A 288358-nucleotide genomic window follows, 5' to 3' on the forward strand; every position below is an offset into this window, starting at 1 on the left:
GAGCACGAGGGCCTCACACAGGGTTGTCAAGGAGTTTCTGATCCTGTGGGCTTTCGGAGAGCCGGTGTATTTAGGACTCAGCAGTAGAGTCCTTCAGTCTGTGGAGTGGTAACTTTGAGGAACGGATATAAGACTGAGGGTGCCAATAACTAAGCCCCTGCCATCCACACCGTGGGGGTACCAGAAAACAAAGCCCAGGATGAAGCTGTCCTCATCAGAAAGAGCAACCCTATATTGAAGGCAAATTATGTGTGAAGTTTGGAGGGGAAACTTAGGATACTAAGGCCTACAGACAAAATGAGATGTGTGGGCCTTGATATTTCTCTGGATGACTCCCCTCCCCCAAACGGCTGGCAAAGGTCAGTGAACGCCTTAACTTGGTCTTTATTGATCCAGATACATATCCTGAGGTGTGTCCTGGGATTATTTTATCTCAAAAGTGAGTTGGGCAACCTAAATGACCATCAACAGATTAAACAGATAAAGAAGACGTGGTATATTTATAATACAATGGAATATTACTGTTATAAAAAAGAATGAAATAATGCCATTTGTAGCAACATAGAAGAACCTAGAGATTATCATACTAAGTGAAGTCAGAGAAAGACAAATGTTGTACATCCCTTATATGTGGAATCTAAGAAACTGATACAAATGGACTTATTTACAAAACAGAAACTGACCCACTGACATGAAAAACACTTTTCAAAGGGGAAGTGGGAAGCAATAAATTAGGAGTTTGGGTTTAATATATACACACTACTATATATGAAATAAGTTACCACAAGGAAATATACTCAATATTTTGTAATGACCTATAAGGGAAATACTCTGAAAAATAGATATATATGTACATATAACTGAATCATTTTGCTGTACACCTAAAACTAACACACCATTGTAAATCAGTCTACTTCAGTTTTAAAAAGTGAATTGGGTATCTGGGGAGGATGGAAGGTAAAAGATGTCTGAGGATTGTATCACCCAACGTCTGACAGAGATGTTCAGCTGTACTGTCCTTAGAGAAACAGTGCTTCGTGTACATGTTCTTATCTGATCCTTATGAGGAAGGCATTTTTAAGTAACTGAGGAAAATGAGCCCTTCGGAAATGTTCCACTTTTGTCTAAGCTCAAGGCAGTGTCAGCAGGTGGAAGGCAAATGTCCTTCCAGGTCTGTCTCAGAAGCTATGTGCATCTCTCTGAACCACATTGCCACCTATTGGCATCAGCAGGGTGGGGCCAGCCTGCCTGGTTCCTTGCAGGTCCTGTCGCCAGCCTGCCTGAACTGTGTCAGTGTGACCTCCCAGATCTGGGATAGAATACCTTGTGGTTTGGTCAGCAGCCAGGCATAATGGGAACAAAAAAGCCCAAGTTGGATGTCACGTACAATACAGTAATTATAGTTAATAGTACTGTATTGTATATTTTAAAGTTGCTAAGAGAGTAGATCTTGAAAGTTCTTGTCACAAGAAAAAAATTGTAACTATTTGTGGTGATAGATGTTAACTAGAATTATTATGGTGCTTATTTCACAATATAAGCAAATCATTATGTTATATGTTTGAAACTAACATAATGTATTATGTCAATTACACCTCAGTTTCTTAACAAAAAGAGAATGAAAAGAATTCTGAATGGTAGAAGCCAAAGTGGACCTACCGATTAGCTCCTTTCAGGAAACCAGTCAAAGACTGGGTTAATATTTGTTCTCTTCCCAGTACTTAACAATGAGATTTTGATAGAAGAGTCTCAATTATTCCAAGCAAATGGCAACTCTTATGGGATGTAATTCCATCACTGACTTTGTGTTCAGAGAGGCTGCCTTGCTCTGTGGGGCAATTTGTAAACATTTTAGAGATATCACTTTTTTTTTTCTTTTTTTGCACTTCACCATAATCTCAGGATGTCAAGTTTACAGCAAGGATTACTCCCCTCCTCTGATGAGAAAGGAAACCAAAGTAGCAGAGATACAGGCAGCTTCCTGATGTCCCTTTCTCCCTAGAAATTCTGATCACACTGTGTCACCCAGGCAGACCTCCTCTCAACTCTAATCTCTCTTCTGATATAGATGAAAGGTGATACCCAGGAGGCTGGGACCAGAATAAATTTCTCAAAAAGTGGAAAAAAAGAGCCCAAGTCAGGCCAGACTTGTGTGTATTCTCTGTCAGTCTAGGGTACACCTCTATGGTGACCAGAGAGAGCCCTGCAGCATTGGAAATCTGTGTCCCTCACTAGACCTCAGTGCTGACCAAGCCTGCAGGAGGTCACTGGGGTCTTCTGTCAAAGTGTTTGGACAGCAAGTCTTCAAAGGGTTTCTCTCAGGGGTTTTGTCTGCCCAAGGCCTGTTCTGTTTTTCTTCTCCTAGGGAATAGAAATCCCTCCTGGAGTAGCAAGTGGCACCAAACACATTCATCCAATATATATATTCATTCAGGAAATATACTTTGAGCACCCACTATGTGCTGGGAACCCTGTAAGTACCTGTGACACAAATCCTGTGCCATAGTAGTAAAGAATCTGCCTGCCAAAACAGGAATTACAAGAGACAAGGGTTTGATTCCTGGGTTGAAAAGATCCCCTGGAGAAGGAAATGGCAACCACTCCAGTATTCTTGCCTGGAAAATCCCATGGACAGAGGAGCCTGGCAGGCTACAGTTCATGCTCAGCCATACATGCCTGAGCACACAGACACAATATATGTTTTTTGAGGGCTCATGCAAATCCTTTTTTGGTGGCAACAATGTTGTGAGTATTGTGAAGTAGGACATGTCAGGGGATCATTAGTCATTGATGCTCTTTGATGCATTTTATTAAGGCTGTCCTGAGCTGTTGCATTCTCCACAGCCTTCTATTACATTTCTTCTGTGCTTTAAGCTAAGGACAACTGCTGTGATGTTCTTGGTTGTGAAGTGGTCTAATTGAACAGCCCCATATTCTAGATTTTTTTTTTTTCTTGGACCCACTTTCATCTAAAGTTACCAGTTCTGGGTCTCATTCTTCTTTATGAGAAATGAGGACCTCTTTATAAAGGACCTCTTTATCCAGAGGTCTAGATAAATTCTTTCAGTTTGATGTTCATAACTGCTTAATATATCACCCTTATTAAAATTACATTTCAAAGGAAATTATACCTCTACTTAAAGGAATGCCAACTGGTGGGTAATCTGAAGGGCCTAGCTGCCTCATGAGGTATGTCGGCCCAGCATGTGTATGTAACTCTCAACACTTGTCTAGTTCAATGAAGCCACCTCTGGAAACAGCCCTGTTTCTGATGCGTACAGACACCGCCTGGTTTAACACTAAGTACGACTAACGCAGAATCTCCTTGGTTTCAAGAATCTCTTGGGGCTTCCCTGTTGACTCAGTGGTAAAGAATCCATTTGCCAGTGCAGGAGACATGGGTTTGACCCCTGGGAAGACATGGAACGATCCCACATGCTATGGAGCAACGTGCTCAGAATACTCACAGCTGCTGAGCCTGGGCATTGCAACTACTGAGCCTGTGTTGCAACTACTGAAGCCTGAGTACCCCCAAGCACCCTGGAGCCCGTGTTCCCCAGCAAGAGAAACCACCACAATGAGAAGACCATGCACCACAAGTAAAGAAGGGCCCCCACTTGTGGCAACCAGAAAAAACCCCACACAGCAACAAAGACCCAGTATGGCCCCAAAATAGTTAATTAGAAAAGAAAAAAAAAAGGTACATGCCCACTGTACATTGGAAGTGGAGCGGGTGTTGTCCGGGCTTCTCCAGATGCTAGCAAACCCGTTTAGAGTGCGCCCCTCCCTGACATCTGTGTGCTTTTGCTTCTAAGTGTTTGTACCTGACGTGCTCTCTGCAGGTCTGCTCTTGGGCTACTGAAGCCTTACTCAAAGAGCCTGGGAGTTTTCATCCTCTTGGGGCAGCTCCTAGACGAAGACCAATGGATCAGAGGCAGAACTTCCTCCAGATTGATGAAATATTTTAGAGCAGGTACTCTTATTAGATCTCAATAAAAATTTTGTTTAAAACCTATTATATTCATTGCAGTGTGCTGGGTGCCATTGCCAATAGCAGTACTAGAAACAGAAAACAAGTAGTTTATGTAGAATCAATAGTTTGATGGGGCCTACTTTAATTTATTCATCCTAGAGAGCCATACAATACTTGCGAAGAAATTCTTTACCATCTGCCAAGTGGAAAATGAAGCCTTAGTGGGATTTTGTCTGCATCACACGTTTGTGAGGATTTCTCCTTCCCTGTCCTGCTTTTCCCAACTCTTCATCAGTTTGTCCTGGGCCTGGGAGCATGGCTTCATTCCAAGTCTGCTTCTGGGAAACATTATTTAAGACAGCCTATATGAGAGCAAGCATCGTGCCAAGCCACCACAGATGTATTTCCAATACCGCTGTTTCCAGGAGGTGGAAAGAACAATGTGTCAGCGTATGGGCAGGTTTGTTTGAAATATATGTTACTTCCAACCAGAAGTCTCATTGACATGAAATAACACACCTCTCCCCCAATACCTTAATGCTCCCCTTGGGGGCTTTCACAGCATCGAACAGGTGACATGTCTGACTCCTGTGTCTGACTAAGGCTCCTGGAGGGTAGAAAATGAATCCTGATTATTGTTTGAATTTTAAGTGAAATGACTGAATAAGCCACCTATTGCTGACACTCACAACATCCCAGGATCTATACTAGGCAGGGAGATGCATAAAAGTTCCTGGAACAAAAGTAGCATTAGATACTCCTTGTGTAAAGTCCAGGTCAAAACACACTGACAAATGAGTCCGGGCTTTATTTTCTACTTGGCAGATGGTAAAGAATTTCTTCTCAAGTGTTGTATAGCTCTCTAGGATGAATGAATTAAAGTAGGCCCCATTGAACTATTGATTCTACATAAACTACTTGTTTACTGTTTCTATTACTGCTATTGGCAATGGCACCCAGAACATTGCAATGAATATAATAGGTTTTAAATAAATTTTTTTTGATTGAGATCTAATAGAGTACCTGCCCTAAAATATTTTGTGATAATATTTTATAACAATACAAAATTATCACAATCAAAAGTAACACATATGCCTTAAGAGTTTTCTAAATATTATTCAAATGATTTCTTTTTTCAAGGAAGGAAAACCTTCCTTGAAGTTGGGCCAGAGGGCCAACTTCCCATCTGTATGGCAAGAACTGTTTAAATAGTCTCTGTATATTTCTTTCTTACTGATCTCAACAGATCCCTTCATAGCACAGTGCTCCAGACACATTTTCCAACTGATCAGAGAAACATGAGTTAAAACATAAATTTCATACAATATTATGAGATTTAGGAGAGGTTTAAGACAGGGTAGAATTTGAGAACCACATTCTTTCTCTACAATTGCTACCATTAACTGAATACTTATACATGGCAAGAATGATTTTCTGAGTCTAAGGTGTATTAACTCATTTTATCCTCACAGAAAGTTTATGCAAAAGGTAATATTAGCTTCTTTTCATCTGTAGATTTTAGATAGGTATACCCAGAGTGGTTAAACAGCTTAATGACAAATGCACAGCTGATGATTGTCATAGGTCAGATTCAAACCCACATGTTCTGGCTCTAGATCGTATGCTCTGAACTACTAGGCTGAAGAAACTCTAGAGGAGGTAGATACAGAGACTAGAGGGAAAAGTTGAAATCACTGAAATGAAAATGAAAGAAAAGGACAAATGAGAAAAGAAACAATCAAAAAGTGCAGATTTATAAGCATTATCTATTTTTTGTGGCTGTGCTGGTTCTTCATTGCTGTGTGCAGACTTCTCTCTAGTTGTGGCCAGCAGGGCCACTTCACTGCAGTGTGCAGGCTTCTCACTGCAGCGGCTTCTCTTGTTGCTGAACATCGGCTCTAGAGCGAGCAGGCTTAGCTGCTCCGCAGCATGTGGGATCTTCCAGGAGCAGGGATCGAACCCATGTCCCTGCATTGGCAGGCAGATTCTTAACCACTGGACCACCAGGGAAGCCCAAGCATAATTGTTTTTTTCTAGGATTATAACCATAATTTGAAAAATGTCTTTGTTTTGATTTATATATACATATATATATGAGGCATATATTTTATGTGCATTATATGATTACAGACTAAATATAATGATAAACTATGTATATGTGTGTATATATATTCTACATATTAATAGTAGCAGCAATATGAAAACATGTGAACATTTTTTAATGTTAACATCATGTACACTGAAATTTTACTTCTTCCAATTATTCTGAAGGATAGTCCATTTCCTGAAGGAAAGTGAAGGGTAAATGTCAGATGACCAAATCACAAAATACTGGAAAGGTTAAGGCAGAAGCAGAGAGTTGCCATAGTACTTTTAGTCTCAGACATGATAATTAGTCAATTTATTCTGAGACTGTTCTTGTAGTGATACAGAAGTCTATTTTCATGGACAATGATGAGGACAAAAAGGCAGGGCAGTCACGTTCAAAACTCATTTCTTGAATGTCGTCATCAAGGTTTCCTCTAATGATTTAGGAAAAAATATTAATGTTCTGTGCATTTACTAGAGGGCATGCCTATTTGTCTAACTTTTACACACTGTTCCTACAGATCAGTAGATAATGACAGAAACTTATGGCTTTCAGAGTGGCCACTAGAAAAAGAAGAAAGTAAACCAGTTTTAGAATCTGTACATACCAATATTTCTCTTAGTTTTTACTTCAGTGTCTTCGATAACATTATACTTAGGGAGTACGATGACTATTATGAATCTAATAAAACTATTTTTTAGCACTATGACTAATATGATCTCTTTAATAGGTATAATTCCCCTTATCATTGAATAAGTTAGGTGCTCGCTTTGTCATTTTCAAAGAGTTTGAAAAACTTGAATCAATGACCCCATGATCCACCTACACTGGATAAATGTCTGTCAAATAGCATTAATATAAAAAAAAGCCTATCATACAGCTGGGCAGCATCTCTAGCTATTTACTCAGTTGTACAAAAGTCTCATCAAAAATTCATTTCAAAATGAAAGCTTTCTGTGATTTGAGAATAGGTGTTATCAAATTCATACTGGGAAAGTTTTTAAAAGTGTCCATAGAAATATTTACAGTTGTTGTTGTAAATACAAAGTAAAGAAGAAACTTCGAGCAATCATTCTAATGATGCAATTAATTTGCCTTCAATACCTGAGTCTTTTATTTGTGGTGTATCTCTAACCTCAGCTAGTCACATATAAAAGTAAATACTCAGAAAAGTCAATGTTTTCTATGGTAACAGCTATTTAGCTGAATTTTGAACTTGACTGTCAGTGGTAAGATTCTGAGCTATACTCCTACACAACCTGTGATTAACTTGCTCACTTGGAAAGCTGCTCAGATAAGTTTCCCAAGTACAACACAGAGGTCTGGGTCAAGAATTCACATCCTTTTTGGTAGGTTCTAGCATTTTCTTGTTGATGCTTGTACAGCAGTTGGTTGTGATTTTGGTATTTTCATAAGTGGGTGAACTTCTACTGCCACCTTGAGCTAATCTCTAGATGACTTCTTCTGTACAGTGATAGATGCTCAAAACAGATGAAGACCAAATTTTTGATATTGCTAACATTTTAGTTCTGATATTTTTGGTATTTTTTCTTATTGCTAATTCAACCAGGATATAAATTTACCTTTTTATTCTATAATATTTTATTGTTCTGTACTTCAAATTGTTTGCCTATATTGAAGTGGACTTTTTGTTCCAGTATTCTATAAAACAGAGATTATATGCTCATTTCCTTTATCTCACTTTCAAAGCATATATTAATGTATACTATATCATTTTTAGATTAGGCTAAACTATTAAAAAACACTAAAATGTACTTTAAAAATAAACAGTTTTAAACAATGCATACTTACTAAAAAAGCTTTTCTTAATTATATGAAAATGAGATTCAGATCTAAAAAAAAGAATTTGTACCTTTTTCTGCTTCTTTAGTGATTCAACCTGCAGCCTCTAGTTGGGCAGAGGCTCTAACTATGGTAGAACCTCGCACCCAGCACCATTCAGCACAGTGGTGGGAACACCTAGCATGTGACCCCAAGGGATGGTTTCAGGGTGAAGAAGGAAGCCATACCTGCTTGTTGGAACAGATGAAGGTCATACTTAGACTGTGGCACTTGGAGAAACAGCTCTTCCTTGGCCTGAAGCTGGATATTGGTCCAGAATGATTCTATTGGAGCATTTTTAGGTCAGGCTTCCTGGTTGGCAAATACTGCTGCATGGAGTCTCTCCATTTTACTTGAAATTTTAGTATATTTTTTTCTTTTTTAACTTTTCATATAGTGATAAGATTCTTTCATACAGGAATAGTGCTGGATGGGTGGGATAGATTGTCCAAAGTCAATCTGTTCTCCTCAGCCTGAGTCACAGCCACTGAATTCACTCTCTTCCTCTGTGCCCCACACTCATGTCCAACTCTTGGTCTTGCTCACTCTATGTTCCCCTCTCCCCTTAATATACATCTCCATCTCTTATTCTCTTTTGTATCTGCAGTCCTTTTGAAATCAGATCTTCTCTTTACTCATAGCCTTCCTTGACTAATGTGATTATGTGCCTCTGGACTGGGTATACAATGGCACTGTGGATTTTCAGGTACAGGTCACTTTTCTTCCCCTACAGATTGAACTATGAGCTTTGACACCGATGTAATCATACTGCAGATTAGCCGGTCAAGATCCCAGGTATGTGTGAGACCTCTGTTGTGAAGCAGGCCTAGGTTTTAGTCCTGATTCTGATACTTACTCTATATCCAAGTCACTTAGCCACTAAAAGCCTCTGTTTTCTCATTTCTAAAATGAGGATAGTAATACTAGTTACCTTATACAGCTATTGTAAGCGTTGGTTGCTATTGTTTAGTTGCTTAGTCATACCTGACTCTATTGTGACCCCATGGGCTATAACCTGCCAGGCTTCTCTGTCCATGGCATTTCCCAGGCAAGAATACTAGAGTGGGTTGCCATTTCTTTCTCCAGGGGATCTTCCCGACCCAGGGACTGAACTGCATCTCCTGCTTGGCAGGCAGATTCTTTACCACTGAGCCACCAGGAAAACCCATTGTAAGTGTTAAGTTATATAAAATTACAGAGAGCACAGAAAGCATTTATCACAGTACTTAGCAGATGTTGAGTATTCAGTAAGCACTTCTTGTAGTTGTTATTAAGCCCCATTTCTTTACTTGGTTGCAGTCTCCTTGAGGTCAGACTCATTTTCTATCTCTTAATCCCTGGCCAAGTTTTAAGCAGACAGTAGATTCTGGTGATTAATTTTATACACCTAGTAAAATCACATTGAATTTGTATTATTTCTCAATTTCAGAGTAAGAACAGCAGAGTAAAACAGGCCCAGGAGCGGGCAGGCTTGGCCCTCAGGGAGGAGCGGTGTGGTCAGAGTATCAGACATCACTGTTGTGTCCTCTTTCTGGGACTTGAAGTCCAGAAAGCTCCAAATCTCAGAGAAGTATGAGGGAGAACAGTTTGGATAAACACATTAAAATTTCTTAATCCCCTAATTGTAAAAGGTTAAGCAGATTCAAAATGAATACATGATTTAAAGCTAGTGGTCTTGAGACTTTTGCAGGATGGTTGTGCTCTGACCATCCTTTGCCAATATGCCTTGAATTAAGAAGCTCTTGCCGGAATTCTTAAACCCTGTCTTAAAATATGCTTGGTTTCTCTTCATCTTCCAATTAAAAGGAAATGAGAAGAGATGCCAATTCAGCTGCCCTTTGAAGGAAATATGGTGATCTCAGGACATATAATTTGAATAATAACACGTAGCACTTTGCCTTTTACTGAGGGAGCCCACCATCATGCCTGTTGCATTTCCTAAAACTTACATCTTGTCAGGTCAATCAAACTTAAAAGTCAGTCCATCTCACCAACTGTTACCTGGTGAGCCTGGCCCCTGTGGAGCTGCTGGTGCTCCTGGTGGCTGGAGTGCTGAGGAATCTAAATATTTCTTCTGTAGAATCTTCTAGAATTAAGCCCATTTGCTGTCATAGAATGCTGCTTGGCATGGAGGCCAATCTCTTGCATGGCATAACACACAAGGTTTTTGCATTTAGGTTATTTTAATTCATGGGTAGTGCATTTGGTATGAGTTTGATTTTTACAATTTCTGATTCAAATATTGTCATAAAACATTTGAAAACAGACCTTTTCTGTATCACTAAATACCTTTTCAATTAATTGATAACCATAAATACAAAAATCACCTAATATAAAATCTCAGCTAAATTTTCGGACCTGGTTACATAAAGGTTTTTTGATGTAAACAAAATCAAAGTTGGGGCTAACCAGATTCTCTGTGACCATTTTATCCTTAAAATAAAATTTTGCATATGAAGCCTCTCTTTATTGAGTTTAAAGCAGCACTTCCAGTCAATTCCCAGCATCATCTAAATATTGATAGTCTGGGTAGCTGAAGTGTGAACCTTCATTTCTTTCTTTTAGATATTGCCTCATGTTATCAATACATAATAGCAACCTCTTGGTAAATGCTCATGAATGCAAATTCTTGTTTTATATATTTTGAGAGGAGGGTAGAATATACGGAGAATAACAGATAAGTATTTGCAAGTTCTGTCTACACATTTTTCTCCTTTCCATCTGATGCCAAATGTAGGAAATCACTTATAAAGACTCTTGGAAATGGTACAAAATTGTGCTGTCATTTGACCAAATAACCACAATTGTCTGTGGCTTTGAAAATTCTCCAATAAAAGGTTCTTATTTGGCTAACATCTTTTTAGACACAATAAAAATTACAACTTAAAGAGTTTTTAAGTGTCTATACTGGCTGCAAAAGAAAACAGGACAATTATTTCATATGCACGTGTGCACATACACACACTAACACACACAAACACACACACACATACACACACACTACACACTGAACTGTGTTTCCAAGGTTCAGTGAAGGCAGCACTTTTTCACTGGTAACATATCCAAAGAGATGAATCAGAAAATTTAGGAGTGATTTAACACCACTCTGCACAGACAATATCAATCCTATTTTGTGGGGACTAAGAAGGGTGGATGATTAAATAGTATTCTCTGAATGGCAAGAGATTATTTTTCTCTAAATTCAAGTCTGGAAGTCACCATCAGGGGGTCCACAGAACAGGCAGGAGGATGCCTGAAGTCACCATCAGGGGAAATAACACAGTGCAGTGTGTTTGCCCTGCCAGCCTAAATGATCCCCAGACAGACGCTACATGGCAGTCACATCATCACAATAGACCCAAGAAAGCAGTTTATGAAGAAAGGTACCAAACAATTGGGTGTAATTTTCATCATAATCTGCAATCTTTAACCTGAATAATGATATTTAATCACCATAAATATTAAATAGTAGAATTCCAAATGATAGGATGACCCAAGTTATCTTTGAACTTTTTCTTTTTTAAAAGCTGGTCACAGTGGCACTTAAAAAAATAAATCAGAAAATAATATGGCTTCAAGTGGACGAATAAATATGAATTTTTAAGAAAGTCTCTGCATTATCTATTGCTTTCCTCTTGATTTGGCCCCATTGATAATTTCTCCCCGAGTTTTCTAATAAGTTCTGCCAGGTCTTCTGAATTCTGAGTTTTTTCTTCAAGGAGTTCATAGCGGAGACTTGAGATGTCTTGTTTAATTTCCTTCAATTCCCCTTTGAAAAATAAGAATGACAAGAAGTCAATTGTAAATATGTAATGCAGAGAAACTAGAGATTCTGTACAGATCAAAATCTGTTTTAATTCTACACACATCTATATTTTGAATCTTTTCAAAGGAAAGATTTCTATTTTCTCAGCTAAGTATTTTGGGTAATGAAAAGATTATAGAGAAAACTTATAATGAAAGTCCTCCTAAAATAATTGAAACATTGGCAACAAATGTTACAGGGTTTTGGGGGCAATGGACCCTCACTTTCCCCACCCATTTATTTCTCCCTCCAAGTATAAGTGAAAGCGTTAGTCACTCAGCTGTGTCCAACTCTTTGCAACCCTGTGAAGGCTTCTCTGTCCTTGGGATTCTCCAGGCAATTCTCGTACTGGAGTGGGTTGCCATGCCATCCTCCAAGGAATCTTCCTGACCCAGGGATCAAACCGGGTCTCCTGTATTGCAGGCTGATTCTTTACTGTCTGAACTACCAGGGAAGTCCTCTCCCTCTAAAGCTCCCCACAAAAATAGTACAGTCTACTTTCCCTGTCTGCAGGCTCTGCATCTGGAATATAAAGAATAGACTGGAATACAATGCTCCTTTTTTATATAAGGAACTTGGTGTTGACACAGGTCCTAGAACCAATCTCCCACAAAGACTAAGGGATGACCACAGTTACTTATCTAGCCAATGGCATCTGCCCTTTGGAGAAATAGCCTCTATTTCCCCAGCATGAGGCAGTGCTGATGCCTGGTGGGATGTGGTCTCCTCCCCTTGAAGCCCACCCTTCCCACGCCCACCTCTCCAGCTCTCTCTCAGCTCGGCCTCAGGCCCCAGGTGTGGCTTATGCTCACGGGCTGACTTCAACTCACCTTCATTCACTTCGTCACTCTCCTTGTCTATCTGGGCTTGTAATACATATCTTTTAATGAGCCTCTTCATTATTTTCTAGACAGGGAAAGGAGAAATCCATCTTAGTTTTATGTTCATGACCAATCACTCATTTGGAATAAGCTTCTGAATCTTTCTTTAGTAAATGCTTTGAAGTGATAGCTATGAGAGATTAAGACGATTTATCTGATAGGGAATGTATACTATCTACAGATTTTAAAGTAAATTTTCACATCACCAGGGCTAATGACTCAAAACTTAATTCATGAAAAAAGAGTAAGTTTAGAGCAAGCATGTAATCCTTGATGTTCATTGCTTGTATTTTACTTGAAAAATGTTAGAACAAGACACAGTCTTTCAGCTGGGTGAGTCAAAGGTGTGCATTTTGGCCTGTGGGAATGGAAAGTTAAGTAAATGTGCCTCATTTATAGATTTTCCCCTCCATTACCAAGAAATGTAGCCAGTTTTGATTGTATACTTTCTGATAATTTAGGAATGGCTAGTTTCAATGTAATAATATTTCTCCAGCACTTGGCTTCTACCATGAGGATACTGCTTTTTCTATATACTTTTTATAAATAATAAGAGGCTCAGCACATATGTAGGAAGTCCTGAGTGGATGGATATAAAGCTAAACCAAATCTTACTACCTAAGCCCAAAATTAACTGATAGACAATAAAGTCCCACTTTCAAGAACTTATTCTAAGGATGTAATTAGGTATACAAACAAGTCTATTCATAGTAGTACTCCTTATAATAGTGGAAAAAAATAAACCCTAAATGTTCATCAATAGGGGATTATTTATTTGTACAAAGGAATACAGTACATCCATTAAAATTAATATGAAAATATGCTTTGCGAAGTGGAAAACTATTACTCATTATATATTATTAACTTATTTAGAAAACACTGCATATTTGTTGTTGTTGCTGTTTAGTCACTAAGTTTTGTCCGACTCTTTTGTGATGCTGTGGAGTGTAGCCCTCCAGGCTCCTCTGTCCAGACAAAAATAGTGGAGTGAGTTGCCATTTCCTTCTCCAGGGGATCTTTCCAACCCAGGGATCAAACCAGCATCTCATGCATTGGCAGGTGGATTCGTTACCACTGAGCCTTCAGGGAAGCCCAATATTGCATAAACATTTTTATAATAATATTAAAATGTATGTAAAATTATACACACACATACATATAATCATCTGGTAGAGTATTCACAAAAAGTAAGTAGTCTTAATTGCTCAGTAATAGGGTTTGAGGTGACTTTTACTCTCTCCTTTATGCTTTTTGTAATATAGTCTTGATACAATAAACACATAGGGTCTAATTTCCATGATGGCAAGATTTAATCTATTTTATTTACTTCTATATCTCTAGTACTTAGAAAGTGCATGGTATGTGGTAGTTAATAAATATTTTTTGTATTAGTGCATTATTACTGAAAAAATATAACAGGTCATTATCCTTTCAATAATTGCATAGTGTGAGTTTCTAAATATTACAAATAACTAGGCTTATTTCTTTAAAACCTCATGCTTACCTGATATTGTCTTGGAGGATTAGTGAAACTGTTTAACTGGAAATCTTCTGAGCTCCTTATACTTGATTGTTTACTATGTGCAAACTGTAATTTGAAAAGAATTAGAAGTTGATTCTTATTTAATTTTTAAATAATGTGATGGCATTTATCTCATAGTTTCATATGTGATAGTTACACATATGAACTAATAGTCTTATATACATAAACTTTTCTATATGTATAGTGCCATTTTAATTTAATTTGCTTAATATTCTGTCTTCCAACAGAAATCATAGATGTCTTAGGTGTGTTCATCAGAGGTTGTCTGAGGACTGTCTTAGACTTCGTGGCTATCAGTCATGCTGTCATGAGAGTCATGCTTTAACACTCCCACAGTTGTCTCCTTAGTAGAGGGAGAGGCAAACAAGCTGAGAAAGTAATAGTGGTGATCTCAGAAGTCCACTGGTGAGGGAGCCACAGTCCAGCACGACTGACAACACCATCTGCACAAGCAGTAGACTGTGATGAGACTCCTGAGGAAACACCAGGAGACGACTTTGTTGAGGGATAGGATCCAGGTGTCAGGAAAGCACTAATAAATCTATTTGAATTTTAGGTTCTGTAAAATATCCTATCTGGGCAGCACTTTTCAAATAATACATATGCTTGAAGAGGCAAATGACAAAGAAAGCAATCTGCAAGAGAGGTGGTAAATCACCATATTAACATGCTAAGAGAAAGATTAGAAACCTCTTTAACACATTTTCTAAAGGGAAAATGGCTTTACAAAGAAATAAGTAGGAGAAACTGAACAAAACACAGTATCTCCAGATATATATTTTGCAAGGTGCAAAATTTTTTCAGGGGTAAAGAAACTTCAAGACCATTTACTAAGACAGCCATGATTTCTATTTCCCAGTGATATCTACATTGTTAGAGCTAATGAATGCTTGCTTGCTTCAGTTGTGTCCGATTCTTTGTGACCCCATAGACTGTAGCCCATCAGGCTCCTCTGTCCATGGGATTCCTCAGGCAAGAACAGTGGAGTGGGTTGCCATTTCCTCTTCTGTTAGAAGTAAAGTGAAAGTGAAAGTCGCTTGGTCATGTCCAACTCTTTGCCACCCACTGGTCTATACAGTCCATGGAATTCTCCAGGCCAGAATACCCGAATGGGTAGCCTTTCCCTTCTCTAGGTGATCTTCCCAACATAGGAATCAAACCCAGGTCTCTTGCATTGCAGGTGAATTCTTTACCAACTGAGCTATCAGGGAAGCCCAAGGACATTCAATTAAAATCCTTAACTCCAATTCTTTGATGCTATAAATGGCCACACATTTATAGCACACTGCTGAAGTAAAGCAGCTATGCACACATTCATCCATTAAACAGGTATTTTATGAGCATCTTCTATATGTAAAGTACTGTGCTATGTCCTGGTATTTAATGAAGAACATAAATAATTATCTAGCTGAGTTATAATAATAGGAAAAATAATAGGAAAAGTATGGCAAGCCTGACAAGATTTATAAAAATATATATAATTGTGAAGATATTCTTTAGATAGCATCCTTTTTCATGTAGCTATTTCCCTTTCTCTTTCACCCTTTCTAAAAATGTCAAGAAAATATCTGTATTTTTTTAACTTGATATCAACTTTAAAAAAATTAAGATTATATAATTGACCAAATTAACCAGAGAGATGACTTAGGTCTGTAGAAGAACTCTTGACAAAAGCCTGAAAACTCAAATCTGGTTCTGCCTTCAGGTTAGCTGTGGAACACTAGGTGAAAAGCTGAAATCCTATAATCTCTCCTGATAGTGAAGAGAATGCCCTAAATGAATCCCTGGAGTCCTTCAAACCCCATTAATTTATGAATTTGTGAGATAAATATAAACTTCAACATATTTTAATATTCATTTGAAAATAACATAATCATTAATTTTTATAGTGATATAAAATATAATATTAACCTATAATATTAGATATGATTCCTGAATTTCAAACTGTGACTTATGCTTTAAAGGCATCATTAAACATGCTGACCAGAATCAAGCTCACTTCCACCCCTCAGTTTTTAAGCTAAAGCATGGAGGGTGAGGACAGGTTCATAACCAGAGGGAAAGGATCCAGACAAAGGGAATTTGGGGGCATCACAGCCATCTACTTATGAACACCTATCCTCATGGTGGCAAGTTATTAATTTAATATTTTATTTTGTTAGAGGCCACGGACATATCCAAATGGTGTTCATGGAAATAAGAAAGTGAAAATTTATACTTCTTTGAGATTATTTTAGAGATGAATGTGTGGGCCTTAGTACATGATGTGCCAATCATCCCAAATTAAAGCAGCTCCACAACACACCACACCTATGGCAATAATACTTTTTTGAAAACTTAATAACCACATAGGTGGTCTTTCATTTGCTCTTTTCTAACTTAAGGCCTTTGAGTTTGTTGTTCCCAATTCCCACAACATTATCTTGCTGAGTCTTTGCCTGACTGACTTGCTTTGTCTGATCGTCTGGAGTTGAGATCAATGTATAAGCTCCTCAAATGGCTTTCTCTGCCCACCCCATGAAAATAGATCTTGAGAAAGCTAGGCCTTTTGTATCCTTTGTGCTCTGTGCATGCTAAGTTCCTTCAGTCGTGTCTGACCCCTTGTGACCCTAAGGACTGTTGCCCACCAGGCTCCGCTGTCCATGGAATTCTCCAAGCAAGAATACTGAAGTGGGTTGCCCTCCAGGGGAGCTTCCCAACCCAGACAATAAACCCGTGTCTCTTATGTCTCCTGAACTGGCAGGCAGGTTCTTTACCACTAGCACCACCTAAGAAGCCTCTTGTCTCCTTCATAACATGCCAATTACTTTATTCATTGGCTTGTTTACATGGTTATTGTCTACATCCTCCTGGGCTCCACAGAAGGAGGGACTTTGTTTAGTTCATCTGTTTTCCCAGAGCCATCACTCTGAGACAGATGGCAAATGCTCAGAAGTAGCTGGCTGATGAAATGAATGAAGTACTTTTAGGTAACTAATGGAGATCACTTGGTTTCCAGACACCTTGGTGTACAAGGCATGTACAATCTAGGTTTATGAAACAGCTGGCTACAACTCAACCACATGGGAAAGATATATCTGAAACCTGGAGAGCTAGTTTTAAGGTCTGAGGCAGATGACTTACAAACTGACATACTGGATGACACAAAAGAGGCAAGGGAAAACCAGAAAACAGTTTTAAGAATGCATACAATTATAGGTTTTCTAAAGTGTAGATCTACAGTATGTCATACAGTTTTAGCCTAACACATGGCTTCCCTTTGCATGTGTCCAGTAGGCAGAGTCTGGGTTTTCTCAGTTGCAACATTTTTAACACTTTGGGCTGAATAATTTTTTTTTTTACTTTAAAAATTCCATGTGTTTGAAAATTAAATGTCCAATTTTCAATGACGGGTGTATCTAAGAAGCCATTACAAGGAAAATTAGAAAATATGTGTAACAGAAAATAACAGAATTTTATATCACTAACACTGCCATTTAATAGAAAAATCTATAATCACTTTTTAAAATCCAGATGCACATTGGAATTTTTTGAAAAAATACAAATACCCAGGTATTGTTTTTTTGCTCCAAAGCTCCAGATGTAATTCCAATGAGCAGCCATGTTTTAAAACAAGGTTTTTAATTTGATCTTTTACTTTTATCTAGCCTGTTTCACTTTTTCTACTTCATATTCAATGTTCCCATTTCATTTCATTTATGGGTTGGGTACTTCTTTACTGTGGGGGTCTTCTAATGCATTGTATAATGTTTGCCAGTACCCCTGGTCTTCACCCTTAGATGCCAATAATAGGACCCATCACTAGTTTTGACAACCAAACCTGTCTCCAGGTATTACAAATGCACCCTAGACTGCTGGTCATGTGGGATCAAAATCAGCTCTCACTGGGAACCACTTATATAATTAAATGGTACCTTACTAAACAGTAATAAATCCACTTGGATCTATGTGACGAATTCTGCTCTAAATCTGCAATGTGAATTTGAATGCAAATCTAACATCTATACAGCAAAAATTTCTAATCAGTTTCTAATGTGTAGTAGGTATTCAACAAGCACATGTTTAAACCCCAAGAAATAATATGTAAGAAGAATCTTACCCAGTGGTGCAAAGAAGCATTTTAACCACTTGGTGGCAGAAAATTCTAATTTATATTTGTTTTGATGTACAGCCACTAAAATACACTAAGAAGTCGAAGCAATTCAGTGGGCAGTATGAATAGCATTTAACCTTTAGTGATTTGGACATTTACAGATGATACTGATGTATAATATGCGATGAGAGTGAGGAAGGGGGTTTGGTGAGTGGAAGCAGGATGACTGGGTGTGAGCTCTGTACCTGACTATTATGCAGATATACACTCCAGTTCTGAAGAAAGCACCACCTGCTCCTTTTTTTTTTCATACCTTCTACATTTCCTGCATTCTTTATGTTGTCTTTCTTTCACTTCCTAGTAATTAGTTTTATATTAGCATTTTCATCTTGCTGCAGCTTCACTGTAGGATGGGAGTGAGGAATACTAAATAACTGTTGTTATTTATTAAGTGGAGCAAGCAAGCTTCAGTCTTTGGAATTTTTTATGTTTGGACATAGCAACAGTTCTGAGAGTTTCCCACTCTCCACAAGCATTGAAGGGCCTGAGGCTGGGATCAAAGCAATGAACTGAAAAGGTATAGGCAATATGATCAGTCGGCAGTGGGTGCTGACATGTGGGAATGAAGCCACGTGGTACAGTGCTTGTAAAAACTCTTACTTTGGAATCAGGTAGATGTGGATTTGAATTCTGGCTCTGGCACATGTCTGAAATGGGACTTTGAGCAATTCATTTCATCTTTGTTATCCTCAGGTTTCTCATGTATAAAGTAAGGAAAATAATATTACCTACATTCCTAGAGCTAATGTGAGGATTAAAGATATAAGTGGTGTAGAATATGTAGCTTGACATACAGTTGATATTGTACAAATGTCAACAACTATTATTAGTATATGGAAGGATAAATATCTACTTTGTGGCTTTAGACCTGTTTCATGGTTAGTTTGGATCTGTTTTTTTTTTTTTTTTTTTCTGGAGGTACTTCACTGAATATTGGTTTTCACTTATGTTTCCATGACTAAGGCATTCAGGCAGTGAAATATTCAATGATTCCCACACCCAAATGAGCATTAGAATCTCTTAAGGACTTAATAAAATACACATTTCCAGGTTCTATGGCCAGAGATTTTAACTTGATAGCTCTAGAGCAGAGGATGGTAATTTGCACAAATTTGTCTGGCAAAATGACCCTGGTGATTGTAATTGGAACTGTTTCATCGTAACTATTTCATCAGATGACTAAAAAGACAGCCTCGGACCTAACTGAACACTAAAGGACATAGTTCTTGTACATGTAACTGATGAAAAAAATCTGCACATCTCATTCAATATAGTGCAGAATGGACCCCAAACGCTAAGATAACGTCTTTATGCTCCACACTGGCCTATTGTCTGGGTCACGTGAAACCTGCTCTGAAACTGACACTTGAAGGTGATCTGTTCTAGAGCTGGAACAGAGCAGATATTCAAGAAGCTATGTGGCATTTTTAGGTTTACATACATAATATGTACAGCAGAGACTGAATGTATGCTGTTCTTTCAGACTCTATGTCTGAAAAGTTAATGCTAGAGACCACCAAAGTGAGTGACAGAATTAAAAGTGATGACTAAAGATAATGAATGCTGCTTTGTTTCAAAAAGTATTGTTTTATGGCTCATCTGACTGATTTCTATAGTTTACGTGGAGCAGATATGCAGGAAGAAGATGTGAAGGAATGTTCATGTGACCTAACCACTTTAACCTTCAAGGAATCAGAAAGAAGACCCGAGTGAAATAGAAACTGTTAGGTAGATAGAACAGGGAAAAGGAGTCCAAAATGGCAGTGGCTACAGACAAGGAAGGGAAAAGCCCGCGAAAATGAAACAAAAGAAGGTCCGAGGACCGGAGTGAGGACCTCAGGTAAAACAAACAACACTCCTGGCTGGCCCAATTTACATAGGACAGGCCCAGGGAGAGATAAACATATAAATAGAAGAGCCAAAGTTAGCTCTCTCTCTCCTGCACACTGGGGCACTCTTTTCCTTGTGTCTTTAGATCGACGTGCCCTCACGCCTCGAAGATGGATTTTCCTGCTATCTTCTAAATAAAATAGAGCTGTAACACTGAGCTGTAACACTGATTTGTCTAAGAGCTATAACATGGTCCATTTGAGACCTGAGAGCTATAACACGGTCTATCCAAGACCTGAGAGCTGTGACACACCGAGGGGGCTTTAATGTCTGTCACTCCAAATCTTTGTTGTGATGAGACAAAGAATTGAACAACATACGCTCGCGTGACAAAACTAAACATGGACTTCATGAAAAAGTGAGCAGAAGCTACACAAAATGAGTAAGGGAAAACACACCATGAGAGTTCTTAGTACATAACAGTGTCAAACATGTTCCAGTAGGAGTTCACCTCAGCAACAAGAGGCAAAAATAAATGGAACTACAAATGGTTGCTTTAAAAAGCATTTTCTCGGGAATATAGTTAATGTATCATGCAAAAGCACACTATGTGAAATGTGCCTAGTTTTGTTCATCATAAGCTTACATGGCAAGGGGAAATAGACACCTGTGTTGGTTTGGTCCTCTGGGAATCAAATGCCAAGACAGCGTCAGAAATATGAAATGTGTTCAGAATCCTGCCTCCGAAAGATAATGGGAAGTGTGAGCAGACGGCAGAAAAAGCTTCCAGACCATGAGGCTTGGCTCACTTGTGAAAGAGGGAGAGGTAGGAAGATTGATAAAGCTGGGCATAGAGTGCCCCAGGAGAGGTCCTGTGCTGGCAAGAAATGCCCAGGACCCTAAAAGCATGACCGTGTTGGGAAAGCTGAGGGTACCCCAAAGAGGCTGCAGCAGGAGGCTGCCAGCTGACCAAGTTCCCCGAAGCAGGTTCTCTTTCTTGAAAGAAGATACGAGCCATACATCTCCATGGTTGCCAAAATAAATAGCCACTCTAGAAGGTTCCTTGGGGGGCCTCCCCTGGTGGCTTGGAAGGTAAAGAATCTGCCTGCAATGCAGGCGACCTGGGTTCCATCCCTGGGTTGGGCAGATTCCTTGGAGAAGGGCATGGCAACCCACCCCAGCATTCTTGCCTGGAGAATCCCCATGGACAGAGAAGCCTGGCGGGCTTCAGTAAACAGGGATGCGCAGAGTTGAACACACTGAAGCAACTTAGCACACACACACCAGAAGGTTCAGCTGACACTGAAATCAACATTTTATCCATCCACCACTAGGGTCAGACACCAGAGGCTTTGTATTGATCTTAAAGAGTATTTTAATCTGGGGTTGAAATATACACTACTGGAAAGCATAAAGTAATCCAAGCCATGTTAAAAGATATAAAGTGTATTTTTCAGATGATTTAAACAAATTTTAATTTTCTACATTTTTGGAGAAACTACAGAGAAAATAAAATTATTTCATTTAAAAGGTACTACAGATTCTATCTGCCTGGAGAATTCCACAGACATAGACTGCAGGGTTACAGTCCATGGGATCACAGAGTCAGAGACAACTGAGTGACTAACACACACACGTAGCTCCTGCTGCTGCTGCTAAGTCGCTTTAGTCGTCTCCGACTCTGTGCGACCCCATAAACAGCAGCCCTCCAGGCTCCTCTGTCCCTGGGATTCTCCAGGCAAGAGTACTGGAGTGGGTTGCCATTTCCTTCTCCAGTGCATGAAAGTGAAAAGTGAAAGTGAAGTTGCTCAATGGTGTCTGACGCGATCCCGTGGACTGTGTAGCCCACCAGGCTCCACTGTCCATGAGATTTTCCAGGCAAGAGTATTGGAGTGGGTTGCCATTTCCTTCTCCAACACACACATAGATTCTATCATAAAGGGAAAAAAGCATTTTGATCCTCCTTAATTTTTTTATACTTGTTCAATGATTTATTGTTATCATTCACTCATCATACTTTCAGTATAAGCAATTTCTTACTGCAAAGTTATAAAATCCAACTTGAAGTGAAAGTATTATTTGCTCAGTCGTGTCCACCTCTTTGTGACCCCATGGACTGTAGCCCACCAGGCTCCTCTTATCAATGGAATTCTCCAGGCAAGAATACTGGACTATGTAGTCATTCCCTTTTTCAGGAGTTTTTCCCGACTTGGACAAATCTGGGTCTCTTGCATTGCAGGCAGATTCTTTACCATCTAAGCCACCAGGGAAGCCCCAAATCCAACTTACACTGACCTATTTTTTTGAAAAGTTTTATTGAGTTAATTATAACCAAAGGACGAAAGCTGCTTCTCTGTAATAAGTACCTACTAGTGTTTGTGATTTATAAAGCTTCAACTGAATCCTCCCAACGATTTTGTGTGATGGGTTGTACAACTTGATTGATCCTATTTTGTCGATGAGGAAATTAAGGTTCCGAGAAGTTAAATGAATTGCTAAAGTGGCAGAGATGAGATGAGATCTCAGTATTCTGACTACTTAGTTCAGTGCTCTCACTATATCAATATTATATCAATACTTAAGAGTATTCCTATTTTGTTAGAGGAGGTAACACACTTGGCTTAAAAACAAAACAAAATCGCAGCCCTCTTTGGCATTTGTGGTGCATACAGTGGCCCTGGAATAGAGCTCTGGCTAATGAGATACAGTAACAGATGTTGGGAGGCACTTCTGAGGGTGGTGACTGATTCCTCTGGTGCCCAACTTTTCCTCTGCCCCCTTGCTTCTTCATGCCTGAATAGTGGGTATGATGTCTGGAGGTAAAGGTGTCATCTTGTATTTGACTACGATAAAAGTATCCAGGGGAATCGCAGAGACCCTATACTGCCAACTCTGGAGAGTTAAATGAGAGGGGAGAAGACAACTATCTTGTTTAAATCACCATGTTTATTATTATTATTATATGCAACTGAATGCAAGTCCCACCTAATACATTGCTCTTCTCCTAATTAGTTCACTCATAATTTCCTTCTGCCTTGTGCCCCTACTATGTGCCTGCTGCCAGAATGAATCAAAAGTCCTCATCATGAGGGATTCTGCCACTCCAAATTAGGCAGCTGATGTAGCTCTCGGGTACACTGCTCATTATAAACTGTGCTGACTGGAGCAGCCACTGAATTCTCAGGGAGCCTCTTTTGACAACCTCTCGATTACTGACAAATAATGCGGCTCTGCTAGGTGTGCATAATCGCCACCTGAGCTGTGGAGAATTATATTAATTATATCTCCATTGGGTCCCTGACAATTTCCTCTATTATTTTAATTTTTCCTTCTTTACATCACAATTCTATATTTTATCACCCCAAAGTACTCCAAATATATGTTTAATATCTGCCTTAAACAGCCATGTAATTCTTTTTGCTGATGCACTGGACACAGGCTTGCTTTCACTTCTCAATAGCAGATTCTTTGAGCACTGCCAAATTGTTAACTCTTTAATGTGTCTACTGTTTCTTAAAATTGCTTCTGAGTATTTGTCCTTCTCTCTGAGAAGATAAGCCAGATCATAAGTGTGGCTCCATATTTTCAAATGTGATCTTACCTGTTTTCTGTCAAGTGATAATTTTGAAAGGTCTTCATGACTTCCCAAAATTCCAAATTTCTTTCCTTCATTTCTCTTTTAACGATAGAGAGTAAAACGAATACAGTCATTAATTATACATTGAGAACTGTAAGATGAATTTCACTCTTCCTTCATCCCATATTCTAAAAGCCATCTGGTCTAATTTTCCAGCAAGTTTCTTTGAGAGGAACATATTCTTACTAGGGTCTTCCCTTTGGTGAATACTCGGACATTTCGTTTGGACACTGAATTGTCTGGGGTTGCAGTTCTAACCACATGTTACTAAGAGCGACATGCTTAGTAACATGGAGTAAGGTGAGGGAAATTTTTACTATTCAACCCACTGAGTTCTATAAGTTATACATCTGGGAGAGCACCAAAGATCATATATTGTTTCCAAAATTCCTATCCAAAATAATCGTCATACATTTAAAGAAAGCTTAAGAATTCTCAAAGCACTTTCACATATTTATTTGATTTGATTTTCATGACATAGATATAACTGTAATTCCCATATTACAGGTGAAGAAATTGGAGCTCAGGGAGCTTAACTTGAGAATCCCAAGTAGTAAGATGCAAACCCAGCAGGAATTAAAATATTTCCTTTTTATTCAATAATAGAACCTTATAATTGCAAGGGACCTTTATCATCATTTGGCTCAGTTGCCCACCCAGTGCAGAAAATCTATAAAATCCTAATACTGGTCATCTAGCACTTATTGATTACTTAAAATGATAAGGAACTGACTGTTTCATAAGAAAGCCCACCATTCTTTTGGACAGATCTTGATAAAAAAATTTTTTTTACATAAAGCTAAAATTGAACTATTAGCAACTTTTGCCCATGGCCTCTTTTCCTATATTTGAAGAAAAAAATAAACAAATGTGTTTCCTCATTAAAATTTGGAATTGTAAAAACTATTCATTGTATTCCCCTTCAGTCTTCCTTCTAGAAGCAGCTGACTGCATCACTTATCTATGACATCATATCCAAACCTGTCTGCCTCCTGGCCCTCCTCTGGTGGCATCTAGTCTGTGCTCCTCCTGGATACAGAATTCTGTCCCCTCGAATTCCTGGCAGAGAATAACCTCCCCACCGCCATGCAGTCCACATAGCGTTCCACATGCTCCACGCATTCCTTAACCCTCTGTGATGGTTCTACTCCTTCATCAGGCACTAGACAGATCAATTCCATGGATTCTTAAGATGGCCCTGCTTCATGAGATTACAGTTTCCAGTTAGTACCCTTAGATTGATCTTTCTTGATGTAATGCCAAGCCTCATCTCCCATATTACATGTGAGCAATTGATTTCTGAAGTTCTCTGTGTAGAACTTAAGAGTCTGTCAGTGTCCCCGAAGTCATAATCAGCTAGCTGTATAAGTTGAAGGTGAAAAAAAAAATTGAAGCTGCATAAGCTGAGGTATATAACTACACCCAGCTGTATAAATTGAAGGCAAAGGGAGGGACATGTAGCTACAACAGCGAAAATGCACCCCAGAATAGCTCTCCCTTTTAATACCCACTCTGGAAAATGTGACACATTATTGTAGCTACATTTCATGGATTTTTCTTATATTTTTTAGTAAAAAATGTTCAGTGTGCTCCTAATAAACAGACAAAAGCCAAACGACTGCTCTGAGCTAATTGACTACATTTGGGAATGGATGGGCATGTCATCACAAACTGCTTCTTTATAAAGGGATGTGGTATCATGCTTATCATGGTTTTAGTGTTTAAAAACATAATTTCAAATTATTAAGTCAAATCACCTTGTTCATTTCTGCATCCTCCTGGAAACCTTTTTTATGGCCCTGGAACAATTCAGAAATCCATTTTTTAAGCCTCAATAAGAGATAAAACAGGGACTTTGGACTTGGCACCAGGTTGAAGGGAACAGGAAGAGTTCTTCCCTCCTCAAAGTAAGAAAACCAAAGTTTGGCCCTTGCAAATTTCCATTCCACATCAGCATCATCCTATACAAATAAATATGACAGTTCAGCAAGGAAATGCATAAACAGAATTACTGGGATGCTTCTGACATTGTGTGGCTAGATGGAAGTAATGTTACCTACAACAATCTCAGACCCCAAACACCACCCCAAGATATTCTCAAAAATGTTAAAGTACTATTCACACACTCTTAGGAAAGAAAATTTAGGAAAATTTACTTAAAAATTTATCATTCTTACAGATCTCAAAACTTGCATGTATTTATAAATACACTGAAAGTTATAAAGCTATTTTCCTATATTCTGAAAAACACTATGAAAAATTATTCACCCTTATATTTTGCAACAGATCACTGCTTTGACGAATTTGGGACATACACCAAGATTCTTGGAATAAAAATCACTCTAAATTTGAGAAAAAGTCAATTTTGAACATCACTCAAAGCAAGATTTGGAGAATAGTGGAATTCATAAGCAATAATTTTTAAATGAAATATAAATTCATGCTGATATAGTGTCTCTAAGAATTTATAAATAATAATACTAAATCATACAACATTTCTCATCCTTATTCTTTACTATCCTACCACATCCATAGATGTTGTGCTTGGAAGCAAAGGATTAACATTTTCTGATTACTACATATAAAGAATATAAAAAATATAAATTTTTTATAAAATATATAAAGAAGTATATAAAAAGGTAAAGAACAGATAGAAAGTAGTCTATAGTATCATCACCATTGCTGAATTGATCCTTGGAATAGTTAAAACATATACCACATATTATACAAATATATAGAGATTATACCTCAATTTCCTGGAATGAACTGTTGATCATTGCAATTAACATGTTTAGCAAAACAATGACCATCGTAACATTATAGACTCCATAAAGAACATAACCGATGTTTTCAATGAATTTGTGATTATAGTTGATGACCACTGATTTCACTTCAGAAAGTCCAAATATAGCCCAAAACAGTGTTTTAAAACTCTCTTCCACTCTAGGTAAAAAGAAGGAAATAAAGGAGATGATAAAGCATACAAATGAATGACAATGATACCATAATAAAAGCAAGCTGATTTAATGTCTGAAAATTATTAGATACTCATGAGAAAATTCTTCACTTCCCTGAGCCTCAGATTTCTCTTTTGTAAAATGGGTACAATAACTATTTCCAGGATTGTTGCAAGGATAAGGGAATATTTTACATATGAAGCACATAACTCACTATCTGGCACATAATAAGTGCTCAATAAATGCTAACATAACTTCAAACCACAGACATTAACACTTAAATAATCCATAGTTTTGGTAAAGAAAATATTAAGTGTATTAACAAAAATAATTTAATATGTAATTTAATTTATATATGTAATGTAATAATGTAATTTATAGTCCTTTTGTGTTTTCTGCTCATCTACACTTCTGATATCCAATAAATAGATAATGTTATGTGTCTTAAGGTGTCTTAAGGAAAATATGACAATATAAACATAGTGTTACTAAAATCACTGACATGTCTTAGGAATTTCAATTCATTAGGCATAATTATTAACCAAAATGAAGCTCCTCTGCTTAGGTCAGTTGGTTCAATTTCTCTGATAAACTGAACTTTACAGGAATATGAATAATAGCTTATGCTTCGATCAGTACTTCTCATTGTAACATTTTTTGGTTGTTCTTCAGTTGCTCGGTCGTGTCTGACTCTTTGTGACCCCATGGACTGCAGCGTGCCAGGCTTCCCTGTCCTTCACCGTCTCCCAGAGTTTGCTCAAACTCATGTTCATTGAGTCAGTGATGCCATCAGTCTTTCCTAGCATCAAGGTCTTTTCCAGTTAGTCGGCTCTTCACATCAGGTGGCCAAAGTATACATGAATACCTAGTATTTGAGTAATGTATTCCAAACATACTTTATAAAAGACATGTATCCATGGTGAACATAAGTTAAAACCCTTGTTGCTGCTGGTAACTCAGATTGATTTTGGAAGCAGCCATTCTCGTAGGGCCCAGGAGTCTGAACTGAGCAGGACACCACAGTGAGGAGCACAGATGCTAGGGTCAGTGGACAAGAGACTATGTCCTGGCTTTTCTACATACTAGCAGCTATGAGACGTTCAGCATGTCATTTAACTTCCCCGAGCTTCAGTTCCTTTTTGTGTGAAACAGAAATAATAAGATGATGTGTGTGAGGTAGCTCCTGGCCCTAAAATTGTTAACTATCATTACTTACTATTAGAAAGATTGGCTACATTGTTGAGTTCTTATAACACATTTAAAACTTTTCTCATAATGCTAAAGAGTAACTGGAAATAGTACCTTTACTAAAACATTATTTATCCCACTGTTGCATATGAACACTATTAGGCTAAAGTTTCATTGACAATCATCATGATTAAAAGAACCAAAAACACCTACGTTGTGAAGGCTTCGTTTTGCTTTGCACCAATGTAGTAGGAATAGAGGTTGAACATTCCAATCATAAAGGCCACAAACACCATGATGAATATGACCATGAACTTGAAGATATCTTTTACTGTTCTTCCAAGTGATATCTGCAGAGGTCCAAAGCTTTCATTTGCTGGTAAAATGTAGGCTATTCTGGAGAAACTTAAAACTACAGCAATTGCATAAAGACCTTCAGATATAATTTGAGGATCAGAGGGGTCCCACTTTATCCTGGCTAGGAGAAAAGAAAGACAAAATTTATGGTGAGTTTATTTACATTTTTTACTTCAGACTTTCCTGGTAGCTCAGATGGTAAAGAATCTTGTCTGCGTTGCAAGAGACCTGAGTTTGATCCCTGGGTCAGGAAGATCTCCTGGAGAAGGAAACTTTTTACTTAGGTAAAGAAAATGCACTGGTCATGGCAAACACCCTCTTCCAACAACACAAGAGAAGACTCTACACATGGACATCACCAGATGGTCAACACCGAAATCAGATTGATTATATTCTTTGCAGCCAAAGATGGAGAAGCTCTATACAGTCAGCAAAAAGAAGACCGGGAGTTGACTGTGGCTCAGATCATGAATTCCTTATTGCCAAATTCAGACTTAAATTGAAGAAAGTAGGGAAAACCGCTAGACCATTCAGGTATGACCTAAATCAAATCCCTTATGATTATACAGTGGAAGTGAGAAATAGATTTAAGGGCCTAGATCTGATAGAGTGCCTGATGAACTATGGAATTAGGTTCGTGACACTGTACAGGAGACAGGGATCAAGACCATCCCCATGGAAAAGAAATGCAAAAAAGCAAAATGGCTGTCTGGGCCGGCCTTACAAATAGCTGTGAAAAGAAGAGAAGCGAAAAGCAAAGGAGAAAAGGAAAGATATAAGCATCTGAATGCAGACTTCCAAAGAATAGCAAGAAGAGATAAAGCCTTCAGTGATCAATGCAAAGAAAGAGAGGAAAACAACAGAATGGGAAAGACGAGATCTCTTCAAGAAAATTAGAGATACCAAGGGAACATTTCATGCAAAGATGGGCTTGATAAAGGACAGAAATGGTATGGACCTAACAGAGCAGAAGATATTAAGAAGAGGTGGCCAGAATAAACAGAAGAACTGTACAAAAAAGATCTTCACGACCCAGATAATCATGATGATGTGATCACTAATCTAGAGCCAGACATCCTGGAATGTGAAGTCAAGTGGGCCTTAGAAAGCTTCACTACGAACAAAGCTAGCGGAAGTGATGGAATTCCAGTTGAGCTGTTTCAAATCCGGAAAGTTGATGCTGTGAAAGTGCTGCACTCAGTATGCCAGCAAGTTTGGAAAACTCAGTGGCCACAGGACTGGAAAAGGTCCGTTTTCATTCCAATCCCAAAGAAAGGCAATGCCAAAGAATGCTCAAACTACACACAATTACACTCATCTCACATGCTAGTAAAGTAATGCTCAAAATTCTCCAAGCAAGGCTTCAACAATATGTGAACTGTGAGCTTCCAGATGTTCAAGCTGGTTTTAGAAAAGGCAGAGGAACCAGAGATCAAATTGCCAACATCCGCTGGATCATGGAAAAAGCAAGAGAGTTCCAGAAAAACAACTATTTCTGCTTTATTGACTATGCCAAAGCCTTTGACTATGTGGATCACAATAAACTGTGGAAAATTATGAGAGAGATGGGAATACCAGACCACCTGACCTGCCTCTTGAGAAATCTATATGCAGCTCAGGAAGCAACAGTTAGAACTGGACATGGAACAACAGACTGGTTCCAAATAGGAAAAGGAGTACATCAAGGCTGTATATTGTCACCCTGCTTATTTAACTTCTATGCAGAGTACCTCATGAGAAACGCTGGACTGAAAGAAACACAAGCTGGAATCAAGATTGCCGGGAGAAATATCAGTAACCTCAGATATGCAGATGACACCACCCTTATGGCAGAAAGTGAAGAGGAACTAAAAACCTCTTGATGAAAGTGAAAGAGGAGAGTAAAAAAGTTGGCTTAAAGCTCAACATTCAGAAAATGAAGATCATGGCATCCAGTCCCATCTCTTCATGGGAAATAGATGGGGAAACAGTGGAAACAGTGTCAGACTTTATGTTTTTGGGCTCCAAAATCACCGCAGATGGTGACTGCAGCCATGAAATTAAAAGACGCTTACTCCTTGGAAGAAAAGTTATGACCAATCTAGATAGCATATTCAAAAGCAGAGACATTACTTTGCCGACTAAGGTCCGTCTAGTCAAGGCTATGGTTTTTCCAGTGGTCATATATGGATGTGAGAATTGGACTGTGAAGAAGGTTGAACGCCGAAGAATTGATGCTTTTGAACTGTGGTGTTGGAGAAGACTCTTGAGAGTCCCTTGGACTGCAAGGAGATCCAACCAGTCCTTTTTGAAGGAGATTAGCCCTGGGATTTCTTTGGAAGGAATGATGCTAAAGCTGAAACTCCAATACTTTGGCCACCTCATGTGAAGAGTTGACTCATTTGAAAAGACTCTGATGCTGGGAGGGATTGGGGGCAGGAGGAGAAGGGGACGACCCAGGATGAGATGGCTGGATGGCATCACTGACTTGATGGATGTGAGTCTGAGTGAACTCTGGGAATTGGTAATGGACAGGGAAGCCTGGCGTGCTTCGATTCATGGGGTCGCAAAGAGTCGGACACAACTGAGCAGCTGAACTGAACTGTACTTCTTTTCTAGGATAGAAACATAATTACATTAGCAATCCAGTTCCTAATGGAACTTCTTTAAGTGTCAGGTATATTTGAGCTTCTGAATTTACAAAGAAAATTACCCCCTGGTTTGCTGACTTTTTTCCATAATAGTATAGCTTAATGGTTGAGAGTATAAACCATGGACTTGACTTATGTAACCACTCCAATATTCTTGCCTAGAGAATTCTACAGACAGGAGAGTGGTGGGTTGTAGTCTGTAGGGTCGCTGAGAGTTGGACACAATTCAAGCGACTTACCACACATTCCTGCATGCATCTATCTATCTAAAATCAACTAGAAGAACTATTACAAATTATTTATCTTATTGTTTTATTTTCCCATCTTTGAAAATGACATACTGTTTATATCGTATCATCTGTTGTGAGAATTTAGTAAGTCAACATACATTCACTATTTAGAAAGTGCTTGGCACTAGCTAAATAGTAGCATTTACTATTTAATCTTAAACTATAATAAAAGAAAATAAGGCCCTAGTAAATGATATCATTATTTAGTCTTAAACTATAATTACACTATAAAGTAATTTGGGGCCTGTGCAGTACTTGTAGTTATTTAAACTTACTAAGGTAATTTATATTGGTCATTCAAGTCTATTTTTATCATATAATGTAGTAATTATTCATTTATGAATTTTTCTGACATTATTACATCAGAACATCAAAAATCTAATTAAGAAGCCATTATGAAGAAAAATGCAAAGCAGTGTGTAACAGAGAAGAAAAATACAATTATAAATTTGTATTTGCTTATTTGCTGAGAAGTAGAATTAGGAACAATAAAGTAATAAAGGCAGTTTCTTTTTATATAGCACCTTGAATATAAGTACAGTATATAAATAGTTTGACTTGTAAAATTCCATATATTAAAAATTTTCTTATAAAATAATGGCTATATTCACTGTGCTGTACAATATATCCTTGTATAAAAGCCCTACATATGCTCTAAAATTTGTTAAGTATTAAAATACTAAAGAGAAATAATAAAAATGAAATCCCTATGTGATACAGCCAATAAAACTCAGAGAGATATAAACCGTATGTTAACTGACATCTTATCAGAGGAGGACTTGAAGTAAGTAGTCAAAGAGAATCTGTTTTTCTCACCCTAGGTTTCTAAGCAATAACTGAACCTAATTCTGTTCCTTAGTCACTATCCTCCTGGGGAGGTAGAGTGACTTATCTGATTGCTAAACTGGGGTGGAATCTGAGCATACTGGACTCAGCTCTGCCCTTTTTATCTTGGGAATTTCCTTCTGATCTTCCATGGAGGACTCTCACATGATCAGATACCATAACCCCCTTTGGGTATGACTGCCCTGTCCATGGCTGCCTGGAAATTGGAGGATACATCTGCCTAAGCCTGGGGTTCAGTATTGCTGAGCCAGTTGACTAATAAACTCAGAATTTTATCATCCATGCTAAACTTTGTCAGTATTAAAGGTGATGATTTGACCTAATGTTGGCTCTCTGTTTTATTTCTCATCTAGTTCAAAGGCTTCCCTAATGGCTCAGCAGGTGGGTTCTATCCCTGGGTCAGGAAGATCCACTGGAGGAGGAAATGGCAACCTACTCCAACATTCTTGCCTGAAAAATGCCATGACAGAGGGCCTGGTGGGCTACAGTCCAATGGGTTGCAAAGAGTTGGACATGACTGAGCGACTACGCACAGCATAGCACTAGTCCAAAGTCTGGGTGAGAAAAAGGGGTGCTGTTTATTGGGAGCCTTCGATGATTCACTTGCTTTCAAATAGTTTATATGGCTTAAACAGAAATGGTACTTAAATGTGTACTATTTTTAATAAACAAGAAGAAAAAAATAAATCCACAACATAATACAAGCATTCTCAATGAAGTTTGGTGGTTAGCCAATTAATCCCAGAGATAAGGGGAGATGATTCTTGTTATTGAGAGGTTTTCTGCCAGAAGAAATATCAGGAAAGAAGTAGAAAGCATAATAAAAGATATAGATAATCTGAAGAAGCTGGAAACTGACCAATACTTTTATGAGAACTGAATAACAACCAAACTGCTACTGATGTGTTCCTTTTTTTTCTTTCATCATTTTAATTTATCTAAAAAATTTAAATAAATTTTTATTAAAGTACAGTTGAATCACAATGCTGTGCTAGTTCCTGCTATATAGCAACGAGAATCCATTATATGTATACCCAGTCTGTTTTAGATTCTTTTCCCATGTAGGTCATTACAGAGTATTGAGTAGAGTTCCCTGTGCTATATAGTAGGTACTTATTAGTTATCTATTTTATATATAGTAGCGTGTATATGTCAATTCCAATCTCTCTCTCGTGTTTATCCCTCCCCTCCCTTCCCCCTTGGTAACCATAGGCTTGTTTTCTACATCTGTGACTCTATTTCTGTTTTGTAAATAGGCTCATTTGTACCATTTTTTTAAGATCCTGCATACAAATGATGTCATATAAATTCTACATTTTATAAATATATTGACTGAGTACTGTAAACTCACCCAAATTGTAGTATTTCACATTGTCTCCCAGTGTGACTTTTGTTAAATCCTTTAAAGTATCATTTGCATCAATGATGCTCTGTGCTTTGGAAGCATGCCAAAATGCCATGAATCTTGCAATGAATGATGCTGCAAAGATTGCCAGCATTCCAAAATCAAGCATATTCCACAACTCAAACAAGTACTCCTTGGGGCCTTGAGTCCAAATTTCTTTACATTCAGCCCATATCATGCCTGTATGGGAAAGAGGTTAAAATAGGGGTTAAAATCCAATTTCATTCCAGCCTTTGTTTTCAACAAAACAAATTTAAAAGGTCTCAGGCTGACATTCAAAACCCTTCAAAATATGACCTCATTTTGCCCATTCAGCCATAATTATCCTGTCCCTACAAATCCTATAGTCCAAAAATATCAGTGCATTATCATAAAGCAATTTGACAAAGTTCATTAAGGGTATTCAAACAGCAAACATGACTTGATCCATTAATTCTGTACATAAGATATTCATTGTAGGATTCTTTATAATAAAAAAATATATATAAACACACTGATACTAACATCCTCAAACTAGAAGTAACCATGGGACTTTCACAAATAGACCATTATGTAGCCATTTCATATGATATTTTAATTACCATGGAATAGTGGCCACAAGAATGTGCCCCACAGGCCTCCAAATACAGGAATTCAACTGGCCATGGGCCAATGCTGCAGCACTCTGAAGACTATAGACACTTTTGCCGTAAGGCCATGCTTCCCATGGGCTGCTCCTCACCAGTGACTGAGGGCACCCCTTCTTGGGAGTCATGGGACTCCGATGGCTGACCTCGGCTCAAGGATCTCTTGACAGACTTTTCAAACTTTCTTTAGACAGAATAGAGATCTAGAGTGCTTCTGTCCTATCTTCCTTCCCTCTCTCCAGCCCTCAACATCAACCTTGCATCGCAGTCTTACAGCCCTTGCAGGTTTCTTCAGCTCCCTCCCATTTCTCTCACATAGAATTTCTCTTAATAAAATTGTTGCATGTTAAATTCTGTCTTTGTATATGCTTCTTGGAGGACCTAGACTAATACACAATGGGAAATGTTTATGTTGTAAACATTCTAGCATGCCAAGTAAACATTTTATATATTCTATGATATAATGTTTAAAACAGCATAGTAAAAGACTAGACAGAATTACAGGAGCATAGTAGTAGCAGTAGTTTCTTCATGGCAAACTTAGTGTATTACTTAGGAGCACAGGTTTTGGAATCAGACACCATGGCATCACTGATGCAATGAACATAAACTTAGGCAAACTCTGAGAGATGGTGAGGGACAGGGAGGCCTATGGTGAGGGACAGGGAGGCCTGGCGTGCTGCAGTCCATGGAGTCACAAAGAGTCGGACATGGCTGGGTGCCTGAACAATCACAGTCATCCATTTGTTAGCTGTGCAATCTTTGGCAACTTACTGAAACTTTCTAAAACTCAGCTTGCAAAATGGGGATGATAGTAGTTTGTACCTGCTTCATAGGATGGTTATGAGACTTAAATAACATATGAAAAATGCATAACACAGTGTCTGGCACTTGAAAACATAACTAATACTTATTGAGAATTTACTATTTCAGATTTTCTATGTCTGGCATATATTTTATTTCTTTATTAAAAAGAAGTAACTTTACCCCTAAGCCATGCCTACGGGGCAACCCAAGACGGGTGAGTCATGGTGGAGAGGCCTGACAGAATGTGGTCCACTGGAGAAGGGAATGACAAGCCACTTCAGTATTCTTGCCTTGAGAAACCCATGAACAGTATGAAAAGGCAAAATGATAGGATACCAAAAGAGGAACTCCCCAGATCATTAGGTGCCCAATATGCTACTGGAGATAGGTGGAGAAATAACTCCAGAAAGAATGTAGGGATGGAGCCAAAGCAAAAACAATGCCCAGTTGTGGATGTGACTAGTGATAGAAGCAAGGTCCAATGCTGTAAAGAGCAATATAGCATAGGAACCTGGAATGTCAGGTCAATAAATCAAGGCAAATCGGAACTGGTCAAATAGAAGATGGCAAGGGTGAACGTAGACATTTTAGGAATCAGCGAACTAAAATAGACTGGATGGGTGAATTTACCTGAGATGACCATTATATCTATGACTGTGGGCAGGAATCCCTCAGAAGAAATGGAGTAACCATCATGGTCAACAAAAGAGTTCGAAATGCAGTACTTGGATGCAATCTCAAAAACGACAGAATGATCTCTCTTCGTCTCCAAGGCAAACCATTCAATATCACAGTTATCCAAGTCTATGCCCCAACCAGTAATGCTGAAGGAACTGAAGTTGAACGGTTTTATGAAGACCTACAAGATTTTTTAGAACTAACACCCAAAAAAGATGTCCTTTTCATTATAAGGGACTGGAATGCAAAAGTAGGAAGTCAAGAAACACCTGGAGTAACAGGCAAATTTGGCCTTGGAATGCAGAATGAAGCAGGGCAAAGACTAATAGAGTTTTGCCAAGAAAATGCACTGGTCATAGCAAACACCCTCTTCTAACAACACAAGAGAAGACTCTACACATGGACATCACCAGATGGTCAACACCGAAATCAGATTGATTATATTCTTTGCAGCCAAAGATGGAGAAGCTCTACACAATCAACAAAAACAAGACCAGGAGCTGACTGTGGCTCAGATCATGAACTCCTTATTGCCAAATTCAGACTTAAATTGAAGAAAGTAGGGAAAACCACTAGACCATTCAAGTGTGACCTAAATCAAATCCCTTATGATTATACAGTGGAAGTGAGAAATAGATTTAAGGGTCTAGATCTGATAGATAGAGTGCCTGATGAACTATGGAATGAGGTTCGAAATATTGTACAGGAGACAGGGATCAAGACCATCCCCATGGAAAAGAAATGCAAAAAAGCAAAATGGCTGTCTGAGGAGGCCTTACAAATAGCTGTGAAAAGAAGAGAGGCAAAAAGCAAAGGAGAAAAGGAACGATATAAGCATCTGAATGCAGACTTCCAAAGAATAGCAAGAAGAGATAAGAAAGCCTTCTTCAGTGATCAATGCAAAGAAATAGAGGAAAAGAACAGAGTGGGAAAGACTAGAGATCTCTTCAAGAAAATTAGAGATACCAAGGGAACATTTCATGCAAAGATGGGCTCGATAAAGGACAGAAATGGTATGGACCTAACAGAAGCACAAGATATTAAGCAGAGGTGGCAAGAATACATAGAAGAACTGTACAAAAAAGATCTTCACGACCCAGATAATCATGATGATGTGATCACTAATCTAGAGCCAGACATCTTGGAATGTGAAGTCAAGTGGGCCTTAGAAAGCATCACTATGAACAAAGCCAGTGGAGGTAATGGAATTCCAGTTGAGCTATTTCAAATCCTGAAAGATGATGCTGTGAAAGTGCTGCACTCAATATGCCAGTAAGTTTGGAAAACTTATCAGTGGCCACAGGACTGGAAAATGTCAGTTTTCATTCCAGTCCCAAAGAAAGGCAATGCCAAAGAATGCTCAAAATACCACACAATTGCACTCATCTCACATGCTAGTAAAGTAATGCTCAAAATTCTCCAAGCCAGGCTTCAGCAATATGTGAACCGTGAACTCCCTGATGTCCAAGCTGGCTTTATAAAAGGCAGAGGAACCAGAGATCAAATTGCCAACATCCGCTGGATCATGGAAAAAGCAAGAGAATTCCAGAAAAACAACTATTTCTGCCTTATTGACTATGCCAAAGCCTTTGACTCTATGTATCACAATAAACTGTGGAAAATTCTGAAAGAGATGGGAATACCAGACCACCTAACCTGCCTCTTGAGAAATCTATTGCAGGTCAGGAAACAACAGTTAGAACTGGACATGGAACAACAGACTGGTTCCAAATAGGAAAAGGAGTACGTCAAGGCTGTATATTGTCACCCTGCTTATTTAACTTCTATGCAGAGTACCTCATGAGAAATGCTAGACTGGAAGAAACACAAGCTGGAATCAAGATTGCCGGGAGACATATCAATAACCTCAAACATGCAGATGACACCACCCTTATGGCAGAAAGTGGAGAGGAGCTAAAAAGCCTCTTGATTAAAGTGAAAGAGGAGAGTAAAAAAGTTGGCTTAAAGCTCAACATTAAGAAAACGAAGATCATGGCATCTGGTCCCATCACTTCATGGGAAATCGATGGGGAAGCAGTGGAAACAGTGTCAGACTTTATTTTGGGGGGCTCCAAAATCACTGCAGATGGTGACTGCAGCCATGAAATTAAAAGATGCTTACTCCTTGGAAGAAAGTTATGACCAACCTAGATAGCATATTCAAAAGCAGAGACATTACTTTGCCAACTAAGGTCCGTCTAGTCAAGGCTATGGTTTTTCCAGTGGTCATGTATGGATGTGAGAGTTGGACTGTGAAGAAGGCTGAGTGCCGAAGAATTGATGCTTTTGAACTGTGGTGTTGGAGAAGACTCTTGAGAGTCCCTTGGACTGCAAGGAAATCCAACCAGTCCATTCTGAAGGAGATCAGCCCTGGTATTTCTTTGGAAGGAATGATGCTAAAGTTGAAGCTCCAATACTTTGTACACCTCATGTGAAGAGCTGACTCATTTGAAAAGACTCTCATGCTGGGAGTGATTAGGGGCAGGAGGAGAAGGGGACGACCCAGGATGAGATGGCTGGATGGCATCACGGACTCGATGGACGTGAGTCTGAATGAACCGCAGAAGTTGGTGATGGACAGGGAGGTCTGGGTGCTGCGATTCATGGGGTCGCAAAGAGTTGGATACGACTGAGCAACTGCACTACTTACCCCTATTATCTTTAAGGTATCCTAATCTCTGATGTCCTGTCTCCTCCTAGAGCCATCTGGAGAAACACAACCTAAACACCAACACTTCCTCAAAGTCTACTTCCATCAAGAAGTCTCCAGGGTCCCCTGGTTGAAATTAATCTTCCGCCCTTTCTGTCCCTATTCACCTTCCCCAAATCCCCATATTTGTCATGAACTTGTTTCACAGAACCTGTGTGAATGATTGTGAAGCCCTGTAGGGGTTTTAAAAAGCCATGCTCTGTCCTTCCAACAGCTTGTGCATGCATGCTAAGTCACTTCAGTTGTATCTGACTCTTTTCGACCTCATAGACTGTACCCTGCCAGGCTCCTCTCTCCACAGTATTCTCCAGGTAAGAATACTGGAGTGGGTTGCCATGCCCTTCTCCAGGGGATTGTCCCCAACCCAGGAATCGAACCTGTGTCTCCCGTGTCTCCTGAATTGGCAGGCAGGTTCTTTACTCCTAGCACCACCTGGGAATCCCCTTCCAACAGCTTAACTGTACTTTTCTAAAAATCAGCATTCAATGTATCACACAACTTACTTATTTTGAAATTATTCCAAATATAGAGAAGGCTGGGATTGAATTCATATACACTTCAGTGGATCAAATTTATTAATAAAATAGGAAACACTGCATGTGTCCACTCATGCACACACACATGCACATGTGCACACACATAAACTATGAGCAGGAGTGAAAAAATCTGAGGGCAGTCTTTGTGTGGATGTTTTCCCTGGGTTCCCACCAGCTTCCTCAGTAGGAAACAAGGGTAGTTTAGAGTAGCTGAAAGACGGATTACTGGGGGTTTTAAATTCATATAGTCTAGTTGTTTTCAAAACTTTTCTCCTTCTTCCCAATTCTCCTCCATCTTCTCTCTCTTTAAGGGGTACATTTCTTGGTAAAAATGATATCTTCCCAAAGCTTATAAAAGATAAAACAGATACAGCAAACCATTCTGTTTGAAGGAAGAATTTCCATGTTATGTTTTCTGGGACCCCCAGGCGTTGCGAAGCATAGTTTGAAATCCTCCATCTAGTCCAGTTTCTCCACAAGCAGAGAACTCCTCCACAGGGTGGAGCCTCTGCTTTAATAGGTCCTAAATTACCCCTACTGAAGGCTGTCCATCCCATTGTTGAGTTTGCAGGAAGTATCCCTTCACTGTGAACCTGTCAGTACTAATTCTGCCCTCAAGAGAATGAATCTGCTCTCTCCACCTTTAAATTCCTTAAAATTTTTTAAAAAAGCAAAAACACCCGTGCATTCATTAAATTTATTCTTCTAAAGAAGAGGTGGGTTTCCCATGAAGTGAATGAAATTTAAACTCTAGGATGCCTTATTTGCCCAGGATCCTCCAAAGTCTCTGTTTTGTCTTCTTTTTCTCTAAATGGGGCCCTCCAAAAAACTAAATTTCAGGCTTTACAATCCCTAGGTCCCACCCTACCTCCCACCCTCCAGAGTAAGTTTCTCCAGTCCCAACAGGGGCTTTTCTGTGGAGAAGCCACTCACTTTTCTGACGGCTTTCCACTTGGAATGCTCCCTATTTTGCCAATTGCCTGCAGCTGTGGTCTAGACAGAGTGTGGCTCAGGGACGTAATTACAGCCCTTGCCTGCAGTCCTTCCCTCCTGTTGCAAAGTCAATCCTGCATTGCATTTCCTTCCTCCACGCTCACACTGGACATTAGGCTAAAACTGCTGCTTAAGACCTTTTCCTGTGAAGTGTCATCGAGCACATGTCCCCCTCCCTGTGTTCCTGCTACCCTTCTCATTTCTCTTGTTTTGAGCTCGCCATTCCATCTTCTCAAGATCTCCTGAAATGCAGATTCCATCATTCAGCTTTTCAACTTTTCACTAAAAATTATATCAATTTGCTTTCTGTAACCAATAATGTCAGTCTTTTCCTTCAAACCAGCTAGCATCAGACCTAAGTAGGCCACTTAATGATTATTTTCAGAAGGTACAACAACTTTCAAGAAAATTCAAGAAGAAAACTAAATATCAGTGTTAGAAACTGAACCAGGAGTCGAACACATGCTACAAAGTACCAGTTGTCCATTCTGTGTTGTTCATTGTTTCCCCTTTAAATGAACACTGAGATCATCTCCAAATCTCAAATATAACGGTTATTGGCCCAGTTGTTCCAAGGAAAATGCTTTTATTCATAAAATTAAAAGTTAACATTCTTGGTTTAGGTTTCCAGGTGAAAAAAGAAAAACTCTTAATGCTTATATTAAAATATTAGCATGAGAAGCATAAATTATGTTTGATAAAGAATAAGATGAACATGGATGCACATGTATATATGGCTGAGTCCTTTTACTGTTTACCTGAAACTATCACAACCTTGTTAACTAGCTATGCCCCAATACAAAATAGAAAGAGTAAAATAAGAAAAAGAATAAAATGAACATTCATTATATCTAATCCCCTTACATAAAATTAAATGCTTTCAAAGTTTAACCTTGAATGAAAGAGTCATATCTTGATTAATATCTTTTCAGTAGGAAATACCACTTCCATATAAAACATAAGAACTCTTAATGAAGAGTTTAATAATAATCATAGCCATTTGAAATTTATTAGACATTTCCAATGTGCCAAGTACTATATTATGTATGTTACACATACTAACATGCACAAAATATGATGGCATATAGGCATTTAGCTTAAGATAAAGGCAATGTCCAAATGATCATTCTTATTTTAAATCAGATATTCAAAGTGAGATATTTCTTAGAGCTTTATAGCATAAGACAAACCAATTAAATTAGAAAAGAAAAAGTGGACAATCAAACTCTTCTTTATCAAAGGTTTGCCTTAGTAATGCAATTCACATGTTAAGACACTGTATTTCTCCTTGGAACATAACCAGGAAATGAAGTGATTCAGAAGTTTTGAATAACTCTCAATGCTGTTTATTACCTCATATGCATTTAAAATGCTCATAAGGTAATATGTATAGTGCTTCATAACATTTCAATTGATTATCCTATCAGCCCCAGAATAAGGAAGCCAAGATGATATCCCTTGCCACAGAAGTGACATAAAACCGACTACAGATGCTTCTCCAGATCACCAGGGGAGAACCAAGCTTACGGACTGCCAACGGTTTTGGATAAAGATTCATTGAGCTCTCTTCTTACATCCTTCTCCACATATCTACCCTGCAGGACTTCCTGCATAGTTGGGCCCTTATGGAGACAGCTGAAACTTTGTCCACAGCCTGGCTTCTCTCTGGGGCTGCATTTCCTATTACTTCGTAGACATCGTCACCTGGAAATTCCATGGCACTTCAAAGTCAATCTCAAGCAAAATTCCTTACCAGCTTTTCATTCTCCCAGTCTCAATCCTTATCTTCCCTCTGTATTCTTCCTCTTAGAGACTTGCAGTCAGCACCTTAACCCAAGGCAGAATCCACAGCTCTCCCTTTCCACGTGCAATACATTACCAGGTTTTTTGAAGAGTATCTTTTACAAATCTCTCAAGTCCTTTCCTCACTCCCCGACTTCTGGCCCCACATTCCACACATGGATCACTTCAGTTGTCTCTCAGCCTCCCAACCCGTCTCCTCAAAGCCACCCTGTATCTCACAGCCAACTGTGTTTTATAAAAGGTGAGGAATCACAGCACCAATAGCTGAAAATCAGCCTCTGACCATGTCTCCTCCCCTCTCTCCCATCACTCACATACATAAATGAGCCTGCGTTATAGCTGAGGCTAACACATGACTTGGCAAATGAGGTGCCAAGTGTGGACCTAGTTCCACATCTTTGCCTTCAGCATTTTGATTCATGCCTCATAGTGTCCTTCAGTTCAGCTCAGTCACTCAGTCGTGTCTGACTCTTTGCGACCCCATGAACCGCAGCACGCCAGGCCTCCTTGTCCATCACCACCTCCCGGAGTCCACCCAAACTCATGTCCATTGAGTCAGTGATGCCATCCAACCATCTCATCCTCTGTCATCCCCTTCTCCTCCTGCCCTCAATCTTTTGAAGCATCAGGCTCTTTTCAAATGAGTCAGCTCTCCTCATCAGGTGGCCAAAGTACTGGAGTTTCAGCCTCAACATCAGTCCTTCCTTACCTCCCCATAAACAGTAGGATTAACATGCCCTTATCTTCAAAGTCTCAGATTGACTGTACTGTCTAGGGAGACCTTCTCTGCCCCTTCCACATCCCACCCACTCAGATTTAGGTGCCCAATCTGTGTATGTTCATAACCCTCTAATAGCTCCTCAGTAATATTATTTGTCACATAGTTTTCTTTATTGATTTACTTGTATGTTCATAACCCTCTAATAGCTCCTCAGTAATATTATTTGTCACATAGTTTTCTTTATTGATTTACTTGTTGACCTGCCTACCCCCTTCCAGCAGACTTAACTTCCTTGACTATAAGGACTACATTTTATCCACATTATTATCCTCAGTAGGTAATAGCTACTGAGTCTATTCATGTATAAATATCCAATTGAAATATCTTTTATTTTCGTTATATTTAATGTCAGGCAATATGGATGACTAATTATAAAGACAGCCTAGTAACTGAGACTGCATTCTCTCTGTTTCACTTTCCATCTGGGAGACCTAAACCCATAGTGTAGACGTTATTATTATATGATAGATTAGACCACTAAGGCACAAAGACAGTGTGTAATGTGATGGATGTAAAATGATCTGAACAATTCTTAGTACATAACAAATGTTCAATAGATGTGAGTGGCTAGGACCTTCTGTTCCTATTAAATTGCAACATAAAATCATACGGTTATTTTTAAGCTTGAAGTCACAGCTGTCCCAAAATATGAAAGGCAGTTTTTCATCACTGGCAAGGTTTGATTCATACTATCCAGTTCATTTTCTTCCTGGGTTTTTCTTGGAAATCTAAAAAGCTTGTGGCATGTGAGAGAACTGTGGTACTGAAAATGAACCCTAGATAACTTCACTTTAAAAACACAAAATCATGTTGTGCAGAGTATTGTATTACACTGCATACATTTATATAACTGACATGTGAGAGAACAGGTGTCATTCAGTCCTATTGCTATGGCTGCAAAAATAAATGATGAGACAAAGTCAGTCTTTACCTATTACCCAGGAAATAATGAGCATCTCCATCCATGAGAAGCAGGATGTTTTCATCCTGAACAGCTGTTTTGCATGATCTGTGCTGGTTTCATTAGGAAGGATTTTGGTGCCTTCGAATCTGTCAGCTGCATTCATGACTAGCAGTCCCAGAAAAATGGTGAAGGAGGCAGCATGTGCCACAAACTTCATGAATGGTCCACGCATTATCTTCCCCATCTGCCACAAAACACACCAAAAGAATGTTGAGTGCATTTTGCAAAACACACATGTCTATACACAAGAACAAACATCTGTGCAGTCCAATGTTCTTCTAAGATAATTATGTACATTTATAACTGATAATAGAAAAATAACCCTTTATGCTAAGATAAAATTTTGTCTCATTGCTCATCTACATATGCTGATATTTGGGATTGATAGTTAAATAAGTTCACTTCTATAAAATAATAATTAAGTTCTTAAAATATATGTGATACTGACAAAATACTTTATTAGTATAATAACAAAAGGTAGAGCAGAGTATAACAATTATTCATGAAAAACAAAGTAATTTAGTGGGCATGAAGTATTGAAGAAGCAGCAATGAAAATGTTAAACTGAATCTACTTTGCTATGTATACACCCTTGGTTGATATTTGCCTTCTGGGCTTTCCAGGTGGCATTAGTGGTAAAGAATCTGCCTACCAATGCAGGAGACACAGGAGACGTGGGTTCAACCTCTGGGTCAGGAAGATCCCCTGGAGAAAGAAATGGCAACCCACTCCAGTATTCTTGCCTGGAGAATCCCATGGACAGAGGGACAGAGGAGCCTGGCAGGCTACGGCCAATAGGATCACAAAGAGTCAGACACAACTGAAGTGACTTAGCACTGTCCGCATATGTATTTCAATGATGTGGGTGAGAAGAACTGACTCATTAGAACAGACCCTGATGCTGGAAAAGATTGAAGGAGGGAGGAGAAGGGGACAACGGAGGATGAGATGGTTGGATGGCATCATCGACTCATGGACATGAGTTTGAGTAAACTCCAGGAGTTGGTGATGGAGAGGGAGGCCTGGTGTGCTGCAGTCCTTGGGGTGACAAAGAATCAAACATGACTGAGTGACTGAACTGAACTATTGTGGGTGCGGGTCAGGCTTCAAGTGATATTGTATGTTGGAGATACTGTAAGTGGAGCAGAAGTCAGGAGGAGAGGACGCCCAGCAAAGGGCAAGACAGCAGGGTAGGTCCTGTCATGCACTGGATCAACGTCCTGGAATGACCCTGCATGAAAGTCCAACATTTCAGGTTCAGGTTCCAGTTTCATTCCCTCATTTGCAATGAGTGAACTTCCTAAATTATGTGAAAATCAGAGTTTTCATATGAAATATGCAGACCATAAAGCTCCCGTGCATCAATAGTGCAGGAATCATTCCCATCCGAGATGCACACATCCTAGTCAGAGCAGAGGGGTGGTGTGTGCCCAAGATGTGTCTCAGGGGCTCTGTGCACCCCTGGAATGGTAAACAAAACTCAGTACACACATGTAAGGATATTTTTTTCGTAGGAGAGAGCTCATAGCTTTCAACAGCTTTTTAAGTTAACTGATTATTACAGAAAAATATAGAAATTAATAAAATACAGAAATTAATAATACCACCACCACTTATCCAGTACTAAGTACTGTTTTAAGTGCTTTATTAATTACATGTAACTGTTACAACAATACAAAGGGGCATATGCTGCTGAAATGCCCATTTTACAGATGAAGAAAAAGAGGAAGCAAGGTCCAGAAACTAGCTCCTTAAGTGGTAGAGCTGGAATTTGAACTCAGGTATACTTGGGGCTTCTCAGGTTGCTCAGCTGGTAAAGAATCTGCCTGCAATGCAGGAGACCTCGGTTCAATTCCTGGGTTAGAAAGTTCCCCTGGAGAAGGGATAGGCTACCCACTCCAGTATTCCTGCCTGGAGAATCCCCAGGGACAGAGGATCCTGTTGGGCTACAGTCCATGGGGTTGCAAAGAGTCAGACATGACTAAGCAACTAAGCACAGCTATTTGTTTAAGAGTTAATGTTTCTATTTGGTTTACAACACAATTTCTTATTTTCTAATGGAAGTACATATACATGTAAATTCTTAGGGAAAAAAAAAGGTTCTAAGATTTTTAACAAAGCTAATTGCTATAATGGAAGAAATGCAATCAATATTCTCTGCTCCTACAAACGTTATCGGTCTATATGGTTTTCAAAATCATAAAAGTTAGAGCTAGAATGAGTCACATAGCTTAGTCCCTTCTCCTCTCTTAATTAGAATCTTTTTTTTAATTTTTATTGGTGTATAATTGCTTAACCATGTTGCGTTAGTTTCTGCTATACAACAAAGTGAATCAGGTCTACGCATATTCATTTTCCGTTCTTGAGCCTCCCTGTCCCAGCGTGCCCAGAGCGCCGAGCTGAGCTCGTTGCATCAGAAGCTTCCTGCTGGCTATCTGTTCACCTGTGCGAATCGCCACAGAGCGCCGAGCTGAGCTCGTTGCATCAGAAGCTTCCTACGGGCTATCTGTTTCACCTGTGGGAGTGCACACATATCAGTGCTGCTCTCCCAGTCTGTGCTGCCCGGCCCTTGCTCTTCTGTGTCCACAGGTTCACTCTCTATGTCTGCGTCTCTGTGCCTGCCCTGCAAATAGCTTCATCAGTACCATTTTTTCCAGATTCCATTTTTACGCGTTAATGTACAATATTTGTTTCCCTCTCTAACTGAGGCCAGGCAGAATGTCATGCTGTGCATATGTGTGTGTGTGTGTGTGTGTATCTAGATTAATAAATCAATCTAGTTTTAAGTCAATGGATCCATACATTTAGATATATTGCAGAGCCAATCCAAAATTAATTTGTAAAAGGTTGCTGTAAAAATCGTGTCTGAAAAGCATACTTCCCTAAGCAAATGTTCCTTAGCTTGAATCAAAGTATTTTTTGTGTGTTTCTTTTTAAGATCTCATTTAAATAGAACTCTCCTATAAAGTTAAAACAAATGGGAGAGAAAATAGGACTGATTTCCTTTTGCCTATTGTCCTTAGCCATGTTTTTCTTTAAATATGGACTGTTAAAAACTGAACATTAATGCAACTTTTCCATAGTGTATGACATATACAATTTAAATTTGACATTGTTATATATACAATTTATTGTGACTTGGCTATTTAATCATGTATTATATAAAGTTTAATCATGTGTATGAGCTTTATTTAATCATTTACTGCAAGGTTCAGTATCTTTCTGGTGAAAAAAATCTAGTTATGAATATTAAATGAACATTTTTAAAGTTCTCAATTTATTTGACTGTTGTGGAAAACTGGGATTGGGGTATTGACTATTAGTAGTGAAATCTGTGAAAAATTTATTTATTCCCTGCCTTGTTCAGGGGAGAATCAGAGGCAGCCTTCAAAACACAAAATAACAAAAACTCAAGAAAGCACAAACTAAAACAGGAGGAGGAGAAGAGGAAAGGCCAGGGACGTAAAACAGAGTGAGAAGAGAGCCACCCACGTTAGAGTGGACCTCAAGTCTGAGAGGCATGGAGCTTGCATTCAGCTGTCTGAACACATCTCAAGCCAGTATTCAGCCATCCAGGGCGATAAGCTGCACCTCCCTCCTGAGCAGGCTCACTCTCGCTCTTCACGGGGTTCCAGGCCCTCTGCAATTGACCCCTTCACTCTATCCAGGGGGCAAACAGGAGAATCAAACCAAGCACTTTTGTTGCTTATTAAAGGTTGTGGCTTAAAGAAAAAATTAAACAAGAAAACGCATAAAAAGTTGGCTTACAGGAAACTAAAGTGATATGTGTGGATATTCATATTTTCCATTTATTATCACAAATCATTGAGAGTTGCATTTCCCTATAGAAAGATTCAGTGGACTTTAGGAACCAGAGTTACTCCTTTGAGTTTACTATGAGTTACTCATACTAAAATTTGTCATCTATAAATTCTGTGATGTAAACAAATTTCTAAAAAAAAACTGTAAAGAATAATTGACCAAAGTGAAAAACTGATGAAGTTTCAAAAGGGAAGGGATATTTGTATCCCTATGGCTGATTCATGTTGAGGTTTGACAGAAAACAGCAAAAATCTGTAAAGCAATTATCTTTCAATAAAAAATAAATTAATTAAATTAAAAAAAATCACACCAGAAAAAAAAAAAGCTTGTTGGGCAAGGTCTGTATTTCACTGGTATGATTTTCTGGCTACAATATTCATTCCCTTTTTGGGAACTATAGATCAGATATTATGCTACGAGTTGATGCCCTGACTTTCAGCCCTTAAAGCTGAACAAATACAAGTTAGAAAGATGGTTTTACAAAACAGATTGGCCTTAGATATTCTAGCAGCCACATAAGGAGGAACTTGTGCTATTATTAATACCCAGTGTTGTACACATATACCAGATATGAGTACTAATGTTACTCACTTTACTAAACACGTGAACAAAATGAATCAGGCTATGGATACTCCTGAAGGTGCAGTCACCTCACTTTAGGAAACGTTAACCAGCTCCACATGGTGGAAAACTATCTTAATCATAATAATTCTAATTGTTCTGTTTTTGCTGTTTTCTTTACATCTGTACTTTGGCCACCTCATGCAAAGAGTTGACTCATTGGAAAAGACTCTGATGCTGAGTGGGATTGGGGGCAGGAGAAGAAGGGCACAACAGAGGATGAGATGACTGGATGGCATCACTGACTCGATGGACGTGAGTCTGAGTGAACTCCGGGAGTTGGTGATGGACAGGGAGGCCTGGTGTGCTGCGATTCATGGGGTCGCAAAGAGTTGGACACGACTGAGCGACTGAACTGAACTTACATCTGTAACTGTGAAACTGGATTTGTTTCTCGCCGTCTGAAAGCTTTTAGGTTACAAAAGGCTGTTCAAGTTCCTACGAGTGCCACAGCCTCCTCCAACTATTACTTGGGGCCCCTGGATCAGAGACCCTCCATATGAGGTTTAGTAGAATATGTTGCCTCAATGATTTAGGGACCATGCCCCTCAACAGCAGGAAGTAGTTATGTAAAGAAAACAATGCCCCTTTCCCTTGGCAATATAATTCTCCTAAAAGAAAAGGGGGCAATGAGAGAGTGAATTCCTAGGCAGATTGATAAAAAGTCCAGGGTCCCCAAGGAGAGAGGGGTCTGGGGTTTTTGAGGAAGACATAGGAGTCTGAAATTCTCAAGGAGGAGGAAAGGACAAGCTTTTTTTTTTTCTTTCTCTACATTCCTTAGTCTTAGTCACATAAAACACTGTTGTTGTTGCTGTTGTTTTTAAGCCCAGAACTGATGATTACATAAAAAAAATTCAGTTTAAACTCTGTACTAGGGATTATATAACAACAATGTAGCACGCTTGAGGACAGTTTTTGCTTCCTGAAAACCTTCTGACTAATCCTGGTGTCTTAGAACATATATATTATGGGAGTGGGTTTGGTAGGGTCTTTCTATTGTTAAGTTCTAATCCTGTCATCCTAAAATGTAAATTGTGGGAGTGGGTCTAGTAAGATCTTTACAACCTTGAGACATTCTATTGATTTATTGTAATAACTAATGTAAAAAGTATATAACCCCCTTGCTAACACTAGTGAGGGGGGTATTCTCCATCCCCCTTCTGATATCTGTGTCAGAAGCTTTTTCTGTCCCTTTGCACTTTTATAAAACTCTGCTACACAAAAGAAAAAAAAAAAAACAACCACCGATGTACCTGAAAAATGACTGAAAGGAAGAACTTTAAATTTTACATCATATTCTTTTTAAGTATGTATTTGTGATCAAATAGCTGTTAAATACCAACAGTAAATAAAAAGGTTGAAGCTAGTTCTAGCTGAAGCCAAAATGATTTGAAATCGCAGCATGACCTATTTTTACTATAATGAGCATAAAACATATTTGGATTATGGTGGAAAACAGAGCACAAGTAAGGACAAAAAAGAATTTCTTAAAGAGCAGACTTGAGGAATGAAAACCAAGCTCTAAACAGAAACAGGGACTCTGTCAAGGTGCATAGGCCTGCAATTTGATCTTGTATAATTTTCATGGATGTTTTTGAATTTTTAAGTATTTAAAACAGTATTTTGAATTAAAGTATCAATATAGCCTGAGTAATTTTCTCTTATTAAAAAAAAACAATTCTCTAAGCTGTAATATTTATATCTGTATCAATAAAGGGAAAATATAAAATATATTTTATAATCATCCTTCAAACCCTAAATAAGAGTCAGTAGATTAGATTTTAGATATGAGAAAAAAATACATTGATAGTATCCTTTTAATTTGATTATCTGCCTTGATGATCTAAATGAGGATGAAAAACAGATGCCAGAAAGAAACATAGTTAGGGAAGAAGAAATAGTGAAGGAAATCAGGTTGATTAGGATTTAATCAAAAATTAAGAAATGTGAAACTCTAAGGACTGCCAAAAATAGTCTGTCAAACACCAAACCCTCTGAAAGGCATTATGTTTTTGAGATCATTATGGAGAGGGGCAATAATTCACTTTAGAAAATATATTACAGCTTAACTGATCACAGATTAATAACAAGCATAATTCAGTATAAATCTCTGAAGAACCCAGAAATGTGTGTAGAAGCAGAATAGAGAGCACATACATAGATGTGGCCTATGTTCTAGTAAGGAGGATTAATTAGTTTTTTCAAAATGAAATCTGTCATTCCTATGAAAAAAGGAAAAAAAAGGAAAAGCTTAACTTCCTAGAAAAAAAATCCATGCAATAAATTCTAATTCTAGTAAATATCACTATTTTCATTTTATTTTCCTCCTTTATTTATGAATCAATTTTTGGCCTTTATGGGGCAAACATTTATGATGATAGATTTTACCCTCAGGAGAAAATGCCCAGTTTCTAGCAGTTCCTATCTTCATCACTGGAAGTAATGATGAAGCTCCCACTATGTGAAAAAGGCTTTGCACCAGCTTCTTACTATAAGCCACTTAGAAACATTCCTATAAGGTTAAAGCATCAAATATGTGACTAAATAATAATTTTTTTAAATGTTGGCAATAAATAAAAAAAACAATGGCAAGATGTTTGGACCCATGTGAAAATAAGCCATATCCAGGTTTAAGAACAGCAAGTGATTCAACTGGCATATCTACATAGCACATAAATAGATGGTCCAATAGACATTTTAGCTACATAGCTTCAGAATTATTTAAGTTTGACTCTCAGAGTTGAAACTTAAAAGATTCCAGAAATGTGGCTTCCAAAATATGAAGAATAAGATTGTTGGCAATGCAAGGCAAATTTCCATGCCTGTTAAAGAATGACAGGTCAATATTTTCCAAACTTGTTCTGAAAGGCTAGGTTCATTTGAACAAACCAATTTCATCAAAGTCTGGGCAGAGGGAGTCTGTTAAAAATAAAAACAAACAAACAATAAAAGCTATTTTTGCTGTCAGGTTACAATGTGTGCTGTCCTATACTAAATCCTCTTCATTGAAACAAGCATTAGAGGAGTATTTACACAATTGTCCTTTATTTATATTAAGATTTATTAGTTAAAATAAATGATAAACAAAAATTTTCATTTCAAATTTTGCCAGCGGGGGGAAAAACAAAAGGAAACGTTCTTTTAGGATGTTATTCGAAATTCTGCTCAATGCATGCTTCATTAAAAATGTAGAAATATATGCATAGAAATGACTAGAGAGAAGACAAATAGGAATAATCTAACTGATGTTTTCTTTCACATATTACTAACAGTGATATTACAGGTGAATTTTTTCTTTCCATTGTTTTTTTAAAATTTCTTATAGCAAATGTTATTTTTATAATGTGAACCCAACTCTGACTTCCTGACATTTTTGTTTGAGAAATAGAATTTTCCCTGCTTAACTGAATCTGATACATAAACCAGACAGACTTTGAGGGGCTGACAGAGGTCCCGGCTTCACAGACGTACCTTGCTGCACGGAGCGAACCAGTAAACGAGAGCCAGGAAGGGCAGTCCCACCGCAACGGCGAGGACCACGAGGAACTTGACCGCCATGGTCTGCTGCCGCAGCCCAGAAAGGTTCTCATACCATATGGACAGGAGCTGCTGTTGACAGTTTGGATGGGCTACAAACTAGCAGGGGGTAACAAAACATTTAACAGCTTGATTAAAGAAGGTTTCAGCATAAGCTTTTTTCTTGTATTCTAATATTAGGTTCTATCCTTTCTCATAAAAATTATTGTCAGAATTAAAGAACAAATGTAAAATATGTAGGGGACAGGTATCAAGCAATGTGGCAGGAGGTTCTAATACAGTCTATGTAAACTCAAGGATTCAAATTTACCAGACTTTTCTTTAGGACTAATGGACTTCCAAAGCATAGACAAATTTTGAAAATTCAGTGTTATAAAAAGCTTCATCCATATTTTATAAAAGGACTTTTATGATTATGCACTTTTTCCATCTAGAGGGAATGATATAAAGATCTTGCTAATTTGTATGTCTAAATACTTTTTTTAAAAAAAGTACACCACCTTTTCTGCACTGACCTAAAGTGCTAAATGCATTTTATACTAGATTCCCATTGCATATGCTCTTTTTATGGACTGCCTATTCTATTCCATTGATATATTCCTGTGCCATAAGCTCTTTCAAATAAGAATATTATATAATTAAATTTCAGAATTTTTACTTTTCAGAATATTTTTATTCTCATATATTTAATTTTTATAGATGAATGCTACATATGACAGAGAGCATTATTTAATATACAAAAAGCAAAAATCCAAAATAACAATTGCTAAAGAATATTAAAAGGTTAGACAAAAGACAGATTATATAAACGAACTTAAAATGTTTCCTAAGTATGGTTAACAGTCAAAGACAACTAAATCAAGATACAGTGTTTGTCTTTGTATAATGGTAAGGCTTAATGATACATGAGTGGAAGAAATAAGGCCATCTATACACTGTTGACATGTGTACCTTTTTTGAGGGAAATTTATCAAATGTTTTGAAATAACAGAAACTTAAAGAAAATAATGGACACCCTTAAACAGTAAATGGATTAAATGAACATAATGATATAAATCAGCACAATGATATGTAGGCTTTGAAAAGGTTGAGTGGATGTTTACATACTAATATGTGAAGATGTCCAAGATGAATCTATGGAGAAAAATAGAATACTGACTATTCTCCATTAAGAAATAGGAAGATAGAAAGGGGTTATGTCTATACTGTTTGAAAGCCAATCATAAGTCTGTATTACTTTTATTATAAAATCCACTTTTATAAACTGTTTTTTTTAATAAAAAGGGAGAAAAATCAAATCAACACAATTAGAAATGAAAATGGAGAGATCACAATAGACAACACAGAAATACAAAAGATCATAAGAGACTACTATCAGCAACTATATGCCAATAAAAGGGACAACTTGGAAGACATGGACAAATTCTTAGAAAAATACAACTTTCCAAAACTGAACCAGGAAGAAATAGAAAATCTTAACAGACCCATCACAAGCATGCAAATTGAAACTGTAATCAGAAATCTTCCAGCAGACAAAAGCCCAGGAACATACAGCTTCACAGCTCAATTCTACCAAAAATTTAGAGAAGAGCTAACACCTATCCTACTCAAACTCTTCCAGAAAATTGCAGAGGAAGGTAAACTTCCAAACTCATTCTATGGGGCCATCATCACTCTAATACCAAAACCTGACAAAGATGCCACAAAAAAAGAAAACTACAGGCCAATATCACTGATGAACATAGATGCAAAAATCCTTAACAAAATTCTAGCAAACAGAATCCAAAATATATTAAAAATATCAAACATCATGATCAAGTGGGCTTTATCCCAGGGATGCAAGGATTCTTCAATATTTGCAAATCAATCAATGTAATATACCACATTAACAAAATGAAAAATAAAAACCATATGATTATCTCAATAGATGCAGAGAAAGCCTTTGACAAAATTCAACATCCATTTATGATAAAAACCCTCCAGAAAGCAGGCATAGAAGGAACAAACCTCAACATAATAAAACCTATATATGACAAACCCACAGCAAACATTACCCTCAGTGGTGAAAAATTGAAAGCATTTCCCCTAAAGTCAGGAACAAGACAAGGGTTCCCACTCTCACCACTACTATTCAACATAGTTTTGGAAGTTTTGGACACAGGAATCAGAGCAGAAAAAGAAATAAAAGGAATCCATATTGAAAAGAAGTAAAACTCTCACTGTTTGCAGATGATATGATCGTCTACATAGAAAACCCTAAAGATTCCACCAGAAAATTACTAGAGCTAATCAATGAATATAGTAAAGCTGCAGAATATAAAATCAACACACAGAAATCCCTTACATTCCTATACACTATAAATGAGAAAATAGAGAAATTAAGGAAACAATTCCATTCACCATTGCAACGAAAAGAATAAAATACTTAGGAATATATCTACCTAAAGAAACAAAGCACTTATATATAGAAAACTATAAAACACTGGTGAAAGAAATCAAAGAGGACACAAATAGATAGAGAAATATACCGTGTTCCTGGATTGGAAGAATCAATATAGTGAAAATGAGTATACTACCCAAAGCAATCTATAGATTCAATGCAATCCCTATCAAGCTACCAACCGTATTTTTCAGAGAATTAGAACAAATAATTTCACAATTTTTATGGAAAAACAAAAACCTCGAATAGCCAAAGTAATCTTGAGAAAGAAAAATGGAACTGGAAGAATTAACCTCCCTGACTTCAGGCTCTACTACAAAGCCACAGTCATCAAGACAGTATGGTACAGGCACAAAGACAGAAAAATAGATCAACAGAACAAAATAGAAAGCCCAGAGATAAATCTATGCACCTATGGACACCTTATCTTTGACAAAGGAGGCAAGAATATACAATGGAGTAAAGACAATCTCTTTAACAAGTGGTGCTGGGAAAACTAGTCAACCACTTGTAAAAGAATGAAACTAGAACACTAACACCATACACAAAAATAAACTCAATATGGATTAAAGATCTACATGTAAGACCAGAAACTATGAAACTTCTAGAGAAAAACATAGGCAAAACACACTCCAACATAAATTACAGCAGGATCCTCTATGACCCACCTCCCAGAATACTGTAAATAAAAGCAAAAGTAAACAAATGGGACCTAATAAAAATTAAAAGCTTCTGCACAACAAAGGAAACTAAGCAGGGTGAAAAGACAGCCTTCAGAATGGGAGAAAATAATAGCAAATGAAGCAGCTGACAATTAATCTCAAAAATATACAAGCAACTCCTGCAGCTCAATTCCAGAAAAATAAACTACCCAATCAAAAAGTGGGCCAAAGAACTAAACAGACATTTCTCCAAAGAAGACATACTGATGACTAACAACCACATGAAAAGATGCTCAACATCACTCATCAGAGAAATGCAAATCACTACCACAATGAGGTACCATTTCATGCCAGTCAGAATGGCTGCTATCCAAAAGTCTACAAGCAATAAATGCTGGAGAGAGTGTGGAGAAAAGGGAACCCTCTTACACTGTTGGTGGGAATGCAAACTAGTACAGCCACTATGGAGAACAGTGTGGAGATTCCTTACAAAACTGGAAATAGAACTGCCTTATGACCCAGCAATCCCACTGCTGGGCATACACACCGAGGAAACCAGAATTGAAAGAGACACGTGTACCCCAATGTTCATCGCAGCATTGTTTATAATAGCCAGGACATGGAAGCAACCTGGATGTCCATCAGCAGATGAATGGATAAGAAAGCTGTGGTACATATACACAATGGAATATTACTCAGCTATTAAAAAGAATACATTTGAATCAGCTCTAATGAGGTGGATGAAACTATAGCCTATTATACAGAGTGAAATAAGCCAGAAAGAAAAATACCAATACAGTATCTGTTCAGTTCAGTTGCTCAGTTGTGTCCGACTCTTTGTGACCCCATGAATCGCAGCATGCCAGGCTTCCCTGTCCATCATCAACTTCTGGAGTTCACTCAAACTCATGTCCATCAAGTCAGTAATGCCATCCAGCCATCTCATCCTCTGTCATCCCCTTCTCCTCTTGTCCCCAATCCCTCCCAGCATCAGAGTCTTTTCCAATGAGTCAACTCTTTGCATGAGGTGGCCAAAGTACTGGAGTTTCAGCTTTAGCATCATTCCTTCCAAAGAACACCCAGGGCTGATCTCTTTCAGAATGGACTGGTTGGATCTCCTTGCAGTCCAAGGGACTCTCAAGAGTCTTCTCCAACACCACAGTTCAAAAGCATCAATTCTTCAGTGCTCAGCTTTCTTCACACTCCAACTCTCACATCCATACATGACCACTGGAAATACCATAGCCTTGACTAGATGGACCTTTGTGGACAAAGTAATGACTCTGCTTTTGAATATGCTATCTAGGTTGGTCATAACTTTTCTTCCAAGGAGTAAGCATCTTTTAATTTCATAGCTGCAGTCACCATCTACAGTGATTTTGGAGCCCAAAAAAATAAAGTCTGACACTGCTTCCACTGTTTCCCCATCTATTTCCCATGAAGTGATGGGACCAGATGCCATGATCTTCATTATCTGAATGTTGAGCTTTAACCCAACTTTTTCACTCTCCACTTTCACTTTCATCAAGAAGAGGCTCTTTAGTTTCTCTTCACTATGAAAAGGCAAAATGATAGGATACTGAAAGAGGAAATCCCCAGGTCAGTAGGTGCCCAATATTCTACTGGAGATCAGTGGAGAAAAATAATTCCAGAAGAATGAAGGGATGGAGCCACAGCAAAAACAATACCCAGTTGTGGATGTGACTGGTGATAGAAGCAAGGTCCGATGCTGTAAAGAGCAATATTGCATAGGAACCTGGAATGTCAGGTCCATGAATCAAGGCAAGTTGGAAGTGGTCAAACAGGAGATGGCAAGAGTCAACGTCGACATTCTAGGAATCAGCGAACTAAAATGGACTGAAATGGGTGAATTTAACTCAGATGACCATTATATCTACTACTGTGGGCAGGAATCCCTTAGAAGAAATGGAGTAGCCATGATGGTCAACAAAAGATTCCGAAATGCAGTACTTGGATGCAGTCTCAAAAATGATAGAATGATCTCTGTTCTTTTCCAAGGCAAACCATTCAATATCACAGTAATCCAAGTCTATGCCCCAACCAGTAATGCTGAAGAAGCTGAAGTTGAATGGTTCTATGAAGACCTACAAGATCTTTTAGAACTAACACTCAAAAAAGATGTCCTTTTCATTATAGGGGACTGGAATGCAAAAGTAGGAAGTCAAGAAACACCTGGAGTAACAGGCAAATTTGGCCTTGGAATATGGAATGAAGCAGGGCAGACTAATAGAGTTTTGCAAAGAAAATGCACTGGTCATAGCAAACACCCTCTTCCAACAACACAAGAGAAGACTCTACACGTGGATATCACCAGATTGTTAACACTGAAATCAGACTGATTATATTCTTTGCAGCCAAAGATGGAGAAGCTCTATACAGTCAACAAAAACACGACTGGGAGCTGACTGTAGCTCAGATCATGAACTCCTTATTACCAAATCAGTATACTAATGCATATATATGAAATTTAGAAAGATGGTAATGATGACCCTATATGCAAGACCGCAAAAGAGACACAGATGTATAGAAGTCTTTTGGACTCTGTGGGAGAGGGCGAGGGTGGGATGGTTTTGGAGAATAGCATTGAAACGTGTATTATCACATGTGAAACGGATCACCAGTCCAGGTTCAATGCATGATACAGGGTGCTTGGGGCTGGTACACTGGGATGACCCAGAGGGATGGGATGGAGAAGACATGTACACCCATGGTGGATTCATGTTAATATATGACAAAACCAATACAATATTGTAAAGTAATTAGCCTCCAAATAAATAAATTTTTAAAAAAAAGAGTGTGAAATTTTAAGAATTAATGAGTTTACATACAACTTAAGATATGTGCTGTTTATGGAATACATGTTATATCTCAATAAACAATTTTTTTAAAGAAAAAAATTAAACATATCTTATATAGCTTAAGAAACCAGTCAAAAATAGGAGGCCCTTCCTGAAGACAGAGACTAAAAATATTCCACAAATAAAGACACAGGAGATTCAAATGCACTAAAGAAGAAACCGAAGGCATTGGTCCGGAAGTGGACTAAATTAATAAGTGGAGATGGGTCTTAAATAACGATGTTCCCATCCTACAACAAATGCCTTGTATTTTGAACACACAAAGCCATTTTTGCATCATTCATTAAGTAAAAGAAAATGTCAATCATTGCAGAAACAAATCTAGATTTTTAAAGACCAGCATTTAGTGTAGGTGAAATATCTCACTGCCAGGCACATAGAATTTACTAGAGATCCTACCTAGAACAATTAGTTAGAAAAACCCGGCTTAACCTAATTATGCCAATCCTTCATCTTGATTTAGCACCAATAAAAACTGAAATAACATAAAAAGGGCTTTGTGCCTGATCTTACTTTTTTTACGTCATATTTAATGGCAAGTTTTAAACGGCTGAGGTTAGGACGACTGTGATCTCCACCACTGTGGCGTATTTCAACATCCCCATTCAGAATGGCTTCTACTTCTTCAGTATTTCTGCACAGATCAAGGAGTCCAACAACAAAATCTTTGCACTGCATCGACAGTTTTTTGTAGTCATTCTAGGAAAGATAAAGCAAAGCAAAAAAAAAAAAAGTAGAAGTATCACATTTTACTATGTTACACTGTAGAATTTATCAGTGATTTGACTGTAGAGAATAAAAAAGCTCTATTTTTATGTTTATTATTCTTTTTAACATGCTTCAGTTGCTATTCTGTTGAGTGAGCTCTGAAATATATTAGCACCATAAAGACTGTCCTTATATTCAAAAGGAAATTTGTCTAAAACACAATGAAAGTTGCCAAAAATTACTGTACTGTACTATACCAAACTCACCTGCTGATTCAGGAGAAATAAAAAAGTTAGCAGCTCTTCCCAGATCATACTTTCTTGCACACATCATATCTCCTATGTTCATAACTTCATCAGCTAGGCACATAATACATACATTTGCTAGGTCTTTGGAAGACTTTATATACTGTGTTGATAAACTTGAGAAACACAACATTTGGAAAGATTTCAAGCAAACCAAACATATACCACTTATCTATTTACTAAATTGTTATTGAGGAACTTTACTTATCAAACTTATGGGATCAAAAGACAAGATCTAACATAAAGTCTGCAAACTGAGATTCTTTGGATAAAAGGAAGTTTAATGAAAATGCTTTCATTATAAATTACTGCTGAGGACCTAATAGCATGTTGAGAAGATTTGGAGACTACAGATCATGTTTAAACATCAAATAGTCATTTTGAATTCACATACACCATTTATATATATCTTCATTCAGGTCTTTCTAAAATTTCCTTCCTCTGTATTCTCTTACATGGAAATAAGGCCATTCATAACCCAATGTTAATAAAGAAAATCTATTAGCTAGAATTTGTTTCATTGTAAGTGGATCATAGAATCTCAGTTAGTCTTCACAGTCACCTTAATCACTTAGGTTACATCCAAAACTGCAGCCACTAGACACCAAAATGAGGCTTTAAATTTAACCCTGTTTGGCTGCACTTTGCCTGTAAGAGTTTTGTCACTTTGTCTCTTTGTAGAATGCTTTTCTGTTTTAATCTATGAAGAGCTGCAAGGTAAGCCAGGTAAATATGATTTCCATTTTGCACATCAAAAAACTAAGGTCACAGCCTCCCCGGCAGAGTTTACTCTTAAATCAGTTTTGCAGATTCAGAATTAGTTGTCCCCTCCATTTTGAAGTCACCAGTGTTATAGGATAAAAAGACTCCTTGCAGGGATCAAGAGAAGAAGATATTGGAGAAATATGAGAGGCTTTAGATATGAGTCAGTAAGGTAACATTGTGGGGAGTCTATATGGAAAACAGTTTCATCCTGAGTGTATGCAAAGGACCTACTTGGGCTCCCCCCTGTTAGTTTCACTTTGCTAACTGTAGGTTCAAACAGATCCTATAAAAGGAAGTTCATAAACTATGTCTCAACTGAGAATGACTCAAACTATTTTCAATAGGTATCTGGTCAGACAGTATAAACAAGGTCATGAGGAAACAGCTCTTTCCCTTTTGTGAAATAGTCAGTTAAGGTCATGGGGAAGACCTTTGAGGTGTGGAAGTACATATGTTGTCCATGCCCACTATTCCAAGTTATAGTGGTTAGGAGCTTGGGCTTTTAAGTTTACATGCGTGCGACATGCATGCTAAGTTGCTTCAGTCATGTCCGACTCTTTGTGACACTATGGACTGTAGCCCACCAAGCTCCTCTGTACATGGGATTCTCCAGGCAGGAATACTGAAGTGGGTTGCCATGCCCTCCACCATGGGATCTTCCTGACCCAGGGATCAAACCCACGTCTCTTATATCTCCTATATTGGCAAGCAGGTTCTTTAACCACTAGCACCACCTGGGAAGCCCAAAGTTAGATATACTTGTGATCAAATCCCAGCTCTTCCAATTTTTAGCCATGTGCTCTAACGTAACTTAAAATCAATCTATGAGGTAGGTGCCATTATTATTCTCATTTAACAGATTAAAAAAATAACAAGGCTTAGTGAGATTAGTTGTCCTAAAGAAATCACACATTTCTTTATATATATATAAAGAATATATGTGAAGAAAAGAATATATATAAAGAAACTTTCTTTATATATAAGGAAGTACATATCAAGCACTTGATAAAACATAATTATTGTATTATATCATCAAAGGCAAGACCTGAAAACAAGCTGTTTCTTGACATTAGTAAGAACCCATGGAGTGATGACAAAATTTAATATACCTGGCCTCTCTTGTCTGCAGCACTCAATTCTAGATGTATCCTTAGTCCTTATGGAGACAAAAATGTAAGACTCAAAACCACTACTCTCTAGAATTCCAATAAGGCTCATGTGAAATGAGATATTTCAAAGGAAGGTATGACCCTTCAAATATGGGGTAATACTTTTAGTAGAAACCACATGAATTGATACAGTACAGGTGTTCTTTGCTGTTAAATATCTTAAAAATTATTTCCAACTCATTGCTAATTTACAAGATATATTCCAAGCAAAAACAAAACAAAAACCATTTTTTTAAAAAAGAATAAGACTGCTTTTAGAAATGTATGCTTTTTTTCACCTTGGGAATCAGTTACAAATGTTTTCATATTTATGTTCTCTCACACTGAAATGTAAACTCACTTAAAGTGAGATATTGGCAGTAGTTCATGAGCCAGACTTAACACTGTGATTTCAGTTTTTTGAAAGAAAAAATGAAGCTGGCTGTTGATTTGATTCTGCCTTTGCCTTGTACATTCACACCATACATTAATAAATTAAAAGTGGGTGCTTGCCTATTAACCTTTGACTTTTAAGTAGATGACTGATAGTGGGTTAATAGAACATGAAGATTATAAAACATAAAAAGACCTTGATACAATTATCCTTTCAAAGGGTAATTTTAGTTGGATTTTTATATAGTAGAAGATACGGTGTGTAATTTTAATGCATAATTCCATATAAAGAAAAGGCTGCTTTATAGAAATTAAAAGGATGAGGAAAATGCATGTCTAATTCTCATGAATCAACACTAATTAAGTGAGTTTTGGATAAGGACAGACCTGGATTTCAAGTTAAGTACAGTCACCTACTAGGTGCATGAGTTGGGAAAATTACTTAAGCTCTTACAGCCTCAAAATTCTTATTTGTAAAGTGGGGATAATATAAGATTCTTCCTAGGGTTGCTGTGAAGGTTATACAAGATAACAAATGCTAACTTCTTAGCTCAAAGATGGGTTGAATCAATGGTAATTATTATTGTTGTTGTTTTCATCATTTCATAAATACCCAAGTCATCTCAGTACCTTGACACAAAATTGCACTAAAAAATATAAAACCATGATGAAATTCCTAGTGATAAAAGATATTTTCACATACTAAGGCATGGTTAAGTCATTCTGGCTTATACATGAATTAACTTAAATTTAAGCTAACTAAAAATAGCCTGTTTGTGGCCTGTCAAAACATACATTGTACATCTGCTCTAATTATTAAGAAAAGGGCACATTGACCAGAAGTAAGGAATGTCCATGTTAAAAATAAAAATTAAATGCCTCCCTTCCTGGGAAGCCAATACTGGTCCTCCTTTTTGATAAGATTCCTTTCCCAGGTGCCAAGGCCAGACTGACTGTGTACATCCTGACCTGTGTTTTGAAACCTTGAAGGAATGTATCCCTGACTTGCTTAATGTTCTTTATTCTGACAAGATATAAAACTGTGCTAAAAACCATGCTCTTCCAGATCAGTTCCTCAGAATTATGAGAGGCTGTCTTCCGGGCTTCAGTTTGGCTCAAATAAAACTCTTTTCTAAGCCTATTATAGATTTTTTATTGATTATTTTCATCAACATTGAGTATCACTTGAATGTACTAAAAATAAAACAATTTTTCATTCATTCGTTATTTCAACAAATATTCTACAAATATTCAGCAACCAGTGCTCTGATAGATACCACATTCTATCTCAGACGGAATTTTTAAAATGAGATTGTGTTCTTGTAGAATAAAGAAAGCATAGACTCTCATTATCCAGCTTGTGACTGAATTAACCAGCCATGCTCTTGGAACCACAAGCAACTCTAAGGCTTTCCTGCTCTTCAGAATAATTGTCACTAAATGGCACAATGATCCCTGAGCCCTGTCACAGCTGGTGTACAGAAAAGTAACAAGCACTTATATAGCACCTAGTCCTCACGGCTGTGAGGGACATAGAAGGTAATCTGATACTGCTCTAAAGAAAAGGTAACAGGAGGTGAGATACAATTTCAGACAAGAATTGAAGACAGGCATTTTCCTAGATATGTCAGATGCTCCTCATTTTTATGCTGATTGTTGCCACAGCAGCAGCTCCTTGTTTAACTTAATACAGTGTTTGATTTCAGTTTTTATTCTTCCTTCAGTATAGAAATTCTCAGGTTCAGCTGAAGCCATGAAGCTTAAAGAGCAGCCATGAAGGTAAACAGACACTTCAGGGGCTGAGGGCTCTCAAGTTACAAACCGCTGCACTTAACTTCCCTTCCTAACTATTGACTGGATCTAAAATTTTGCCAGAATAGATTTTTCTCTACCCGTCTATTTAAACTGATTGGAAAGTCAAAGACAAGAACAGACTCATACACTTTACAGCATTTGTTCATGTATCTGACTCTCTTGAGCAGACTGTAGATCATAAGAAACTGTGGAAAATTTGGAAAGAGATGGGAATACCAGACCCCCTTACCTGTCTCCTGAGAAACCTGTATGAAGGTCAAGAAACCACAGTTAGAACTGGACATGGAACAGTGGACCAGTTCAAAATTGAGAAAAGAATATGTCAAGGTTGTATATTGTCACCCTGCTTATATAACTTATATGCAGAGTACATCATGTGAAATGCCAGGCTGGATGAAGCACAAGCTGGAATTAAGATTGTTGGGAGAAACATCAATAACTTCAGATATGCAGATGACAGTAACCTAATGGCAGAAAGTGAAGAGGAACTAAAGAGCCTCCTGATGAAGGTGACAGAGGAGAGTGAAAAAGCTGGCTTAAAACTCAATATTCAAAAAACAAAGATCATGGCATCCAGTACCATCACTTCTTGGCAAACAGATGAGGAAAAAATGGAAACAGTGACAGACTTAATTTTCTTGGGCTCCAAAATCACTGCAGACAGTGACTGAAGCCATGAAATTAAAAGATGCTTGCTCCTTGGAAGAAAAGTTATGATGAACCTAGTGAAAGTTGCTCAGTCATGACTGACTTTTTGAGACCCCATGGACTATACAGTTCATGGAATTATTCAGGCCAGAATACTTGAGTGGGTAGTCTTTCCCTTCTCCAAGGGATCTTCCCAACCCAGGGATTGAACCCAGGTCTCCCACTTGCAGCCAGATTCTTTACCATATGGAGAACTTAAAAGCTGTTGTATCATAAAGTTAGATTGTAAGTTCAGTTCAGTTCAGTTGCTCAATCGTGTCCGACTCTTTGCGACCCCATGAATTGCAGCACGCCAGGCTTCCCTGTCCATCACCAACTCCCGGAGTTCACTCAAACTCACATCCATTGAGTCGGTGATGCCACCCAGCATCTCATCCTTGGTCGTCCCCTTTTCCTTCTGTCCTCAATCCCTCCCAGCATCAGAGTCTTTTCCAATGAGTCAACTCTTTGCATGAGGTGGCCAAAGTACTGGAGTTTCAGCTTTAGTATCATTCCTTCTAAAGAACATCCAGGACTGATCTCCTTCAGAAGGGACTGGTTGGATCTCCTTGCAGTCCAAGGGACTTTCAAGAGTCTTCTCCAACACCACAATACAAAAGCATCTATTCGGTGCTCAGCTTTCTTCACAGTCCAATTCTCACATCCATACATGACCACTGGAAAAACCATAGCCTTGACTAGACAGATCTTTTTTGGAAAAGTAATGTCTCTGCTTTTGAATATGCTATCTAGGTTGGTCATAACTTTTCTTCCAAGGAGTAAGCGTCTTTTAATTTCATGTCTGCAATCACCATCTGCAGTGATTTTAGAAACCACTTAGAATAATTCATTAAGTTCGACAATGGTCCATTTCCTCCTTTCCCTTTGGCCTGGACCATTGTCCTGTGCCTCTGTAGGCTATTTTGCATGCAAGCAACACCTGTGTCACCCTACTAAGGTATGATGACAATCACACTGCCTTTCTGCTAACAAAAACTGCTTTTCAACTTGGTCTGTTGATTAGAAGGTTATTTCTTTTTCAAACAATGCTAGGCATCTTTGAACATTTTGAATGCCAGAGCATAGCAACCATTTAAAAACAAGCACAGTAGTGTCTTCCCTTTTGTCTAAGTCAATGGCAGAGGCGTCTGGACAGCCAGGTACCTGTTTAGATACATGGCCCCAGGAAGACAGGCAGGATTTGGTGAAGCTTTAGAGAATCTATTTTTCCAGAACGACAGGGTAGAGGGAAATCCCTGACATGGAGAAGGTGATTTTAGGGTAATTAAAGGAAACGTTACCACAATCTAAAATGCAAATAGGCTTAAAAAGTGTTCAGAGACATAGGTCATAGGTAAATTCTGAGATAGTAAAAGGAAGTTCAAAATTTTGAAGAATGCTTTGCTAATAAACTGGTACTGATTCTTCTGTCTTTATGATGATTCTTAATCTTGAGTCAAGGAGAGAAGGGAGGTGTTATACTCTCCTTTCCCAATATCAAAAACAGTCAAAATTCTGAGTATATATTGCCAAAATTAGGTTAAGCCCAAGTTTAACTTAAGGTGGCTGAGGTCTCTTTCTACCAAAGTAAAGAGTTATTGATAAAAACTCAGTATATAAAGATTGAACGTGAATGGGTGAAACTTTAAATCTGGCTTCTCCCCCATTCACTGCGAAGACCTGTAATCTCTCAGGTCTGTTGCCTTTCTTCTATTCTGAGGTTCCATCTAACTGTTAAGATTTCTCTGCTGTGTTCTGGCTGTCACCTCTGCATCGATCCATCTTCAGACCTGATGATACTGGTAATGAGTGCAATTCATTCTGTCTAGAAGGGTCAAAGTGCCAGAGTACAGTTGCCAGAGGAACTCAGTTGCACCTCCTCTGTCCTCTTTTGTTAAATGACTCTGGATTAATACGGAAAAGGAGAATTTAGGAGGAGCTTAGAGAAACTGTATATTGGAGTTTACAGTCTTTGTGATCGTTCTCATCTCTAACTCTCATAAAATAGATTAATTGCCTTCAAACAGAGAAATATGAAGACTTTTCAAGGGCCACAGAACACTGATAGTTTTAAGAGAAAATTTCTAGATCCTCAACTTTCCTGTAACTAATTTTCTTGAGAACAGATCATTTTTCCCTTTACAAAAAATTCTCCACTCTCACTCACCCCTGCAGCAAACAATGGAAAGTCCCCTTTAATAATTAATTCAGGTACCACAGACCCTAAGGGGTTTCCTGTATTTCCTTTCCTTAATACACATTTCCAATGAAGATGAAACTAAATGATAGGAATACATCATGCCAGTTCATGTTGGGATGTTCTGAATTTAGAGAATTTTAATGTACTTTGCCTCTTCATTCTTCAACAGCTGTCAAAGAATGCATACTTCTTAAATGAGAGGGCATTAAGAAGATATAAGTAGGGAATCAGTTCAGTTCAGTCGCTCAGTCGTGTCTGACTCTTTGCGACCCCATGAATCGCAGCACCCCAGGCTTCCCTGTTCATCACCAACTCCCGGAGTTCACTCAGACTCACGTCCATCGAGTCCGTGATGCCATCCAGCCATCTCATCCTCTGTCGTCCCCTTCTTCTCCTGCCCCCAATACCTTCCAGCATCAGAGTCCTTTCCAATGAGTCAACTCTTTGCATGAAGTGGCCAAAGTACTGGAGTTTCAGCTTTAGCATCATTCCTTCCAAAGAAATCCCAGGGTTGATCTCCTTCAGAATGGACTGATTGGATCTCCTTGCAGTCCAAGGGACTCTCAAGAGTCTTCTCCAACACCACAGTTCAAAAGCATCAATTCTTTGGCACTCAGCTTTCTTCACAGTCCAACTCTTACATCCATACATGACTACTGGAAAAACCATAGTCTTGACAAGACGACCTTTGTTGGCAAAGTAATGTCTCTGCTTTTGAATATGCTATCTAGGTTGGTCATAATTTTCCTTCCAAGGAGTAAACGTCTTTTAATTTCATGGCTGCAGTCACCATCTGCAGTGATTTTGGAGCCCCAAAAATAAAGTCTGACACTGTTTCCCCTGTTTCCCCATCTATTTCCCATGAAGTGATGGGACCAGATGCCATTATCTTAGTTTTCAGAATGTTGAGCTTTAAGGCAACTTTTTCACTCTCCTCTTTCACTTTCATCAAGAGGCTTTTTAGTAGGGAATACTGAATACAAAATTCACTACTTCATGTTATTTAAATTAAGTGATTATTTCAAATTATTCATTTAAAAATTTATTGGAATATAGTTAATTTACAATGTTAGTTTCATGTGTACAGCAAAGGCAATCAATCATACATATACATAAACCTATGTGTTTTAGACTCTTTTCCCATATAGACCATTGCAGAGTACTGAGTAGAGTTCCCTGTGCTATACAGTAGGTGCTTATTAGTCACCTATTTTATATATAGTAGAGTGTATATGCCAATCCCAGTTTCCCAATTTATCCTCTTCACCCTGATAACCATAAGCTTATTTTCTACACCTGTGGCTCTGCTTCTGTTTTGTAAACAAGTTTATTTTACCCTTATTTAAAACCATTCTTAGTACTCATCTTTTAGATGTATCATTATCTTAAAAGAAAGACATCATAATTGTGCAAGGCAGAAAAGTTTAGTCAGGATGAGTCTTTTTACTGTGACTTGGAATGGTTTCCAGGACTCAAAAATTTTCACAGGCTACTGGCTAAAGCACAAGGATAAAACTTTTATGTGATTTGTTTCAGATCAGTGTGGGTAATTTAGTAAGACAGTTATCAAATCATATCAAGAAATATTTATCCCAAATATACAGTACTATCTTTTAATTCTATTTGATAAAATCATTTATAATTTACACATTCCATTAACAAAAACTAAAACAATATGCTGGCTGACAAATCAAGTTATTTTAACAGGTTGTAAGTATTTCTTTCATTAAATACATAACAAAAGCATGGATATGACTTGTTCCTTTAAAATTCATTTCCAATAGGAAATGTGTCATATATTTAAAATTTATTTTTCAGAATTTGTGTATGTTATTTTGAACAATTATGTTCAATTTACATAGTTTTGATCAAATATACTGCTAATAAATATAATGGTAAGTATTTCCAGAATATTTTAAATACCTAGAGCCAGATGATAACAGAAAGTAAAACAAATTCTAAACTTTCTTATAAACACACATGTTACATATGTGTTATGCAATATATATCATATATTAAAAATACATATTTTATATATATATATATAAAATAAGTGATCTATAAAGGCCTTTACAATAAAAAGCTACTACATTAGAAATCACATTTGTGGAGGAAAATGAACTAGAATACAAGTTTAAGGAGAAAAGGAAAGATGTAACTGTTAACAAATATTAAAGAGGAGGTTGTTTATTTTTAAAATAGGTGATGGTATGTATAAAATCATAGCACTTAAAGGCCCCTAGATACATCTGAAGCAGCCATTTAAGATATCTATTTTTCAATTTTAATACTTAGGCCATGCAGAAATTATACCTTTTTAAATTATTTAAACTTAAAAGTAAATAAATTTAGATGACAACTTTAAAGTGTACTCATGAGGACAGCATTTTTCAAATGTTTTCCTGGTAAAAAGGAAGCAAAAGAATTTGAAGACCACGAGCAGAGAGGATTGCCTGTTGCCAGTACAATATTTCAGGTCCCTGTGAGGTATCTCAGATCCAGCAGTCTTTGTTCCCTGAGACTCTACGGGGCTTGACTACTAAAAAGAAGACTGGAAAGATACATGTTGGCATGTTGCAGTATCAGTGTTTATTTCTGGAAGGATACATGCTGGCTTGTTGCAGTATCAAAATTAGAAATGATTTTAAAATTTTTCTTCATGTTTACATTACTATTTTTTAACATGATCATGTAAGGTGACCCTTGAACAAAGTAGAGGGAAGGAGAACCAGTACTCTATTGAGTGAAATCTCCAGACATAACTCTCCAGAAGGCCCTTGGCGTCCACTGTTCCACACCCACGGATTCAACCAGCCCAGGCTTGTGTGGTAGTGTTGTGCATATTTAGTGGAAATAAGCCACATGTAAGTGAACCCATATACTTCAAATTTGTGTTGTTCAAGGGTCAACTATATTCTTTTAAAATAAGAAAAGAGAAGTTATTCTTGAAGGATAAAGCAGCAGATTTAGCAAAGCTCACCAGAGACACCAAGCCCTTTTGGGTCCCATCCTGTTGTAAGCTGAGGCTGGGCTGCTGGAGCAAGTTTAGCACCATCACACCAGTGTGCATGGTAGCACAATATGCTTTCCCTGAGTTTACACGCGAGAGTCATGGCAGCGCATTCTCACATGAGGCTGTTCTTGCCTCCATAGGCCAACAGAGTCTGGAAGAATAAATTAATTGTTCTAGAGCATCCCGTCTGGTGAGAAAGAAAACATTATGCTTTCTCGTGAGAGTCGTGGCAGCACATTCTCACATAAGGCTGTTCTTGCCTCTATAGGCCAACAGAGTCTGGGAGAATAAAATAATTGTTCTAGAGCATCCCATCTGGTGAGAAAGAAAACATTATGCTTTCTCGTTTTGTATTTGCCAACAGCTTTTAAAAACAGCCAAGAACTGGCCTTTCTCCTTGTGTAATGCAAGGATTTGGGGAGTCAAATTTCTAATTAGAAAAGTTGTTGAATTTGTCAAGTTCTAGGACATACTTTTAAAAACATTTTTAAAACTGCTACCCTTTTTTAACAGTATACTTGAATACTTGAGGATGATTTTTTTAAAGATATTAGGAATAACATATTATTAAAGAGATTTGTGTTTTCAGAGAGTTACCTTTTCTTTGCCATTAACCCTTCACGGAGGCAGGGCATTAAGCAAAGGGTGAGCCTGATTAGAGGCTAAAGGTGTGGACCTACACAGAGAAAGCAGGGCTGGAGGGAAAGTGCCTGATCCATTTACCTCGCACCTTGGTGGGCAGAAACAGTGTGCGATGAACAAGCAAAGGGATATCCAGATCCCTAATTTATCATAAACCTAAAGCGGCCTTCACATTATGCAATGCATTTAGGGACAATGAAAAATTCGCATTCTGATTAGATATGATTCTTTCACCTTTGGCCCACCAGCCCACCCATCATTCCACAAGGTCATGTCTTATATTATAGTTATTTCACACAGGCCTTTGCTCTCCTATTAAATTGCAAGTTAATTGAGGGCAGGGTTGCTGACTGAACTGTCTTGGTGCTGTGTGATATCTCCACCCTCATTCTTGACTCTCCCCAGTACAATATTTGCTACAACCATGGGCTCAGAAGATGGAAGCAAGTGAATGAATGAATGAAGAATGGTTTAGAGTATCTTGTAAACAAAGATGCAATTACAGAAACAAATGTTGAAACCTAAGCAGTAAAGTTTCATAAATTAAATATAAATTTTAAGATCATATTAATCAGATTTCCAAGATAGCATAGTTCCCTGCCTCCTTGAGTCCTGGGAGCAAAGTGAGAAGTAGGAAAGAATGAGACATTGTTGGAAGAGATCATCTGCTTGTCCTGCATCCTCAGCTGCCAGGGAGCTAGAGGAAAAGCAGCATCCTCCATGCTGGGGACCATCGGAAGGCTTCAGTCATCAGTGACCTGCCCTCCTCACCTGCAGATAGGACCTGGGGAGAGACACATGCTAGGCTGGGGTTTGCAATGTTCCTTCAGTGACAGAGGCACCAAGAAACTGCACAGGAGAGACCCCAAGGTACAGAATAGAGAGACATGCTTTCTCACAGCGTAAAGAATAGAGAAAATGAAACCAACATTTATCTTTGTATAATACTGTATTTGATGAATCAGACCTGATTCCAAGCAGTATAGAGCTGAGTAAAGAGGAAAAGCCCACCCTAAATAGTAACATACAGCAGAACATGATGAGCACTGTAAGAAAGGTCAGATAACCTGTGGAGGAAATTTAAAGGTGTGTGTGTACGAGTGTGTGACCTCGGACTAGGAACCGGAACTTTCACCCTCTCCAAATGAAGCGCAAACCATGCAGAGAATGGCAAGGCCTGACAGCGTGTCTCCCCGCTTACCTCTTACTTAGAGATTGCTCCAAGTTCCCTTGAGGCAGGAGCAGAGACACAGACATAGAGAAAGGCATGCGGACTCGGGGCGGGAGGGGAAGAGTGCGATGAGTGGAGACGGCAGCGCTGACATACGCGCACTACCTTGTGCACATGTCAGATATAAAACAGGCAGCTAGTGGGATCGCATCAAAGCACAGCGAGCTCATCTCAGCGCTCTGTGATGATCTGGAGGGCTGCGACCAAGGGGACAGAGGGGGATTCAGAAGGGAGGGGGCATACGTATATATTTGGCCGATTCACTTTGTTGTACAGCAGACACAAATACAACATCGTAAAGCAATTATATTTGACTACTTCTCCCATGTCTACCAGCTTTAGTTTTGGCTGTTACCTTGGCCTAAAATATCTTCCTCCTTCATTCTCTGCCTTCAAATATGCTACTTATTCTGCCATATGCAGCTGAAATACCATTTTTCTAGTAACTTCTCTGACATCTAATCTGAATTAAATACTGCTTTCTCTGAACTGCTACAGCACACTGCTTAAAGCCATATCTAGTAGTTTCATTTCTCTTTATAACAAATGTATACATGCATGCATCTGTCTCTCAAGTCAAACTATGACTTCCTTTATCTTATTCATCTTTCTGACCTCAACAGTAGCTATCACCATGATCTGAATATAGAAACAGAGTTTCACAGGAGATAGACCTGGGTTTTAAGGTCTGCATCCCTGAGTTCTGATCCCAGCTCTGTCATTTCACCAGCTGTGGATCTTGGGCCTTACTTAACCTTTCTATACCTCTATTTCTGCATCTGAAAAGGAACTAAGATCCTCCCAAGGGTGTAACAGGTATCAGACATAATAAATACAAAATGTCTAGTTTATAGTAGATCATCTCCAAATGGTAGTAATAATAAAGAACTTGTTGAATCAAATATATAAAATTGCCTACTATCTATGATACCTAACAGAGTGTGAGTACATAGTGGAAGCTTATAAATTCACCTTGACTCCAACTTGTTAAAAACCTACCTTGAACTCCTTCTCTATGTTGGCCAGCACTGCCAGCTCATTGCTAAGCTCTAAAGCTGTCATGACTGGGTCTTCGCTAGACAATGACAGGTACGCTGGGCTTGCCAGGCCTTTGTAGGCATTAATTCTAGATCTGGAGTGGCTGAAGGAGTCATGCTTTTGTTTCTGGTTGCATTCACTGCACTTGCAGAAATAGTCATGAGGCCGTTCGATCCGAGCGCCCTTCCGCAAGAGGGTGTGCACAATTTCATATTCCTGGCAGTGGGCAGCCAGAATGATGGGGGTCACGTCATGGGAGAACCGTGTCCCGTCTTCATCATACGCATAAAAATCATCTTGCTGGAGTTCAGACTGACTGGGGCTGGTTGCTAACCGCTTGCCTTCAGCAAAAGCTGGGTGACTGAGAATGGCTTCCACAATCCGAACATAACCTTTACTAATAGCTAGAAGCAAGGCATCCCCAACGCGAGAGAGATTTTCTTTCTTGAGAAGAAGTTCTGTAATTTCCAGATGCTCATTAGCCACTGCCAGCTGCAGCGCGTTCTGGCCCATGTAATCCACACAGTTGACATTGAGTGAGAGGCATTCTTCCAACATCTTCCTTACCACTGGGATGTTGCCATACTCAGCTGCATCTAAAAAGCGTTCCTCCTCAATAGATAGGCTTGTTGAGTGGTCATTAAACATATACGCTGGTCCTCGGTTAGCTAACCGTCTCCCCTTCTCACGGAGGACTGTCTGCCGCCGGTGGGGCAGTCTATTGTCGGAGCCCCGGCTGTAATAAAATAGAAAGATTGTGAACAAATTACATTAAGAGCATTTTAGTGTGTCAGATGACCTGCCATTCATCTAATGCAGTCCTCAAACGTATTAGATGTTGTCCCATCATCTTTAGACCGACTATAACACAAATGAAGACACATTTATTTGTTAATGGATTCCAAGAATTTCTCTTTTTAGAAAGTCAAGCACTTTGCAGGTTTTAACATTTTAATTTGGGTGGAGGTTCAAGCAGTTCCCATAATCTCTCTGTGACATGCACATACAGATTAATATGTGTTTTTCATTTACATGTGGTATAGATAAAGACCAAAATGTTGCCATTATGACATAGTGTGTGAAAATATAAAAAATAAGTAGGAAAATAACAAATCCACTCAAATCAACACATATTTATTGAGTTCCTCCTATGCCAGGGTCAGGCATTATTTAAGGTCTGGAAAAAGCAATGGTGAAAACAAAATAAAGTTTCTGTCCTTATAAATCTTATAGTCCAAAGGGAGAAATGGGCAATTAGTGCATTACCCTGTTATTAGCTGTTTAATTGTCATGATAAACCTACCACAGAGGCATCTAGTCTACCTTCCTAGAGAAACAATGTGCTGAAAATGGAAGCATAGAAGTCAAGTGTGACAGTGTATTTGGGGAGAATGGGACAAGGTCAGGTACAGCTAGGGAGCTTCCTCCAGCACAGGGATTAATTAAATGCCATGGTGAGGGTTTCATTGACAAGGAAAATAAATGGGTTGGACTCTGCTAGGCATTATTCTAAAAATCACTGGAAACCTGAAAAGATGTGATCTGGTGTTAAGTGGGAAGGAAAGAGTGTGAGAGAGTGTGAGAGGGAGACAAGGCCAGGTACAGGTGGGGAGCTTCCTCCAGCAGAGGGATCAATTAAATGCCACAGTGTGGGTTTCATTGACAGGGAAAATAAATGGGTTGGACTCTGCTAGGCATTATTCTAAAAATCACTGGAAACCTGAAAAGCTGTGATCCAGGTGTTAGGTGGGAAGGATTAAAAGGGTGGCCAGCCTTCAATGTTGGCTCTCACTCTGTGATCAGAAAAAGTGATACTCCCTCTGAAGGAAATGCTAAAATGGGCATTTTTTTTCTCTAGTGATTCACAACTTCATGTCTTAAGGTCTTTTTGAGCTTGAAGCTGTGTCACTATCACTAACTGGAAACCCAACAAGGATAAGTTCCTGCAGAATATGAAAGAGCCAGGTTATGAGGGAGTATGAAATGAAGAAAAGTGTGACTGATGATTGATGTCACAGATCTTTATAAATGTTCCAAAAGTCATCCTCCTTCAAAGATTCACAAACTTCCCTGTATGAAGAGAATTTAAATAGACCCAAAAACCCCATAAACCATCTTCCCCTTCTATGGGGCCAGGCCTAGAGAAGCTAACTTTCTTTCCAAACTAACCCTTGTCCATCTTGATACCAAAGCTCCAGGCAATGTTGACCATGGCAGTATGACACCCAAAGGAGTTAGCAAAAGTCTGCAGCTCAGAAATAGTTTGTGTCTCTCCAAGGATCTTGAAGAATGTTCTGCCATATTCACAAAATTTTTTCAGAAATTTTTGTTCAACAGAGTAACCATTGATGGCCTCTTAAAACTAACCAAGTTGTTTTACTGAAAAGACAGCCATGTAAATTGTTTAAACTGATGTCGAGGCCATAGCCAAACATACTATGATACTAGTAAATTTTTAAAATTTTTAATTGGAGGATAATTGCTTTATAATATTGCATTAGTTTCTGCCATGCAATACCGTGAATCAGCCAAAAGTATACATATATCCCCTCCCTCTAGAGCCTCCCTCTCACCTCTCCATAATTTTTAAGATTGATCTTCAAATAATGTATATATAGCTTTTATTAAGTACTATAATAAGGGAATTATTTATGCATCTATTTTTCTTTCTATAGCTATTGTTTTGTTTCCAATTCATTTTAACCTGCATCCAAGCCATGCATGTGCATGCTGAAAGACTTGAAAAGCTTGTTACAGAAACTAGCAGGCCCTTATTCGTCATTTTCTCCACATCCTGATATTTAGAGGAAATACATTTCAACTATTTTAGTTGATTATTTTATAATTTAAATCCTCACATCCATATAACTTGGTAATATTGCTATTTCTTAATTTTCCAAATTTGGTATTACCTACAGACTTCCCATTGTGAAAGTTGAGTATATAGGTCACTGTCACAATCTCCCACCCTATGTTCACAACCTTCTCTCTCTCTTTCACATACACACACACACACACCCCCATCCTTTTTTGGTGATAGCCATTCTGATGGCTTGAGGTGATATCTCACTGTAGTTTGATTTGCATTTCTCTAATAATTAGTGATGCTGACTATTTTTTTATGTATTTGTTGACCATCTGTATGCCTTCTTTGGAGAAATGTCTATTAAGATTTTCTGCCCGTTTTTTGATTGGGTTGTTTGTTTTTCTGATTTTGAGCTACATGAGCTATTTGTATATTTTGGAGATTAATCCTTTGTCAGTTGCTTCATTTGCAAATATTTTCTCCCATTCTGAGGGTTGTCTTTTCATCTTGTTTATGGTTTCCTTTGCTATGCAAAAGCTTTTAAGTCTAATTAGGTCCTATTTGTTTATTTTTGTTTTTATTTTCATTACTGTAGAAGATGGGTCAAAAAAAAAAAAAAACCTTGCTTCAATTTTGGCCAGATGCTGCAAAACTCTTAGAAGAAAACATAAACAGAACACTCTTTGATATTTTTGATTCTTGTCTACAGGGTCCTTTGTTTCTGAAACTCCTTCTTTTTGAATGTTGGTAATTCTGGAATATCCTTTATTTTCTTCTTTTTTCTCTCTTATTTTCCAATTATTTATCTCTTTGTATAATACTCTGAAATATTTCTTCAACTTTAATATATCTTTTGAAAATTTTTCCTCTGCTATTACTTTTTAATTTGCAAGGACATCTTTTATTCCTCACATTAAAAAAAATAATATCTTTTTCTGCTTTTGAAAACACAGTATCTTATCTAATTCTGGGGACATCAGTGATAAAGACTCTGACACAGATCAGAACACTTCAGGGAATTTACTCCTATTCCTTTTTTATGCTTGTTTTTATATTTCTATTTTATATTTGTTTTATAATTTATATTAAAGTTTTGCCTCAAGTAACTAGTGATCCTTAGTTGATATTATTTTCAGTTTTTAAAAAATAAATATTACTTCTAATGTCTTTTCAAAGAGAAAGTAATTTTTTCTGTGACTTTTCTGGCTTCTAATAACCTCTTTAGCCTTTCACTTCCTCTCTTGTCTTCTGTATATATTGCTTTGCATAGATTCTGTTGTACATAGGAGGAAGCTCAAAAATCAGGGGGAGGGTAGACATCTCCTGAATATGATTAATGCTCTGAGAAAGAAAAACTGTAAAATTAAAGGAGAAAAGAGCTAGGATCAGGGGATTTATAGAAGTGAGATTAAATTGCTAGGAGTACAAGAAAGGTTTTTGTGTAACTGAAAAATAAAAAGACACAAAATTGACACAAAATAGTACCAAGTACCAAAAGGCCAAGAACCGAGCCTCTTTCTTGTTCTTTTCCTTCCATAAGATCAGCAGAAATAATTATTCCAATCTATTTTACAGAATTACTTCTAGGCTCAATTGAAATTATGAATGTGGAAAGCATTTAAATGGAAATGTTCAAGTTCTAATAATATTGTTTGCTTTCCCACTTGACGTCCATGTGATATTTTAGGCTATTCTTGTAATTATCAAGAGTGCTTTAATCTACATAATCTGGGACAAAGTTGTCACCTAAGAGTACTTGAGATTTATTTATTTATTAAATTAATTTATTATTTTAATTGGAGGATAATTGCAATATTCTAATGGTTTTTGCCATACATCAGCATGAATCAGCCACAGGTATATATGTGTCTCCCTCACCCTGAACCCCCTCCCACCTCCCTCCACACTCTATCCCTCTGTGTTGTCCCAGAGCACCAGCTTTGGGTGCCCTGCTTCATGTACTGAATTACACTGAGGTAGAATAAGCCTGAGTTGTGACACCTTTCATTCTAAATTTCTAAATTAATGATTTATGACTTTATTATTATTAATATGAATAATGGCAAGTTCTACCCTGGCAAGCCACTAAGGATATATCCAATATCCTTCTAAACTATTATGACTTACATACCTATAACTTTCATCCTTTTGAAGAAGAGCAAAGATAGTTCCAGAGAAAATGTTTTCTTCAGTTTTAAAACTTCTCCTGTCTCTATCACAAATTTTAATCATATGCAGTGACATAGATTTCAGATATGTTTTTATGAAAAGGCTTGGATCATCATCATTTCCTTAGCACTCTGCCACAGAAAAGCCAGATACAGAATGTTTATAGAGGCATTTAAGATTGTTTTAGGAAGAAAACTCTGACAGGCAGAATGAAGGCAATAGTCCTTGCATGGGTAGTGAGATAAAGGGAAAGTATTTGCACGTTGACAAAATGCATGATTTGCTGTCTCCTTGTCTTCCTCAATGGCTTCCCTGGTGGCTCAGCTGGTAAAGAATCTGCCTAAAATGTGGGAGACCTGGGTTCGATCCCTGAGTTGGGAAGATCCCCTGGAGAAGGGAACAGCTACCCAATCCAGTATTCTGGTCTAGAGCATTCCATGGACTGTACAGTCCATGGGGTTGCAAAGAGTTGGAGAGATTGAGCGATTTTCACTTTCACTTTGTCTTTCTCAACTGCAGTCTAAAGAAGCAACAAAAGGCCTCTATGTATAGTGTTTCGTCACAAGTGGCGATGCTTAATCCTAAAGTGTCAAACACAAAAGCAACATGTGTAACAGCTTTTTAAATGACAAATATTTGAAGCCTTTCAAGAAAGATACTAGACATTGCTAGATTATAGTACCTCTCTGAGAATGGATTTTATAAGGCTATATTGTAGAACTGTATATTAATCACAAATGTAACCTAGAAAAACTGTCTACTAGAAATAGGAACAATAGCCCAAAGCATTATGTTAACAAAAGAGACATTTTCATTCCACCTTAAGTGCACACTTTAAAAGCAGGTTCTTGTATTTAAGAAAAATTCTTATTAAGATTTTTTTTCTTCATCCCTTTAACCATATTTAGCATGGTTGGATGTTTAGTAACCTACATTTTTTGTGACCATATTTTTATAATTTGCTTTATCACAATACATAAATACCAGTTCTAGGAAATAGTATAAATAGTCACTGCCTCCATACTACTCAAATATTGATTAGGTCAAGAAAACAACCTTTTTTACATACCTCATTTCTATCATTATTTTTGTTGGCTAAACAGTGCCTGTTGCCCTAGATAGGGAGAGATGGAATAACCCATCTCTATTGAAAATGCCAGCAATGCAAATTAGCTTCTGAGTCAAATGGACAGTGTGTTTGAAGCCAGAACATGTGCAGTAATTTTCTACATCCTGTTCAAATATGATACACTTTTATCAAATGGAACTCCTCCTCTACAAACTAAGCTCCATATTAAGTATCTATCTTCACTTTTATTTTTTGCTTCAAAAATCCTTGAAATATTTAAATAGAGCACAGTTCTACTAAAGCAGAAGTGCTGAAACCATAAATGGCATGTAACTATTCCAGGCAGCATGCAAGAGCCACAGGAGTAAACTTTTAGACTTCTTATAGGAAAGTGAAAATTAAACAATTCTAGGATGTATATTTTATTATGTGCACAATTATCCACAGAAAAAATTAGATGTGGATAATTAGAGGTTAACAACCAACTCAACTAGCAATTTTGCATACTACTTTAGGAGGATAAATGATAAAAGTAATTTTATTCTGATTTTGTAATAAAACTGTTTTTATTCTAGTTAATCTCTAGCCACACACTTTCCTCTGGGGCTTCCTCTGGTCCTTCCTAAGGGGCTGAGGGGGCAATAAACAACGGTAGTGGTTTTCTTTTCTCCCATGAGAACAAGGACTATTTTGCTTTATTCAACACTGGATTCCCAGTGCTTAGCAGAAAGTCACACTGCAGACACTCCAGACATAACATCAAATGCATGAACCTCTCTTGTCACAGGAATAAAAACCAAAGCCTCTTGGCTATTAAGCCAACAGCAAATCATTGGGATATACAACCCTACCGAAAAAAAAAAAAAAAGGAATACAACATGAAGGTTGAATCATAACGTGCCCTGGAGTACATATAATAATTATATTCATTTCAAATAAGTGGGAAGTTCAGTAGGGAATGAAGAAAATTGAAAGGCGTATTTTTAAAATTGGCATCCTCGTGACTTGTCCATGATCCAGAAGTGGAGTCTCTTGTCCTTAAAAAACTAATATTATCTCACCTCTATTGCTTTCCTTGTCTACCCTTGACACCACGCATAGAGCAGAACTACCTATCCTCACAACATATTATCAAATCCCTTTACCCTCCGGGTACTTTTCAAGATAACAGTTCTTTATTTTGATTCAATCAGCTTCAATTTTCCCCCATGGACTCTTCCTAGTCCATCAAACACTAACTTTCTATGTGATTAGTCACAGTATATTACACCACTGCTTCAGTATTCTATAAAATGATAGAGGCCTGAACTGCTTGTCACTTTTAGGTGGGAGTCAGCAAAAATGTGACTGAAAAATGTCTTGTGCGTATAATGTATTTTTGTCTATTTTTACCACCAATTGACGTCTCATTTTTATACATTAGAAAGCCAACTATGTGAGAGAATGAAAACATGAGTAAATACTGGAACAGTTATGGAATTTTTTAAAAACAACTAAATCTGAAATGTCATTGCTTCTTTTCAGCCTTTAGCTTGTAGTTTATTTCATGTGTCATGCCATCCTTCTTCGAAATGCTCTTTCAAAGAAAGAATGCCCAGGGATTTTTTATTTGTTTTGACAGAGTACTCTTGGAGATATTAAAAGTTTGTGTTTAATACAAGCAAAATATATCCCAATTATCTCACCAAAGAGTTTTAAGCCCTTTGCCTCAATATCAACAGCCATCATAGTCCTGTGTATTACACAAGCATATTTTCCTATTCCAAAATAACTTCTATATAAGATAGAGTCCTGACAGGAAAAGAATACTTAAATTGGGTAATCCGAGGACTTTAATGAAGAGATACTAGGACTGTGTGGCAGGAGCTGGGGAAATCTACCATGGTGCCTTGCAGTACTTGGTCTAGGACAAAGGAGGCTTCAGACTGAAGGGGCAAAAGGAGGAAAAGTTAGAAGTTAAATAGGGTAACTCTAAGGCAAGGCCCACTTGACAGTGTTTCTGGGCCTTTAGTTGAGGGTAATAGCCAACCCTCGAGAAAAAATCAGGGGAACTGATATTCTGACCTCACTCTCCCACCCTCTAGTATCTCAGAGGGGCCTTCCCATGGGCTGCACCCAACCCAAAACCTGGGGGTAAGGAGCACAGTGAAGCCATCCACACAGGTTTGCACTGATGCCAACCCCTCGGGCATAGGTCAGTGTGCAAAGGTGGAGAATAGGCCATGAGAGCAAACCAACAACACCCAACACATGCCCTGGAGGTGAATTTGACTTTGCCATGATTTTCTCCTTCAGAAATCACTGATGAAAACAGGCACAGAAAATTGTAAGTCTATAATTTTTTTTTTTTTAGGAGTCATTGATGCATCATTAGTTGTCACCTTTCTGAGCTTACTTTTCCCTTCTATAAACTGTCAGGAGAGACACCCACATTCAATTTCAGGCAGTCCAATATCTTAAAAATTAGCCTTTAACTAAGATTCATCTATCTGCATTTCAGTTAATGTTCCTATGAGCCTTAAGAGGAACAGCTCTGATTGTGAGGGTGAGAAGGAGGGCAATGTGATGTCAATGAAACATTTAGAATTGTTAAGATTGTGTGTTTAGCATGAGTTGAAGCTGCCAACTGCTGGAGCTAACAGTGCTAGACTCTAATAATAAGACTGAAACATGCTTTCAACATTTCCTTGGAGGCTAGATCCAGTTGCTCACAATGCAGGTTTAAATCTATACGTACCCAGAATGTATAAAGGAGTACAAATGTAGAGAAAGATGACTAAAGGATACAGTGCACAGTTTAATTGATTTAGAAGCCAAAATTGTGGACTGTCTTTCTTTGTTGATTCAGCATGATTTTACCATTATCATGCCTCATATCAACCATCATGATCTTAACAGTTCACTCATTCAGCAGATCAAATATTTGCGATTCCAAGTACTATGCTAGATACATGAGGGACACTTCAAGGAAAGACACTCAAGCCATGGCAGAAAGAAGAAAAGTAAACTGAAAATCACACGGTAATGCATATTAATAAAGAAAAGTTACAACATGCTATATAAATGAAGAGCAAGGAACTGAAGAATTTCCTTCCTGTTAGAACAAGGAAGAAGTTAGCAGAAGGGAGAGAAGAGGAAAAAAGGCACTCCAGGCAAAGACAACCATACTTGGAAAAGTCAGCAGTCCAAAGAAATGGAAAGATGTTCATTATGGCTGGAATGCACTGGAGTTCCCTCTTCCAAGGGGCTTCTTATCCCTGGCTCAGTTTAATTGAAGGTTGAGGACTCAGGATTTAGAAGCTGGAGTCTGGGTTCCATTGCTAATCTTAGTTCAACACTTAGGATGTATGCCTTAGGCAAAAAGGTGAAAATTTAGATAACTCTAAGGTAAAAAGCTGATAATTTAGTTTTAGGAGATTCAAGCTTCAGAACTCAACTGTGAGGTGTCTAGCTCAAGGGGCTTTGTTCTGAGGCATTTGGAGGTTACATAATTCAAGTGCACAAGTTTGGAAAAATTAAGGACACATATATGGCTGCTGAGAATTAAGTCTTTAGGGATCTAAAGAACTTGAGGCAAGTCTGGGGAGCTCTGCCAAGTACTGGGAAGAACACTGCTTTGAAGAAAGACAGACTTTGTTGGGAATCCTGATTGGGCCATTTACTAGCTGTATCACCTCTCTGAGCACTCAATGCTATTAAATGGGTAAACTGGGGAGCTGGGGAAATAATGTAACTTTGCAGAGATACTATGAAATTGGTGACTCATGCAATTCAGCTTAAGGTAATTTGATGCCTTAAGCCTTATGGACATTAAATCCTTCTTAACTATAATTGTTCAAAGCTTTCCAGCTTGAAGATGTTCTGTTTAATAAACAAGGTGGAAGCTAAGTAGTCATTAAATGGCTTTCCTTTCCTCAATGTAATCTCTTAAATTTGAGCCATGTGCCCAAAATTACAGATTGGCCTTCCCTTGTTTTTTCCCTTACTACTTTCATTGCCTTAGTTTTGTTTTAATCTTCATCATATTCTGAACTTCATTTTTGCTTGCACTGTTCCTAAATAATGCTCCAGTCTTTTCTCTTCATCCCTTGACTGTGTTTGTCTTACCCTTCTTGTATACATGTGCTCTTAAAGCCCCATTTCATCTTCACTTTACAGTGTCAGGCACAAGCTGTGTCTATAATGTCTGTGAATCTACACATGAATGAATAGGTAATAGAAAGAAACATATATGAAAAGAAAAATGAATGGAGAGCATCCTGTTTTGTCACGTTTCTAGAAGCTTCCAAAGCTATTTTATTTCATGTGTGTCTGTGTGCGTGCGCTTAGTCGTACCCAACTCTTTGTGACCCCATGGACTGCAGCCCACCATGCTCCTCTATATATGGAATTTTTCAGGCAATAATACTGGAGTGGATTGCCATTTCCCACTCCAATTTTTACTCCGTATCAATAACTAATTTTTTTACTATACAGTTAGAATGTCATTTATCCTCAATAACCAAGTGTGTCTCAACCATACTGCACAAGCTTCCTGTGCTGGCAGGGAGTTAAACTTTGAAAAGTACATCCTGTATTCACCAAGTAAGGGTAACTTCTCATAATGTTCCTGCATCGTTCAGGTAGCTGAGGGCAAAGTAGACAGACTACTCTGTAGATACAACCATACTTGCTAAACTTCCTACAAAATGAATGGATTTCTCCCATCCAGAAGGATGTAATCTAACAACACATCATATTTTTAGATCATGAATTTGTGGGATAAGATAATTTTATGTCTAAATATTAAAATAGTCACATAGCTAAATCAACCAATTTTTATGTACTCATTTGATACTACTCAGTGAAAGTGAAAGTCGCTCAGGCGTGTCTGACTCTTTGGGAGCCCATGGACTATACAGTCCACGGAATTCTCCAGGCCAGAATACTGGAGTGGGTAAGCCTTTCCCTTCTCCGGGGTATCTTCCCAACCCAGGCATCGAAGCCAGGTATCCCACATTGCAGGCAGATTCTTTAGCAGCTTGCTGCTGTTGCTGCTGCTAAGTTGCTTCAGTCATGTCCGACTCTGTACAACCCCATAGACAGCAGCCCACCAGGCTCCGCCATCCCTGGGGTTCTCCAGGCAAGAACACTGGAGTGGGTTGCCATTGCCTTCTCCAATGCATGAAAGGGAAAAGGGAAAGTGAAGTCGCTCAGTCATGTCCAACTCTCAGCAACCCCATGGACTACAGCCTACCAGGCTCCTCCGTCCATGGGATTCTCCAGGCAAGAGTACTTTAGCAGCTTAGCCACCCAATAATCCTCAGTGTTCTCTTTTATATATTTATATATATATAATTGTGATAATCCATATTTTTTTTAATTTTTATTTTTACTTTATTTTGCTTTACAAGTGTTCTCTTTTTAATAGGCTGGTTCCTTAGAAATATAAGGCAAAGTATTTGAAAGTACCAAAAATAAGTAAATATTGCCCCCAGTGACTTTCAAAACTAATTTATATAACTGTGTCCTTTACCATTCCTAGTACAGCAACATCAGACTTTGCAAAGCTACACATTTTTTTCCTCATCCTGTAATCAAATCATACATTTTCATTAAATACTTCAGATTCACAGTGGTTTAAAGCACAAATGCTAGCGTAACAGGTTCTAATGTGCCAATTTGTTGACTCCCTGGCTTCCTCCAAAATAAGGATGATAATTATCCCATTCACAGGACTGCTGGGAGGGTTAAAAAACTGTATGTATTTTATTTGGAAATATTAGTTATAGACCCAGCATAGTAACAAGTGTTCTTCAAGTCTTAACTCAAGTAATCTTAACAACCTTATATAGTAAGTACTCTTATTATTCTCAATGAGGTAATGAATGTAAACCATTTACTACTTACAAATAATAAGTGTTCAAAGAATAGTCTTGTTATTATTATTCTATTGCATTTGAAAGTAATTTTTACTTGTAATAAAATCAAATATAATTGTCCACCATCAGTGATAATGAAGTGAAGTGAAGTGAAATTTGCTCAGTCATGTCCAACTCTTTGTGACCCCATGCACTATATAGTCCATGAACATCAGTGAGAATGAAATATGGCAATTTGGTAGAGCTTGATTTTTAGCATACCAATTGTGTCAAGTAAAGTTGTTAGTTCACTGTATAGTTACTATTTTTCTAGCTTTGTAAGGAAAAGTTATATAAATAAGATTAAAACACATATGCAATGTTGGAAATGTAAACTGATAGAGCTGCTATGGAAAACAGTATGGCAGTTCCTTGAAAAATTAAAAATAGAACTCCCATATGATTCAGCAATCCCACTTTTGGGTATATATTCAGAGAAAATGAAATTGTTATTTCAAAAGAGTATCTGTGCCCCCATATTCACTGCAACATTATTTTCAATAGCCAAAACACGGAAAGAAATTTAGTGTCTATCGGCAGATGAATAGATAAAGAAAACATGATGTATGTGTGCAATGGAATATTATTCAGCCATTAGAAAAAAAAAAAAAAAACAAGAAAATCCTGCCATTTGCAACAACATGGGTGGATGACAAGGGCATTATGCTATGTGAAATAAGAGAAAGGAAAACAATGTATAATTTCACTTATATATAGCATCAAAACAAAGCAAAATAACAACAACAACAAAAATCTAAACTCATCAGTACAGAGAACAAACTGTTGCCAGAGGCAGGAGGTAGGAAGTAGGGTCAAGATGGGAGGAGGTAGGCCAAAGGTACAAACTACCAGTTAAAAGATAATAACGTTGCTAAGGGACTAGATCTTAGAAAGTCTCATCACAAGAAAAGATTTGCACTTATATGTTGTGATGGATGCTAACTAAACTTATTGTGGTGACCATTTCACAATACATACAAATGTCAAATCATTACATTGTACACCTAAAATTAACACAGTGTTATACGTTGTTTGTGCTATGCTTAGTTGCTCAGTTGTATCCAACTCCTTGCAGCCCCAAGAACAGTAGCCTGCCAGGCTCCTCTGCTCAAGAGATTTTCTAGGCAAGAATACTGGAGTCTGGTGCCATTTCCTACTCAAAGTGATCTTCCTGACCCAGAGAGCAAACCCATGCTTCTTGCATCTCCTGCATTGGCAGGCAGATTCTTTACCACTAGCCCCACCTGCAAAGCCCTACACATCAATTATCTTTCAAGAAAAAATAATATAAACAAAATTACTGGATAAACTCTTATCAATCTATATACTAAATTAATTTGACTAGAACTGGGAGAGTAAGAATTGATCATTACTATGGTTTACTATGTGCCAATCTCTTTATCAATTATATTTTATTGAATTTCCCTACAGTTGGTGAAGCTGGCATTGTTACTTCCACTATACACATGAAGAAATATTCAGAGATCAATCAGGATCAGAAATGGTAAGAATAGGGAAAAGTGTTATTTTTGTTGTTGTTATATTTTTTCAATTCAATTCAGTTGCTCAGTCATGTCTGACTCTTTGTGACCCCATGGACTGCAGCACACCAGGCTTCCCTGTCCATCACCAACTCCCGGAGTTTACTCAGATTCACGTCCATTGAGTCAGTGATGCCATCCAACCAACTCATCCTCTGTCGTCCCCTTCTCCTCCTGACCTCAATCTTTCCCAGCATCAGGGTCTTTTCCAGTGAGTCAGTTCTTCACATCAGGTGGCCAAAGTATTGGAGACTCAGCTTCAGCATCAGTCCTTCCAACAAACAGCCAGGACTGATATCCTTTAGGATGGACTGGTTGGATTTCCTTGCAGTCCAAGGAACTCTCAAGAGTCTTCTCCAACACCACAGTTCAAAAGCATCAATTCTTCAGCGTTCAGCTTTCTTTATAGTCCAACTCTCACATCTACACGTGACTACTGGAAAAACCATAGCCTTGACTAGATGGACCTTTGCTGGCAAAAAAAAGTCTCTATTTTTTAATATAGCTGAAAAAAACTAATACCCTAAAAAAATGTTTATGAACTCTCTACAGTACCTGGAACTAGTTATGAGACACTAAATACTCCTTAAGTTCATACTAATGACAAATATAGTAAAGCAAGATTATAAAATAGCTTTGTAGATGTATTTCACTTTTTAAATCTTATTTTTATTATTGTGAAACATACATGCTGAAAACAGCTATGATTTTAAGATTAATAGTAAAATGAACACCATTTACCAACCCTTCACCCCACCTTCCCTCTAAGAATAGACCACTGATAACTTTGGAAACCTCTGTGGCCCACTCTGAATTACTATCTCCCCGGCATACTGCAACAAGTGACCACCACACCAGCACCTTGCTTTGGCATTAAACATTCTTAACATTATTATTATAGCCATTCCATCTGTGTCTGCCCTAAATAATATAGGTTTGTTTGGAAAACTAAGGACTTGGTGCGAACCTGGCAGAATAAGGAAAGGGAACTACTCTGCCACTCTCCTGGTGAGGGAGGCTCCTGGACAGGACCAGAAGAGCGTAGTCCTCAGTCCACTGTCTGTCTCCAGCTTCCCTGATGGTTTACAGGGATCTCTGTGGGTTGGTAGCAACTGACCACTCAGAGTCCTGGGAAACAAGGGGTTCACCTGATCTATAGCATCTGGCCAGACACATGGTGAGGCATCTGGCCTTCTGCAGCTCGTGACTCTGCTGCACAGAGTTAAGGCAAATCACCTCAGACAGAATAGGGTCCTTGCCCTTCTCCTATTTCTTCCATAAGGGCTTTAGAAGTCGGTTATCCGACTTTGCTTTATCTCCTCTTTCCTCTGTATTTTAAAAAATAATAATCTTAGGAAAACAAAACACCAAATTACATGGAAATCTCCATAGCATAACTAGCCATGCTAACTGAAAGCTACTAGTTATCCTGAGCCATGGATGGAAAGTCTATATCTCCATCTGAAGCTATATTCAACTTTCAGAGGCATGGTAAGTGAGCTTCCCTTAAATGGGACTTTCAAGGCAACTTGAGCTATAAAAGTCATATGACTGCCCTAAAGTAAGATGAAAAGGAAACAACAAACTCAGTGAAACCAGTGAAGCCACTGCTTCGATAGAACACAAAGCAAACCTAGTTGACTAACCTCTAGAGTATTTGATATCACCTGAGCAAAAAGTAAGGTCTACTTTTCCACAGAGTAGTAATTCTTAGCTTACCCTTCTTCTTTTATGGTAAAAATGAAATTCAGTTCCTATAGGTATAACACAAACCCTTTTTTATCAATTGCATTAAATTGCTATGCTAGTAAATTAAAATTGAGAACACTGCCCAAGGGTCATAGTTCCTCTAGGCATACTACGCTGTGATTCTTTATTAATACCATCAGTCACTTAGTGAATGTTTGTTACTTAAATGTCTGAATGTATGGGATACATTTCTGTACCACTTCACTTTATCCACCAAAACAATAATAGCGGAAGCACAGACTGGAAATGTTAGAAGGGCACTTAGAAATTGTCTCTTCCAACTTTCTGCCTTACGTTACTTTCTATTAAAGAAAACTGAGGCCCAAAATAACTTGCCCAATGTTAAATAGCTTCTTACAACCCTGAACTGTTCACTCATTTTCATTCCAAGATATTATTACGTCAAGATAAATTTTAAAATAAAGGAAATTAGCTTTTGGTCCTGTTAAGAGGAATTTTCTTATGATAAAGACCACATTGAACAAGCACCTCTTATTTATCAGACAGTCTCACAGCTGGTATTAAACTTATTCCATAGAGACTGTGTTCAGATAAAGGAGAAAAGTCAAAACATGTGGCTGGATCTATAAACTTCATCTCTTAGCTGAAGCCCAGAGTAGTGAATTCAACCCAGAGAAGAGCATCAGTATTCCTCTCTGGTCTTCCATTTTGTTGCTTGCAAAGGAATCTGTAAGGCCCATTCCAGCTAATACTACATTTGATTCTGTTTCTTTATTTTAAATAATGGAATACTTATCTTCATTTCCAATAGCTTTCAGCATAGAGACAAAACTGAATAACTTTAAGTCAGATGAAAACTTGAGGAAAACATTCAACAATATGATGCTTTTTGCCAAATTCTGCTTCTCTTCTCTTGTTCCCTGTCTCAGTTAGTGGCCCTCCAATCTTCTAGCTACTCAAAAACAAACAAACAAACAAAATTGCTGATGGCATTCATCCTTGACTTCTTCCTTTCTTGGATACCCCAAGAACTTTAAATTAGGAAATCTTCTCAACTGAACCTTAAAATGCATCCAGAATCTGAGCACACCTTGCTCCCACCCTAGTCCTGACCCCCTATGATCTAAATCATTGCTATAGTCCCCACCCTGCTCTCATCTCATATGGTCACCACCATCCAGGAAAGACTATTCTTACTACAGTAGCAGTCAGGGCAATACTTTTAAAACATTAGTCAGATTGTGTCACCTCTCATCTCAAAACTCTACAACTGCTCCCTGTCTCAAAACAAAAGCAAAGTTCTTACTGTGACGTACAAGGCCAGGCACAATCTGGACTTTGTGCTTGTTCTCTGTATGGAGCCCAGCCCCACTCAGACCTTTTTCTCCAGCCACTCTGATCTCACTGCTCTTCCTTTATGTGACAAGCATGCTAGTGCTTTTGTACTTCTATGCTCTGCCTAATATCTGAGTTCAAGTCTTCACTTAATAGTCACCTTCTCATTTGAGGTCTTCTCTGGTTACTATTTAAAGTAAAATCCAAACCTCTAACATGCCCTGCTTTTATTTCATCTTACCGCATATCATCAACATCAACATGTTCTACTTATTTGTCTTGTTTATTATCTGTTTCTCTCACAAGAATGTAGATTCTATGAAGGCATGGGCTTTTTACCTAATGTATTCTCAATACATCTAGTAAATTCTCAGTAAATGTCTGCTGAATGGATGAAAAGATGAATAGATATACCCTAGATTGACTGCCTATAAGAAATTGGGTGGGTGTAGTTTCAGTACCAGCATTATATAGAGGTTTGTTGTTGTTCTTGTTTTGAGAACAATACAATCTATAAAATTCTATTCAGAGGAAAAAAATGAAAGGATTTCCTCTAAGATCAGGAACAAAACAAAGGTGCCCATTCTCACCACTATTATCAACAGTTTGGGAAGTCCTAGTCACAGCAATCAGAGAAGACAAAGAAATAAAAGGAGTTCAGATTGGAAAACTCTCACTGTTTGCAGACGACATGATCCTCTACATAGAAAACCCTAAAGCTGCCACCAGAAAACTACTAGAGCTAACCAGTGAATATGGTAAAAGTTGTAGGATATAAAATTAATACACAAAAATCCTTTTCATTCCTATACACTAACAATGAAAAATCAGGAAGAACAGTATGGAGATTCCTTTAAGAATTGCAAATAGAACTGCCTTATGACCCAGCAATCCCACTGCTGGGCATACACACTGAGGAAACCAGAATTGAAAGAGACACATGTACCCCAATGTTCATCGCAGCACTGTTTACAATAGCCAGGACATGGAAACAACCTAGATGTCCATCAGCAGATGAATGGATAAGAAAGCTGTGGTACATATACACAATGGAGTATTACTCAGCCATTAAAAAGAATACATTTGAATCAGTTCTAATGAGATGGATGAAACTGGAGCTGATTATACAGAGTGAAGTAAGCCAGAAAGAAAAACAGCAGTACAGTATACTAACACATATATATGGAATTTAGAAAGATGGTAATGATGACCCTGTATCCGAGACAGCAAAAGAGACACAGATGTGTAGAGCGGACTTTTGGACTCTGAGGGAGAGGGAGAGGGTGGGATGATTTGGGAGAATAGCATTGAAACATGTATACTATCATGTAAGAAATGAATTGCCAGTCTATGTCCGATGCAGGATACAGCATGCTTGGGGCTGGTGCACGGGGATGACCCAGAGGGATGTTGTGGGGAGGGAGGTGGGAGGGGGGTTCATGTTTGGGAACGCATGTTACACCCGTGGTGGATTCATATCAATGTATGGCAAAACCAATACAGTATTGTTAAGTAAAATAAAGTAAAAATAAAAATTAAAAAAAAGAGAGAAATTAAGGAAACAATCCAATTCACCACTGCAACAAAAAGAATAAAATACTAGGAATAAACATACCTAGAGACAAAAGACTTGTATGCAGAAAGCTATAAGACAGTGATGAAAGAAATCAAAGATGACACAAATGGAGAGATATATCATCTTCTTGGTTTGGAAGAATCAATATCTGAAAATGAATGTACTACCCAAAGCAATCTACATTTTCAATGCAATCTCTATCAAACTACCAATTTTTTCACAGAAATAGAACAAAAAATTTCACAATGTGTATGGAAACACAAAAGACCCGGAACAGCCAAAGCAATACTGAGAAAGAAAAATGGAGCTAGAGGAGTCAACCTTCCTGATTTCAGACTACTATAATGCTACAGTCATCAAAACTGTACAGTACTGGCACAAAAACAGAAATATAGACCAATGGAAAAAGATAGAAAGTCCAAGAATAAACCCATACACCTATGGGTACCTTATCTTTGAAAAGGAGGCAAGAATATACAATAAAGAAAAGACAGCCTCATCAATAAGCGCTGCTTGGAAAACTGGACAAGTACACACAAAAGAATGAAGCTAGAACTCCTCCTTAAACCATATATGAAAATAAACTTAAAATAGATTAAAGACCTGAGTATAAAGCCAGAAAATATGAAGCCCTTAGAGGAAAACATAGGCATTACACTCCTTGATATAAATCACAGCAAGATCCTCTACGACCCACCTCCTAGAGAAATGGGAATTAAAAAAAAATTAACAACAACAACAACAAAAGAACAAATGGGACCTAATTAAGCTTAAAAGTGTTTGCACAACAAAAGAAACTATAAACAAGGTGAAAAGACAACCTTAGAATAGAAAATAATAACAAATGAAGCAACTGAGAAATTATTAATCTTTAAAATATATAAACACTTCATGTAGCTCAATACCAGAAAAATAAACAACCCAATCAAAAGTGGGCAGAAGACCTAAACAGACCTTTCTCCAAATAAGACATGCAGACGGCTAATGAGCACGTGAAAAGATGCCTAACGTTGCTCATCATTGAGAAATGCAAATCAAAACTACAGTGAGGTATCACTTAACACCAGTCTGAATGGCCATAATCAAAAAATCTATAAACAATAAATGCTGGAGAGGGTATGGAGAAAAGGGAACCCTCTTGCATTGTTGGTAGGAATGCAAATTGATACAGCCATTTTGAAGAACAGTAAGGAGATTCCTTAAAAAACTAGGAAGAAATCTACTATATGACCCAACAATTCCCCTTCTGGGCATTTACCCTGAGGAAACAATAACTGAAAAAGAACATGCATCCCAATGTTCATTACAGCACTATTTACAATAGCTAGGAGGCAACCCAGATGTTCATCAACTGATGAATGGATAAAGAAGCTGTGGTACCTACAATGGCGTATTACTCAGCCATAAGAAGGAACCCATTTGGGTCAGTTCTGATGAAGTGAATGAACCTAGAGCCTATTATACAGAGTGAAGTGAGTCAGAAAGAGAAAAACAAATCACATGTACTAACACATATGCTGCCACTGCTGCTAAGTTGCTTCAGTCATGTCCGACTCTATGCGACCCCATAGATGGCAGCCCACCAGGCTCCCCCGTCCCTGGGATTCTCCAGGCAAGAACATTGGATTGGGTTGCCGTTTCCTTCTCCAATGCATGAAAGTGAAAAGTGAAACTGAAGTCACTCAGTCATGTCCGACTCTTTGCGACCCCATGGTCTGCAGCCTACCAGGCTCCTCCGTCCACGGGATTTTCCAGGCAAGAGTACTGGAGTGCGTTGCTATTGCCTTCTCCGACTAACACATATATATGTAGTCTAAAAAGATGGTACTGATGAATCTATTTGCAGAGCAGCAATTGAGATGCAGACATAGAAAACAGACTTGTGAACACAGTGGGGGAAGGAAAGTATGGGATTAATTGAGAGTAGCACTGAAACATATACACTACCATATGTCAAATAGATAGCCAGTGGGAATTAGCTCTGTGATGCATGGAGCTCAAACCCAGTAATCTGTGACAACCTTGAGGTAATCTGTGACAACCTTGAGGTAATCTGTGACAACCTTGAGGTAATCTGTGACAACCTTGAGGGGTGGGATGAGGTGGGAGGTTGGAGGGAGGTTCAAGAGGGAAGGGACATATGTATACCTATGGCTGATTCATGTTGCTATATGGCAGAAACAACACAATTTGTAAAGCAATTATGTTTCAATTAAAAATAAATTATAAAGCTCTACCAGATTAGAAACAATGCCAAGAATGAAAAGTGACATTATTACTGATTCTACAGATGTTAAAAGGATAATAGAATATTATGAACTACCTTATGCCTACAAATTAGACAATTTTGAGAATTCTAGATATGACACCAAAGTAATGATCCATAAATTTAAAAATTAGTAAATTGTGCTTCATCAAGGTGAAGAACTTTCACTTTTTGTAAGACACTGTTAATAGAATTAAAAGGCAAGTCACTGACTTGCAATTTACCTACCTGATAAAGGACTTGTATCCAGAATACATAAAGAACTCTTATAGTTAATAACAAAATTTGATTAAAAAGAAAAAAAGAACCCAATGAAACAAAGAACCCAGTTAAAAATAAGCAAAGATTTGACAGATATGTTATCAAAAAATAAATACGGATGACAAATAAGCATAAGAAAAGATGCTCAATGTTATTAGCCATTAAATTAATGCAAATGATAAACATTTATGTGATATCACTGCGTACTTATTCAATTCAGTCACTCAGTCGTGTCTAACTCTTTGTGACCCCATGGACCGCAGCACAACACACTTCCCTGTCCATCACCAACTCCCGGAGTTTACTCAAACTCATGTCCATTGAGTCGGTGATGCCATCCAGTCATATCATCCTCTGTCATCCCCTTCTCCCCCTGCCTTCAATCATTCCCAGCATCAGGGTCTTTTCAAATGAGTCAGTTCTTCACATCAGGTGGCCTAAGTATTGGAGCTTGAGCTACAGCATCATTCCTTCCAATGAATATTCAGGACTGCTTTCCTTTAGGATGGACTGGTTGGATCTCCTTGCTGTTTAAGGGACTCTCAAGAGTCTTCTCCAACACCACAGTTCAAAGGCATCAATTCTTTGGTGCTCAGCTTTCTTTATAGTCCAACTCTCACATCCATACTGGAGAAGGCACTGGCACCCCACTCCAGTATTCTTGCCTGGAGAATCCCATGGACAGAGGAGCCTGGCAGGCTACAGTCCATGGGGTCATAAAGAATCAGACACGACTGAGTGACTAAGCACAGCATAGTCTTTCTAACAGTGCTTTTAGATTAACCTGAGACTCTCCACTAGCTTTCTTCTCTCTTACCCATGGTTTTTCTTGGTGTGCCCTTGCTTGTGCCAAAACAAAGAAGGCCAGTGTAGAGCAGAACTGTCAGGAGGATGTGCTCTTGCACTAGGATTTAGTAGGTTTGTTTTCCGTTTTCTTATTTCAGTTATTTTGAAATTTGATCACTCTTTGTTTTCAAGTTATACCATGGGTATGTTTCTGTGAAATTTTATTTGCTCTTTCTTGTTCTTTATTGTTTCTAAGATATATTAGAAGACTAAAAGCTATGCAGTGACCCTTGTTTTTCTTTATCTGAAAATCTCTGTTGTTTTGCCTTTATTCTGAAACATTTCAAATCAACTGTAGCAGAAATAAAACACAGATTTCACTCATCATTGGAGACTAACTCTGTGATAAAACCAACTGAAATCTTCAGTAAAAAGCAAAAGCTCTGTATTTCCCCTTAGGTTAGACAACTGTCCACAGATATTTATCTGAAACTGAAACAGAACAAATTGAAAAAGACCAAAGCTATTCATTTGTGATAAAAATGTATCTAATCACTATTCAAATATTCTCTACTTGCAATGACTATTTAAGTAATGTATATATAAATGGAAAAAAAGTTGCTTACAATTTTTCTGATGCATTAAAAAATCAAAAATGGATACACTGATTCCACATGAAATTTTCTGCCCCCTCATGTCAACATTTGAGACAAACTTTCACTTCTCTCTCACTTCTCTGCCTCTGTATTCTTTTATGGTTTTAAAATTATAATAGCTAATTTGGAAGTATCTCCCCAAACTAGACAGGCTCTGTCCTTGCCAAAGTCAATTTGAGATTAATTACTCAATGAAAGTCAGCTAGCATTTCTCCAATCTGAAAGTAGTCTCTCATTCATACTAATTTTTATCTTCACTGTAGTGACTCTTTCACAAATTTGGACTGTGTACCCATCAAGACCATTCTGGTGAATGTCTAAAGAGAGGGACTTCAATGTCTGTCAGGCCTGTTTTATCCCTTAGATCTGAATGTATTTAAGTCAAATTCTTTTGTTTCAATATTCTCCATTTCCCCCAAAAGACGGAGTAGCAGGAAGTATGATACATGTGAATACATTATTATATATAAATCTACAAAATATAGGAAAATTTGCTAACAATGGTTATATGTGGGTGGGTGGTAGAATTTCCTACAGCTTGCTTGCAATATCTTAAAATTTTTATTTGTTCATAAGAGATTCATAACTACAATGACATTTTTATCTGATTAGAATTTATTTTATTTTTTCATAAAATTGATTACATTGAAGGTTTACAAAACGATGATTTGATATATGTACACATAGCAAATGATTACTATGGTCAAGCTAATTAACATATCCATTTACTCACATAGTTACCTTTCTTGTGAGAGTAAGCGTACCTGTAGTCTACTCTCCTAGCAAATTTCCAGTATTCAATATGGAATTATTAACTATAATCATGCTGTACTTGAGATCTCTAGCCCATTAATTTTACATAATTGTAACTTTGTACCTTTTGACCAACATCTCCTCATTTATCCCATTTCCCTGTCCCTGGTAACCACCATTTTATTTATGTCTCTGTATATTCAGCTTTGTTAGGTTCTACATATAAAGTGAGATCAGCCTGAAATCCTTTTTAAATAATTTTTTTTGTTTTATTTAAAATGAAAGCATCTGCTTCATCACTTGTCAATTATTTATCACTCTCTATCCCTTAGAAATATAAAGTAAAAGTCTAGTGCTCAATTTTGTTAGCCACTGATTTTTATATAAATATGGAAGAAACAAAAAATTAAATTAAACATCTTAAAGCAACAACATTTTTGGAGCAAACACCCAATGGTTTAGTCTGGAAAGGTAGTAGAAAGGCAATGTGCTAGAGCATTTTGGCTTTGAAGTCAGATGGAATTAGATTTTCATCCCAGATGTGTAACCTATTAAATGTGTGCTCCTGAGTTGGCAACTTGATCCCTTTTAGCTTTAGTTTTACCAGGGGAACAAGAATACCAACATTGCAGGTATGTGTTAGTAGGTAGGAAAAATTTAAATAATTCACAGTAAAGATGCTTAGTCTTAGAATTTTTAGGATTTGATGATTGATTAAATGAAAAGGACAAGATAAAGGGAAGAGAGTAGGAAGACACATATCTTTTTGGCTTGGATGAATACATCTGAACAGAAACCTAAACAATGAGAATGAATTAACCAGGTACAGGTGCAGTAAAGGAGATGAGAATGTTCCAAAAAGAGGAAGTGCATGAACCAGGGGCAGATGAGATGCATAAACATAATGTGTCCTTGGAACTTAAGGTAGTTTAGTTACACGTTAGGGTCAAGTGTAACAAGATAGCTAGAGATTAGGATGGGAAGAACATGGAATCCCGACTATTAAAGATGTTTTGAGACATAATACTGTGTTTGAACGTAATCCTGAGAGTGATGTGGGGAGAGTGAAATCTTCTAAATCAGATTTAGAGTGGACAGGAGCAAGGACACGGGGCAGGACGATCAGTTAGGAGACTATAGCGAAAAGCTGGGTGCAAGACGAGGACGACCTAACGCAGGGCAGCAAGAACGGGGACTGAGAATCACAGGAAAGCTTTCTCTGACCCCTGGATAAGAGAAGTGGCTTCCCTTCTGTGCTCCATAGCCTTTTGCACTCACTGCCTGCATAGTAGGGTGCTTACCACAAAGAGCTTTCATCACATGGTAGAATGTAAGTTCAAGCAGGGCAAAAATCAAGCTTTTCTTTTTCAGCCCCACACACAATTTCTGGCATGTGGAGAGTGTTCAGTATATATAAACATTAATGAAGAGGCATAAATATGAATCTCCTTCCCATTCTGCATCTCTCCTTTGAACAATGAATACTCATGTGGATAATGCAGACACCTCAAAATAATGGAATTATTTCCTCCAGCGTAGACAGGAGCGCTACCATCCCCATTAAAGCTCTGAGTGCTAACTTCCATGTGAAACTGTATTAAACACTGAACATAAGCTATCTATGGTTTATCTTCTGTCCTTAGAAGCTTATATATGCTTCTTAATTTTCAAAAAATGTTATACATATTATTTTCCCTTCCCCCCCCCTTTGTGTGTGTGGGTTTTTTTTATTTTTTACTTTATTTTACTTTACAATACTGTATTGGTTTTGCCATACATTGACATGAATCCACCACGGGTGTACATGCAATCCCAAACATGAATCTCCCTCCCACCACCCTCCCCACAACATCCCTCTGGGTCATCCCCATGCATCAGCCCCAAGCATGCTGTATCCTGCATTGGACATAGACTGGTGATTCGATTCTTACTGAGGAGATAATTGTTGAAAACCTCCCTAAAATGGGGAAGGAAATAATCACCCAAGTCCAAGAAACACAGAGAGTTCCAAATAGGATAAACCCAAGGCAAAACACCCCAAGACACATATTAATCAAATTAACAAAGATCAAACGCAAAGAACAAATATTAAAAGCAGCAAGGGGAAACAACAAATAACACACAAGGGGATTCCCATAAGGATAATAGCTGATCTTTCAATAGAAACCCTCCCCCTTTTTAAAATCAAGATCAATATCCACAGTTACTTTTTACTGAGTGGGCTTTTTCCAGATGTGCCATGCCTAAATTGTCTTTTATTGTATATATAAATACTTTCTAGAATGTTCTGATATCAAAAGATGATTTTATTAGATAGACATCTCCCAAAGTATAGGCAGTGTACATTTTAAAGTACAATTAATTAAGTCATGTTTCTAATGAATTATACTATTCACTATACACACAAATGCTGATGGGATTAAAAAGGCTACAATTTCAAAATGTATAGGTACAAGGTTGTGCAATGTTTTATACATCATAGTACTGAAACTGGAGAAGGAAATATGACTAGCAATACAAGAAAAATTTAATTAGTTATAAATTTTCAGGAATAAAAGTAATGTCTTCTTCTGGTTTTCATTTCCTGCAGAACATTTATTTTCTTCTGAAATCGTCACTTCGCCTGAAAATGCCAAGTGATGTTCCTGGGCTTTGCAGTCTCTGTTGAATTATTGCCTCTAAGTCTTGGTTAAACTTGTTTTACCAATTAAGAATAATTGGTAAGTTATTTTTAATCTTTTAAAAGTTTAAAAAATATTTTAAAAACAATTGAAACCACTACCTATAATTAAATTAAAATTTAATCTTCTAGGACACTTAACATTCATGAAGTAAATCTTTTGACTTTGCTTGATCATTTTATGCCCACAATGATTGGACTGAGCAAGCAAGTGTTCTTATATAATGTTGAGAGAAAACATAGATTTCACAGTTTATATTTTTTGATGACAGAGGTCCAGTACAAGAGGTCCATATACAAGATTGACAGGAGACTATATGCATTTGTGAAATGGGGTATGTATACGTGCATATGTGTATGTCTGCATACGATACATTAATTGTTTTCATGGACACACACTCAATTCAGTCACTCAGTCATGTCCGACTCTTCGCAACCCCATGGACGGCAGCACACCAGGTTTCCAGCATCACCAACTCCCAGAGCTTGCTCAAAATCATGTCCATTGAGTTGGTGATGCCATCCAACCATCTCATCCTCTGTTATCCTCCTCTCCTCCTACCTTCAATCTTTCCCAGCATCAGAGTCTTTTCCAGTGAGTCAGTTCTTCTCATCAGGTGGCCAAAGTATTGGAGATTCAGCTTCAGCATCAGTCCTTCCAGTGAATATTCAAGACTGATTTCCTTTAGGAAGGACTGGCTGGATCTCCTTTCTTTCCAAGGGACTCTCAAGAGTCTTTTCCAACACCACAGTTCAAAAGCATCAGTTTTTCAGCACCCAGCTTTCTTTATGGTCCAACTCTCACATCCATACATGACTACTGGAAAAACAATAGCTTTGACTAGACAGACCATTATTGGCAAAGTAATGTCTCTGCTTTTTAATATGCTGTCTAGGTTGGGCATAGCTTTTATTCCAAGGGGCAAGCGTCTTTTAATTTCATGGCTACAGTCACCATCTGCAGTGATTTTGGAGCCCAAAAAAATAAAGTGTGTCACTGTATACATTGTTTCCCATCTGTCTTCCATGAAGTGATGGGACTGGATGCCATGATCTTAGTATTATGAATGTTGAGATTTAAGCCAACTTTTTTCACTCTTCTCTTTCACTTTTATCAAGAGGCTCTTTAGTTCTTCACTTTCTGCCATAAGGGTGGTGTCATCTGCATATCTGAGGTTATTGATACTTCTCCCAGCAATCTTGATTCCAGCTTGTGCTTCACCCAGTGTGGCATTTCTCATGATGTACTCTGCATATAAGTTAAATAAACAGGGTATCGATATGTAGCCTTGATGTACTCCTTTCCTGATTTGGAACTGGTCTGTTGTTCCATGTCCGGATCTAACTATTTCTTCCTGACCTGCATACAGATTCCTCAGGAGGCAGGTAAGGTGGTCTGATATTCCCATCTCTTTAAGAATTTTCCAGAGTTTGTTGTGATCCACACAGTCAAAGGCTTTGGCATAGTCAGTAAAGTGGAAGTAGATGTTTTTCTGGAACTCTCTTGCTTTTTCGATGGTCCAATGGATGTTGGCAATTTGATCTCTGGTTCCTCTGCCTTTTATAAAGCCCGCTTGAACATCTGGAAGTTCATGGTTCACATACTGTTGAAGCTGGCCTGGGGAATTTTGAGCATTACTTTGCTAGCGTGTGAGATGACTAAAACTGTGCGGTAGTTTGAGCATTCTTTGGCATTGCCTTTCTTTGAGATTGGAATAAAAACTGACCTTTTCCAGTCCTGTGGCCACTGTTAAGGGTCTGAAATAGCTCAGCTGGAATTACATTGCCTCCAGAAGCTTTGTTCATAGTGATGCTTCCTAAAGCCCACTTGACTTCACATTCCAGGATGTCTGGCTCTAGGTGAGTGATCACACCATCATGGTTATCTGGTTCATTAGGATCTTTTTTATACAGTTCTTCTGTGTATTTTTGCCACCTCTTCTCAATACCTTATTCTTCTGTTAGGTCCATACCATGGACACTATACAGCTTTTATAAAAACAATGGTGCACAATATAAAACTTATTAATTAACTTCATGAAATTATCTGTTTACAAAAGAACATGTTTTAAAATGAAGTAACTAAATTACACCTTTTGTTTTTAGTTTTTTCTTTAAATCTCTTCCACCACAAATACTTTTTGATATACAATGGATTATATATTTTATCTGTGTCTATCTGTATATCCATATCTATAATCAGGTTTAAATTTATTTGAATAAATAAACTTATGTTACATTTATATATTTTTATTTTAAACATGTGTGATGGAAAACGTAAAAGTCAGATTAATAAGTATTAGCTAAATGTGAGATTCAGAGATACTGATATGGAAAGAGGTCTACTGTGATTTTAAAAGGGGAAAGGGAAACTAGATATGATTTACAAATGCAATGCAGTTCATAAAGTAGTGTATGCAATGTAATCTTATTCACTAATGTAATCTTGTTATGAAGTATTTTGGTTAAAAAATACCTTTAAAATACAGATATCACCTTAGGGTGTGTCCTCTATTTTTTTTTTTAAGTCACTCAGTCATGTCTGACTCTTTGTGACCCCATGGACTGTATAGTCCATGGAATTCTCTAGGCCAGAATACTGGAGTGGGTAACCTTTCCCTTCTCCAGGGGATCAATTCAACTCAGGGATTGAACCCAGGTCTCCCCAATTGCAGGTGGATTCTTTACCAGCCTAAGCCACGAGGGAAGCCCCATATATTATAACATATAAAGAACTGCTTAGTGTGGCCCTTGGCATAAAGACACAATAAATGCTGTTATCATTATTTCCTTATTGTTTCTATTATTACCTCTCATTTGTAGGCTATTTTCTCATATAAATCTATAAGGATGTGGGACCATTGCTTTTGCCATGTGATGCTGTCTCATCTATGTGTATTTGAAAAATATAAACCTTCTCAGGAGTGTGAGGTCATAAGTAAATGTGCCAAGAAAAATTCTATCAGACAAACAGAATTTTGACAGGCCAAAAAAGTTCTTAGATATCTTCTAGGAGGTTAAATTGATCTAAGAGTATAGAAACAAAGCAGTAATTTATAAACTAATACCAAACACCAATTGGTATTGGAAATCATGAAAATATTAATGGTCCTTGCCAAGTCATACATCCTGGAAATTTCCAACTAATCAATAAATAACCTACCAATAGGAAGGAGGCATTAACCATGGACAAGCACAGTTTTCCTCTTTTTAACTACTAATGAACTGAATTTCAGTTGAAAGTAAGGAATAAAAGGGCTTCCCAGGTAGCTCAGTGGTAAAGAACCTGCCTGCAGTGCAGGACACTGGGGTTCGATCCCTGGATCAGGAAGATCCCCTGGAGAAAGGAATGGCAACCCACTCCAGCATTCTTACCTGGAAAACTCCATGGATGGAGGAGCCTGGTGGGCTACATACAGTCCGTGGGGTGGCAGAGTTGGACACGACTGAGTGACTTTCACTCCACTTCAAGGAAAAGAAAGTATATTTGCTAAGGAATTCTCATGTGTTTTAAGTGCCAGACTTGTCGATCCATAAGATTTCATTTATAGCTTTATAAAGGTTTATAGCTCAAAAGGTTAGCAAAGTTCAAGATAAGGAATGATTAAAGGAGTTTGCATGCTGCTAAAGATGGGAGTAGGATGACGCACATGCAGTCTATTAATCAGTTAGGATGGCGTGACACAGAAGAAATGGGAAGCCAAGATGAATACCAGGCGGCCTCCCGGCTCTGCAAGCCCTGCCTTCAGAGCCCTCTCTTGAGGGACTGGCAGACACTACTGCTGCAGCAAAGGAATTAAATGGCCCAGGGAAAGGCATGAGTGTGCACTGAGCAGACTTTTGTCCTTTAACTAGGTTCTCTGACATACATGGGTTTCCCTTGTGGCTTAGATAATAAAGAATCCGCCTGCAATGCAGAAGACCCAGGTTCAATCACTGGATCAGGAAGATCCCCTGAAGAAGAAATGGCAACCCACTCCAGTACTCTTGCCTGGAAAATCCCATGTACAGAGGAGCCTGGCAGGCTACAGTCCATGGGGTTGCAAAGAGTGAGACACAACTGAGTGACTAACACTAACATAAACAGTATGTTTTAAAATATTTGTCAATGTAGAATTACCTAAAGGCAAAGTAAAACAAGGCTAAAGATTGGGCAGAACAGACTCTTCTGTTAGATAATCTGAGAATTAGGAGAATCTTAGAAAATGTTTATTTATGAAATACTTACTTTGTACATGCCAGGTACAATTCTAAAGTTTATTTTATAATTAATAATTCAATTGTCATAACAACTTTAATACTACAAGGTATATAACTATGAGTATCTCCACCGTCCAAATGGGGAAACTGAGGATGAGAGCATATGTAACTTGCTCTTAGCCACACAAGGGTCTCCTCAGTGACAAAGCTGGATTTGGCGCCAGGAAGTCTGGCCCAAGCCTGCCACCTTCACCTCTTTAATGTGTTACCTTTTATCTAGGTAGGCACTCCATGTTACGTTCTCTACAATATGAAAGGCGGTGATAGTGTGTATGAACAGCATGTGTATCCTGTGTTCTAAGAAATATTTTGATTCACAATCTTGAATATAAGAATATCTGTTTGGTTGTTCTAAAGGAAGATTATTTGCCAAAATTCTTTCTGAATCCTGTGAATATGAATGAAGTAGACATAATTTGAGACTTTCTGTATTGACACAGTTTTACTGTCTGTCATATTTTCAACTAATCTAGATATGCAGACCCACATTAGCAACTTTTCCACATCCATTCCCCCTCTCCCAGTCATTTGGTATTAATTCCATATACTGTTTTCCTTTTTTCATTCCCTATAACCAGTCAAGTTCATCCTCTCTTCTCCCTGTTCTCTCTACTCTGCTGAAGTTCAAATTCTTATCACCCAGATTATTGCAGGTCTGTCCTTGGTGTTCTTTCTCCATCTCCTTCTTCCTGTTTTAGCCATAGCAGAGATGAGCTGGTCAGGGATGGCCCTGCGGGTCATTAACTCTGAAGATGAGGTGAGCCATATCCTAAGACAGAGGCACAGCTGGATAAACAAGGGCCCAAGTCAGACCAATTACTCATACTGCCAAGGCAAAAGCAATGTCAGAGGTCAGATCAAGCAACCACACTGCACAGCTGAACTCAGGGCACATCTATCCTGAAGCTAAGGAGCTTCAGAGCTTCTCACTCCCACAGTAGAAACAATGCTTCATAACTGTTGTGATGGGTCACATGTCTATAATGCCCACTTCACAACAAACCAAAGTTCTAGTCCAATATTTTTTTTCAGAGATTAAAACAATGGTTTATTAAGAAATCTTGATTTGCACAACAAAAATAATGTACAGCTGACATAAGATTTACGTGAGAAAATATACACATGTAAGTTACGTGGGATGCCAAAGCAACTAAGAAATATATAGTAACATAAAAGAGGAGTTCGAACGTTTCCAGAATGCTCAGAAGTAATGTGTTCTGGTTAATTTATTTTGTTGTTAACTTAGTTACTATACAAACAGCCCATTAATTTTATTTTGTTTTTCCTGTTTTTACCTTTATTATTGGAAGTCCTCATAAAAATAGTTATCCATTTTTAGGCCAATATAACTAAATCTTTTTTTCATGATGTGGGACTTAAGAGGACCATAGGGTCCTTAATCTGAACATTCATGCTAAACTCAAACAGAAAAAAATGTAGAAAGCTGCAGGAACTCTGGGACATAACTTAGTAGTTCTGTTTACAGTTTAGTAAAATCTCGGATAATAGTCTTTACCCTCATTGTGCTTTCTTACCTGTTAAAAGCAGAGTATAAAAGCATTACTAATTGAGAATACTAGTTAATCATTTTTATTGTACTATTTAGAAGTTTTCCATGGCAAGCTAAATCACTTCAGTCATATCTGACTCTTTGCAACCCCATGGACTGTAGCCCATCACGCTCCTCTGTCCATGGGATTCTCCAGGCAAGAATACTGGAGTGGGTTGCCATGCCCTCCTTCAGGGGATCTTCCCAACCCAGGGATCAAATCCACATCTTTTATGTCTCCTGCATTGGCAGGGTTTTTGTTTTTTGTTTTTTACCACTAGCACCACCTCGGAAGTCCATTTAAAAATGTTCTGTGATTAAATCTAAAGGCCTGACTGGAAAAATTTCAATTTCAAAAGTTGATTGCCAGATAAATGACTGTGGAAAGGGAGAATACCCTACATATAATATTCCTATAAATATAAAATAGATGGTATCACACTTGGTTTTAATAAATGCAAAGATCAGAGGAAAGAAATTAACCAACATTTTTATGTCTCAATCTTGCCTATTTAGACAATCATTCCCTTACTCATGGGCTTCCCTTGTGGCTCAGCTGGTAAAAAAACTGCCTGCAAGGTGGAAGACCTGGGTTCGATCCCTGGGTTGGGAAGATCCCCTGGAGAAGGGAAAGGCTACCCACTCCAGTATTTTGGCCTGGAGAATGCCATGGACTGTACAATTCATGGGGTCACAAAGAGTCAGACACTGAATGACTTTCACTTTCACTCCCTTATTCATTCAGTAAATATTTAATCAGTAACTGCCATGTGCTAGGAAATGGGAGTTATGTGGGAAATGGGTAGATTCCTCTCTTCATGGAACTCCCATGCTGATGGGGAAAATTGGCATTAAAAATATAAGTGCTCAGAGTGTTCTTAGAAGTATAGGATGCTAAATACTCATGAGTATTTCCTCTAATTAGGGGTGGTGATCAGGAGAATCTGGAGAAGGTGATATTTAAGCTGAAGCTATAAGGAATAAAGATGCCACAATAGGAGGAAGAATGTTAACAGGAAGAGAAAACAATCCATGTGATGGCCCTAAAAACTCTGGCATGTTTGAGGAGCCAAAAGAAGCCCAGCAGGACTGAAAACTCAGAGCTGGAGGGAAATGGTGCATCTGAGGACTCAGCATTAACAGCAGTTGCATCATCCAGGCCATTGTAGCCAATCTCAGGACTCTGGGAAGCCACCGAGTTTAAAATATGGAGCAGAATGATCATACTTGTTATACAGGGGTCATTTTGCAAAATAAGGAATGGATTGGAGGGGCAAGGAAAAATGCAAGATCACTGAGGAGATGACTGTAGAGCTCGCAGGTTAGATGGTGGCACCATTAAGATGGAGAAGAATGGATGGATTTGAGAAATATCTAAAAGGTAGAGTTGTTAGAGAAATATCAGTAATCTCAGATATGCAGATGACAACACCCTTATGACAGAAAGTGAAGATGAACTAAAGAGCCTCTTGATGAAAGTGAAAGAGGAGTGTGAAAAAGCTAGCTTAAAACTCAACATTAAAAAGTAAAATCACAGCAACAAGTCCCATCAATTCATGGCAAATAGGTGGGGAAAGAAAAGGAAACAGTGACAGAGTTTATTTTCTTGGCCTCCAAAATCACTGTGGATGGTGACTGCAGCCATGAATTAAAAGACTCTCGTGCCTATGACAAACCTAGACAGCATATTAAAAAGCATCATTTTGCCAACAAAGGTCCGTCTAGTCAAAGCTATGGCTTTTCCAGTGGTCATGTATGGATGTGAGAGTTGGACCATAAAGAAGGCTGAGCACCAAAGAATTGATGCTTTTGAACTGTGGTGTTGGAAAAGACTCTTGAGAGCCCCTCAGACTGCCAGGAGATCCAACCAGTCAATCCTAAAGGAAATCAGTCCTGAATATTCATTGGAAGGACTGATGCTGAAGCAGAAGCTCCAATACTTTGGCCACATGATGAGAAGAGCTGATTTATTTTAAAAGACTGAGGGCAGGAGGAGGAGGGGGTGACAGAGGATGAGATGGTTGGATGGCATCATTGACTCAATAGATATGAATTTAAGGAAATTCCAGGAGATAGTGAAGGACAGGGAAGCCTGGCATGCTGCAGTCCATGTGGTCGCAGAGAGCTGGACACAACTGAGTGGGTAGAACAAGAGTGGGTAGAATTTGCAGGCTGACTGTCTGTTAAGAGGGGATGAGGAAGAAGTAAAGGATTTAAAGAGTTGAGTGTGGCTTATCAAGTTTCTGGACTTAACATGTAGGAGAAGTAGGAATTGGGGATAAAATAATGCAGCCACTGAGTGTCACTTCCTTTAGTAAAACTTTTAAGATAATTTAATCTTTTAAGATAACGTTTGGACTGATACATTCAATTCAAACCCAAATTCTAAACCAGAGTTCTTCTATATACTTTTATATATACTTCTTTCTTATATCTGAAGAAGGAAATGGCAATCCTCTACAGTATTCCCCCATGGATGGCGGAGCCTGGCAGGCTACAGTCCATGGGGCCGCAAAGAGTCGGACACGACTGAGCGACTTCACCTCACTTCACTTCACTTCACTTCTCTCTTATATACTCTTCATCTGTACCAAGAGTCCTACATCTCAAGGACACAGGGAATAACAGAATATCCCACATATATTCATTTACTTTTTCCCACATTACACACATAAGGGTCTCAGAATAACAATACTAATTCTACTATATTAGAATTATTAGTTACCTATATAATTACTGAGAATGGGTGAATATTTTTTTCTTTTACATATGTGCTTTTTACTCTCTATTGCTTAGTAGTTGGACTATGTTATGCCTAAGCATATAGCCATTATATACTATCCTCTCTCGTCCTAAAATCATTTACTCTTGAGTTTTATAAGTAACTAAACATTTAATGACACCACATGGCCATATGTTGCTGTTTCTCTTGTCATTTTGGTAGTTCAGAGCACAGTCTCTAGAAGCTTCTTCAGGAAGAAATCTTGGGAACTATTTCCTTGAGTTCTAATGCTATTTGTTTGTCTATACCCTTTAAATTGGCAGGTAAGTCTGATGAATATAAAATCCCTGGCTAACATTTCTTCCCCTGAGTACCTTAACTTTATGTTACTCCATTTTCTCTTAGCATAAAGTACTACTAACTAAAAAGGTCTGATGATAACATAATTTTCTTTCCCTTATAAATCACCTGCTGATTTTGCCAAGATGAAAAATAAGGCTTTTTTTCCTTTAAGCTGTAGTAATTTTGCTAGAATATATCTTGATTTTGGTCATTCTAGATTGATATTCTTAGGTACTCAGTGTGCATCTAATACATAATTTCAAATATATACATATTTTCAGAAAGTCGTCTTGTTAGTGGGTTTTCCTATTTTCTTGTTTTGTTTTCAATTTTTTCCAGAAACTTCAATAACATTTATATTGATTTTTTATTGCCAGTTCTCAGTGTTTTTAACTTTATCTCTAATTCTTCTTTAAATTTTTCATGTTTTATATTTGATATGTTGTTCTTTTGTACTATCAGTTTTCCTTAAAGTAATTTCTGTATTCTCTCATGTTGAATTTTTTTTTCTTTTATTTCCAATACCTCAGCTCAGTTCCATTACCTCCTTTCTGAATTTTTCTCTGATGAATATTGTTCTTTCACATCTTATATCATATCTTTAAATCTTTAGCTTATTTTTGAAATATTATAAAAGGCCATATTTATACTTTGTTGAATTTAGTTTCTATGAACCTTTAGAAGGAGGCACAGTTCAGGCTAACTTTTTAACATCACGGAGCTCCCTCTTCTGTTATTTTTTATTTTTATTTTTTTTTAACTTTTAAATTGACATATTTAATGTATATCTCTATTTTTTTTATTTTAAAATCTTTAATTCTTACATGCGTTCCCAAACATGAACCCCCCTCCCACCTCCCTCCCCATAACATCTCTCTGGGTCATCCCCATGCACCAGCCCCAAGCATGCTGTATCCTGCGTCAGACATAGACTGGCGATTTGATTCTTAAGTGATAGTATACATGTTACAATGCCATTCTCCCAGATCATCCCACTCTCTCCCTCTCCCTCTGAGTCCAAAAGTCAGTTATACACATCTGTGTCTTTTTTGCTATCTTGCATACAGGGTCGTCATTGCCATATTTCTAAATTCCATATATATGTGTTAGTATACTGCATTGGTGTTTTTCTTTCTGGCTTACTTCACTCTGTATAATCGGCTCCAGTTTCATCCATCTCATCAGAACTGATTCAAATGAATTCTTTTTAATGGCTGAGTAATACTCCATTGTGTATATGTACTACAGCTTTCTTATCCATTCATCTGCTGATGGACATCTAGGTTGTTTCCATGTCCTGGCTATTATAAACAGTGCTGCGATGAACATTGGGGTACATGTGTCTCTTTCAATTCTGGTTTCCTCGGTGTGTATGCCCAGCAGTGGGATTGCTGGGTCATAAGGTAGTTCTATTTGCAATTTTTTAAGGAATCTCCACACTGTTCTCCATAGTGGCTGTACTAGTTTGCATTCCCACCAACAGTGTAGGAGGGTTCCCTTTTCTCCACACCCTCTCCAGCATTTATTGCTTGCAGATTTTTGGATCGCAGCCATTCTGACTGGTGTGAAGTGGTACCTCATTGTGGTTTTGATTTGCATTTCTCTAATAATGAGTGATGTTGAGCATCTTTTCATGTGTTTGTTAGCCATCCGTATGTCTTCTTTGGAGAAATGTCTGTTTAGTTCTTTGGCCCTTTTTTTGATTGGGTCGTTTATTTTTCTGGAATTAAGCTGCATAAGTTGCTTGTATATTTTTGAGATGAGTTGTTTGTCAGTTGCTTCATTTGCTATTATTTTCTCCCATTCAGAAGGCTGTCTTTTCACCTTGCTTATATTTTCCTTTGTTGTGCAAAAGCTTTTAATTTTAATTAGATCCCATTTGTTTATTTTTGCTTTTATTTCCAGAATTCTGGGAGGTGGATAATAGAGGATCCTGCTGTGATTTATGTCGGAGAATGTTTTGCCTATGTTCTCCTCTAGGAGTTTTATAGTTTCTGGTCTTACATTTAGATCTTTAATCCATTTTGAGTTTATTTTTGTGTGTGGTGTTAGAAAGTGATCTAGTTTCATTCTTTTACAAGTGGTTGACAGTTTTCCCAGCACCACTTGTTATAGAGATTGTCTTTACTCCATTGTATATTCTTGCCTCCTTTGTCAAAGATAAGGTGTCCATGTGTGTGTGGATTTATCTCTGGGCTTTCTATTTTGTTCCATTGATCTATATGTCTGTTGAAGACGCAGATTTTCTTTCAGTTCAGTTCAGTTCAGTTCAGTTGCTCAGTCGTGTCCGACTCTTTGCGACCCCATGCCAGGCCTCCCTGTCCATCACCATCTCCCGGACTCACGTCCATCGAGTCCGTGATGCCATCCAGCCATCTCATCCTCAGTTGTCCGCTTCTCCTCCTGTCCCCAATCCCTCCCAGCATCAGAGTTTTTTCCAATGAGTCAACTCTTCGCATGAGGTGGCCAAAGTACTGGAGCTTCAGCTTTAGCATCATTCCTTCCAAAGAAATCCCAGGGCTGATCTCCTTTGAATGGACTGGTTGGATCTCCTTGCAGTCCAAGGGACTCTCAAGAGTCTTCTCCAACACCACAGTTCAAAAGCATTAATTCTTCGTTGCTCAGCCTTCTTCACAGTCCAACTCTCACATCCCTTCATGACCACAGGAAAAACCATAGCTTTGACTAGACGGACCTTAGTCGGCAAAGTAATGTCTCTGCTTTTGAATATACTATCTAGGTTGGTCATAACGTTTCTTCCAAGGAGTAAGTGCCTTTTAATTTCATGGCTGCAGTCACCATACACAGTGATTTTGGAGCCCAAAAAAGTAAAGTCTGACACTGTTTCTACTGTGTCCCCATCTATTTCCCATGAAGTGATGGGACCAGATGCCATGATCTTCGTTTTCTGAATGTTGAGCTTTAAGCCAATTTTTTCACTCTCCTCTTTCACTTTCAATCAAGAGGCTTTTTAGCTCCCTCTTCACTTTCTGCCATAAGGGTGGTGTCATCTGCATATCTGAAGTTATTGATATTTCTCCTGGCAGTCTTGATTCCAGCTTGTGTTTCTTCCAGTCCAGCGTTTCGCCTCATGATGTACTCTGCATATAAGTTCAATAAGCAGGGTGACAATATACATCCTTGACGTACTCCTTTTCCTATTTGGAACCAGTCTATTGTTCCATGTCCAATTCCAACTGTTGCTTCCTGACCTGCATACAGATTTCTCAAGAGGCAAGTAAGATGGTCTGGTATTCCCATTTCTCTCAGAATTTTCCACAGTTCATTGTGATCCACACAGTCAAAGGCTTTGGCATAGTCAATAAAGCAGAAATAGATGTTTTTCTGGAACTCTCTTGCTTTTTCCATGATCCAGTGGATGTTGGCAATTTGATCTCTGGTTCTTCTGCCTTTTCTAAAACCAGCTTGAACATCAGGGCGTTCATAGTTCACGTATTGCTGAAGTCTGGCTTGGAGAATTTTGAGTATTACTTTACTAGCATGTGAAATGAGTGCAATTGTACAGTAGCTTGAATATTCTTTTGCACTGCGTTTCTTTGGAACTGGAATGAAAACTGACCTTTTCCAGTCCTGTGGCCACTGCTGAGTTTTCCAAACTTACTGGCATATTGAGTGCAGCACTTTCACAGCATCATCTTTCAGGATTTGAAATAGCTCAACTGGAATTCCATCACCTCCACTAGCTTTGTTCGTAGTGATGCTTTCTAAGGCCCACTTGACTTCACATTCCAAGATGTCTGGCTCTAGATTAGTGATCACATCATCATGATTATCTGGGTCGTGAAGATCTTTTTTGTACAGTTCTTCCATGTATTCTTGCTACCTCTTCTTAATATCTTCTGCTTCTGTTAGGTCCAGACCATTTCTGCCCTTGATCGAGCCCATCTTTGCATGAAATGTTCCCTTGGTATCTCTAATTTTCTTGAAGAGATCTCTGGTCTTTCCCATTTGTTGTTTTCCTCTATTTCTTTGCATTGATCGCTGAAGAAGGCTTTCTTATCTCTTCTTGCTATTCTTTGGAACTCTGCATTCAGATGCCTATATCTTTCCTTTTCTCCTTTGCCTTTTGCCTCTCTTCTCCTCACAGCTATTTGTAGGGCCTGCTCAGACAGCCATTTTGCTTTTTTGCATTTCTTTTCCATGGGGATGGTCTTGATCCCTGTCTCCTGTACAATGTCACGAACCTCATTCCATAATCAGGCACTCTATCTATCAGATCTAGACCCTTAAATCTATTTCTCACTTCCACTGTATAATCATAAGGGATTTGATTTAGGTCATACCTGAATGATCTAGCGGTTTTCCCTACTTTCTTCAATTTAAGTCTGAATTTGGCAATAAGAATTTCATGATCTGAGCCATAGTCAGCTCCTGGTCTTGTTTTTGTTGACTGTATAGAGCTTCTCCATCTTTGGCTGCAAAGAATATAATCAATCTGATTTCAGTGTTGACCATCTGGTGATGTCCATGTGTAGATTCTTCTCTTGTGTTGTTGGAAGAGGATGTTTGCTATGACCAGTGCATTTTCTTGGCAAAACTCTATTAGTCTTTGCCCTGCTTCATTACGCATTCCAAGGCCAAATTTGCCTGTTCCTCCAGGTGTTTCTTGACTTCCTACTTTTGCATTCCAGTCCCCTATAATGAAAAGGACATGTTTTTAGGGTGTTAGTTCTAAAAGATCTTATAGGTCTTCATAAAACCACTCAACTTCAATTTCTTCAGCATTACTGGTTGGGGCATAGACTTGGATAACTGTGATATTGAATGGTTTGCCTTGGAGACGAACAGAGATCGTTCTGTCGTTTTTGAGATTGCATCCAAGTACTGCATTTCAGACTCTTTTGTTGACCATGATGGCTACTCCATTTCTTCTTCTTTCACTTAGTGACACGTAATTTAAGTTTCCTCCATGTGTTTTCGAGGCTCTTGGCTCACTCTTTTTATCTGAACCTTCTTTTTTCTCTCTGTCATGATCAGTTTTGACTCCACACTTCACTGTGAGAACCTTTCTCCAAAAGGAGATCCGAAGGTTCAGTTTGGAGATTTCACAGGGGCCCGGCTGCTTACATGTGAGGATTCGCAGTAAGCCCTTGCGCTTTGCTACAGTGATGAGCAAACCCTCGCTGCTGCCCAGCTGCAGCTGCTGTTCTGCAATTGTCCTGAGACTTCTGGTAAAGACCTGTGAGCTGACCTGTTCTCAGTTTCTCAGAAGCCACGTTCAGGGTCCTTCTGCTATTTGCAGCTCAGACACTGAGAACTAGCTGGCCTTGTGGCTGCAGCTAGTTTACTCCAGCAGCCTGAATTTTGGGGGATTGTGGAGATATGCTGTTACCAGTTTTGTTGTAAATGTCCATTGGTTTTGGTTCTGCTAAATAGCTGCCTTGGTTGTTTATGTGTGGGAATTCAAATACATTAAAAAAAAAAAAAAAAGATGTCTTCTCCTGGTGCCATCTTCCCAGAATTTCAAGTCTAATCTAGACATATAGACATTTTTAAAAAATTGCTTGTAAATATCATTCTTAGAAAGTGGGCCATATTTTAATCACCCAGTAGCAGCTTTTCTTGTAAAGAAATTTAGTAATAAGTTACTCTGTAAAAAGAGTTACTTAAAATATGTATCTAATTATGCCCTAGACTGTGCATTTTATGAATCTGTGGTGTTTGTGAAGTGAGATCCACCTGTATATTACAGACTAGGAGCATCAATGCTGAGGAAGTGGCAGGTGGTAAAGGCAACAGCCATTCAGTCAATTATAGATGTTTCAATGGGATCATTTACTTTCATTCTGAGATCAATTATATGTCCAAAATAATAAATCATCTTCAAGTTTCCAGTTATGTCAAAATACAGCAAGGAATTGAGTGAGTTATATAAGAAGATGAAAAATTTATTCAAAATGTCTGTAGTTCCTCTGAGCACTGAGCAACACATTTCTGTAAAACTTCCTGTTTTCTAGGACGTGCTTACACAATTATCAGCAATGAAAATGAGGTAACACCATGGGGTAGATAGGAGAAGACTGCCTTAGGCCTCTCCTCCCCAACTGGGAAGTCTAACAGTGGATCAAAAACAGATGAGGGAACACAAAACTGGGCAGGGAACAAAGTAGACTTAGGTACTTAAAGCAGCTATCTTTCACTTTTCACCATTCTTAAAGACATGAAACAAAGGGAAGAAGTGGTATCTTCCATAGTCAATACTTTTTTGAAAAATGTTTTATCATATGTATTTTCCCAGACTTCTATATAGTATTTAATGTCCCCATTTATCATATGTGTTTGAGTATACTAAAATTCACTCTTATTTAACTTTGTTGCTATATGTAAAAAGACTGTATTTCTGATAGCCTCCATGAGTTCAAAAGCTTGGCCAGGGCCACGATGAATGGATGGGATATGATGAGGGAATTCTTTACATGCAGCTTCCGATTAAGGGCTCCACTCATGCCTCCTTTTGCCAAGGACTGCAAAATTCTTGGAGGATATTGGGCTGGGAAATGCCTTTTTCAATTGCCACTTAAGATAACCAGTGTCATCCTGTTAGCGTTCTCAATAATTCAATAACTAAAACACAAAAGCATGTTTAGCATTGTTAACAACAACGTGTTCTTGAGGCACCTTTGATGTTTCCATGTAATTGTTTTGGGACACCATGAAATTTGCCCATATAGATGGCGAACTTTATTGATAAATGTGTGTGTTCTGTTTCACTAACCAGCAGTTCCCATTTTTTTACCTCTCTGCCGGCCTCCCTGTTCCCTGACACACAATACTTTATTTAAAAAGAAGACTCACAAATAAATAAATAAATAAATAAATAAATAAATAAAAAGAAGACTCAATCGATGTGGTAAACTTATTTTAAGAAATTATCTCAGCCACCCCAACCTTTAACAGCATCCGCCCTGATCAGTCAGCAGCCATCAACACTGAGGCAAGATCCTTCACCAGCAGAAAAATATGGAGGTTCAGAGGATGGTTAGCATTCTTAGCAATTATGTATTTTTTTAATTAAGGTATGTACATTATCTTTTTTAATATAGTGCTATTTCACTTAACAAACTATAGTGTAAACAAAAATTTTATGTGCACCAAGAAACCAAAAACTCCTTGTGACTAATTATGTTGCAGTGGAGTGGAATCCTCAATACCTCCAAGGTATACTTGTACCCAGACTAAGGTGATAATGAGATAAAACAGCAAGTGCAAAGGTTTCAAGGGAAAACAGAGGTTACTCAATAACAATTTACTGATTAAATACATCATAAATTAATTAATGAGTGAATTAAGGGGCCAGAGAAATCTCAGTTTGAATCCTAGCTCTTCCACTTAGTATCTAGAAATTTGGGCAAACTACTTAGCCTTTCAAAGCTTTGTTTTATTTTTTCATTTCCAAGATGGGAATAATTATACTTACTTGGCAGAACTGATCTGAGGACTAGACATGATGTATATATAAAGCATCTAGCACATCATTTGGGAAACAGTAGGCTTTTGAAAAAGCAAAGCACAGCTGCAGGAAGATTTGACAAAATTTAACTTCTATTTATGATTAAAAAAAAAAGAGGAAGGCTCTTAGCAAACCAGGAATAGAAGGGAACTTAGTCTGTCAAAACATGGCTATAAAAAACTAGGAAATGCAAATATCAAATCATAGATAAGAAATTCTTGAAGAACAAATTAGAAAGACTTTCACTATCAAATAAAATTTATTATAAAACTTTCATAATAAAGAAGGGTCATATAGACATAGTGGTAGAAAAACATACCAGGAGAACTAAATAAAGTAGTATAAACAGACCAATGGACATTGTTTCATAGAGAAGATTTGGGGAGAAAGAATAGAACTTTCAATAACTGATGGTGGAAATCTAATTTTCTTTATTATAAAAAGAAAATAAAGTTTTACCACCACATAACAAAAACAAAAAACAATCCCAGGTAGAAATATGACCTACAACATCTCTCTGGGTCAGAGAGATGTTGTGGGGAGGGAGGTGGGAGGGGGGTTCATGTTTGGGAACGCATGTAAGAATTAAAGATTTTAAAATTTAAAAAAAATTAAAAATTTAAAAAAAAAAATGAAAAACACAAAATGATATATCAAAACATAGAAATTAGTGTAACAACATTGGGGAAAGTATTGTGAAATCTTGAAACTAGGCAGGAAGAATTAATGCTGAAATCTTTGCTATGATACCTGTGACAAGTCTATTAAAGTAAAATTACTCAAAAAAAAAAAAAAAAAAAAACAGAAATATGACCTAAATGAGAGAAACAAAACTGTAAGTTTTTAGGAAGAAAATATAGAAGAAGAAATCTATAACCTCAGGGCAAGGAAGGATTTCTTAACAAGACAGAAAAAGTACAAACCATAGGAAAATGTTTACTAAATCAAATAAAAATTGAAGAACTTACTTTTATTATTTAAAAAATTAAGTAAATGGCAAACCACAGGGTAGGAGAACATAATTGCAACACCTATGATCAAGTTTCCAAAATAGTAAAGAGAATTCCTATAAAGAAGTATGAAAAATGTTGGCAGCCTAAGAGAAATAAAGGGTCAAACCTTGACATGGTACTTTAAAAAGAAAAAAAAAAAAAAAAAGACTATCAGATTATAAATAACATGTGAAAAAAATAGGATAATATGTGAAAAATCAGGGAAGTAAATTTAAAATTGTAATGCAATACCATTATACTTCTACCAGATTTGCAAATATTGAAACATCTAATATACCTCTTATAGGCTGAATTATGCCCCTTCTGTCCAAATATATCTGCTGAGGTCTAACCCCTGGTTCCTCAGAATGGGGCCTTATTTGAAGATAGGGCCTTTACAAAGGTCATCAAGTTAAAATGAGGTCATAAAGGTGAGGTCAAAGGGGAAATTTGCACCCAGAGACAATCAGAGGGAATACAATGTGAAGACACTGGGGAAAATGGCCATCCACAAGCCAAATAGAGAAGCCTGGAACAAATCCTTTCCTTAAAGCCCTCCAAAGGAACTTTGCCTGCTGACAACTTGATCTTGGGCTTCCCCCTCCAAGAACTGTTAGAAAATAAATTTCTAATGCTTATGCCATCAAGTTTGTGGTACTTTGTTATAGAAGCCTTAGCTGCTGAGCTCCAAACCAAGTGCTGTTGAGGATGCAAGGGCCTTAGGAGCGGGATTGTCTTATACAATTGAATGGAATATAAACTAGTACAACCACTTTGAAAAACAGTGTGACATCATCTAGAAATGTCTATCTGAGGTCCTAACATTTCCACTCCCAGGTATGTATTCCTAGAGTATCCCTGTTGAATAGAACTTTCTGGAGTGATGGAAATGTGCTAGAAATGGTGCTGTCCAATACTATTGCTGTCTGTCAACAGTACTGGTGACACAATGTGGCTGTTGTACACTTGAACTGTGGTTAACACAACTAAAAGACTGCATTTTTAATTTCATTTAATATTAACTAATTTAAATTTGTCAGTCTAGTGCTTGCCATAGTTGATAGTACAGCCTAACATCTGCACTGTCAAATGCTTACAGCAGTATTGATCATAATACTCCAAGCTAGAAATAACACACATAACTATAAATAATAGGATGGATGAATTACAATACATTTATACAATGGGATACCATATGGTCATGAAAATGAACTAGAGCTACACACCAAATTGACGAATCTCAAAATTATCATAAAAGCAAATTAAGCAAAAATAAAATACAGATAGCATAATACATTTACATAAAGTTCAAACACAGTAATGGATCATAAACAAGGACCTACTGTCTAGTACATGGAATTCTGCTCAATATTATACTGCAGCCTAGATGAGAGCTGAGTTTGGGGGAGAATGGACACATGTATGTGTATGACTGAGTCCCATCCCTGTTCACCTGAAACTATTGCAACTTTGTTAATCGGCTATACCCCAATACAAAATTAAAAGTTCTTTTTTAAAAAAAGAATAAATACATAGGTGGTAAAAGGTAAAGAGAAACAAAGAAATGATAGTTACAAGGGTCAGGTTGGAAAGAAGCCCATGGGAGTCTTCTGGGTTTTTGCATGTTATGTTTCTTCATCTTGGTATTGGTTACATGGAGGTCATTTTACAATTATTATTTAAGCTATTACATACATAGGTTTAATATTTCTCTATATGTGATATGTATCTCAATAAAGAACAGGAACAAAACTATAATTATTAACATCATTCTTAGACACTGTTTTTAATTAATGTTTCTTTTCTTTTACAAATACATAAAATCTACATATGTGAAACTAGGGTCAGAGATTTTTTTAGTAGGAATCCAAATCCTTACATTCTTTAACACACCTGAATTCTCCAATTTAAAAGCACAATCCAGTGACCATATATAGGCTGCTCTCTTAACTGACTTCCTCTTATATAACCCCTAAATTAACTAATGCTTACCATTTGGAAAATAAACTCACTGGTTCTCTTAGCACACAAAATGCTTGTGGCTACTGAGCATGGCAACAGCTCCAACGAAAGTCAATTCTGTATTTTTAATAATAGAATAGGAAGGTAAAGTGAGAATTGTCCTCTATGAAGAGTAATTTGGATACTTTCGAAAGACAAGATAAGGGAGAATCTATCAAGAAAAAAACTGCTGTACATTTAAATCCACTATAAAAATGAAAAATCATAAGACTCTAGAAGAATTCTATTCTCAGACTGCTGTAGTTTGTAACTTCTCATTAACACTATAGGTTTAAAATTATGCATTTTAGTGTTGTTGATAAGAGAAAGACACGAAGCACCAATCAGTGGCCCATAGTATTGAATATACTCAAGGAAACACCTGGGCATGACATCAAAATACTGGTGAGTCAATCCTAATATATGTTTGAACTTTAAGCATTTTTCATTATTCTCTGCTTCAAGTCACTCTTCAAGTCAAACTACTACTAGTCCCAATAGGGAGAAGGAAATGGCAACCCACTCCAGTATTCTTGCCTAGAGAATCCCATGGACAGATGAGCCTGGTGAGCTGCTGTCCATAGCATCGCACAGAGTCAGACACGACTGAAGTGACTTAGGATGCATGCATGCACTGGAGAAGGAAATGGCAACCCACTCCAGTATTCTCACCTGGAGAATCCCAGAGATGGAGGAGCCTGGTGGGCTGCCATCTATGGGGTCACACAAAGTCGGACACGACTGAAGCTATTTAGCAGCAGTAGCAGCAGCAGCGGCAGTCCCATTAGGGTCAGATAAGGAGGTCAGTATTGTAAGCTACACATACATAGGTTTAATATTTCTCTATATGTGATATGTATCTCAATAAAGAACAGGAACAAAAGTATAGTTATTATCATTATTCTTAGACATTGTTTTAGTTAATGTTTCTTCTCTTTTACAAATACATAAAATCTACATGTGTGAAACTAGGGTCAGAGAATTTTTTAGCAGGAATCCAAATCCTTATGTTCTTTAACATACCCGAATTCTCCAATTAAAAGGCACAATCCAATAACCATATACAGGCTATTTTCTTAACTGACTTCCTCTTATATAACCCCTAAATTACTGTACTTTCAACAGGTTAATGTGGGGAGGGCACTGGAAGTTTGATTTTACAAAAAACTCCCCCTAAGTAGCAAAAGTTTTCAGAAGTCTCAAACAGATCTATTATCTCCCTCCTCTCAACCTTATACTGCCCTCAACTTATGCTAATCTGGATTTTGTATATACTGGCTGCATTGAACACTTTGCACTGAGGCGGTTATTGACCTCTACTGTGAAAATTCAAAAGCCAATTCATTTATATGCATCTTGACTGTTGTGCCAACATCAAGGACACAAAACAAGTGTTTTATCTTCTTGAAAGATTTATTTTCTCTAGGTTCTTGAGGTGCCACATTCCCATGTTCTTCTCCCATTGTACTAGTCAGTCCCTCTTCCTCTGCCTGATGTCTAAAAGTTATAATACCCAGGGTCCTTGTCCTCGTTCCCTTCTCTTTTCTATTTCCACTTACTTCTTAGAAGAGTTCACCCAGTATGTGACTTTAAATGTCAAATCAATATACCTGGATCTAGCCTCATCCCTGAGACCATTGATTCCACTTCCTGATGCCTAACAGGCATTTAAAATTAATATGACTCAAATGGTACTCTTATATTTATTTTTCCTGTTCCCCAATTTTCTTTAATTCAGCAAATGGTCCCGCTGTCAAACTTAGGGTGAAAACTTGGAGCAATTCTTCATCTATGTCTTCTCCTTACAAGTAATATTGTCAGTATTTCTATCTCCAAAATATGTTTCTGCTCCTGGAATCCTCGTCTAAGCCTCTCTCACCCCATCCCTGGTCTACGACAGCTCTACACAGCTCCTTTGCATGCATTCTTGCCCCTACACAGAGGTCCAAACATTTCCTCAAAATATAAAATCAGACAATATACTTATTTTGGTATAAGATAAACTCCAATAGTTTCCCATTGCTATCCAACTATATTAAACTCTTTCCCAAGGCAAATCAGGAAAAAAAAATCAAATCAGTAACTAGCAGTCTGATAATATATGTCTCACATTTCTGCCCATTTTCCATTCTGCTCATGGACACTGGCTCTGTTGCCAATGTTGTTCTAGGAATATGCCAGGTCCATTCATGTTTCAGAGTCTCTCCAGTCTATCTAGAATGTACTTCCCTCCAGATTTATAGGTAGCTCTCTGCTCCTCAGACAGTATTTGTTTGCACAGCCTAGCTAAACAAGCTCTGCATCCTATCATGTTGTATCCCACTGCACAATTTCATTTTCTTTAAGTAATATTTTACCGCACTTTAAAATGTGTTTGCTTATCTTATATATTTGTCAGGATTCTGCATCAAAAGGCTTCTCTGGTGGCTCAGACCATAAAGAATCTGCTTGCAATACAGGAGACCTGGATTTGATCTCTGGGTTAGGAAGATTTCCTGGAGAAGGAAATGGTAACCCTCTCCAGTATTCTTGCCTGGAGAATCCCTTAGACAGAGGAGCCTGGTGGGCCACAGTCTATAGGGTCACAAAGAATCAGACAGGACCGAGTGACTAACACACTCCCCATGAAAATGAAGTATTTAGAGGAAGAAATTTGGACCTAAACATTTGGTTACTATTGTGAGTGCAAACGTATTGATAAATAAATAATTGAATGAATAAATAATAGAAGGAAAATAAGACAGTCTCAGTGTTGTGGTCCCATGTAGAGAGACACCAAGACAGAGGCTCACAAAGGCCTTTCATACCCAGTGTTCTCAATATCCCCAAAGTATCATTATACCTAGGAACAAGGCAGGGCTTAAGATTCCTAGGCACTCATAAAACATTCTAGTAACACTTTTCCTTTTTGACATGGGAAATAACAAAGCAGCTCAAGTTCTCCAAAGTGTACATAGGATGAATGGCAAATAAAAAAGCTCTGCTTCCAGGAAAACTTTCTAGAATTCTAGTACCTGAATTTAGAAATCCCTAAAACCTCCTTGGTTCAAACTAAGAATTTATGATCCCTGCAAATCATGCCAAGCATACCCCCAGGAGGGCATTAATTACTGTTAAAGCTTAGTCTTATAATGTCTCTTCCTGTCTGAAATTTAGAAAGCAGTGAGTTATAAGAAACTTTGTACAGAAAATAGGCTTTCCTAGAAGACATCCAGGTGATAATCTTCCTGTGAGGGTTTCAGACTCGTGTCCTAACAGACAGTTCAAAAGCCAGACATACACTAACACAGGCACATGGAGAATGGAACAGGTACATTATCAGTTCAGCTCAGTTTAGTTCAGTTCAGTCGCTCAGTCATGTTCAACTCTGTGAACCCATGGACTGCAGAACGGCAGGCTTTCTTGTCCATCACCAACTCCCGGAGTTTACTCAAACTCATGTCCATCAAATTGGTGATGCCATCCAACCATCTCATCCTCTGTTGTCCCTTTTTTCTCCTGTCCTCAATCTTTCCCAGCATCAGGGTCTTTTCAAATGAGTCAGTTCTTCTCATCAGGAGTTTTAGCTTCAGCATCAGTCCTTCCGATGTATACTCAGGACTGATTTCCTTAAGGATTAACTGGTTGAATCTCCTTGCAGTCCAAGGGACACTCAAGAGTCTTCTCCAAGCACAGTTCAAAAGCATCAATTATTCAGTGCTCAGCTTTGTTTATAGTTCAATTCCCATATCCATACATGACTACTGGGAAAACCATAGCTTTGACTAAATGGACTTTTGTTGGCAAAGTAATGTCTCTGCTTTTTAATACACTGTCTAGGTTGGTCATAGCTTTTCTTCCAAGGAGCAAGTGTCTTTTAATTTTATGGCTGAAGTCACCATCTACAGTGATTTTGGAGCCCCCCAAAATAAAGTCTGTCACTGTATACATTGTTTCCCCATCTATTTGACATGAACTGATGGGACCAGATGCCATGATCTTAGTTTTCTGAATGTTTAGTTTTAAGCCAATTTTTTTCACTCTCCTCTTTAACTTTCATTAAGAGGCTCTTCAGTTCTTCCTGCTTTCTCCCATAGGGTGGTGTCATTTGATTATCTGAGGTTACTGATACTTCTTTTGGAAATCTTGATTCCAGCTTGTGCTTAATCCAGCCTGGCATTTTGCATGATGTACTCTGCATATAAGTTAAATAAGCAGGGTGACAACATACAGCCTTGATGATTATACACACTCATATTTTATTTGGTCTCAATAGGCACTATATTCTCCTAGCCTGTTGCCTCTTTCTTCCTATTATTAATTTCTGATATTCATGGCTACAGAGCAAACCAAGAAGCACTAAAGTGAGACTACTAACCAACTTCAATATCAAAATTGTTATGTCAATAAATATACTACATTCAAATGTATTCACACACATTTCTTACATATAAACTGTCTCTGGAAATGCCAATTATGACATTAAGATTTTTTAAGGCTGTTCAAAGCACAGAAGTTTTACCAAGTACACTGAATCTATTGTTTCACACTTTAGTGAGGAAAGCTAAACATAATTTTATATACAGAAAGCCCTAAAGACTCCACTAAAAAACTGTTCAGTTCAGTCGCTCGGTCGCGTCCGACTCTTTGTGACCCCATGAATCACAGCACACCAGGCCTCCCTGTCCATCACCATCTCCTGGAGCTCACCCAGACTCACGTCCTTCGAGTCAGTGATGCCATCCAACCATCTCAGCCTCTGTTGTGTCGTCCCCTTCTCCTCCTGCCCCTAATCCCTCCCAGCATCAGAGTCTTTTCCAATGAGTCAACTCTTCACATGAGATGGCCAAAGTACTGGAGTTTCAGCTTTAGCATCAGTCTTTCCAAAGAAATCCCAGGGCTGATCTCGGACTAATTAATGAATAGAGCAAATTTGCAAGATAAAAAATCAATATACAAAAATGAGTGGCATTTCTATACAGAAACAACAAGCTATCTGAAGAAGACTTTTTTTTTAAGCCCTTTTGCAATAGCATCAAAAAAAAAATAAAATACTTAGGGATAAATTTAACTAAGGAATGAAAGAGCTATACATTAAAAACTATTAAAAACTGATTAAGTAAATCGAAGATGACACAAATAAATAGAAAGATATTCTATGTTCATGTATTAGAAGAATATTAAATATCCATACATCCAAAGCAATCCATAGATTCAGTGAAATCCCTATCAAAATCCCAATGGCAAGTTGAAAACAATCCTAAAATCTGTGTGGAACTCCAAAAGGACCCCAAACCAATCTTGAGGAAGAAGTGTAAAGCTAGAGACATCACATTTCCTGATTTCAAAATATATTATGAAGCCATAGCAGTCAAAACAGTACAGTATTTGAATTAAAAAAAATAAAAGACTCATAGATCATTGGAACAGAATAGAGGCTCCAGAAAGAAACCCACAGTATACAGTCATCTGACTTTTGACAAAGGCACTAAGAACATACAATAGAATAAGAGCAGTCTCTTTTTAAATGGGGTTAGGAAAATTGGACAAATATCTTAACAAGCAAAAGAACAAAATTGGACTGTTATCTTAAAACACAAAAATCAATTCAAAATGAAGTAAAGACTTCATAGGACGAGGAGACCACTTTCTCCCCCACAAATTCATCGAAAGATCATTTGAACACTGAGCAAATTCCATAAAAACAACTTTGAGCGCTGGTGGAGGACACCAGGCACCCAGAAAGGCAGCCCATTGTCTTTGAAAGGAGGTAAGATAAAATATAAAAGATAAAAAGAGAGACAAAAGAGTTAGGGACAGAGGCCTGTCTGGGGAGGGAGTCGTGAAAGAGGAAAAGTTTCCAAACAACAGGAAACCCTCTCATTGGCACGTCTGTGGGGAGTTTTGGAATCTCAGAGGGCAACATAATAGGGAGGAAAAAATAAATAAATAAAGTCCACAGATTACGCTCCTAGCTGCAACTCCCAGCAGAGAAGTAGCCCAGATGCTTGCATCCACTACCAGCAAGTGGGGGCTGAACAGGGGGGCACAGGCTGCATTGCTGAGGGTAAGGACCAGGCCTGAATGCCCTGAGGACAATCTGAGGGAGTTAACATGTGATGACAACCCAAACCGTGGGACTGCCAGAGAGAGAGACAGAAAGAGAACTTTCCCATGAAAAGCTCTAACCTAAGGCACTGCCAGCCCACTCACAGAATAAAGGATTGAGCCATCACCAGAGGAGAGCTAGCCAGCAGCGGACCAGCCCATCCCCTGCTGGAGGCAGGGAGGCAGGCGGATGACAGCCAGAGCCAGAAGGCGAGGGGCAATCTCGGCCCCAGAGACGGCATCCTCCACCAAACTGCAAGCAGGCTCCCAGTTCCTAACCAAGTCTTCCTGGGATCCTGGATGGTTAACATCCACCAGGAGGGTCGCAGCCAGAGATCAGCTCCCCAGAGGAGACACACGACACACCTGAGATGGTGCTACCGCTGTGCACCCAGGAAACCAAGAGGCTGGGACCAGGGAGGTGATAAGATGCACCACCCACCTGGCGGGAGTGTGCCTGCCAAGCACCTGCTCACCTGAGCTGTTCAGACCTGGGAAGGGCACAAAACGCAGGCTTAACTGAGTCTGTGCCTTTGTGGAGTACCTGAGAACCTGAACCTGAGCAGCTTACACCGGGGAAGTGCACGCAACCCAGGGCCCACTTTAGACAGTTCCCCTGTAAAGCAAGCTGGAGACTGAGCAGTGTAGACCAAGAAAACACGTGCCCTGAGTGGGGGAAAACCACATGTGGCCCAGACTTTGAGCACTCCCTACACATGCCAGAGATATCTGTTTGCAGTATTCTTCCCTGCCCACAGCACAACTGAACAAGTGAGCTTAAATAAGTGACCATCTTCATCCTTTTGAGGCAGGGTGGAAATTAGACACTGAAGAGACTTGCAAACAGAAGCCACCAAAATAAACAGAGGGAACCGCTTTGGAAGTGACAGGTGCAACAGATTAAAACCCTGTAGTTAGCACTGACTACATGGAAGGGGCCTATAGATCTCAAGAAGTATAAGCTAGAACAAGGAACTATCTGAAACTGCGCTGACCTCACACTGCCTGCAACAGCTCCAGAGAAATTCCTAGATATATTTTACTATTATCATTTTTTAAATTTTAAGTCCTTCATTACTCCTTTAATTTTCATTTTTATAACCTACTATTATCTTGCAAAAAAGATCCTATTTTTAAAGCAAATTTCATATATATTTTTTATAATTTTTGTGATTGTGTTTTGTTTTTTTAATATTTCATTTTTGAGAGTCTAACCTTTACTCTAGATTTTTGACCTTTGCTTTTTGGTATTTGTTATCAATTTTGTACCTTTAAGAATCCAATCTTCAGTACTCATTTTTACATAGGAGTGGATTACTGGCTTCATTGCCCTCTCCCCCTTTTGACTCTCCTTTTTTCTCCCCCAGATCACCTCTGTCTCTTCCCTCCCCCTTCTCTTCTCTACCCAACTCTGTGAATCTCTTTGGGTTTTCTGGGCTGTGGAGAACACTTAAGGAACTGATTACTGGTTAGATCTGTCTCTCCCCTTTTGATTCCCTCTCTTCTCCTCCTGGTCACTTCTATCTCCTTCCTCCCTCTTCTCTTCTCTTTGTAACTCTGTGAACCTCTTTGGGTGTTCCAGGCTGTGGAGAGCACATAGGGACTCGATTACTGGCTAGATTGCTTTCTCACCTTTTGATTCTCCCTCTTCTCTTCCTGGTTACCTCTATCTCCCTCCTCCCTCTTCTCTTCTCCATATAACTCTGCAAAACTCTCTGAGTATCTCTCACTGTGGAGAATCTTTCTCCATTAACCTAGATGTTTTTATCATTGGTGCAGTATGGATGGAGAAGTCTTGAGGCTACTGAAAGAATAAGACTGAAAGCCAGAGGCAGGAGGCTTAAATCCAAAACTTGAGAACACCAGAAAACTCCTGACTCCAGGGAACATTAATAGACAAGAGCTCATCCAAAAGCCTCCATACCTACACTGAAAGCAAGCTTCACCCAAGAGCCAACAAGTTCCAGAGCAAGACATACCATGCTAATTCTCCAGCAACATAGGAAGACAGCCCTGAACATTAATATACAGGCTTCCCAAAGTCACACCAAACCCACAGACACCTCAAAACTCACTACTGGATACTTCAATGCACTCTAGAGACAAGAGATCCAGCTCCACTCACCAGAAAACTGACGCAAGCTTCCCTAAGCAGGAAACATTGACATGCCACTCATCCTATCCCACCCACAGGGAGAAACCTCCACAATAAAGAGGAACCACAAACTTCCAGCACACAGAAAGGCCACCCCAAACACAGCAATCTAAAGAAAATGAAAAGGCAGAGAAATATTCAGCAGGTAAAAGTACATGATAAATGCCCACCAAACCAAACAAATTGGAGGAGATAGGGAGTCTACCTGAAAAAGAATTCAGAACAATGACAGTAAAAATGATCCAAAATTTTGAAAACAAAATGGAGTTACAGATAAATAGTCTGCAGACAGGGATTGAGAAGATACAAGAAATGTTTAACAATGACCTAGAATAAATAAAAAAGAGTCAATCAATAGTGAATAATGCAATAACTGACATCAAAAACACTCTGGAGGGAACCAACACTAGAATAACTGAGGCAGAAGATAGGATAGGTGAGGTGGAAGATAGAATGGTGGAAATAAATGAAGCAGAGAGGAAAAAAGAAAAAAGAATTAAAAGAAATGAGGACAACCTCAGAGACCTCTGGGACACTATCAAATGCCCCAACATTTGAATCATAGGAGTCCCAGAATAAGAAGGCAAAAATAAAGGCCATGAGAAAATACTTGAGGAGATAATAGTAGAAAACGTCCCTAAAATGTGGAAGGAAATAGTCACCCAAGTCCAAGAAACCCATGGAGTCCCAAACAGGATAAACCCAAGGCAAAATGTCCCAAGCCACATATTAATCAAATTAATGAAGATCAAACACAAAGAGCAAATATTAAAAGCAGCAACGGAAAAGCAACAAATAACACACAAGGGGATTCCCATAAGGAGAACAGCTGATCTTTCAATAGAAACTCTTCAGGCCAGAAGGCAATGGCAGGACATAAAGTGATGAAAGAGAAAAACCTACAACCTAGATTACTGTACCCAGCAAGGATCTCATTCAAATATGAAGGAGAAATCAAAATCTTTAGAGACAAGCAAAAGCTGAGAGAATTCAGCACCACCAAACCAGCTCTCAACACACGCTAAAGGATCTCCTCTAGACAGGAAACACTGAAAAGGTGTATAAAATCAAACCCAAAACACCAAAGTAAATGGCAGTGGGATCACATTATCAATAATACCTTAAATAAAAATGGGTTGAATGCCCCAACCAAAAGACAAAGACTGGCTAAATGGATACAAAAACAAGACCCCTATATATGCTGTCTACAAGAGACCCACCTCAAAATAAGGGACACATACATAATGAAAGTGAGGGGCTAGAAAAAGATATTTCATGCAAATGGAGACCAAAAGAAAGCAGGATTAGCAATACTCACATCAGATAAAATAGACTTTGAAATAAAGGCTGTGAAAAGAGACAAAGAAGGACACTACATAATGATCAAAGGATCAATCCAAGAACAAGATGTAACAATTATAAATATATATGCACCCAACATAGGAGCACCACAATATGTAAGACAAATGCTAACAAGTATGAAAGGGGAAATTAACAGTAGTACAATAAGAATGGGAGATGTTAATACCCCACTCACATCTATGGATAGATCACCTAAAGAGAAAATTAGCAAGGAAACACAAACTTTAAATCATACAATAGACCAGTTAGACCTAATTGATATCTACAGGACAAGTCAGCTCAGTCACTCAGTCGTGTCCGACCTTTGCAACCCCATGAACTGCAGCACGCCAGGCCTCCATGTCCATCACCAACTCCCAGAGTTCACTCAGACTCACGTCCATCGAGTCCATGATGTCATCCAGCCATCTCATCCTCTGCCGTCCCCTTCTCCTCCTGCCCCCAGTCCCTCCCAGCATCAGAGTCTTTTCCAATGAGTCAACTCTTCGCATGAGGTGGCCAAAGTACTGGAGTTTCAGCTTTAGCATCATTCCTTCCAAAGAACACCCAGGGCTGATCTCCTTCAGAATAGACTGGTTGGATCTCCTTGCAGTCCAAGGGACTCTCAAGAGTCTTCTCCAACACCACAGTTCAAAAGCATCAATTTTTCAGTGCTCAGCCTTCTTCATAGTCCAACTCTAACATCCATACATGACCACTGGAAAAACCATAGCCTTGACTAGACTGACCTCAGGTGGCAAAGTAATGTCTCTACTTTTGAATATGCTATCTAGGTTGCTCATAACTTTTCTTCCAAGGAGTAAGCATCTTTTAATTTCATGGCTGCAGTCACCATCTGCAGGGATTTTGGAGCCCCCCCAAAAAAAGTCTGACACTGTTTCCACTGTTTCCCCATCTATTTCCCATGAAGTGATGGGACCGGATGCCATGATCTTCATTTTCTGAATGTTGAGCTTTAAGCCAACTTTTTCACTCTCCTCGTTCATTTTCATCAAGAGGCTTTTTAGTTCCTCTTCACTTTCTGCCATAAGGGTGGTGTCATCTGCATATCTGAGGTTATTGATATTTCTCCTGGCAATCTTGATTCCAGCTTGTGTTTCTTCCAGTCCAGGGTTTCTCGTGATGTACTCTGCATATAAGTTAAAAAATCAGGGTGACAATATACAGCCTTGATGCACTCCTTTCCTATTTGGAACCAGTCTGTTGTTCCATGTCCAGTTTGAACTGTTGCTTCTGACCTGCATACAGATTTCTCAAGAGGCAGGTCAGGTGGTCTGGTATTCCCATTTCTCTCATAATTTTCCAGTTTATTGTGATCCACACAGTCAAAGGCTTTAGCATAGCCAATAAAGCAGAAATAGTTGTTTTTCTGGAACTCTCTTGCTTTTTCCATGATCCAGCAGATGTTGGCAATTTGATCTCTGGTTCCTCTGCCTTTTCTAAAACCAGCTTGAACATCAGGAAGTTCACGGTTCACATATTGCTGAAGCCTGGCTTGAAGAGTTTTGAGCATTACTTGACTAGCATGTGAGATGAGTGCAATTGTCTGGTAGTTTGAGCATTCTTTGGCATTGCCTTTCTTTGGGATTGGAATGAAAACAGACCTTTTCCAGTCCTGTGGCCACTGCTGAGTATTCCAAATTTGCTGGCATATTGAGTGCAGCACTTTCATAGCATCATCTTTCAGGATTTGAAATAGCTCAACTGGAATGCCATCACCTCCACTACCTTTGTTCGTAGTGATGCTTTCTATGGCCCACTTGACTTCACATTCCAGGATGTCTGGCTCTAGGTGAGTGATCACACCATTGTGATTATCCAGGTCGTAAAGATCTTTTTGTACAGTTCTTCTGTGTATTCTTGCCACCTCTTCTTAATATTTTCTGCTTCTGTTAGGTCCATACTATTTCTGTCCTTTATCAAGCCCATCTTTGCATGAAATGTTTCCTTGGTATCTCTAATTTTCTTGAAGAGATCTCTAGTCTTTTCCATTCTGTTCTTTTCCTCTATTTCTTTGCACTGATTGCTGAAGAATGCTTTCCTATCTCTTCTTGCTATTCTTTGGAACTCTGTGTTCAGATGCTTATATCTTTGCTTTTCTCCTTTGCTTTTCACCTCTCTTCTTTGCACAGCTATTTTTAAGGCCTGCCCAGACAGCCATTTTGCTTTTTTGCATTTCTTTTCCATGGAGATGGTCTTGATCCCTGTCTCCTTTACAATGTCACGAACCTCATTCCATAGTTCTTCAGGCACTCTATCTATCAGATCTAGACCCTTCAATGTATTTCTCACTTCCACTGTATAATCATAAGGGATTTGATTTAGGTCATACCTAAATGTTCTAGCAGTTTCCCTACTTTCTTCAATTTAAGTCTGAATTTGGCAATAAGGAGTTCATCATCTGAGCCATAGTCAGCTCCCAGTCTTGGTTTTGCTGACTGTATAGAGCTTCTCCATCTTTGGCTCCAAAGAATATAATCAATCTGATTTCAGTGTTGACCATCTGGTGATGTCCATGTGTAGAGTCTTCTCTTATGTTGTTGGAAGAGGGTGTTTGCTATGACCAGTGCATTTTCTTGGCAAAACTCTATTAGTCTTTGCCCTGCTTCATTACGCATTCCAAGGTCAAATTTGCTTGTTACTCCAGGTGCATTTCACCCAAAACAATGAATTTGACCTTTTTCTCAATTGCACATGGAACCTTTTCCAGGATAGATCACATCCTTGTCAATGAATCTAGCCTTGGTAAATTAAAAAAAAAAAAAAAACTGAAATCATTCCAAGCATCTTTTCTGATCACAATGCGATAAGATTAGATGTCAACTACAGGAAAAGAAAAAAAAATCTATTAAAAATACAAACATATGCAGGCTAAACAACACACTACTGAATAACTAAGAAATCACAGAAGAAATCAAAAAAGAAATCAAAATACTCATAGAAACGAATGAAAATGCAAACACAACAACCCAAAAACCTATGAAACTCAGTAAAAGCAGTGCTAAGGGGAAGGTTCAGAGGAACACAAGCTAACCTCAAGAAACAAGAGAAAAATCAAATAAATAACCTAACTCTACACCTAGCAACTAGAAAAGGAAGAAATGAAGAACCGCAGGGTTAGCAGAAGGAAAGAAATGATAAAAATTAGGGAATAAATAAATGAAAAAGAAACAAATGAGACCATGGCAGAAATCAACAAAGCTAAAAGCCGTTTCTTTGAGAAGAGAAATAAAATTGACAAACCATTAGCCACACTCATCAAGAAACAAAGGGAGAAGAATCAAATCAACAAAATTAGAAATGAAAATGGAGACATCACAACAGACAACACAGAAATAAAAAGGATCATAAGAGACTACTATCAACAACTATATGCCAATAAAATGAACAACTTGGAAGAAATGGACAAATTCTTAGAAAAGTACAACTTTCCAGAACTGAACGAGGAAGAAATAGAAAATCTTAACAGACCAATCACAAGCACAGAAACCGAAACTTTGATCAGAAATCTTCCAGCAAACAAAAGCCAGGACCAGTAACCAACAAATACATTCAGTGAAACTACGAAATAAATTAAAAGGACTAAACGAATAGCATGAATTGGCACTCATTAAGCATGACCAACCTAAAAGCCTTAAAGTAAACTATATTTATGGCCAATTTAGGGTGACAATCTTAATTTTAAACTTTTATAAAAAGTTTGTTTAAAAAAAGGCCCAAAATATTTAGCTTTGAGCGTTTAAACTATTTTACTTTTGGGAGCATAACTTCTGTTTTTGAAAAAGGAGTAATGTTATTTAAATTGCTCTCCTGAGAAATCAGTCAATTCAGTTCACTCACTCAGTTGTGTCTGACTCTTTGGGACCCTATGGACTGTAGCACACCAGGCCTCCCTGTCCATCACCAACTCCCAGAGTTTACACAAACTCATGTCCATTGAGTCAGTGATGCCATCCAACCATCTTATCCTCTGTGGTCCCCTTCTCCTCTTGCTTTCAATTTTTCCCAGCATCAGGGTCTTTTCCAATGAGTCAGTTCTTCACATCAGGTGGCCAAACTATTGGAGTTTCAGCTTCAGCATCAGTCCTTCCAATGAATATTCAGGACTGATTTCCTTTAGGATGAACTGGTTGGATCTCCTTGTAGTCCAAGGGACTCTCAAGAGTCTTCTAAATAACGTTTTTTTAAAACCTGACAACATTTTCAAACCTAAGTTAAACTGCTTTCCACTATTTCCTCATATAGTCATAAGTATGCAATTTTTTCTATAGTTACAATTTTAAAATCACCTTTCCCCCCAATATATTGTCTCAAAAAGATTCTTAAAATGCAATTATTCACAGATGAGTCTATGTAGAATGCCTCTATGTAGAGTGCCTACATAGTTTGTGTGTGAGGCAATGACTGTCCATTGTTCCAAACTATAATTTACAGGATGCTGGTATAGCAAACAGCCTTGGAAGACAGGGATGCTGTCTTTCTCCAGAGCACAAGGGCAGTCACGGCCATTGTCCATTTCTTAAGATTTAGGTTACCTAAATCAGAGTTTCTCTCCTGCAACATAACTCAGTGAGGATAGCACCATCTTGAGCACCCATGTCACCGTGTGGAAATTGGGGCTTGGGGGATCAATCCAAACATGAGAATACACTGGCCACTGTCACTGCTAGTATAACAAACTGTCCTTTATCTCTGACCTAGGAGGATTGTGTCTTCTACCAGTGTCCATGAAGCTGTGACAGGTGGTCTTTTAAGTCTGCAAGTGAAGTAAGATCTCAAACCCTGCGCTGTGCTGGACATCAGTAAGACATGTAATTTACATACGGTTTATAAATTATTTTCAGGATTTATTTGATTGTGATTTTCTTTAAATGAGGCTAGGGCCACTCACTGCACATCTTCCAATGTGCAACTAGCTACTGTTAGCTTAAGAGACTAAAGAAATATGTGATGAAGAGAAATCAACATAACCCATATTTGAAACACACAATGACCTATATTTGAAAAAATCATGAAAAAGCCACATGGGACAGAATTTTCCAAAATTACTTGGCTCTAAATATTTGTGTCACCTTCTGTCTCATTGGTTTGTATGTCAAGAACTAAAAATGGTCCAGGAAGCATTTGTATGAAATAATAAAATTTTAGTCAACCCATTCTGGCACAAAATAGAAGCTAAGGCAGTAAGCCAGAAACTTCAAGCTTTGCTTTTGAGACATCTTTTCTCTCCATTTAGGTCTGTTTATTTGATGCCTTCCCCCCATCCAAAAAAAAGAGAAATGGTCAAAACTCCAACCATGAATTCTAAAAGAAATTGTCTTAATTTTTTAAAACTACCCAGTTTTTAAAAATTCTGCCCAATTGATTATGTGTCTCAAACTCTGAACATTTCCTCTACAATTCCCACATTATTATTGTATATTAGTATTGAGTATTTATCTTACACCAATAAATTAGGATCTGGTCTAATTCCAGGTTCTAGGCGATGCCTAGAAAAATAGATGTGAAATGCTATTATGTGAACAAGAATGATAATTATAAATATTATTGGACTTTATATCCAGTGTGGTTTTCCTGTTGCAAGTGGCAGAAATGAAACGAAAATATCATGTTTGGGAAATCATCTTTTTTCCTCTGAAAATGGAGAAGAAATTAAGCTGTATTCATTTACTGTGAAAAGAGAAGCTTTCTTAAAGCCTGGTTTGCAGAAATCAGGAAGTAGGGTATTAATGAGAAGTAAGATAAGAGCTATGAGGTGGAATGTAACTTTAAAAAGAAGCAGGCAGTCTCTTCTTTGCATGCCTGACTCAGCAGCTGGTACTCAAGACCATGAATCTGAGCTGATCTTGACCAGTCAATTACTCTAGTCTGTAAAGTTAAGAATTGAAACAGTCCTGGTGCAGAAACCAGAATCCTCCTGAGCTGTATTCTTCCTTATAACCTGTCCCACATTTGCCAGTCCTGACATAGCCTTGCTTTTCTTATGTTTCTCCCTGCCTAGGCTTTGTAATTCTCTTCTTGGATCTTTATTAGACTTGGTATCTTATTTCAAAATAGATGAATAAAAGATAATTAAGATGATGTCATAGAACAAATATAAATGTCTCACTAGCAGTTGACTCCTGCTGCCTTGTCCACTTGTTAGAACAGACACCTGTAGATGCCAATCACCTAAACCAAGTAACTTGGTCCCATGATTTTGGACATTATAACCTAGACTCCTGACCAAAACTGTAGAATCAACCTAGACTGTGTTGTTAATAGTTCCTGGCTTTCTTCCCTTGTCAAACAGTACACTTGCTTGAGATCTCAGCATACACTGTATCAGGTCCACAAAGAATCATAAAATTTTCAATCACATTGCATCTGAAAGTTCCTTCATTGTATTCATGTCTCCATTGACCCCCACAGTTAGTTCTAGAAGAGAAAATACACTCACACATCATTCTTTCCACAGAAATTCACTTAACGTTTGTCATGTTCCAGAGACCAACCCGTAGTAATAGGATGTACACAAAGGAAAATAAAACACTTGCAGGCAAGAAGTATTTTGTAAACATCTGCTCTGTACAAGAAGCTGTGATAAGTTCATACTTCAGTGAGAAAAAATATTCACATGAGCATCCTTCATATTTGTTTTAAACATTACACCAGAAGTTTATATAATGAACATGAAAATACAGAAACAGACACACTGAACTTAGCCTGAGTTGAAGTGGAATTCACAGGGAGGTGATTTTAAAATACACTGAGAAAATGTAAAGAGGCTGTCTAAGTGAAAAGGAAAGAACACCGTCTGTGTGTGTAATGGAAAGGAAGTATGGAGCCATGTGCTGTCATTTCAACAGGAAGAACTGAAAGTCAGCACTGTTCCTTCTTACTTCATTTTTATTATTGCGGGGTCAGTTTCAGAGAAGCTGTATAAAAAAGTTTTGATTTGCATATATTCATCTTCTTAAACTTTTGTTTGCATTTATTTTATGCTTGGTATATCAACTAGACACAAGCTTACTTGAAAGTTGAGCAACAGTGGGAAGCTAGCCTCATAAGAGAATAAGCAATAGCCTAATATGCTGGAATCTCTCATGTTTCCCAGGTCTGTATGACTCTGATTGTGAAGTATCTATGGATTGGGTATATGGGGGTCTTCCTGGCTCCAGGGAGAGACACTGCCCACTACAGTAACCCCTGTGTCCTGGCCAGTTTCAGCTGGTATCTGCCTAGGGTAGGGTAACAAGAGACAAGATATCTGTCTCACTGCATCCGTTTTTGGTGTCACACAAACAGTGATAAAAAAATTTTTAAAAATGAAATACAACCAATCCAAAATACTACTTATTAAGTAAAGATAAAGAAATTTACTCTGCAAGCTCAGACGGACAGCAGCTGGCCCACCTATCAGAACCGGATGTTCCCTCCAGAGATCTCAGCCTTATCTCCTTGCCTTAGATGTGGGGGAGCTCATTTGGTAAAGAATCAATTTACCTGGTTCGATCCCTGGGTCAGGAAGATCCCCTGGAGAAGGGATGGGATACCCACTCCAGTGTTCTTGCCTGGAGAATCGCATGGACCGAGGAGCCTGGCGGGCTGCAGTCCATGGGGCCACAGGGAGTCGGACAGGACTGAGCGAGTAAGCACAGCACACACAAGTGTGCGCACTAGCTCCCCTGCTCTGTTCCCTCCCTGTCCTCTCACGGTTTGTCTTGTTCTCTGTACTTTGGAGTCTTTGAACAGGCCACAAAGATGCTATTCGACAAATGCAATCAGGCTGCATCAGTGTTTACATAATTTTCAGAGACAGCACAGTGAGGGCTGATACACACTGAGCCCTCACTTGCCAAGCCCTGCGCAGGGGAGTTCAGGCTTTGGAGCTTCCTCTCGGTGCTGGTTATGGACGTGACATGTGCATTCACTAGATGATACAACAGACTTACTGGTGAAGCACCTATTCTTCAAAGCAGGATGCTCTATGCTTGGTGTCAACCGGTCATGGAACATATGGGGGCTCCATTTTATTTCTTCCGTTCCAAACACCTCTCTTTCCAACATCACCACATGGCATCCTACTCTTTCAACATGCCAAAAGGGAACTTCCTCTTATTCCATTATTTTACAAAGGCTTCCTCTTGGCTCCCCTAACTGTCTTTTCCTGTCTAGGAAGTTCCTAGGTGCTCAGAGTATTCACTCATGGTCTGAGTTTGGGAAGGGGCTGAGTTGACATTTTCTGTTCATAGTCACTTCTGTTCATAGTCACTGGCTCTTCCCCATCCTATATTAGTACCACTGAGTGTGTGGCAAGACCTAATGGCACACAAAACTATAAATAAACATATTACATCTTTCTGGAAGAAGAGGTGGTAGAAAGCTATTTCTTTTCCCAATAAATATGGGAACATTATGGAATAAATTGCAAACTTGTATTGGGAAGCAGGTGTCAAAGAATATTTGTGCCTCCAGTGGACTCTACCAGTCTCAAAGGCTTCTATGAGAACCAGTCTTTTATTTTCCCCCTGTGGCTGGGGATACAAAATGTTGAAAATTTTACATAAAAAATTTTATTCATAAAACTTTGACGAGCATTATCCCTAGAGAGTGTTTTTTCATGAAATTATCTTTACAGATTTTAAGAGTAAATAAACCTTAAAAATCATAACATCATGAATGTACCTTTAAATAAGGGCAGTTTTTTTTTTTAAACCCGGGAGTTAACAGAATTTCTTGATAATTTGGAGGTATTTTTATTACCGAGATTTTTCAAGATTTATTTCTCTAAAAAGATCAATTCACTTTTTTTTTACAATTCCTTTTTAAAATAACATCTCCATCTTATGTAAAAGTAACATCCATAAGTCCAAGTTGAAAATTACAATAAAAACCTATATGTCACCAAGATATAGTAACATTCTGTTTTTATCAATAATGTGATAGATTCCATTATAACAGAATATCAGCAATCAAAATTTGTTAAACCTCTAACTAAGGTTTCATGGAAACTGACTTTTTACTCATTCTAAATCTTTAAAATTATCAGTCTGGGAGTTGGATCTGGTCTGTAGACCTTTTGGACCATTTGAATTTTTAAAAATGAAAATATTTCTCATATAAAAACCTTACCTTGGGCTTCTCTTTAAAAGCTGGAGGGTTTAGGAGCATGGGCCTCTAGTGCCTCACGGTGACAACTGACAAATGCTAAGCGGAGACTGCCACTTTCATACAGGGCATCTTCTCCAGGTCACAACACTCCCAACACTCCTGGCTTTTCCAGCAGACTCGATTCATTTCTTTCCATAATTTGCCCAGGCATTTGAGTTGACACTATTGAATCTTTCTACCAGCCTTGCATTCATCAAACATTTTTAGATATTGTAGTATATTATGAGAAATGCCAGACTAGATGAAGCACAAACTGGAATCAATATTGCTGGGAAAATATCAATAACCTCGGATATGCAGATGACACCACCCTTATGGCAGAAAGTGAAGAACTAAAGAGCCTCTTGATGCAAGAGAAAAAGTTGGCTTAAAACTCAACATTCAAGTAAAATAGATTTATGCTGAAAAGGTTTTCATTTCTTTTAACTCTACAGCTTTACAAACAACAGCAAATAAAATGCACTTGCACTGTGTTTTTTAGCTAAAAGTGAAAACTTAGATGAAATGAAATCAAAGTTGAGAAGAATCATCAAAAGACTGTTTCTCAGTGTGAATCAAGTGTTGAAAAATGGTTGGTGTATTTTGTCAGTAATTGTACATAATTTTTGGCACATAACATGAAGATGGCTATGTAACTATAATTATTTTGCTAAGAGACTGTATGCAAGCTGTGGGCCCACTTTACAGATGTCCAGAGCAAAAGCCCCTTCTTTGTACCTATTTTTTTATTACAAATATACTAATTGGTTCTTTATATTTTCAGAGGTTATTGTATTAAATTGTCTATTGATAGTACTTTTATGACTGTAAATACTTTGGCTTTCTCTGTGTGAATTCTCATGTTAGACTTTATTCATGCGTGTGAACTGAATGCTGATCAGTATTTTTTATGGACACCTGAAAACTGTTACACCTTTTATTTTGTCTTTTAGGAAATCCCTGTCTTTCCATTTTTTCATGTAAATTTTGCACAGTTATTTGTTCATATGTAAATATTTTACTTTCAAAAATGAAGTTTTTAATTGCTATTGTTTTATATAGGATTGAAAGAAAATTATCTCCTTTATTAAAAACAAATTTATCTGTAAAAAAAAAAACTCAACATTCAAAAAAAGTTGGCTTAAAGCTCAACATTCAGAAAATGAAGATCATGGCATCTGGTCCCATCACTTCATGGCAAATAGATGGGGAAACAGTGGAAACAGTGTCAGACTTTATTTTCTTGGGCTCCAAAATCACTGCAGATGGTGACTGAAGCCATGAAATTGAAAGATGCTTGCTCCTTAGAAGAGAAGCTATGACAAACCTAGACAGCATATTAAAAAGTAGACTTGCAGACAAAGGTCCATGTAGTCAAAGCTATGGTTTTTCCAGTAGTCATGTAAGGATGTGAGAGTTTTTCCAGTGGTCATGTATGGATGTGAAGTTGGACTGTGAAGAAAGCTGAGCACCGAAGAATTGATGCTTTTGAACTGTGGTGTTGGAGAAGACTCTTGAGAGTCCCTTGGACTGCAAGGAGATCCAACCAGTCCATTCTGAAGGAGATCAGCCCTGGGATTTCTTTGGAAGGAATGATGCTAAAGCTGAAACTCCAGTACTTTGGCCACCTCATGCAAAAAGTTGACTCATTGGAAAAGACTTTGATGCTGGGAGCGATTGGGGGCAGGAGGAGAAGGGGACGACAGAGGATGAGATGGCTGGATGGCATCACTGACTCGATGGACGTGCGTCTGAGTGAACTCCGGGAGTTGGTGATGGACAGGGAGGCCTGGCGTGCTGCGATTCATGGGGTCACAAAGAGTCAGACATGACTGAGTGACTGAACTGAACTGAGCTGATGTAAGGATGTGAGAGTTGGACCATAAAGAAAGCTCAGCACTGAAGAACTGATGCTTTTGAACTGTGGTGTTGGAGAAGACTCAGAGTCCCTTGAACTGCAAGGAGATCAAACAAGTCAATCTTAAAGGAAATCAGTCCTGAATATTAATTGGAAGGACTGATCTAAAGCTGAAACTCCAATACTTTGGCCAACTAATGTGAAGAGCACACTCATTGGAAAAGACCCTGATGCTGGGAAAGACTGAACGCTAAAGGAGAAGGGGACGACCAAGGATGAGATGGTTGGATGGCATCATGTGGATATGACTTTAAGCAAACTTCAGGACATGGTGAAGGACAGGGAAGCCTGGAATGCTGCAGTCCATGGGGTTGCAAAGAGTCGGACGTGACAAAACAACTGAAAAACAACAACAACAACAAATGACACTGTTCTACACCTAGCAAGTACATTACTTAGCCCTTGCCCCTTCCCTTGAACACCCAGAAGTCCATACAACAGATGCAAGAATGAATCATTGAACTATGGCATTGTAAAAGCAATGACAGAGATCTGCTCTGAACAATATAAGAGCTCTGAAGTGCAGCAACTATAGTCTGGAATGGAAAAAAAGGGTTCAGGGAAGGAGTCCCTGAAGGGGTGTGCCTGATAACAAAAGAGACGAGGATAATTTAGGCTGATTGAATAGTCTAAAGAAAGGCACAGCAGTCAAAAGTGTCTGTACTTTTATCATGAGAACACAAAGACTGGAAAAAGGTGAAGAGAATTGACATTTGAGATGGAAAGAAGTCAGATTGAAGAAGCCAGTATACTGAGTTGCCCACATAGGGCCTCAGGTTATATGTGGTACCAAAAAAAGAATCCACATAAAGGAACATTACAGTTTACTCCCATGTCTTACAACATGACATTTTTGTTAGCTATATTGGATTTAAAATCTTCCTAAAATGCATTGCATACATCTCCTCTTGCTTAAATTATGGAATGATAAATTTAAATTTATTTTGATGACTCAAGAAGAGCAATATAAATGTCAATGATTAAATCACTCCCAATAAAATACCAGTGCTATAAGTGGGAATCTTCCTCTTGCATGAATAAGGGATCCCTGGTGGCTCAGACAGTAAAGAATCTGCCCAGTCGCTCAGTCATGTCCTGAGACCCCATGGACTGCAGCATGCCAGGTTTTCCTGTCCATCACCAACTCCCTGAGCTTGCTCAAACTCCTGTCTGTAGAGTTGGTGATGCCATCCAATCATCTCATCCTCTGTTGTCCCCTTCTCCTCCTGCCTTCAATCTTTCCCAGTATCAGGGTCTTTTCCAATGAGTCAGTTCTTTGCATCAGGTGGCCAAAGCTTCAGATTCAGCATCAGTCTTTTCAATGAATATTCAGGGTTGATTTCCTTTAAGAAAGATTTGTTTGATATCCCTGCAGTCCAAGGGACTTTCAAGAGTCTTCTCCAACACCACAGCTCAAAAGTATCAATTTTTTGGTGCTCAGCTTTCTTTATGGTTCAACTCTCACATCCATACATGACTACTGGAAAAACCATAGCTTTGACTAGATGGGCCTTTGTAGGCAAATAGTACTGTCTTTGCTTTTTAATATGCTGTCTAGGTTGGTCACTGCCTTTCTTCCATGGAGCAAGCAGCTTTTAATTTCATGTCCACAGTCACCATCTGCAGTGATTTTGGAGCCCAAGAAAATAAAGTCTATCACTGTTTCCATTGTTTGCCCATCTATTTACCATTGAAGTGATGGGACCAGATGCTATAATCTCAGTTTTAGGAATTCTTAGTTTTGAACCAACCTTTTCACTCCCCTCTTTTACTTTCATCAAGAGGTTCTTTAGTTTCTCTTCACTTTCTGCCATAAGGGTGGTGTCATCTGCATATCTGAGATTATTGATATTTCTTCCAGCAATCTTGATTTCAGCTTGTGTTTCATCCAACTCAGCATTTCTCATGATGTACTCTGCATTTAAGTTAAACAAGCAGGGTGGAAACATACAGCCTTGATATGCTCCTTTGCCAATGTGGAACCAGTCCATTGCTCCATGTCCGGTTCTAACTGTTGCATCCTGACCAGCAAAAAGGTTTTTCAGGAGGCAGGTAAGATGGTCTGGTATTCCAATCTCTTTAAGAATTTTCCACAGTTTGTTTTGATCCACACAGTCAAAGACTTTAGTAATGAAGCAGAAGTAGATGTCTTTTTCTCGCTTGTTTTTTCGATGATACAACAGATGTTGGCAGTTGGATCTCTGGTTCCTCTGCCTTTTCTAAATCCAGCTTGAACATCTGGAAGTTCTTGGTTCACGTACTGTTGAAGCCTGCTTGGAAAATTTTAAACATTACTTTGCTAGCGTGTGAGATGAGTGCAACTGTGCATAGTTGAACATTCTTTGGCATTGCTTTCCTTTGGGATTGAATGAAAACTGACCTTTTCCAATCCTGTGGCCACTGCTGAGTTTTCCAAACTTGCTGGCCTCTTGAGTGCAGCACTTTCACAGCATCATCTTTTAGGCTTTGAAATAGCTCAGCTGGAATTCCTTCACCTCCACTAGCTTTGTTCATAGTGATGCTTCCTAAGGCCCACTTGGCTTCACATTCCAGGATGACTGGCTCTAGATGAGTGATCACACCATCATGGTTATCTGGGTCATTAAGATCTTTTTTGTATAGTTCTGTGTATTTTTGCCACCTCTTCTTAATATCTTCTGCTTCTGTTAGGTACATACCGTTTCTGTCCTTTATTGAGCCCATCTTTGCATGAAATATTCCCTTTGTATCTCTAATTTTCTTGAAGAGATCGCTAGTCTTTCCCATTCTATTGTTTTTTCCTCTATTTCTTTGCATTCCCTTAGGAAGACTTTCTTATCTCTCCTTGCTATTCTTTGGAACTCTGCATTCAAATGGGTATATGTTTCCTTTTCTCCTTTGCTTTTGACGTCTCTTCTTTTCTCAGGTATTTGTAAGGCCTCCTCAGACAGCCATTTTGCCTTTTTTGCATCCCATGACCCCTGCCAATTCGGGAGACCTGGATTCAGTCCCTTTGTTAGGAAGATCCCCTGGAAAAAGGATAGCTACGCACTCCAATATTCTTGCCTGAAGAAAACCATGGACAGAGGAGCCTGGCAGGCTACAGTCCATAGGATTGCAGAGTGTCAAACACAACTGAGTGACTAACACTTTCATTTTCATAAGTGGGACTCTTCCTCCTACGTAAATAGTAAGTATTTGAGTAACATCTTCCTTTTTCCCTTACTTTACCAAAATCTGTCTTTATTAAAGTGAATAAATCTTTAGTGCAATATCCTGAATGTAATGGAAGAGGGCTGTGTAGACTCGACCTGCCTCTCTCCAATCACAAGGATGCCAACAGACTACGTTCACCTTCCACATGACTGCATGGCAGGAGAACTCTCCGCACTTATACATATTATTTTAGCAGAAGACAGACAGCAGATTTCAGTGCTTTTAGTGACTTGGTATTTTCAGTAAACTTTTTCTGAGCAGCAAAGAACAAGAATTTTTTCAAAAATCTTAGAATTGGATATAAATGTTGGTAGTAGATACAATCAATAAGTTCCTTGAGTAAACTCATCTTTTTTCGATATATACCTGTTAGGTGAATTGAAAGCAACTGAGGGAAAAGTCTTCAGTGCTGTCTCCCCCTTATTTGTTGTTCCTGAAACAATATAGGCTAAAAGTAAAGGATCAAACTCATTACAAATACATACAATATGTGTTTTATTTAGGCTGGGATCAGTACTTTTATAAACCGGTATGCCTTAACAGAATGCCAACTCTTTTATTTACTCAGAACCACCTCCTTGCCCTTTTTTTTAACTTTCATGTAGACTTGAATACATTTGAGATCAGTGGCCCTCATCCTTTTATTCCTCTCTACATGTGAGCTGGTGTATATCAAAAGGGAAAGAATCTTCCTTGGACTGCATACAGACAGTATAGGCTGGGTTATACACAAGTCTCACTCCTCTCTTCTACTCTCACTTCCAAAACATATGAAAAGGCAGGTTAGCATCAGGATTCTAGAGATTACCTTAAGTCCCCTAAAATTTAACTTTTTCAAAGCACATTCCTTTGAGGTATTGTCCTTTAACCTTGTTACTAATGAGCTGCCTGGGGCACAGCTTCATAAATGCCTGAGAGACACCATAATATCACAAAAAGACAGTCTCCGTTGCTCGGATGAGTGAGTGAACCTGTGGTGAAATAAACATCTTGAGATACTAAAATTCCAAACCTGCTTTGACCACGAGTGGTTCCTAATTCTTCCTCTTCTAACCGTCTTGAAAATGGATAGGCCAGGTTATAGAAGAGAAGGAAAAGAAAGGAATTAAAAAATAAAGAACTGAACAAAGAAAAGGTACACAAGCGGAAGAGAAGAAACCGTGGGAAATCACCCAATTTCCATGGATCTTGCTAGGGTTTGAATAAGCATTTATATATTTAGTAACTATCTTTTTGGGGCAGTCCCTAAATTCAGGAAACTTATGACTTCATCCTTGGTCCCAGAATATCACCAGGGTAAATCCCTTTGCAAATCAAGTATTTTAAAATTCTTCTCTATTCTCTTTCCTTCTAACTTCTTTCATAAAAATGCCATTTTCTATACAACTTGAAATTTTAAAGTGGTTAAATTTTGTCCTAGACATTCCTACAAAGAATCTTAGTTTGTAACACACTTTGTATTCATATGTAGGTAGTTACCTTCTGTTTCAAGTTCAAGTATAATAGGAAATGTATCTTTTTCCTTGTTTCTGACCTTTGGGATTATTATGCCAGAAATGGGTATTAAAACTATTTTACTAGAGTGTGTAGAATAAGGGTTTAGAATCCTAGACTCTGGAGTCAGACTGCTTGGGTTTGAATCTGAGGTCTGACAATTGGGAAAATGACATTAGCTATGTCTGCCTACGTTTCCTATTCTATATGGAGATGACAGTGGGTGGAGGTGTGGCTTTGGGGAAAGATAAATATGGTGCAGTTGGAGCTGGCAAGGTGCACTGTGTGCGCATGGGTGCTCGGGAGGGAGGGAAGGAGACGTGGGCCTTGAGGGAAAGGAAGGAGAAGGTGGGCTGGGGTGTGCTGAGGGGACTGCCTTCTGCGTATTATGATAAAATGACCCCCAATACTCCACCTGAGTGGCTATAAAAAGGGAACATAGAAAGCAACTTCATTTAAAAAGATTTATGCAACCTCCCCCCCCCCCAAAAAAAAAAAAAAAACCATTTTTGTGTACACATTCAGTTTTCTGAAGGGGCTTCCCTGGTGGCTCAGAGGGTAAAGCATCTGTCTGCGATGCGGGAGACCCAGGTTTGATCCCTGGGTCAGGAAGATCCCCTGGAGAAGGGCACGGCAACCCACTCCAATATTCTTGCCTGGAGAATCCCATGGACAGAGGAGCATGGTGGGCTATAGTTCACAGGGTCACAAAGAGTCAGACACAACTGAGAGGCCTCACTTTCTTTCTTTCTTTCAGTTTCCTGACAATAAAGCAACTTGCAAAAGTTGCTTAAACCTGAGCATTACCTTTCCAATGAAATAAAATAAAAATTAAAAATAAATAGGAACCAAATGAAATAAAGTCTATTCCAGATACAATCTTACAAGTTCTGCTGCCTCTCCCAACTGAGTGGCAGGATTAAAGTCATCATTAGGGAATTTTATTTTTAAACATGTTATGTTAAGCTGTAAGACCATCCATGAAACTCTACCTCATAGGGTTATAGTGAAGTTTAAATGAATTAATAGGTGGAAAATGTTTAGGGCAGTGCCTGGCGCATTGTCTGTTCCTTATGAAAGCTCCCTCTGCTGGGAATCTGGAAAACTAACCTGTGCAAAGGTGTTGGAACAGCACTGTCCAATATAGTGGCCTCTAGCCACAAGTAGCAATTGAAGCTTTAATTCAACTTAGCTGAAATTAAATGAAGCTAAAAATTCAGTTGCTCAGTTACATTCATCACATTTCAGGGCTCAGTACCAGTGGCTGTCATACTGGACATGGCAGGTATAAAACACAAGGCCCCAGAAAGCTCTAAACACAGTATTGTGTTAGAAACTGATAATTATAATAATAGTAGTAGTAGTACAACAGAAACCCCAGGAACAGAATTAGTTGAGTCAGGCAGTCATTAAACATGGAGTGAGGGTCTCCTCTGGACCAGATGCCATATGAAATGCAGAGGATACCATGTCTGTCTGTGCATGGCTGCATGTGTCCCCATGTGCTTGTAAGGGTGGGGGCGGGCTGATGAATCAGGAAAATTAACTATAAGGAGACTTGAAGGGTGACTATATTTTACATAGGAAAACATTACAGAATTTTAAAGCTGTTCATTAGTCATCTGCATAACTAAAATCTCAACTCCATATACCAACATTATGTGTGTCTTGTTCATCTTTTTAATTTCTTGTTCCTTGCACAAGGTTCACCACATGACTGCTCACCATATATTTTCAAAGTAATGAGTTTTAAAAGTCAAATCTGAATGGAGTAAGGATGGTGAGGATGAGCATCTGGAAGCGAGGCTGGAGGAAGGAGGAGAGAGAAGGGCAGGACGAGAGGAGAGAAGTTCCGGCAGAAAGAGTCAGCAGAGCATACCCTGAGGAGGAGGCAGCACGGGGCAGATGGAGACCGTAGGTGAGAGCAGATCATGCCGCCTCATCCTTTGCCTGGGGATGCCCACCCTGCTTGTATTAAGGATTTCCCTTCTATACCCCACTTTTTACCTGTACATTTTGAGTAAAGAAAAGGTGACCTGGGAGAAAACAGGGTTATATGTTTACTCCATGGAGCTGTAGCAATGGACAATCTCTATCCACGCACACATTGCGAAGGTCCAAGGACCTCCTCCAAGGAAACTAACGTGAGGGAAATTGACTGGTTCTGGCTATATTAGTGTCCTCTACTGTTAGTTTTTTTCCAACGTGGCAGGTCTGCAGACAGCCTACAATTCCTGCTTGACATTAGAAACAGTGTTTTGAACATTCCTGCATGTGTACACTGGGACACATGAATGAAAATTTCTCTTGGGGAGTGGTTTACAAAACTTAGCAGGTATTAGAACCACCTAGAGAGCTTGTTAAAACACAGGCTGCTGCTCTTATAAGTGGAATCTGAAAACAAAAAAATGAACTCAGAGAGACAGAGAACAGGTGGGTGGTTGCCATTGCAAGAGGGTGAGGGTGAGGCCAAATGAGTGAAGTGGATCAAAACTTCTAGTTACAAAATAAATAGGTCCTGGGGATGTAATGTACCACATGGTGACTGTAGTCAATAATACTGTATAATATATTTGAAAGTTACTAAAAGAACAGATTTTTAAGAAAAGATTTGTCAACTATGTGTGATGATGGATGTTAACTAGACATTTGTGGTGATCCTTTTGCAATATATACACATGTCAAACCATGTTGAACACTTCAAGCTAATACAATGTTATATGTCAATTACAACAATAAAGTAAATAAATATTTTAAAAACTGAAGCCTGAGAAACACTAGGGTTCAAATATTGCAACTCAATGTAAATGAATAAAATTAAGCCATTAATTATTGGGAATTCCCTGGTGGCCAAGTGGCTAAAATAAAGGGGTCTCAATAAAGGGGGGTTGGGGTTTGATCCCTGGTCTAGGAACTATTACTAGAATCCACATGTTATAACTAAGAGCTCACCTGCTGCAACTCAAGATCCCACATGCTGAAATGAAGAGCGAAGATTCACGTGTCATAACTAAGACCCAGTGTAGCCAAATAAATAAAAACAAAACAAACAACATGAATCACTGTAAAAAAATTTCTCCACACATCACAACTCCTTTTGAGTTTTAGTAAACCTCAGTTGATACCTTAATCAAGTGTTTATTCAAAACATACAGATTATCTGCTATGAGATAGGTGCTATTCTATGCACTGAGAATATAGTAGAAAGGGTCTCTGAGTCCCTCATTCACTGAGATTATACACTAGTGAGGCTATACAAACAGCATGATTTAAAATAATGGAGAGATTGAGTTCAGTTGCTCAGTCGTGTCCGACTCTTTGCGATCCCATGAACTGCAGCACGCCAGGCCTCCCTGTGCATCACCATCTCCCAGAGTTCACTCAAACTCATATCCATTGAGTCAGTGATGCCATCCAGACATCTCATCCCCTACCATCCCCTTTTCCTCCTGCCCCCAATCCCTCCCAGCATCAGAGACTTTTCCAATGAGTCAGCTCTTCACATCAGGTGGCCAAAGTATTGGAGTCTCAGCTTTAGCATCATTCCTTCCAAAGAACACCCAGGGCTGATCTCCTTCAGAATGGACTGGTTGGATCTCCTTGCAGTCCAAGGGACTCTCAAGAGTCTTCTCCAACACCACAGTTCAAAAGCATCATTCTTTGGTGCTCAGCTTTCTTCACAGTCCAACTCTCACATCCATACATGACCACTGGAAAAACCATAGCCTTGATAGGATGGACCTTTGTTGGCAAAGTAATGTCTCTGCTTTTGAATATGCTATCTAGGTTGGTCATAACTTTCCTTCCAAGGAGTAAGCGTCTTTTAATTTCATGGCTCCAGTCACCATCTGCAGTGATTTTGGAGCCCCCCAAAATAAAGTCTGACACTGTTTCTACTGTTTCCCCATCTATTTCCCATGAAGTGATAGGACCAGATGCCATGATCTTCGTTTTCTGAATGTTGAGCTTTAAGCCAACTTTTTCACTTTCCTCTTTCATTTTCATCAAGAGGCTTTTTAGTTCCTGTTCACTTTCTGCCATAAGGGTGGTGTCATCTGCATATCTGAGGTTATTGATATTTCTCCTGGCCATCTTGATTCCAGCTTGTGCTTCTTCCAGCCCAGTGTTTCTCATGATGTACTCTGCATACAAGTTAAATAGGGTGACAATATACAGCCTTGACATACACCTTTTCCTATTTGGAACCAGTCTGTTGTTCCATGTCCAGTTTGAACTGTTGCTTCCTGACCTGCATATGGGTTTCTCAAGAGGCAGGTCACATGGTCTGGTATTCCCATCCCTTTCAGAATTTTCTACAGTTTATTGTGATCCACACAGTCAAAGGTTTTGGCATAGTCAATAAAGCATAAAGAGATGTTTTTCTGGAACTCTCTTGCTTTTTCCATGATCCAGTGGATGTTGGCAATTTGATCTCTGGTTCCTCTGCCTTTTCTGAAACCAGCTTGAACATCAGGAAGTTCATCGTTCACGTATAGCTGAAGCCTGGCTTGGAGAATTTTGAGCATTACTTTACTAGCATGTGAGATGAGTGCAATTGTGTGGTGGTTTGAGCATTCTTTGGCATTGCCTTTCTTTGGGATTGGAATGAAAACTGACCTTTTCCAGTCCTGTGGGCACTGCTCAGTTTTCCAAATTTGCTGGCATATTGAGTGCAGCACTGTCACAGCATCATCTTTCAGGATTTGAAACAGCTCAACTGGAATTCCATCACCTCCACTAGCTTTGTTCATTGTGATGTTTTCTAAGGCCCACTTGACTTCACATTCCAGGATGTCTGGCTCTAGGTGAGTGGTCACACCATCGTGATTATCTTGGTCATGAAGATCTTTTTTGTACACTTCTTCTGTGTATTCTTGCCACCTCTTCTTAATATCTTCTGCTTCTGTTAGGTCCATACCATTTCTGCCCTTGATTGAGCCCCATCTCTACATGAAATGTTCCCTTGGTATCTCTAATTTTCTTGAAGAGATCTCTAGTCTTTCCCATTCTGTTCTTTTCCTCTATTTCTTTGCATTGATTGCTGAAGAAGGCTTTCTCATCTCTTCTTGCTATTCTTTGGAAGTCTGCATTCAGATGCTTATATCTTTGCTCTTCTCCTTTACTTTTCACTTCTCTTCTCTTCACAGCTATTTGTAAGGCCTGCCCAGACAGCCATTTTGCTTTTTTGCATTTCTTTTCCATGGGATTGTCTTGATCCCTGTCTCCTGTACAATGTCCTGAACCTCCGTCCATAGTTCATCATGCACTCTATCTATCAGATCTAGTCCCTTAAATCTATTTCTCACTTCCACTGTATAATCATAAGGGATTTGATTTAGGTCATACCTGAATGGTCTAGATTCATACTATGAATGGAGAGATTAATACTGGTCAATCAGAGACTTATCTCTTGACTCTAACCCCACACTTCTCAGAGCAGAGGCTATACAGACAGCATGATTTAAAATAATGGAGAGATTAATACTGGTCAGTCAGAGATTTATCTCTTGACTCTAACCCCACACTTCTTGGAGTAGACAACACTCTGTCCCCTCTCTCACCATCTAGGAATATAAACAGTGGCTATATCCTTCCTTCCATAGCCAAAGACACCACCAAGTCCTCAATTCCTACTTGACTCAATTCCTGACACCAGCCTACTGCTCCTTTCATGATAGGTCAGTGAATCCACAGATGTTTACTGGCCATCTCCTGTTTCCTCAGGATGAGGCTCTTGTCAGGGTGAAAAAGGGAAAAGAACGAACCCAGAAGGACATGTAACAGAGAAGCCCAATACTGACATGTACTCAGCAAGTCTCTACTCCACAGGTCCACATGACCAAGTCCTGAAGGGTGAGAGGAACACAGAGAGAAAGAAGCCATGATTCTTGCCTTCGGGTAGGATCGATCCTCTGGTAAGGCAAGACAGCACTTCATTCAATCAAAAATACTTCTTTTACATTTTAAGATCTTTGAAACTGGACTTCATCTTACAATTGGGGTGCTTTCAACTGGAAAAGATCATAAAGATAGCGCAAAAGAGTGTCACACCCTGAGAGCTGTGTAGAATCTATGGTGATTAGAACAGCAGTCTGAAGTCAGTCTGTACCTTATAGGGAGGGAGGTGGGAGGGGGTTCATGTTTGGGAACGCATGTACACCCATGGTGGATTCATGTCAATGTATGGCAAAACCAATACAGTATTGTAAAGTAAAATAAAGTAAAAATAAAAGTTAAAAATAAAAAGCAAATAAAAGCCACACATGTTGCTGGACCCCACCTTAAGTTTCTGATTCAGTTAGTCTGGAATAAGGCTTGATGATCTGGATCGCTAACAAGTTCCAGGGTGCTGTTGGGCACACACTTTGAGAAGCCCTGCTCCAGAGCTGTCTTTAAACTGGAGTACCCCTACCCATGGAGGACACAACTTTGCAAGAGGTGAAGGGTCAGAAAGAGTCCACTGAAATCTATCAACTCCTCCATATACATATGTGTTCTTTCCTAAAACACCCCTCAGGTTTCCCCCAGAACACGTTTGTCATCAGTCACCACTCACCAGCCACGTCGCCATTGTCTCACTTTACAAAGGAAGAACACCACCCTCACCCATTCCTGGCACTGACGTCCAGTGTAAAGCCTTCTTGAATGTTAAACAAATGTTCCAAAGTTCAAACTACGCCTCTCTTAATCAGGGCATCAGAAGTATCCCCATCCATCTTTGCAGTAGATGCTTTTCTACTTGTGTGTGTGTTAGTGGCTCAGTCACATCCAACTCTGCCATGCCATGGACTGTAGCCCGCCAGGCTCCTCTGTCCACAGGATTCTCCAGGCAAGGATACTGGAATCTTCTCCAGGGGATCTTCCTGAACCAGGGATTAAACTTGGGTCTCCTGTACTGAAGGCCAATTCTTTAGTGTCTGAACCACCAGGGAAGCCCTTTCTACTCATTAGTAAATAAAATATAAGCTATTACTGATCAAAATGTATGAAGATTTCATTTTTAAAAATCTGAAAAATGGAATCAAAATATATAGTATCCAATCCTGAACTACTTAACTAGCTGTAAAATCTTGAGAAAGTTATTTAATCTCCCTGTGTCTCAAACTCTACTTCTGTAAAAAGCAAGTGGTAAGTTCCTTTCTTGAGTATTATGCACATTAAATGATACACATAAATAGTGTAATGTATATTATATACATTAACATATTTAGAAATGTTTAGAATTGTATCTGGCACATAGAAAATGCTATATGTGTTAGCCTACAGTTGTCGTTGTTGTTGTAATTATTAATTGCAATAATAATATCTCAGGATATTTTAACTTAATCCATTTTACATAGATTTGTTTCAGAAAATTTTATTAAGGTCATTAACAAAAAAGCCTTCAAAAATATGTTGCAACGTGATGGTTAAATTATGTAAAAAATGATTTCAAGTAAAAAGAAGTAAAAATTTGTAATTAAAGAACTTACTTTTTTTAAGTTAATGGTGACTATAATACAATTTTAAAAGTAATGGATCAATTTTATTTATAAACATTAATTTCACAATATAATGACAATTACATTTTTTTGCAACTATTTAAAATTATGATGAAAGTTTCACATGTTAATGTTCTTTAGGGTAACCAACCTGAACATCATCAAGACCAGTGCTTTAGGTATATGCCAAGGAGTGAAATTATTGGGTTATATGGTGTTCCCATCTTCACCTTTACTAAGTTTTGCCATTTTTATTCTAACAAAGTTTTTCCCATTTGATGTAAACTTCTACTAACTGGATATAGGGTTTCATTGATCTACATCATCATAGTTACATAATATAATCAAACTCTTTTTTTTTTTTGCCAATTTACTGGATGTCAAAGAGTAACTCTCTGTGATTTCTTTGGCATTTTCCAGATTATTAATATGACCGTGGATAATTATTGGTCATTTGTGTTTCTGCTGCTGTAAGATAAAGCTGTGTGTCTTTGCTAATTTTTAGAGAATCTATATATTGTCAGTATTCTATATATTGTCAGTATTTTATATGTTTTCAGTATCTTTTGCCAAACTGTAATCTTATCTTCCTTTTCCACTTATGGTATCTTTTGGTAAGCAGAGTTTCTTAATTTTTATGTGTTAAACTTATCAATTTTATGATTTATGTTTTGTGATTTGTGTACCATAGGAATCCTTTTCTATCCCAAAGTCATTAAAATGTTTAGAAAAAAAATGAAAACAAATGTTTTGCCTCTTAAAAATCATCTGGAGTAGAATTTTCTGTAGGGTATGAGTTAGAGATCCAATTTATATTATACTTTTTTACCCCCATATGGATGTCCAATTTGCCTATCACTTTAATGAAAAATCAGCTTTCTCTCAGAAAAGGCAGCTGAAGCTGCCCAGCTACCTGTTTCATATACATTTAATTTAATAAATTAGTCTATTATTATAGCAATATCACATTGGTTTAATTAGTAAAATCTTAAGGTTTATTCTGATATTTGATGAGACAAATATTTTGATTTTTGACATTTGTTATTTTGATGAGTTCCTCCAGATAATTCTTCAGGATTGCAATGGCTATGATTTGATTCTTTGCAAATGTGAGTAAATATCAGTATCAATTTATCAATCTTCTGGAAAGAAAAATATCTTATAATTTTCATTGAAATTACGGTTGAATTATACATTAATTTGAGGAAAAGCTGACATCATTAAAATATCAAGTTTTAATATCTGTGAAGATAATTTAGTATATTTGTATTTACATGAACTTTCCTTAATTTTTTCAGTACAATTTAAAAGTTTATTCCATAAAAGCATGCACATTTATGGTTAGATTTAGTACTGATGCCTTAAGTATTATTTTTTTCAGTGAATAGTAATTTTTGTGATTTATAACAGTCTGTTGCTGATATAAATAAATGTAATTGATTTTATATGTTGATCTCATAACAATGTGTTAAATTCTTTTATTATTTCTATATTTGTCTATAGAATTTGGGGACTTTACTATGCAAGAAATATTATGCTAATAATTTGGGTTTTGTTATTTCAGCTTTATTGTGATATAATTGACTTTATAAAATTATAAGATATTTATAGCATATACATCATGATGATTTGATATACCTAAGTATTGTGAAAGGATTCCCCCATCTAGTTAATTAACACATTTATCACCCTGCATATTTACGTACTTTACTTTTTTTGGTAAGAATACTTAAATTCCGTTCTCTGAGCAAATTTCAATTATACAATATAATGTTATCAACTATATTCACCATGTTTTATTAGATTCTCAGACTCAGACTGTATTCAAATCTTTTAACTAGAAGTTTTTACCAACCCATCCCTATTTCCCTAACTCCTCTCCTCTGGCAGGTTTCCCTGGTGGCTCAGAGGTAAAGAATCCACCTGCCAACACAGGAGATGCAGATTCGATCCCTGTGTCAGGAAGATCCCCTGGAGAAAGGAAATGGCAACCCACTTCAGTACTCTTGCCTGGAAAATCACAATCCAATGGGTCTCAAAAGAGACAGACATGACTGGCCGATTAACAACAACAGTCCTCTGGCAACCTTCTTCTATTCTGCTTCTATAATTTTAATTTTTTTGAGTCCACATATAAATGATACCAGTGCAAAATATGTGTATTTACCTGGCTTAATTTGTTTAACACAATGCGCTCATGGTTCATCCTGCTGTTGCAAAGGACTGGATTTCTTTCTTATCCTGAATAATATTCCATTAAACATATATGCCACATCTTCTTTATCCATTAATTGAGGAAACCTACTTTGGCTATTCTAAATAATGCTGCAATAATTATATAATAACGGCGGTTCTTTTCTTCCTTTACAAACTTATTATTTCTATTTATGTTCTTTTCCTTTGTGCTTGGTAATTCTCCAATACACACTATAGAAGAAGTGAGGTGGTCATCAGTGTCTAGATCAAGAATTTTTAAAGGAATGTGTCAGAAAATTTTCCTGTAGATCTGGGGAGACTCCTATTTTGTTGAGTTTTACTGTAAATTAATACTCGTTTATAAAATGATTTTTCATTTATCATTGAGATGATCACATATTTTCTTTGATTTATTGATCTGATGAATTATATAAATTATTTCCTTAGAATTTCCTTAGAATTTAACTGCTGTTTACCAATACTTTGTTCAGAAAGTTTTGAATAAAACTGTCATAACTTTCTTTCCTTGCACTCCTATTTTGGGTTGTGTATCATGGTTACAATGGCTTCCTTATAAGAGTATGTGAAAGATTAAAGGGATCTATTTTTAGGAAATTTACTAAAAATTATTTATAAGACTCCCTGAGCCTACCTTTTCTTTATGAGAATTTTTATATACTGAATAAATTTCCTTAATAAATAATTATGAAACTATTTGGGCCCTCGATATCTTCCTGAGTAAATTTTGATATGTTCTGTTATTCTAAAAATTGAGCATGTGCTTTAAATTTTCAAATTTTGGCATCAGTTCAGTTCAGTTGCTCAGTCGTGTCTGATTCTTTGCAACCCCATGAATTGCAGCACGCCAGGCCTCTCTGTCCATCACCAGCTCCCAGAGTTCACCCAAACCCACATCCACTGAGTTGGTGATGCCATCCAGCCATCTCATCCTCTGTCATCCCCTTTTCCTCCTGCCCCCAATCCCTCCCAGCATCAGAGACTTTTCCAATGAGTCAACTCTTTGCATGAGGTGGCCAAAGTATTGGAGTTTCAGCTTCAGCATCATTCCTTCCAAAGAACACCCAGGGCTGATCTCCTTTAGAATGGACTGGTTGGATCTCCTTGCAGTCCAAGGGACTCTCAAGAGTCTTCTCCAACACCACAGTTCAAAAGCATCAATTCTTTGGCACTCAGCTTTCCTCACAGTCCAACTCTCACAGGCATACATGACTACTGGAAAAACCATAGCCTTGACAAGATGGACCTTTGTTGGCAAAGTAATGTCTCTGCTTTTGAATATACTGTCTAGGTTGGTTATAACTTTCCTTCCAAAGAGTAAGCATCTTTTAATTTCATGGCTGCAGTCACCATCTGCAGTGATTTTGGAGCCCCCAAAAATAAAGTCTGACACTGTTCCCATTGTTTCCCCATCTATTTCCCATGAAGTGATGGGACCAGATGCCATGTTCTTCGTTTTCTGAATGTTGAGCTTTAAGTCAACTTTTTCGCTCTCCTCTTTCACTTTCATCAAGACGCTTTTTAGTTCCTGCTCACTTTCTGCCATAAGGGTGGTGTCATCTGCATATCTGAGGTTATTGATATGTCTCCCGGCCATCTTGATTCCAGCTTGTGCTTCTTCCAGCCCAGTGTTTCTCATGATGTACTCTGCATATAAGTTAAATAAGCAGGGTGACAATATACAGCCTCGACGTACTCCTTTTCCTATTTGGAACCAGTCTGTTGTTCCATGTCCAGTTCTAACTGTTGCTTCCTGACCTGCATATAGGTTTCTCAAGAGGTAGGTCAGGTGGTCAGGTAATCCTATCTCTCTTAGAATTTTCCACAGTTTATTGTGATCCACACAGTCAAAGGTTTTGGCATAGTCAATAAAGCAGAAATAGATGTTTTTCTGGAACTCTCTTGCTTTTTCGATGGTCCAGCGGATGTTGGCAATTTGACTTCGTCTATAATCATACCTTTTCCAACCTCTGATAACTGCTATTATGTTTTATCATTATGTTGTTTTTCAATCTTTCAGGTACCTATGAATATATCTTTCATGCTTAATATTATTTATTTGTGAATTACCTTTTCTGGATAAAGCTCACCAGTCTTTTCTACTTAGTTTTTGAAAATAATAAACTTTTAGATTTGTTGCACTCCACTATTTTATTGTTTTTAATTTTAATTTTATTCATTAGCTGAATGTTCAATTTATGAAAGAGAGCACAGAAGAGAATAAACACAGGAACAATAGCATTATAGAATAAAAATATTTGCTAGATTCTGTTTTCTCTAGGCATTTAAGTCAAAGTACCGATGTTACTGTCACTACTATAAACTGCTATATAATATTTTCATTGCAATTTATTTTAAAATTTCCATTATAATTTCTTCTTTGCTCCATGAAATGTGTGTATGTGTATAGATAGATTTATCATATCAATTTTTAAGTTGACCGAAACTATTTTTGTTGCTCATCTCTATTTCAAATATATTGTGATCAGATATTTTTTCTATGAGGTGTATACTCTTTCAGTAAAATTTATATGTATTTTACCAAAAAGCCATCTCAACAAATTTTAATGTTTCACATTAAAAAGTGGATATTATTTAAACAGCCATGTTCTTTTTTTTTTTTTACTTTACTTTTGTTTCATAATTTTACTTTCAGGTTTCCTTATTTAAAATTTTTTATTTGCTCAACCTATCAAAAATTGAGATTCCCCACTATGATGACAGATTTGTCAGTGCTGCTCTTACAGTTCTTTTGATCTCTGCTTTTATATTTTTAAGACACTTGATGATGGGTATGCAAGTTTTTAACTTCTATACCTACCAGATGAATTATACCTTTTATTATTTTGTTGTTGTCTCTATTTTCCTACCAATGATTTTTGCTTTAAAACATTTGTTGAATTTGATGTTGTTATACCTACCAATATTTCTCTTTGTGTTTGTCATATATATCTTTGTTCTTGTCTTGATCCCAGTCTTTCCATGTCCATTAATTTTAAGTATACTTCCTATTTAAATGAAAAATAACTAAATTAAGAAAACTCTATTCTTCTGGGAATTTTTCCCAGTGAATTTAGTCAGTTTATATTTATTATCTTAACTGATATATATGAACTTGTTTCTACCAACTTGCTATTCTTTGATTTTTCTTTCTTTTTTTCCATTTTCCTTTCTTTTTATCTTCCCTCTACTTATTCTTACAGTTATATACTCTATTTCTATTCTTATATGGACTTCCTTTGAAATTTTATAATGTAGACTCTAAGCTCCACTGCTTCCTAAGCAACATCAGGACTTTAGAGTTTTTTAAGTCTGAAAATTCTCTTCTAGTTTATAGGAAATTGTTCAGTACTTTAGCTCTGTCCCCTTTTTGAAAGACAAATTAGACATAATTATGTTACAGAGAATGATTATTTAATGTTAACCACATTTATCCATTTCATTGCTCTCATTCCTTTAATATCACAGACCATCCTCCTAGGATGGGTTTCCATCTTTCTGCAGTATGGTCCATGTCTTATAAGTTCTTTTCATGTAGGTATATTGGTAAAAAAAAAAAAAAAAGAAAGCTTTTAATTTTTTTTCCCTGAAAATATCTTTATTTCAAATTCACACCTCAATACAAGGAACTGAAACTACATTTCAAAAAAAAAAGAAGAAAACCATTTAAAAAGACTTTGTAAGCAGTCAGAAAGAAAAATACAGATTATGTACCAAAGAAAGAGAATTTTCTTCCAGCAAATATCTAAACAGTAAGAAAGGAATGATATGTCCAAAGTCATATTAATATTTTGCACTCAGTTCCTTGTAACTAGGTGTGAGTTTCTTTTTATTTATCTTATTTGATATATAGAAGCCTTTCTCTGTAGCTTTATATCGTTCATCAATTCTGGAGAAAACAAAACCTAAGCCACCATTTTTCTAATTGTTTCCTCAACTACATTCCCTTTATTCTTTGCTTATGGTACTTTGAATATATGTAAACTGTTCCTTCCAATTCTAGCCTCTATATTTCTTAACCTCTCTCATATTTTATAATTCTTATCTTTCTGTATTGCATTTTGAAAAACTTTTTAGTATCTATCTCCCCAATTATGAATTCTCTTGCTAGCTGCTCTTAATCTTCCATGAAGAACTCTGATCCATTGATACTTTTATTTCAATAGCTTTGGGGTTTTTTTCTGAAAGCTATCGTGTTGTCGTTTTTTTCAACATGCTCGCTCATTGTTGACCGCTTTCCTTTGTTTTTTCACTTTTGAGACTCTATGTCTTTACACAGTTCAAAGTAATTTTATGTGCTTATCTTTAATCTTCATATTGACATGCTTAAAAGTTTATATCTTGCTTGTTATTTCTGCTGACTCCTACTTCTGATGGCTGTTTTCTTGTGTAATTATTGTAAATTAAATATATAGTCACACTTAAAGATTACCAATCTGTAGAGAACCCAGGGGACCAGGATTAACTAAGAATTTTCAAGTTCAGAGCTGAGTCTCCTGACCATAATACTGACATTAGCACCTTATTATGGAATTCTGCCTTTAAAGAGAGTTCACTGTTCACTGCTGCTCTGATAGAAATCTGTGACTTCTATCATGTGTGTGTTTGCATACAGGGTTGGCTAAGATTTTCCTTACATCCTATAAGCACAGAAATGTAAACTACTATATTTCATGCAGAATCTAGTTCTTTTGTAACAGGATGATCACCAAGATTATTCCACTGGAGGCAGAATTTCAAGTGTTTCAAAACTTCATAATATTCAGAAAAAGAAATCCAGTTAAATGATAAGAAGCTTACATAACAGAATTTTTATCCTTTTAAGAAATTTTAACTCATAAAATCGTGGATGATTTAAGAAGGTCAAACTTCCTCCATATTTTCTGAAAATAGATAATTCAAATCAAGAAGAAGGTCAACATTAAGATAAAAATAAAATTCAAACAAATTACATTCTCCTCTAATTTAAATATAAAATTATTGTGTTATATTTTTATTTAAGAAACAGACTGGAAAAACAGACTAGTTTTTATCATGTACCTTCTCATAAAACAAGCTATTACTCTCCTGACATCTTATCAAGCATATTTCCTACATTATCACTATTCTCCTAAATATATCAAGAACACACATTCTGTAGAGCAGGTATTTGACGAAAACTTGCTGAATTAAAATATACTATTTTTCAATTTATCTGATAATGACTGATCATTGGATCTTAGGTAGAAAATTAATTTCAATCTCATATCGTTGCATGGATGAATACACAGTAATGGTTTTCTTGTTTGAAATTAGGTTTAGTTCCTAACTGGTTTTCATAGTGAATCTAAAGTAGCTGAAACAATAGGTTCCTAAAACGGACTATAATTTGAATCAACTGGGGAAATTTTAAAAAAAATATTAATCCTAGGCCATATCCACACCCCCCTGCAAGAAATACTGATGTATTTGGATTCTCATAATTTTTAGGGAATTTGTATTTTTAAAAAATAAAACTCAACATTCAGAAAATTCAGATCATGGCATCTGGTCCCATCACTTCATGGCAAATCAATGGGGAAACAATGGAAAAAGTGAGAGATTTTATTTTGGGGGGCTCCAAAATCACTGCAAATGGTGACTGCAGCCATGAAATTACAAGACGCTTGGTTCTTGGAAGAAAAGCTCTGACCAACCTAGACAGCATATTAAAAAACAGACATTACTTTGCCACTAAAGGTCTGTCTAGTCAAAGCTATGATTTTTCCAGTAGTCATATATGGATGTGAGGGTTGGATGATAAAGAAAGCTGAGCACCAAAGAATTGATGCTTTATGAACTGTGGTGTTGGAGAAGACTGTTGAGAGTCCCTTGGACTGGAAGGAGATCCAACCAGTATATCCTAAAGGCAATCAGTCCTGAATATTCATTGGAAAGACTGATGCTGAAACTGAAACTCCAATATTTTGGCCACTTGATGTAAAGAACTGACTCATTTGAAAAGACCCTGATGCTGTGAAAGATTGAAGGTGGGAGAAGGAGGAGATGACAGAGGATGAGATAGTTGCATGGCATCACTGATTCAATGGACATGAGTTTGATAAAACTCCGGGAGTTGGTGATGGACAGGGATGCCTGGTGTGCTACAGTCCATGGGGTCACAGAGTCGGACATGACTGAGTGACTGAACTGAGTCTAATATATAAACAGATTATTAAACCACTGATAAAACATTTTTTCATCCCCATCATCTGGTGCATGTTTAGACAAAAGGCTGATGACATTTTTTCTGTGTTCACATCAGTCAGTGTGCAACTCTATTCTGTTGAGGGTATATCACTTACATGTAGGAAAGAGACCAAGGAAATTGTCTGAGTTAGGTTGCAATATAATTTGAGAATAACCAATCAAATTTCAAGAAGACATATTGCCATGAAACTCAACTAAATGACATTGTAAGTTTTGCCCAGGCACAATGTGATTCAAATAAAGTTGCATTATAATTAACATGTAATTTTTAGATCATTTTATTTAACCATTCTTTCCTCACTTTCTCAATTGTAAGCTAGATTTTCTTTTCATTTATGTATTTAAAACTTTCTGAATGTAATGAGTTTTGGTCTCAGGAATTTCAGTTTTCATAAACTTTTTCAACTTAAACAAATGAAACTCAAGTACCTTTCCTCTTGCCATTAGAGTAAAAACAAAAAAGATTAATCCTCATGAGTGGTCTATCAACATAATGCAAAATAGTTGCATTATATTAATATTTTCTTGTTTGTAGGATTATTTAAAAATATTCAACAAGCACAATGTTAGGGATCAAATAAAATGTATATCACAAAACTCTTAGAATTCATTAAATGACCTAAGCTGCAAGAATACAAGACTCTAATACTGTAGTATTCTTTAAAAGACTAAGATGAAAACATGGTACCCTAAAAGCAAAGTCTCACAAAATTGTATGATGCCCAGAAAAAAAAAAAAAAGAATTTTAGTGGTAAGGCCAATCAACTGGAGTCAATTCGTATAAGGAAGCCTTTGCATTCATTCACCCACCAAATATTTACTGAGTCCCTGCCAAATGCTAGTCAGCATTTACAGACAGTATCCCTGCCCTCATAGAGCTGCCATTCCAGTGGGGGAAGAAGTTCAGAGAGTGAAGGTGAAAAGCAAACAAGCAAACAAACAAAACAGTCAAATATGAGTTCAAACACAAGCTCAAATTTTTAAGAGCTATAAATTCGTAGACACGTTACTTAACCTTTCTGAACTCATCTCCTCATTTACAAGTGGAAATAATACTACCTATCACACAAGTTTGCTGTTAGGATCAAACAAGATTGGTATGGTCTTATCTGTGTTTTAAAGTCAGGTAGAGATTAAAATTCAAAACTCTCAAATTCTGTACTTATAATAAAGTGTATTGTCTGCCTTGTAATATTTCCTATCTCACCTGATTTCATTTACCCCAACTCTAGCACACCAAAAACCAAATTTCACTGATTCTAGGACATATATTTCTCCCACTTCAACTTCTCTGGAATAGAACATGTCATCATATAGCCTTCTTGAAATCGCTGCTAGTCAAATATCAATTATTATATGATAGTTTTCTATTGCCAGTATCTGTGTAAGAATTAAAAGAAATGGCTCCAAAACTGCAAAATGGATGACAGTGGCTTGAAAATACATCTTGGAAACAATAGATAAGCATACCTCTCAAGACTGAGAAACTAATACGTGTATGTATATGCATGTGTGTATCGGGGAGGATGGATCACAGATGGGAAATGGTTGTGAATCACATTTGTTCAGCAACATTCAGGAACGGCTAAGTCAAAATAGTCTAGCTCTATATAATTACAAAGTCACTGGTGACAATGACTGCAGCCATGAAATTAAACGACACTTGCTCTTTGAAAGAAAAGCTATGATATATCTAGACAGTGTTCAGTTCAGTTCAGTCGCTCAGTCGTGTCCAACTCTTTGCGACCCCATGAATCGCAGCACGCCAGGCCTCCCTGTCCATTACCAACTCCCGGAGTTCACTAGACAGTGTATTAAAAAGCAAAGATATAATTTTGCTGACCAAGGTCCATATAGTCAAAGCTATGGTTTTTCCAGTAGTCATGTACAGATGTGAGAATTGGACAATAAAGAAGGCTGAGTTCTGAAGAATATAGATGCTTTCAAACTGTGTTGCTGGAGAAGACTCTTGAGAGTTTCTTGGACAGCAAGGAGATCAAACCAGCCCATCCTAAAGGACATCAACCCTGAATATTCACTAGACAGGACTGATGCTGAAGCTAAAGCTCTAATACTCTGGCCACCTGATGCAAAGAGCCAATTCACTGGTAAAGGCTCCATTGCTGGGAAAGATTGAGAGCAGGAGTAGGGGATGACAGAGAATGAGATGGTTAGACAGCATCACCGACTCAATGGAAATGAATGTGAGCAAATTACAGGAGACAGTGAAGGACAGGGAAACCTGGCATGCTGCAGTCCATGGGGTTGCAGAGTTAGACACAACTTAGGGACTGAACACATATAATTGCAAAGTCAGCTTAACTGCCTAGAAACAAAAGCTTTGGTTTCTTTGGATTCTTTAAAGAAATGCTGCATCACCAATGTGTTTTTGGCACAGCGGATAAGACTGTGTGGAGAAATATTGATATTGAAAATTCTGAGTTGAAACTGGCTCAGGAAAGTTCATCTTTTAATGTTAAGAAGCTTTATTAGAATTTTAACTAAATTCATTTTGTTTAGACTTTCTTTTTTCATATGTGCATAAGAGTTATATATGACCCAAACCTATACCTTGATCTTGTTTAGTCACCAAGTCACGTCTGACTTTTTGCAACCCCATGGACTGTAGCCCACCAGGCTCTTCTGTCCATGGGATTTCCCAGGCAAGAATACTGGAGTGAGTTGCTATTTCCTTCTCTGGGATATCTTCCTGACCCAGGGACTGAACTTGCATCTCCTGCTCTGCAGGTGGATTCTTTACTACTGAGCCACCAGGAAAGCCCTTAATTAAGTACAAAGATATAGTTCAATAGTTATCGTATAAAAATGTAAGGTATAATGTAATTGATATCATCTTTTCTTGCTTTTCAAAGGCATATAAAACATCAGGATAGGTTAAAATTGATAGAACCTTGGACTCTATGAAATATAATATCTAAAGTCTTCTAATATGGAACTTGGCCCATCAAAGGATCTTAATAAACATTCATTGAAAGAAATGAATGCATTATTCAAGAAAGAATACTGTGTCTGGCCCTGAATGCTTCTCCAAGAAAAGGGGTCCTGCAGAAAACATTTTTCTGGGGAGAGGAGAGGATTCTTACAGTGTCCAGGAATCAGCTGTTCATAGCAACCACTGCCATCCTTCAACCTGTTCAATTCAAAATTCTGTTTCAAAAAGGTTAACACAGATAAAGCTTATTTGTATTATTACTGTAACAGTTTAACTGCCTAAAAGAAACCTTAAAGGAGTTTTAGAAATCATATCATTTCCAATTCTTATTATAACTTTCAAGATAATTTTCTTAGTAATTCCCAAGAAGAGAACGCTTCCCAGTTTTGTGCAAGGGTTTTGTGCTGACCCATCCATGTCAGGGCAAAATGCTCTTTATGCTACAAGCAGAGTTTCTGTAACTGAAACATGAAATCTGCCTTGAAAAGGCAATCAATCTTAACATAGCTATTCATGCTGTAATTGATTTCTGGCAATATATACTTTCAGATGAATATCATGTAAAATGCTTTAAAAATTATGCATATCCTGCAATGAAATAAATCCACAGTATCACACTACCCTTTGAGTCAGGTCATTTTTTCTGATACAACCTGGTTTATAGCATAGAAGCAATTTATCCACTTGATAGAAATCAAGACCAAAAGAAAGTTTCATCTTTTGTAACCTTTAAAGTGTCATAACCAGCTTGTGGACCATTGGTAAAATTAGTAATTTACAGATTACCTAGCTTTGATGCATTATTAATCTTCCTTTGGTGACAAAGATTGGCAGTTATTTAAAACCTAGTTTCACTGTTTGTCTAGATAAGTGATTAAAAAAACAATCTTCTGTTCTTTCCTTTCTTTCTGTCAACTATTGGCTGTGTAATCCTTGGCAAGTTACCTTCTCATTGCTGTGGTTGCTTTTTTTTTTTTCTTATCAATAAAATATCAGTGAAACAGTGATTATAAAAGTGCATACCTCACAGATTTTCTAGAAGTATTAAAAGCTATAAAGCACTTAGAGGAGGGCCTAGCACACAGAAACCCCTAATAAATCTAGCTGCTATTGTTATTGTTATGCAACATAATCACATAAGGACAAAGATGAATGAATAAACAGATTAATGAATTAGTGGAATATAAAGCTTGACCTTCATAGGTGATTAAGATTGCAACAGAGAGAAGAGGTAGAAGTGAAACATACTTAATCCTGCTATTCATAACCTTTCTTCCTGTCTTCTTTTCCTGCCAGAGTATAACTTAGATAAAAGGAGCACAGGTCAGGAATCTTGGTTCAGTGCATCAGAGCCAACCTGCGGCTTCTCAAGTGCCTATCAAAGAAGAGATGAGAGGGAGCAATGAGTGTGCACTCCCAGAGCACGTGCACAATGTAGCCAGCTGTGCTGGGTGCAGGCATGATTATACAGAATGCTGAGAGGAGACTCTGCAACCAGTCAGCCCTTCCTCCATGCGCTCCAGCCTGCACTATCTAAAATGCATTTGGTTATTGTCCACTTGACAACAACTTGCCAGCTATGTAGCTTTCTAAATATTGTCTAACATCTCTAAACTTCAGCATGGGCCATCTATAAAATGGACATTAAAAATAGCCAAGTAGTTTCCTTGAAGAGCAAATTACATTTGTATGACAATTAGAAAAGGATCTGCTACAAAGTAGGTATTCAAAAAATGGTAGTCCCTCAAAATATATGTAAATAGTTTACAGAAAAGTCCTCTACAGAAACAGCAACTTGCCTGGGCCTGTAAATAACTCTAGTCAACACCATTGCCCCTCTTTGTCCTATCTGATTTACCAGAATGGGGCTGAGAACAATTAGGCTGCAACTACATGTGTTGTTTGGGTATCATTGTTTCATTGTAACGGCATGTATCATTTCTATACCCTGCTCCAAATGGACATTCTATAAGAAATGTGATTCAGTCCATTCCAACTGTGCAAGGGTCTTCAACAGCATACCAAGTTTTAGATATACAAGTTTAACTGAAATTTGGCATACAGATGAGCACTTCTCCATGTACTAAAACCCAGCAGATGACTCCTAAACAAAGAGCAATCACAAATGGTAATTTTACCCAACTGGATCCAATTATATTTAGCATTTTTTTTATGACAGAGGCTGAAAATGAAGAATGGACTCAAGAAAATGTTTTCCTTTTATGATTTACTCTCTAAGAGGCAACGATGAATTGCCTTATGAAGTTAACTTACTTCTTAAAACTCAAGGAACATAACTGTCTAGAGAGAAAAAAAAAAAAAAAAAAACAAAACAAAACTATGCGAAGTCTTCCTAGATGTAAACATTCTGTTACAGAACAAGTGTATGCATTTCAGCACATCCGGCAATAACGCCACAACTCACAGTGCTGAGACCCTAATAACATTTCATGACAATAAACTGTTATCAGCAGATGTTGATTACTTCAATCCAGGGAGATTTAGAAACAAAATATCTGGTTTCTGTCATGCAGAACATAATTCTGCAAAGTGGTCAACTGAAAGAGATCCACCATTAATCCAAATGGCAGCTAGAGGAGATGTTGATTGCTAAACGAAGAAGAGGAAGCAGAGCCAATGGTGATTTTCACACGTGCTTTACAGCTTCCAAACTGCAAACTCTTAACCAAGGTCCAGGTTTTTGCTTTATGGTTATGGATACTATTTTTTTTCAAAGGACATAATAGATACTAAGATTCCCTGAATTCTAAACAACTACATGTTTGTGATATCATATGAAATCATGATATCACACATACTTCCTTTGATGGATTTTATGTTTCTTTTGATAAGTGTGTTTTTATAAGGAAATGAGACCCTTTATTTTATTTGGAAATCCCTTTTACAGCTGCTGGGTGGTTGTGTTCTCAAGTAACTGCCCCTGTGGGTCCACGAGTGAAGTCTACCTGTGGGGGTAAGTGGTGGGGTCTCTGTTTAAAGGACTAGACATACCTAATGTCAATGATCCAGGAAAGAAGGAAGGAGAAACTAGAAAAACAAATGGGAGTTTGAAAGGCATATCTTACATTGGGTAAAGGGAGTGGGTGGTATTCCTTTATCCATCTGGGCTAAGACTGACTATAAAGAGCTAGACTGTTTGGTGATGGTCTTTGCGGGGTGGGTGGGAGGAGAATACTCTCTGCCAACTGGATGAAGCTTGGGGTTAGGGAGGGGTCAGTCCTTAAGAAGCTTCACAAATGAGGGGAAAGACAGTCACAGCCAGCTGGGAGTTTATCTCTGTATGTTAATTCTCTTTTGTTATCCCTAAGCATTTGACAAGTGAATAAACTCCGGGAGTTGGTGATGGGCAGGGAGGCCTGGTGTGCTCGCAGAGTCGAACACGACTGAGCTGAACTGAATTGGACTGATGAAGATACAGCCTTACCTCAGGTGAGCAGAAGGAACCTGTAGGGAAGAGCCTGGGGCTAGAGCCAAAAGGAGAGCAGTGTTATGGCAAGGTCATCAGCGACAGCTTCCCCAGAAGAGGGTGAATCTCCACGAACCAGCAGCTGGCATAGAAGATCTGGGTATCTCCTTCTAGGTGGACATTCACTCTTTTAACTTCCTTACAGGACTCAGATGCTATTTTACGAAAAGAGCCAGCATCACTTTATTCCTTATCAGAATAAATACCAAGGGGAGTACCATGTCTCTTTTGAGGAATAAATTAATTTATACCTTGTCTTTGGTAGACACTAAGTGTAGAGGGATGAAGGATAGCCCCACCTCTGGAGGTATACGGTCTGGTAGAACCAGATATGTGAGCAAAGAAGTGTAGAAAAGTGAAATAGATGTTTGAATAACATATTTATCAGACATATGGAGGCAAAAATGAAAGAGGTATAACAAGCATATAAAAATGTAATGGGATTCATAGGTTTGATGGATACTCTGAAAGAAAGTGAAAGTCCTCAGTCGTGTCCAACTCTTTGCCACCTCATGGACTACACAGTCCACAGAATTCTCCAGGCCAGGATCCTGGAATAAGTAGCTGTTCCCTTCTACGGGGGATCTTCCCAACCCAGGGATTGAACCCAGGTCTCCCAAATTTCAGGTGGATTCTTTATCAGCTAAGCCATCAGGAAAGCCCAAGAGTACTGGGCTGGGCAGACTATACCTTCTCCAGTGAATCTTCACAACACAGGTGTCAAACTGGGGTCTCCTGCACTGCAGACTTCTCTTGAAGCTTGATTGAAGCTATATCCATACCCTACCTTCAATCAAACTTCAAGAGAGTCATGTACTATACTCTGTCAACAGTTAATGTCAGAAAAACATTTTCATTTTCTAGCCTGCAGCCTGAATTTTTCATTTCCTTATTAATACATGATTTTGCCTGGAGAAAAAAAAAAAGCTAGATGGGGGGATTCTCTTTATCTGTGGTCTCTGATATTAAGTTACCTCTCTTAAATCAGAAGTTCAGTCTGGGTCCTTGGGCTCATTAGACAGGTTTCATCCAAAACCATCCTGAGGTCAATAACGATTTTAAAAGGTCTGTGATCCATTAAAACAATTCTTTAAAAGGTCATTTTTGTTTCATCATGTGAATTAAAGAATCTTTTTGGGTTTCTTCTGAGACCATGATTTAATGACCCTTGGAATCCCTTTTTGTTTGTATCCATGGTTAAACAGATCCTACCAGCAATGGAGCAGTGACTTTGTATTAAAAAAATAAAAAACTACATTAATAACTAGAGAGTAAAAACTGCTTTACAGAAAAGAAAACTATAGTTCTCACAAGCTTCACATTGCATAACCTCTGTATCAAGATACGGTGAGTACATTTCCATATTTTGAATTTTAAAACTTATTCAAATCTCTCATATTTTGGTTTATTTTTTAATGTTTCTTTAGTGTTCTTCAATTTCAATATGTTACATTTAAATAAGTTTATGTTTTTGCATCACACTAATATTCTTATACTTCATAAACATGAGAATGAATCACTTCTGAAAAATTATCATTCATTATCTATTCAAATATTGCCTCGCCCTCATTCTCTATATTTTCTCCTTCTGGAGTTTTGCCTTAATATTCATATTCTCCATGTATTTATATCTCTGTATTCTATGTATTACTATCAATTACACCATGGTTAGTCTTCACTTTTAAATCTTCCATTGAGTTTTTATTTCAAAATTGTATTTTTCTTTTACAGGTTTTCTATTTGTGTGTGTGTGTGTTTTTAATAACTTATTCTTTGTTAGGGCTTCAATGTGTTCTTTTATACTGTCAAGGTTTTGTGTCCATGGAATTCTCCAGGCAAGAATACTGGAGTGGGGAGTCATTCCCTTCTCCAGGGGATCTTCCCAACCCAGGGATCAAACCTGGGGCCCTTGAATTGCAGGCAGATGCTTTACCATCTAAACCACCAGGGAAGCCCTCAAAACTATACACATTCATTTTATACATTCTCTTTTATGCTCCAATATCATCTCAAGTTTTTAAGGATCCAGTACTGCTGTTAGGTCTCATGTTAACTCTCCCTCTCATGGATTGTACCATCGGCTAACTTCTGTTTAGTGGATTGTTTGTGTGTTTCATCATGCATTACAGCGATCATGTCTTTAGCAGGGCTTGGTGTTTTCTGGAAAATACTTAGCAGTCTAGCTGGTTACTACTGTACTTTCAGAATGGTTTTCTGTTTTACTCTTCTAGGAGCCTCAGGGGTATTTGTAAATTTGAAGATTTCTAGGTCAGTTAGGTGGTATAAAAAGCAAAAGCAAAACATAGTCACATGATGTGCAGGCCTGAAGAATGAAATTCTTAAGGGAAGATTTCTTTTCCTCTTAAAAGTTCTTCTTTTGAAGGAAAAGAAATAAAGTTTCTTCTTCTCACTGTGCTGACAACATATTATTCTAGCCTAATTTTTCACTAACATAGGGTCCTGGTTAAGCAGGGACTAGGGATGTCTCAATTCCAACTCTCTGCCTCATCTGGGGCCAAGGCCTTAGCTTCTCTCTACCTCACATGGACATTAGACTCCAACTTCCTGGTCACCCAAACCTCTAACCCCTGGGGCAACCATAGCATCAGTCAGGGTGTCCTCTGGCTTTTAACTTCCTAGCTTTTGGCAAATAGTAATCACTGTTTTTTTTTGGAAAATTGAGCAACATGTTAAAATCCTTTTAATTATTTTATCCATTACTGCTAGGTGTTTGTAACCAAGAGTCTGTTTCAGAATATCTCAGTCTATTGTTTTGCCAGAGATTTAATTTACAGTTTGGAATTAGTCATTTCCAAGCAGGAATTTTAGCTGGACTGTTTCAGATCTTCAGAATTTAGAAACACTTAACATGCTTTATGTCCAGAATTCTTCTCCATGTTCAGAAGTGATGGACTAAAGACTTATTTACTTTCTAAATGAAGGAATTCTGTGATATAACTTCTGGGATCCTCCCAGGACATGGACATTTCTTGCTAATCACCATTACAAACTGATTAAAATAGATTGGATTAATTTATTTTCAACTAGAAGTTGAAAAAAGCAAGATTTTGAATCTTTTTCTTCTAAATACTAACTTCAAAATGTTACTTCCTGAACCTAAAGCCTGAGAATATGTAATTATTCTCAAACAAGATAGTTAGACACAAATTTCAGTAGTAAAAGCCTCATAAATATATGTAAGAAAATCTTTCTACAAAAGTGAACTGTGAAAAAGAATATTTTAGCAAAAGTCCATAGAACGTATCCCACAGAAATGACAATTTGCAAAAATATATTCTTAAATGGAAAAATCTCAATAATTTGAGAGAATGGCAGAACCAAATCTAAAGTATACTAGTTATTTCAACTTTCAAAAATAATATGCCTCCTACTCTAGGAAAATATATGAAATTGTTTAAATTATAAGTCAAAAGCATAGAGAAGGGCTTATTTGTATCCTCTACCAGAAGGAAATAATTTTCCTTAATTCTTTCTCATAAATCACAGGTGTGAAGTGCTGATGTTTATTGGTGAAGATTTTTCAGTAACTTGATTATTCAAGAGGAAAAAAATAAAAACCTTGTAATAGTAAACAGTGAAGAAAAGTTACTATAGAACCTTTTGGAAATAATAGATTTGGACAAGACCAAAGTCTTACTCAGAAACATGGTTCACTCTTAAGTTTGCTATCATATGTTTGACCTGACAGGAGGTGCTCATTATGAATTGAAGCATATTAAAATATTTCTGTTGATCTCTCTGTTACCAATGCATTAAGAAGATGTGGGATTCCTTAATGCAGAAAAATACTTTTTCTCTAAATAGTAGATGATACAAAAACTAGATAAGTCAACGAGGAAGGAAACCACATTTGAAGAAAGCATTAGGGTTATTTTTCAGGACAACTTGGAATTACTATTTAGTCTCTCACTACTAATATACATCCACAAGTTTTAAAAATCAGTTTTCCCCACAAAGTAACAAATGACTAGAGAATGATTAACTGATTAAAAAAATAGATTTTTGTCTATGGAACAGCATAACTTTTAAAAACCAATATAGCTTTTATAAGTTACTTAACTTACTCACAGGTAACATTACCAAACATAACCCTCAGACTTAAGGGTAAGCTCAAGTCTAAGTCAATGTAAAAAATCCATGTGTTTTAAACATACCCTCGAAGCAAACTTGCAAGTAACTACATTCAGAGTATGCAGAATTGATTTATATTCTGTCTTTTCTTGAGATATATCTCCTTGCTACTCAAAGTGTGCTCCACGGACCAGCAGTCTCCACATCTCAGGGACTGCTGGAAATGCACAAATTTTGGCTGCACCTAGACCCTATTTTACACAGTCGGACACGACTGAAGCGACTTAGCAGCAGCAGCAGCAGACCCTACTTGAATCAGAATCTGCATTTTAACAAGCTCCATAGGTAATTCACGTGTCCATTAAAGTTTGACAATTTCTGTAGTAACAGACATAGTAATACTTTCTAATTTAATGTCAAGTTAAAGTATAAGATTTCTTTAGAGGACGATGTCCTGGAATTAGATAGTGGTGACAGTTTCCCCAACTCTGTGCATATACTAACACCACTGAACTGTGCAACTTAAATGGATAAATTTTATGAAATGTGAAATCTATTTTATTTTTTTAAAGGAATAGTAAATGTTTTCAAACCGTACAGTACACAGATGAAGGGAAGGAGTTACATTTTTTTTTTCTTTTATCTAGGGGGAAAATTACATGCAGCATCTTCTGGGGGTCACTTCCTCCTGGGAAAAAGGATCCACAGCAGACCTTGATGCGGGGCAGCCCGGAGCAGTGATCTGAAGGTGTCCCCATGCATCCTGCCCCCCTATTCCGCCCCCAGACACACACACACACACACCTCTAGAGCTGATTACAGAACTGCTACTGAGAAATGCTTTCGGTGGGAAACCCCATGCAGATGATGTGACGTGTCAAGAAACCAGACTGCACAGTCAACTAAAGGGGCAGGGAGACAGAAAGGCTCTCTGGCGGCCACACTTCTGGGCCCAGGCCTGCGGCGGGCGGGAGACTTCGCCCCTCTTCGGCCCTCGGCTCGCCCCTGCCTCTCATCCTCTACCCCCCAAAAAAGAAACCCTGTAGACTTTTGAATAAGATCTCGTAGTTCCTCGGTGTCCACCCCCCACCGCCCTTTGGGGCTTCTCCCCTGCCGAGTCTCTCGGGCGCGCACCTGTAACAGGTCCCTTCCGGGAGCCCTCGATGAGAGGTGCGCTCGACGGGGAGGCGAGCCTGGAGGCGGCGTTTCTCCGCCGCCTGCGAACTCGGCGGCCGGCCGGGGCCCACGGGCCTGCCGGCGCCTCCTGAAGGGCGCCGGCGGGGCGCGTTCGGACGGCGGAGCGCGCGGGTTCCCGAGCCCCCCGCGGGAAGGAGCGCCGAGCTGCGCCCGCGACCCTGAGAGTTCTCATCAGCCCACAGCGGCGTGCCACCGGGGACGCAGCTGTGAATCAGCCCCGGCCACGAGTGCGACGAGGGAGCTCCTCGAGGACGCGGGGGAAACGGAGCGGACCGGCGCTGGCGGCGTCGGGACCCGGCGCCCCGCGCGCGCTCGCCGGGGCGCACTTGGCCCCGCGCGCTCGGCCCCCTGCGGCCCCGGGGACCCGCTCGCCCGCCCGCCCGCGGCGCCCGCACTCACAGGCAGGGGTAGTAGCCGTAGGCAGGCAGCGCGGGCTGCGCGTCGTCTCCCAGCTCTGAGTCCATGAGCAAGTAGTCTTGGCTCTCGTTGCGCCGCGCGCCAGCCCCGGCCGCCAAGGCGGGAGAGCCGGCCCTCCGGGGCCCGAACGCGGCCGGGCTCTGGTTCATGGCGGGGACGCCCGGCTGACGGGTCGGGGTCCCGCTCGTGACGGAGCCGCCTCGGGAACGCCCGCGGGGACCCGGTGCGCAGGGGCCCGCAGCGGCCCGGCGCCCCCGGGGCGAGGGTGAGGCTGAGCGCTCAGAAGCCGCGCGGGCTGAGCTCCGCGCTCGGCTGCCCCGCGGGCCCGGGGAGCAGTCGCCACGTAGCGGGGCTCCAAGCAGACGGGGCCGGGGACCCTTGAGGAGGTGGCTGGGGCTCCCGGGCCGAGTGAGCCCAGGCGGGGCGGAGGGCGGCAGCGGAGCCTGAGAGCCGAGAGCCCCGGAGACCGCGATGGAGTTACTATGTCAACCGAGACTCTGCAGCCCTCGGCTCCCGCCTTCTTCCCCCGCGCCCTCCGTCATGATCCCACCTTTAAAGGGATCGGAACGAGGTTCCAGAAAGCAGCTAAAGCCTGTTGTGGAGCCACAACTTTCAGAGCCAAGAGGAACCTCAAGTAGGCGGAGCCACACATACGTTTGTTTTTTTTTTTTTCCCCTGGGCCCTAAGAGTCTGATTATTTAGAAACCATCCAAATGAAGAACTTTCTAGGAAGCTTCTCTTAAGACACAGAGAACCGAGAACTCAACTGTTTTAAAAGACAGGAGCCTCTCCTTGCTCCATACTGCCTTCATCTTAGGGCATTCTCTCTCCCCCTCCCTACCCCCGAAGTGATAACTCTTCACTTTATAATGAACAACATTCTGTGTTCCCAGTGCCAGATGGTCCCAGTTCCTGAGCAAATCAACCAAAATAGGCCAGCATTTTCCGATAACACCAATAGAGGCCAACAACCTGCTTACTTCAGAGAAAAAACTTTTCTTCCATCGTTGCAAATACCAGAATTACTTCTCTGCCAGATGTTTCCCACATTTCGGAACTGTTTTTAATTTTAAGACTTAGTTTTAAATTCTGACTTAATCTCCGTACACGTGTGAAGTGAAAAAAAAAAAAAAAACTACTCAACAAGGATGAATCACTAACTGTAGAAGTTCAAGCAATTGTCAATTAAGAATCCATTCATTTATTCAACAAATATTTCATTGATTCCAGTTGTGTTCCAAGCAGCGTTTTAGGATTCAGAGGCAAACTAGCCAGATAAGGCCCCCATCAGCCCTTGTAGAGATTTAATGGAAGAGAAGGAGACAGATTAAACAAGTAAATAGAAAAGGAATCAGAGACAAAGGTCACAATAAAAATAAGACAGGTTGATGTTATAATAACTGGAGACTGTCTATTTAGTATAATTTGGTTTAAAGAGGCCTTTCCAAGCAGGTGTTAGTTAAGCCGAGATGGGACAGGGCAAGGAGCCAGATATGAAAAGATCAGAAACTGGTTGCAAAAGGATTGAAGAAAGACAGAAATTCTGTTGTAAAGGTACTTTTGCATCCTATAAGTAGGTGGACGATAAAATGGATGTTGGAAGTGTGAAAGCAATGAACTTAATAGAAGAGAAAAGGTGTCACAAATTTAGAGCTTTTACTTGGCCAGTACACTAAGAACTAAAACTCAGAAAAGACAGGAACCATTGTATTCTGAGGGTCTGGTTCTGTATTTGTCACTGGTATGTGGAATGAATGAATGGATAGATGGATGGATGGATGAAGTACAGAAAATATAAGAAGAGTCTTGACCACTAAAAAACATTTACCCTAAAAAACTAATTGCCATCATTCTGAAGTACATTATTCCTGATTTAAGAATCTCTTTGGATTTCTCATCATGTGGAACCGTGGCTTAAAATTATTACTATTGCCTAATAATTATGCATAGTGATAATGTTCACTGCTTGAAATTTGTTTGTGGCAATTTACTATCCATAAGAACACTAGTTTTCATGCTTGAATAAATTAGTTAATAAATGTTTAATTAAATAGTGCCAAGATAATCTGTTTGAGAACATCAAGTATAGTAAACAATTTAAGGACTTCCCTGATGGCTGGATGGCATCACTGACTCAATGGACATGAGTTTGGGTAAACTCCAGGAGTTGGTGATGGACAGGGAGGCCTGGCATGCTACAGTCCGTGGGGTCGCAAAGAGGGGGACATGACTGAGCGACTGAGCTGAGCTGGTGGTTCAGTGGTTAAGAAACTGCCTTTCAATGCAGGAAATGAGGGTTTGACCCCTGGTCAGAGAGCTAGGATACCATAAGCCACAGGACAACCATGCAAGTAGAGACCCCAACCACCACAACTACTAAGCCCGCACACTCTAGAGCCTGTGTTCTGTGCAAGAGGAGAAGCTCAGACGCCTCAACTAGACAGAAACCCCCAGTGCCGCACATGAAGACACAGCACAGAGAAAAAAAAAAATTAGTGGGGTAAGCAAATGTTTTTGAACTGTCTCAAATCTCAAATTCTGTGAGCTAAAGAAAAGTTAGAAACGACTGATGGTGTTAGGTTAAGTGTTAGTCTTTAACTTAGAAATCAAAAATTGAGACAGAATTAATGGTGTTGTCATAGTTAGTTGAGCTGTTTGTGCCTTTTCTTATAACACTGTTTTTCATTCTCAGGTAGCAACCTTCACACTGAAAAAATTATTACAGTAAACTTATAATGTGATATAAATTTATCACAAAATTTTATTTTGCAAGATAAGACATGCTTTTCTCTGTTATTTGAAATGTAGTTAGTACTAGACCAAAAGAAATTCCAGGGCTGTTTTCACAGAAGGGAGAAGGTGATGGACAAAGGATTAGAGGATTCTGAAAGAGTTTAATGATATGATGAAGTGAAAAGAGCATTTGACTGGAAGCCTGAAAGCCTTGTTCTAATCATTCCACTAACAGAAACTGTATAATTTCAAAAAGGATATCTAATTTCTCTCTGCCTCTTTCACTAACCAGTAAGCAGAGATATAATTATTAAGCACTCCTCAGTCTCTAACTTTCTGCATTTTATCCTTACCTATGCAGTTATCTCTTCAGTTACATTAAAAAGATGACCTCCCAACCAATTAATATATATTTTAAATCAAGTGGGGCATTGTTGAGTAGTGTATATCTGGAGTAATGAAGAAAATTGGGGAATGCAGTTAAAGAAAAAAGTAATAAATGGTTGGTTGAGAGAATAAAGTATAGTTTTCACAGGGCTTAAAACGTTGCTATGCAATTTTATGTTGTATATACATCATATGTTTATGGTATTAATTAAAAAAAGAACACCAAGTGGTAAGTCTGAGACGTGGAGATGAAGGCAGGCTGTGTGTCTCAATGGGCAAAGGGCGGGATGCCATTAAGAGAGGACTTCCACCTCATTATACACACATGCAGTTTGTTTGTTTGATTGATTTTAATGCAACACTATTTTGAAAGTCAAGCAGAAGAGCTGCTGTCAAGGTCTCAAACCAAGAGCCCAAAGGGAAAGAAAGTGATACTGCTAGTGGCATCAGGGACAAAAGGTTGAGAAAACCTTAGTTGATGCCTAATGACTCAAAAAGGCATTGCATGGAAGACTTTAGGCAGTTGCTGTTCATCAGATGCTACTATTGATGAGAAGCCACTGGCACAAGAGCTTTTCTGGGAAATGCTTCGGGGTTAGTTGACCAACAGCTACGAATAATACTTTAGTCAGAAATTCATGTAGATAATTCAAAACGTGGAGACTCAGAGCCTTGACTTCTCATGCACATAGAATCTAGAGGGGAGAATCTACAGGGGAAAAAATAAACAAACCAACAATAACCCTGGAAGCTTCAGAAGGCCTGATCTATGAACAAAGGTCCTCTGTAAATTCTGGTTTGAGTGAAATAGTTGCAGGTGATACCAGATCTTTGAACCTCAGTTGCTTTATTTTTAAAGTAAAAGGGCTATAACAGTTATATTTAAATCTCGACTGCAGATATTAAAACTTTATTATATTAAGTATTAGAAACAGTAGAGTTAAAATGATGGCTCAATGGTAAAGGATCTGTCTGTCAATGCAGGAGACGCAGATTTGATCCCTGAGTCAAGAATATCCCCTAGAGGAGGAAATGGCAACCCACTCCAGTATTCTTGTCTGGGAAATCCCGTGCACAGAGGAGCCTGGCCGGCTACAGTCCATCGGGTCGCAAAAGAGTTGAACACAAATTAGTGACTAAACAGCTACAACAAAAAGTTAAAATAGTGACCTATTTTAATATTTTCTTTGAGCTTAACATAGCTATCTAAAATTCTAACATTATCATATGGGTATTTTGGAAGCACTTGTGATTACCATGGTTTCACTTAGAACAAGTCATGTTTAACTAATCTCTCTTTTAATAGAATTATTAAAATAGTTTCAGTAAACTACTGGCCAAGGGCATTATGTGACATTTATCAGTAAGATTGAAATATGTGGACTGAGGAGCAGATGTATAATTTGAAAGTAGTCAGAAGACTGTTAAGAAGATGGCTGGTCTATGGATCAATGTCACTCAGGCTCAGTAAATTGAGATATGTCAAGAATGGATGGAGTTACTTTGTAACTAGTTAGTTTCCCATCACTGGACACATTCAAATACAACCTAGACCTCAAGTTTTGCTATAAAATGAGCCAATATATTTGTGGAAAATTAAATAAACTCTAAGATCCTTTAAGAAAAGTCTGAAATTCAAAACTTATTGTCATCTCAGTGGATCCAAAATGCACACTGATAAAATTCCATCTTTTCTTGACTTGCTTTTTTTTTTTTAATAAAAGCTTAGTAAACAGGTACGTTCTTTAACATGGTGAAGAAGATCTACTTCAGACAAAACAAACATGGGGAAATACTGAACATGTTTACATAAGTGTAAGGAATCAGACAAAAATGTTACCATCATTACTATTAATTATTAGCTAAGAACTTCTATAATAAGCTAAATAAAACGATCAATAAATGAAGGAAAAATTTGAAAAGGAACATAAATCTATTAGTTTATAGATGATATACTTGTCTACTGTAAAAATTTCAAGATCTTTAGCTGAAAATTATTAGAACTACAAAGTAAGAAAGGTGTTTGGAACAATGTTATGTCATAAAGGTAAGCATAGAAACTTCAGTAGCTGTCCTATATACTAGCAAAAGCCAGTCAAAATATAATAAAAGCTTTACCAAGCATAAAATAAATTGAAATAAATTTAACCAAGTACTGTAAGACCTATGTAAAGAAAATTGTAAAAGTTTACTGAGACCTAATTTTAAGATGAGTCAAAGGCCGAACTCAAATTATACAATGAATTTTATTGAGAGTGTGATGAAACTGATATTAATATTTACAGATTAATGAGTGTAATATAGTATTTTCAATATTGTCTTTCCCTCTAACGACAAGTTTTTCTCTACTATTTATTTTTTCCAAGAATGGATGTGAAAAAAGTAAGAAAATTCATTTTTAAAAAGGAATGAAAGGATATTTCTCTATTAAACATTGAATTAGTTTTGATTATTTGTTCACAACAAATAGATTTGTATTAACAAAAGAGAAACATTAAAAGAATATAACAGAAAGTTTAATGAAATACTTTAATATATTAAAGATTTTATGATATGATAGAGAATACATCTTAATTCAAGAGGGGAAATGAAGAAATGTTGAATAAATGGAACTGGATGAGAGATTTCTGTCTCTATCTTTGTCAAAATTAATGGAAGGCATTAAAAAGTTGAATATAATTTTAAATCTCTAAATCCTATTAGAGAAAGATAGGAGTGAAATTTATTTACAATATGTAATCTTCAAGTGGAGAATGCCAGTCTAAGCATTCACCAATAGTTGAAACAAACAAGCAAAATTTAAATTTATAGAATCTACTAATAAAAGCAAAAATATGTATGTTAATACATATAACTCAGATGCCCCTGATGCCACTCACCTGAATTGCTGGGGGTCTTCAAAGAGGCAGCAGCTTAAAGTCTGAGCTCTGATGTGGACTGATAGTTCCTTTGACAGATAATTTTCTGAAAATTAAAAAATTTCTTTCCATTTGATTCCAGTAAGTTTCATGTACCAGTGGTTATACGCATTCGTTTCTAGTCACATTTCTTGGATTTGCCACGTTTCATTACATCTTCACCCCCGTGACTCTCCTATTCCCTCACTGCTTTTTATAAAGGCAGACACCTTGCACAGATCAGGGTGTAGTGGGAACCCCACACTCTTAGCCATTTCCCGCTCTTGAAAGGATTTACTCTGTGCCACGTAAGTCCATCAGGATTTTAACAGTGAGCCTCGTGGCCACACCTTTGACTTGATCCTTAATGTAAGACTGAGAGGTATAGATCTTTGGGGGCTCAAACAATTTCTCAATTTTATAGTTTTACTGTTTGGGGATGAAAACCAACAACAGCCTCTTTAACTCTGCTGTGCACGCGTGTGTGCCTGTTAATTTGCTTAAACTGTGTCCGACTCTTTATGACTCTATAGACTATAACCCACCAGGCTCCACTGTCCATGGGATTCTCCAGGCAAGAATACTGGAGGGGGTTGCCATGCCCTCCTCCAGGGGATCTTCCCGATCCAGAGACTGAACCCAGATCTGCATTGCCAGTGGATTCTTTACTGTCTGAGCCACCAGGGAAGCCTTTAACCCTACAGGTCTCTGAATTTCAGGACACTTTTTCATTTTTGCTCGCAAACTTTCCAATACTGTTCAGAGATCATCTCTTTCTTTTCAAATTGCCAAATATAGCCAATAGTAACCAACATTTGCTATGAACATTCATTTTTTTCAATTCTTCTTTATGATTAGCCCTCATTAGGTACATTGTCCTCCAAGTAACTGGGGGTGACAGTTTTCAACATTTTTTCCTACCACATAACACCAGTAATATGAACTGCCCTCTTTCCAGGAGTTAATAACAAATTATTTGTCTACCATCGCTTGGCATCTGAGAAAATGCTACATATTTCAGTTTAAGTTTGTGTGTTCTTTTGTCTTGTTTACCGAATCACTCCACTTCTGATTACTAATTTTGGTAACAGAGATAAGGAAGGTCATTCTGTTAGAAGAGATCCCTAAGAGGGCATGACTCCCAGTTGATCCTCAAACTGAACCTGAGCTTTCCTGTCCTTGGAATGTGTGAAAGCACCTACACTTAGACTTGTTTCAAGGACACAGCCATGAGATCATATGTGTTCTTGAGATCACCTGGACTGTATATGTGACTGAGCCCAGTCAAGTCCTCTCTGTAAATGTTTGAAATGCTTGCAGGTGGGTGCAAAGATCTACTCATCTTACAGCCCCACAAGACAAGTCTTGGTTATTAATCATGCACCTACCAATTGAGTGGTGTGCTCTTTCTTCAGTCTTTCCTTGCCTTCTGTGTAGGGGAGCCAGTTTCAGATTTCACTGGAGGAACTCCTGAGTTTGTAAACCAAAAATTTCATAGTGATAAAATGTTTAATTTTTTAGAAAATATGGTCATAACATAAGCATCACCTAGTGATAATTTTCCAGTTTCCTTCAATATCCAAACTTTATAGAAAGTACTGAGTTCTCATTACAGCATTTTTGACATGATTTCTAAGCAATAAGCTAATATTTACCTACTTAAACTAAAAACATTTTTAACAAAATGATGTACATTTAATTGAGTTCCATTCCAAATGCAATTGATGAAGCATCATCAAAAATCACATTTATGTAGATTTTTCTGTTGAGAAGTAGCAAGTATTATTGAGAACCTTCTGTTGTTGCAAGATGGCAACTTGATGTGTTGGGCTTCCCATGTGGCTCAGTGGTAAAGAATCTGCCTACAGTGGAGGAGGCCTGGGTTCAATCCCTGGGTTAGGAAGATCCCCTGGAGAAGGAAATGGCAACCCACTCCAGTATTCTTGCCTGGAGAATCCCATGGACAGAGGAACCAGGCAGGCTACAGTCCATTGGGTCGCAAAGAGTCGGACATGACTGAAGAGACTTAGCACGCATGCACACACCTCAATATGCATTTTCTAAGAACAAAGACATTCAGGTACAGCTACCAAAACTAGAAAATTTAACATTATACAATTCTCTTGTATAACCTCCAGAACTTAATCTAATTTTGCAAAAGTCTTTTTCGGCAATTTTGTTTGTTTGGTCCAGGGCCCCATCCAGGTTGATGCACTTCATTCACGTACCATCTCTTTGGTCTCCTTGGATCTGAAGCAGTTTCTCTGAGTGTCTTCACCATGATATTGGTATTTTGAAGGAACAGGTCAATTATTTTGTGAAATGTCTCCCAATTTCAGTTCATCTGACACCGCTTTATCCTTAGATTGAAGTAATACATTTTGGGTAGGAATACTATGCAAAACATATGCTCTCCTCGGTGAAGCTCATTAAGAAGCATACAATGTGATTTTGTCCATCATTTGTATTGTTAACTTTGACTACTTGGTTAAGATGGTACTCTGATGGCTTCTACTGTGAAGCTATTATTTTCCCATTGTAATTAGTAAGTAATTTTTAGGGTGATATATTGGATCTATGCAAATAAATACCTTGTTCTTTACCAAATTTTATACATCCTAGTTTTAGCATCCATTGATGATTCTTGTATGATTTAGCTATTATTATGACTACAATAATAGCCATAAGAAATAGTGATATTTCTATATCATCATATTTTTCATATTCATTTGTTGGCATTCTACTGTAAGAAAGAGGCTTTATTTCCTTGCCATTCATTCATTCATTTTCTGTATGTATTTTATTCTAAGTGTTGTAATCTATTATTGTCATTACTTTAATACTCAAATGGTCCCTTGTTAGGCCCTTTTTATTGGGCCTCTTGACAATTATTCCATGTGTTTACAGAAAGACTGTCAATTTTTCTTAAAAAATAGATGCATAGTACTCCATTATGTAAATCAGAGCTTGATGAATTATGACCCACTGGCTTAATCTGATCCTACCATTTATCTGTTTTTGTAAATAAAGTTTTATTGACAAACAGCCATGAACGTTTGCTTACACATTGTTTATGACTGTTATAACCACAGAGGTAAGTTGTTGAAGCAGAGACAGTACGAGCCAAAAATAACTATCTGGCTCTTTAAGAAAAATTGGCTATCACCTGGTTAAATTTATTCAAAATTTGTTCAAATAATATCCAGTGTATTGATATTAAGACGTATCCAATATTTTTAATTATTAATGATGCTATAATAAATAGCTTTATATATGTGTTTTCATATTATTAGAGATACATCTTTAGAGTAATTTCCTAGAAGCAGGATCAAAAGCAAATGCAGAGTTTTTTGAATTTGAAAAACAAAATTTAGGCAATTATATGTTCCAATACTTTTCTCTGTCCCATCTTCCCCTCTCCTGTGACTCCAAACACATGTACATCCTACTTGCTATCCCACAGATCCCTGAAGTTTTGTTTGCTTTCTTTCAATCTTATTTCTTATTATTTTTCTGATGAGATATATTCTATTGGTTTATCTTTAAGTTCTCTTCTCTTTTTCTCTCTCATCTTAATTCTGTTGGTAAAACCATCCAGTGATTTTAAAACTTCAGATGTTATGTTATTCTGTTGTATTCCCATCGATATATATGTCAGTTCAGTTCAGCCGCTCAGTGGTGTCTGACTCTTTGCGACCCCATGAATCGCAGCACACCAGGCCTCCCTGTCCATCACCATCTCCCAGAGTTCACTCAGACTTACGTCCATAGAGTCCGTGATGCCATCCAGTCATCTCATCCTCAGTTGTCCCCTTTTCCTCCTGCCCTCAATCCCTCCCAGCATTCTGCTTTATTGACTATGCCAAAGCCTTTGACTGTGTGAATCACACAGAATGTTTTTCTGGAACTCTCTTGCTTTTCCCATGATCCAGCGGATGTTGGCAATTTGATCTCTGGTTCTTCTGCCTTTTCTAAAACCAGCTTGAACATCAGGGAGTTCAAGTTCATGTATTGCTGAAGCCTGGCTTGGAGAATTTTGAGCATTACTTTGCTAGCATGTGAGATGAGTGCAATTGTGCGGTAGTTTGAGCATTCTTTGGCATTGCCTTTCTTTGGAATTGGAATGAAAACTGACTTTTTCCAGTCGTGTGGCCACTGCTGAGTTTTCCAAATCTGCTGGCATATTGGGTGCAGCACTTTCATAGCATCATCTTTCAGGATTTGAAACAGCTCAACTGGAATTCCATCACCTCCACTAGCTTTGTTCATAGTGATGCTTTCTAAGGCCCACTTGATTTCACATTCCAGGATGTCTGGCTCTAGATTAGTGATCACATCATCATGATTATCTGGGTCGTGAAGATCTTTTTTGTACAGTTCTTCCATGTATTCTTGCCACCTCTTCTTAATATCTTCTGCTTCTGTTAGGCCCATACCATTTCTATTTACTTCACTGCACACAGTTATAACAGCTCCTTTTAAATCCTTGCCTACTAATTCTAGAATCTGGATCATCCCTATTCATTATCTTTTTCCTTAAAAATGGGTCACATTTTCCTGGTTCATTATTTTTTTTATCAATTTTGATTGTATCCTGGAAAGTATGAATATTATGTTTTGGAGACTTTGCAAAAAGTCTGATATTTTTATTTTGAATGAAATTTATTTGATTGAATTTAAATTGGAAATAATTTCTTCTGGATGGCTGCTCAAATCTCAATTCAGTTCTTTTATGTGTTCACTTCGATTCTGCTCCTTGTATGCATAGTTTAAGGGCCAGCCAAAGACTTAGCCAGAGTTCACCAACAAAATTTGAAAATTACTCTATCCGACTTTATTTCAGGACTCTCTCCAGACTTCCCAGCAGCTGAAATTGCCTGGACTTCTGTTCTTTGTTCTATAGTCTATACACACTATGGATACTGGTGTTTTCAGTTCAGTTGAGTTCAGCCACTCAGTCGTGTCCAACTCTTTGCGACCCCATGAATCGCAGCACGCCAGGCCTCCCTGTTCATCACCATCTCCCGGAGTTCACTCAGACTCCCGTCCGTCAAATCCATGATGCCATCCAGCCATCTCATCCTCGGTCGTCCCCTTCTCCTACTGCCCCCAATCCCTCCCAGCATCAGAGTTTTTTCCAATGAGTCAACTCTTCTCATGAGGTGGCCAAAGTACTGGAGTTTCAGCTTTAGCATCATTCCTTCCAAAGAAATCCCAGGGTTGATCTCCTTCAGAAATTTAGTGACTGTTTTGGCCTATTCTCATATAAAAGCTGTGCAAGGGGAAAACTTGCTGTGTGTGACCCTCTTCTTTCAAGTCTTCACACTCCTCAAGAAATCCTGATCGAGTTATTCATGATTCTTAAGTGACTTTGTGTCCTTTTTTTTATTTTGTCCATAATTAATAGTTATTAATACGGTAGGTTTGAGTCTGAAAAGAATTTACAGTATGGAAGTAGGCACATCATAGATTAACTGCTGAAAACCAAAGGCAAGGAGACAATCTTGAAAGAAGCCAGTGTCAAATGACACATTATACACAGGGAACCAACAATTCAGTTAAGGCAGTAACTTCTCTCTAAGGGCCAGAAGACAGCAATACAGCTTTGTTAAATCTTATCAAATCTGGGCTTTGAGTCATAGTTAGATTGTATGGGTGTACAGAAAATTATCCTTTCTAGTAATTGCATAACTTTATTTTTATATCATTTTGAAATTTATTCTTGTGTGTGGTATGAGATATGGACTTTTATCTTCTTCCACATGGCTATCCACTTACCCCAGCACCACTGAGTAAAAACTAAACTTGTGTCCCAGTGATTTTAGATACCATCTTTATCATATATTAAATTGTATACTTGGGTCTATATCCAGACTTGCTACCCTATTCCATTAATGTTTGTTTCTTCACATGTGAGTTCCAAACTGTTTTAACTACAGAGGATTAATAATATATTTTTAACATATTGCAAGATTAGTCCCTTCTTTTAGCTTTTCTTTTCTATGTTTTCCTAGCTATTCTTGTATGCTTATTTTTCCATATGAACTTTGGTATCAACTTTTCTAACTCCAGAAAAAAATATTCTTTGGCATTTTTATTGGGATCACATTACAATTATAAATTAAGCAAACTGACATCTTTATGGCTCTCAGTTATATCCAAATACAAGGGATGCTTTTTTTCTTTGCTCATATCTATTTTTGTGTCTTGTAGAATTGTTTTAAAGTTTTCTTCATACAACTTTTGCACATTTCTTTCTAAGCACACTCCCACATTTAAAAAGTTTATCAACCTATTTTAAATACTGAATATCTTCCATTATATTATCTAAACAGTTATTTTTGCTTATGTGAAATCAACTGATTTCTAGGTTAATCTTATATCCTGATACTTTACTGAGTTCTTTTATTTTTTCAGCTTATCATTGACTCTCTAGGGGCTTCCAGAAATACCATCATATCATTTGAATGAGAGATAGATTTTCTTTTTTTTTTTTTCAAATTTCTACTATTCTAGTTTCCTGTTACCAGAATATTGTTAATATTACTATAGATTAAATATAAATAATAGAAATGTGTGTATGTGAGGGGGCTGTGTATGCTAAGGAAATGTCTGTCAATTTCTATTTTCTTGAGCTTTAATATTTTTTTAAAAAAGAGGCTTTCCAAGTCATTATGGAGATAATCATGTAACTTTTCTCTTGAGATTTATTTGTGTAGTCCATTATACTAATGAATAACAGTACTGAACCATTCTTTCAGTACCAGAATAAATCCCACTTGATCATTATATTAATATATTATGTCCCCAATATGGTACAGAATGTTGCTTGCTAATATTTTATTTGGGATTTTGTACCAATATTCACAGTAAATATTGATCTGTAACATTGTTTTTGTGCTATAAAGGTAGACATTTTGAAAAGCATTCAGAGTGTCAACAAAGGTAATGAATGTTTATCTGAAGTTATTGGTGCTAAAATAAACTGTTATTTTATGCAAAAAAATATATTGGTTAACAAATATTGATAAACTACTTTCTTTGGTGATTAAAAACTAGTGTTTTGAACATTTTTTTGTATCCTATCATGTTACTTTATATTCACATAGTTACAGGGGCTTCCCCAGTCTCTCAGTGGTAAAGAACTCACTTACTAAGCAGGAGATGCAGGTTCGATCCCTGGGTCAGGAAGATCTTCTGGAGAAGGAAATGGCAATCCATTCCAGTATTCTTGCCTGGGAAATCCCATGGAGAGAGGAGCCTGGCAAGCTACAGTCCATGGGGTCGCAAGAGCCAAACATGACTTTGTGACTAAACAATACTCCAGATTAGTGTTTTTGCATATAACGTCATTTTTCCATGGGCATATTTCCATGGGGATATTAAGCAGAAATTGTTTATATAACAGTTCTCAATAATAAAGCCTCAAAATATATAGAGCAAAAACTAATAGGTTTACAAATAGAAATAAATTGGCAATATATGGTCTATTAGTCATATATAGACTAATAGATTAGTCATATAGACAATATATGACCTAATAGTTACATATAGAACAATCAATTGGAGCAAACTGGGTGAAATTCTTCCTCTGGCCTGACCTTGAATGAAATGTGAGTTAAGAATGGTTTTTACATCTTAAAACAGTTGTGAAAAAATGAAGGAAAAATTGTTACAAAGACCATAAGTGGCCTACAGAGCCTAAAATATTTACTCTTTACTCTTCAGAGAAAAACAAAATGCTGATCCATACACATACCTTTACAAACATACCTGAAATGTTAAAATGTCAGTCAAAGAGGACCTCATAATGGTTTTTTAATGAATGATGAAATATGCTACTTTACCTACTTATGATGTATTCATCAAATTCTATTTAATTTGCCTCTTTCTGAGCATGTAAGAAAATAGCACTTGTCAAATTCTACACTTAAAGGCCATGTAACTGACTATGAAGGTGTTCTAAATATTTCTGTACAACAGTTGACACTCTTCCAACTGATATGTCTATGTCCCCACCCCTTGAATTGGAATCAACTTTAATGACCCATTTATAACTATTAGAATGCAGGAGAAATAATGGTGAGTAACTGCCATGGCAAAGTTAAAAAAAAAAAAAAAAAAAAGCCTTTCTCTGTTTCCGCTTAACTCTCTCTGGTCACTTGTCTTCAGCATGACCCAACTGGAGGTCTGATTGGAGAGCCTCATGCTGTGAAGAATCCAGACCACAAGAAAAGGTGACAGTTCCAGCTGACAATCAGCAGCAACAGCCAGATATATGCACAGAGACAGTCATAGTTTCAGCCCTGAGCTTTGAAGCCATCAAGTGTTAACAACTGAGGCCACAGACTTTGGGGGCCAGAGACAAGCTGATGTACCCTATGAGAATACCTGACCCACAGAATCTGTGAACATAAGAAAATGGTAATTTCATACTACTAAGTTTGGGGGTAGTGGGTCATGCAGCTATAGTGGCTAGATCAGTTATCAGTGGAATAGAGGTACAAGTTATACATGCCACTTTGATAACTAGCCATAAATCCCACCTACACTTAAGTTATTTTCCATAATGACTCTCTCATAGCAGGAGGTTTGGCAGGCATACTGATAAGATAAAAGGACCCTGGATGTTTGAGTAGCCACCTGGAGAAGACTGGCCCATGAGTTTTCCTTGACCCACATTAGACTCATACATAAGTGAAAGATAAATCTTTGCTGTGCTGAGCCCTTGATATTTGGATTAACAGCCCATCCTATCTTACTAACACAAATACACTTTGTACTTTAAAAGATGAAGCTAAGGCAGAATTTAAAGAATTCAGCTTTAAATTCATGTATTACAAAAAGAGAATGGTGAAAAATTAATGATGGAATTACTCATATAATGGTGTAATAAAATCAAAAGCAAAATGATACCAAAGGAAGTAGAAGAAAATAAATAATAAGCACAGAAAGTAAAGGAATAAAATCCAATGTAAAAATATACAATAAAAGCCCATTAAAAAAATTGATGAATGTGATAAACCTAATGCAAGACTTACCAAAAATAGGAAAGAAAGGGCAAAATAAAACAACAAAAATTTCAAAAGAGTATCACTGTACTTCTTACAGACACTAAGAAATAATGAAAAGCTGTTATAAACAGTTATAACAATATGAAAGTTACAGAAGTCCTAGAAAAATACAGCTTATCAAAACTAACACAAGAAGATATGTCTTACTAGTCCAACATTGTTAAAGAACTGAATCAGCATTTAAAACTGCCCAACAAAGAAAATAGTAGCAAATGACTTCAACATTTCAAGAAACATAGTCCAATATGAAACTAATTTATCCATAGTATAGTAAAAAAAAAGGGGGTGGGATATTTTTCAATTTACTTTCATAGTCTCAATATCAGAACAAACTAGGCAATGTAAGAGAAGAAATTTCTAGGCTAATATCGCTTATTACTATTCATTCATGTAAGTTAAAAAGCCCAAATAAATACAAGCAAAACAAAAGCATAAATACCTAAGTATCATAAACATAATGAGCAAGAATGTAAGAGGAATTTAATATTAAAAAATCAAGCAAGGTACTTTGCGTCAAAGAATTGATGCTTTCAAACCATGGTACTGGAGAAGACTTTTGCAAGTCCCTTGGACAGCAAGAGATCAAACTAGTCAATCCTGAAGGAAATCAACCCTGAATATTCATCGAAAGGACTGATGCTGAAGCTGACACTTCAATACTTTGGCCACCTGATGAAAACAGCCAACTTATCGGAAAGGATCCCGATGTTGGGAAAGATTGAGGGCAGAAGAAGAAGGAGGGGGCGACAGAGGATGAGATGGTTGGATGGCATCACTGACTCAATGGACATGGGACTCTGGGAGACAGTAAACTCTGAGAGATAGTAAAGGATAAGGAAGTCTAGCGTACTGCAGTCCATGGGGTTGCAAAGAGTCGGAGGCAACTGAATTACTGAACACCAATTTGGTGTGTTAATAATTTAAAGGAAAATGCTCAAAAGATCATTCATCTCTTAATTCCTGTTTTTTGTTTTAATTCTAAGTGAATACTTAGGGATTTGAATAAATATTATTATAGATAATCTCAATTTTTCACCTGTTTTTCTGTCTATTCCCTTTGCCATGTGACTACAGTTTCTCCTACTAAAGAGGTGGAGTAGATTTTCTAATCTTTTGATTCTGAGGCTGGCTGTGTGACTTGAGTCCTCAAGATGTATTAGCAGATAAGATCGCTTCAGAAATTGGCAAATGTGTTTCTGCATTTTTACTTCCTCTCCTGGCTCTTCTTCAAACATGCCAAGAGCACTTCTGCCTTCCAGCCTTTGGTCATCCTGCTCCACCCACCTGAAATGCTCCTGCCTGTAGATATCTGACAGCTGACTCCTCGCGTTCAAATTCACATCTGAGCTTTTAATTGTTACCTCACCAGAGAAGCCCTTTCTGAATATTAAAGTTGAAAATATGTATCCAATGAAAAAGAAATTCAGGACATCGCTCCCTCTCCTGTTTTCCCAGTTGTCTTTACAGCACCTAATGCTGATTTTGTTCATTGTCTGTCTTCCTGACTGGATTATTGAGTACAGGGACTTTTTCTATTTTACCAATGGATTTTTAGTGCCACAGGAACTAATGCCTGGCATGTAATTAGCACTCAAGAATTATAGGCCACCTCAAAAATATGCCTTGGGTCTTACCAATTCAACCAGTTTACTCTTTATTAATTTAGCAAAATATAATGCACCTGAGAACCTGACACTTGTTGGGGGCAGGAGTGACAAAGTGAGGCAAGACTTAAAGTTGCTAAAAGTGGGATAGTTAACTTAAAATATAGTTACATGCATGCTAAGTCTCTTCAGTAGTGTCCAATTCTTTGAGACTCTGTGGATTGTACCCTCCCAGACTTCTCTGTCCATGGGATTCTCCAGGCAAGAATATTGGAGTGGGTTGCCATGCTCTTCCAGGTGATCTTCCCCACTCAGGGACAGACCTGGGTCTCCTGCACTGCAGGCAGATTCTTTACCATCTGAGCCACCAGGGAAGATAAGAGATGGCATAACCAGAAAGTATTTAACCATAGAAAGTACATACTTGCAATTAGTCTTTACAACTATTCTACACACTGAGAGAATTACAAATTGATCATTCATGAAAAGCCATATGAAGAAATAGAGATGATAGATAAATTTTAGACAAATTGAAAAAACTTTTGAAGAACTTGAAAGATATAATGAGTCAGAAACCTAAGCATGGATGAAGCATTGATGAATAATAATCACAATGTTCAAGGAAGAAATGGAGTATCTTCACTCAAATAAACTGTATAGATGCAGGGGAGAAAATCTACAGAAATATCTAGATACAAATACTCAATACACAGTGACCAAAGAAACCCAGAAATTAAAGACAGGGAAATGTGTAAAACTATCTAATTCTACAACCAAAATATTTAGATGTTGAGAATGTACTTGTTTACATAATTGAACATGTTGTTCAGTAACTAGGCAGATGATGAAGAATTTGCAGTAATAATATGGTAATGGCATGTAACAAACTGCAATTGGAAACACAAATAATAGACGCTCAGCAAAAGCTGAATTCTGAGAATTACTTTCCAGAAAGTGACTCCATATGTACAGCAGTCTTGTCCATACCACATAGATGATTTCATAGCATTAATAGAATGTCTATGACTAGATGTTTAAAAAAAAAAAAGCATTTATGTAAAACAGGAAAAATAGCTTGCCTAACTGAGCCTAAATTAGTCTAAGCTATTTTTAGTCTGTGATTTGGCCTAGAAGCTCCTTGGGAATTGGAGGGAAATATGGAGATAGAAAATTTGTTTTTTTCCCAGCTGAATGAGACCAAAATATTCCTGAAATACAGTTTAAAAGGTTTTCTGTTCCAAAGATAACTCAGTTTCTGTCAGTCACAGAGAAAATTTAAATGTGGAAAGTTTATTATTATTATATCACAATATTTCCTCCAGTGAGCCCTCTCCAGGGTGACCACTGACTCCTGTTATATGTAGTAGAAGCAGACAGGGATGTAAACTCTATGAGATATTAAACATCCGTAAGTTTGACTAAACATCTGGTTATGTACAGTTTTGGAAAAGTTCTTCTGAATTTTGTTTGGATATCCCTGGTCACCCTCTCAAATACAACTCCAGATAGTTGTCAGTCCAACATTACTGTTCCAGTGTATTTGTTTAAAATATATTGATAGTTTCAGTTTCTGGCCAGAATTTAAGGAGTTGGGGGAAAAGAAAAATTGAATCAGTTCATGAGGTGGGTGAATCTAGAGACTGTTATACAGAGTGAAGTTAGAGACAAAAAAATTTTTTATATTATTACATATGTATGGAATCTAGAAAATTGGTAATGATGAACCTATTTGCAGGGCAGGAATAGAGACACAAATGTAGAGAACAGACTTGTGGACACAGCAGTGAGAAGGAGAGGGCAGGCCAAATAGAGAGAGTAGCATTGAAACATATACATTACCATATGTAAAATAGCTAGGCAGCAGTGGCTGTACAACACAGGGAGCTCAACCCAGTGCTCTGTGATGAACTAGAGGGGTGGGATGGGGTGGGAGGTGGGAGAGAGGTTCAAGAGGGAGGGGACATATGGATACTTATGACTGATTCACCTTGTTGAATGGCAGAAACTAACACAACAATATAAAGCAATTAAAAATAAAAATGTAAAAGAAAATTAAAAAATAAAAAGGAAACAATGCCTAAAAAAAAAAAGTCACCCTAATAACAAGCAAAAAGCTGAGCAAACTGAAAATTCAACAAACCTTCTTAGATCCATAAGACAAAAGAGGTCACAGGGCAAAATGTTTCTCCCTTAAATTGGAGAGACTGAGGAGCAAGTACAGAGAACCATACTCACTAGGGCAGAAATGTCCATGGGAACCAGTGGTGGAGGATGAAACCCTAAAGCGCAATTAACAAATGCTAGAGGCTTGATATGGGCCATCTCAGAGATTAAAACTCCAAAGAAGCCAGTTACCAGGAGGCCCTCACATGTCTGTGAAGTTTACTTTCTGAAACTCTACCAGGTTCTCACGGTGAATATAAGAGAAAATCTCCCAGTACTTCCTGCAGAGAAAGTGGAGAGGAAACCATTTTTTTAAATATTCCAGAACATTCTTTTATTCTTGATAAGTTCTGCCTTCAGGAGAAGCTAGTTAACCAGGGCTCAAATCAATAAAATAAGAAATGAAAAAGAAGTTACAACAGATACCATAGAAATACAAAGGATTATAAGAGACTACTAAAGGCAACTATTAATATATACCAATAAAATAGACAACCTGGAAGAAATGGACAAATTCTCAGGAAGCTACAAACTCCCAAAACTGAACCAAGAAGAAATAGAAAATATGAGCAGACCAATCTCAAGTACTGAAATTAAAACTGTGATTCAAAAACTCCCAGCAAATAAAAGTCCAAGCCAGATGGCTTCACAGGCAAATTCTACCAAACATTTAGAGAAGAGTTAATTGATGAGAGAAACCGGAAGACTAGCAGAAAATATCTTCTAAAACTAAAAATGTAAAGAACCACAAGGAAGTAGGAAGAGCAGAGACAGATACAATCAAGACCCCATACCCTCTGTGGGCAACCCACAATTGGGAAAATAATTACAATTACTGAGATTGCACCCAAGGATTAAGGGGTCCAACCAGTACACCGAACTCTCCAGTCTGGGGTTCTGCATCAGAAAGATGAACCTCCAAAACACTTGGTTGAAGTCCAGTGGAGCTTCCTTTCAGGGAAGCCAGAGGACTCTGGGAAGATTCCCCTCTTAAAGGACACACAGAAAGTCACGCATGACTGAGGACCCAGGAAAGAAGAAATAATTTGAAAAGAGCCTGGGTCAGACCTACATGCTGATCGTGGAGAGCCTCCCAGAGAGACAAGAGGCAATAGGAACTCATCCTGAGGAGATGGACATTGGTGGTACCCATTTTGGGGAGCCTGTTCTATCATTTGGACCCAGGTACTGGCAAGGGCCATTTTGGAATCTCCTGGTATCTTATTAGCACTAGGACCCAACCACATCCACTAGCCTGTCCAATACTAGGATGCTCACCAATATTGGGACACTACAGACCAAGACGCTAGCTGTGTGAAGACACAGTCCTACCCTTGAACAGGCCTACTGCCTCAAGAACCGGTGAGCCATAGTGTGACCCTGCTTTGTCCACCGGAAGGCCCAGAACCTAGCCCTATGCTCTAGTGCACTAGCGTTAGTCCAAGGATCAGCTTCACCCACCAGTGGGTATGCACCAGTTTGGGATATCTCTGAAACTGCAGTCAATTGTGTCAGGAACTGGTCCTTCCCACCAGCAGGTTGAAACCAATTCCAGCACCACCAACCCCACAGCCACCCACTCCATAACCAAGCTTTGCCCAGTAGGACAGCACTAGCCCTCGGACGCTGAGAACCTCACAGCCAGCAACCTCATGACCTAGCCCTGCCCATCAGTGACCAATAGCCTCTGTACAAGTCAAGGCCTGGCAACCAACCAGACTGGGTGGTTACCCATGCCAGCCAGACCACCTATAGTCAGCCCTCCAAAGCAGAAGGATCCATGAAGCACAAATAGAGGGCACTCCTAAAACATATAGCTCTGGTGACCAGAGGGAAGTGCACTGCTGGGACATACAGAATATTCTCTACAAAAGGCCACTTCTCCACACTTACCAAATACACAGAAATAAAAATAACAATTTAGGCAAAATGAGGTGAGAGATGAATATGTTCCAAACAAAGGAACAAGACAAAGCTCTAGGAGAACCAAGTGCAGTGGAGTTAAGTGTGTCTACCCAATAAAGAGCTCAAGGTATGGATCATAAAGATGTTCAAAACAGTGAGAGAAGAGTATATTAACAGAGTGAGAAATTAGAAGCAACAAACAGAAATGAAGAATGCAATAACTAAAATGAAAAATACACTAGAAGGAAATAACAGTGACTTACGGACTGAAAGTGAGGGATGGAAAAAGATATTTCATACAAATGTAAATGACAAAAAAGCAGAGGTAGTAATACTCATATCTGATGATGCAGACTTTAAAACAATGTCTACAACAAAAGACAAAGAGGGGTATCATGTAATGATACAGGAATTAATTCAAAAAAGATGTTAGCATTTGTTAACATATATACACTTATTATAGGAGTACCTAAATATATACAGCAAATATTAACAGACCTAAAGATAGAAATTGACATAATGTAATAATAATAGAGAACTTTAACATCTCACTTACATCAAAGGACAGATCATTCATAGAGAAAATTAGTGAGAAAAGAATAGTATTAAACTACACATTCGGCCAGTTGGACTTAATAGAGATCTACAGGGCATTTCATCCCAAGTCAGCAAAATACACTTTCTTTTCAAGTACACATAGGACATTCTCCAAGATAGATCACATGCTGGGCTGTAAAGCAAGTCTCAACAAATTTAAGTGGCTAGAAGTCATGTTAAGCATCTTTTCCAACCTTAATGAAATGGTATGAAATAGTAGAGATTCATTACAGAAAGAAACGTAGGGAAAACAAAAATATGTGGAGACTAAACAACATGATACTAAAAAGCAATGAGTCAATAAAGAAATCAAAGAGAGAATCAGAAAATACCTCAAAAGACGTCAAAATAAAAATACAACTTTCCAAAATCATTGGGATGTACAAAAGCAATTCTAGGAGGGGAATTCATAGCAATACAAATCTGTTTCTTGGAAAGCAAGAAAAATCTCAAATAAACACCGTATCTTAACATGTAAAGGAATTAGAAAAGGAAAAACAAACACGAAGTCAGCAGAAGGAAGGAATAATAAAGATTAGAGCAGAAACAAATACAATAGACCTCCCCGTCTCCCCAGAAGAAAGAAAGAGAGAGAAAGAAAGATAAAAGGAAGTCAAGAACTTGTTTCTATAAAAGAGAGACAAAATTAATAATCATCTAATTAGACTCATCAAGAAAGAAAAGATCCAAATTAATAAGACAAGAAATGAAAGAGAAGAAATTATAACTGATAATACAGAGACACAAAAAAATTATAATTATGAAGAAATATTAAAAATAGTTATAGGTCAACAAATTGAACAACCTGGAAGAGATGGATAAAATCCTATAAAGTTAAAATCTTCAAAACTGAATCAGGAATAAATAGATAATATGCACAGGACAGTCATCAGGTTGGTAGTGAAACAAATCAGTAATTTAAAAAAAAAAAAAAAAAAACCTCCAGCAAACAAAAGTTCAAGACTGGATGGCTTCAAAGGAGAATTCTACCAAACATATGGAGAAGAGCTACTACTATTCTCCTCAAACTATTCCAAAAAACTGGAGAAGGGAACACTCCCAAATTCCTTCTATGAGGCCACCATTATCCTGATACCAAAAAACAGACAAAGGAAAACTATGAAAAAGGAACATTATAAGGACAATATCTGTGATAAACATAGATGCAATAATCTTTAACAGTTCAGTTCAGTTCAGTCGCTCAATTGTGTCCAACTCTTTGCAACCCCATGAACTGCAGCATAATTGCATTCATCTCACATGCTAGTAAAGTAATGTTCAAAATTCTCCAAGCCAGGCTTCAGCAATACGTGACTCATGAATGCCCTGATGTTCAAGCTGGTTTTAGAAAAGGCAGAGGAACCAGAGATCAAATTGCCAACATCCGCTGGATCGTGGAAAAAGCAAGAGAGTTCCAGAAAAACATCTATTTCTGCTTTATTGACTATGCCAAAGCCTCTGAGTGTGTGGATCACAATAAACTGTGGAAAATTCTGAAAGAGATGGGAATGCCAGACCACCTGACTTGCCTCTTGAGAAACCTGTATGCAGGTCAGGAAGCAGCAGTTAGAAGTGGACATGGAACAACGGACTGGTTCCAAATAGGAAAAGGAGTACGTCAAGGCTGTATACTGTCACCCTGCTTATTTAACTTATATGCAGAGTACATCATGACGCTGGACTGGAAGAAACACAAGCTGGAATCAAGATTGCCGGGAGAAATATCAATAACCTCAGATATGCAGATGACACCACCCTTATGGCAGAAAGTGAATAGGAACTAAAAAGCCTCTTGATGAAAGCGAAAGAAGGTATTGAAAAAGTTGGCCTAAAGCTCAACTTTCAGAAAACAAAGATCATGGCATCTGGTCCCATCACTTCATGGGGAATAGATGGGGAAACAGCGGAAACAGTGTCAGACTTTATTTTTTGGGGCTCCAAAATCAGTGCAGATGGTGATTGCAGCCATGAAATTAAAAGATGCTTACTCCTTGGAAGAAGTTATGACCAACCTAGATAGTATATTGAAAAGCAGAGACATTACTTTGCCAACTAAGGTCTGTCTAGTCAAGGCTATGGTTTTTCCTGTGGTCATGTATGGATGAGAGTTGGACTATGAAGAAGGCTGAGCGCCAAAGAATTGATGCTTTTGAACTGTGGTGTTGGAGAAGACTCTTGAGAGTCCCTTGGACTGCAAGGAGATCCAACCAGTCCATTCTGAAGGAGATCAGCCCTGGGATTTCTTTGGAAGGAATGATGCTAAAGCTGAAACTCCAGTACTTTGGCCACCTCATGCGAAGAATTGACTCATTGAAAAAGACTCTGATGCTGGGAGGGATTGGGGGCAGGAGGAGAAGGGGACAACAGAGGATGAGATGGCTGGATGGCATCACTGACTCGATGGACATGAGTCTGAGTGAACTCCAGGAGTTGGTGATGGACAGGCAGGCCTGGTGTGCTGCGATTCATGGGGTTTCAAGGAGTCAGACACGACTGAGTGACTGAACTGAACTGAACTGAACTGCAGCATGCCAGGCCTCCCTGTCCATCACCAACTCCCAGAGTCCACCCAAACCCATGTTCATTGAGTCGGTGATGCCATCCAACCATCTCATCCTCTGTCATCCTCTTCTCCTGCCCTCAATCTTTCCCAGCATCAGGGTCTTTTCCAATGAGTCGGCTCTTCACATTAGGTGGCCAAAGTATTGGAGTTTCAGCTTCAACATCAGTCCCTCCAATGAACACCCAGGACTGATCTCCTTTAGGATAGACTGGTTGGATCTCCTTGCAGTCCAAGGGACTCTCAAGAGTCTTCTCCAACACCACCGTTCAAAAGCATCAATTCTTCTGTGCTCAGCTTTCTTTATAGTCCAACTGTTACATCCATATATGACTACTGGAAAAACCATAGCCTTGACAAGACAGACCTGTGTTGACAAAGTGATGTCTCTGCTTTTTAATGCTGTCTAGGTTGGTCATAACTTTCCTTCCAAGGAGTAAGCATCTTTTAAATTCATGGCTGCAATCACCATCAAAATATCAGCAAATCATATTCAGTAACACATAGAAAAGATGATACCCCATGATCTAGTGAGATTTATTCCAGTGATGCAGAGTAGTTCAATATCTACAGATGAATGTGATATACCATGTTAACAAAGAACAGTCTTCCCTGGTGGTTCAGACAATGAAGAATCTGCCCACAATGCAGGAGACTCAAGTTCAATCCCTGAGTCAGGAAGATGCCTTGGAGAAGAGGAAGGCAACTCTTCAGTATTCTTGCCTGGAGGATTAAATGGACAGAGGAGCCTGACAGCCTACCATCCAAGGGATAAAAACTACATGATTATCTCAATAGACATAGAAAAAGCATTTAACAAAATACAACATCTATTCATGATAAAATCTCATCTAAATGGGTATAAAGGGGACATAGGTCAACATAATAAAGGCCATTTATGACTAACCTACAGCCAACATCATATTCAACAGTGAAAAGCTAAAAGATTTCCTGTTAAATTCAAGAACAAGACAAAAATGCTCATTCTCACTAATTCTATTTAACATAATATTGAAAGTTTTGGCTACATCAATCAGATAATAAAAAGAAATAAAAGGCACCCAAATTAGAAGAGAAGTAAAATTATCAGTACTTGTAGATGACATGATGTTATATACAGAAAACCCTAAAGTTGTCACTAAAAAGCTATCAGAACTAATAAATGAATTCAGTAAAGTTCCAGAATACAAAATTAATATACTGAAATATGCTGCGTTTCTATACATTAATAATAAAGTATCAGAAAGACAAACCAAGAAAAAAAATCCCGCTTAAAATCACATCAAAAAGAATGAAATATCTAGTAATAACATAAGCACAGAGTGAAAGACCTATACTCTGAAAATTATAAACATTAATAAAGGAAACTGGAAGTGACACAAAGAAATTGAAAGATATCCTATTTTTATGAAAGAATTAATACTTCTCAAATGAATGAAATGTTCATACTACTCACATCAATCTACAGATTTAATGCACTCTCTATCAAATATCCATGATATTTTTTTGCAGAACTAGAAGAAATAATCCCCCACTCAGTTGTGTCCAACTCTTTGCAACACCATGGACTGTAGCACACCAGGCTCCTCTGCCCATGGAATTTTCCAGGCAAGCATACTGAAGTGGCTTGCCATTTCCTTCTCCAGGGGATCTTCCCAACTCAGGGATTGAATACAGGTCTGCATTGCAGGCAGATTCCTTACCATCTGAGTCACCAGGGAAGCCCCCTAAAATTTATATGGTACCACAAAAAACTCTGAGTAGCCAAAGCAATATTGAATAAAAAGAACAAAGCTGGATGTATCAAGTTCCTTGACTTCAGACTACACTATTAAGCTACAGTAATCTAACACATATGGTACTGTCATAGAAATAGACACAAAGGTCAGTAGGACAGAATAGAGACCCCAGAAGTAAATCAACAGATTTATGGTCAAATAATCTATGACAGACTTTATTTTCTTGGGCTCCAAAATCACTGCAAATGGTGACTTCAGCCATGAAATTAAAAGAGACTTGCTCCTTGGAAGAAAAGCTATGACAAACCCAGACAACATACTAAAAAGCAGAGACATTACTTTACCAACAGAGGTCCATCTAGTCAAAGCTATGGTTTTCCCAGTAGTCATGTATAGATGTGGATGTTGAACCATAAAGAAGACTGGATGAAGAAGAATTGAGGCTTTTGAACTGTGGTGTTGGAGAAGATTCTTGAGAGTCCCTTGGACTGCAAGAAGATCAAACTTATCAATCCTAAAAGAAATCAACTCTGAATATTCATTGGCAGGGCTGATGCTAAAGCTGAAGCTCCAATACTTTGGCCACCAATACTTTGCAGAGAGTAAACAGTTCACACAGTTCAATAGCTAAAAAAAATTTAAACATGTGCAGAAAACCAGAATAAACTTTTTTTTTCAAAGAAGAAATACAAATGGCAATAGGCACATGAGAAGATATTCAACTCTGATTGACTTGGACGGCATCATGTAAAATAAGTCAGACAGAGAAAGAGAAATATAGTATTATATCATTTATAAAAGAATCTAAAAAATATAGCAAACTGTGAATAAACAAAAAAGAAACAGACTTACAGATATAGAAAACGAATCTGGTTATTATTGGGAAGACAGGTGGGGGGAGAAATAATACAGGTATAGGGGATTAAGTGGTACAAACTATTAAGAATAATGTAAGATATAGGGATATATTATACAACAGGGGACTATAACTAATATTTTGTAATAACTATGGAGCAAAACTTTGTACATCTATAACTTACAGAATATTATACATTAATAAAGAATAATAATAATAAATATACTCAACAACACTAATTATCAGGGAAATTCAAATCAAAACCACAAGGAGAAATGCCCTGTAAATATAAATTAGGTCTAGCGGGTCCATTGTATCGTTTAAAGCTTGTGTTTCTTTGCTAAATTTCTGTTTGGTTGATTTATCCATAGGAGAGTGGAGTATTAACGTCTCCCAGTTTTATTTTGTTGGAGAAGGCAATGGCACCCCACTCCAGTACTCTTGCCTGGAAAATCCCATGGATGGAGGAGCCTGGTAGGCTGAGTCCATGGGGTCGCGAGGAGTTCAACACGACTGAGCAACTTCACTTTCACCTTTCACTTTCATGCATTGGAGAAGGAAATGGCAACCCACTCCAGTGTTCTTGCCTGGAGAATCCCAGGGATGAGGGAACCTGATGGGCTGCCGTCTATGGGGTCGCACAGAGTCAGACACGACTGAAGCGACTTAGCAGCAGCAGCAGCAGCAGCAGCAGCAGCAGCAGCAGCAGCAGCAGCAGCAGCAGCAGCAGCATTAAGCTGATTCAAATTTGGCATGATATGAATGATATGACTCATGATTATATTCGTGTGTTCAAATTTGGTATGACATATATTTCTAAGAATTTATTAATTTCTTCTGTTGTTCAATTGTTGACATATAATTGTTCAGTGTAACCTCTTATGATCCTTTGATTTCTGTGTGTCAAATATAATGTCTTCGTTTTCTTTATTAGTTTTATCTGAGTCCTTTCTTTTTTCCTTGGGTAGTTTAGCTAAGATTTTGTCAATTTTGTTATCCGTTTTAGAAAAGCTTACTTTGATGTTTTTCTGTCCTTTTACTATATTCTGTTTCACTGATTTTTGTTCTAGTCTTTATTATTTCCTTCCTTCTGCTAAGGGTGGGCTTATTTGGTTCTTCTTTTTTAATTCCTTGAGGCATAAATGTGTTTATTTCATATGTTTTATTTTGTTACTTTTTTTTGGTTACTCTTAATTTCTCCTTTCATACTTGTTAGCATTTTTTTGCTTACATATTGAGGTGCCCCTATGTTGGGTGCATATATATTTATAATTGTTATATCTTCTTCTTGGATTGATCCTTTGATTATTATGTAGTGTCCTTCTTTGTTTCTTATCATGGTCTTTATTTTAAAGTCTATTTTATCTCATATAGCATGGCTATCCTGCTTTCTTTTGCCTCCATTTGCATAAAATATATTTTTCCAGCCCCTCACTCTCAGTCTGTATTTTTTCCTAGTTTTGAGGTGGAGAAATATACCATATTCATGGACTGGAAGAATCAGAATAGTGAAAATGAGTATACTACCCAAAGCAATTTATAGATTCAATGCAGTCTCTATCAAGCTACCAATGGTATTTTTCATAGAACTACAACAAATAATTTCAAAGTTTTTATGGAAATACAAAAGACCCTGAATAGCCAAAGCAATCCTGATAAAGAAAAATGGAAATGGAAGAATCAACCTTCACAACTTCAGAATATACTACAATCTAGCTACAGTCACCAAGACAGTATGGTACTGGCATGAAGACAGAAATATAGATCAATGGAACAAAATAGAAATCTCAGAGATAAATCCATGTGAATATGGACACCTTATCTTTGACAAAGATGGCAAAAAATATACAATAGAGAAAAGACAAACTGTTTAACAAATGATGCTGGGAAAACTGCTCAGCCACATGTAAAAGAATGAAACTAGAATACTTTCTAACACCATATTCAAAAATAAACTTAAAATGGGTTAAATATCTAAATGCAAGACCAGAAACAGTAAAGCTCTTAGAGGAAAACATAGGCAGAACATTCTCTCTGACATAAATCACAGCAAGATCCTCTATGACCCACCTCACAGAGTAAATGGGAAAAAAAGCAAAAATAAACAAATGGGACCTAATTAAAGTTAAATGCTTTTACACAATGAAAGAAACTATAAGCAAGGTGAAAAGATAGCCTTCAGGATGGGAAAAAATAATAGCAAATGAAGCAACTGACAAATAATTTCCAAAATATACAAGCAGCTCAGGTAGCTCAATCCCAGAAAAACTAACAACCCAATCAAAAAGTGGGCCAAAGAACTAAACAGACATTTCTCCAAAGAAGACATATGGATAGCTAATGAACACAAGAAAAGATGCTCAACAACACTGATTATTAGAGAAATACAAATCAAAACCACAATAAGGTATCATGTCACACTGGTTAGAATGGCTGCCATCAAAAAGTCTACAAACAATAAATGCTGGAGAGGGTGTGGAGAAAAGGGAACTCTCTTGCACTGTTGGTAGAAATACAAATTGGTACAGCCACTATGGAAAACAATGTGGAGATTCCTTAAAAAACTGGAAATAGAACTGCCATATGACCCAGCAATCCAACTGCTGGGCATTCACACTGAGGAAACCAGATTTGAAAGAGACACTTGTACCCCAGTGTTCATTGCAGCACTGTTTACAATAGCTAGGATATGGAAGCAACTTCGATGTCCATCAGCAGATGAATGGATAAGGAAGTCATGGTACATATACACAATGGAATATTACTCAGCTATAGAAAGAATGCATTTGTGTCAGTTCTAATGAGGTGGATGAAACTGGAGCCTATTATACAGAGTGAAGCAGGTTAGGAAGAGAAACACCAATACAGTATATCAATACATATATATGGAATTTGGAAAGACAGTAATGACAATCCTATATGCAAGGCAGCAAAAGAGACACAGATGTGAAGAACAGACTACTGGACTATGTGGGAGAAGGTGAGGGTGGGATGATATGAGAAAACAGCATTGAAACATGTGTATTACCATAAGTAAAAGAGATGACCAGTGCAAGTTTGATGCATGAGGCAGCGCCCTCAAAACTGGTGCTCTGGGACAACCCAGAGGGATGGGGTCAGAGGGAAATGGGAGGGGAGTTCAGGATGGGGAGGTGCAATTGCGCCTATGACTGATTCATGTCAATGTGTGGCAGGGGCCACCACAATGTTGTGAAGTGATTATCTTCCAATTAAAATAAATAATTTTTTTTAAAGACAAAGAAACCAAAAAAAAAAAAAAAAAAACCCGCAAGGAGATATCACCCTACCCCTGCCGAATGTCTTATTCAGCACAAATATATATATATAAAGAACACAAATATAAAATGTTGGAGAGGATCGAGAAAAGGGAACACTTGTACGTGGTTGGTGGGAATGTAAATTGGTGCAGCCAGTGTAGAAAACAGTATGGAAGTTTCTCAAAAAACTAAAAATAGAACTACAATATGATCCAGGAATTCCTCTTGGTATATATCTGAAGAAAATACTAACTTGAAAAGGTCCATGCAACCCAATGTTCATTGCAGCATTATTTACAATAACCAAGATTGGGAAGCATCCATCTATAGATGAATGGATAAAGAAGTGATTATATTTATATATATATATATAATTACTACTCAGTCATTAAATTTTTTAACTTTTTATTTTGTATTGAGTTATGGCTGATTAACAATGTTGTGATAATTTCAGGTGAACAGTGAAGGTACTCAGTCATATATAGGCATGGACCCATTCTCCCCCAAACACCAAATGAAATTTTTCCATTTGCATTTCAATGTGAATGGACCTGAAGGAAATTCAGCTTAGGGAAATAATTCAGATAGAGAAAGACAATACTGTGTGTTATCACTTTTATGGTATCTAAAAAACAAAATAAGGGAATGACTATTAAAAAAAAAAACAGAAACAGACTCACAGATATAGAGAGAAAAAACTAGTAGTTACCAATGGAAAGAGAGATAGGGGAGGGACAAAATCAAGGTAGAGGATTAAAAAGTACAAAATACTATGTATAAAATAGATAAAATACAAAGATATACTTTATAGTGCAAAGAATATAGTCACTATTTTACAACTTTAAAGGGTGTATAGTCTATAAAACATTAACTCTCTATGTTGTACACCAGAACTAATATAATATTTTAAATCAGCTGCTAAGTCACTTCAGTCATGTCCGACTCTATGTGACCTGACTGAGGGCAGCCCACCAGGCTCCCTTGTCCCTGGGATTCTCCAGGCAAGAACACTGGAGTGGGTTGCCATTTCTTCTCCATTAAATCTGCTATACTTTAATAAAAGAAAAGAAAAATGAAATGTAAGGGAGAACATCACTGCCAAAACCATGAATATTAAAATAGTAATTAAGAAATACTAAGAAATTTTTTTTCTGACAGTATTATTTAATTCTTTTAGCATGAGTAGATGGGAACATTGCTTATAGGTTACCATACAGCTAATATGTAATTTTGTCTATTCTTTATTATCTTAGTCATTTTATGCTATGTTTTTACCATAACCATGATATTCCTTATAAGAAACATGCAAGATACTTTGTCTACAACATTTTTCCAAATTTATAATGTATTTTCTATTCAGTTTTATATATATGCCATATAACATTCAAAAGGAATTTTTCTTGATTAAGAAAAGGATACAAGATACAAAATCCACAATTTTGATAACAGAAAAATTCCAATTGTTTTGCAGTGCTTTATTATATTGGGTTTCTAATCTTTCTTGGGCTTTTACTTAACTAACATATGAACATACTAGATAGTTACGGATTTTAATTGGAATTTTATATAGCTTTCATTTTAATTTTTTGCTTCCTTATTGTTTCTATTCATTCATAAAATTATTTAAATAGATGCTATATTACCAACCAGCAAATGAAATACAACTGACCATGAATCTGATAACTAAGATGAAATGGATCAGTTCCTTGAAAGACACAATTTTCCAAAGTTGAATCGAATCCAAAAATATATGAAAAGTATTATACACTACAACCAAGTGGGATTTATCCCTGGTATCCAAGGCTGATCCAACATTTAAATCATTAATAAAATCAATTACATAACCTCGCTAAAGAAGAAAAATTACTTGATCATATCAATAGATGCAGAAGAAGAATTTGAGAAAAACCAATACCCACTAATAAAAAAATTTTTCAGTGAACTAGGAATAGAAAGGAACTTCCTCAACTTGTTAAAGAATATCTACAAAAAAACCTACAGCTAATGTTATTCTTCAGTTCAGTTCAGTCGCTCAGTCGTGTCTGACTCTGTGCGATCCCATGAATTGCAGCACGCAAGGCCTCCATGTCCATCACCAACTCCCGGAGTTCACTCAAAATCACATCCATAGAGTCAGTGATGCCATCCAGCCATCTCATCCTCTGTCATCCCCTTCTCCTCCTGCCCCCAATCCCTCCCAGCATCAGAGTCTTTTCCAATGAGTCAACTCTTCCCATGAGGTGGCCAAAGTACTGGAGTTTCAGCTTTAGCATCATTCCTTCCAAAGAACACCCAGGGCTGATCTCCTTTAGAATGAACTGGTTGGATCTCCTTGCAGTCCAAGGGACTCTCAAGAGTCTTCTCCAACACCACAGTTCAAAACCATCAGTTCTTCAGTGCTCAGCTTTCTTCACAGTCCAACTCTCACATACATACATGGCCACTGGAAAAACCATAGCCTTGACTAGACGGACCTTAGTTGGCAAAGTAATGTCTCTGCTTTTCAATATGCTATCTCGGTTGGTCATAACTTTCCTTTCAAGGAGTAAGCATCTTTTAATTTCATGGCTGCAATCATCATCTGCAGTGATTTTGGAGCCCCAAAAAATAGTTTGCCACAGTTTCCCCATCTATTTCCCATGAAGTGATGGGACCAGATGCCATGATCTTCATTTTCTGAATGTTGAGCTTTAAGCCAACTTTTTCACTAACTTCTTTCACTTTCATCAAGAGGCTTTTTAGTTCCTCTTCACTTTCTGCCATAAGGGTGGTGTCATCTGCATATCTGAGGATATTGATATTTCTCCTGGCAATCTTAATTCCAGTTTGTGTTTCATCCAGCCCAGCGTTTCTCATGATGTACTCTACATATAAGTTAAATAAGCAGGGTGACAGTATACAGCCTTAATGTACTCCTTTTCCTATTTGGACCAGTCTGTTGTTCCATGTCCAGTTCTAACTGCTGCTTCCTGACATGCATACAGATTTCTCAAGAGGCAGGTCAGGTGGTCTGGTATTCCCATCTCTCTCATAATTTTCCACAGTTTCTGTGATCCACATGATCAAAGGCTTTGGCATAATTAATAAAGCAGAAATAGATGTTTTTCTGGAACTCTCTTGCTTTTTCCATGATCCAGCAGATGTTGGCAATTTGATCTGTGGTTCCTCTGCCTTTTCTAAAACCAGCTTGAACATTAGGAAGTTCACGGTTCATGTATTGCTGAAGCCTGGCTTGGAGAATTTTGAGCATTACTTTACTAGTGTGTGAAATGACTGCAATTGTACGGTAGTTTGAGCATTCTTTGGCATTGCCTTTCTTTGGGATTGGAATGAAAACTAACCTTTTCCAGTCCTGTGGCTACTGCTGAGTTTTCCAAATTTGCTGGCATATTGAGTGCAACACTTTCATAGCATCATCTTCCAGGATTTGAAATAGCTCAACTGGAATGCCATCATCTCCACTAGCTTTGTTCGTAGTGATGTTTTCTAAGGCCCACTTGACTTCACATTCCAGGATGGCTGGCACTAGGTGAGTGATCCAACCATCGTGATTATCTTGGTCGTAAAGATCTTTTTTTGTACAGTTCTTCTGTGCATTCTTGCCACCTCTTCTTAATATCTTCTGCTTCTGTTAGGTCTATACCATTTCTGTCTTTTATTGAGCTCATCTTTGCATGAAATGTTCCCTTGGTATCTTTAATTTTCTTGAAGAGATCTCTGGTCTTTCCCATTCTGTTCTTTTCCTCTATTTCTTTGCATTGATCACTGAGGAAGGCTTTCTTATCTCTCCTTGCTATTCTTTGGAACTCTGCATTCAAATGTTATATCTTTCCTTTTCTCCTTTGCTTTTCACTTCTCTTCTTTTCACAACTATTTATAAGGCCTCCCCAGACAGCCATTTTGCTTTTTTGCATTTCCTTTCCATGGGGATGGTCTTGATCCCTGTCTCCTGTACAATGTCACAAACGTCCATCCATAGTTCATCAGGCACTCTATCTATCAGATCCAGTCCCTTAATCCTATTTCTCACTTCCACTCTATAATCATAAGGAATTTTATTTAGGTCATACCTGAATGGTCTAGTGGTTTTCCCTCCTTTCTTCAATTTCAGTCTGAATTTGGCAATAAGGAGTTCATGATCTGAGCCACAGTCAGCTCCCAGTCTTGTTTCTGTTGACTGTATAGAGCTTCTCCATCTTTGGCTCCAAAGAATATAATCAATCTGATTTTGGTTTTGACCATCTGGTGATGTCCATGTGTAGAGTCTTCTCTTGTGTTATTGGAAAAGGGTGTTTGCTATGACCAGTGCCTTCTCTTGCCAAACTCTATTAGCCTTTGCCATGCTTCATTCCGTATTCCAAGGCCAAATTTGCCTATTCCTCCAGGTGTTTCTTGACTTCCTACTTTTGCATTCCAGTCCCCTATAATGAAAAGGACTTCTTTTTAGGGTGTTAGTTCTTAAAGGTCTTGTAGGTCTTCATAGAACCATTCAATTTCAGCTTCTTCAGCATTACTGGTTGGGGCATAGACTTGGATTACTGTGATATTTAATGGTTTGCCTTGGAGATGAACAGAGATAATTCTGTAGTTTTTGAGATAGCATCCAAGTACTGCATTTCAGACTCTTTTGTTGACCATGATGGCTACTCCATTTCTTTTAAGGGACTCCTGCCCACAGTAGTAGATACAATGGTCATCTGAGTTAAATTCACCCATTTCAGTCCTTTTTAGTTCTCTGATTCCTAGAATGTCAACAGTCACTCTTGCCATCTCTTGTTTGACCACTTCCAATTTGCCTTGATTCATGGACCTGACATTCCAGGTTCCTATGCAATATTGCTCTTTACAGCATCGGACCTTGCTTCTATCCCCAGTCACATACACAACTGGGTGTTGTTTTTGCTTTGGCTCCATCCCTTCATTCTTTCTGGAGTTATTTCTCCACTGATCTCCAGTAGCATATTGGACACCTATTGACGTGGAGAGTTCCTCTTTCAGTATCCTACCATTTTGTCTTTTTATACTGTTCATGGAGTTCTCAAGACAAGAATACTGAAGTGGTTTGCCATTCCCTTCTTCAGTGGACCACATTCTGTCAGACCTCTCCACCATGACCCGCCTGGCTTGGGTGGCCCCGCAGGGCATGGCTCGGTTTCATTGAGTTAAACAAGGCTGTGGTCTGTGTGATTAGGTTGACTAGTTTTCTGTGAGTATGGTTTCAGTGTGTCTGCCCTCTGATGCCCTCTCGCAACACCTAACATCTTACTTGGTTTTCTCTTCCCTTGGACGAGGGATATCTCTTTCTTCACGGCTGCTCTAGCAAAGTACAGCCATTGCCCTTTTCCTTAGACAAGGTGTATCTCCTCTCTGCTGCCCCTCCTAATCTTGAACATGGAGTAGCTCCTCTCAGCCATCCTGTGCCCATGCAGCCACCACTCCTCGGACATGGAGTTGCTCCTCTTGAACATTATTCTTAACGGTGGATAAATATTGCAGCTTGCCCACTAAGATCAGGAACAAGACAAGGGTATGCCCTCTCACTATGCTTTTCAACATCATATTGAAGTCCCAGGTAACGCAATAAAATAAAAAATGTGATAAAATGTATGAAGATTAAAAGGAAGAAATAAACGTGCCTTTTTTTTGCAGATTACATGGTCATCTATGTAAAAATCTGAAAAAAAATTGATCAACGAATTCCTGTAGTTAATAAAACGATTAGAGCAAGATTACAGGACACAAGGTTAATATTTAAAAATCAATTGCATTCTTATGTACCAGCAATGAAAAAGTGAAATTTGAAATCAAAAAAGCAATACCATTTATAACAGCACTTCCAAAAATGTTTAGACATAAATCTAACAAAATATGTACAAGATGTATATGAGGAAAACTATGAAACACAGATGAGAGATATTAAAAAACTAAATAAATGCAAAGACACTCCATGCTCATGGATAGAAAGACTCAATAGTGTCAAATTTTCATTTCTTCCAAACTTGATCTATAGATTTAATGCAATCACAACAAAAAATTCAGCAATCTATTTTATGGCTATCGACAAACATTCTAAGTTTATATGGAGAGGGAAAAGATCCAGAATAGCCAAAGCAATGTTGAAGAAGATCAAAGTTACAGGACTGATATAACCCAATTTTTAAACTTACTATAAAGTTACAATAATCAAGACAGTATGGTATTTTAGAGAGAATATATCAGTGGAATAGAATAAGGATACTAGAAATAGATTTATACTAATATAGTCAATTGACCTTTGACAAAGGAGCAAAAGCAATAGAGAAAAGAAGCTCTCAACAGATTGTGCTGGAACAACTAGATATCTGCATGCAAAAAAATAATAAATCTAAACAAAAATCTTTCATTCTGCATGAAAATTGACTGTAAATAAATCACAGACCTAAATATAAAATGCAAAACTATAAAACTCACAGAAAACAACATAGGAGAAAATTTAGATGCTCTTGGGTTTGGTGATGACTTTTTAGATATAACATCAATATCATTGATATGCTGGATTTCTGCAAAGGAAATCATCAAAAGAATAAAAAGAAAGACAAGCCACAAACCTTGAGGAAATATTTGTAAAATACATATTTGATAAAGGACTATAATAAAAAAAAAAACTCAAATAAGTTTCAAACAAATAGCTCAACTTAAAAATGAGCCAAAGACCTTAACAGACACCTCCCCCAAGAACATATACAGATGGAAATTAAGTATATGTGTTTGGAAAGACACTCCACCTCATAGGTCATCAAGAAAATGCAAATTTAAAAACTAAGAAATGCCACCACATACTACTAGAATAGCTGAAGTCCAGAATACTGACAACCCCAAAAACTGGCCAGGATGTGCAGCAATGAAACTCTCATTCATTGCTTCTAGAAATGCAAAATGGCACAGTTTCTTGGGAAGACACTTAGGCATTTTTAAACAAAACTCAACATTCTCTAACCACATGATCCAACAAACATGCTCTTTGATATTTAGCCAAAGAAGTTGAAGACTTACATTCACACAAAAACCTGAACATGCATGATTATAGTAGTTTCATTCATAATTGTCAACAATTAGAAGCAACCAAGATGTCCTTCAGTAGGTGAGTGGATAAATTAACTGTAGTATCGTCACTTCTTTCTCCATTCATCTGTCAATGGACATCTAGGTTGCTTCCATGTCCTGATTATTGTAAATAGTGTTACAATGAACATTGGGGTACATGTGTCTTTTTCAATTATTGTTTTTCTCAGAATATATGCCCAGTAGTAAGATTGCAGGGTCATATGGTAGTCTTATTCCTAGTTTTATACGGAATCTCCTGTTGTCAACAGTGGTTGTATCAACTTACATTCCCACTGACAGTGCAAGATGGTTCCCTTTTCTCCACATCCTCTCCAGCATTTGGTATATATATAACGGAATATTACTTGGCCATAAAAAGGAATGAATTTGAGTCAGTCGGACCGAGGTGGATGAAACTAAGAGCCTATTATGCAGAGAGAAGAAAGTCAGAAATAGAAAAACAAATACTGTATATATTAACACGTATATATGGAATTTAGAAAAGCAGTACAGATGAACGTATTTGCAGGGTGTGAATAGAGACATAGACACAGAGAACAGACTTGCAGACACAGCAGTTGGAAGGAGAGGTGGGACAAATTGAGAGAGTATCATTGAAACGTGCATTACCATATGGAAAATAGAAGGCTAGTGGGAAGTTGCTGTACAACACAAGGAGCTCAACCCAGTGCTCTGTGACCCCACAAGCAATCTGGGTCTTGTTGTTAAGTCACTAGTCATGTCCAACTCCTTTTGTGACCCCATGGACTGCAGCCCACCCAGCTCTATGGGATTTCCCAGACAGAACTACCGGAGTGGGTTACTGTATCCTTTTCCACGGGATCTTCCTGACCCAGGGATCGAACCCATGTCTCCTGAATTGGTAGGTGGATTGTTTACCACTGAGCCACTACAAAAGCCCAATCTGGGACCTATGCTCTCCAAACTGATCAACAAAGCTTGCATTGTCCACCTACATTTTTCTAGTATCTATTCTTGCCAAGGAACACATTTAACAGTGTCCAGGCATTTCAAATTGGACTATGGCACCTGACATACATTTCCTTTGACTTGATCCAATAGATAGGCAGGCAGATTGCAATTAGTTGATTCTTGATACATTAAGAATTACCTGGCACAATTTTCCTCTGAAGAAGATGGTAAAATCAGAAGGATCTAGAGGCTTCATGATATTCCCAGAACCTAAGTTTAGTAGCAAGGCCACTGGATTATGACAGAGAATACCTGGATTCTTTGCCATTTTCTGGTAAACATATTTGGCACATGTGGCAAATATGTGGCAGATAAGGGCAAATATAATCCATCCATAGGGTTGTAAAGTGACCCCATGGACTACAGTCCACCAGGCTTCTCTGTCCATGGGATTTTTCCAGGTAAGAATACTGGAATGGGTTGCCATTTCCTCCTCCAGAGGGGATCTTCCCCACCCAGGGACTGAACCCATATCGCCTGCATCTCCTGCATTGGCAGGTGCATTCTTTATCACTGTACCACCTGGGAAGCACCATTATATACCATCAGTTCAGTTCAGTTCAGTTGCTCAGTCGTGTCTGACTCTTTGCAACCCCATGAATCGCAGCATGGCAGGCCTCCCTGTCCATCACCAACTCCTGGAGTTCACTCAGACTCACGTCCCTCGAGTCAGTGATGTCATCCAGCCATCTCATCCTCTGTCGTCCCCTTCTCCTCCTGCCCCCAAATCCCTCCCAGCATCAGAGTCTTTTCCAATGAGTCAACTCTTCCCATGAGGTGGCCAAAGTACTGGAGTTTCAGCTTTAGCATCTTTCCTTCCAAAGAAATCCCATACTTAGGAATAAATGAATGACTTTGGACTTCCCTGATAGCCCAGTTGGTAAAGAATCTGCCTGCAATGCAGGAGACCCCAGTTCAATTCCTGGGTTGGGATGATCCCCTGGAGAAGGGAAAGGCTACCCCCTCCAGAATTCTGGCCTGGAGAATTCCACGGGCTGTATAGTTCATGGGGTCACAGAGAGTTGGACAAGGCTGAGCAACTTTCACTTTTTTATGATGCTGTCTAAATCTTTTTCATCTTTTGGGGCCTTTTCTCTCTCCACTGCAAAATTAAAATGTTGGATAAAAATGTGAATTTCAAGACACCAGGGGAAACCATCATCCAGAGTAGCTCTAAGCACATCATCACAAATGCTTTCTAATTCCATCCTGCCTTTCTGCATCACCCACAACTTTCTTGAGGGCTCAAAACTCACTTGTTTCCAGTGCAGTGTGCTAAGCTACTCGCAGTTCTGTGTTCCCTTTCTAGTTGTGGTTGCTCACTTTCATCCTTCCTGGGTTTGACCTAGGATCCCACTGGCTACCCAAAGGACCTGGAGTTCCAGGAGAGTAAAGGGCATAGCTGTGAAATCTCAGTTCGGTTAATGATCTGATCTATTTATAAGTAATCGTCACTCTGCCTTCACTCCAGCTCCTTCTCCTAAGACTTTTCACACTTCACAACTTTCTTCCTGGTGAGGGAATGACCCACCAGTATTTCTCTCACATTCCAGACTTCACTGTCAGACACTTTGGTAATGTGAGGGGGACACACACATTTAAAGAAATATAAGATTATGTAAACATTTCAAATTAGATATTGCAAATCAGTACTTGGTTAGATAAAGTTTCCTCACTCTGAAACATAGATTTAAAGTAGAAATTTGGTGCTTTGCTTTGCTGAAAAATTTGCTTTTTCAGATTCTGTATTAGAAGTTCACATATTCACAGATTTCTCAGGAAGAGAGTTAAACTAACTTTCATAAAATGCCAGACTCAAGATGTACTTCATCTTATGACATTTACAGGTGATATTTACATATGTAAGAACATAAACCCTGCATATTAACTCTTTTAAATTTGGCTTGTTTTCCACTGAGTCTTTGTGGTTCTGGGTCATCTGTTTTTTCAGTGTGGGTTTTCAACACTTCACACAGATTGACTCTGTTTAGAATGGTTTAGAATTCAGTGCAACTGAAAAAGTGCAGCAGTCAGATAAACCAGACAGTCTCAACTTCATTCTGTTTTAAGCGTTTGAATATATTTAAGTCTTCCTCTTCTCTCCCTGAAACAGCAAAAATAAGCAAGGGTGACCTTTACTATTCTGCTTAAGCAGAAGCTCTTTCCTTTGAGCCTCCTTCTGAGGATTTATTGGAAGTTCCCTGACTAGTCCCATGATTCTTATTTCCTCAATTTGCTTGCTCCCATTCTTTTTGGTTTGCTTTTTCATAGACGTGGAATTAACACAGAAGGGTACACTTAAAATAAATTTTTGTTTCTCTGAAATGATGTGACATATTCCATTGATGTCTGGTGCAACTAACATAGATGTTAGGAAAAATCAGAACTAATTCTCTGTATATTGGTAAGAGGAAATATAATTGCTGTGCTGTACAAAATAAGACAAACTGAATAACAAAATGGCTCAAGAGAAAGGAAATAAAGGTGACTCAGAAGCTTTAATTCTATTTTGTTCATGACTAAGCACCTACAAACAGCTTTGAAACAGCACCTTTACCTTTTCCATTCCTGTTCTCAAGTTCTAAAATAAAGTTAGAGTATAAGAGCTACCAATTACTGAGCAATTTTGATATACCAAGAACTATGTGTACTGACATTTTTACCCTGATATTTTAAGACACTTGCTTGTATACAGTTAAGCTGCAGACCTGAGATTTCTAAAATAGTTTTCTGGGTCCAAAGCTCATGATCTGGGATACATGGCCTTCCCATCTTTGTTTATTGCTATCTAAGTGATGAGCAGGGTTTATGTGATTAGGGATAGCAAGGGATGGAAATCTTCCCAGTAGCAAGGGGTGAGTGGAACAACGAGACATTAAGTTGGGTTACAGAGGTGCATTACATGGGACTAGTCAGGGAACTTCCTATTCCTACAGAAATAGGAAAGAAATAGAAATAGCTCAGTAAAGTTTATGGAAGAAATTATTTCCATTCCTTATCCTGTCTTCCCAATCCCCAACTTCCTTAACTATTTATTGGAGCTTAGTTTTAGAGAATGCCTTTGGTTCCAAACATCTGTTAAACAATATGAGTATTTTAGTGTTTTTGAATAATGATCTATGGTCAAATTTTTAATGATCTCAGTAAAGAAATGTTATATTAATGAATTTTATATTAAAATAAAACTACCAAGTTGATGTAATATCCTATATTCAGAAAGATGTCTATCCTGCTATTTTCAAAATCACTGCATAAAAATGTTAAATAAAAAAGTAAAAATAGTTTTTAGCTTTTATTTTGTTTTATTTTTAAGACTGGTAGAAACACTCTTTGAAATTTTAAAGTTTATAAATGCAATTCTAACCAAAGTGAGTTTTGGAGCAAATTATTCAGGAAGATAAATCTAGCAGGCATGTATGGAAATGGAAGGACAGAAATGCAGGTGTTGAAGAGATGATGAGGAAATAATTGCAGTAATCCAGCATGAGGGTAAAAGCATATGGTTATATGGTAGCAAAGGCAATAGATAGAAGAAATGAAATGTAAGGCATATTTCAGAGACAGAACCAGATGGACTTTGTGCCATGGGAATTTAGTGGAAGAAAAGAATTGTTAAAGATATGAGGTGATCATACACTTAGCTAAGCAGTTACACTTCACTAAGCAGTTGTAGTACACCTAGCCAACTTTCCTGAAGTTAACTCTGTAGCTTCAAATTAATGAGACTTCCGTATCACCTGGAAAGCAGTCCAAACTGTAGCTCCACTGGGAATGAGTCATGTTATAGCAGATTAAAGACTGACACCATGCCAGGCTCGTAGTGAGTGATCAATCATTATTGTTCATTTCCCGCTATGTGATTCTCTTTCAGCTTCACAGATTTCTGAATGCAACTATGGGGAGTTTATGTTACAAATGCCAATGCTGAGGTCAGAGCAGCTCATTTCACATGAGTAGAGACTGGTTTGCATGGTAGAGAGGAAATCTGAATACAGATCAGGGAGCATGAGAAATGAACATGAGTCCACCTTTTGTCAGAAGAAGTACTTCAAGACCTCTTTGGATAACTTATCATGGAAACACAAGAAACAGGAACAGTATCAGTATCTCCTGTGACCTCATTTGTAAGAATAGTTTACAGCTGATTTAATGAGAGCAAATTGTCAAAGATGAACTTGCATCCTACTGTGTGCCAGACATTGTGGTAGGTCCTGAGCTTCAGAAAATAAAAATATATCTTGCCCCAGGGGAGCTCAGCATCCAGTGGGCAAGCAAGATAAATGGGAAGGAAACAACACTGTAGAGTAGTGCAGAAACACTTCAGTATGAACTTCAGCACTACCAGTCTACTGTACAAGAAGAAATACACAGATTTTTCTCAAACCTGCTTTTTGAGACAGCCTGATTTATATTACACAGAAAGAGCTAAGAAAATTCATTAGAAACAGAACTGAATTTTATAATATTGCACATTTTCAAAGCAGCTGTGTAAAAACTTCTGCAAATAACCATTTAATTCTATCCTACATTTACTGAGTAAATCCAGGTATATTTTAATTCTGACTAAATCAGAAAAACTCTTGAGAGAGTCTTCTTTGTATTCATTTATTAGTTCTATGAAAGTTCTGAGGTTTTTGAACCTGAAAGTGTTTTTTAAAATTGATTTTTTTTAAAGTACGAGTTTTAGTTTCTTACTAACCAGAAAGGCCAGCAGGTAGATTATTAAAACCAGCCACCACTTAAATTTTAAGTACTAAATCTATTTGGCTCTAAATGCTACTAATACTTGCAAGGCCCTGGCTTGGACACTGTATCACACATTTTGTCACTGGTCTCACCCAGCAATCAACAATGACTCCCACTGCCTGTTGCTTCAGTCTGGTTTTCTTACATATGATCACTGGCTACTGACCTAGACTTACTCTTCTTAGAGCCCCCACATGCATTTCTTCACTCCCCCCAACAATGGCATTCCTATCTCCTGCAAGCACACACACTACTCATCTCTAAGCTCACTCCCTTCCCTACCTGGTACACAACACCTACAGCAAGTGCTTGTGTCAATGCCAGGCTTATCCCTAAATCTTTTCCCCTGACTTTATTGAAGAGGAAGTGAGGGGATGGAGGATAAACTTTTGCAACTTAACTTCCCAGTTCTGTGTAAGCTGGCTTCCAGCAGGACTCAGCTAATGTGAAGCGTTCCCTAAAGACTGGGGGGCAGAATGAAAAGAGAAACCAGGGCCTTTCCTTCCCTCTCTCTGTGCCTACGACTCCTTCCCTAGCAATAAAGGCAGCTTCTCTGTGGCTCTGTGTCCTGCTTCACGTGTTTCTTTTCATATACTATAGGGAAGACAAGTGCTTTACCTCTTCAAGTCTTAAGGTCACACTGTTGGTAAGAGTCCAGATTGGAACTAAGGTTTAGTTACTTTTCATTTATTTACACATCTATTCAATTAGGTAATAAACTCTTTAGAGTCTGGATCAATGGTTATCCTTCCTACATCTCCTTCTTTGATATTTGGTACAGTTGGGAAGAGTGTGAGCAGAGGCTCAGTTTCCAGCCTCAGGAAACCTGTCTTGTAAGAGCATGCTTTAACTATTTCAGTTGCTTGGTCCCATCCATCTTCTTCCATGTCAGTAAGATTTATGACAGAGAAGAGAATTAACTCTTGATGAAAGTGAAAGAGGAAAGTGAAAAAACTGGCTGAAAACTCAACATTTGAAAAATGAAGATCATGGCATCTGGTGCCATCACTTCATGGCAAATAGATGGGGAAACAATGCAAACAGTGAGACACTTTATTTTGGGGTGCTCCAAAATCACTGCAGATAGTAACTGCAGCCATGAAATTAAGACGCTTCTTGGAAGAAAAGCTATGACCAACCTAGAGAGCATATGAAAAAGCAGAGACATTTCTTTGCCAACAAAGGTCCATCTAGTCAAGGCTATGGTTTTTCCAGTAGTCATATATGGATGTGAGAGTTGGACTATAAAGAAAGCTGAGCACCAAAGAACTGATGCTTTTGAACTGTGGTATTGGAGAAGACTCTTGAGAGTCCCTTGGACTGCAAGGAGATCAAACCAGACAATCCTAAAGAAAATCAGTCCTGAATATTCATTGGAAGGACAGATGTTGAAGCAGAGGCACCAAGACTTTGGCCACCTGATGCGAAGAGCTGACTCATTTGAAAAGACCTTGATGCTAGGTAAGATTGAGGCAGGAGGAGAAGGGGACAGAGGATGAGATGGTTGGATGGCATAGAAATTTTTGATCCAGGAAAAGGTGGACACCAGGGTTCATATCAAGTAGCAAAGCCTCACATTCAAGAAACAAAGCAAAGATTTGATTTCAGGAGGGGAGAGAAGGTGACTTCCCTAGTGGCTCAGTTGGTAAAGAGTCTTCCTGCAGTGTTGGAGACCTGAGTTCCATCCCTGGGTCAGGAAGATCCCCTGGAGAAGGAAATGGCAACCCACTCCAGTATTCTTGCCTGGAGAACCCCATGGACAGAAGAGCAGATCAGAGAAAGACATAGCAACCAGATGGCAGAGACATGCCCTGGATAATCTCTTTCTGAGATGAACCATGGAATACTCAAAACAGAGCTGAGTCCAAAGAAACAAAGCTGGGCAGGAATGAGAAAAGAATGCATGGCCCAGCCAGCTGGCATGGGTACAGTAAGATGTCTGGCAGGGTGCAAAGAGCTAGAAGAGAGAGAGATTCTGGAAACCAAAACACTAGACAGACTGTCTTCCATGGGAGTGGACAATTGTTAATGCCGCTAAAACTCAGAGCAAAGAACTTAATACTCTCCAAGATTTTAGCTCTTTGATATAAATTTACACAGGAGACTTTCCAACCACTGGTGGGTGTGGCTTCAAACCTATCTCTGCTATACTGCATTATGAACATAGCTTATATACAGTATATGATTTGTAGCTGGGGCTGATAGCTTCCACTCTACTGGGACCTATGTATGATCTTTTACTAAATTTTCTTCCCTTTTCGAAGGAAATGTGGCATATTCCACAGAAATCTCATAGGCACTAGCATCCATTTACTGGGAACAAAATAGAAGATTGTCCCTGAGAGATTATTGGGTAGGTTGGGAGTTACCTTCCAACTTCTTCTTTCCAAGAGTGATAGTACATTATTTCCTCCATTGGCTTTGCCTTCCTCTTCTTATCTCCTTGCCATCAGATAACAAATTTACCTCTCACCTGTTTAAGACAAGGGATAAATTAATATTCATTGATTATGCTAAAGCCTTTGACTGTATGGATCACAAAAAAACTGTGGAAAACTATTAAAGATATGGGAATACCAGACCACCTTACCTGTCTCCTGAAAAACTTGTATGCAGAACAAAAAGTAACAGAAATGGACATGGAACAATGGACTGGTTCAAAATTGGGAAAGGAATATATCAACAACAACAACAGTAAACCTATTTAGGAAGAAAGAGGAAAGCTTAGAGTAACTGTCTTCACAACTACAAATAAAGAAAGAATATGAAAGAGGGAGAGGTCAATAAAAGCAAATTCAGCAGCTAAATTACTTTTCTCCAGCCTTAGTAATTGACATATATATGTCACATATTTAACATTGCGTAAGTTTAAAGGGTACAATGTGATGATTTAATATACATATATATTGCAGCATGTCTACCACAAAGGTTTGTTAACATATTCTTTATCTCACATATTACTATTTTGTCATTGTTGTTATTATGGTAAGAACATTTAAGCTTTAGTCTCATAGCAACTTTCAAATATACAATACAGTATTGCTAACTATAGTCACCAGGCTGTATCCTTGATCCCAGGAATTTATTCATCTTATGACAGATAGTTTGTGCTAGTTGATCAATGTCTCTTCATTTCCCTCACCCCTCAGTCCCTGGCAACTACTGTTTTACTTCTTCCTGTCCTAAATGGGTACCTTTAAAAAAATAAATCTAGTTATATGTATGTTTTTATTTGCCTAACTGCTCTAGCTGGGACTTCCACACTAGGTTGAATAGTAGTGGTGAAGGTGGGAACCTTTTTGTCTTGTTTCTGACCTTTGGAGGAAGAGATTTTAATATTTCACCATTGAATATGGTGTTAGCTGTGGGCTTGCCATATACGACTTTTATTACCTTGAGGTGTATTCTTTCTACACCTAGTTTGTTGAGCGCTTTTATCATGAAAAGACATTGATTTTTGTCAGTTTTCTGTGCCTATTTAGAGAATCCTTGATTTTTATCAATCATTCTATTAAAGTAATAAATCATGTTTATTGATTTCTGTTAGTAAACCATCCTTTTATCCCAGTGATAAGTCCCTCTTGGTTATAAGGTATGACCCTTTTAATGTACCGTTAAACTCAGCTAATTAGTATTTTCTCAGGAATGTTTATAACTTTATTCATCAGAGTATCAGTCTGTAGGTTTCTGGTTGTTTTTCCCATAGTTTCCTTATCTGGCTTTTATATGAAAAGGAGCATGTCAAGGCTGTATATTGTCACCCTGCTTATTTAACTTCTATGCAGAGTACATCATGAGAAACACTGGGCTGGAAGAAGCACAAGCTGGAGTCAAGATTTCTGGGAGAAATATCAATAACCTCAGATATGCAGATGACACCACCCTTATGGCAGAAAGTGAAGAGGAAACTCAAAAGCCTCTTGATGAAAGTGAAAGAGGAGAGTGAAAAAGTTGGCTTAAAGCTCAACATTCAGAAAATGAAGATCATGGCATCTGGTCCCATCACTTCATGGGAAATAGATGGGGAAACAGTGAAAAGTGACAGACTTTATTCTTTTGGGCTCCAAAATCACTGCAGATGGTGATTGCAGCCATGAAATTAAAAGACGCTTACTCCTTTGAAGAAAAGTTAGGACCAACCTACATAGCATATTCAAAAGCAGAGACATTACTTTGCCAACTAAGGTCCTTAGTCTTGTCTGACTGCGACCCCATGAATCGCAGCACACCAGGCCTCCCTGTGCATCATCAACTCCCAGAGTTCACTCAGACTCACATCCATTGAGTCAGTGATGCCATCCCGCCATCTCATCCTCTGTCATCCCCTTCTCTTCCTGCCCCCAGTCCCTCCCATAATCAGAGTCCTTTCCAATGAGTCAAATCTTCACATGAGGTAGCCAAAGTATTGGAGTTTCAGCTTTAGCATCAGTCCTTCCAAAGAAATCCCGGGGCTGATTTCCTTCAGAATGGATTGGTTGGATCTCCTTGCAGTCCAAGGAACTCTCAAGAGTCTTCTCCAACACCACAGTTCAAAAGCATCAATTCTTTGGTGCTCAGCTTTCTTCACAGTCCAACTCTCACATCCATACATGACTACTGGAAAAACCATAGCCTTGACTAGACGGACCTTAGTCAGCAAAGTAATGTCTCTGCTTTTGAATATGCTTTCTAAGTTGGTCCTAACTTTTCTTCCAAGGAGTAAGCGTCTTTTATTTATTTTATTTTTTTAGTTTTTTAATTTTAAAATCTTTAATTCTTACATGCGTTCCCAAACATGAACCCCCCTCCTACCTCCCTCCCCATAACATCTCTCTGGGTCATCCCCATGCACCAGCCCCAAGCATGCTGTATCCTGCATCGGACATAGACTGGCGATTCAATTCTTACATGATAGTATACATGTTAGAATGCCATTCTCCCAAATCATCCCACCCTCTCCCTCTCCCTCTGAGTCCAAAAGTCCATTATACACATCTGTGTCTTTTTTGCTGTCTTGCATACAGGGTCGTCATTGCCATCTTCCTAAATTCCATATATATGTGTTAGTATACTGTATTGGTGTTTTTCTTTCTGGCTTACTTCACTCTGTATAATCGGCTCCAGTTTCATTCATCTCATCAGAACTGATTCAAATGAATTCTTTTTAACGGCTGAGTAATACTCCATTGTGTATATGTACCACAGCTTTCTTATCCATTCATCTGCTGATGGACATCTAGGTTGTTTCCATGTCCTGGCTATTATAAACAGTGCTGTGATGAACATTGGGGTACATGTGTCTCTTTCAATTCTGGTTTCCTCGGTGTGTATGCCAGCTGTCTTACTCATTAGTAACCCGAAGAAGGCAATGGCACCCCACTCCAATTCTCTTGCCTGGAAAATCCCATGGATGGAGGAGCCTGGTAGGCTTCAGTCCATGGGGTTGGGAAGAGTTCAACACGATTGAGCAACTTCACTTTCGCCTTTCACTTTCATGCATTGGAGAAGGAAATGGCAACCCACTCCAGTGTTCTTGCCTGGAGAATCCCAGGGATGAGGGAACCTGATGGGCTGCCATCTATGGGGTCGCACAGAGTTGGACATGACTGAAGCGACTTAGCAGCAGCAGCAGCAGCAGCATTATTAAGCTGATTCAAATTTGGCATGATTTGAATGGTATGATTCATGATTATATTCATGAGTTTAAATTTGGTATGATATATATTTCTAAGAATTTATTCATTTCTTCTGTTCAATTGTTGACATATAATTGTTCAGTGTAGCCTCTTATGATCCTTTAATTTCTGTGTGTCAAATATAATGTCTTCATTTTCTTTATTAGTTTTATCTGAGTCCTTTCTTTTTTCCTTGGGTAGTTTAGCTAAGATTTTGTCAATTTTGTTAACCTTTTTCGAAAAGCTTACTTTGATGTTTTTCTGTCCTTTTACTCTATTCTATTTCACTGATTTTTGTTCTAGTCTTTATTATTTCCTTCCTTCTGCTAAGGGTGGGCTTATTTGGTTCTTCTTTTTTAATTCCTCGAGGCATAAAGTTGTTTATTTCATATGTTTTTTTCTTAATATAAGCATCTATCACTATTAATTTCCCTCTCAGGACTCCTATTGCCTCATTCCATAAGTTTTGTTATGTTTCACTTTGTATTGTTGTCTGTCTCATGATACTTGCCGATTTCCCTTTTGATTTCTTTTTCAACAGATTGGTTTTTCAGGAGAATGTTATTTAATTTCCAGGTGTTTGCAAATTTTCTAGTGTCCCTCCTAGTTTCATTCCACTGTGACCAGAAGATAGTATGATTTCGGTCTTCTTAAATTTGCTAAGACTTGCTTAGAATTTAACGTGCGGCCTATCGTAAAGAATGTTCTACATATACTTGATAAAAATATGTATCTCAGTGCTGTTGCCTAGAATGTTTGTTTATGTCTGTTAGGTCCATTTGTTTATTAATGTTATTCAAATTCATTGTTTCCTTATGGGGGTTCTGTCTGGGTGATCTATCTAATGTTGAAAATGGAGTATTGAAGCCCCCTACTATTGTTGTATTTTTGGCTATTTTTCCTTCCAGTTCTGTTATTATTTTCTTTTTGTATTTACATTACCTGATGTTATATGCTTAAATATTTAAAGTTTTGGCTGAAAAGAAAAAGAGAGAGGGAGAGAAAGAAGGAGGGGAAGGGGAGAGAGAAGGGTGTTAGAGGATGATCCATGGATTAATAGATGGAATATAATTATGGCAGTACAGCATCTGAGTGCAGTTAGATTTATGAAACTTGAATTAAGGAAAGATAGCTTTTCATTAAGAAAGACAGTAAAAGAATAAGGATGGGTGTCATTGAGAGGAAGAGTTTGGAAGAGTGATGAAGTGCAGTGGGAAAGGTTAATGCCCAGGTCCCTTCTAAATTATTTTCACAAAATTTATACCTCATTAGCCTCTTCTTAGCACAAATACAGATTATCAAAATAGCATTTATGTAGGTCAACACTCTGTTGTCTCTTAGATTAATTTCCTACCTTTTTCTTCTTATACTCTGTTCTATAGGAAGCTATATTTTCTAGCATCTCTTCCTTCTGGCTTCATGGTAATTTTGACTAGTTGGTGTAGCTGGCAGAAGGAAGGAATAAGCCAAAGTCTTTCCCTCCTTCTTTCTCTTCTTCTTATGGTGTTTGGCAGCAGACAGATCTTAACTAGAGTTCAAGACCTTAAAAAGCTGTGTTTTCTGCTCTCAACTAGTAATGCCTATCTTCTTCTGACACATTCCAAACAATTCTAGCTTTTAGAGTCTGGAAGCATTTCTTCTGTTACCTTCCTGCTATTGCTAATCTTAAAATTGCCTCAGCACCTCCAATTGGATTTTTTAAAAGAAAAACTTTTATACCCCTGTATAACCAATGTCTTGTATTACACTTTCTCTGAAAGAAATAAAATGTTTCTCTTTTCCCAATTGGACACTGACTGATTAAGCATCCATCTGATGTAAATTGTTTATATAACCACATGTATGGCGTGATCCCAGGGTCATAACAGATGAAGCTTAATCAAATTTCTTCTTTTTGAGAAGCATTCTCAACTACAGTATGGCTTTTTTTTTTTTTCTGAAACAGACTAATAGCTATTATAACTCTTTCTTTTCAGAATCACTGTTGATAATTTGTTATGATTTGTACACTAGATTTTAAAATAATTTTTCCGTCTTTGATTATAATTAACCAGTTATTCCACAGAAGAGTATAGAGTAGTATTTCTAGATAGTTCTGTAATCAATAAATAATAAAAGTCTGTGTTTTATCTTTATTTTTAAATTAATTTTTAAACTAGAAGATAATTGCTTTACAATACTGTGTTTGTTTCTGCCTTACAACAATGTGAATCAGCTATAAATATACACATGTCCCCTGCCTCCCAAGCCTCCCTCCCACCCTGCCCCATCCCATTTCTCTAGGTCTTCACAGAGCACTCGGCTGAGCTCCTTGCATTATATAGCAACTTCCCACTAGCTATCTATTTTCCATGTGGTAATGTTTCCTGTGGTCATGTATGGATGTGAGAGTTGGACTGTGAAGAAGGCTGAGCGCTGAAGAATTGATGCTTTTGAACTGTGGTATTGGAGAAGACTTTTGAGAGTTCTTGGACTGCAAGGAGATCCAACCAGTCCATTCTGAAGATCAGCCCTGGGATTTCTTTGGAAGGAATGATGCTAAAGCTGAAACTCCAGTACTTTGACCACCTCATGTGAAGAATTGGCTCATTGGAAAAGATTCTGATGGTGGGAAGTATTGAGGGCAGGAGGAGAAGGGGACGACTGAGGATGAGATGGCTGGATGGCATCACTGACTCGATGGACGTGAGTTTGAGTGAACTCCGGGAGTTGGTAATGGACAGGGAGGCCTGGCATGCTGCCATTCATGGGGTCGCAAAGAGTCGGACACGACTGAGCGACTGAACTGAATGTTATATTTCTATGCTATCTCTCAGTTCATCCTATGCTTTCCTTCCACCACTGTATCCACAGTTCTCTTCTTTATGTCTGAATCTCTACTCTTGCCCTGTAAATAGGCTTATTGCTACCATTTTTCTAGATTCCATATATATGCATTGTGCTAAGACACTTCAGTTGTCTGGCTCTGTGACCTTATGGACCATAGCCCACCAGGCTCTATGTCCATGGCGATTCTCCAGGCAAGAATACTGGAGTAGGTCGCCATGCTCTGCTCCAGGAAATCTTCCCAACTCAGGGATTAAACCTGTGTCTCTTACGTTTGTTTAATTGGCAGGCAAGTTCTTTACTGCCAGCGCCACCTGGGAAGGCCATATATGCATTACTATATAATATTTGTTTTTCTCATTTTGACTTATTTCATTCTATATAAAAGGCTCTAGGTTTATCCACCTCTGTTCAACTGACTCAAGTTCATTCCTTTCCATGGCTGAGTAATATTCCATTGTAAATATCTACCACATTATTTATCCATTCATCTGTTGATAGACATTTAGCTTGCTTCCATACCCTAGCTATGGTAAATAGTGCTTCAGTGAACATCAGGGTACATGTGTCTTTCTAAATTATGGTTTTCTCAGGATATATGCCCAATAATGGGATTGCTAGGTCATATGGTAGTTTCAGTCCCAGTTTTTAAAGGAATCTCCATACTGTTGTTCAAAGTAGCTGTATCAGTTTACATTCTCACTAACAGTGCAAGAGTTCCCTTTTCTCCACATCCTCTCCAGAATTTTTGATGATAGCTATTCTGACTGGTATATCTTTATTTTTAATTGTCCTAAAGCGTTTGCCTACAATGCAGGAGACCCGGGTTCAATCCCTGGGTCAGGGAGCTCTCCTGGAGAAGGGAAAGGCAACCCACTCCAGTATTCTTGCCTCCCACCCCCCCCGCAAAAGGGGCTAAAAGAAATATTTATAGTGCTTCCCTGGTAGCTCAGGCAGTAAAGCATCTGTCTACAATGTGGGAGACCTGGGTTCGATCCCTGGTTTGGGAAGATCCCCTGGAGAAGGAAATGGCAATCCACTCCAGTACTATTGGCTGGAAAATCCCATGGACAGAGGAGCTTGGTAGGCTACACTCCATGGGGTCGCAAAGAGTCGAACACAACTGAGCAACTTCACTTTTACTTTCACAAATATTTTTTTAGCATAATGTTACTGCCCAATCACATGACAATAAGAATATTCGACACATTGTTACATAATTTGTCCATTAGGACCTAGTAGAAGACTTCACACAGCAAGGCCAATCTACTTAAAGTTTTTTTGATATGAGAGAAAGAAATCATCTGCAAAGGCTGGAATATTTTGAATTCCCAAGGGAAAATCTGAAAGGAAGGATACAAGCATCAGTGAAATGCCAGCGAAGCCACTTGAAGGAAAGAAAGAAAACCTCCCTTGCCTCTAGCCCCAGGGTCCTTGGCTGGGAAAGAACTTTTAAAATGTTGTAATAGATAACCAATGGGAATTTGCTGTACACCTCAGGGAACTCAAACAGGGGCTCTGTGACAATCTAGAAGAGTGGGATGGGGAGTGAGATGGGAGGGAGGGGACATGGCTGTACCTATGGCTGATTCTTGTTGATGTTTGACAGAAAACCACAACATTCTGTAAAGCAATTATCATTCAATTAAAAAAAGCAAATAAAGTGGCAAAGAAAAAGTTGTTTCATCTAAACTGTTGACTGTGGGTTTTGTCAGGTAAATCTCTGCTGTCTCCTCTAGGGAGTCTTCAAAATGTTTTTATTCATGATGTTATGCAAGTAAATTCAGAGCAAATTGATTTCACATGAGTGAAATCAAACTGATAGAAGTATACTGATAAGTGTGAGATAGCTTTTAAGAAAAAAATTCATCTGAGACTCAATAAGTATGTTGTCTACTTTGTGCTTTTCTGAATTTGAAGTTACAAAGTGCCCCGTAAACAGAAGATTCACTCATTCATCCAGATGGCCATCTCCTGTCCTGAGACGTGATGTGTACACATGTGTATTGAGTGGGTTCAGTGTCCACTTACTTCTAGTGTTGGAAAATTATCAAGTCAGACTAAAATATTCAGGTGAATTTTGAATTTATGCTATGAAGTTGTCTTGCAACACAGAGATTCACTCCAGCTCTTACAGATCTGAGGAAGCAGGAACAAGGTCACAGGAACCATTGGCATAGGTCACTTTTCCCATGGCCTGCTTAGGGTCGCAAAATGGATTTCCTTTAAGAGTACATTTTCTCATAATTTTCTGGGCATCTATATGCTAACCTTAGCATCCAAGAGTCCTTTTATGATACCCAAGCAGTTCTTCAAAATGGGGATCCTCTGTGTGTAACATAGGTTGATGTGTGGAGAGAAGCTGCACTTTCTGAGAAAACATGCTTTTTAGGCCCAGAAACAATATTGGGTCAGTGCCTTTAGATGGCCAGGCCCTGAGGACTTGACTCATACTGGGTAAAATACAGAAGATACTGATGTTACCCAGTGGAAAACAGCTGCCACAGTGACAGCAGATGAAGGCCAAACATGTTCTCTTCCTGTGGTAAGCAGCATAGGAAACTGTTGAAAAATCATGAGGCATCTCTGCCTTGGAGACAGAAAACATCTGAACACTTTCCTGTCAATGCACCTCTCCCCCATGAGTAGATCTAAGTGTGAACTGAAATGATCCTTTGTGAACTTTGCCTCAGGACAAAGGGAGTGAGTACTATTCTAGTACTGTCTGAAGGTGCCTTTTCAAAAGCTCTCTCTCCTGCACTCCACTCTGAGGTGGCAGTATTGAAAGGATTTGGGTTAATAAGTACCAAAGTACTGATGAAGCATAAAAGACAACATACACACACACACATACACACAAACAAGGAATAGCTTTTCATGTACTGCCTCATCTCAACAGATTGGATGCATCTCATTTTATCAGATTGCCAACATTTGCTGGATCATAGAAACAGCAAGGGAATTCTAGAAAAACATCTACTTCTATTTCATTGACTACACTAAATCCTTTGACTATGTGGATCATATCAAACTGTGGGAAACTCTTAAATATATGAGAATACCAGACCACCTTACCCATCTCCTGAGAAGCCTCTATGTGGGTCAAGAAGCAATAGTTAAAACCCTGTATGGAACAACTGACTGGTTCAGGATTAAGAAAGGAGTAGGACAAAGCTACTTACTGTAACCCTGTTTGTTTAACTTATACGAAGAGCACATCAAGCAAAATGACAGGCTGGATGACTTACAAATTGGAATCAAGATTGCCAGGAGAGAGTGTATTCCTCTCACAGGTAGTCTTAGCATTGGAGGTCCTGACTTAGCTGGTAGAGGACTTGTCAGGATATAATGGAAGATAAATGCTTAATACTGAAGCTGCAGCTGAAAGAGAAGGATGAACTAATTTCCCAACTTCAGGAAGAATTGGAAAAAGTTCAGCACTTACAGAAGACTTTTGCTTCAAGAGTAGATAAATCTACACAAACTGAACTTCTAGACTGTGATAGCACAGGATCATGAAGACTGTGATGGAGAACTAACTGAAGTTGGCCAAGGCAGAAGCAGGAAGACAAGTCAGAAGGCTATTTGCCATAATCCAGAGATCAAGCCCTGAGCCTTTGGAGTGGGCACACTGACTCCAAGACCCTAGACTACCACAGAACTCCTAACCCTATGGAGTATCAAATCGTGAGAATTCCCACAAAGGAAATCAGTAGAATACAAGACCTGGCATCACCCAACTACCAGTAGCACCTGTGCAGGGTGCCTCATCCAAACAACAAACAAGACTAAAATACAAATTCAATCATCAGCACACAGGATTATCACCTCACTCAGCCCTGCCCATCGGGGGGGGGGGTGTGGGGGGGGGGGAACACACACACACACACACACACACACAAAAACCTCAGCACAAATATCACCCAAACCACTGGACTAAACTTTGGAGGGCAGAAACCAAAAGGAAGAAAGAATTCAACCTTGAAGCCTGGGAAAATGAGACCTCAAAAACCATAAGTTTAAAAAAATAATGAAAAAAACAGAGAAATACTGCACAAATGAAGGAACAAACTAGAAACACAGAAGCCCAAATAAATGAAGAGGAAATAGGCAAACTACCTGAAAAAGAATTCAGAATAATGAAAGTAAAGATTATCAAAAACCTTGAAAACAGAATTGAGAAAATACAAGAATCAATTAACAAAAATCTAAAAGAATTAAAGAATTATGCAGAGATAAACAGAACAATTACTGATATTAAAAACATTCTAGAAGGAATCAATAGCAGGATATCTGAAGCAGAAGAACGGATCAGTGAGTAGGAAGATAAAATGGTGGAAATAACTTCTGAAGAGCAGAATAAAGTAAACAGAATGAAAAGAACTGAGGATGATCTCCGAGACCTCTGGAAAATATGAAACACACCAACATTTGAATTATAGGGGTCTCAGAAGAATAAGAGAAAAAAAAATGGTATGAGAAAATTTTTGAAGAGATTATAGTTGAAAATTTCCCTAACATGGAAAAGGAAATAGTCAATCAAGTCCAAGAGGTGCAAAGAGTCCCATAAAGGATAAACTCAAGAAGAAACATGTCCAAGACACATACTAATCAAACTAACAAAGGTTAAACATAAAGAAAGAATGTTAAAAGCAACAAGGGAAAATCAACAAGTAACATGCAAGGGAAACCCCATACGTTTAACAGCTTCCAGCATAAATTCTGCAGGCCAGAAGGGAATGGCAGAATATATTTAAAGTACTGAAAGGGAAATCTCTATAACCAATATTACTCTACCTGGCAAGTCTCTCATTCAAAATTGATGGAGAAATCAAAAGCTTTTCAGACAAACTCAAGTAAAGAGAATTCAGTAAAGAATGAAATAGAAGGAGAAGGAAAGAAAGAAATGACAACCCACTCCAGTACTCTTGCCTGAAAAATCCCATGGATGGAGGAGCCTGGCAGGCTACAGTCCATGGGGTCACAAAGAGTTGGACATGACTGAGAGACTTCACCTACTTTCTTAAACCAGCTTTACAGCAACTGTTAAAGGGACATATATAGTCATGAATTAAAAGGGAAGAAGAAGATCTACAAAAAAAAAATACCAAACAACTAAGAAAACGGCAATAGGAACATATATATCAATAACTACTTTAAATGTAAATGGATTAAATGCTCCAACCAAAAGACACAGACTGGATGAATGGAAATAAAACATGACCCATATATATATATATATATATATATATATATATATATATATATATATATATATATATATATATATATATATATATATACTGTCTACAAGAAACCCACTTCAGACCTAGACACATATATAGACTGAAAGTGAGAGGATGGAAAAATATATTCCATGCACATGGAAAGTAAAAGAAAGCTAGAGCAGCAATCCTCATATCAGAAAAAGTAGACCTTAAAATAAAGGATATTACAAGAGATAAGTAAAGACACTACATAATGATCAAGGGATCAGTCCAAGAGGAACACATAACAGTTGTAAATATCTGTGCACCCAACATGGGAACATCTCAATACACAAAAAACACTAAAAGACATAAAAGGAGAAATTGACAGTAACACAATAATAGTAGGAAACTTTAAAACCCAACTTAGACCAAAAAAATCACAAACAAATGGATTAAACAATACTTTTCTAAACAAACAGGTAACTGAAGAAATCAAAAGGGAAATAAAAAAAATTTCTAGAAACAAATGAGAATGAAAACATGAGAACTCAAAACCTATGAGGTGCAGCCAAAGCAACTCTAAGAAGGAAGTTTATAGCAATACAACCCTACCTCAAGAAACAAGCATCGAGCAGACAACCTAACTTTACACCTAAAACAATTGGAAAAAGAAAAGCAAAAAATACTCCCAGAATTAACAGAAGGAAAGAAATCATAAATATCAGGGCAGAAATAAATGAAAAAGAAATGAAACAAACAATATAAAGATTAATAAAATAAAACTGGTTCTTTGAGATGATAAGCAAAACTGAAAAACCTTTAGCTAGACTCATCAAGAAAAAAAAGGGAGAAGAATCAAATCAACAAAATTAGAAATGAAAAAGCAGAGGTTACAGCAAACAATGCAGAAATACAAAGGATTATAAGAGACTACTATGAACAACTATATAGTAATAAAATGGATATCCTTGAAGAAATGAACATATTCTTAGAAAAGGTCAATCTTCCAAGACTGAAGCAGGGAGAAATAGAAATTATGAACTACCCAATTACAAGCACTGAAATAAAATTGTAATTAAAAATACTCCCAAAAGACAAAAGTCCTGTGCCAGACGCCATCACAGGTGAATTCTATCAAACATTTAGTGAAAAGCTAATTATCCTTTTAAGACTCTTTCAAAAAACTGCAGAGGAAGGAACACTTCCAAACTTATTCTATGAGGCCATCATCACCCTGATACCAAAACCAGACAAAGAAAACACAAAAAAAGAAAACTACAGGTCAATATCAGTGATCAACATAGATGCAAAAATCCTCAACAAAATTTTAGCAAACAGAATTCAGCAATACATTAAAAAGCTCATGCGCCATGATCAAGTTTGGTTTATTCCAGGGATGCAAGGATTCTTCAGTATCTACAAATCAATCAATGTGATACACTATATTAACAAATTGAAGGATAAAAAACATATGATAATCTCAATAAATGCAGAAAAAGTCTTTGACAAAAATCAGCACCCACTTATGATTAAAACTCTTCAATAAAATGAGCATAGATATAACTTATCTCGACATAGTCATGGCCATATATGACAAGCCCACAGCAAAAATTATACTCAATGGTGAAAAACTGAAAATATTCACTCTAAGATCAGGAACAAGACAAGGGTGTCCACTTTCACCACTATTATTCAATATAATTTTGAAAGTCCTAGCTACAGCAATCAGAGAAGAAAAAGAAATAAAAAGAATACAGATTGGAAAAGAAGAAATTAAGCTCTCACTGTTTGCAGATGACATTATACTGTACATAGAAAACCCTAAAGATAGTATCAGAAAATTACTAGAGCTAATAAATGAATTTAGCAACGTTGCAGAATACAAAATCAATACACAGAAGTCACTTGCATTTCTATATACTAACAATGAAAAATCAGAAAGAGAAATTTAGAAATCAATCCCATTCACCTGTGCAACAAAAAGAATAAAATACCTAGGAATAAACTTACCTAAGGAGACAAAAGCACAGTATTCAGAAAATTATAAGACACTGATGGAAGAAATCAAAGATGACATAAGCAAAAGGAGAGATGGAACCCATATTCCTGAGTAGGAAGAATCAATATTGTGAAAATGACTATACTATCAAATTTAATCTACAGATTCAATGTGATGTGATCCCTATCAAATTACCAATGGCATCTTCCACAGAACTAGAACAAATTTCACAATTCATGTGGAAACACAAAAGACCCCAAATAGCCAGAGCAGTGTTGAGAAAGAAGAATGGAGTTGGAGGAATCAACCTTCCTGACTTCAGATCATACTACAAAGCTACAGTCAATAAGACAGTATGGTACTGGCGCAAAAACAGAAATATAGACCAATGGAGCAAGATAGAAAGCCCAGACATAAACCCATGCACCTATGGGTACCTTATTTTCTACAAAGGAGGCAAGAATATACAATGGGGCAAAGACAGCATCTTCAATAAGTGGTGCTGGGAAAACTGAAGAGCTCCATGTAAAAGAATGAAATTAGAACATTTCCTGACACCACATGCAAAGATAAACTCAAAATTGATTATATTCCTAAATATAAGACCAGAAACTATAAAACTCTTAGAGAAAAATAAAGACAGAATACTCGATGATGTAAATCAAAGCAAGATCCTCTATGCCCTACATGGAAATAAAAACAAAAGTAAACAAGTAGGACATGATTAAACTTAAAATCTTTTGTATATCAAAGGAAAACTATAAGCAAGGTGAAAAGACAATCCCCATAATGGGAGAAAATAAAGCAAATGAAACAACTGACAAAGGATTAATTTCCAAATATACAAGCAGCTCATACTACTTGTTACCAGAAAAACAAACAACCCAATCAAAAAATGGGGAAAAGACCTAAATATGCCAAGGAAGGCATATAGATGGCTAATAAACACCTGAAAAGATGCTCAACATTGTTCCTTATTAGAGAAATGCAAATCAAAAGTACAATGAGATATCACCTCCCACCGGTCAGAATGGCCATCATCAAAAAGTCTACAGACAATAAATGCTGGAAAGGGTGTAGAGAAAAGGGAACATTCTTGCACTGTTGGTGGGAATGTAAATTGATACAGCCACTATGGAATGTGGTATGGAGATTCCTTTAAAAACTAGGAATAAAGCCACCATATAAAGCCAGCAATCACACTCCTAGGCATATACCCTGAGGAAACCAAAATTGAAAGACACATGTATCCCATTGTTCATTGCAGCATTATTTACAATAGCTAGAACATGGAAGCAACTTAGATATCCATCAACAGATGAAAAGATAAAGAAGTTGTGGTATATGTTAAAAAATGGAATATTACTCAACCATACAAAGGAATGCATTTGAGTCAGTTCTAATGAGGTAGATGACCCTAGAACCTATTATACAGAGTGAAATAAGTCAGAAAGAGAAAGATAAATATAAACTAACACATATATAAAAAATCTAGAGAGATGGTACCAAAGAATTTATCTGCAGTGCGGCAATGGAGAAACAGACGTAAGAAGCAGACTTACGGGCATGGGCAGAGGTGAGGAGAGAGTGAGATGTATGGAGAGAGTAACGTGGAAACTTACTTTTCCATATGTAAAATAGATACCCAATGGGAATTTTCTGTATGTCTCAGGAAACTCAAAGAGTGGCTCTGTATCAACCTAGAGAGGTGGGATGGGGAGAGAGATGAGAGCGAGGTTCAAAAGGGAGGGGATATATGTATGCCTATGGCTGAGTCATGTTGCGATTTGACAGAAAACCACAAAATTCTGTAAAGCAGTTATCCTTCAATTAAAAAAGAAATTAAAAAAAAAACACGATTACCGGGAAAACTATCAACAACCTCAAATATGCAGCTGATACCACTCTAATGGCAGAGAGTGAAGAGGAACTAAAGAGCCTCTTGATGAGGGTGAAGGAGAGTGAAAAAGCCAGCTTAAGACTCAATATTTTAAAAATTACATTACAGCATCTGTTCCATCACTTCATGGCAAATAGAAAGGGAAAAGGGGGAAGCAGTGATAGATTTCCTCTTTTTGGGCTCTAAAATCACTGTGGATGGTGACTAGAGCCATGAAATTAGAAAATAATTGCTTCTTGGCAGGAAAGGTATTACAAAACTAGACAGTGTGTTAAAAACTAAAGACGGAATTTTGCCCACAAAGGTCTGTATAGTGAAGGCTTTCCAGTAGCCGCATACAGATATGAGAGCTGGACAATAAAAATGGTAGAGCGCTGAATAATTGATGCTTTTGAACTGTGGTGCTGGAGAAGACTCTCAAGAGTCCCTTGGGCTGCAAGAAGATCAAACTAATCAATCCTAAAGGAAATCAACCCTGAATATTCATTGGAAGGACTAATGCTGAAGCTGAAACTCTAATACTTTGGCCACCTGATATGAACAGCTGACTCACTGGAAAAGATCCTGATGCTGGGGAAAGATTAAAAGTAGAAGCAGAAGAGGGTGATAGAGGTTGAGATGGTTGGATGGCATCACCAACTCAATGGACACAAACTTGGGCAAATGCCAGGAGATGGTAAGTGACAGGGAAGCCTGCATGATGCAGTTCATAGGGTCATGAAGAGTCGGATAAGACTTAGTGACTGAAGAACAACATTGAAATGTATTGTTCACATTTCTCAGATTACAGTTTGTGTGATTGTGTTAGCTTCATGTTAGTTCTTCTGCCTTTCATAAAACAAGTTCTAGTTCAGTTTGGATATTTGGATCATAAAGTGGACCACACTGATGAGTGATTATTTTAATGACATCTAGCCTAGTGAGAGTTTGCAGAGATGTTTTAACTTTCTAGTTATTTTCTTACAAATCTTCTGGCTTATGGGTCACTGTTTATACTATCAAGTTAATGAAATCATTAATGTACAGTCATTCCTAAGAAATGTGAGATACTGAATGCTAACTTTCTAAAGCCACAATATGCCAAAGCTGGTTTCTAGTCCACCTGAATGTGAAGCCAAGTTGGTGCTCTTTCCAGTGCTTCACAAAGCCTCCATCAATGCCCAGGACCCCCATCAGTCTGGGCATGTTTATGAAGGCTTCCTCCACTGCCTTAGCAGTGAACTGATATCCTTCTGGGGTAGGAGATGTTGGAATACTCATAACTGCCCACAGCTCCTGTTAATTCAGAGGTAAGTAGCTTCAGTATGAACGGTTGAGAAAATTCCCAAGTGCTTGCTTATGAGTATTAACCATTCTACTACATGATACAATTAACTTCTGCCATTGCGTCTTGTCTCTGCTGGCAAATTACTTTGTAAAGTGTTTTATATAACAAATTACTCTACCGTTGAATATGTCTGTTATCTTGAGAAAGTGACTTAAACTCCCTAAGCTTTCATTTCTTCATCTGTAAATACTGGATAATAAAAGTCATTATATCAAGAGTTTTGTGAGCTTTAAATGAAATTGTGTGGAGAAAGATCTGGGGATGGTTATAGAAGTACAAGTATTGGATATAGAAAAAGTGATAGAAGTTACAGTAATTTTTGTGGAAAACACTAAATTATTGCAAATACTTTTATACAAATCACCTCATTGTATCTTTCAAATATCTGTACTATCTCCATCTTACAACTGAGGAAACAGAAACTTGTAGGACTTAAATTCCCTGCTCAAGAACAGGTTAATAAGTCCAGGAGAGTTTGACTTTCCTACAATAAATACATATAGATATTAGACTTTAAATAGTATATATATATATATATATATATATATATATAGTATAGTATAGTATAATATATATAGTATATATATATAGTAATATATATATAGTATATATATATAATATGTGTGTGTGTGTGTCTACCTAGTAATACCTATGTCCCTAACACTGTGGTAAGTGCTTTATATGTTGCCTTAACTATCAAAATCATGCTCTGAGATGTTTATTATCATTATTTACATATTTAAAGACTGAAGACTAGAGAGGGTAAACAGTTTGCCTCTGAAATAATTTGGGAAATAGTTAAGGCCAATGCTTGACCCCAAAGCCTGTGCTCTTTTCAGGGGGTCTCTTAATGCTATTAATAATTAATGTACCACAGCTTTCTTATCCATTCGTCTGCTGATGGACATCTAGGTTGCTTCCATGTCCTGGCTATTATAAATAGTGCTGCGATGAACACTGGGGTACACGTGTCTCTTTCAATTCTGTTTCCTCGGGAGATGGGAGGGGGGTTCAGGATGGGGAACACATGTACAGCCATGCAGATTCATGTTGATGTATGGTAAAACCTGGAGAAGGCAATGGCACCCCACTCCAGTACTCTTGCCTGGAAAATCCCATGAACGGAGGTGCCTGGTAGGCTGCAGTCCATGGGGTCGCTAAGAGTCGGACATGACAGAACGACTTCACTTTCACTTTTCACTTTCATGTATTGGAGAGGAAATGGCAACCCACTCCAACAGTCTTGCCTGGAGAATCCCAAGGACAGGGGAGCCTGGTGGGCTGCTGTCTATGGGGTCGCACAGAGTCGGACACAACTGAAGCGACTTAGTAGCCGCAGCAGCATGGCAAAACCAATACAATATTGTAAAGTAATTAGCCTCTAAATAAAATAAATAAATTTATATTAAAAAACAACTAATGTAAGTAGCCCTTAGTTTCCTAGTCTATAAATTTTAAGGAATATCTACATTGTAGTACTGTGTGAGGATGAGATGACATAAAATAAAATAAAGTACTTAGGTAAGGCTGGACAGCATAATAGACAACAGAATGTTAGTCCTTTTCCTCTTATTTGGGGGAACAGCGGCTCAAAGAGAGGAACGGAAGACAGGTGCAGAGCCATTGGCCTTATCTCTGAGTGACATCTGCAGGCAGCTCAGTGACATTAGAATTGGATTGTTCTCATCTCAAAATGGCCACCACCCTGTGAGTTCTGTACACAGATCAGTTACTGAGGGAGACAGCAGCAGATCGGGGGGGGGGGGGGGGGGGCTACATCGTAAACTTCCAGATTTAAGTAATGCAATTCTAAAGGTCTTCAGACTTTGGCACTACACTGTCACTCCTAAACTGTTACTTTTGTCTTAGAAATGCTATACAACTCCTCGATCAGTGCAAGTTAACTTTTAAAGACCAACTATTTATCACCATTTCTAAATAGCAAGATGCTCTATGAATGGTGAAAATACTGTTTCATCTCCATTGAGAACAGATGAGCAACAGACAGAGGAGTGCAGAGAATGAGGCTGGACCCTGTTGGGTCTCATAGCTAAATTCTCTATAGTGGCAAAGCTTAGCACAAAGCTTTGGAATCTACAGATAATCCCTTTAAAAAATACTTTCCGAGCTTTCGGGTTGGTGAGTCAGTAGAGGTGCTGGGAGGTGCTTGGAAAGCTCCACACCCTTTCCCCATACCTTGTCCTAATGCACGTCTTCCATGTGGCTATTCCTGAGTTCTGTTTTTTTATAACTGACCTGTAATCTAGTTTCTGTATATGTTATTCCACACAAGATAAATCAGGCAGGCTATGCACTGGATACCCAGTACATTTAAAAAATATATTTATTTGAAGGACAATATAATAACTTTTTCAGTCCAATATCATGTAATATCCAACATCACTGATAATAATTTTGAGATGTTTTCTCAGCAATTACATGTGATGTATCACAGCTTAAGAAATCATAAATAAGAGCATGAAAGGGTTTTCCTGGAAGCTCAGACAGTAAAGAATCCGTCTGCAATGCGGGAGACCTGAGTTCCATCCCTGGGTTGGGAAGAGCCCCTGGAGGGCATGACAACCACTCTAGTATTCTTGCCTGGAGAATCTCCATGGACAGAGATACCTGGCAGGTTACAGTCCATGGGTTTACAGTCAGACACCACTGAGCAACTAAGTACATGGCATCAAGAGTCTGAATATTTGTGTAGGTTACTAAAAATTGGCATGTTAATCTAGTTTTATTAAATTCTTACACAACAAATGGGTATCTAATTCAAAAGTTTACATCAAGTTAGTAAATTTTGAGTAGAGGAGTATTTATGTCTTAAGTGAATATTATAAATGAATTGAGCATATCTTTCAAGTGTTTTTAAGCACTTATTTAATAAACTATAAGTCAGATTTACCCAGTTTATTACCCTTAGCTTTTTTTATACTTTTTGAACTACCATAATTTTCTACATCTCTCCATTTTTCTTCAAACCTACTATTAAACACATACAGTTTTAACTCAATAATAATAATAGATAGATAGATAGATAAACTATAAGTCACTATGCTAGGTTACATGCATACAGACATTAAACAAAAATACAACCCCAACTTGATTTAGTTCTGTGGGACACCAGAAAACAAACTAATCATCACTGCAGGATATGAAGAGTTGTAAAGAGAACCAGGAGGGAGCAGCGATCTAGGAGACACATAACTAAAAATAAGCTTAGGATAAGGGGACTTGGAGGGATTCCTGGAAAAGCTGATGTTGATATAACTTTGAAATATGGAACAAATTTTGTCAGGCCAAAAAAAAAAAAAAGTATATCTAGACAGGAAAGGGCATGTGCAAGAACATAGGGAGGCTGTAGTCTGGGCAGCGTCAATTAACGAATAAAATGAGTAAACCTGGGATCATAACAAGATAAGAAAAATCTAGCTTGGGGTAAAATAGGAAGCTTAAGTTGGAATCTTAATGGGGCCCCACTACATATAATGTGTGACTAAGCTTCATAGTAAAGTTAATGAAATGTCCATGCGGTGAGCAATTAAAATGAAGTGGCCAGAAATGTAATTGTAATAAAGAAGATAAAGGAACTTTGATGATGGAGTAGGGCTATGGGCTACCATCTTGACACGGATGTCCTCCAGAACAGTTCTTAGATGTGCAGAGGAAGACTGTGAGCCTATTATCAATGCCAAACACTCACCTGCTCTGTTTCCAGAGGCCAACACTGCACGACTAAGTTGACTGGAAACAGTGAAAATTCATGATCTTGAAACTCAGCTGATATTGGTCATGAATTCTTCTGTGATTTCTAGGTAGAGCCCACTCTTCAGTTCAGTTCAGTTCAGTTGCTCACTCATGTCTGACTCTTTGTGACCCCACGGACTGCAGCGTGCCAGGCCTCCCTGTCCATCACCAACTCCAAGAGCTTACTCAAACTCATGTCCGTTGAGTTGGTGATGCCATCCAACCCTCTAATCCTCTGTCATCCCCTTCTCCTCCTGCCTTCAATCTTTCCCATTATCAGGGTCTTTTGCAGTGATGCAGTTCTTTGCATCAGGTGGCCAGAGTACTGGAGTTTCAGCTTCAGCATCAGTCCTCCCAATGAATATTCAGGACTGATTTCCTTTAGGATGGACTGGTTGGATCTCTTTGCAGTCCAAGGGACTCTCAAGAGTCTTCTCTAATACTGCAGTTCAAAAGCATCAATTCTTTGGTGCTCAGCTTTCTTTATAGTCCAACTCTCACATCCATACATAACTACTGAAAAAACCATAGCCTTTACCAGACGGACATTTGTTGGCAAAGTAATGTCTCTGATTTTTAACATGCTATCTAGGTTGGTCATAACTTTCCTTCCAAGGAGTAAGAGTCTTTTTATTTCATGGCTGCTGTCACCATCTGCAGTGATTTTGGAGCCCAAGAAAACAAAGTCAGCCACTGTTTCCACTGTTTCCCCATCTATTTGTCATGAAATGATGGGACTGGATGCCATGATCTTAGTTTTCTGAATGTTGAGCTTTAAGCCAACATTTTCTCTCTCCTCTTTCACTTTCATCAAGAAGCTCTTTTGTTCTTCTTCACTTTCTGCCATACGGGTGGTGTCATCTGCATATCTGAGGTTATTGATATTTCTCACTCTTACTCCTTCACAACTATTCCCAGCCTTCAAAATCCAACTTGTTTTTTTACTGTGTAAGCTTCCTCCTCATTCTCAGCAGATTTCCTCACCTTCTGTTTTATAGGGCCAAAGTGAGGTCTATAAGCATTAAAATATCAATTTCTTTCCCCCACCTAAGAACTTATCTGTATCTACATTCTCCTCTTTGTGTCTCCTTTCCTCAGTTATAAAAATGAAATAATAATTAAACAAAACTGACAATGTTTTGTAGGGAAGACTAAATAACATGCAATATTCAGGCAGGTGTGCCATGCAATGGTCAATACTTGTTGGTCACCATCATTGTTGTTATGGTTGTCCAAACCTGATCCCAACATCTATCCTTAAAGTGTCATCCCAGGCAGCCTCCTGGAGCCTCTAACTTCATCATTAATCCTGTCTCTCTCCTGTATCTTCCAAATTTTCCTCTCTAGTAGCTCTTTTCTCTCAGCATAGATCACTTCTCTGATAACTGAAAAAAAAAAAAAAAATCTTCGTCTATATTGATTCCTCTCCCTAAGTCACACCCTACATTTTTTGTGTGTGTTTTATATTGAACTCTCTGAGAGCTATTCAGAATCTGCTATGTTCACTTCCTTCATTAATACAAAACTGCTACATTCTGGCCTCTTCCCTGCAGAAACTGCTTTTCAAAAGTTACTTATAATGAGCCAAGTATCAAATCTAATAGGTGCTGTTTGGTTCTTACTGTATTTGAACCCTCATGAACATTGACACTGTAAAACACTCTTTCCTTTTAGACATTCCCTCTTTTCCCCTTCCTTTTAGACATCTCCTTCCTCTTCCTCCCCCTCTTCTTGGCTGATTTTATTCTTCGATAAATTTAAATCCCCCTGTTTAGCATGATATTCAGTACATGTTTAGTACTCAGTAAATATTTGCGGAATTAATAAAAATGACCTTGATGATAACATACTGAGCAAAAATGAATTTCTTTTGTTGTTGCTGTTGTGTCCTGCTCTTTGTGACCCCATGAACTGCAGCATGCCAGGCTTCCCTGTCCTTCACCATCTCCTGGAGTTTCCTCAAACTCATGTCCGCTGAATCAGTGACGACCTCCAACCATCTCATCCTCTGTCATCCCCTTCTCCTTCTGCCCTCAATCTTTCCCAGCATCAGGGTCTTTTCCAGTGAATCAGCTGTTTGCATCAGGTGGCCAAAGTCTTGGAGCTTCAGGTTCAGCATCAATCCTTTCAATGAATATTCAGGATTTATTTTCTTTAGGATTGATCTCCTTGCTGTCCAAGGGACTCTCAAGGATCTTCTCTAGTACCACAGTTCACATTTCTTTTGAGCATTAAGTATATTTTATATTTTAATGTTTAAGAACTGTTATGTCTAAGCTGTGGACATACTCAGGGTAGAAAGTTGTCTCTATCAGTGTAGAAATTAAACTATCCTCTGAATTATCTTTTCTTAATAGAATAAAAAACCAATTAGCTGGTTCCCAACTACAATATTTAAAATTATTCAAGTTTTATTTGCTCTCAAGCTTTAGTAAAAAGAGACATATTACCACAGAAATAGCTCCCTTATTGTAAATCCTCTTTATCATCTTGCTTTATTTTGACTAGATCATAAAATAAAAGTGTTGGCTAAAAAATTCCTGGATGCTTTACAGTTACAAATATTTGTATCTTGTTAGGTGAAGCTTCAGTGCACCCTCTTATAAAGTTAGTGCCTTAAATGGGAAAAGGGGCCATTTCAGGTTTCCCAGCTGGCAGTGAACTGTGGTAAGATGCACCTAATTAGGAGATCTCAAATCCCTGATTACCATTCATGGGACTTGCGATTGTAGCACAGTAAATATCTCATTGAAAATGTTCTGCACTGCTTTCCTCATCACAGTCCTTGTATATATAAGTATAACAGAATCAGATGCAAGGACAAAAACAACCAGTCAGCTTCTCTGTGGCTTATTACCATAGCCCTCCAAAGAGTAGAATCTGTATTTCTGGTCTCCCTCTATTCATGAAACTATAAATGAACTTGCCACATCTGTTTCACTTGTTGATTTATTCATTAATTTACTCACTCATTCATGTTCTCACATATGCTTTGAATGGATGAGGCTGAATCATTTTTGCAGTCACATGGATTGGTCCTAGTGAATCCTAATTACAGGATCCCCGAGGTGGTCTACATACAGCAAAACCATCCAATGGATGAGCTGACTCCATTATGTCTGCCCTTTTTCTTCCAAATGACACTACTCTAATTTATGTCCTATTGCCAATCATCTCAGAGAAGGCAATGGCAGCCCACTCCAGTACTCTTGCCTGGAAAATCCCATGGATGGAGGAGCCTGGTGGGCTGCAGTCCATGGGGTCGCTAAGAGTTGGACACGACTGAGCGACTTCACTTTCACTTTTCATTTTCCTGCATTGGAGAAGGAAATGGCAACCCACTCCAGTACTCTTGCCTGGAGAATCCCAGGAAAGGAGGAACCTGGTAGGCTGCCATCTATGGGGTCGCAGAGAGTCAGACACAACTGAAGCGACTTAGCAGCAGCAGCAGCAGCCAATCATCTAGGCTAGTAGTGCACTCATATCATGAGTAATGTCACAGATAGATTTCCCTGGAAAACAGGCTCTGAGATGAGTTTAGGATGCAGGATATTTATCAAGAATTGCCCTTGGGGTCAATATCTGTGGAAGAGAAGAAAAGGAAACAGGAGTGGACAGAGAGAAAAGTCAAGCCACAATCAAGTCCATGGGCAGCCTGAGACCAGCCCAACCCCACAGGAAGCTCAGAAGCCAGGATGACTGTTCTGAGTTGTCCCAAGTTTGGACAAGATATGAAAGCCTTTATGTGCATGAGTGCTAAGTTGCTTCAGTTGTGTCTGACTCCGTACAACCCGATAGATTGTAGCCTGCCAGGCTCCGCTGTCCATGGGATTCTCCAGGCAAGAATACCGGAGTGGGTTGCAGTGCCCTCCTCCAGGGGATCTTCCTGACCCAGGGATCAAACCCACATCTGCAAAGTCCCCTGCATTAGTATGTGGGGTTTTTTTTGTTTTTGTTTTGTTTTGGTTTGGTTTGGTTTGTTTTTTGTTTTTTTTTTTTTACCACTAGCGCCACCTGGGAAGCCTTTATAGTACTGCATAAAATAGTCACTGGATGTGAGCTGCTCCTGTCAGAAACTTGACCTTGGCCAAGATAGCTGAGCCAATCTATGGCAAGCCTGACAATCAAAGGCTGCCTGTGGCTAGCACTCCCAGCATCATTCCCCTCATTGGGGCATATCTCATTGCTCACCACAGCTGGATTCCTCCTTCCCCCTCTCCCCACTGCATTCACCGCACATATTATCACCAATTCTCCAGATCAATCTCCCGACAGGCCAGGTTTACTCATGACACCCGACTGTGCAAAAATCAGCCTGAGCTTCAAAAAATGCAATAAAATTTAATTTGGCTAGTTCTGCTTTATCTCCCCCCAAACCAGCTCTCTAAGTTCTCATCCACAGTACTCATGTATGCATCCTCAGTGTGGCAAAACAACATCCCTACACCAGTGCAGCTCTCAACTGCAGCCACACGAAGCATGTGTGTGTACGAACAGTGGCGGGCAATCTGGAAAAGCATTTTCATGAAAGATCACTTTTCCTGTCCCACCCCCATGCTTATCTTTGTTCCTAATGTTTCCTTGATAAATGCCCTGTTTTTCCCAATTTCTAAATCCTATTGTTCTTCAAGGCCTAACTCATTACACTATTTCTTCCATACGATTCCTCATGTAGAGAATACCCAAGTGACTTTCATGAACCATAAGGTTCAACATTAAATTTTATGTGATTTGGTATGTAATAGTGTGTCTCTCCCTTACCCTCAAAACTGCCAACTGCCTTGTCTGGGTGGTGCTTCAGAGACATCAGAGATGGGGGACTATGCTCCATGTCTTGTTCATCTCAGAGACAGAGGACTGAATGGTTTCAGAAAGCAAGACTTTACTAAGGCTAAGTGCTCTCAAAAATGTAGGAGTGGAACAAGACCATAAAACTTTTAATCCCTCACAAACTGCATACATTTGGTAAGACACACTACTCCCTCAATATGAGGAAAGAGGACTTGTAGCCATTTAAATTTTAACATTAAAGGGCCCATAAATTCATAAATCTGGGTACTGCATACCTCATTTAGAGTTGGGTTTAATGTGTAAAATGAGAAGGGTGGGTTAGATGGTTTCCAGTTTCCTTCATGAACTATTAATATAATTAATAAAAAATGGGGGGACCTAGGTTATGCTTTATATTTGCATAGTCATCTTGTTGATGTCTATGTTTGTGAGCTCTTTGAGGGCACAGACTTGGTCTTGTTCATCTCTCTGTTACTGAAAGAACTGTGTCTTACAGGTGAGTGAAAGTGAACATCATGTCTGACTTCTTGTGACCCCATAGACTGTAGCCTGCCAGGCTTCTCTGTCCATGGGATTCTCCAGGCAAGAATACTGGAGTGAGCTGCCATTCTCATCTCCAGGGATTTTCCTGACCCAGAGATTGAACACAGGTCTCCTGCATTGTAGGCAGACTCTTGAATGAGCACCAGGAAAGCCCTAGAGGATACTTAATGAAGGCTCAGTAAATGTTAACTGAAAGCAATACCTCATCACAAGTCAGGTCACCATAAAGAAAATTCAACTAGGGATGGTATTTTAGGTGATGAATTTAATTAGAGAAACAAAATATTTCCAGTGAGTAAGCTTTAAAGACATCTTGGGATATCCCAGTATCTACCCTTTTGATTTTCTTAACCTCTTAACAGTTGTCAAATGAAAGGGCCAAACATTATAGCATAGAGTTATACACTCATTCAGTAAAATCTCCACAGCCTAGAGTGAGGTTCCATTACTTTTTTTTTTTTGTAGGGAGGAGCATAGTCCTAATTACATGACAAAATGAATGTAAAGCAATTATCCCAATGTATATGGTAAGCTTTTGATAAATCCTAGCTATTATTTGTTATTTGCATAATATTTGTGTCCAATTAATATAGCTGGAAAAAAATCAGTATTTTATTAGATGAAGCCCCTTCTGGTTCTGATTTCAAAGCTCTACGATTCAAATCTCTAAAGCAATTTGGGAAATTTGCAGTCCAAAGCTACAGGCTAGGTAAATCCCTTTTTTAAAAAGGCTACACAGAATTCCACGAGGCTTCTGGGCTGCTGTTGCACTCTATACACATCCTCTAAAAGATAAAAAATAATATTTTAAAACTTAAGAAACCAACTCATGTTTTCTGAGATTGTCACATATTCCAGTCTCATCTTTCGTTGTTTGTTTTACACTAAACAGACGTAATCAATCAGGTTCTTGGGAAATAGCACACCCAGAGAAGAGAGCAAAGAGGTTTTTATGAAGAAATGGTTTAAGAGGCTGTGGGCAAGTCTGGAACTCACAAGAAGTGGTGATGAATCCCAGGAGTAGAAATCACAGGAAGATTCTACTTCTCTTCAGTTGAAGGGGTAAGGATATGTAGAGGCAGCTTTTAAGAAAACAGCAAAATTTATAGTGTGGGTGAGATGTCATGTGATGGTAACTATGGCCTTTAGATGAAGGACTGCAGTCACTATAATCCCCTCCAAATAAATACCCCCTTCTCTCTCTATTCCCAATTACTAATATCTGGCTGTTGAAAGTCATCCACAGAATCCAACCAGAATCTAGAGAGCGAAGGATTAATTATGAGATTAAAGCAGTCAGCCTCCTAAGGCACAGAGCCTAGTGGCAAAGGTGAAGAGCAGACTTGGAAAAGCAAGCAGGAATATCCAAAACATTGGTGGTGGTGGTTTAGTTGCTAAGTCATGTCTGATTCTTGTTTCCCTCTGGACTGTAGCCTACCAGGCTCCTCTGTCCATGGAATTCTCCAGGGAGAATACTGGAATGGGTTGCCATTTCCTTCTCCAGAGGATCTTCTGGATCAGGGATTAAACACATGTCTCCTGCATTGCAGACAGGTTCTTTATCACTGAGCCACCAGGGAAAACCATCCAGAACATTAAGCAACCCTATATTTATGCCATATCTTAAGACAGTGGGTACATATTAAGCACAAAATACTAGACAAAGGCAGAAAAGCTGAGAGAAAAAGCACCAGTGAAGAATGCAATAGGAAATAATTATCTTGACTTGTAGAGGGGATTATGAGAAAAACAATAGAGAAAACAATTGTGACAACAATATTATGAGGCTTCAAAGAAGACACATGTGATGAAGATGGGGAATAAAGTGGGCCATAATACATACTTAGTTGGGCCAGGCAAAGGCCCTGCAATCTGTGGATGCCATTATTGAAAGTAGAATAAAATGATAATTAGGAAAAAATCATCATGCTTCCTTATTACACCATCTTCACTCCCCATGAGGCATGTTCAAGGTCTTGAATTATGATGAGGAGGGGTTCAGTAAGAGAGATATAAGGAGAAGGAAAATGACAGAATTTGGAAACCATAAAAGGGAAAGTGAAACGTGCATAGCATAGTTTATAAATAGGTTCCTTTTTTTGCTACTGAGATAACATTTGTGAAACTTATTTAGGATGTTAAGCTGTTTATCTCATGGAACCAGAAAGGAAGGTCATCTTGCTGTTATTATGGGTTCATAACTGTGGGTCACAGTTTGATGCAGTCTATTTGCAACAGTCTGACATTAGGGAAATTTCTGTTCTTTATAGGGTAGAAATTATGACTTCTTTCCTCCTTCAGTTAAAAAGAGTTTAAAAATTTAGCTCAAAATTCTGAATATAAATATTTTTGCCATTTTTTATTACTTTAAAGCAATATGCAGTGTTAATAAGTGCCTGAAATCAACTGAGATGCATGCGTTTCTAAAGAAAAAATTGTATTTCAGCCTTTTTTGAACACTTATTTTTATGTAGTAAACAATTTCCTTTTTCTCAAACTCAAAACATCTCTCTTCTTTTTTTAGTTTATTGATTAATTATAACTTACATGTAATGAAATGTACAATTGTTAATTGCATAGATCAATAAAATTTTCCTATGTAGACATTCATATAACCACTCCAGTTTAAAAAATATATAGAATATTTTCCTCATTCCCTACGTACCTTCCCAATCAATCCTAACATAAATTTTGTCTATTCTCAAAGATATGGACCTAACAGAAGCAGAAGAGATTAAGAAGAGGTGGCAAGAATACCTAGAAATACTGTACAAAAAGGTTTTAATGACCTGGATAACAATGATGGTGTGGTCACTAACCTATAGCCAGACATCACATATAGCCATAGCAAAATCAAGTGGGCCTTAGGAAGCATCACAATGAACAAAGCTAGTGGAGGTGATGGAATTCCAGTTGAGCTATTTCAAATCCTAAAGGATGATGCTGTCAAAGTGTTACACTCAATATTCCAGCAAATTGGGAAAGCAACAGTGGCCACAGACTGGAAAAGGTCAATTTTCATTTCAAACCTAAGAAGGACAATGTCAAAGGATGTTCAAACTATCACACAGTTGTGCTCATTTCACATGCCAACAAGTAAATGTTCAAAATCCTTCAAGCTAGGCTTCAGCAATGTGTGAATTGAAAACTTGCAGATGTACAAGCTGGATTTAGAAAAATCAAAGGAATCAGAGATCAAATTGCCAACCTCCACTGCATCATACAAAAACCAAGGAAGTTCCAGACAAACATCTACTTCTTCTTCACTGACTACGCTAAAGCTTTTGACTGTGTGGATCACAACAAACTGTTGAAAATTCTTAAAGAGATGGGAATACCAGACCACCTTACCTGCCTTCTGAGAAAGCTATATGCAGGTCAAGAAGTAACAGTTAGAACTGGACATGGAACAACAGGTTGGTTCCAAATTGGGAAAGGAGTGTGTCAAGGCTGTTTATTGTCACTCTGCTTACTTAACTTATATGCAGAGTACATCATGAGAAATACCAGGCTGGATGAAACTCAAGCTGGAGTCAAGATTTCTGGGAGAAATATAAATAACCTTGGACATATGGTTGACACCACTCTAATGGCAGAAAGCAAAGAGGAGCTAGAGTTTCTTGATGAAAGTGAAAGAAAAGAGTGAAAAAGCTGGCTTAAAACTCAATATTCAAAAAGCAAAAATCATGGCATCTGGTCCCATCACTTCATGGCAAGTGGATGGGGAAACAATGGAAACAGTGAGAGACTTTATTTTCTTGGGCTCCAATATCACAGCAGACAGTAACTGCAGCCATGAAATTAAAAGACGCTTGCTCCTCAGAAGAAAAGATATGACAAGCCTAGACAGCGCGTTAAAAAGCAGAGACATTACTTTGCTGATAAAGGTCCATCTAGTCAAAGCTATGGTTTTTCCAGCAGTCATGTATGGATGTGAGAGTTGGACTATAAAGAAAGATGAGTACTGAAGAATTGCTGCTTTTAAACTGTGGTATTGGAGAAGACTCTTGAGAATCCCTTGGACTGCCAGGAGATCAAACCAGTGAATCCTAAAGGAAATCAGTCTTGAGTATTCATGGAAGAACTGATGCTGAAGCTGAAGCTCCAATATTTTTGCCATTTGATTCAAAAAATTGGCTCATTGGAAAAGATTCTGATGCTGGGAAAGATTAAAGGCAAGAGGAGGAGGGTGACAGAGGATGAGATAGTTGGATGGCATCATAGACTCAATGTTCATGAGTTTGAGCAAACTCCTGGAGATAATGAAGGACAGGGAAGCCTGACATGCTGCAGTCCATGGGGACAGAAAGTCAGACATGACTGAGTGACTTATCAACAACAAAAACCTTCATATAAAAGAAATCATGTGCTCCATACTCTTTTCACTTCTTTGATTCAACCAAATGTTTTAACATTCTTCCATGATGCGGCATATTCAGCCACATCATGTTTATAATGTATCCACACCATTATCCATTTGCCATTAAGACTGTTTTCAATTTGGGCTACGGTTAAAAAAAAAAAAACAAAACCTCTCTGCTCCAAATTCTTGGAAATACACATGGTATTGTCAGCCATTTAAACTTTAGTCCTTTGGGAGGACTAAAGGACTGTGTGCTGCTAGATTATGGTTTTAATTTGCATTTTGCTGGTGATGAATTATGCTGACCACCTTTTTATATATTTATCAGCTTTTTGGATATTTTATTTTATTTTCCTTGTGTTTAAAAAACTAGGGTTGCCTTACTTTTTCTTTATATAATCTTGATATAAGACCTTGTCAACTTATGAATTATAAATATCTTCCACTAGCATGCGACTTGCCTTTCTACTTTCTTAATAATGTCTTTTGATGAACAGCTTTTTCATTTTTATAGTGTCTAATTATAACTTTTTCTCTTATAGCTAGTGTTTTGGTTTTCTGTTTGGGAAATCTTTATATACCCCAAGTCTTAAAGCTATTCTCTTGTTTTCTTCAAGAAGTTTGACAATTTTAGTTTTCACATTTAGGTCTCTGTCTCATGTAAAGTAAGTTTTTATGTAAGGTGTAAGTTATAAGGTAAAGAGTTACTTTTTTCCATATGAATTTACCAGTTCCCCAGCACCATTAATTGACAAAACAAAATTCACTGTGCATTTAATTACATTAAAATATTTTTGAAATTAATTATCTGCATTCTTGTATCTATGTTTCTATTTATCGATCCTTTCACAAATATGTTATCATCTTAATTAATGAGTCTTCACAATAATTTTATCCAAGACGCATTTATTAAGCACTTAGCATCTGTTACAAAAAATCAGTGTAAGCCACTGAGCCCTTTTAGGAACATGCAAGCAAGACCTCTGGGACAAGACCTATAACCTATGATCTGCATGGAGACACTCCTACCACCCATGTTTGTTATATATTTGTTCATTACACAAATATATATGAAGTGCCAAACCATGTTCCAGGTTTTGCTCAAAATTTTGTGAATATAACAATGAATAATAAGAAAGGATACTGTCTTCTTGGGATAAAAGTGGCAACATGCAAGTACATATTCTATAAAGTAAATGGATAAATAACATTATTTCAGATAACAATAAGGTTCTATGCTCCAGAATGGTAGGGAGCAATTTTACAGAGTGATACAGGATGGATGTACAAAACTGAACCAGGCTGTACATTGCCCAACTCCAGTACCATTGCATAGACCACAGTGTAAATAGTGACCTCTTAAGCTGTACTATATAGCCCTGGCTGATCAGGGAAGGGCCTTTTTAATGAGATGACATTTGAGTGAAGTCCTGGATAACAAGAAGGTATCATCCATATCACCCTCTTGAGTAGGAGTGTTCCAGGCAAAAAGAACAAAGGATTCCAAGGCAGGTAGCAGTTCAGTGTGTTTGAGAAAAGAAAGATGACCATGATTGCAGGAACATAGTAGATGAAGATGGCTTTAGATGAGATTGGATAGCAAGCAGGGACAGCTCATGTTAGGCCTTGTTGATTACAGTAAAGAGCTCCAGTTTTATTCTAAGTGCCCTGAGATACCTTCAAAAGGCTTTAATTAGAAAGCTTATCTCCTCTGATCCATGATTTGAAAAGATTACTTTGACTGCTCTGCAGAAGGCTTGTAGAGAATTCTGCTTTGGTATATGGAAGATTATCAGATTAATCATAAAGGTAAGAACAACTAACAAAGGTGGGTAGTACTTATTAAGTACCTATTAAGCTATATTAAGCTGACACTAGCTTAGAATGTTGTTTTCTTTGAAAAAAATAGAATGGGCATTTTCTTATTAATATTTAATATTAGGATAAGGTACATGAGTTAAGTATGTATTCAAAATATGCTGTTTATTTTCCGAGAAGTATTCTTACAGTTCCTATTTATGAATATACTGTTGGGTGATTTTTAAAAGTAATCTGTGTGTACACTCTAAAACCTTTGAAGATCTATTTCAGCATAAGAATTAAGGTTGTACAAGTCAAGTTTTGGGCTCAAATTTGATTATGCCTATGATTTAAATGTGTTTATAAATTTATAGTTACATTGAACTGTAATGATTCTAGAGTAGTGTGTATTATAGGGTTTATTTCTGAAGTGGTACTTAATCAGCATTGAAGTGAAGTGAAGTGAAGTTGCTCAGTCATGTCCGACTCTTCAGGACCCCATGGACTGTAGCCTATCAGGCTCTTCCATCCATGGGATTTTCCAGGCAAGAATACTGGAGTGGGTTGCCATTTCTGCTCCAGGGATCTTCCTGACCCAGGGATCAAACCTGGGTCTCCTGCATTGTAGGCAGACTCTTTTACCGTCTGAGCCACCAGGGAAGCCTAATCAGCATTACTGACACCTTTAATGACAACACAAATTTGTGTCCATTATTCACGTCACCATCCAGAACTCAGGCCTACTTCCTACCTAGAGATTAAGACCAATTTCTGAGTGAAATGATGAGTATCATGGGCAGCCTGTAAAGTGGCCTCCAGTGACCCCCACTTTCTGGTAGTCACACTTTTGTGTGATGCCCTCCATTTGCGTGGACAGGGCCTTGTAACTTGTTTCTGATGAGTAGAATATAATAGAAGTGATGGAATATCAGGTCTGGGATTCAGTAACAAAAAGCCTCTGACTCTCTTCTTGAAAACTCTGTTCTGCACTCTTGCTCTCTCTTTGATTGCTCACGTGGAAGTGAAAGCTAGCTACCACTTGTGAGGACATTCAAACAAAGAAGAGGTTCATGTGGCAAGCAACAGGCCAACAACCATCGAGGAACTAAAGCCTACAACAACCATGTCAGGGGTTTAGAGGAGAATTCTTCAGCTCCAGTTAAGCCCAGTAATGACTGTAATCCTGGTCAACAGCCTAAGCCTAACTGTGACTTCATGAATGAACTTGAGCCAGATACATCCAGTTAAATCACAACATTTCTGCCAATAGAAACTATGAGATAACCTAACATCTATCTGACACTGGATGTTTTTAAATCAAAATTCCCAACAAAGAAAAACTATAGGCCTATATGTTTGCATTGCATCAGACATGTAACGAAGAAACAGTACTAGCATTGTACAAAGTATTTGAGACAATAGGGTGAGGCCATACTGTTCAACTGGTTTTATGGGGCCAGTGCAAGCTTGATAACACAACTTGCCAGATACGTTACAACAGAAATAAAGTGTAGAACAATATCTACCATGAGCAATGAATAAGGATTAAAAAAGCCCTTAATAAAACATTAATATTTTAAAAATGAACCATTGTGACTGAGTATGGTTATCCTCTAGGAATACAAAGTTGGCTTAACATTACTCAATTAAATGATACAAAAGAGAATAACTTAGATGGTCTTGTTAATGGATTCAGAAAAGACATTTTAAAAAATTCAACACTATCTTCTCCTGGCTTTTATGATTCTATGCTCTAGTTTTTCTTCATATCTGCTGATTATTTTTTCTTTATCTTTTTTTATAGGCTGTACTTCTGTTATCTGTAAATGGTGTTTATATGTCTCCAGCCTCAGCCATCTTCTTTTCTCCACCACCTTTTTAGGTAATATTGTTTCTGTGGCTTAAATTTTTATTCATATTTACAACTCTTACTCAACCTTCTCTTCTCCCTTCCAGACCCATATGCACAATTGCTTATTTATATATTCTTTGGGAAATCTCACACTTAATATGTTGAAAATTGAACTCATATCATATACACTCCCACTTCTTAAAAAAATCTATTTATCCTCTAGTCTCTTCCTTCACAATAAATATCAGTGTAATCTGCAAAACTGCTTGAGTCAATGGCTCTGGTATCCTGCTCAGTTCCTCCTTCTTACTCATTACTCTCTTCTTCTAATTTATCAAGTACCATAATTTATATTTTTATAATATAACATAATTTCTATGTCATCTTGTGTCTATTTTGAAATGTTTTTTCCAAGAAATTTTTCTAATTCAATAAAATTGAATTTATTGTCAGATTCATAGTGGTTTATGCTACTCCTTCCTTTATATTTTTAGGCCTGTGACATAGATAGTTAAATTATTAATACTGGGAATTAAAGAGGAGATAGGTTTTTTTTTTTCTTTTCCTCACTTTTCTTTCTTTCTTGATGTACTTGAACTAGGTTTTTAAAATAGTCTCTTCAAAGAATGGACATTAGGTTTTGTTAATTTATTTATGTGCTAATTTTATACTGATTGATTTTAATTTGCACATCTTTTGAAGCTTTTTAATTTGGAAGGTTAACAAAGTGAGTTTGAAATTAATTATAAGCATTTAAAGTTATAAAATTCAGTCAGTGCAATTATAGCTGCATCTAACGATTTTTATCTCCTTCAAGGATCACTGTCTGTGTTGTGGTAGACGGGCTTGCATAATTCAGTGAAGCTATGAGCCATGCTGTTCAGGGCTACCCAAGGTGGATGGGTCATACTGGAGAGTTCTGACAAAACATGATCCACTGGAGGAGGGAATGACAAACTATTTCAGTATGTTTTCTGTGAGAACCTCATGAACTGTATAAAAAGGCAAAAAGATATGACACTGAAAGATGAGTCCCCCGGGTCGGAAGGTGTCCAATATGCTACTGGGGAAGAGCGGAGGACAATAACTCCAGAAAGAATGAAGCAGCTGGGCCAAAGCAGAAATGACACTCAGCTGTGAATGTGTCTGGTGATGAAAGTAAAATCTGATGCTGCAAAGAACAGCATTGCATAGGAACCTGGAATGTTAGGTCCATGAATCAAGGTAAATTAGACATGGTCAAGCAGAAGATGGCAAGAGTAGACATTGACATCTTAGAAATCAGTGAACTAAAATGGACAGGAATGGATGAATTTAATTCAGATGAGCCTTACATCTACCATTGTGGGCAAGAATCTCATAGAAGAAATAGAGTAACCCTCATAATCAACAAGAGCCCCAAATATAGTACTTGGGTGCAATCTCAAAAATGATAGAATGATCTCAGTTTGTTTCCAAGGCAAACCATTAAACATCACAGTAATTCAAGTCTATGCTTTACTACCAACGCTAAAGAAGCTGATGTTGATCAGTGTTATGAAGACCTAGAACACCTCCTAGGACAAACACCAAAAAAAAAAAAAAAGATACCCTATTCATCATAGGGGATTGGAATGCAAAAGTAGGAAGTCAAGAGATGCTTGGAGTAATAGGTAGGTTTGGCCTTGGAGTACAAAAATGAAGCACAACAAAGGCTAACAGAATTCTACCGAGAGAATGCACTGGTCATAGGAAACACCATTTTTCAGCAACACAAGAGATGACTTTACCCATAAACATCACCAAATGGTCAATATCGAAATCAGATTGGTTGGATTCTCTGTAGCCAAAGATGGAGAAGACATATACAGTCAGCAAAAAACAAGACCTGGATCTGGCTCAGATCATCAGCTTCTCATAGCAAAATTCAGGCTTAAACTAAAGAAAGTGGGGAAAACCATTATGCCAGCCAGGTAGGACTTAAATCAAATCCCCTATAAATATACAGTGGAGGTGATAAATAACTTCAAGAGATTAGATCTAGTAAACAGAGTGCCTGAAGAACTATGGGCAGAGACCCATAATTTTGTTCAGGAGGCAGTTAGCAAAACCTTCCCAAAGAAAAAGAAAAACAAGAAGGCAAAGTGGTTGTTTGAAAAGACTTTACAAATATCTGAAGAAAGAAGAGAAGCAAAAAGCAAGGGAGAAAGGGAAATGTACACCCAACTAAATGCAGAGTTTCAGAGAATAGCAAGGATAGACAAGAAGGCTTTATTCAATGAAAAATGCAAAGAAATAGAGGAAAACAACAGAAGGGGAAAGACTAGTGATCTCTTCAAGAAAATTGGAAATATCAAAGGAATATTTCATCCAAAGATAGGTACAATAAAGGACAGAAATGATAAAGATCTAATAAAAGCAGAAGAGATCAAGAAGAGATGGAAAGAATATACAGAAGAACTGTACAAAAAAGATGTTAATGACCCAGATAACCACAATGGTATGGTTACTCACCCAGAACCAGACATTCTGGAGTGTGAAGTCAAATGGGCCTTAGGAAACACTTCTGTCAATAAAGCTAGTAGAGGCCATGGAATTACAGCAGAGTTATTTGAAATCTTAAAAGATGATGCTGTCAAAGTGTTGCACTCAATATATCAACATATTTGTAAAATCCAGTAGCAACCACAGGACTGGTAAAAGTCAATCACCATCTTACCTCCCAGGAAGAGTAGAACTAAAGAATGTTCAAACCATGAGAAAATTACACTCATCTCCCATGCTGGTAAGGTTATACTCAAAATCTTGCATGCTCAGCTTCAGCATTATGTGAACCAAAAACTTCCAGATGTCCAAGCTGGGTTTAAAAAAGGCAGAGGAAACAGAGTTCAAATTGTCAACATTTGCTGGATCATGGAGAAAGCAAGGAATTCCAGAAAAACATCTACATCTGTTTTATTGACTACACTGAAACTTTTGACCGTATTCAGTTCAGTTCAGTTGCTCAGTCGTGTCTGACCCGTGACCCATGAACTGCAGCACGCCAGGTCTCCCTGTCCATCACCAGCTCCCGAAGTTTACCCAAACCCATGTCCATTGAGTCAGTGATGCCATCCAACCATCTCATCCTCTGTCATCCCCTTCTCCTCCTGCCTGCCCTCAATCTTTCCCAGCATCAGGGTCTTTTCCAGTGACGCAGTTCTTTGCATCACATGGCCAAAGTACTGGAGTTTCAGCTTCAACATCAGTCCTTCCAATGAATATTCAAGACTGATCTCCTTTAGGATGGACTGGCTGGATCTCCTTGCAGTCCAAAGGACTCTCAAGAGTCTTCTCCAATACCACAGTTCAAAAGCATCAATTCTTCCGTGCTCAGCTTTCTTTATAGTCTAACTCTCACATCCATACATGACCACTGGAAAAACCATAGCCTTGACTAGATGGACCTTTGTTAACAAAGTAATGTCTCTGCTTTTTATTATGCTGTCTAGGTTGGTCATAACTTTCCTTCCAAGGAGTAAGCAGCATGTATCATAACAAACTGTGGAAAACTCTTTAAGAGATAGGAATATCAGACCATCTCACCTGTCTCCTGAGAAACCTGCATACTGGTGAAGAAGCAACAGTTAGGACCCTTTATGGAATAACTGACTGGTTCAGGATTGAGAAAGGAGTTCGACAAGGCTGTTTATTATCACTCTCTTTATTTAACTTATATGCACAGCACATCATGAGAAATGCTGGGCTGGATGAGTTACAAGCTGGAATCAAATTTATGGAGAGAAATATCAACAACCTCAGATATGCAGATGATACCACTCTAAAGGCAGAAAATGAAGAGGAACAAAGGATCTCTATAGGAGGGTGAAGGAGGAGAGTGAAATAGCTGGTTTATAAATAAATATTAAAAAACTAAGATCATGGCACCTGGTCCCATCACTTCATGACAAACAGAAGGGGGAAAAGTAGAAGCAGTGACAGATTTCCTGTTCCTGATCTCTAAAATAACTGTGGATGGTGACTGCAGCCATGAAATTAGAAGATGATTGCTTCTCAGCAAAAAAGTTATGACAAATCTAGATAGCATATTAAAAATCAAAGACATCACTTTGCCAACAAATGTTTGTATAGTCAAGTCTATGGCCTTTTCAGTAGTCACATACCATTGTGATAGCTGGACCATAAAGAAGGCAGAGCACAAAAGAACTGATGCTTTTGAACTGTGGTGCTAGAGAAGAATCTTGAGAGTCCTTGGACTGCAAGGGGATGAAACTAGTCATTCTTAAAGGAAATAAACTCTGAATACTCATTGGAAGGACTGATGCTAAAGCTCTAATACTTTAGCCACTTGATGAGAACAACTGTCTTATTGGAAAAGACCCAGATGCTGGGAAAGATTGAAGATAGAAGGAGAGGCGGGTGACAGAGGATGAGATGGTTGGATGGCATCATCGATGCAGTGGACATGAACTTGATTTAACTCTGGGAGATGGTGTGGGACAGGGAGGCCTGGCGTGCTACAGTCCATGGGGTCTTGGAGTCAGACAGGACTTGGCCACTAAACAAAAACAATTTTTATATATCGTTTTTATTATCTTTAAGTTGGAATATTTTTAATTTCTCCTAGTGTCTTTTCCTTTGATTCATAGAATATATTAAAATGTGTTGCTAATTTACCCACAGTTGGGCTTTTCCATATTTTTAATTTTTGTTGGTTTCTAATTTAATTTTCTTTTGTCAAAGAACATCCTAAGAGTCAATCTTTTTTAGCTAATTGAAAACATTTTTATGGTCCAGCGTTTCTTCTATTATGATGCACATTTTATGTGTACTTGAAAGGATAAGTTGTTCAATTGCTCACTTTCAATTAGTGTAAAAATGTCAATTGGTCAAGATGGATGATCATGTTATTAAATACATTGCACATTCTTACTGTTTTATTATCCAGTCCTCCTATTAATAAGAGGGGAATGGGAAAATACTCCACTCTAATTTTAGATTTGTCTCTTCCTCCTTTTAGTTCTGCCAGTTTGACTTCATGTATTTTGAAGCTCTTCTTTTTATTGTATGTGTATGTATTTACACATATGATGTCTGCCTGTTGAATTTTTTGTGGTTAAAAAATTGCACTTTGTTCATATGCTTTTTCTTGAAGTCTGTGTTGTTGATGCTTAGATGGTTCAACCAGCTTTCATATAGTTAACTTATGAATGGTAAATTTTCCCCACCCATTTACAGTTTACATGCTCTATCTTTACAGTTACTACAAACTAGATATCACTTTTTTTTTTTTTAAGATAAGCAATCTGCAGTTGGATAGCCTCTGCCTTCTACTTGGGACACTTGGTCCATTAACATTTAATGCAACCACATGGTGGTGCTTAGGTCTGCCTTTCTACAATTTGTTTTTTATTTCTCTCTCTGCTTTCTCCTTTTTCATTCTTTATTTAAGATTAATTTATTGTTACATAACAATTCTTTGTATTTGACATTTTTAATTCTTTGTATTCAAGTATACTTCTCTCTATTTAAATTGCAGCTGTAGTTATAATTTGTCACATTCTACTTAGAGTTAAAATTCTGTTTTTGATAAAACTGTTAAGAACCTTGAAACATAATTTCATTCACTATCTCCTTTGTGTTAGTATTTTCATATATCTTGTATCTGCATATATTATGAATTTTGTTTTACTTTAACTGATTGTAGGGATTTTATAAAAATTAAGAAAAAAATCAGTTTTCCTTGCATTTATGCATATATTTAAAATTACTAGTGCCTTCATTCCCAACTGTAAACATGATTTTCCCTGTAGTGAAATTTTCTTCTAAAGAAATCCATTAAGTATCCTTTATAGTGTAGGGCAGATGGTGATGAATTATCAATTTTTCTTTTTTATCTGAGAAAGTTCTTGTCTATTTTAACTTATCCTGATATATTTTTAAAGGATATTTTATGGAAAGAATTCAGAGCAGACTCTTTTTCTTCTTTCAGTACTTTAAAGATGTTTTCTACATTTTGGTCTTGATTAGTTCAAATGAGAAGCCATCAGCCATTTATATTATTGGTTGTCTATATAATTATCATTTTTGGGGTGTGTTTTCAAGACTCTCCATAATTAATCTTTAGCAATTTGACTATGATATGCATGAGAAAGATAGTGTATATATATATATATGTGTGTGTGTGTGTGCATATATCTGCATATATAAAGTATATATATATTTACTTTAGAATTTGCTGAACTTCTTGAATCTAGATTTATATGTTTCCCCAAGATGGGAACTTTTCAGCCATTATTTTTAAAACTATTCTTCTGTCTAATTTTCTCTTTCTCCTCTCTTTCTGAGACTATAATTATACGTAAAGTATATTTTTGTGATGGTATTCCACAGGTCCCTAAAGCTCTGTTCAATTATTTTTATTCATTCTGTTTTTAAGTTCACCAGAGAAATATGTGTGTGTGTGTATGTCACTTAGTTGTGTCTGACTCTTTGCGACCCCATGGACTATAGCCTGCCAGGCTCCTCAGTCCATGGGATTCTCCAGGCAAGAATACTGCAGTGAGTTGCCATGCTTGTCTCCAGGAGACCTCCTCAAACCAGGGATCAAACCCAGGTCTCCTGCATTGCAGGCAGGTTCTTTACCATCTAAGCCACCAGGGAAACCCAGAGAAATGCATAAACATTATCCAATTTTTAAGGTCAGACGTTATTTTGTCATGTTCAATCAGCTAATAAGTTCATGTCATGAATTTTTTAGATAGTCTATATATTGATTATTTTTCATAGCTATTTTATATTTTATTCAGTTTAGTTTTTAGCTCCAGAAACTCTACTTAGGTATCCTATTCATTTGGAACTTATTTTTAGACAACTTCCCTGGTGGGCTTCCCTGGTGTCTCAGAGGTTAGAGCATCTGCCTCCAATGTGGGAAACCCAGGTTCGATCCCTGATTCGGGAAGATCACCTGCAGAAGGAAATGGCAACCCACTCCAGTATTCTTGCCTGGAGAATCCCATGGACAGAGGAGCTTGGTAAGCTACAGTCCACGGGGTCGCAAAGAGTCGGACACGACTGAGTGACTTCACTTTCACTTAGACAACTTTGTGTGCACTTTGAGTATGTTTTGCACTTCAGGGACCCATAAGATAGAAAATACACCAATAATTTGAATAGGAAAAATATAATTAAAAGAATTATTACCTAGTTGCAGGGAATTAACTACTGACAGATAAAGAGAACTTGAAAGAATATATAAATAACCTACACAGGGAGCAGCCACTGCCACTGATTCAGGTATAAATAGACATGGAATGAGGTACAAATAGACATGGAATAAGCCACTTTCATCTTCAAGACTGAGATTCATACATCATTAGATTGAGTGTATCTTTGGACCACTGGATGGTAGGAAAGTTCATGGTATACTTTGGGCAAGGGACAGAAAGCAGGAAATCACGTGCTGGGATGGCAGTCCAGAGGAGAAACAAGCAGGAAGCTGCCTGCTGAGGTGCTGCTAAAACTCACTGGAAAGCCACCGTCTGGTGTCACATATTCTACTGGCTGCCTCATGCTGCAACAACCAGCATTTTTAAAAAGTTAAAAGCACACCATAACCAGGAAGAGGAGCCTATATCCCTTGCAATAACTCATTTAGTACCTTCTATTAGCAAACTTTTTCATTGTGCCAGCTGGCAAAAAGAAGTGTTTGAAGACTCTAGTTCCAATATCACAAAGTGGGGCAAAGAAAGGTTGAATTGGGACTGAGAAACAATAGATAAATTTCAGTATAGTTATAACAGCTGCTTTAACATTCTCATCTGCTAGTTTCAATATCGGTGTCTTCAGGGTTAGTTCTTTTGGCTCATTTTTCTCTTGACCCTGTGTGACATTTCCTGGTTCTTTGCATACCTACTAATTTTTAGTATGTACTAGACATTTTCAGTGGAAGAGTGCAGAGGCTGTGGATCCTCCTATCATCCTCTGGGTGGTGTTTGTTTTTGATCTAACAAGCTATTACATTACTGGCCATTTATACTGGCCTTGTGAATGCTTGGTTCTATGATGTCAGGAGTGAGTCTCATGATTTATGTTCAGACCTAGGGTGAACCCTTTAGATCTGGCACATAGTCTTTAGTCCAGTGACTTGAAATTTGGGGGGTTTCCATGAACAGCTTGAGTTAACCAAGCCTTCCAATATGGCCGGACTCAAAACTCTAAACTCTTCTCTCCCTCATGGAGGCAGCAACTGAAATTTCTTTCAACCTTTTCACTGTCGCTTTCTATAGGGTGTCTGAGCATCTCCCCTATGTTGGGGAATTTGAGAGGAATTTATATAGAGATTTAGGGGCTCTTCCTTCTGTGGTTTCTTTCTTGTTAGAAGTTCCTCACTCAATTTCCAGTCATTCTGGCAGCCATCAGCTCTATCCTCTGATATCTCAAGTCAGTAACAAAACAGCTTTCTGCTCATCTCCAGCTTTTCTGTGCCTCTCAGACAAGAGATTTCCCTCAGAGGAAAAGCCTTATTAAAATGCATCCCACCCAGTGAAGTTTCCCCCCTTTAAGGGTCATATCCTTCACAATGTCTTTCCTGTTTTTTGTTATTCTCAAATTCCTGAGATAAACATCTCTGCCGCTACTGGAACAAGGTACATTCTTACTCTAAGGGCTTTGGATCCAACTTCAAGAAGTAAGTACATTGTAACACACATGGAAATGAATCTCTGTGTTTATTGAAAAAATACTATAAACTGTCATTTCAGTACAATATTATATTTGAGTACATACTGACTGCAGTTCTATGCAGAGTATTAATTGTCCAGAAGTATCAGTTCAGTTCAGCTCAGTCGCTCAGTCATGTCCGACTCTTTGCAACCCCATGAATCACAGCACACCAGGCCTCCCTGTCCATCACCAACTCCCAGAGTTCACTCAGACTCATGTCCATCGAGTCGGAGATGCCATCCAGCCATCTCATCCTCTGTTGTCCCCTTCTCCTCCTGCCCCCAATCCCTCCCAGCATCAGGGTCTTTTCCAATGAGTCAACTTTTTGCATGAGATGCCCAAAGTATTGGAGTTTCAGCTTCAGCATCAGTCCTTCCAATTATACCCAGGACTGATCTCCTTTAGGATGGACTGGTTGGATCTCCTTGCAGTCCAAGGGACTCTCAAGAGTCTTCTTCAACACCACAGTTCAAAAGCATCAATTCTTTGGCTCTCAGCTTTCTTCACAGTCCAACTCTCACATCCATACATGACCACTGGAAAAACCATAGCCTTGACTAGACAGACCTTTGTTGGCAAGATAATATCTCTGCTTTTCAATATGCTATCTAGGTTGGTCATAACTTTCCTTCCAAGGAGTAAGGGTCTATTAATTTCATGGCTGCGATCACCATCTGCTGTGATTTTGGGGCCCCCAAAAATAAAGTCTGACACTGTTTACACTGTTTCCCCATCTATTTCCCATGAAGTGATGGAAGTAAGAAATAGACTTAAGGGACTAGATCTGATAGACAGAGTACCTGACGAACTATGAACGGAGATTCATGACACTGTACAAGAGACAGGGATCAAGACCATCCCCATGGAAAAGAAATGCAAAAAAGGGCTTCTCGGTCAGATGGCTCTTATTATGTTTCACTTTAGTACCATACTGTGGATGCCAGAGAACTTAAGTTTGCTAATGAATAATCTGAGATGCAATGTCGTGGAGGAGAATGGTGTAGTCTAACTCAATAAAGTCATCATTTCTTTGCCTGGAAATGCATTTATCATTCCTTGATATTTGCATGTTTGTCCATTCATTTCCCTGTTCACTGTCTATGTCTTTCTCTAGATTATAAATGATGTAAGATTTGGACATTATTTTATTCAGTCCTGTCTCCCAAACAACAAGAACAGGGTCTTATACAAAAAAAGTTTTCATAAGTATTAATGTGAATGGAAACTGACACTGTGATGCCCTAACTGTTTTGAGTGGAGAGAGTGAGATTTTTGGCCTATAGCATTGTCAAAGTTAGGTTGTAAGACCATTGCCTGACATAAGTATTTAGAATTTAAGAATGGTCTTGGACTTGTACTGGAATATTTTTGAAGAAGAAAAAATACCATAACCTGTGTATGGAAGGGAAGTTGGCATTAGTAAGATCAAAGAATCTTCTCCCAAAATATAATATTCATTAAACTCAGTTCAAATGTTCACCAACTTCCTATCATACACCTAGGCTAATCATTGTCATCTGTGCAACCTCTGATGAGGACTATATAATTGCTGTAGGAGTGGCAGGCTGAGCTGCAAGTATTAATAGATAAATTGTGAACTACACTCTGAAAATGAGATAGGACAGGCACTGGGGTCAGCCCCAGCTGTAACTGACAGAATAGCATGGTGGCCAGGAGCATGAGGACAGAGAACATAACACACCCAAACAAGGACGTGGCATCAAAGACATAAAAGGGAGTGATCTGTGTCCTGAAATGAAGCCAGCACACAGTGATGGGGATTCCAGAGGAGGCAGTAAATCACTAAGTTGAAGGGAAGCAGGCACTAAGCCAGGACACCAACTCGAGCTTTAGGAACCAAGGGGTGAGGATGAGGGATGAAATTAATCAAAACAAAGCACAGTCCAAGTACTTCTAATTGATTTACTGCACACGTTACCAATGCAGGGACTATGACAAGGATGGGAAAAAACAATGTATGAAACATTCCATGATAAAGACACCTGGACCAGCACACGAAAGGATCTACATTGTTCCTCTGTTTTTATTTGGCTGCATCAGTTCTTAGTCGCAGCATGTGGGATCTTCTTTGCATCATGCAGGATCTTTCACTGAAGCACACGGAATTTCTAGTTGTGGAGGGCAGTCTTAGTTTCCCTGCAGCATGTGGGAATCTTAGTTCCCTGACCAGGGATTGAATCCATGTCCTCTGCATTACGAGGAAAACTCTTAACCTCTGAGCCACCAGGGAAGTCCCATAGTTTCTCTGTTTAGGAGTGGCTGAATACAGGCCCAGGAGCATGTTTCCATAGGTGGTTAGGACAGTTAGGTTCAACATTTTGTTAGGGCAAGCTTATAAGGAGCTCCCAAAACAGCAACTTACCACCAGATGAAAGTGAAAGTGAAGTCACTCAGTCATGTCTGACTCTTTGTGACTCCATGGACTGTAGCTTATCAGGCTCCTTTGTCCATGGGATTTTCCAGGCAATAGTACTGGAGTGGATTACCATTTCCTTCTCCAGGGGGTCTTCCCGACCTAGGGATCGACCCCGCGTCTCCCACATTGTAGACAGACGCTTTACCATCTGAGCCACCAGGGAAGTCACCAGATAGCTATTCTTATTTTCTTGTTCAGAAAAAGAACCTTGATTTAATTGGGGCAACAATAGCTCCAGTTAAAAACTACATCTTTCAGCCTCCCTGTCAGTTCTGTGCAACTAAGGTATATGTAAGCCCCAGCTATATGTAAGGCTTGTCCAAAGTGAGGGACTGCTTTATTGGAGCTGCTTTAGCTGGGTTGAACATCTTTCTATTTTTCTATCTATTTGATTTTTTATGTTAGTGATGGCTACAACTATCAATAGTCATACTGAACAATGAAGTGACCTTAAGACCAAAAGCTATGACTGAATGATACACTAAGAACTGCACAAAACAAAGAGAGATTTGGGGTCCCAGATGAATAAGAGGACCTGTCATGCTGGTCTTGACATGCTTTCTTCCAGATTTATCTTCCTCTGTTTTTATGTGAGAGAAAAATTAAGTTCTAATTTTGCTTTAGTCAGTATTAACTTGGCTTTTCCATTATAAGCAAAGTTTCTTAATCTCAGTCAATATAGACAGGCTAAGGACTAGGATGAGCAGACTCTATAGTGGTCCTTATAATCCCTATCTCCTTGTTCTCATAGCCACATAGAATTGCCTTCCCTGGGGTGTAGGAAAAGCCCATCACTTGCTTCTACTTGGTGGAAAAATGGCAAAGCAGAAGGTAAGTCCCTCCTATGTTTATATTATGTTTATAAGACTATCTTGTTGGCAGAGTAACTAGAGTCTCTTTTTCCCTAGCCAACTTTCTTTTTCCTTGCCAGCAAAACTCACCTGGCAAGGAGCTGAGGATGGTCACTAGGATCTGAAAGTGGTTTCCACCCAACAGCCAGCAACAAGGCAGGGTCCTCAGTCCAACAGTCAAAAGAAAATGAATTCTGCTGACATCCTAAGTAATCTTGGAAGTGAATTCTTCCTATCAGCCTCCAAATGTGAATATATCCCAGCTAACAGTTTGGTTGAATCTTTCAGAGATCCTAAGCAGAGAACTCAGACTTGGACCTTTGGACACTGTGAGATATTAACAATAAGCCTGTGTTGTTTGAAGCCCCTGAGTTTGTGATAACTGTTATGCAGCAGTAGGTTGCTAACACAAGGAATCTAGACTTAATCTGTAGTTCTCAAATTCCCTGTGACTGTAGTTCACCTTAGCCTACAAGGATAATATCATTCCATTATCCTGTAGAATGTATATATTTGGAGTTCACAGTTACCTAGACTATACCTATAATGTAAAAAATTAAAAAATGCAAAAGCATGATCTCTACCTCCAAGAAGTCCGTGAAATGGACTTTTTTGTAGCTTTACTTATGACTTCATTTGCACCTTCACCAAATGAAGGCAAGAAAGTTAAGGCCCATTCAGGTTTCTTGAGAACAACAGCTGAGTGAGACTCTCTTTTTATTTGCACAGTGTACCATGCAAATGCATTACTGAACAAAAGAGGTTTTTTTCTTTTTTTACATGCACTATTTGCATTTTTTAAAAAAGTAGAAAAGAAACTATTACTGATTCACATCTCTCCAAAGATATGATTAACATTAAGTAAACATTGAGATTCTCAGACAAAAAGGTGCCACAGAATTGCAAAACATTGTTATTAATTAACATAGCTGTAAAATTTCATGTTCCAAGGAGAGAAAAATCTTGGAAACAATTATGAAAGTAGTTGTATAACATTTAGATTAAATAAACATTTCTCTTAAGAAAAATAAAACATTAAATATTTTCTTTGATTTTTCAAATATGAGTAATCCAATTTGCTAGCCCTTACCTAACACTTTTCAGTGGTACTGAAAAAATTGCAGATGACTTAATAAGCATAAATAGCATCTAACAATGTCACACCAATCAAACATAATATATTATATAAACATACTTGTTCTTTATAGCACAATAACAGGATAACACAAATGTCACAGAAACAGTCACAGGCAAAGGAGATGCATTCACTTCCTTTTGAATTAATACACAGTGAATAAATTCTAGATAATAAAGCAGCTTGTGAGTGAATATTTTAGAAGGCTATGGATGAGCACAATAAATGTTATATATCTAATTTTTAAAGAAGTACAAGTTCTAAGCATATCAATTACCCCCATTATGTCCCAAATGAAGATGTGAACATGTTGTCAGTTTAATATGCACAACTGAAAAAAAACCTTTTGATATGAAGCTTAATTATCTGAGTTTAAAACATTTTTTCAACTACAAATGTTATCAACTATAAGCTTGTCTCAAACGCATCACATGGCAAGCTTTGCCTCTTCTTCCATCCCTCCTCCCAACCAAAAGCAAAAAATAACTAAAAAAAAAAAAATGGTATGTTAATCCTTAAATATCCTGTATGTGATTCCTTGGAAATAAACTATTTGAAAGGAAAAATCGTTTGACCAGCAATTGTAACTCTTAATTATGATCTCTAAGACTTGTGATTCCTAGGATATAGATTGTTAACATTTTGTGTCTTCAAAAGAGATCCTATAATGAGAAGCGGAGGAAGATAACTTGGCAGACTCTATTGTATTAGGTGTAGCTGTTTGCTTCATATCATCATACTAATGGGATATAAGACTAATATTTCAGAAATTAAATTTCCACAGGCTCCTGAATTTCTAACAAATTAGAATCTCATATACATATCCCAAGTACTTTGTGACAGATTACTCCTACTCTTATTTCCTGAGCTTGAACATCTGATCTACTTTTGAGTATAATTTTTAATATTAGGTAATTTTTTGTGTTAGTGATAATAGTTAATTGTGAAGCCTTAATTATGAAAAGATTTTAAAACAAGATCATGCTGACTCTTCCAAGAGAAGTAGAATAGTTCTGGAGTTCTAAAGCAGAAAAAAACTCAAGTGGACATGGAACATTCTCCAGGATAGATCACGTCTTGAGTCACATATCAAATCTCAGTAAATCTCAGAAAATTGAAATCTTATCAAGCATCTTTTCTGACAACAATGCTATGAGACTAGGTATCAATAACTGGAAAATAACTGTAAAAAACACAAACATGTGAAGATTAAACAATATGTTTCTAAATAACAAACAGGTAACTGAAGAAATCAAAAGGGAGATCAAAACATTCCTATAAACAAATAGCAATGAAAACACGACAACTCAAAACCTATGGGATGCAGCAAAAGCAGTTCTCAGAGGGAAGTTTATAGCAATACAATCCGACCTCAAGAAATAAGAAAAACATCAAATAGACAACCCAACTTTACACCTAAAATAACTGGAAAAAGAAGAACAACAACAAAAGCCTGACATTAGCAGAAGGAAATAAACCATAAAGATCAGAGGAGAAATAAATGAAACAGAAATGAAAGAAGCAATAGCAAAGATCAATAAAACTAAAAGCTGATTCTTTGAGAAGATAAACAAAATTGACAAACTTTCAGCCAGACTCATCAAGAAAAAGAGAAAAGAATCAAATCAGCAAAATTACAAAAAGAAAAGGAGACGTTGCAACAGACAATGCAGAAATAAAAGAATTATGAGCAAATATATGGCAATAAAATGGATAACCTGGAAAATGGACAAATTATTAGAAAAGTTCAATCTTCCAAGACTGAGCAAGGAAGAAAGAGATTATGAACAACCCAATTACAAGCACTGAAAATCAAAACAGTGATCAAAAATCTCCCCAAAACTAAAAGCCCAGGGTCAGACGGCTTCACAAATAAAATGTTTGAATTCTATCAAATATTCATAGAAGAGCTGATGCCTATCCTTCTAGAACTCTTTCAAAAAACTGCAGAGGAAGGAACACTTCTGAGCTCATTCTACGAGGCCACCATTACCCTGATACCAAAACCAGGCAAAGATGAAAAAAAAAAAAAAACACATAAAATTACAGACCAGTGTCACTGATGAATATAGATGCAAAAATCCTCCACAAAACTCTAGTAAACAGAAGTCAGCAACACATTAAAAAGCTCATGCACCATGATCAAGTCAGGTTATTCTAGGGATACAAGGATTCTTCAATATACATGAATCAATCCAATTGATACACCATATTAACAAATTAAAATATAAAAACTATATGATAATCTCAACAGATGCACAAAAATCCTTTGACAAAATCCATCACCCATTTATGATTAAAAAAAAAAAAACCAAACTCTTCAATAAATGGGCATAGAAGGAATCTACCTCAACATAGTAAAAGTTGATAAGCCCACAGCAAACATTATTCTCAATGGTGAAAAGTAGAAAGGATTCCCTAGTTTAATATCAGGAACAAGACAAGGGTGTCCACTCTCATCACTATTATTCAACATAGTTTTAGAAGTCCTAGCTATGGAAATCAAAGAAGAAAGGAGATAAAGAAATCCAACTTGGAAAAGAAATAAAACTCTTGCTGTCTGCAGATGACACAATACTATACATAGAGAACCCTAAATATACTATCTGAAAATTACTAGAGCTAATCAGTGAAGTTAGCAAAGTTGCAGGATACAAAATTAATACCCAGAAATCACTTGCATTTCTATATCTTAACAATGAAAAATCAGAAAAAGAAATTAAGGAATCAGTCCCATTCACCATTGTGACAAAAAGAATAAAATAACTAGTAATAAACCTACCTGAGGAGAAAAATGGTCCTGACAAATGATCTGGCATAATGTGGTTTGCTGGAGAAGGGAGTGGCTAACCACTTCAGTATTCTTGCCTTGAGAACCCCATGAACAGTATAAAAAGGTAAAAAGATTGGATACTGAAAGATGAACTCCCCAGGTCGGTAGGTGCCCAATATGCTACTGGAGTTCAACAGAGAAATAACTCCAGAAGGAATGAAGGCATGGAGCCAAAGTAAAGACAATATCCAGCTGTGGATGTGACTGGTGATAGAAGCAAGGTCCGATGCTGTAAAGAGCAATATTGCATAAGAATCTGGAATGTCAGGTCCATGAATCAAGGCAAATTGGAAGTGGTCAAACAGGAGATGGCAAGAGTGAACATTGTCATTCTAAGAATCAGTGAACTAAAATGGACTGGAATGGGTGAATTTAACTCAGATGACCATTATATCTACTACTGTGGGCAGGAGTCCCTTAGAAGAAATGGAGTAGCCATCATGGTCAACAAAAGAGTCCGAAATGCAGTACTTGGATGCCATCTCAAAAACGACAGAATGATCTCTCTTCGTTTCCAAGGCAAACCATTCAATATCACAGTAATCCAAGTCTATGCCCCAACCAGTAATGCTGAAGTAGCTGAAACTGAACGGTTCTATGAAGACCTACAAGACCTTTCAGAACTAACACCCAAAAAAGATGTCCTTTTCATTATAGGGGACTGGAATGCGAAAGTAGGAAGTCAAGAAACACCTGGAGTAACAGGCAAATTTGGCCTTGGAATATGGATGAAGCATGGCAAAGGCTAATAGAGTTTTGCCAAGAGAACGCACTGGTCATCGCAAACACTCTCTTCCAACAACACAAGAGAAGACTCTACACATGGACATCACCAGATGATCAACACGGAAATCAGATTGATTAAATTCTTTGCAGCCCAAGATGGAGAAGCTCTACACAGTCAGCAAAATCCTAACAAGGAGCTGACTGTGGCTCAGATCATGAACTCCTTATTGCCAAATTCAGACTGAAATTGAAGAAAGTAGGGAAAACCACTAGACCATTCAGGTATGATCTAAATCAAATCCCTTATGATTACACAGTGGAAGTGAGAAATAGATTTAAGGGCCTAGATCTTATAGATAGAATGTCTGATGAACTATGGAATGAGGTTCATGACATTGTACAGGAGACAGCGATCAAGACCATTCCCATGGAAAAGAAATGCAAAAAAGCCAAATGGCTGTCTGAGGAGGCCTTACAAATAGTTGTGAAAAGAAGAGAGGTGAAAAGCAAAGGAGAAAAGGAAAGATATAATCATCTGAATACAGAGTTCCAAAGAATAGCAAGGAGAGATAAGAAAGCCTTCCTCAGTGATCAATGCAAAGAAAGGGAGGAAAACAACAGAATGGGAAAGACTAGAAATCTCTTCAAGAAAATTAGAGATACCAAGGAAACATTTCATGCAAAAATGGGCTTGATAAAGGACAGAAACGGTATGGACCTAACAGAAGCAGAAGATATTAAGAGGAGGTGGTAAGAATACACAGAAGAACTGTACAAAAAAGATCTTCACGACCCAGATAATCACGATGGTATGATCACTTACCTAGAGCCAGACATCCTGGAATGTGAAGTCAAGTGGGCCTTAGAAAGCATCGCTACAAACAAAGCTAGTGGAGGTGATGGAATTACAGTTGAGCTATTTCAAATCCTGAGAGATAATGCTGTGAAAGTGCTGCACTTAATATGCCAGCAAATTTGGAAAACTCAGCATTGGCCTCAGGACTGGAAAAGGTCAGTTTTCATTCCAATCCCAAAGAAAGGCAATGCCAAAGAATGCTTAAACTACATAACAACTGCACTCATCTCACATGCTAATATAGAAATGCTTAAAATTCTCCAGGCCAGGCTTCAACAGTATGTGAACCGTGAACTTCCCAATGTTTAAGCTGGCTTTAGAAAAGACAGAGGAACCAGAGATCAAATTGCCAAAATCTGCTGGATCATTGAAAAAGCGAGAGTTCCAGAAAAACATCTATTTCTGCTTTATTGACTATGCCATAGCCTTTGACTGTGTGGATCACAACAAACTGTGGACAATTCTGAAAGAGATTGGCACACCAGACCACCTGACCTGCCTCTTGAGAAACCTATATGCAAGTCAGGAAGCAACAGTTCAAACTGGATATGGAACAACAGACTGGTTCCAAATAGGAAAAAGAGTCCGTCAAGTCTGTATATTGTCACCCTGCTTATTTAACTTCTATGCAGAGTACATCATGAGAAACGCTGGACTGGAAGAAGCACAAGCTGGAGTCAAGATTGCTGGGAGAAATATCAATAACCTCAGATATGCAGATGACACCACTCTTATGGCAGAAAGTGAAGAGGAACTCAAAAGCCTCTTGATGAAAGTGAAAATGAGTGGAAAATTTGGCTTAAAACTCAACATTCAGAAAACAAAAATCATGACATCTGGTTCCATCACTTCATGGGAAATAGATGGAGAAACAGTGGATTCAGTGGAAACAGTGTCAGACTTTATTTTGGGGGGCTCCAAAATCACTGCAGATGGTGACTGCAGCCATGAAATTAAAAGACACTTACTCCTTGAAAGGCAAGTTGTGACCAACTTAGATAGCATATTAAAAAGCAGAGACATTACTTTACCAACAAGTTCCATTAGTCAAGGCTATGGTTTTCCCAGTGGTCATGTAAGGATGTGAGATATGGACTGTGAAGAAAGCTGATAGCTGAAGAATTGATGCTTTTGAACTGTGGTGTTGGAGACAACTCTTGAGAGTCCCTTGGACTGCAAGGAGATCCAATGAGTCCATTCTAAAGGAGAGCAGCCCTGGGTGTTGTTTGAAAGGAATGATGCTAAAGCTGAAACTCCAGTACTTTGGCCACCTCATGCAAAGAGTTGACTCATTGGAAAAGACTCTGATGCTGGGAGGGATTGGGGGCATGAGGAAAGGAGACGACCGAGGATGAGATGGCTGGATGGCATCACCAACTCAATGGACGTGAGTTTGAGTGAACCCCAGGAGTTGTTGATGGACAGGGCGGCCTGGCATGCTGCGATTCATGGGGTCACAAAAAGTCAGACACGACTGAGCAACTGAGCTGAACTGGGGAGACAAAAGAACTGTACATGGAAAGGTATAAGACACTGTTGAAAGAAATCAATGATGACTTGGAGATGGAGAGATATTCCATGTTCTTGGGTTGAAAGAATAAATTTTGTGAAAATGACTTTACTACCAAATTTAATCTACAGATTCATTGCAATCCCTATCAAAATACCAATGACACAACTAGAAAAAAATTTTCAGAATTCAAATGGAAATGCAAAATACCTGGAATGGCCAAAGCAGTCATCAGAAAGAAAATGGAGCTGGAGGAGTAAAACTTCCTGACTTCAAACTACACTACAAAGCTACAGTCAACAAGACAGTATGGTACTGGCAAAAAAATAAATAAATAAATAAAACAGAAACATGGACCCTTGGAACAAGATAGAAAACCCAGAGATAAATCCATACACCTATTGGTACCTTATTTTTGACAAAGGAGGCAAGAATATACAATGGGACAAAGAGAGCCTCTTCAATACATGGTGCTATGAAAACTGAACAGTTGCATGTAAAAGAATGAAATTAGAACGTTTCATAACACCATACACAAAAATAAACTCAAAATGGATTAAAGACCTAAATGTAAGACCAGAAACTGTAATACTCTTAGAGGAAAACAAAGGTAGAACACTCGACGACATAAATCAAGGAATGATCCTCTATGACTCATCTCCCTGAGTAATGGAAAACAAAAACAAAAATAAACAAATGGGACCTAATTAAACTTAAAAGCTTTTTCAAAGCAAAGGAGTATAAACAAGGTGAAAAGACAACTCTCAGGCTAGGAGAAAATAGTAGCAAATGAAACAGCCGACAAAGGATTAATTTCCAAAATATGCAAGCAGCTCATAGAAGTCAATATCAGAAGAAAAAAAAAAAAACTATCAAAAAGTGGGAAATGGATCTAAACAGACATTTCTCCAAAGAAGACATACTGATGGTTAGCAAACATATAAAAAAGATGCTCAACGTCGCTCATTATTCATTTCAGTTCAGTTCAGTTGCTCAGTCGTGTCTGACTCTTTGCGACCCCATGAGTCATAGCACACCAGGCCTCCCTGTCCATCACGAACTCCTGGAGTCCACCCAAACTCATTATTAGAGAAATGCAAATCAAAATTACAGTGAGATATCACTCCACACCAGTCAGAATAGTCATCATCAAAAAGTCTATACACAATAAATGCTGGAAAGGGTGGAGAAAAGGTAACCCTCTTGCAGTGTTGGTGGGAATGTAAATTGATGCAGCCACTATGGAAAGTGGCATGGAGATACTTTTAAAAACTAGGAATGAAACTACCATCTGATCCAGTAATCCCACTACTGGGCATATATCTTGAGGAAACCAAAATAGAAAAAGACACATGTTCACCAAATTTAAAAGGAACATGTACCCCAATGTTCATTGCAGAACTATTCACAACAGCTAGAACATGGAAGCAACCTAAATGTCCATTGTCAGATAAATGGATAAAGAAGCTGTAGTACATATATACAATGGAACGTGGCTGCATTTGAGTCAGTTCTAATGAGGTCAATGAACCTAGAGCCTATTATACAGAGTGAAGTAAGTTAGAAACAGAAAGATAAATATTGTATGCTAATGCATATATGAACCGTGAACTTCCAGATGTTCAAGCTGGTTTTAGAAAAGGCAGAGGAACCAGAGATCAAATTGCCAAAATATGCTGGATCACTGAAAAAACAAGAGAGTTCCAGAAAAACAACTATTTCTGTTTTATTGACTATGCTAAAGCCTCTGACCATGTGGATAACAAACTATGGACAATTCTGAAAGAGATGGGAATACCAGACCACCTGACCTGCCTCTTGAGAAGCCTATATGCAGGTCAGGAAGCAACAGTTAGAACTGGACATGGAACAACAGACTAGTTCCAAATAGGAAAAGGAGCCCGTCAAGTCTGTATACTGTCACCCTGCTTATTTAACTTATATGCAGAGTACATCATGAGAAACGCTGAGCTGGAAGAAGCACAAGCTGGAATCAAGATTGCTGGGAGAGATATCAATAACCTCAGACATGCAGATGACACCACCCTTATGGCAGAAAGCGAAGAGGAACTCAAAAACCTCTTGATGAAAGTGAAAGAGGAGAGTGAAAAAGTTGGCTTAAAGCTCAACATTCAGAAAATGAAGATCATGGCATCTGGTCCCATCACTTCATGGGAAATAGATGGAAAAACAGTGGAAACAGTGTCAGACTTTATTTTTTTGAGCTCCAAAATCACTGCAGATGGTGATTGCAACCATGAAATTAAAAGATGCCTACTCCTTGGAAGGAAGGTTATGACCAACCTAGATAGCATATTCAAAAGCAGAGACATTACTTTGCCAACAAAGGTCCGTCTAGTCAAGGCTATGGTTTTTCCAGTGGTCATGTATAGATGTGAGAGTTGGACTGTGAAGAAGGCTGAGCACCGAAGAACTGATGCTTTTGAACTGTGGTGTTGGATAACACTCTTGAGAGTCCCTTGGACTGCAAGGAGATCCAACCAGCCCATTCTGAAGGAGATCAGCCCTGGGATTTCTTTGGAAGGAATGATGCTAAAGCTGAAACTCCAGTACTTTGGCCACCTCATGCAAAGAGTTGACTCATTGGAAAAGACTGATGCTGGGAGGATTGGGGGCAGGAGGAGAAGGGGACGACAGAGAATGAGATGGCTGGATGGCATCACCGATTCAATGGACATGATTCTGAGTGAACTCCTGGTGTTGTTGATGGACAGGGAAGTCTGGCGTGCTGTGATTCATGGGGTTGCAAAAATTTGGACACGACTGAGCAACTGTACTGAACTGAACTGAATGCATATATATGGAATCTAGAAAGATGGTACCAATGAATTTGTTTTCAGGGCAGCAATGGAGAAACAGGCATACAGAACAGACTTATGGACGGGTTGGGGGAGGAATGAGATGTATGGAGAGAGTAACAGGGAACCTTACATTAACATATGTAAAATAGATAGCCAATGGGAATTTACTGCATGAATCAGTGAACTCAAATAGGGACTCCGTAGCAACTTAGACAGCTGGAATGGAGAGGGAGATGGGAGGGATATTCAAGAGGGTGAGGATATATGTATACTTATGGCTGAAATTCATGTTGATATTTGGCAGAAAACAACAAAATTCTGTAAAGCAATTATCCTTCAGTTTAAAAATAAATAAATTTTAAAAAATTAGACAGAAAAAAGCAAAGTGTGAAAATCTCAAGAAAGAATTCAGGGATAGTTTAAAAAACTGGCCTTTTGAGAGAGAGATGAAGTTTAGCTAAGAGGAAGCCAGGGACCAAAAGAGATATTCAGATTGCCTGCTTATTAAAGATATTGTCATGAAAGTTACACACTCTCCATGAAATTTTTGCTGAAAATACAGATAACTTTGATATGTATATCATTTGGTAATTGTAAAGGGGTTCCATTTCATGTCCATTATTTTAATTTTAAACTCAGTAAGAGTCTATGCAGCTGACATTAATCAATTCCATCAGAGAGGTGTTCATGGTCACAGACTTATAAGTGGCTCAAAAAGAACTTAAAATCCTAGTGTTCTTTTTTTTTAATAGATGTATTTTATTGAATATAAATGATACCTCAGTAGAATTGCTTTTAATATGAAACATTCATTGAGTACTTTTAATGTCACCTTGTTTATCATTCCAAAGATGTTCTCTAACATTTCATTTCAGTTCAATCGTGTCTGACTCATTGCGACCCCATGGACTGCAGAACACCAGGGTTCCCTGCCCATCACCATCTCCTGGATCTTACTCAAACTCATGTCCGTCCAGTCAGTGATGCCATCCAACCATCTCATCCTCTGTTGCCTCCATCTCCTCCTGCCTTCAATCTTTCCCAGCATCAGGGTCTTTTCAAATGAATCAGTTCTTCACACCAGGTGGCCAAAGTATTGGAGCTTCAGCTTCAACATCAGTTCTTCCAATGAATATTCAGGACTGATTTCCTTTAGGATTGACTAGTTGGATTTCCTTGCAGTCCAAGGGACTCTCAAGAGTCTTCTCCAACACCACAGTTCAAAAGCATCAATTCTTCATCACACAGCTTTCTGTATAGTCCAACCCTCACATCCAAAGATGACTACAGGAAAACCATAGCTTTGACTAGACAGACCATTGTTGGGAGAGTAATCTCTCTGCTTTTTATATGTTATCTAGGTTGGTCATAGTTTTTCTTCCAAGAAGCAAGCGTCTTTTCATTTCATAACTGCAGTCACCATTTGCAGTGATTTGGGAGCCAAAAGAAACATTGCATTTATTTATTTATTCATATATCTGGTAGATCTTTTCTCCACAAGATCTCCTCGCTTGGGCAAAAGACTATGTTATTTATCTTGTTATCTCTCATAACATCTAGCACAAAACATGATAATTGTATGTGCTACACATTACTGCTTTTAGAAATCGACCTAAGAGCCTAGGAAAAAATATATCTGTGTGTGTCTGTGTGTGTGCACAAGTTGTTTATACATAAAATCACTGTGAAAGCAAAATAGAATGGGTTCAGTTGCTCAGTCATGTCTGACTCTTTGCAATCACATGAACTGTAGCCTTCCAGGTTCCTCTGTCCAAGGGATTTCTCAGACAAGAATACTGGAGTGGGTTGCCATTTCCTTCTCCAGGGGATCTTTCCAACCCAGGGATCAAACTTCAGGCACGAGGATAAATTTACCATGCTGTTTATTCAGCAGATTAAATAGTGAAAGATGCAACATACACTTTAGGTATGGCAGTTTGGGTTGAATTTAAGAAAGCTGTCTTGAAAGCACACTGGACTAATCACAGTGAACACAAACAAGAGCTGAAGGATGGAACTGTGATGTCATGGTCACAGGTGTAGGAAAAGGCTTCTTGTCTTTATGAAACCAGATAATGAGTTTGCACTGCCATCATGTCACACCACAGGCTATGGAGGACTAAAGCCCACAGCTCTTATCTCTAGGTCCACTGAGCTAATGCTAATCAGAATTCTGCCTTTTTCTTTTTTTTTAATGTTCTGGTAGCTAACAATTTTTAATTTTTGATTCAGTATTTCTACTTAGACTGGAAACCTTACCAGGTTAAAATGAATGTACCCTACAGCTTATAAGATAAATTAGCCTTAGGAAGATTGCTTTAGTAAATTGCCTTAGAAAGATATGTTGCCTAAAATGGAGAAATGCTAAAAAGGTTTACCCTGTAAGCTTGTATAATCTATTAGGTGCATTGTACAGAATGATGTTTTCTTTCTCTTAGGACAGAAAGAGAAACATCTTGAATGCAAGGCAGTTATAAATAGTTTTTGCAAGACATTAGTGAAAAAAATAAATGAGTTAATTATTTCAGATGTTTTTGGACAAGCCCAACTATTCCTTTCAGTGGTTCCAAGTTACTACTTGAAATATGTGCCTATTTTTCAACTTGGATTTAATTTTAAATCCAAGTTGATACATTTCCTTTTAAGTTTCTATTTTTATACAAATATATGAAAAATGTAAATACTCAAAGAAGCATTGTTTTTTTAAAATGGATGTTTCCCACAGATTTAAGGTATCAGAAAGATAAAGAGTACTGGACTAAATTTTCTTATTTTAAGAGGCAATATGACCATTCAAGTCACTAACTTTTCAATCCCTATGAAGTGCAATAACTATTTCACATTGTAACTTATTTTGAAGAGAATATACTAGCTTGGAGGAAAAGACTGTTTGCTTAAGTTTCTTAGCCTGACAGCAATGCTTACCACCTGCAAAACATATTTTAACAAAATATACTGATGGAAATTCAAGAAAAAAATAAAGTTATACTTCACTTCAGTTCAGTCACTCAGTCTTGTCCGACTCTTTGCGACCCCATGAATTGCAGCACCCAAGGCCTCCCTGTCCATCACTCACTCAAACTCACGTCAATCGAGTCAGTGATGCCATCCAGCCATCTCATCCTCTGTCATCCCCTTCTCATCCTGCCCTCAATCCCTCCCAGCATCAGTTTTTCCAATGAGTCAGCTCTTCACATGAGGTGGCCAAAGTACTGGAGTTTCAGCTTCAGCATCATTCCCTCCAAAGAACACCTAGGACTGATCTCCTTTAGAATGAACTGGTTGGATCTCCTTGCAGTCCAAGGGACTCTCAAGAGTCTTCTCCAACACCACAGTTCAAAAGCATCAATTCTTCAGCGCTCAGCTTTCTTCACAGTCCAACTCTCACAGCTATACATGACCATTGGAAAAACCATAGCCTTGACTAGACGGACCTTTGTTGGCAAAGTAATGTCTTTGCTTTTTAATATGTTATCTAGGTTGGTCATAACTTTCCTCTAAAGGAGTAAGCGTCTTTTAATTTCATGGCTGCAATCACCATCTGCAGTGATTTTGGAGCCCCCAAAAATAAAGTCTGACACTGTTTCTAACTGTTTCCCCATCTATTTCCCAGGAAGTGATGGGACCAGATGCTATGATCTTTGTTTTCTGAATGTTGAGCTTTAAGCCAGCTTTTTCACTCTCCACTTTCACTTTCATCAAGAGGCTTTTGAGTTCCTCTTCACTTTCTGCCATAAGGGTGGTGTCATCTGCATATCTGAGGTTATTGATATTTCTCCCAACAATCTTGATTCCAGCTTGTGCTTCTTCCAGCCCAGCGTTTCTCACGATGTACTCTGCATATAAGTTAAATAAGCAGGGTGACAATATACAGCCTTGACGTACTCCTTTTCCTATTTGGAACCAGTCTGTTGTTCCATGTCCAGGTCTAACTGTTGCTTTCTGACCTGCGTATAGGTTTCTCAAGAGGCAGGTCAGGTGTTCTGGTATTCCCATCTCTTTCAGAATTGTCCACAGTTTATTGTTATCCACACAGTCAAAGGCTTTGGCATAGTCAATAAAGCAGAAATAGATGTTTTTCTGGAACTCTCTTGCTTTTTTGATGATCCAGCATATTTTGGCAATTTGATCTCTGGTTCCTCTGCCTTTTCTAAAACCAGCTTGAACATCTGGAAGTTTATGGTTCATATATTGCTGAAGCCTTGCTTGCTTAAGTAGATTTAATTATCAATACTTTTATGGAGAAAAGAATTTGATAATAATGGATGTATGCATATATATATATAACTGATTTACTTTGCTGTACACCTGAAAGTAACATAACACTGTAAATTAACTGTATTCCAATAAATTTTTCAATAGGAAGTGTAAAAGGTATTTGATAAAGTCCAGCACCTAATCATGATAAAAAACTCTTGTCAACTAGAAATAGAAGGAAATTTCCTCAATTTGATAAAAAGATACCAACGAAACCTCTAGCAAATACAGTGTATAATGATTAAGTAGTGAAACCTGCTTTTTTTAAGACAAATGAGATAAGAATGACACTATCACCACTGATATTCATCATGTTTCTGGGGATCTTGTTTAGTGCGATGGGGTTTTAATAAATAAATAGGAAGAGTATCAGAAGAAAATTTAAAATTGTCATTTACTTATAATTTAGAAAAACTAGTATAACTGATTAATTCAGCACTGTTTCTATATACAGTATTAACATAATCATCAACATTGCAAAATTTGGAAAATAAAAGTTATATACTTATAACTTTTAGAACGGCTTCCCAGGTTGCTTAGTGGTAAAGAATTCACCTGCCAATGCAGGAACTGCAGAAGATGGATTCAATCCCTGATCAGAAGATCCCCTGGAGGAGGAAATGGCAACCCACTCCAATATTCTTGCCTGGAAAATCCCATGGACAAAGGAACTACAGTCCATGGGATCACAAAAAGTTGGACACTGAGCATGCAAGCACCACCAAAATGTTAAAATACATCAACACCTTGGAGTAAATTTAACACAAGATATACAAACCCTCTGCAAACAAAACTATTAACAATAAATGAAGAGAGATACTATATCCACGGTTTGTAGGATTCAATATTGTAATAACATCAAGTACACCTTAATTGTTCTATACATTTTAAAAAATATTTTTTTTGTTAAAGAACAGTAGGTAAAATGCAGAAGATGTAGAAGATGCAGTTTCAACCCCTGGGTTGGTAAGATCCCCTGGAGAACGAAATGGCAACCCACTCCAGTATTCTTGCTTGGAGAATCCCGTGGACAGAGAAGCCTGGTGGGCTACAGTCCAAGGGTCCCAAAAAGTTGGACACAATTGCAGTTACGTAGTACACACGCACACACACACACACACACACACACACACACACTTTCTAGATTCTAATTATTTGAAATTGCAGTGTTAAAGAGATTTTACTGTATGCGACATTCTATGAATAAGATGAGTAAGTTGAGACAACTGTTGTGAATAGCTTTATTTGAAATCATCTTCTTATATAAGGAAGAGAACAAAGTATGAAGTTTTATTTGATTTTTTTCTTAAAGAAAGTTATTCTTTTGATAAAATTTCAAGCTATTTTAATTAAAATGGGTGATTCTAAATTTCTTTCTGTGATTACTCTGCTAAATATTATCAGGAATTCATTTTAAAAGTATTTGACATGTCATTACATCAAGATAAATATCTAGAAGAGAAATAAGATTATTTTTCTACAAGCAAAATTATGAAATCCTATATAAATTCAATAATTAATATGGAAAAAAAGAAAGAAAAGATACTAGTATGGGCTGATTTCATCAAAAATAACCACCTTATAGATTAGTACTCAAATCACTAAATTTTTCTACATCTGATCTGTTCTTTTTATAGATATGAATAATAGATTAAACCTACTTTAAGCTAATTTTATCTTTCAGGACTAAAGCTATTCTACCTTGATCAAAGATCATCAAACAGCACAGAGTGAATCTTTTGTAAAGGTTCTACCAAGTTAATCACCTGATAAATATGCCATACCGCATTAGAGATCTTAGACACAACGAAGCTGCAGATGCCTCTCCAGCTGTTACTTTTCTAATTTATTAATTCAAGCTTCAATATGACAAAGGAAACTCTGTACTTACCCATCTATTTTAATTTTCAGGATACTCTATCTTTTGACTTGCTGCTGGGAAGAGCAATAATGGAAGAGCTTATGGGAGAAACTTATCCTCTTGTGCACCACACTTAGCACAGAGCATATTCAGTCTGCCGTCTCAACTTCCACCTGTACCTTAATTGATATTTTTACATTACATAGACTTCCTTCCTCTTTTCTTCCTTACTCTTCCTCTTTTCTTCTTTCCTTCCTTCCTTTCTCTTCTTTCCTTTCCATACTCTTTCCTTTTTTCTTTTCTCCCCTTCCTCCCTTCACTGCACTTTTCACTCTTCCCTCCCTACCTTCCTTTCTATCTTCTTTCCTTTTTCCCAAGTCAAATATATGACTGAGCCCTTCAGAAACCTGGCTTTTGGAACTGGAGAAGCAAAAAAAAAAAAAAAAAAAAGTCTTAGTAAAAGTATCAGATTTAAAATTGCAAGTAGATATGTTTAAATTCTGTTATTTATTAGCTGAGTGAATCTGACCTGGATTTCTGTTTCTTCATCCATAAAATAAAAATAATTAAAATGTATATAGGCTAGATATGAATACCAAATGATAAAACATACCTGAAAACATTCATGAAACTTCAAAAATTTTTTATAAATTAAGATATTATTATAAGTTCTGTATCCCCCCAAAGCAGATATTAATTGGTTTTAGATGACAATGATTTTCTTAGGATGTCACATTTGCCTAGTAAATTGTCTGGAGTTGTCACTCATAGCTTATTTTTAAATAAAAGTTGAAGAAGAAAATACCTTTCAAGATTCATATCTGAACTTAACATTGTTTAGCAATGTTGTTAAGAAGGGCAACTTATTCAATTACTCACATAGTAGGAGTAGATTTTATGAATTCGGAATAAATATGGAAATAGGTAGGGCTTCCCAGGTGGCATGGTAAATGACCCATCTGCCAATGCAGAAGACATAAGAGACCCAGGTTTGATCCCTGGGTGGGGAAGTCACCCTGGAGAAGGACATGGCAACTCACTCCAGTGTTCTTGCCTGGAAAATCCCATGGACAGAGGAGCCTGGTGGGCTACAGTCCAGAGGATCACAAAAGCTGGACACAACTGAAACGACTTACACATGGAAATACCTAAGTGCAGATGGAAGAATGGTAAGAATGGAAGACATAAGAGAAAGAACCCAAATCAAGGAGAGAAGTCTGAGCACCGCATGAAGACTTAAGATTCATTAAAGCTGGGAAGGAAAGGGAGGGTTCCAAAGACTGAAGTTTTGATTACATGCCACCTCTCACAATATGAGGTCATTTCTTGTTCATTTATCTGTCTCCCAGTGTGCTTGCGAGAATTACATTTTCTAAACTTGTGTTGTTGATGCTGAGTCTCTAAGTAATGTCTAGCCCTTTGCAACCCCATGCAAGGCTTCCCTGTCCTTCACTATCTCCTGGAATTTGCTCAAACTCATGTCCATTGAGTCAGTGCTGCCATCCAAACATCTCATCCTTTTGCCCTCAATCTTTCACAGCACCAGAGTCTTTTCCCCTGAGTGGGTTCTTCACATCATGTAGCCAAGTTATTGGAGCTTCAGCTTCAAAATCAGTCCTTCCAATGAATATTTAGTGTAATTTTCTTCAGAATTGACTGGTTTGATCTCCTTACTGTCCAAGGGACTCTCAATAGTCTTTTCCATCACCACAGTTCAAAAGCATCAATTCTTCACTGCTCAGCCTTCTTTATGGTCCAACTCATATTTATACATGGCTACTGGAAAAACCATAGCTTTAGCTATATGGACTTCTGTCATCAAGGTGATCTCTCTGCTTTTTAATACACTGTCTAGGTTAGTCATAGCTTTTCTCCCAAGGAGCAAGTGTCTTTTAATTTCATGGCTTCAGTCACCATCTGCAGTGATTTTGTAGCCCAAGAAAATAAAATCTATCACCTTTTCCACTTTTTCTGCATCAATTTGCATGAAGTAATGGCACCAAATGCCACGATCTTTGTTTTTTTAATGCTGAGTTTTAAGCCAGCTTTTTCACTCTCCTCTTTCACTCTCATCTAGAGGCTCTTTAATTCCTCTTCATTTTCTGCCATTAAAGTAGTATCATCTGAATATCTGAGGTTGTGGATATTTATCCCAGCAATCTTGATTCCAACTTGTGACTTATTCAACCCAGTATTTCACATGATGTACTCTGCATATAAGTTAAATAAACAGGGTAACAATACACAACCTTGATGTACTCCTTTCCCAATTTTGAACCAGTCCATTTTTCCATGTCCAGTTCTAACTGTTGCCTTGTGACTTGTATACAGGTTTCTCAGGAGATAGGAAAGGTAGTCTGGTATTCCCATCTCTTTAAGAACCTTGTGTTAGTGTATATAATTTTAAGGAGAAACTGAGTAGATGAATAAAAAATCTGTTTCAATTTTCTTGAGACCAAGTCCAGGTCAAGGTGGCCTAGTAGGAAGACCCTGAGCTCACTTCTTCCCATGGATATATCAAAACTACTACTACATACAGGACAGCTGTCTTTGAGAATAACCTGAAGATTGACAAAACAGATTTTCTACAACTAAAGATATAAGGCAATATCAAGACAAGTAGAAGGGGCAAAGATGTGGGCTAGTCAGAACCCCTACCCCTGATGTAGCAACTCACAAGTAGGAAGGATTTCACAACCATGGAGACCCCTACCAGAAGAGTTAGGTGTCTGAGTCCCACATTGGGTTCCTAAGACCAGGGAACCTGTGCCAGGAAGATAGCTTGTATAATGTCTGGTTTTTGAAAATCAGCAGTGTTACATCCAGGAGAACCAGAAGGTTGTAGGAAACCAAGATACCCACTCTTGAAGGGCTATTGCACAAACTCACTCAGTCTGAGTCACAGAACATAGGCAACAGTTTGAAAAGCACCTGAGTAACCAAGATGAAGACTCACTGGCTGATATTAGGGCATGTGGCACAGGGGCAGGGATCTGGTGGAACTTTCTTCAGGGAAGGAATTGGTGGTGCAGAAATGGTGATACTCACCAATTTTTTTTAACTTTCCTTCTACCTAGCTAGTTAGTGTCATTTCTGTCACTCTCAGTCAACTTAGCTAACACCATGTGACCTACTCAGACAGCCCTTCCAAAATGGCTCCCAACCCACCCCACCCAGCAGGCAAGTACAGGTGGCACTGGTACCTCTCCAGATCTCTTGGGGCTCCAACTGTGCCCCACCTGGAAGATGATCTTGGCCAACATTACTCACCTTCAAAGTGACTTACAAGGGGTCAGCCTGATACATCAGCACAGCCACAGCAGTCATGGTTACCAGGAACCAGCCCCACTCAGCAGAGTGTTAACAGCAGTTGCAGTTGGGTCTTGCAGCTAGCAAGCCTGAGCACCAACACTACCCAGAAGCACACTCACAGCAATTGCAGCACAACCAAAATAAGAATATGCATGCTGCCCACACTGGGGATACCCCTGGAGTACCTGGTTCTGGTGAACAGGGTAGGAATCATGCCACTGGGCTTCACAGGCACCTTCTGCATGAAGCTACTCTTTCAAAAATGGGAGACATAGCTAACATACCTACTACTTAGAAACAAGCACAAATAGGCAAAATTAGGAGATAAAGGAATACCTTCCAAATGAAAGAAAAAGACAAATCCCCAAAAAAGAACTAAATGTAATAGATATAAGAAAGTTTCTTGAAAAAATATTTTAAATTAATAATCTTTGCTCTATACTTCTCAATACTGTGCAGTTATAATCTTTGACTATTATTAGTTACTCAAGAACAGTTTAAAAATTAGTCTTATACATGCTCACCAAACTCAGAACAATGGTTGGACAAATTAAGAACTTAAACTGAGAGGAAAAAATATAAAGAGAATCAGTCATAAGTGAAAAATACAGTAACTGAAATGAAAAATACAAAACTGAAATAAAAAAATATGCCAGAGGCAATCAGTAGCAGATTAAACGATGTTGAAGAACAGTTTCACATTCTAGACTAAGACAGGGTAGTGAAAATCACACAATCAGAACGGCAAAAGATAAAAAAGATTCAAAAAACAAGAAAAGTTTCAGAGACATCTGGAACATCAAGCAACTAGCATGTCAACATTTCAATTAGGACACCTCAGAGGAAGAGCAAGAAGGAACAGAAAATCTGCTTGAAGAAGTAATGACTAAAAACTTCCCCCACCTGGCAAGAGAAGCAGATATCCAAGCACCAGAAGCACAGAAAGCCTCCACAAAAGAAGAAAACAAAGAGAACCACACAAAAACACATTATAATAAACATGTCAAAAGTTAAAGACACTATCTTCAAGGCAGCAAGAAAAAAATTTAATCACATATGAGGAAACCCCCATAAGACTAGTAGCTGATTTCTCAAAGAAACTTTACAGACCAGTAGGAATTACACAATACTTTCAGAGAGCTAAAAAGAAAAAATTACAAACAAGAATATTCTGCCTGGTAAGATTATCAGTCAGAATGAAAGAGACAAAAAAAGCAAAAGCTGAAGGCAGTTTGTCACCACTAAACCAGACTTGCAATACATGTCAAAGAGATTTATTTCAACAGTTTTTTTTTTTTTTTCAAACAGAAGAAACTATGAAAGAAAAAAAATCTCACAGGTAAAAGCAAATATATAGTAAAGATCAACTACCTATAAAGGGAGTATGAAAAAACACAAATGTAATAAATATTGATATAAAATAATTAAGTGCTACAAAAAAACTAAAAGATGACAAATATGATTTCAAAGCAGAAAACATGGGACAGGGGAATAAAAATATAATGCTTTCAGAATGCATCTGAACTCATAAGAACATCAACTTAAAATAGACTTTGATACACATAAATTGTTATATATGAACCCCCAGTGACCATAAACAAAAAGATCTATAACAGAAACACAAAAAATAAAGAGAAGAGAATACAAATATAACACAAAAGTCATCAAATCATAAGAGAAGTGAGCGAGAGAAAAACAAAGGAACAAAGAACTATGAAAACAATCAACAAAATGACAATAAATGCATATCTATCAATAGATGCTTTAAATTTAAATAAATTAATACTCTAATTAAAAACATATGGTAGCTGAATATATTAAAAAAATAAGACCTACCTATATGCGGCCTACAAGAGCCTCCTTTCAGATCTAAAAACACATGTAGACTAACAGTGTCAGGATAGGAAACGTATTCCATGGAATTGGAAATTTTCAAAAAGTTAGTAGCAATACTTATATCAGGGAAAATAGACTATAAAACAAAGATTGTAAAAGAAAAGAACAAAAACAATGTAGCAAGACACAAAGAAGGACATTATATATAGATAAAGGGATTAATCCAACAAAAAGACACAATATTTATACAATCTTAGCACTAAACTTCAGTTCAGTTCAGACACTCAGTCGTGTCCGACTCTGCGAACCCCATGAATCACAGCATGCCAAGGCCTCCCTGTCCATCACCAACTCCCGGAGTTCACTCAGACTCACGTCCATCAAGTCAGTGATGCCATCCAGCCATCTCATACTTTGTATTCCCTTCTCTCACAGCATCACAGTCTTTTCCAATGAGTCGACTCTTCCCATGAGGTGGCGAAAGTACTGGAGCTTCAGCTTCAGCGTCAGTCCCTCCAAAGAAATCCCAGGGCTGATCTCCTTCAGAATGGGCTAGTTGGATCTCCTCGCAGTCCAAGGGACTCTCAAAATTGTTCTCCAACACCACAGTTCAAAAGCATCAATTCTTTGGCGCTAAACTTTCTTCACAGTCCAACTCTCACATCCATAACATGACCACTGGAAAAACCTTAGCTTTGACTAGATGGACCTTAGTCGGCAAAGTAATGTCTCTGCTTTTGAATATGCTATCTAGGTTGGTCATAACTTTCCTTCCAAGGAGTAAGTGCCTTTTAACTTCATGGCTGCAGTCACCATCTGCAGTGATTTTGGAGCCCCCAAAAATAAAGTCTGACACTATTTCTACTGTTTCCCCATCTATTTCCCAGGAAGTGATGGGACCAGATGAGATGATCTTCATTTTCTGAAAGTTGAGCTTTAGGCCAACTTTTTCACTCTCCACTTTCACTTTCATCAAGAGGCTTTTTAGTTCCTCTTCACTTTCTGCCATTAGGGTAGTGTCATCTGCATATCTGAGGTTATTGATATTGCTCCCAGCAATCTTGATTCCAGCTTGTGCTTCTTCCAGCCCAGCATTTCTCATGATGTACTCTGCATATAAGTTAAATAAGCAGGGTGACAATATACAGCCTCGACGTACTCTTTTTTTCCTATTTAGAACCAGTCTGTTGTTCCATGTCCAGTTCTAACTGTTGTATCCTGATCTACATATAGGTTTCTCAAGAGGCAGGTCAGGTGTTCTGGTATTCCCATCTCTTTCAGAATTTTCCACAGTTTATTGTGATCCACATAGTCAAAGGTTTTGGCATAGTCAATAAAGCAGAAATAGTTGTTTTTTTGGAACTCTCTTGTTTTTTCCATGGCCCAGCAGATGTTGGCAATTTGATTTCTGATTCCTCTGCCTTTTCTGAAACCAGCTTGAACATCAGGAAGTCCACAGTTCACGTATTGCTAAAGCCTGGCTTGGAGAATTTTGAGCATTTCTTTACTAGTTTGCAAGATGAGCGCAATTGTGAGGTAATCTGAGCATTCTTTGGCATTGCCTTTCTTTGGGATTGGAATGAAAACTGACCTTTTCCAGTCCTGTGGCCACTGATAAGTTTTCCAAATTTGCTGGCACATTGAGTGCAGCAATTTCATAGCATCATTTTTCAGGATTTGAAACAGCTCAACTGGAATTCCATCACCTCCACTAGCTTTGTTCGTAGTGATGCTTTCTAAGGCCCATTTGACTTCACATTCCAGGATGTCTGGCTCTAGGTGAGTGATCCCACCATCATGATTATCTTGGTCATGAAGATCTTTTTTGTACAGTTCTTCTGTGTATTCTTTCCACCTCTTCTTAATATCTTCTGCTTCTGTTAAGTCCAGACCGTTTCTGCCCTTTATCGAGCCCATCTTTGCCTGAAATATTCCCTTGGTATCTCTAATTTTCTTGAAGAGATCTCTAGTCTTTCCCATTCTGTTGTTTCCCTCTAGTTCTTTGCATTGATCACTGAAGAAGGCTTTCTTATCTCTTCTTGCTATTCTTTGGAACTCTGCATTCAGATGCTTATATCTTTCTTTTTCTCATTCGCTTTTTGCTTCTCTTATTTTCACAGCTATTTGTAAGGCCTCCTCAGACAGCCATTTGGTTTTTTTGCATTTCTTTTCCATGAGGATGGTCTTGATCCTTGTCTCCTGTACACTGTCACGAACCTCATTCCATAGTTCATCAGGCACTCTATCAGATCTAGACCCTTAAATCTATTTCTCACTTCCACTGTATAATCATAAGGGATTTGATTTAGGTCATACCTGAATGGTCTAGTGGTTTTCCCTACTTTCTTCAATTTCAGTCTGAATTTAGCAATAAGAAGTTCATGATCTGAGCCACAGTCAGCTTCTGGTCTTATTTTTGTTGACTCTATAGAGCTTCTCCATCTTTGGCTGAAAAGAATATAATCAATCTGATTTTGGTGTTGATCATCTGGTGATGGGCATGTGTAGAGTCTTCTCTTCCCCAGGTCGGTAGGTGCCCAATATGCTACTGGAGATCACTGGAGAAATAACTCCGGAAAGAATAAAGGGATGGAGCCAAAGCAAAACCAATTCCCAGTTGTGTATGTGACTGGTGATAGAAGCAAGGTCCGATGCTGTAAAGAGCAATATTGCATAGGAACCCAGAATGTCAGGCCCATGAATCAGGGCAAATTGAAAGTGGTCAAACAGGAAATGGCAAGAGTGAATGTTGACATTCTATGAATCAGCAAACTAAAATGGACTGGAATGGGTGAATTTAACTCAGATGATCATTATATCTACTACTGTGGGCAGGAGTCCCTTAGTAGAAATGGAGTAGCCATCATGGCCAACAAAAGAGTCTGAAATGCAGTACTTGGATGCAACTCAAAAACGACAGAATAATCCCTGTTCATTTTCAAGCCAAACCATTCAATATCACAGTAATCCAAGTCTATGCCCCAACCAGGAACGCTGAAGTAGCTGAAGTTGAACAGTTCTATGAAGACCTACAGGACCTTTTAGAACTAACACCCAAAAAAGATGTCCTTTTCATTATAGGGGACTGGAATGCAAAAGTAGGAAGTCAAGAAACCCCTGTAGTAACAGGCAAATTTGGCCTTGGAATGCAGAATGAAGCAGGGCAAAGACTAATAGAGTTTTGCCAAGAAAATACACTGGTCATAGCAAACACCCTCTTCCAACAACACAAGAGAAGCATTCAACTTAAGAGCACCTAAATATATAAAGCAAATTTTTTAAAAAAATAAAAAAATATTGACAATAATACAGTGATAGTAGGGGATTTTAACACCCTGCCTTTGTCAGTGGATAGAGAATCCGCACAGAGTCAATAAGGAAACACTAGTCTTTATTACGTTAGATAAGATGGAATACAAATGTATATATACAAGAAGCACAAGCTGGAATCAAGATGGCCAGGAGAAATATCAATAACCTCAGATATGCAGATGACAGAAAGTGAAGAGTGAAGAGGAACAGAAGAGCCTCTTGAAGAAAGTGAAAGGGGAGAGTGAAAAAGTTGGCTTAAAGCTCAAGACTCAGAAAATGACGATCATTGCATCTGGTCCCATTACTTCATGGGAAATAGATGGAGAAACAGTGAAAACAGTGTCAGACTTCATTTTGGGGGGCTCCAAAATCACTGCAGATGGTGATTGCAGCCATAAAATTAAAAGACGCTTACTCCTTGGAAGGAAAGTTATGACCAACCTAGATAGCATATTGAAAAGCAGAGACATTACTTTGCCAACAAAGGTCCATCTAGTTAAGGCTATGGTATTTCCAGTGGTCGTCTACGGATGTAAGAGTTGGACTGTGAAGAAAGGTGAGCACTGAAGAAATGATGCTTTTGAACTGTGGTGTTGGAGAAGACTCTTGAGAGTCCCTTGGACTGCAAGGAGAACCAACCAGTCCATTCTGAAGGAGATCAGTCCTGGGTGTTCACTGGAGGGACTGATGCTGAAGTTGAAACTTCAATACTTTGGCCACCTGATGCAAAGAGTTGACTCACTGGGAAAGACTCTGATGCTAGGAGAGATTGGCGGCAGGAGGAGAAGGGGACAACAGAGGATGAGATGGCTGGATGGCATCACCGACTCGATGGACATGAGATTGAGTGAACTCCGGGAGTTGGTGATGGACAGGGAGGCCTGGCATGCTGCAATTCATGGGGTCTCAAAGTGTCAGACTGAACTGATACAACTTTTCATTCAAAAGCAACAGAATACACAGACACACATTCTTTCCAAGTGCTCATGAAACATTCTCCACAATAGATTGCATGCTAAATCACAAATCTCGATAAATTCTACAAAATTGAGATCATGTCAAGCATTTTTTTGGACAACAACAATATGACACTAAAAATCAACTACACGAAAAATATTGGAAGAAGCACAAACATAATAAGTATAAACAATCTGCTGCTAAACAAACAATAGATTATTTAAATAATTAAAGAGGAAGCAAAAAATTACCTCAAGACAGTTGAAAATAGAAATCAACATTCCAAAGTCTATGGGACACTGCAAAAGCAAATATAGCTATATAGTAGCTCAACTGTGTCTGACTCTTTGGGACACATGGACTATAGCCTGCCAGACTCCTCCATTCATGGAATTTCCTAGGCAAAAATACTGGAGTAGGTAGACATTTCCTTCTCCAGGGAATCTTCTGCACTGCAGGCAGACTTTTTACCATTTGAGCCATCAGGAAATCCCAAAAGCAATTCCAAGAGGGGAGTTTATAGCAATACAGGCCTACCTTAAGAAATGAGAAAAATATCAAGCTATCTAACTTTATAACTACAAGAACTAGAAGAATAATCAAAACCCAAAGCTAGTAGAAGAAAGGATATAATAAAGCTCAAAGCAGAAATAAATAAAATAGAGATTAAAAGCGATAAAAACTGAGTTGGTTCTCTGAAAGAAACAAAATTGGTAAATCTTTAGCCAGACTCATCAAGAAGAAAAGGAAGAGGGCACAAATAAATATAACCATAAATGAAAGAAGAGACATTGCAACTAACACCACAGAAATACAATGGACCATAAGAGAAAACTATGAAAATTATGTATTACTAAATTGAATAACCTAGAAGAAATGGATATATTCCTAGAAACGCACAGTCTTCTAAGGTTGAACCAAAAAGAAATAGAAAATATAAACATACCAATTTCCAGTAATGAAACTGAATTGCTAATCAAAAACTCTCAATACATAGAAGCCCAGGTTCAGACAGCTTCAGAGCTGAAGTCAACCAAAAAACATTTAAAGAGGTATTACACCTACATTCCTGAAACTGTCCCCCCAAAAGGAAAAGGAACAATGTTTTCAAATTGATTTTATGAGGCCAGGAACACCCTGATACCAAAACTAGACAAAGACTACTTTAAAAAGAGAAAATTACAATCTAGAAGACAGGGTAGTGAAAATCACACACTCAGAATAGCAAAAGAAAAAAAAAAAAAAGAGCCAAAAAATGAGAAAAGTTTCGGAGGCCTCTGGAACATCAAGCATACTAACATTTCAATTATACAGGCACTTCAGAGGAAGAGCAAGAAGGGGCTGAAAATCTGCTTGAAGAAGTAATGACTAAAAACTAAAAACGACTAAAAAAAATCCATCTCTCAGTTATAAAAAATTCTCAAAAAATGTTAACAAACCAAAGTCAACAATACATTAAAAAACCATACATCATGGGCAAGTGGAATTTATCTCAGGGATGTAAGGATGATTTAAAATTCACAGATTAGTCCGTGTGATATACCATATTTATAAAAAGAGACTAAATAGTGTATGATCATCTCCATATACACAGGAAATAGATTGTTAAAATTCAACATCCATTTTTGACAAAAACTTAACAGTGTTGGTACAGAGGGAAATATCTTAACATAAAAAAAAACGTTATATAGGACAATCCTGGGCTTTTCAGGTGGTGCTAGAGGTAAAGAACCCACCTGCCAGTGAAGGAGACATAAGAGACACAGGGTTGATCTCTGGGTTGGGATGATCCCCTGGAGGAGGACATGGCAATCCACTCCAGTATCTTTGCTTTGAGAATCCCATGGACAGAAGAACCTGGCAGTCTATGCTCCATAGGGGATCCCAAAGAGTTAGAAACAACTGAAACAACTTAGCATGCATGGCTACTACAGCCAACATCATACTTGAACCATGAAGAGACGAAAGCATTTTCTCTAAGAAGCAAGACAAGGATGTCCACTATTGACACTGTCCTAGTCCTAGCAAAAGTGATCAGACAAGAAAAAGAGATTTGTTGTTGTTCAGTCACTGTTATCTCCAGATAGTTCAGATCTCATGAACTGCAAGTCAGGTTCTCCTATCCTCTAGAGCCTCTTGGAGTTTGTTCAAAGTCACACTCATTGAATTTTTGAAGCTATCCAACCTTCATCCTCTGCCACCCTCTTCTCCTTTTGCCTTCAATATTTCCCAGCATCAAGGTCTTTTCCAATGAGTCAGTTCTTCTCATCAGGTGGTCAGAGTATTGGAATTTCAGCTTCAGCAGCAGTCCTTCCAATGAGTATTCAGGACTGATTTCATTTAGGATGAACTGGTTTGATCTCCTTGCAGTCCAAGGGACTCTCAAGAGTCTTCTCCAACACCACAGTTCAAAAGCATCAGTTCTTTGGTGCTCAGCTTTCTTTATGGTACAACTCTGACATCCATACATGACTACTGGAAAAACCATAGCTTTGACCTTTGTTGGCAAGGTAATGTCTCTTCTTTTCAATTTGCTATCTAAGTTTGTCATAGCTTTTCTTCTAAGGAAGAAAAAAAAAGCTTTTCTCTTAGTTTTATGGCTGCAGCCACTGTCTGTAGTGATTTGTGAGCCCAAGATAATAAAATCTGCTACCTTTTCTACTTTATTCCTTTCTATTTGCCATAAAGTGATGGAAGCAAATGCTATGAGCTTAGTTTTTTTATGTTGAGTTTTAAGCCAGCTTTTCACTCTCCTCTTTTACCATCATGAAGAGGTTCTTTAGGTCTTCATTTTCTGCCATTAGAATGATATCATCTGCATATCTGAGGT

At 38.0% G+C, this 288358-nt stretch overlaps 1 protein-coding gene across 1 annotated transcript; it reads right to left on the reverse strand.

Moving 5' to 3' along the window:
- TRPC6 (transient receptor potential cation channel subfamily C member 6) lies at nucleotides 10069-169698 on the reverse strand. Its single transcript, XM_018059881.1, has 13 exons — nucleotides 169470-169698; nucleotides 71192-71966; nucleotides 57799-57984; nucleotides 51239-51403; nucleotides 43292-43508; nucleotides 33373-33606; nucleotides 28112-28376; nucleotides 26501-26696; nucleotides 25511-25714; nucleotides 23718-23792; nucleotides 14095-14178; nucleotides 12540-12615; nucleotides 10069-11673 (listed from the first exon to the last, which is right to left on the reverse strand). The coding sequence occupies exons 1-13, from the start codon at nucleotides 169634-169636 to the stop codon at nucleotides 11522-11524; spliced, it is 2796 nt and encodes a 931-aa protein (XP_017915370.1). The 5' UTR covers nucleotides 169637-169698; the 3' UTR covers nucleotides 10069-11521.

This window comes from Capra hircus, chromosome 15 (assembly GCF_001704415.2).
Source record: "Capra hircus breed San Clemente chromosome 15, ASM170441v1, whole genome shotgun sequence".
In the NCBI taxonomy this organism is placed as follows: Eukaryota; Metazoa; Chordata; class Mammalia; order Artiodactyla; family Bovidae; genus Capra; species Capra hircus.

Excerpts from the sequence above, each read along its gene's own strand:
- TRPC6 (XM_018059881.1), bottom strand. The coding sequence starts at position 169,636 with ATGAACCAGAGCCCGGCCGCGTTCGGGCCCCGGAGGGCCGGCTCTCCC. Across the intron at positions 14,179-23,717 it reads TATCACTTGACAGAAAACAG|TTTGCACATAGTAAACAATC; the intron begins GTAAGATCACAT and ends TTCAAATTACAG. Across the intron at positions 11,674-12,539 it reads GAGTGACGAAGTGAATGAAG|GGGAATTGAAGGAAATTAAA; the intron begins GTGAGTTGAAGT and ends TATTTTTCAAAG.